The sequence below is a fragment of the Ambystoma mexicanum genome, chromosome 1p (assembly GCF_040938575.1).
Source record: "Ambystoma mexicanum isolate Mex_15411 chromosome 1p, UKY_AmexF1_1, whole genome shotgun sequence".
NCBI lineage: Eukaryota > Metazoa > Chordata > Amphibia > Caudata > Ambystomatidae > Ambystoma > Ambystoma mexicanum.
The window spans coordinates 1,469,938,002-1,470,226,359 of NC_090921.1; the positions used below are offsets into that span (position 1 = coordinate 1,469,938,002).

A 288,358-nucleotide genomic window follows, 5' to 3' on the forward strand; every position below is an offset into this window, starting at 1 on the left:
AGAGATCACCATGTCATAGGCAACTATTGCTTTTATTTAGATATTCATCTGCCACCAGGTTCTGAGAACACACAATTATGAGATTTAAATTAGATTCAGAAACGCACATTGTTAAAGGCAGATCCTGCAGCTGGTGCTTTGTGCTGAATCAGCCTGTTGGCAGAAATGTTTAGTTCATGTGTACTGTTCATGTGAATGCCAAACAACAAGGCAGCTGTTCACAGGTGTCAGTAGAAATGCCTAGCATATTTACAGGGTTGCACTATTCTTTTCACTATGGAACGTTATGAAAGGGGGTTCTGATTAGCAGCCCTCACTTTGAGAAACAGAGCTAGCTGCATAATTTTACTACTAAAAATCAAAAAGCTTGGGCTATTCCATCAGGCTATTCCGCTGTCACAAATAACATTCTTTCACAGATGAGTTATTAGTGTTTATTTCTGCTCCTGGCAAAAGGCACATAAGACAAGTACAGCAAAAAAGTAGCAGCTCCTTCTCCAAATCCGTGCCCAGCAGCTCACTGACTGTTCACTTTCTTTCTGTCTTTGGCTGAAAAAGTCACTTTCAGGTGGTACTTGCAAATTAAGGTAGCAAAGCAAAAATGTTCATTCCAGCCCCATATTGGATCGGCAAGTAAGCACAGGGAGTAAACCTGGTATTCTCCAAGGGGTTTGTTGACAATCTCACAAAACAAAATCTGGAAGGCATGAGGCCTAACCACATTTGACTGTATTCCAGATATGGCTAAAAGGCCACAGGATTTACAGGAAGATGTATCCGGGAATCAATGAATGATCCCAATACTCCATTCTTCTTTGAGTGTGTGTCCCTCTGAGTGTGTGCATGCTAGTGTGTATTTACGTGAGAGTTTGTATGTGAGGGTATAGCGTGTTTGTGCATATGCCATGCACATGTTGTCCATGCAGGTTTTTGGGTGAGGGGGTGTGTCCGTTTATATATGCATGTGCATATGTGGCAGTCTGTTTACACAGGAATGTCTGAGCATGTGTGCACACATTGTGCTAGTACATGTGTGTTTTATGTGCGCCTGTGTCAGTGAACCTGTATGTGTAAATGCATGTTTGTGTATTCATGTGATATATGAGCTACAAATGGTCTGTTGTTTTTTTGTTGTATAGCTCATTCTAGGTGTTCTGGTGACACGCATTCTCTGGGCACGGGTATTATAGCTCAGTGGCAACGAGCTCGACTTACAAGCAAGACGATGCAGAGCAACAGAGATCCGAATCCCGGTTCCGTGCCTAGAAACCGCTTCGGTATTAAGCGTGTTATAAAAAAAAACAATTATAATCTAATAATCACTCTCTTTGGGCCTTGTGGTTCATCATCCTGTCACCAGAACTCCTTCCTGGTATCACGGAGCCATATTGCAGGTGACCCACTCTGCATCCTCTATGTAAATGAAATATAACAAAGATGTCATTGATCAAGGGCCACATGACTTTGTCACAAGCGAGTAATACAGCTCTTCTCACTGACCAATGCAATATTACAATGCCCTCTGCTAGACAGATTCAGCAGGTGTAGATGGCGTGTAATTAAAACATAACAATCAAGTAGAAGAACAGGGTATCCGGTAATAAAATCGCTGCAAAAATATCGCCGGTAAAAAAGAATTGCGGCAAAAATGCTGTGGTTTGACCCCATTATACCATTTAAGGGGAGCGGGGGTTTCGGGGTTGTCCCCGCTCCCCTTAAATGGTATAATGGGCCCAGGGGTTGCGCATCCTTTACATGATTGTGGCGCAAAAAACCACAGCATGTTTGCCGCAATATTTTGTATAAACGGCCGTTTTTGCTGTGAATTTATGGCATGGAACCGAAGAACAGCAAGGCTGCAGGTAATGATAATGTGATACTGTGTGTTTTTGAACCCTAAAATTATTTGTGTGTGAAATAGAATGGTGATCTAGAGCAACAGGTTGCAATGAACGTGAATGTTTATTCTGGGGGTTGTAGTTGTCTAGTGGCTTCTCTGTTTAGTGTAGGACCACGTGTTTCATGTATGAGGTCACCTATTGGCAGCCCCCCCTAGTTTTGTCACCATTTCTCCAGCTGCAGTTCCTCCATCCAGAGAAAACGAGACACAAATCAAATGTCCCTGAGCAGAAGATGGAACAATTTAAACAGGTTCGTTTTTATGTAGAATCAATTCGAACCATCCAGACAAGGCAAACCAACAAGATTAAGTTTAATAGTACATTTACAGACATATCATTTTTCAATCGAAAGTAAATGGTGGTTAAAACTGCTTTTATTTTACAAAATCATGTTTTATTGAAGCGATTTTCCTACAGAAATAGTATGAGTGCAGCCATCTCGCATGGTTAATGAACCTCAACCAAGCAGTGGCATCATAGGGTATGCATCGAGAGGGCATGCACAGGGTGGTGGGCGGGTGGAGATGCGATAATCCTTTGAGCGCCTGCACATAACCCTCACCGGAAGTATGACATATCATGTGATCCTTCTTATGATGCATAGTTGCTGTGACACATTGTGCCAGTGATGCCAACCTCTCTAGATATCAAGCACGCAGGTACCGGGGTCACCATTCCATGGCATTATCTTTATGCTGTACCTCTTTGCCCTGCTTCCTGCTTCCTTTGTGAGTGCTTCCCTACCCTCCACCCCCACCCCCACCTCTTTTTACATCTATATCAGGACCGGGGACAATGTCATGGCCACACCTTGATTTTAAACTTGTGGAATATTTGGCTGCGAAAATAGTACATACGTAGGGAGTGAAGAATGCTCTTTCTTTTTACTCTAAAGCCTTTGCGGAGCCACATAATACAGTCACTGCAGGTTTTCAGCACAAAAAACGCCAATTTTCAGGGAGTAGCGGAAATCGCAAGCATGGTCCCTTTTCCGGGACTAATGATGGCGACGCAAAAGGCGGAGGGATGTTGACATTTGTCTTCAGGCAGAAAGTTAGGGCGTGGTGAACTAGACGATCAAGTAGTGCAAGGCATGCGTGTTACAATGAGCTGATATTGATTCAACAGTGCAACAGGAACATAAATCTAGCAGAGTCATCGCCTCCCTGGTCCTCCATAGTCCCACTCTGACATTTCAAATTAAAAAGTCTTCCAAAAAGGAAGTGGTTGCCATTGCTGGGAAGTTTCAAAGTAAATTTAACACTCCGCTCCAAACTCTTGAAAACCTATCTCCTTCTGTCCCCTGCCACAACCCCAATGCAGGAATCCAGTCCTGGGAATCCAGAATTTCGCGTTAAGTGAGGCAGCCCTTTTCCTGAACCTTCAGATGTTTTTGCAGCAGGACGTCTTCTCTTCCGGGTTCTGAGACGCTGAGCTGCCTGATGAAGCTTCTTGTTGGAGCGACACAGAATTATCTTTAGGGATTAGGCTGGATTTGTTCTTTGATACTTTCTTAAAAATATCTGCAAGACAAAACAGGACAAGGCAGTAAAATAAGAAAACCATAGATTACCCGACTGCTGTGTCAAGAAAAAATGTGTCTAGAGCAGAGCAAAGTGGCTGTCATATTGCAGATTTCATTGATTCCGTGTGCGGCCTCCTATGGTGCAAGCAGAGGGAGTTCAGTTTCTTCTGGGTTCACTGGGGGCCATGGCAATCAGGTTGGAGCATCAGGGATTGGGGCCCTTGGGCGTGCGCATAGTTAGTTGTCTCTTGGGGTATTGCCTGTGCCTTTCTTTATCGCCCCTAGCATAAACTTTCTGCTTTAGAGCACCCATAGCCAAAGGAGGGGTGGTAGGTGGGGTGAAGGGGGAGGTGGTGGCACAGGAAGGCTATGTTCAAAGAAATCCTAAGAGTGGCAGATATATAGAACACCAACAATTACAACAAAGTCAGAAACGCGTTGACCAGACCCATAACTGTGTGGGTCCACTGTTTATCATAAGGCAGAAAATAGTCATTGTTGCTCGCCAATCAAATACATGTCCACTGGTTGAATAGTTCTTATGACATTGCACATTACTCCTTGCATTAATTTGTGCATGTCTCCAATGAGAGCTATTGCCAGACATTGCTGTCTCTCCACTATCCAACATGTGGGCAATAGACAGCTCAATTTCCAAATAAATAATACTGGAAATGTTGTGAAACTAGCTAATGCTGCAACCAACTCCAGGAGAATGTGTCCACTAATTGTCTCAAAGACAACAAAAGAGGGTTTTCACCGACTAAAATAGCAAACACCTAAACAGCTTAGAACCCACACACATATTAATTGTTTCCCAGCCCACACCAAGAAGATTATAGGTCCTTGATAGGGAAACTTAAAGCTCCTGAGACAACTAAATCCGCTTCATTCCACCTCTCTGATGAAGACAGTGACAAAATGCCATGTCTTCGATTTATCCCAGTCCATTTATTGTAATTGACCGGTTTCCTGGAATTCACATGAATTGCCTTCAATCCCACAAGCACAATTAAACATTTTTGTCAAGGCTGCTGGTGGTCTTTACATGGTTGGACCACATTACACCAGTACTACAATCGATCCACTGCGTGGACACCAGCTACTTTATCAAATTCCAAGATGTCTTCATAAGGACATGAAGAATCCATCACAATTTACCCAAAAGGTGGAAATGCTAGGCAACCGTCTGCCAACAAGAACTGGCACCGCTACGCTACAGACAATCCCAAAGAGCAACCAATCCTGATCCAAAGAATATTCCTTCTAAGTTTCAACTTCTTTTCCCATTTAGGAATGCACTGAACTAGCTGCTACTTCAAAAGCAAAACACATCTTTCCAAGCCAGCCCCTATACCTCGCTACTCCTTACTGCGTACTACCTACTAGCTCCCTCCTCCTCTTGAACAACTCCTGACTAGCACCTCACATGATTAAGCCTGGCCACACATTAACATACAGTTGTACACCCATGAGGTGACTGAACAGTGTGGTTACACCACTCAGACTCAGAGTATGCAGCACTTTATGAAAGAAAACAAAACCAAATCAAATACGTATTTCCTAGAAAAACCTTACTAAAGATTTAGGAGCAGTGTTTTTAAAAAGTGCCATGCTTTTTAAGTGTACCTGTGAGTATTGTCTCAAATGCCAGCTCGACATTGGTGGAGTCCAGTGCAGATGTTTCAATAAACAGCAATCCGTTATTGTCTGGAATGAGAACCCGTAATTACAATTAGTGCATGGTTTCATTAGAGACCCCCTCTCAGCCAATCAGAATGCAGTATGTAATCCTTGACATAGACTTAATTCCAAACATTATGAATTGAGCAGGATCCTAAAATCATTCATTTTCCTTTTTAGTTGAACTCCTCCATGTCATCACAGCCGTATGGATCACGGGTGGTGGTCGGGCAGGGGGGAGGTTATGATCGTGGGATGTTAAACCTTTCCCAATGTATAGTCCTCAACTTTCCCTCTTCCAATAACTTGGTTGCATGTCACTATCCTCTGACCATGACACGTCTATCGGCCTATAAAGCTTAATGAGGTACAACAGGGCTGCACAGTGCAGCCCCACTGGATGAAAACCTTAACACATGCAAGACATTGATTTATCAAGTATATTTTCAAGGTAAGATGCAAAACGATTAAGGGCCTTATTACTGCTCAGGAAATGTATTCTTAAGAGACTGCCTGTTTTAGCACCCATCTCATTACAAGTGTGGGATATTTACCGAAGCCAGTATTCCAAGGACGTACCATTGGTAGTAAATACAATTTGTATTAGAAAGAGGGAATACTACCATGTAAATACACCAATTGTCACCTTCACGTACAGGTGGATGTAAACATTGTACATAGTCCCCTGATCTGTTTCGGGAATATCTCAACTGTTGATATCAAGCAACAATGCTATTTGCTCTGTCTTCTGTGTTTTTCACTAGTATATCCTTAAGGAGTAGAAATACTTCCCAGATAAGGTTCATCAGCTAGAGAAGCAAGGCATTTCTTTTTTGGAAATGTATTGATTATCTTCTAACAGTGGTATAGTTTCATCCACATTGAGTGGCTCACTGTAATTTGGTTGCATTGACCATGTTCTAACAGTGGTATATTTTCATCCACATTGAGTGGCTCACTGTAATTTGGTTGCATTGACCATGTTCTAACAGTGGTATAGTTTCATCCACATTGAGTGGAGTGGCTCACTGTAATTTGGTTGCATTGACCACGGCTCACCACATGTTCAATTGCTTATAGCAAATACAGTATTGGTCTAAAATAAAGGAACAGCTGTTGAGATCAGCAAATATATTGCTGAGAAAGGACAAGAGGGATCATTGTCTGCACAGAGCATACGATTACAAAGGCAATAAACCCTGCTGTGGATAGTTATTTCGACTACTGTTTTCAAAGAGAAAACCATTTTACGAGGGATGTTTTTTCAAAGAGACATGATGTGTGTCAACAACACCTGGACAAGGACTAATTCCAATTGACGCACATACTGACGGACAGACCTCACAATACTGTGCTACTGTTAAAAGATGCCAGCCCAAATGCTGGCTACCCACATTCTGCACAGTGCGCCACTGCGCTTGAGCTATGTCCGTGCTTTAAACAATAAAATAAATGTGCGTCAAAGTCTTGTGTTGGGTCAGGAAAGGACAAATTCTATGTCGTTTTGCTGCTTGCATTTTTAAATCCTGAAACTTGCGACAGGTCGGCAATTAGGCAAATGTTCTAAATCATTCCACAGTCACGAAACAGCTTGCAAAACGACAAGAGCCACCCAGTTCACCTGTCTAGACTGATTCCTTTACCATTTCTGTGTTTCCTCCCTCAATACATTGTAGAATTTGCGTTTTAAAAAGAAAATAAGTTATTTAGGCTTAGCAAGCAAAGCACCTCATGACAGTCATATAACAACATATTACAGAAATCCAGCAACTTCACCAAAACATATTTAAAGAGATTGGGGAACGTACACACAAGATGTTGTCTATATAAATTGCCAGGACGGTGCAGTCCATCATAAATAGGTAAGAAACAAGTACTACTGTAGGAGCATGTGAATCAGTTCAATACATTAGTCCTGGGGTTGCCTGGCTAAATATGCCCGAAGTTCCATCCCTATGTCCATGGGTCTGGCAGCACAGGGCAACGAGCCAATATATGTTTCCTGACAGTTCTGGTGCCATGTAATATCACACAGCCACCCCTGGGCTGTAGGTGGGTTTCAGTCTTTCCACCTCTGTAGTATAGAACGTTTGGCTATCACACATCCCATATTTACAAAAGACCTGAGACGTCTACACAGAGGTACTGTCCACAACCCAAATAGTACACCAGCAGGCGAATGTTCTACCTGAAATTCCACCACCTCAGACATTATCTTAAGAACCTCAGCCCAAAAACCCACCAGTTTTGTACAGCTACAAAACATGTGCAAATGGTCCGCATTTTGTGAGGGCAACACCTCGGGCATCAATAATTTCAATTGCGATTCATTGTACTCAATCTCTCAGGTGTATAATACAATCTATTCAATAATTTAAACAGCATGAGTTTGAATCTGGCATTCAGTGACGCATTTTTGGTGTGGAGACATTTTCTTCCATTGATCATCCGTTAACATCATGCTCAGGTTGTCAGCCCATTGTAGTCTGGCCTTAGGAAACAGGGTAGTGTAATAGGAAGCTACCTCCACCTCGCCAGTTTACCATCCACATGTCGTGATTGTGCCACGTGGCTTTCTTTTAAGAGGAAGGTTTTATCCCTGGTCACCACTACCAATATGATTGTTATTTTGTTTGTTTGTTTGTTTGTTTGTTTATTTATTTATATACGCTCTTGACCCAGGGGTATATATGCGCTTTGAACATCAGGTTACAGGTAAAAGACAATAGTACAGTATTGATAGGGCATAGATAATAGTATTTTATCGGTTTACAGTTATAGTTTCGACACTACCAATATGTATGTTATTTTATCGGTTTACAGTTATAGTTTCGACAGTAATAGTTCCGAATGGCAATAGTTCCGACACAAAAGTGCTGGAAAAAAAAAGTTACATGTTTTTTTTTGGGGGGATCCCCCCAGTCCCCTGTTTTTTTCTTTTTTTTAAACACTCTTTTACAATACGAAATAAAAAAAACTAATATAAAATAAAATGTGAAACTTTTTTTTTTCGCCACTTTTGTGTGGAAACTTTTGGCATTCTAAACTATTGTTTCGAAAATGTGACTGGACACCATTTTATCTGGAGCCCAACCAAGTGGATATTCACCTTTAGGCTCTTTCGTGTACTCGGTTAGGGGAAGAATCTTCGATTTTGTAAAATTGATCTTGAAACTTGAGAATTCACCCACCCGCGTGATGTCTCGAATTACTAGGTCGAGATTCGTCTGAGGATCTCTAATATATAATAAAACATCGTCCGCATATAAGGAAATTATTTTCAGCGGGCCCCTCAGCCGTATACCGCGTTGTCCATGGCGGTCCCATATCAGGTCCGCCCTGGGCTCGATGGGAAGCGCAAACAATATAGGGGACAATGGGCAGCCCTTATGGGTGCCTCTTCCTAGCACAATGAATTCAGAGAGGACCGAATGTACATGGACCCTGGCCAGTGAGGGGTGTAGAGAAGCCTGATATATCGGAGCATCTCGGTCCCCAGACCCATCTTCTCAAGCACTAAGAACAAATATTCCCACAAGACCATGTTGAACGCCTTCTGGGCTTTGACCGTCACCGCCACCACCTCAGCATTTTGATTAAGTCTGGTTAGCACATTGAATAAACGCTGGATATTAAGAGAAGTAGATCTGCCAGGAACAAATCCGGCTTGATCCCGCTGGACCATATGCGGTAGTAACAGGAGCCAGCAATTTGCCAATGCCTTAGCATACATTTTATAATCTACATTAATCAGTCAGAGGGGGCGGTAAGACCTGTACTCATTGGCTGGTTTCTTAGGCTTGAGGCGAACAGTTATAGTAGCCTCTCGTAGGGTTTCAGGGAGGACCGAGTTGATAGATTCTTCTCACACCTCTAGAAGACAAAGAGCCAATAATGCACTGTATTCTTGATAGAATTCAGATGTTAGTTCATCTGGGCCGGGGGTTTTCCCTTTAGGTAACTCCCTGATCACCGCCATCAGTTCCTCCATCGTGAGCAGAGCATTTATGGTGTCCCTAGCCTCTGTGCCACAGCGGGACAGTGGTATACCATCAATTAAGGAATGTAAGGAATGTATCGCTTGATCCCCATGTAGTGATCCCTCCATCTATAATTATCTGTAGAAACTACGGAAGACCTCTAGGATGTCCTGCTCTGTCCATTTGGTTACCCCTTGCGTGTCGAGGTCACAGTCAATGTGGGTTGGTCCACATTCCGCCTTCACCACTCTAGCCAGTGTCCTCCTGGTCTCTCCGCCTCCAGGCCGCCACCGGTTGTTCAAAATATCTAACCTCTCGGGGGGTGGGGAGGGGCATGGGACCTGAACTGTTCCAAGCATTAATGCTTATATAGTAGGATCCGATCAGCAAGCATATTCAGTCTTCAGGGCCTTTAGATGGGTCTCAGACTCCTGTAAGACCCTCCTAATCATTTTGAGAACACCAGCCTTTCTGGATATTGCCATACCCCTCACTTTAAATGCCTGTCACATAGTGCCCTTAGAGGTAGCATCAGCTGTGATACAGGAAAAAAAGTGTTGATGTCGGATTTAATGTCTGCCTTAAAGACAATGGGCCTCATTACAACTATGCCGGTCCGGAAACAACGGTGCCGATAAGCTTACCGGTACCGTTGTTTCCGGACCAGCATATTACAACTCTGCGGGCGGGTGCCGTCCCATCCGGCAGTTCAGACCTGCTGGGCAGAACAGCACCTGCCCGCAGTGTTTTCACAGAAGCACTGGCACTGTTATTAACGGTGCCGGTGCTTCCGTGGACCCCATTCCCATCTGAGAGGACTCTATGGGAATAGGGACTTACCATTTGCCGGCACCTGACTTCCCAGACCGCCAGGGTTGTAACCCCCTCTGTAATCCAAAGAACGATCACATAACGTTACTCTTTATCTGTGTACACCTTCCTCTCGGTAAATCGTACCCATTTATGTATAAGTGTCATAACTCCCCTTACTGGGTGGAGTAAGAAGTAAAGTATCTATTGCCCCCTCAGGGGACTGCAACACCCCGGCATGTACCTGGCAGAGCGTGTGTTACCTGCAATAGCAGTATGTTAATCTTATGTCTATTCACATATGCCATAATCTTCCGTGACTTGGTGAAATTCCCCAACCCTCTGTTTTTCCAGCTCATCATATTGATCTGCATTACATTAACATGATTTTATTGTGATATATTTTGTTTTGCATATCCCAGTCTTCCACATTCCCACAATCCAATACAGTTGTCTGTAAGTGGCCGCCTTATTTTCCACCAACTCAACCAGGTTCACCCACACCAATCCCAACTTGGGCCACAGTGGGTAAATACCCACCTATTCAGTAACCTCCCTCCCACCCTCACTGCCACCCCCCAACCAGCAGTGTAGTACCTCTCTCCCTCCCCCTCCCCCTCCCCCATCCCATTCCAAACTTCCTTAACCAACCATAAACATGTGTGAGAAACCACAGGGTGTCTTATCCGTTAGTCCCTGGGGATCTCTCTCTCAGGTGGCCAGGGCACGGCCATCGCTTTTGGATCCAGTTCCTGGGGGTGGACCAGTGTGGGATGATCACCTGGGTTTGGGGTCTTCAGGGAGTGGGGGTGAGGCAGCCGATGGCGAGATACGATATTCCCCCCTATTTTGTTTATCCAACCCATCCTATGTTTTACACTGGGCCGAAGAAGAGGGCGACTGAGAGTAACAACATTAACTTTCAAACATCGTACTGGAAAAGTCCCACTAATCAGGTCAGGCAAAGTCAGGCACTTAATTCTAAGTGCATACCCTGATACTAATTAGCTCTCCTGACATGAATAAAAGGCAGAACCCAAAGACACACTCTGAGCAAGGCGGAACACGAGTACGAGAAAGGCTTCTGGGATGAAGGCAAACCTACTGGAGCAGTGTGACAGACCAAAGGATAAGAGCAGCAGGTCGAAAACCTCAAGAGTTCCCTACTGGAGGTTGTTGCCTCTGACAGGCTGCGGAAAACATGTGGAGAAGGCCAGATCACACAAGTGAAAATTGCATTGTGTTTCAAGGACGCCAGTGACCCTCCCGGGGGAATGGCAGAGTTGGGGAGGCGAGGCCAAGCCTGTGGTACTAACTTTGACTCGTGAATTGTGAATCGCAAAACGAGGAACAGATGTATACAGCCGGTGAGTTGGCAATCAAACCTGAAAGACTTGTGTGTGTTAAAGTTTGAAGTAGAAACATTATATAGCAAGTGAAGGCTGCATGCATCTGAATGAACTTTGAAGTAAAAGACAGCTGCAAAACAGCGATACTAAGTAACAGAGTGGTCCCGCGAAAGGAAGTAGCCCTCTCGAAAGTCTAAGTGAAAATGTAATTGTTTGCAGTGATAAAGCGTATTAACAGCAAAAGTGAAAAAAAGAAGTTTAACTCCTAGAGAATGGGAAAGTTAAAGTTTAACTGCAGTGATCTGTAAAGAAAGCCACCCACATTCAAAAGCCTCCGACATCCGAAAGTGGTCCGAGCCCGACAGAGGGAGACCCAAAATGAGATAATGTTGGGGAAGGGAGCCCCCTCACAAGTTTGTGCTGAACCCGATCGTGAGAAGTCAGAGCCCGGCAGAGGGGACCTAGGATAACTGTGTGGTGAAAGGTCTGAGCCCGACAGAAGGGGACCTTTGTGAACATTTTGGTTGAAACAATATTTTGGAAGTCAAGAAAAGAGACTTAAATGTGGAAGACCTGATGGGCCTAGAACCACGTTTAGGAACAGTTTGCTGCATTGGAAGCTGAGCCAGAGTGTGTCATCCTGCCTACAAGGGCAGTGGGGGGGGGGGAGAGCTGGTTCAACCACAGTTATTTGTTTGAACACTGATTTTTCCTCTTTGCATACATTTCTCCTTTTTACACTTTTAGGGCAGCATTAGGTTTTGTTAGCATAGGCCATTTTGTTTTGACATACACCAATAGGACTGTGTTATTTATTATTTGATGGTCAAGACAACTCCCATCTTAGTTTTAGGGTAAAATAGGAGTTTCTCCAACCCCAACAATTTCAATAAAGGTTTTACAAATGTTACCCATTGTGTCAGTGTCATACTTGTGATACCATGCCTCTCCTACACATGTCAACACCAACAAATACCAAGCAATTGCTATGGGGTTTACTGTTGCCCTTGTGGCTAATCTTAAATTGTTACTAAAGCAGATTTATCATAGTGACGTAAATTGAACCAACATGTACAAAGTCCTCATAATCAGGACAGAGCTACTTATAACTAGATAGAGACAAACCGCCAGCCCGGTAGCTGGTTTTCTGCCTCCAGATCCATTTTGCTGGCCAGTGGGATCTGTGCCTCAATGAAATTCACTGCTTCATCCAGGACTGTGAAGAAGTAGAATTTCCCCCAAAACTGGAAATGGAGGCTCGCCGGAAACAAGATTGCATAAAGGATATTGCGTTCCCCAAAGTAGTTTCTTGACTCCAGTAAATTGACGACGGTCCTGTTGGACTGCCACCAAAAAGTCTTGGAGGATGCAGATAATTTGGGACCCTAATCACAGTTTTTTTGTATCTCTAGCTAATTTAAGGAGTTGATCCCTGTTCCGTTAACTCAGAATCTTTGCAATGATGGGGCATGGGAAGTCACCGGTATTAGGTCTGGGCGCCAAAGCACGATGCGCTCTCACCATCACGCAAAAGGGGGACAGTTGCAGGTCATCAAGAAGGTCTTTTAGCAGCCGTTCAACCGCTTGCTCCATGCATCTAGGCAGCGCTACTTCTGGAACCCCCACAATGTGGTTATTATTCTTCCGGGAACGGGACTGCCAAATCTTCACAATTGCTCTTGACGATTTTCATGTATTTTGTCAGCATATTCACCACCATCTGCAGCCCTGGCATGTTGTCTTCCGTCACCCCTACCCACTCTTCGGCTTCATTTATGCGCAGTACTTCCTTTGCTAATTGTGAACGTATGGTGGTGACATTGGCCATAATATCATCAAGTTTTTCATGCACAGTTGCAAACCCCCTGGTCATGGTCTCCATCATCTATTGCAGATCAGTAGGCACGGTCGCATTGACAGGATGATGCACTGAGTGAGCCTGCAGGGATGCCTCTGACACCCCACGAGGATTGGCCTTAGCAAATTTGTCCATAGCTCCAGCTTTCCTCCCAGCATTGGCCCCCTTCGTCATGATGAAAAGCACATGTAGAGCACAAAGGGGAATGGGACAGGAATCAGATCTATTGCAAAAAATAAATATCAATTCACCAACACTCCCTGGTGGGGCGGCTGCTAAAAATAGAATCTTTTTGGATGTATTCGCAGGAGCTGGTACTCCCTTTGGTATGTCATGATATGCCGCCACGATTTTCCCGCCAAGTCTACTAGGAAGTTATCCGGGGCAACGGTTCAAGAAATGTCAAGATCGATGCCCGACCACCCCAGCACAGGTTATATGGCCCAAACAAAACACCTCACAGTCAGAATGATGGACCTGGTAAGGGCCAGCAGAGGCAGCCTGGAATGATGGAGAGTCAAGGGTCCACAGCTGCACTCCCCAGTTCCTCTGATAAAGCAAGCAAAACAAACAAGTGGCGCTGCAGTTCAGTAGAGATTGGCGTGAGTTCACTCCACACAGTCCAAAACAATGGGTAGGCTGGGCCCTGCAGTGGGTCAGTGCATATGATCTGAAGTGGGTGAGTTCCAGCAGGGCTATTAATTTGGGGTGTAACATCTCATGGGGCTGCCCAACATAGTCTAGGCATCTCCCCCATCATCAGCAACCAGAATTTGGGTAATGCAGGGCACACCTCGTACTCACATAGTACACAGTGCTGCAAGAAGTTTGATAGTCTCACTATGGATGTTCTTCCTTGGAGCAAGGGGAAAGCCGTCCCCTCGAATCAATGCCAAGTGGTGACCAGGGACTGAAACAATGCAGGCGATCCGGGCAAGAAGCTTCACCACAGCGGCCTGGACTCTGGATATTACATCTACCCATCAGCAGTTCAATGGGCGGCTCCGCATCATGTATGGCAGGCTCGGCTGAGCTATGGGATTTAGCCCGGGGGGCCTCCCCGAGAGGATTTCCTGCCAAATTGAGATCAAGCCACGTCTCGGGGCGCAGTAGCTGCAGGGGGCAGTATGATGGTCTAGGGGCAGCACGCCGGAGCCTCACAGACGTTAGTTTCAGGGTGGCCTTTGCCACAATGCGGATGTTGCGCCTGCCCTCCAACAGGAGGCCCGGGCCTTCCACTCAAGCTCCGCACAGAGCCAGCCCGGCTCCGCCACACTCAGAGCGTTTCTCGACACTCACCCCAAAAGTATAGATCGGGTCTGGGGTTCCCCACAAATGACAGCTGCCTCAACGGATCCTGTGGTATGCCGCTATTTCAGATATTTCAGCTTCGCCACACGGAACTCGATCGCTACGCAGTCATCTCAGTCGGCTGCTCAACAGCATATACATTTCACCCCATTTCCAATTTACTAAAGGATTTCTGATTAATATGAGCACCATTAGATCAAATCTGTAAAGACTGAAAATCATAATTTGCATTACCTCACTTATAATAATATGTACAAGAATTACAGGTTACTCTATACGCCTGTAACTTGGAATTTTAAAATAAAGTATGGTTAGAACATCCTAAATATACGCACATGAACCGCAAAGACAGAGCTCGAAGTCCTGGCCTGGCATCTCCCTTGCTCTTTAGTTCTTTCTTACATTTGCAACATACCTTCATTTTCTTTCATAATTTTGAAGGAGGAAGAAAGATTGATTATCAGTTATGGAACAAAGAATGCCATCTTCTTACTATTGTAAGTCACAGCTGATACCTGGCAGCTCGTGTCTGTGTGTGAGAGAGAGAGACCATGTCTCACCTGCATACATCTTGGCTTCATCTGCGGGTACTTCTCGGGCACTATCGGTCAGATCAGTCTTGTTGCCCACCAACATGACCACAATGTTGGCATCTGCATGATCATATAGCTCCTTCAGCCAGCGTTCCACGCAGTCATATGTCTGATGCTTTGTAATATCAAAAACTAAGAGCGCTCCCACTGCCCCACGGTAATACCTAGGATGAAAAGTGGTGAGTGTTAATAATACAAAGACATAGAACAGCCAATACATTTCCCAGTTTCAGTCCATTATGAGAAGGCAGTAAATGGTGGGCCTCAAGTCTTCTTTTAACAAAACATTGAAGTGCATAGCTTCATACAGAGGAATATTCAGAATAGTAGGATGCCGCTAAAAAGGTGATTATTACAGTAATTACATGCCAGGTGATGAAGAAGATTAGGCATATGGGTGGGCATTGCAGTGACGTGTACCATTTTCAATCTATCACTCCCCTGTGAGGGACAGAGCAATTGGTAATAAGCAGACAGTTCCACATTTATTCAATTGGAGAACAACAGTGTATCATGCCTTCTGTAACTGCTGTATTCTGTTGATCCATCCTGGGGCAGAGGCAACATAGCACAAGGGTTGCATTGTAGAGAGGCACTTTAAATGGATGGAGTAACTTAGAATGTTTTGATTGGGTCGGTTTCACCTCCATATTGAAGGGTGAATATATGCAATTGGCCAGACATGGGCCATTGAGGGCATTCCATGATATTTACTAAGAAGCATGGATCAGCTGCACAATATTTGGGGATCACTTGTCCAAAGGTATAAGAGATTTCATTGTAAGATACAGGATTCAATAAAAGGTTGTGAGTTTCTGTTGTTGAGGTCAGATTATCTATTAGGGAAGTAATGCAGTAATTAATTGCAACCGTAATACAGTAAGTTCTAAGGCAATGTCGGCAGTGATAAGCTTCCAAGCAGCCAGCGATGGACTGATCTGGGAAGTTTTAGTCACAAAACATTTGTAATAACCTTGCCACATTTGGATGTTATCTGTTAGGCTTGAGCCAATTGAGCAGTAACAAGTTCTTTTGGAGTTCGCTTCTAATTCACTCTTGCAGGGGGAGCGGGTCATTATTGTATGGCAGGCAGTGTGGTGATACATGCTGCCAGTGTTAATACCTGTTATTTACAAGCTTGCACCATGTTTCCCAGATAGTTGTGCGTTTTCTTTGATTCATGTGTTCGATTTGAAATTACCACAAAACTTTGTTTTTTGGGGGGGGGAGCTTGTGTGTGCTTGCTCTTATTTCACCCACTGCTGTGGTACCACAATGCATTACAGAATGTATCTTTCTTGTACATACATAAAGCTGCAGGCTCACTTTAGAGCTTTGGTATGGTAATATAGTGTATTATTAGGGAGAATTTGAAGAGTTGTGTGATACAATGTGATGCAGCAAAGATCCTTTGGGCAGTGGCATTGGCACAGGCATACAGGTTAGGGGCAGGTTAACTAAGGCAGAGTTAACCCTTTCTTGCAATGGTGACTGGGGTAAGGTACTTGTACAACAAAAAGAGGTCCACCATCCGGCATTCATAGTTTACTTTTTTGTAATTTAATTCCATTATGTCGGGTATCTAAACCTGATATCCCGCTCAACATGACTGGTATGACCAACTAAAAAACAAGCAAAGCACGAACATTAACTAGTTCAGACACTCCATAACAGGTTTAAAATAGAAAATGTATTTATTCACAGGATCTATCAAGGACAAATCTACTAACATACAACATAAATTAACACATTCAATGACGTCTTACCCAGGTATATTACCTTGGATCGTTAGATATAATTAAATAGAGGTAGACAGAAAACCCACAGGGTGTGATTGGTCTTAGTCTTGGCAAGTATCCCTTCAAGATTGGTCCATGGAGGAATAAAAAGAGATAAGAAATGAAAGAACAAAGAAACCACCTAATTTTTGGTAAATAAGATACAAAAGAACTCGATTACTTATTTCTCAATCATTCCATTCAAAATAATATATTCAAATGTATTCACTCATTTGATTTATCTTTGGCTTCACATCAATGTTTAGCATACTTCCTTCTGACAATCAGAAAGTGGGATAAACCGTGGGCAAATGTGACGTACAGCCCAATTTCTTAATTAATTGTGCATTTTTCCAATTATTTTTTATTGCCATCCCTGCTGATGTCTTGCATATTCTATTGTTCAATTTCTATAGTTCGGTCTGCCAATGTGTTTGCAGCATCGAGGTGGTTATAGGGGAATCCTGATAACTTGGCAGAAACCCATGTTGTGGCATGTTTCGGCAGTCAAGAGTGTAAATCAAATCGCTTTCGTCAGGGCATCTTCATGGACCCTGTGAATACGTATATGTGTATTTTAGCGTCATGCAAGTGACTGACCAAACATCAGTTGAGAAGCCATTTTATCACCCTTGACCACTTACCCTAATTTTGAGGGAAGGGGTGTTCCAAGAATCTTCACCCCTCTGTCAGACTGTGACGACAGAGCAGCTGACACTGCATATGTTGTGTGGTGGCAGGAACTGGTCCTACAGCTGTGTGTGGTCTATAGGTCCCCCAAATTTGCTGAAGGAGGGGAGGTCTCCATAATCTGAAGACAAGGTCAGAGAAGAGTATAATGTAAGGGAGTTGCAACCTACCTCCCTAAAATGAAGAATATCTTTATTGGGTGTGTAAGTGTTGTGAGTACTACTAAATTGAATCTGGAGTGCAATGGGCTATGCCCTTATTCATACCTGGATGCGTTGGAACATATAATTTCCAAAGGACAGAGATGATGAATTTAATTAATGGATTAGGCGTGCTACGCTTCCGTTAGAACTGTAACAATCTGGAGGTAAAGATAACAGAAGACAATATGAGGCGCTCAGTTTTTTGCTCAACCGCTAACAAATGATGGTCTACAAGGGCAAACCATTGGGGAGGAGCTGTATTATTACCTGTCAGTGAGTTGCAGAGTATCTGTCTCGTGGTTCTGTGACGGCCTGCCAGGGGGCCCGAAGGCAACGCTGGATGCGTTGTTATGGAAGCTGTGCCATTGCACCAGCAGATGCAGTTGTGAGTACGTCAGCACGTCATTGTTATGGTGATCCGTTCTGTTAGTGGAAACATCGTCATTCTCATGGTAACTCGTTTGAGGAAAAGCAGGTATGTCTGTCCCATTGTACAAGCAGAAGCAGGCGTGCATGCGTCAACACATCGTTGTCATGGTGACCCATTCTGTTAGTGAAGACGGCGTCGTTCTCATGGTAACCCATTTGTGAAAATTGATTGAAGTCGGACGCAGCTAGTGTGCTAGTATGTACAAAATTGAAAAATGCTTGAGAGGGGAGAAGTGTATCTGCCATCCCTGACTATTGTGCCCACTGCAGGAAACTTTATTAATGTATCTAATTAATTATTATTGTGTTTTAGTATAAAACTTTACACATTTAAAAAAAAGAAACACAAATAATCTACAATCCATAAGTCATAAAATCATAATATTATCCCTAATTAAACCTTGTAATTTCCTATAAAATGTATAAAAAATTTACTAAAATGCTAGAATATATTGCAATACATTTACAATACATATTCCATTACCTCACTCACTCCATCCCAACCGTATATTTCTGTAGTTTTGTTCTAACTTCTAGCCAAACTCGGGCCAGCTGGAGAGATTTGCTTTATGTATTAAGACATCGTCGCCAGAATGAATTAGATTTAATTGAGTCTACTTGATGGACATATTCACCCAAGTATCATATGTATACATGTTCCAGTTCAGAAAATTCTGTCGGGACATGCTTAGGAGTTTTTAGCACTACGCAAGAGTTACAGATTCAACAGTATCTCTCAGACTTTGGTACCCTTCTCATAGTACCTAGCACTGTAAGTACAGGTAGTCAATTTACTCGTAATAGGAGACGTCGTAGGCTCTTGGATGGACACATAACCAAATACATTGTTTTAAAGGTGTATAGTGTCTGTACCAAAAAACAGTAACTCCGCAGCGTGGCCAAATGGTGGAAATTCTCACCCCAGTCCCATACGTCTATCTTCTTGCTCAGCTCTTTTTTATGGCGTGGAACCCTTCCTTAACATTCAATGACTAGCCAAGCTGTTTGCTGTTTGAGGAGCTTAACAACACTCTTTTCGTAAGTTGATCTCCCCAATCCGTTCTGAAAATTGAGGCCAGCGTCCTAAAGAAAATGCGATTCTGGGCAAGTTACTGTTTGGACGTGCATTAAGACTTGTTTTTTTAATAACATAGAGTATAGGGAAGACAAACCTAACTCCAGCCTGATAATGGCCTTTAGGATGCCAAGAGGTAAACCTAGGGTCTTTCGCCACAAGTGCCCCTCGATACGTTGCAGCCATTCAAAATCGGAAATAGTCAAACTTTCCAACCCATATATAACTATTGGAATAATGTGCTGCAAATGAAGCTGTCTGGCTCCCTTGATCGTGAACCGGCCCCTTCGCACTGTAAATTGATGTATCAGGGATGTCAATTGGGCAGCCTTCGTTAAGCGTGTGCTTATACAACCTTTGTCACCTCGCTGAGGTTTCAATTCTACACCAAGGTATTTGTACTCAGAAATATATTCCATTAAGTTGTTGTTAACTACCAGTCTCGGGCAAGCAACATTTTTTGCCGAAAATACCATCAGTTCTGTTTTATTTCGGCTTATGATCAGAGAATTCACTTCAGCATATTCTCATAATGCCTAAGCCTCCCAACTTATTCCAAGGAAGGTATGGTCTAACAATACCAAATCATCAGCATAGGCTAACACCTGACAATGAGATGCATGGATTTTAGGAGAAATGCTCCCGGCTTTTACAAGACTATCGGGCAGGTCAGCCAGATATAGGTTAAAAAGCAAGGGAGCCAAGACGCATCCCTGTTTTACTCCACTGGCTATTGCAGTCGGTGCTGTCAAGGTTCCCTCACCATTCAACCTTACTCTGACAGTAGTGTTGGTGTAAAGGAGTTTCACAAAATATAATATCCTTGAAGGACAACCAATTCTCTCCAATTTCTCCCAGAGCCTTCTTCTATTAACAGAATCAAAGGCAGATCTAATATCCACGAAGAGAGCATAAAGCCCATGAAATGTCTTCCTTCGTGCTCTCTCCATAAAATGGTCAATCAGACTAAGATTATGGAATGTCGAATATCCAGGGCGGAAACCGCCATGAAACCTGTCCAAACAACTATTTCCCATCCATTTTTGTAGCTCCTTGAGCAGAAATTAAGAAAACAATTTCCCAGTGTAGTCGAACATGGATAATAAGCAATAACTAGTGCAGGATAATGGTGAACCTTTTTTGAGCACCGGAATCAATATAGAGGTGCTCCAGGATATGGGTATCCTACCCTCAGAGAATACCTTATCAAATAATATCTTCAATATCGCTGCCCAGAAGGTGGGATCTTGCTTAAGAACTACTCTGGCTAAACCACCAGGTACTGGAGCCCTTGAAGACTTTAGTCTACTTATACCGTGATATATGTCTTCTTCATCGATTGTAAATGAACGATCATTATTACAGGTGTAATTTGAAACAACCTGTTCAGACTTTTTGCTTGGGGACCACTCTCTTAGGGGTTGCATCCACACTTCCCTGCTTTATAAATAAACAATACAATATAATACAATACAATACAATACTTATGGGGTTAATTACATTATTTGCTCTGTTACCCGTTGCTTCACCAAGTAATTGCCATATGATTCTCGAATTACCAGAGGCTAGGACTTCAATCATATTTTGCCGCTGAGTGCGTGCTAATGACGAGCACCACCAGTGCAACCAATTTCTGCAAGCATTTTTAACTCTTTTCATCTCACCCTATTTGACAGGCGTACCTACTTGACTTGCTTTAAGCCGGCACAAATCTTGTCTGAGTTTGCGTTTCATATCACGAATTGCCTTATGGAGCCTAATGTATTTAGCTTTAGATTGTATATTGGTAGAGGGATTATATAAAGCATGGTGTTCTGAGAATGCAAGGAACCATGCCTCTATCTCATCTGTCTGCATAATTTGGAAATACAGCAAATACAAAGCGAGTTGTGTAATCAAAGGCAAGTGTGCATATAGACGAGATAGAGGCGTGGTTCCTTGCATTCTCATAACAGGCAATCGTATAAAGTGGTCACTTAATAATATACAATGCGCTATGGATGCCACACTTGTCTATTGTCTATGTATATTATTAAGTGACCACTTTGCATGATTTCCCGGATGATTAATTTCAACTTCACCTATGTGCCTTTCCTAGATGCTTGGGTCACTGTCCAATACCAAAGACAGGGATGCATGGTCACTCCAGTTGTTCCAATAAGCACTCATGTTGGACACTATAGAGAGTACACTAGTGGTGATGACAAAATAGTCTAAGGTTGCTTTCCTGGAGCCTAGTCTCCAGGTATAATCTCCTGGTTTATACCCCTCTGTACGGCCGTTAAGCATTTTAAGACCCCGATTCTCTGTAGATCGCTTCCAGGTTGTACCGGCTTTGTCGGGTGTAGATTGCTTCATGTGACTCTGGCTACTTTATTTCCACCCGCCCATTAATACTTCTCGATAAATGCAATGTGAATTCAAATCTCCTCCCATGATTATCACATTTTCTCCATCTCCCATAGCCCATGAAGTGAGCAAATCATGTAGTACTTCTTGATTGTGTTAGCTTAATAATGTGCCATGGGGATCGTAGATGTTAATGATCAATGCTGATCTCTTATAAGTGGTACATTGCAGATCTTCTTCAAGTACCAAAACACTCTCTGTATCTAAAGTTGGGATTTTCCATGACTTGAACCTATTTGTAACTCCCCTTTTCTCCTTCCTTAGCTTTAACCTGGTAGATAACATACCCATTGATGTTTATATTGGTCATTAGCCATGTCTCCTGTAAAAAAAAGATTACGTTCTGTGTTAAAAGGCTTTAAGACCCATTTGGTGCGATAAAATGTTCAAGACCTCGGGTATTCCGGGTCATGATAGGATAGAAATCAGTTCTGACGGGACACCACTACAAGGAGAGACTCTGCCAACCACTTTAAGGTGTTTTGAATGTCAGAAAGTTGCACATTTGCATTATGTACAAGAGAGCGAAGTTCAGTGGGTCGCCCATTTGAAGCTACAATTGCCCTCGGCAGCTATCATTGTGGATCTTCATCGTCCTTGTCGACATTCAGTTCCACCCCACTATTATAGAGAACATCTTTAAAACTAAGAAGCAGTAGCACTGTTCCAGGGTTCTTAAAGTGTAATAATCACACATTCAGGTTTGTGCCCGTCAAAGGTTGAAAAAATCTAAAATCCTCAGAGACCAGGACTCACAGCTGTGGGATGTGCTTCAGAATAGAAAGAAATTCTGAATGGCACAGCCAGGACGATCTGTTTCTTTGGCTCCTATTTTTAATTAGAAACGTATCATCTGTCCTAGAGATCTCCCCTATTGACTCTTGTGTGTCCGGTGCTTGTGTAGGAATTCTCTGCATTTTCGCTACTACTACTACTACCAGATAGATAGTCAATTTCTTTGATTAGTACCCGGCGAGGGTCAATCAGATTGTAACAATCAATTTGATTGGCCCTCGCCGGGGCTTTACCCGACTGGAAATCCCTCTACCCACTACGTTCCTTCATGTCCCCGGCGGGGATATGTGGCAGCCCCTCAGCCAATGAGGAGGCTAGGAACGGGGTAATGCCTGCTCCAAGCCACCACACAGCTGGAGGCTGCCATCTTCCCCCGCCGGGGATCGAGGTAAGTATTTTCCGTCCCCCACCCAATCCAAACAATCCCCTAACACTTACCTTCTTTTTGGTCCATTTCGGGAGCGGGCGCTCTGGGGACACTTCAATCCCAGCGCGTCCGCTCCGCAATAGGCCGTCATGGAAAGGAAGAAGGGACTACACCTTGTCCTTTCCTCCTTTCCATGGCGGCCATATTTTTGTTTACTTTTTTAATTGGTGCCATGGAAAGGAAGAAGGGACTACATGTAGTCCCTTCTCCCGTTTCCATGGTGGCCAATTTCTTGGTTTACTTTTTTTCTATTTTTTGCAATGGCCGCAATGGAAAGGGAAAACGGACTTCGTTTTCCCTTCCCTGGTGGCCATTTGGAGACAGTGTGGGAGAATCACATAAAAAAGGTGCATAATATTGATACATAGACTCTCACCATAGCACAATGTTACAAAGTTACCACAAGCCATAATAGTGAGGCTGCCCTTGTACGAGGAAAAAAGTTATCTGAAAATATTTAGAGCAACCTGCCCAGCAGGATTGTCAAATATACTCAAGAAGGCAATGCCACATTAATGGCCAGACCATAATTTAAATAGATAAGTAATGGGACAGTGCCATGGATCCAGTGAAGCAGGATATTAACCCTGTTGTACAAAAAGGGACCATCAGACAGGCCAGGAAATTAAATGCTAAGCTACCTGCCGGAAACCTATAGGAAAAGTATGGTAAGAAATATTTATGGAGCTGAGCTAATGTAAATCAAATCTTATCCTTTAATCAAGACAGTTATCAGTGCTGTCAAATTGTCGTGTTGCAACATTGTTGGGGATAAGAGCAGTAGCAAAGTCAAGGTTTCTGTTGCAAATTGGGCTCATGGACCTTGCTGCTAGGGTTGATCAATTGGAAATATGGCAGAAACTGGACAAATGCAGTATCCCTCAAGGACTCTTAGTCCTGATAAAGCAATTGTAAAGTAGAACGTCAGCGAGAATGAGATTGGACAAGGGTAGATGGAACGCTGGGAGAATTAAAACCAATATAGTGTTGGAACAGGGTTAATTGCTTGTGCCACTACTTTTTACTCTGTAGGTAGCAGATGTCTCCTTGGAATAAACAAAGTAAAATATTTTCTGGCTTGGCTAGGTTCCATTTGTTTTCCCATACACTGATAACGATGGCACTGTTCTCTTGGCCACATACCAATCGGCATACAGCATACTCTGGGGCTTCTCCAGCGGTACTAATCTAAGAACGCATTGAATACAAACAATGAGAAATCAAAAATGATGTGTGTGGGAACACAATATTCCCAACTTTATATGGAATTTGGCAGAGCATGTGTTGGATCTGGGAAAGGTATGTGTGTACCTGTGGCTCAGGAAAGAGTCGAAGGTGTGCAGGAAAAGCAAAGTAAACTCAACAGGTTGCCGGAGCAGATTTGACACCAAATGTAGCCAACTGTCTGCTGAACCATTACTAAAAGCACACAGGGGCTATTATAACTCTATGACGTTACTAATACATTTTCGTTTGATGGACCTCAATTAGTGACATTAGGCTGTAGCCTCGATGTACCTTATCAAAGCATTTGAGTGCTTTGAGAGACTGCCTGATTAGGAACTCATCCCAAATTGCATTTCCAATTCATAGTGTGATGTTAAGTACACCCAGATATTTAAAGGAGTCCAACACTTCAATTATATTTAATTTGATCTTCCATGTGTATATTTAGTTCTAACTCCAAATGTATTAAAAATCGTAATTTTAGCTTTAGTAAAATATTTTTTTTAAACCAAAATCTTCTTAGAGTGTTAGGGCACTGCATAGTTTTGATTGCAGGCCTATAGGTGTATAACAATCACTTCAACATACAGATTAAAAAGGGCGGTGCCTGCTTCATGTTCGTGACAACAAATTGCTTATTGGATTTATGTTATTCGTGTTCACTGATTTGGATACATTTGTGATATTAGGAACCTGGAGATTGACTATTTATGATAAACGAGTTTATCCACGGTGTAGATGTAAAATCGAAACTTTAAGACTCCTGAAACTAAGATGCAACATGAATTATTACTTCCAAAAGTATTACTGTAGGATGCAAATTAGAATCTTAATGAATACACTAAAGACATGGTTTACGTCATAATGAGGATATGGGCTACAGAGAAGAACATTTTAATGAAAGGATGTCGATCTAGAATTGCTTCCTTGAAGAAGAAATGCTGATCATATGTGGAATATATGGGTGGGTAATGTGATACATTTGAATAATGTGTAATTAGGTTAGAAAGGGTATTTATTATACATTAAGTATGATGTGGGTATTAAAAAGTATTTGTTGTACATATGGGAGGTCATGCATTTGGTACCACTAATCCATTTAGTACTATGGTGGAGTAGGATTAGTAGATGCTTAAGCATCCACCAGGATCAGCGTTTGCATTAGCTACTTGGCAGCGGGAGCAATCGAACCCAGCCGCACAGCACACCAGATGGATTGACCACCTTACAAGGGGAACCCCATCTTTAACTCTTCTTGAATTATCCGAGAACTCCTGTGGATCATCTAAAAATATAAAGACTTCCCAAATCCATCCTGATGAGCCACTCAACTAGAGTGGTGAAACACGTGCTGAGGGCAAGCGATTACCACTTCAACAGAGGGAAAGACATTAACACTTCAAAGAAGACCCAAATGAGCATCAGATATTGATTTCGCTAAGGAAATTACTTCAAGAAAGACCCAATGGGACACTGACTTCCTATGCACAAGCACAACCTTATTATCAAATATATTAGGACACCAACATCCTATATATAAGGAGAACTTTATCATCAAATAGAGGAAGACCAACCCCCAATTGGACAACCACAAGCTATATTTTTGAACAAAGCAACTTATACTTAATCATGATTATGGTTTACCAGATAAACCCACATTAAAGAATGTTTCACTATCATTGTTGTAGGTAGTAATTTTGTAAACAACGGCCACACAACCCACTTTAAGACTAACATGTGCTGGTGCAGGATTTGAACCCTATGATCTTCAATTTCAGTTATTCACAATTGGGCAGACAGAATTGGAAGGTTAAACCAGCGGCAGCAAAACTGACACTATTAACCTGGTCATCAACAATATCTGCAAGGTTTGCCACTGACTTGTTCTTTGTCAGCAAACTCAAGATAATATATATGCGGAAACACAGTATTCACTAGCATCATTACAATTTGCTATGAAAATTCTTCTTAAACTTTGTGGTGGAATAATGTACACTGTCCAATCGTCATCAACTTGCCAAAACAATGCACCCGCCATGAAGGAAGTCGAGCTGCAAACTGATAAGGTGAATTCTGCGATACCTGAGAGCAGAGAAAACCAGCTGATAGTTACCTGACACTTGTAATGACAATAAGATTCAAGAGGCGGTTAACATCTCAGAGAACGGTGCTTGGCCAAGCGGGCCTTGGCTCGACAGGCAAGACAAGAGATGGAGACCACTGGATCCCCAACTATGGACAAACAAATGGGTCCAAACGTGGCAAAAAGAAAATGGCGCGTAATAAAAAATGTCAATAGCATTTATTAACGAGCTCACTTATCATGTGTGGTTCTCCTGCTGTGCACAACATAAAATGCTCTAAATTTGTAAAGTAGGCATTCGTGAATCAGAACAGACTGTGGGCTTAAGCTCTCCTAAGCAATTCTTGGAGTCATTATTTATGGGAAGTGTATTTCTAGTGTATTTCTGCTCTATTCTGTATTTCTGCTATACGAATGCCTACTTTACTCAGTCGCATTATCATAGCGGAGCACAGCAATATGATTTGCGTGACCTTTAAACATGCCACTAAACTTCCCGTTATGTTCCCACCACGAACAGCCTCATGGTCGATGTGGGTGGGCCTGAGTTCACGTTTCCTAGAAGAGGTTTCATTTTGTTGAAAATCTAGCTGCTACCAGGCGGTGCCTGGCAGGGGAAGTTGGAGGGGGTGGGCGAGAGGGAAGCAATCTCTAAGCTTTATAAACTGCTTCATAACGTTCTACTTCAGTAATTCGTCCCTTGCCTGGCACGCCTGCCTTTTTGTAGTTCTTAAATAGAGACTGGTGATGGCAAAGAATGAAACAGGGGCAGGGCCTCGGAGCACATTCTGGTATTTGGCAAGGTTATCCTTTGCACTGGCTCTTTCTAGGTTGCTTTACAATTTGGTCATACTTCAGACCTTTCCTCAACATTATTTACAGTTGGTTCTTCTTACCACTGTATTTATATGAACGCTTTTACACCCTGAATAAAGAACAAGGTAGGTTCCTGCAAAAATATTGTTTCAAAATCAATCTTTTACTTGATCTCATGCAGGCCTCACTATATAGATATAGTGTAAGGTAATGAGCACATATATGTTTTCAGTTTATAGCACACCCATTGATTGGCTTAAGGTCAGTTTTGCACAATTACACTACTCGTACAAACGTATGCAAAAACAGGTTCACCGTCTCTTCTTACATGGACCTGCTCCAAGTCTACAAGATAATGTTTTCATGTATTTAGTAGTCAGTGTTTCCCTGAGGAAGCATGTGATCGTGCGAAACAAATGTTAGTACAGACACAGGCATTAGAAAAAGACTTACTATGATTAAGCAACTGCGAGAGATTGAAAAAAAAACGTTGTTCACAATTGTTCATCCAGGTTACGGTAGTAAGCATATATATATATATATATCGGGTATACAATCGCATGGGCATCCCAACAGATCAGCAACCTGTCACAGGTCCAAACGGCCAAGGTCATGTTTTATGCCATGGTGGACTTCGCCAACATCATGGGGGCATGGTGGTAACCCACGTGTCACCAGTATCAGCAAAGGCCAAGGAACAGTCCTTGAACATCACAATGGTGCAGTGCAGAGCTTGGTTTCATCTTTGTGTTTACAAGATTCTATTGCTCGAAAAAAAATCCCTCTATCATTCTGAGGAGCAGCTGTCGGCCATGGCTAATGGCATTCTTTTGCCTTGGCTCTTTAACATCTACCTTACTCTGCTGGTACACCTTATTTCCTCTTTCTCCCCCAACTTCCAGTGCTATGCTGATGACACACAACTCTTCTTCAAACTTCCTGCAGACACTCTTGCACCCTCCATCATCCCTTACTACCTCTGAGCCATCCAGGCCTGGTTTATTTCTAATGATCTCTGCCTCAATGCCAGCCAAACAGATCCTTCCTATTGGGACCACGGCACCCAACTTCTTACCTTCATTCTGGTCTTCTCTCATGGGCTCTCCCCCTGCTCCCTCCTCGGAAGCCAGAAACCTCAGAGTCATCTTCGACTGCTCTCTCGCCTTCCTCCCTCACAATCAGGACATTGCCAAGAAGTCCCACTTTCAGCTTTTCCTTCTGAAAGGAATTCTACCTTACCTCACCTTCCCACAGAGAATCAATGTTACCCAGGCTCTGGATCTCTCTAGGCTTGACTATTGTAATAGACTCCTCCTTAATCTACCTTTGTCCAGGCTGCAACCCCTCCAGCTAATCCAGAATAGGGCAGCAAGACTTATCCTTGGTCTCAAGCCCAGGAACCGCATCTCTCCTGCCCTACAAACTGGTTCCCGGTCGCAGCGCGAATTCAGTTCAAATCCCTCTATATCATCCACAAGGCTGTCTGGGGCTGGGGACCACTCTATCTGCAACTCTTTCTGACAATATATTCCCCCTCTAGACACCTTTTCTCCTCTGGCACCAACTCCTTGTGTGTAACGTGGTTTGATAAACAGGGGGCACGTGGTTGATCGCATTCCTCAGCAGGCTCCCTTCTTTGGAACATCCCTCCGCCCCCTATTCGTCTTGAGCAGAACCTCCTCAGGTTGTGAAAAAGCCTCAAGAACTTCCTCTTTACCTCTTCCTTCCCTCCCTCTCTCACTTGCTAATCACACAGTAGCTTGATTGGTGTGCAGGGCCCTTATGCATCCTCGGGGCCCTGACCACCCACATTCTACCATCCCAGCTGCTATCTATCCTCTGCCATTGCCTCAGCTCTCCCTCCACCACTGGAGGTTACACTTACCTTTCATCATAGCACTTCACCTGCTGCTGTGCATGAGCACCACAGCATACCCCTCCCCCTTCTGCACTTGCACATTCTGAACACTCACAAGGCATTGTAGGTTTGTCTTCCCCTCCCCATTGTCTCTTTTTATATTGTTGTATTTAATTATTTAAAATTGTTGTAATTACAATTACATTGTCTATCATCCACTGACCCCTCCCTGTGGCCCTGTGGGTGCTTTGAAACAGTATTTGCTTCCTCTATAAGTGCCTAACAAGTGAACAATAAATACATACATAAAATAAAATGCCATGTGGTACTCAGGGCCTGGATCAAGAGTGAGCCGCTAGCGTACCAGCCAAAGCACAAACGAGGCCAGACTGTTTATGCAAGAATGCAAACCATCTCACATGTATTTATTGTACTTTGACTCGTACCCTTTGTAAACAAACTGCTCAATGTGACAGTTACAAACAAGCATTTGAGATGGCAACAGTTGTGGGATTTGTGCAGGTATGGGAAATGCATTTGCCAGGCATAACCGAAGTGCTATTAACTGGCGTCAATGGTAGAAGCTGCAAAATGGGGCTAGGATCTGGGCATGTAATTGCAGTTCCTGGCAAATGTCCAATGTCTATACACAGCCAAAACGGTTGGCTTTGCCAATGCTTGTTTTGAACAGGACTTCAGTAAAGGACACGCATAGTGCTTATAAATCGAGTGGCTGAAGACATAACTGGTTAAAACATTTTCTATCACACCCCTAGCACGTTTACAGCACCAATTAAGTCATTGGGCCTCATTACGACCCTGGCGGCAGAGTGATAACGGCGCCGGTAGTGCTACCGGTGCCGTTATCACTCTACCACCACATTACGAGTTCTGCTTGCGGGGCCGCCCTGTACGCCTGGTCAGACCAGACGTGCAGAGCGGCACCCGCTAGCAGAATAGGATGCTAACAACGGTCCCGTTACTAACGGGACCGTTGTTAGCATCCTTCCCATTCCCATTGAGCCCTATGGGGGCTCAATGGGAATGGGGACGTACTGGGTCTAGTTCCCGTGAATGGGAATTACCGGGCCCGCAAAGGTCGGAATGGCCCGGTAATTCCCATTTTTCGGGAACCCGGACCCCAGTTTGGTGGTAGCCATGCAGTTTTTAGCTACCTCCAAACTCGTTATGAGGCCCATTAACTCTCAAAAGACTGCTTTGAAAAAAGTCTGTCAGGCACAAAGTTTGAGGGTAAGGCTTATTAAAGCGAACTCAAAGAGATCCCAGTGGTGATGTGTTTTGGGCGGGGATGGGCAGGAAGTGGGTGGGAATCGCCATAGGGATAAGCATGGCCATGGGCAGGTAATGGGTGGGTAAATAACCAAACACCTACAAGCTCCTAGTGTCCCACCTCATATGCCATATCTCCATAGCCGTACTCTAATGCAATAGTTTTGGTTTATAGGTGGTGCTTTTGTGGTGGCAAAACTAAAAAGTGCGTGGTGGAGTGAGAACAAGTTTGTCATCGGGTGGTACTGAAGGAAAGAGGGTGGGGGTTCCTGCAAAAACCCTCCTCGGTTAGACCAAATCCATCTTCCTGGAAAACACAGTAACAAAGGTAGCAGCAGGTTTAAATCTTCAACTAAGTCCTTTGTAGGAATTATCAGTGTGCGATAATTTCTACCGACCTTGCATCCAAAACATGTGTACAAACGCATAATCCAGTGCAAAACAGCATTGCACACTGTCACACCACCTACCCACCTTTGCACTCTCAGCAGATATTGGATGATGCTCTGATTTAAGGGCCTTGCACAGATTGTGGGTGTATGGTCAGCTCACAGACATGGTGGGCATGGCATTTGGCAGAACAGGAGAGGCTGTATGATCAGAAATATTTCAAATACATATGACCATTTAGCACAAGGGTGAAGGGTCACATGCCCCCTCCCTTTCACAGGGCATTGAAGATACTGAGAGCGAGCGTGACTGATAACCACACTGAAGCCCACCGGCAGCAATTGTACTTTGCACACATCAAGACTGGCAATACAATTGAACAGGCTTTTGAGTAACTCAAAAGCCGTTTTCACCGCCTACACAAAACTGTCCGAGTTCAAAAGTATAATCCAGATTGAAGTGTTGCGTAGCATGTTACACAATAAAGCCATATTGTGAAATGCTCCCATGACAAGATGGTCATCTGGAAGATGAGCAATTGCAAAACATGCCAGATGTGCATGATGAGGCAGATGCTGTAATCACCAGTGAAAGATAAAATATAACCTTTTGCACATGAACATATATTCCAAAACATGCATGGTGTGAATATTGTTTCTCTGACACCCAAAGAACCGCAATGTGGAACCCCCGTGCCCCAAAAATGTCCATGTGCCCCAAAGCCTGCATTCTTTCCCCCACCCTGCCACAATAAAAGTTAATGTACCCCAAAACCCCAATTCTTAACCCTACCCTAGGAACAATGGATGTCTATATGCAATACAATGTGTGTTACTATCTCTACCCGAGCCCCAGTGAGAGTTCAATGTCCAATTGCCTGTTTTTGGAAGGGTTGGTGAATCCTGTCCCTGTGATGTACAGTAAGATTTCCTAGCACAACCCACTGAAGATTGCTTCTGAAATTATTGGAGGTGGGTGGAGGGAGGTGCAGCATATTTGGTGGTGCTGTCATTAGCACAGTATATGGTACTAGATTAGAAGGAAGAAAGCCTGCTCCTGGCACTCAGTCATGTAGGCATGCGACCAAGCATAATTGGAATAATTGTGCACCATCTGCCGGCTAAGGCAAACATTTGGGGCAACCAGGTGACATGCCATGCCACAGACCATGTGGCATGGGCAAGGGCAGACTTGAGCTTGGATGTTTGCTTCCTCAGGTGCCTGGCCACCTTGGCAGCCTATTCATGGGCAGCTGCTGCTTCCTTCTGTGCCTCCTCGGGCTCCTCATTCATTTACCTAATGACCTCTTTGACATCTACCAGCATGTGGCCATTGTTCTTGAGTAGAGTTAAATGTTACACAACATTATTTGTGTAGTCAATATCGCACGCACAGAGGAAATATGCTATATCGGGTTAACAACACATTTTTTTGTTTTAACAATTCTCTGTTGTTTTTTTAAATTGAAAAGAAAATGTTAATTGAATACATTTTAGACATTCCAAATCATGCATTTCACACACCAAGAACATAAGGTAAAACAACGTCTTAAATGTCGTTAGAGCTCTCATAGGTTTACAGGAATTACAGTCACAACGCTTGATGTTAATATATATCTTTTAGATGTCCCGTAATGGTGACGATTCACTTTAAATCACTGTGTTTCGAGAATAAAAGTCTTGCTGACAACGTCTTAAAGAAATGTATATTTCAATTATTCTTAATTTTTAATTTTAGAGTTTGATTCAACGATTTGAGGAGGTTAGGACATACCCTCCTCCTGAAGAAGAGTTTTATTCTCAAAACACCTTTATTTTAGAATACTTTAGATTTGTGGATTTTCCTTACAAAAATATATTTGCGTTTGCGAAGCTCTCTAAAAAGAACATACTGTATTCCAATTAATCAATGAACATTCAATTGTCTTTTCAATTTAAAAACAATAGAGAATTGTTAAACAATAAAGTATGTTGCTAACCTGATATGAGATATTTTCTGTGCATATGGAATTGATTTCACTAATCCCTTTGTGTAACCTTTGACCCTATTTACTTACAGTAGCTGAAGACTAGGCAATACCAGCCCTGATAAATGTTATTATTATGTTGAGTACACCATTGTAAAATATCACCAGTACGTATTTCTTTAGAATTGTAGTGGTTGTCTACATTTACCTTTATTGTTCTTGAGTGCCTTCACAGACACCCTGGTGTTCCTAACCACTTTCTCCTGCCTGGCCTGCTTTACCTCAACCCTGAAAAGCAGACTAGCAAGGTATGCTGCCAATGGTTGCTGAGCTCAGGGTTGTTGGCTGGACTATGGAGTAGTAGTAGTAGTAGTAGGCTGGTGTGATGGTGGAGGGATATGTGGTGGCTGGCTTTGCCCTGAAACACAGAGTATCAGCCACAAAGGTTGTATCACCAACTGTATTATGTCTCCTGGCCTCAGAAACGAAGCTACAGAGGCAACTATTTGAATATTTGGGGTCTTAAGCATGTGGGTGGTAGGAGTTGAAATGGCTGGCTGATAGTGGGTTGGGAGACTATGGGCCTCATTACAACTCAGGCGTTAAGGGTTAACGCCACCGTTAACCCTTAACGCCTGATTCTGATTTTAACGCCTGCTTTTAGCAGGCGTTAAAATCCATGGCGCTAAACTGCCATGGTGCTAATTACGCCGCCGTAATTTACGGCGGCGTAATTAGCGCCTTCCCCACTCCCATTATGCCCTATGGGGCAAAAATGGGAATGGGGAAGGGAAAATGGGAAATGGGGATTTACCACCCCACTCACCTTGGAATGGGGCGGTAAATCCGCCATCCACCATGGTGTAAACAGAGTTTACACCATGGTGGTAAAGTTGGTGCACTTAGCACCAAGGTTGTAATGAGGCCCTATATATTTCTTCTTTAGCTGCCCAGCATCAGGATCATTTGCCCAAGCACCTCATCCTGCTTGGCATGTCACACGCCACACACCACGGTGCTCTTTGTGCCACCTGTAGGAGGAGGCATGTTGTCAATTGTGCTTCATTGTGTGCATGTGCTGACATTACAGTGATATTTTGTGGGTTACATTTAGTGTTGTTACATGACTCAAAGGGATCTTAAGTAAGAGGTGAGAGGGCCTTATCCCCTCTAGAGCCCTGCTCTTACTCTGGAGATAATGGAAACAGGGTATCCCCCCTACAAGGCAGGGCTTGCAACTGTGTCTTCTGTGATCCAGGAACATGCCCATATAGTACAATTGTGATTTGTCGCTTATACATTTACTATATCCCATCTTCATCAATAGGCTGAGGCAGTCAAGTGTCCCTGTCCTCAGTTTTTTGGAGTCCTTTGTTACTGCTTTGCCCTGCCCCAAGCAAGCAACTGGTAAAGAGTTTACAGTCTGTTTGGGGTTCTTTTGGAGGGATTTATACTTGTGTTTTTAGTGTGATTTCCAATCTGCTTTTGTGTTGGATTGCCTCTAGAGGGCGCTGCCTTTGTGGTGTAGTCCTTTGTTTGTTTCTGTCCTTTTTCCCCTCTTCTCCCATCTTCATAACAAGTGGCTGAGGCTCCCTCAGCCTCCTATACCCTCCATTTCCTTTCCCAGCCCATCTCCCCGCCCCACTCCTGGTAGGCCCATCCATCTCTAGGAAGCACTTTTAGGAGTGAGCCCCAGGGCAGCCTTACACGGGTAGCCCGCGAAGGGCCAAAGGCAAGGGGAACCTCTATATGGCACCTCCATCGCCTGTTTGCCTGTTTGCCGTACAAAGCCATCTACTGCAACAAACAGGTAAGGTCGCAGGAATTGGGAGCATAGCCAGTACTGCGCTTTTTTTGTAATCCTGCCACTACCTTATTACCTTATCACTACCATGTGATTTTTACAACTGTTTTGAAATCTTGTTGCACTCCAAAGCTTGCCAATGTATTGCATTTCGAAGAATTTTTTAGGGTACCAAAAGAAATTCCAAAACACTGTGGTGACTGGCGCTCCAATGTAGATATTATTCATTGTGCTTTGTTTAATGACCTCTACACGTGTTTCACCACTTGCTTTTACAGTGGCTCATCAGGAGGTGAGTTTACGTAAATCTTGTTTCTAGAATTTTGAGGGTAGCCAATGTATGGAATTTAGATCTTTGAGGGTAGCCAATGTATTAGCATTTAGATACATTTAATTATTGAGGGCAGCTAATTTATTTTTTATTTTTTTATTTGTTGCAGCGCACTGAACCCTTAAGTATCTAGACGCTAGTTACATTAGGTGAAAAATTACATACCAAAAGTACAATGGGGGAGGAAAAAGAGGAGACAGGTATTGAAGTTTGTTTGTTTGTTTATTTATTTATTACTAATGCGCACCAAACCCAGAGGTAACAGGGTGCAGCAATAAGAAGATGCAAATTGTCTTCTCGTTTTAGCTCAGGGAGCTTTAGGTGAAGAGCCACATTTTTAAGTTTTTTCTAAAGGCCCAGTAGGAAGGCTCCTTTTTCAGGGCGATGGGGAGATTGTTCGAGAGCTTTGCAGCAATGACAGAAAAGCCCAATCCTCCTGCGGTCTTTTGAGTGAAGGTAGGCACACTGAGGAAGTGGGTTTTGTGGCTCTTAGTGGGCAAGATGGGATGTATTTCTCCACACATCGTGATAGGTAGGCTGGGTGGTTGTGGGGGGGGACAGCTGCATCCTAATGGGAGAGCTGTTGTGCAATGTGTCTTAGAGTAGTGCATGTAGTGGATAGGTGCTGAGAGGTAGTCTGGGGAGTATGCGACTGCAGGAGAAACATTATGTGTGCAACTAGACAAACATTTTATCGTGGAGGGAGTGGAGTAACTTTGTTGAAAATGTTGGGGGGGATATGACATCTAAAGAAAAGGTGCCCCAGCCAAATGAAAGGGGACAAAATGGTGTGCCATGAAAGTTGGGGGGGACAAACACCCCTGTTGCCCCCTAAAATTACACCCATGCATGGAGTATAGCTGCATTCTAATGGCCGAGGTGCTGTGCAATGTATCCTAGAGTAGTGCATGATAGCAGATGATAGAAAGATGCCCACTGGCTCGCAATCCGCGAGTGGATTCATCCAAACAAGTGGTTTCTCAAATGTAGTTCCACAACAAGCACTTGCTGAGGCTTGACTTCAACTCTGCAGTCAAAGTCCTTCATCCAACTTAGTTTCCTAGTTTCTTTCAGTTCATAGTTCAATTTTAGCAGGTTTGTTATTTGTATTCAATTTAGAATCCAAAGTTAGCAGTTGTGCTCTTTCATGCAATTCAAGATTCAAAAGGAATAATCCTGCTTTTCCTTTCACTTCACGATTCAATATATGTAGTTTTGCTTGTTTCATTCAATTAGATATACAATAACTGCAACTTTTCTTCTTTCATTCAATTCGGTATTCAAAAAGTGCAATTTGGCTTGTTTCATTCGATTCAATGTTCAATAAATGCAACTTTGCTTGTTTCATTCAATTTGGTATTCAATAAGTGCAACTTTTCTTACTTTTGTGGACTGCTACACAATTCACGGACCTTTGGAGTGCCTGGGTGGTTCCAGTTTCCCCAGCACTTACCAGAATCCAGCTGCTCTTCTGTGCAGCTTCTCCCCAAGTGGGAAAGCCTCTTTGCTGGGTGCTTCGATCAGCACACGCCGGCTCCCGTGCTCAGCTCCGCCTCTGCTCCACTGCAGTGCCTGCTGTCTGCCTTCCCTTCCGAGGGTTCTCTGTCCTGTATAGTCCCATCAACAGGACTCCTGGGACCTTGGTCAGCATCTCTGCATCTTGGCTTCTCGCTCTTCAGCATGGTTCCTTCTGTTGTGGCTTTCTTTTTCCTTGCTGCTCTTTCTTTGTGCTTCTGCATTCCACCTCTTAAACACCTGTGGTCCTTCAAGTGGTTGCAGGGGAATCCCATTAATTAATAATGCCTGACTCTGATTACAAGGAAATGCCTGACCTTCATGCATCTTCTTCGTCCCAGTACCAAAGTGGTGAGAGTAGTTGGTGTCTTTTACTCTCAGTTGCTTCTTCCTCGTCTCAGTACTAGAGTGGGGAAAGTGTGTAATGTTCCTTACTCTCAGTTGTTTGTTTCTTTGTCTCAGTACTGTTAGGTACCCCAAGGGGGGGATAAAGAGGAACTGATCTATATTGACCCAAAAATGTTGAGGGAGGGTTAGACTGGCTGTTACAAGGATAAGTGGGATACTGTGTTTTGGAATCCCAGTGATTTGACAGAAGGGGAAATTATCGAGGCTGAAATATCCGAAAACGAAATGTTCGAATTACCAAAAGTTCAAACACTTTGTTTTTGGACATTTCAGGTCCGATAATTTGCCAAAACACACATTCTCACACACACACACACACACACACACACACACACACACACACACACACACACACACATACACAACACACCCATAACAACCCCACCCACACCCTCAGCACACCCCCACCCACACCACCAACATACACAAACCCCACTTACCTTCACCTTCACGCTGGTTCCTGCAGTGCCAGTTCCCTTTCACTTCTGTGATTGGGAACTGGCGCTGCAGGGTCCTTTTCTTTTCTTTTTTTTTTTTTAAACGGACCGCTGCGGGGGTGTCCCCCGCAGCCCCCGCTCGCTATACCATAAAGTATAGTGAGCGGGGCAATGCGGGGGACACCCCTGCAGCCCCCGTTTTTCTTTTTAATGCTACCACCAGAGGATCGAACTTTTGGTGTTCGATCCTTTGGTGGTAGCATTTTTAGAACTTTTGGTCGTTTCAACCTTTTTTTTCTGTCATTTCGACCTAAACCGTGTTTTGTCCCAATGTACCTCATCCCCAACCCTTCTTCTCCTTTTCTTAACCCATCTGGGGTGATAATATTACCTGTCCTTCTTAGAGACAAGGGAACATGGTGAACAATACCCGGGGCTTCTTCCTGAAAGGAAGGTGTGGAATATTGTGTCTTACCTAAGGGCATCCTACCCCAATCCCTGAGGACCCTCCATCCAGGTGGTCCTAACTCGCTTGTCCACCCCCAGGGGCAGGATCCAAAAGCGATGGCCTTTCCCTGGCCACCTGTACAGAGGATCCAAGGGGAGTAGATGTGAAAGCAGCCTCAGGTTTCTCACACTTTCCCTTGCTCCTATTGCAACAAACCGACTGGCTGCCTGCCCTGTCTTCAGGAAACCTTCCCCCTTCACTGGACTGTCACTGTCCTCGATCTACATGGTCCTGCACAACCTCCTGCTGCCACTCTTACCCCTTCTTGCCAACTTTGAGCTTCATCGCCCCTATCTCCATGTTATGAAACTGCAGCTTTACCTTGCTGCAGCTTCCCACCACTCAATATCATCGTGTAGCACCAGAAGACATGGAGGATCCTATTCTCACACGAGGATCTGACTTTCTTTGTTGATGGACTATGACGTGTGGAGGCCTGCCTCTTCGGGCCTCTGATGTCCAAGAGAGCAGTGCTTATGAGGACTTCCCTGTGAGAGACCATCTGCTAGTAAATAAGCACTATCGCCATACACACCTGCAGTACCAAGGAAATTACAAAGTGTGGAGTGATCTGAAGAAGAACATCCACTATATGTGTGGTAGTCGTTAGCCACAGGAGGTAGTACACCACACCATCTGGAGCTGATTCTGTGGAAGGATAAGGCCATGATGATTACATACCTGAGCTGACTTGAAGGAGGTGGAGTTCCCAGGGTATGCAATGTAATTTTGTATAGCACCTTTTACCATTGGTATAGTCCTCATGCGCTGTAGGTTGAACGCCCTCGGGGGACAGTAGTACAGTTATGGGAAATCAGTCAGAGAATTATAGAGTGTGTGTGTGTGTACGAGTATGCAAGAGCAGGAGAATCATTATGTGTGCAGCTAGACCACATTTTTATTGTGGGGGGGATATCATCCTAATGGGAGAGGTGTTGTACGATGTGTCTTGGAGTAGTGCATGCAGTGGATAGGTGCTGAGAGGTAGTCTGGAGAGTATGCAAGCACAGGAGAATCGTTATGTGAGGTTGAAGACCACTTGTTTGGCTGAATATTGAACTACTCAAAGGGAGCTTCAAAACCACTTGTTTGGCTGAATATTGAACTGCTCAAAGTTCCTCGCTGTGTGACCTGTAATGGGTAGATCGTGCACTCCAACAACTGTGCCAAGACCAGAGAACCCCTATATAGAACAGAAAGAAGCTTGCTATTGTGTCAAGGAAAACTACAGTTGGTGCATGAAAGAAAGACTTGGAGAAGGGAACCCTGAGCTGTACAGAATTGTTGAACAACAGTTTAAAGCTTCAAGATACTTATTTATTTATGACGCGGGGAAGGGAAACCTGAGACGTGCTGCCCTGGAACTACATTGAACTTGGGGAAGGGCATCCTGACATTTACAAAGGTGTGGAACTGTATTAACTCAAGTCCCAAAGAAAGTAAATTGACCATTGTGATGAACTGGTTGACACTGGGAGAAAGGGGCTGAAGAGTAAGCCTGAGCTGGAAATACCTCAGAACTTTGCTTTTGGAACACTATTTAATTTATGGTTGACATCCCTACACATGGTTTTGTCTTAGTTGTGAGGGCAAGCATATGTTTTGGACACAGACAGACTTTTCAGTTGAACTTACTGGCACAGACTATCCTTCGTTTCTTTAGGTAGGGAAATCCCGCCTAATGTTAGGCCTTACTCCATCCTGACATTTTCTTTAATAAAAGCTTTTTTTGTACTTTGAACCTGATGTCTGTGTCTTCTTCCATGATGCCAACCTCACCAAAGTCAATTACGTATGAGTGCGAGGCACAGGGGACAGTAAGTGCCCTCCAGTGAGCTCAGAGTTTAGCCTGAAGGCCGTAGAGCTCCATGTGGCTGTAGATGTTATGGGAAAACGTTTACATTCAGGAAATCACACTTGCAGTCAAATTGGGCATGGAAGAAGGTTTGCAACTGTGGCACAACATCGCTGCAGAATTTCTGCCTGTGTGCAGTCTATTTTTGTGGATTATCCACAGATTCTTTTCTCATGTGCATGGTGACTTTGTGGTGATGAGGGGGTGGGCCACAATTTTGCTTCCATTTCATTTTGATGTTGGGCACAACACCTTGAAAAGGTGATGTTGTGCAGAAGAAGTGGTTTGGCTTATTTCAGGGGATTCTTCAGACCCAAAAGATTGAGGACCGTAGACTTCATCACTAATTACACAATATTTAAGAATCTTCTTCTATCTTCTATCCCTTTATTTCACGACAGGGAACAACAGGGACAGATCACCAACATTTCTGACCTAGCGAAAGTGGCCTCAAATCAACGCATTCACAGGAAGTAAGATCACATAATCTTTGACTCTCATGACATTTCAGGAAGAGGCCTCTCTGTCGTAAAAGAAAATCTTGAAGCATAAAGGAGTGTTATTGTTCCTCATTTTCTTTTCAAAATACAAATGTAATTCTCACTGGCACATGTGGAATTGCAGTTGACTATATATAAATATGAAAATTAGGCCACAATTTGACTCCTGTTGGGAACGGGGGTCACCCATTTCAGAATGGTGTTTTGCCCCTCCGCAGCAACTGTAACAAAGTAAAAAGAATCGGTTGATGACTTGAAGACTGACATTGATCAGCTGATGAATACATCAATGATTTGAAAAGAAATTATGGGTGATAGCTCCTTTAAGATTAATAAAATAACACATCTACAAAGGCAGACAAACAGCCTTTTTAATTACTAACCATAATTTAACTAGGATGTTCACTTTATATGCCATTGGCGGGTAATGATATATCATTAGTGCGTCAATGTGGCAACGTGTCAACATTAAGTGTCGCAAATACCCATAGAAAAGGACTCATCTGCCTGCCCTGAAGATGCAGAAATACAGCCAGTCATCCTTTGTGAATCAGGAGAACAGAGGACATCGACCACGACCAAACATCTCCAGAAAGAAATAAGAAGGAGTCCAAGATAGCGACCAGGGGTTTTCTAACAGCCTTCCTTAGAAAATGGGATTAAAGGTCAGAAACAGATACTTCTGGCCGATGAGAAGGAGCTTAACAGTAGCAGACCAATAACATCATGGAGAGGAGGTCATAAGATTCCCCACAAATGGGGTGAAGGTCTCAGAGTTATTAGGAAGGATAGAGGGACAGCAGAGAAGGGATCGCTTTGGTAACCAGGAAGTGGCATAATAGAGGAAGTAGCTGTTAAAATGTGGAGGACGAGGAGCAAGGGACACTGGAGATGCTGACAAGAAGTCTGTAAGAGGTCCTGCTAGAGCTGGAGGGATGAGGCTGCCCTTCAGAGGGAGAGGTTCTGTGCTGTGAGAGTTTCTATGTAAACAGCCAAGGAAGCAGACACACAAATACTGTGAGCAAGGCAGAAACAGCGCCAGACATCAATAGGGCAGGGCCAAGTTAAAAAGAGACTGAAAATAAGAGTACATGATTTGGGCCGTGAACTACATTCTGGGAAACATATTAAAAGTACCAAAGTGTGCATAAGACATTGTGCGAGAAGGAGGGATCTGATGCTGCTTTCTGGGAAAAGGAAGCAAATCACAAAGAGTCATGGATACAATCAAAACGCAAAGAGTTATGGATACAAGAGAACAAATACTGAAACATTATACTCTTGTAGAGTGAAAGAGTCCACCAGGTGTGAGAAAGAAAACATGACGCTATATTCTGGGCTTAGTCTAAAAGCATCACAGAAACCAGAGTGGGAACATTGGAATACGAAACTTTGACAAAGAGAGATAGAGAATTCAGTACAACAATGAAAGTAGTTGTAGTCAAATGCCAACACGTTACAGGAACAAGAGAAGAAATACCTAAATATTGCACACTGAGAAACAGCAAAATGATCTAGTTCCAGAAAGAAAGTGTTGGGGTTGTTGCACTCAGAATCAGAACATAATTAGACCCAAAGGAACAAAAAGAAAACATTTAAACACTTGGATTATAGGACATAGTGGTCAGTCCCATAAATTGATCCAAAGCTGAAAAGGTAATGTGAGACAGACATGGTATCAAGAGAGACACAGACTCTAAAGTAACAGTTCAAAAACCTTGATTAATAACGTTTGTTGAGTTGGTGTAATGTCTAACTGGTCCCAACTCTAAAGGCGTGGTTCCCACAACTGATGCTTCAAAGGGCGGTCAATATCCGTAAGTCCAAAACCAAAGTGTGTCGCTATTTAAACATATGCTTGCCCTCACTCTTAGACAAAATGTGTTCAGGGATCTTCTTAAAGATAAATGGTGGTTACAAAGGTCTTACTAATAGGTGCAGTTCTGCTAGTTCACAATAGTTCAACTGAAAAGGGTGCCCTTGGAACCTTCCACATAGAGCTCTTGCCGTATGTCAATAGAGTTCACAATGTCTCTGGTGATCTTGGGGTTCCCTTCACCAAGCTTCGATCCTTCCAGTTCCAAACAAAAAGACACAGTTCCTGTTAGGCCTTTCAGGGTTCCCTTCCCCAAGGTTTAGGACTCTCTTCTTCAAGTTCAACATTGGCTTTTGTGGGCCTCTCAGGGTTCCCTTCCCAAGCCTGGGGCCCTGGTTTCACACAAAAGTTAATCATGTCAATATGTACCATTTTAACACACAGTTCTTTCAATGGGGTAGTGTCAGAGACTTTTGAAAACTTTGGGCTTTGGCTCCTCCCCTGCATGACCACTCTGACTACTGACTCCTCTCTTTGTTCTCTTTCTTCCTTTTGGCCACCTTTCCCTCGTGCTCTTTTCCACTCAGGCTTTGTTTCTCTTTCACCTTCTTTCAACTTTCTTTCCTTTTATGGTACACACTTGCACCAGTGCGGGTCTTTCGTACCCCCTTTTTCCAGCTTTCTGGTCGCTCTCACCCTTTCTTTACTTTCTTTTACTTTGTCCTTAATTTTTCCAATCTCCCCGGTCGCTTGCACCCTACTTTCCTGTTTTGGGTCGGTCGTGCCCTCTCTTTACTTTCTTTTGCTTGTTTTCACTTTGTCGGGTCGCTTGCACCCTTCTCTCCTGTTTTGGTCGCTCGCGCCCTCTCGTGGCTTTTTTTCACTCTGCATTTCAATCTGTCGGGTCACTTGCACCCCTCTTCCTGCTTTGGGTTGCTTGCACCCTCACTTTACTGTTTTTAGTTTCTTGGCCCTTGCACACTCTGCTTTTTCTTGCTTTCTCTTTCTTTACGTTTACTGCTTTACTTTCTGCTTTCTGCTTCAAACCACTGCTCCCACTTCAGCCATCCTCACGTCGCCGGGTTCCTCTCAATCCCATAGAGACTCACCCAGGCAGGATACAGAGTGTGAGGTCAGGGGGCCTCATTATGGGTACACCGGTAACCCTGGCGGTGCTACCAGCGGGTTGCCGCCGGACCTGTAAAGAAGTACCAGCACCTGACTTCCCGATGCGACCTGGCTATTCCAAGTCCGGTGGCCGGGAAGTCAGGCGCAAGTAATTTCGTTAGTCCCCATTCCCATGGGGACACGGGAGCAGCAGCACCGTTGCTAATGGTGCCGGTGCTACCTTGAACACTCTGAGGTTGAGTGCCGTCAGGTCTGACCTACTGGGCAGGACAGCACCCGCCTGCAGAGTTGTAGTGTGCCGGTCCGGAAACAACAGTGCTGGTAAGCTTACCGGCACCCCTGTTTCTGGACCGGCACACTTAGAATGAAGCCTAGGGTCTAACCACTTGCCCCTCAGACATCCCTGGGACCAATACACGTCCCAGGAGAATGAGCACTGGCCAGGACACGGCCAATAAGCAACCACTTGCCTTCCTTTCGGCTTTTCAGAGACACAGCAGCTCTGCCATGCTGTGACCCCTCTGGTGCACCGGGCCAGCGCCTCAGTGCCCTGTTCGCCACATGTCCTCCCAGGCTTCTCGTGCTGCTGCCTTCATGTTCCAACCAGCAATCCCAGCTTGCTCATACTTCTTGGCATAAGTGCACCTTTCATACCTGAAGTAATTGTCAAGAAGAGTCAAGTGTAAATGATTTGGGTTGATTGCCTGACCATGCCTGACAATCAGTGGGACAATCTACTGGTGTTACATGGTAGGCCTCACTTTGTATTCCCATGTTGTTCTTCGTCCCAGTACTTATCAGAAATGGGAAGGGAGAGATCGGGTACGATGGAAAAAGCCCATTAAGGCGGGGGGAGAGTGGGTTGGTGTATACTTGTGAAAGTGGGAATACCATGTCTCACCCTTGGGTATTCTCCTCCGGATCTACTGTGACCCTCCACTCAGGTGACCCTCCCTCGCTTGTCCACTGCGAGGGTCGGGATCCAAAAGTAATGGCCCTTCCCTGGCCACCTGAATGGAAGATCCCAGGGAAGTAGGTGGGAGAATACAGTCAGGTTTCTCACAGTAACCACTGCAATACTATAATCTGGGAATTGGAGGCAAAACCAAGTGTGGTAAGGCCGAGAAATGACAAATGTGACACTGGCTGTCGTTAAACAAGATGGTTTCATTATTACAATTCTGGTGAACACGGGTTGGATAAGTACCCATTGGTTCACGGTAAAGAACTATAAACAAATGGGGTTTTATCGTAAAGTAAACAGTGCACAAAGGATCTCAACACAAAGGGGATCATTACGACCCAGGCGGTAAGTACGCCAACTTTACCACCATGGTGTAAACTATGTTTACACCATGGTGGATGGCGGATTTACCGCCCCATTCCAAGGTGAGTGGGGCGGTAAATCCCCATTTCCCATTTTACCCTTCCCCATTCCCATTTTTGCCCCATAGGGCATAATGGGAGTGGGGAAGGCGCTAATTACGCCACCGTAAATTACGGTGGCGTAATTAGCACCAAGGCGGTTTAGCGCCATGGATTTTAACGGCTGCTAGAAGCAGCCGTTAAAATCGGAATCAGGCGTTAAGGGTTAACGACGGCGTTAACCCTTAACGCCTGAGTTGTAATGAGGCCCAAAGTGAGTTATCTTCCAGGTTTCTGACAGCTAAGGTGAACCAGTTTTAAAGTATAAAAGTTTGTAACCCAACCTTGTAAGTCCTTGTCTCTTCTTGAGACACCCTAGTCACAACACAATGACACAAAATGGATGGCGACTAAAACTTCAAATAACACCTTTTGCTAACAACACACAAGCTTCCAAGAATTGCCCATAGCAAAGCTACCTAATCTTCAAAGTTTCTAATGCAACAAAACAGAAGTATTCTTGGAAGGTTCTTGTAGCAGTTACTCACACAGTCTGATCTTACCTTCCATCTGCTTTCACCTTGCTTCTTCAAGTTTTACCTAGAATTCATGCTTCACAGTACTCTCTCTTCCTGGCTTCCTTCAGCCTCACCACAATCACATCTGGATTTCTTCCATCCCTTGGTTTCTCAGGGTTTTCTGTTGGTCTGTCATAGTCTTTAATCAGTTCTTTTTAAACATCAGGCATCTCCTGATGTTTGCGTCCCCTCAAGAATCACAACAGGTACGCCCTGGACTTTGTCTTTGTTCAGAATTTACAACAAGTCTTTGTTTCAATCAGATTTAAGAATAGGTCCCCCCTGATCCATGGCTCTGTTTGGGATTCACAACAGGTCTCTCCTGAACTTTTACTTTCTCTCTGGATTCTGGATGTTGGCTTTCTCTTCAAATTCACAGCAACAGCAGTGGGTATTTCCTCCTCCCTATAGAATCGATGTCAGTAAGCTAATATCATTTAATCCTCCTATCACTGGTTAACTTTCTGTTAAGATTTTCCTTGTTAGGGTATAGAGGGTGTAAGGAAGGCATATGATATGATATGATATGGTATCAAACAGTGAAGGCAGGCGCAAGTGATCACAGTTCAAGAGGTATATAGTCTATCCATCGAAATTAGTTTCCTCAAATTACTATCCAACACATTTTATTCAATGAAAACCCTTTCCATCAAAACGCATTTTCATTGAACACATTTAGTTGGATTTCTATGGATTTTTGTTTTTAACACTAGGGTTAGGGTTGGGGGAGGGTGCCCTGGGGGGGTTCTCCCCAATAAACAATAAACACTAAAACATTACATGAAGCTGGCGAGTGCTGAAATACTTTAAGGATTTCAGCACTGGACAGCTCCATGTAATGTTTTAACGTTAAGCATGTTTCATCGAATTTCATACAAAACATTTTAAGTGTTTATACAACAAAACCCTTTTCGATGAAAGGGTTTCAATGCATAAACACTTTGCATTGTATGTATGGTAATTTGATGGAACAGTTTTCATTGAATACGTTTCGATGCATTCCATTTTCAATTGAATGCATTCGATGCAAAGACCATAAACCAGTTCAAGAATTTTTATTGAACTTCAAAGGGTTGGTTGAATGCCTATCTAACCCTAAACCTAAGGCCGGGAGCAATCTGCAACCATTAAAAAATAATAACGCAGTCCTAGTGGAGTCTAGGTCAAAATAAAAAGGCCTATACTAATAAACCTATTGTCAATCTTTACTTCTAAATACAAATGGTGTGGGATAACAATGTATGTAAAAAGAAAAGTGTTCAAGGAGTGATATGTTACGATAGTTGAGCAGTTGCTTCCCTTTTGCACGTTTTCAGAACGGGACAAGGCGCCATGCTGTGGCTTCGCACACACTCTGACTTCTGTGCCACAAGGATATAGTTCAAAGCATAGGTATCAGGGCCTTATGCCAAAGTCTCTTTCCCAATGATAGTCTCTTATTGCAGAGGGCTTGACGTCACAAACAAGCACAAAAGTTATTTTCTTATCAGGATTTTAACATTCACAAGTTCTCAAGTCAACAGTTCACCATGAGTCTCCCTCCTTCGGGCTCAGACCCCCTTTTAACACAAGATTCACAATTGGGGTCCCTCATTCGGGCTCGGACCATGTTATCTCCCTCGTTCGGGCTCAGATCGGGCTCAGATCCCTTAGGCACAATGTTCACAATTGGTCTCCCTCGTTCAGGCTCCATGTAATCCCACTTTCTTTGTATCAAAAATTGAAGACTTTCGATTGTGCAAAGGATTTTGCTTAATCCATCGCAGAACCACTTCGATTCACTTCATTTCTCATTCTCATCATTTACTTTCGCTTCTGCCATTTCTCTCACATAGACCTTTGATCGAGCACACTCGTGTCTTTCATTACACGCGTTACCAATCTTCATTCTTGTGCTCTTTATACAAGTGTGCCTCTTGCAACCTTGACATCAACACAGACAGGTCTTCCATTGGTCTCCCCAACGCTGTTGATGTCTCTGGTGCTGCTTTGATCCTGGAGCCAAGGACGGTACCACAGCGGCTGCTGCTCCTCCCCGACTCAGTCAGCCATGCAAGAGGGCCCTGGGTATCTCCAACACACAATGCAGGATACTTCAGTCTGTTTTCCTGGCCTTATGCTTTTTATTATGAAGGATTCTGGAAAGTAATGGTTTATCACCGGAAACCTCAAGGTATCTCCCTCCTTGCGCACCCTTCTTGGTTTGCCATCTTTCTTCCCTCGTTCAGCTGCCGTCTGGCAAATGCCGTTGCTTTGTGTGCTTTGCCTCACTCAGAGTGTGCTCTCGTGCTCCGCCTTTTATCCATGTGGGGAAGCCTAATGGAAGTCAGGTGTGAGTGGCTACCAGTAATTGCCTGACCATAGTAGGGGGACATGTCGGATACAATACTCGCGTGTGGGTCTGTTTTTTTCCAGAGCGGACTTCCGTGTGAAAGTGTTTGTGAAGGGAATAGGGGGGGGGATAAAGTTCCCAAATATCCTACCTGGTAGGATGGGTTAAAGGTGTTACAGGGAGGGGGATACTGCATCAAAACCATCAGGTGTCCCACTCCCACTCCCCAAAGACCCCTCACTCAGGTGATCCTCCCGCACTGGTCCACCCCAAGGAACTGGACCCAAAAGCGATGGCTATGTCCTGGCCACTTGGACGACAGATCCCTGAGGACTAGCAGGTGAGACACCTTCTGGTTTCTCACAAAGGGCACCATTTTTTTTCTCACTCTATTATTTAATGCACATTCTTTTCTTTATTATATATCGGGAATCCCAAATATATAAGTTGCTTCTATCTGCCCAGCAGGATATTGTCTTGGTCTTGTGCCCAAACTAACCAAAACAGCAGTTTTGTCTATAGTCAATATCAATTTATCCTGGGCCAAATAATCATGTAGTACATTCAAGACACTTTGTAGGCCAATATACATTCTATCTAATAGAACAATATCATCCCCAAAAAACAGTGCAAGAATTCTGGGTGGACGAAGTCTGGGTGAGAAAGACAGGCAATAAGGAAAATGTTCCACCAGATCCAATAAGTGCAGATTAAATAGGCGCGGGATCTCTTTCCAACAAAACAGTGTAGTCTCAGCTGCTCTCAGTTTAATCTTGGGTTTTCTATCTCAGGCTCAATACAGTTCCAATATCTCTTTAACTCTTCAAAGTTCAACCAGGCCTTCAGGTTCCCTTCCCTAAGTTCAATATGGTACAGTTCATGCAAAAGAAAGATCATGAGATTACCTTCCCCAAGACAACACTTCTTGGCTCCTTCGATTCTCAGGGTTCCCTTCTCCAAGATTTCTATACAGTGTTTCAGTGGCTTACTCACAATGTCCTTTGCTGGTCATCATTTAGGGCTCCCGGGTCTAGGTGCAGTTATTATACCACACATTCCACCCATCACAGGTCATGCAACCAGGAACCCCCTGGCTTGGTTTAAAATGTCTGTGATCTTCAAAGTAGAGAGCTCTTTGGTCTAGGTGCAGTTGTCAGACCGAATTATCCACCAATTTCAGGTTGCACAACCATACATCTCCCCCTTATATTTGGTTAGCCCCTCACAGGCCCTTCTGCCTTGTTTTCCACACGTTGCTTTCCTTCTGGCTAGTGCAACCCTTTCCTCCATCAGTCTTTGGCTCTGCCACAAGCTCATAAATCTTCCTCAGTTTGTCATAAGCTTTCATTTGGTTCACAGCGTTGCTGACACACAGTGCGACATTCACTATGTCAGTTTAACTTTAAAATGTTCCATTGATATTAAATATCACTTGTTTACAGCACCCAGGATCAACCTCACCACGCTCACTAGAAAGGTGCAGGAGATCGGTAAGAAGAATGAGGACTTAGAGTCAAGGTCCCAACGTAACACTAAACGCATTATTGGCGTGCTTGAGGACAACATATCTGGTGACACGGAAGACTTTGTGGCGCACACTCTCCTCTCCTTGCTTGATGGTCCCAAGCTATCGCCCCACTTTGCGATAGAACAAGCCCACCGCTCTCCTATGATGAATCACAAACCAGTTGCCCCCCCCTCGCCCTATCATAGCCAGAGTCTTAAACTACAGAGATAGGGATGCACTGCTGTGTGCTGCAAGAGCTAAGGGGGAGCTACTTCTTGGCTCAAATAAAATAAAATCTATTTTTGTCCTGATTTCTCTGTGGCGGTGCAGAATGAGCGAAAATCCTTCCTCGCAATGTAGAAGAGGCTCAGAGAACTCAATGTTAAATACGCAATGATGTTTCCCGCCAACTTCGCATTGAAAATTCTGGAGAGGTTTTTTTCTTTACAATACCTGAAGAGGCTAGGAAATTTATTGAACAGTACTTTCCCAGTTAATATGGCCTCATGAAGTTACTATAGCTGTGTTAAAGATACAGACCACAGTCTACTTATCTGGCGTAATTCAGGTTGACTCCCCATATGTGGTCCTAAATTGTCAATATTTAGCTTGTTAATGTCTCACTAATTCTTCGACCATGTGCCTTAGTTAAACTTGCACTAATGCTGCTGTGGTGTGCAGCGGGCTGCATGGCGCGATCAGCCCCCCATGCTAATTTTCAATGGTTTTTGTTGTCGTTTTTTGGGGGTTTTCACATCCCAAATTGGGAGGGGGCTGAGTGTGGTGGTTTGGTTGGGGTGGTAACGAGGTTCAGAAAAAGCCAGGCTAGGTTGTCTTGGGACAGTGGATGCATGGCGATTGCTGCACCCGCGGTGTCAGGGTTATACGTTCTACTCCACTGTGCATTATTCCCATTCTAGGATAGATCTGTGGTTAATATCTGGGTGGTTGATCAACTGTATAGCTAACGCAGACATTCTTCTGAGGATATACTCGGACCACTCTCCAATCAACCTGTCCCTACCTGGGAGGAACGGCTACCCATTGGTCGCTCCTGGAGGTTTAAGCCCAACTCGCTACTTGATCTGGTGTTCAAGGCTGAGCTGGGAGAATGTGTGGAAGACTATTTTAATATTAATACTGGAACAGTGGACTCCCTAGCTACCCCCTGGGATGCTTTTAAAGCATATATCCGAGGTATGACCATGGCCAAAGAGACGGGAATCCTAAAGGCAATACAAAGGAACATTTGCACATGTGAGAACTCCCTGAAGCAACCTGAAGTATTATACGCACTGGACCTGGATGCTACAACTCTAGGCGCTATTAAAGAGGCTCTCGATGGCTTCAAAGAAGCAGCGCAGAGGGAGCGTACATTTTTTGACAATCCTATAGCTGCTAGACAATTCGGTGAAGGCGATCGACCGGGTTCCCTGCTAGCCAAACTGGTGCGCCAGGAGAAAAGGTGGTTGTCGCATCCCTCTTATTGAAGATCACAAGGGTGCGCTAGTCCACACGGCAGGGGACATTAATGTAGCATTCCGTTCCTTCTATGCAAAGCTGTATATCAGCTTTGATGAAGCCCCGGGCACCTACATAGGAACATTCTTAGAAGGGTTGCCGCTGTCCATTCTGATGAAAGTAGGGATGCGTTGGACTGCCCCATGCAAGTCGAGGATATTGCCTGTGCCATTTATGCCTTACCACCGAATAAGGCCCCTGGGCCGGAGGGGCTTGCCATGGACTTTTATAGTAGCTACAAAAACCTCCTTTCCCCCCATCTGGCTGCTTTGTGGGACAAGTCATGTATCAGGAAATAACTCCCCTCTACACTGAGAGAGGCAGTGATAACGGTTCTGCTTAAGCCCGGAATGCCGGCCACACACTGTGGATCATATCGCCCTTTATCACTGATTAACAGTGACATTAATACATTTGTCAAAGGGCTCACCCTCCGACTGGCCACATATATGGTACCCTTGATACATACGGACCTGTCTGGCTTTGTTCCCGGTCGTTCCACGGCCCTCAACCTGTGGCAGTTATTTAACATCCTTTCCCAAATTGATCCTAGGGTGAGCTCTTTTTCAGCCATGCTGGATGTCCAGAAAACGTTCAACTCTGTGTCCTGGGGCTTCCTATGGGCGGTATTAGAGAGGTGTAATTTTGATCCCCTCTCTGTGTCCTGGATACAGCTGCTGTATGCCAAGCCTGTCGCCAGCGCACGCACTAATGGCATGCTTTCACCTCCGTTTGATATCAGTCGGGGGACCAGACAAAGATGCCCTTTGTCCCCACTTATTTTTGCAATTGTTATGGAGCCCTTTGCGGATTTAATGCGACATTTCGCAGAGGGGAATACAGTTATCTTGGGCACCTGAAATTGTTTCTCTCTATGCAGATGATGTGTTATTGTACATGAGAAATCAGGAGCATAATCTCATACCTATTATGCGGGATGTTGCCCATTTTGGATCTCTGTCAGGCCTTTGGGTCAGTTGGACAAAATCCAATCTGTTTCCCCTGACTGAAACTACTGCAGCCCCGGCGGAACTCATGGAATTCCTTTGGGCACCAGATGAGGTAAAGTACTTGGGAGTTACAGTCATGAGGCGCCGGGACACAATATTTGAACGCAACTATGGGAATTATTTGCAGCAGCTCAGTCCAAAGCTGCTTGCCTGGACGAAGCTGCCTATCACTCTGTCGGGCAAAATGTCTCTGCTCAAGATGGTGGTGCTGCCCCAACTACTTTATTGTTTTTTTAAATGTTCCACTGTGACCAGGCGTAGCACTGTTCACTAAACTCAGGTCCGAGATCAATAGTTTTTTATGCTGTTCTGGTGCGGTTAGGCTGAAGTGGTCCATGCTGGTTAGAACATGTAGACGGGGGGGTTGGCGGCTCCCGACTTTGAGCTATACTGGCTTGCGGCGCAGGCACACTATGCGACATACTGGACAGCTGAGGGCCAACCACTTCCTCATGTGAAAATTGAGTGACTCGTGGCTGGATCCATGGAGCTGAGCTCTCTCTTCCTGCCCCCTCTATGGAGGGACACTGGTGTGCCCGGCCCGGCATACATCACTGCTCTGGCCTGGGACAAAATGACACGGACTGGTAGTCCCTGGCCATTTCTCCAAGATGTGCCGCTTTGGAACCTTGTCCCTGAATTCTCTCGAATAAATAAGACTGCGGTGGCCAAATGGTCAGCGGGAGGATACTCTACCATGGGTGACATATTCAAACAGGGCTCATCTGTTGGTTGGGATGACATCCAAGGGCAGTTGGGAGGACTACCATCTGGGTGGCTGCAATACCATGGTCTGAGGCGGGCGGTTAGGGAACGGTGGCCTGAATTGTCCTCACAGCCCCCGGATGATCCTCTATTGGCAATAGTGTCCGGTGCAGCTGCCCCTTCTGGCACAGTTTCGACACTGTACCCATTACTTCAGGAACGGTGTAATAAACCCCTAACTAAACTCGGTGAGGCTTGGAAAAGGGATCTCGGAATAGAGATGACAGAGGAGAGGTGGGATACTATCTGTGATCGCACCCGTAAAGTGTCCCTGAATGCTAAGTACCGACTGATTCACTTCAAGGTGTTGCACAGGTATCATTATACCCCAGCCAGATTGCACATTATGTCTCAGGAGCATTCACCTATCTGCAGCGCCGAGGATGCAGGGTATCTCCACATGGTCTGGGCTTGCCCTGGAATTTCTGAATATTGGATTAAAGTTTGTACAGCCATATCAGCGATGCTTGAGCGAACTGTCGAGTCGACCCCCATGAACTGCCTATTCCATGAGTTCACATTGATCTCAGGGGGCAGCCGCAGGCTGGCTAGTCCTTGTATGCTGTTAGCAATGCGATGTATACTAATATTGTGCCTCTGGCCTACTATACCCACTGTTCATCAATGGCTTTGCGCTGTAACCTGTGCGGCGGACAGAGAGGAATGCTGGATATTCATGCATCCAACTAGCTGCAGACCCTGAGATATATGGCCTCCATTTCGGACATATCTGCAAACTCTGGCTGACCCCGGGGCAGAAGAGACAGATGTGTGTATCCGTACATATCCCTCTGGGTCGCCTGCAGCAGTGTGAGCTAGGCTGCGCCATCTAAACTGATCTTGTAACCGGGGATATATTGCATGTGATATACACATGAAACCTGCAAATGTACAGACCTATGCTCCCATATGTATTGTTGTTCTGATTGTCCTTACTGCCTTGTCAAGCAATAATAAATAAAGGCTTAAAAAACATATATATATCACTTGTTCGTAATCAAAACAGCAGTTTCCATTCAGTTTCGTATTCAATATGGTGTGCTTTCACTGAAATAGCACTTTGTATTCCGTTCAGTATTCAATATGGTGTGCTTTCACTCATATAGCACCTTCCATTCAGTACAGCATTCAATATTGTTTGCTTTCACTTCAGTTTGCAAACCGTTACTTGCCTGTAGTCCCATGGGAGAGCTCTGGTCTTCCCGTGTCCTCTGACACTCACAGGCTCATTGCATCTCGCTTCTGCGGCTCCTGCTGTTACCGGTCACCTCTTTCGAAGTCGGGAAGCAGGCTGCATATGCGCTGCTTTCTCGCCGCGCATGTCCTCACACACAGTGCCTTCCCAGTACCCCACAAAGAACACTGCCAGCGTTCTCTATGCTGGGAGCACCTTCGTACAGCTCAGCTGTTTTGCAGTTCAGTCTGCACGCATTCCAAGCGGAAGGGCCCCGGTCCTGCACAAGCCACACGACCTGTTCTCCCCGGGTCCTGCAGGTCTTCCGGGACTGTTACCGGTCTTCAGACTTCCTAGACTTGCTCCAACCCGGCGGATTTCCTTCACTCTTTATATGGTTGCCCCCTCCTCCTTTATACACCAGAGCCCTCTTAAGGGGATTCAGGCGTGTGTTGTTGTCTTGATCTGCCTGGCTACAATGAGCCCAATTAGTGGGAAATGTCTGACATTCAGTCATGGTCTTACACATCTCTTCCTTGTCTCAGTACTAGAGTGGTGTTTGTAATATGAAGTGTGCACTGCTCCTAGTTGCCTCTTCCTCTTCTCAGTACTTGGTGAGTATTTATTGGCAACAATAGGACATGAGTGGACATATCCATGAAGGCTGAGGGAAGGAGGGGTGTTTCTATATTCGGGACGGGGAATACCATGTCACCCCAATCCCCAAGGTGATCCTCCCTTGCTTGTCCACCCCCAGAGCCAGAATCCAAAAGCGACAGCCCTTTCCTGGCCACTTGAGCAAAGGATCCCTGGGGAGTAGCTGTGAGAGTGCCTTGTGGTTTCTCACACATGTCATCCATGAATACCGAATCGTCCCCAGCTCCGAAACAGACACATACGATTTGTAAAGGTGGTTAGACCACAACAAGGTATCATTTTTAAAAACTAGGTTTGGTATCCCATCTGGGTCAGCTGCTCTAGATGTTTTTGATTTGTTGATCAAACACTGAATATCAAAACGGCTACATTTCCCACCACATATGCCCAAACTATATGCTTCAAACCATGCAAAAGAATTTTCTTTAGAGCTACGTTTTTTACCCAAAAATGTATTCCATTCCTTCTTCCAAAATTATGTTATTTAATGCTGCATTTAGGTCCCTATTATTTCTGATAATTCTAATCACACGTTTCCAAAATATAGTTAGCTTCAGCTTGTTTGTAATAGCCAGCATTTCCTGGCTTTCTCTAAGTCTAAGCCATGGCGGTGGAACTTTAACCAGTTGTGATAATATTGTTTCAATTGTTTGATAGTATTAAATGTATCATGCTCAGCTCTTATTGTAGCTTTGCTTATATCTTTAATTGCACTTCTCAATCTCTTCTTCTGTTCCTGTATTACTGGTCAGAATGATGCACCCTTGCTATTTTCCTCTGGTTATCTCAGCATAGAGAGCCAACACTTTTGCCACCATGCCCTGTAACCTCATAAGGTGGAAAACGTCAATTCTTCTGTGACAAATACTCAAATAATGACCCATGGTATTATCTAGAGTTCCATAGTAACTCTGAATAACTGTTTTAGACCATACAGTATATTCCAATGTCCTCTGCCACAGTATTGAAGACAGAAGGTTCCAAGGATGAGGAAAGCTCTTATCCCTACACATCCCATGGGCACATTTGGGGTGACACTGCACTGGGGAAAGGTATGCCCACTGAAAACAGGATGCTGCTCACTGTTGCTGAAGTGTTCCTACAGGTGCCAGACAAACTTCCTGGAGTGGCAGTGAGGAATTCAATGATTCACCTTGCCCCTAAGGCCATGGACTGGGTCTCTGAGCAATCACAGAATCAAGGAAGTGTTCCCTCGCTCTACCTGAATCTCTGAACTGCCTTGACGCTGGCTTGAGCATCCTGGACACTGTCTTAACTGCTCCAGGAGAATCACCAGAGTCATCTCTGACCTCAACCACCTCTGCTTTTTCGAGTTTCGCTGCATCAGTCGAACCCATTGCTCCCATTGTTCCTGTTTCAATATCAAAAGGCCAGGCTCACTGCTGTTGAGTCCAGAGGACAAGAACGTAATTTATATGAAGAGGCCCCGCCTCACCTTTTCCACCTTAAAGCACCTGAGCAACTCAATTCCCTGTGTTGTGCCTGTGTAGTTTAGAGGCTTTTCACACTCTGTAGTTTGTAAGGAACTCTGCTTGTGTACAAGGAAAGGATGCTTTTTGACGAGCCAGCTAAACAGACATGTCAGTGCTACGATTTGGGCATGTAAAAAAGTATGCGCTGGCAATGCATGGGGTAAAAGACAACATAGCAGAAATGAAAAAGAGCTCAATTTCCGATCCGTTCACTTATGTCCTGTAAGCCATAACCTCAATGACATCCCTGTGGGTTTATGTATATGAAATGCTAGTGATATACTACGAGAGTAAACTAATACGCTCACCATGTTTAGGTTTTCTTTTACTTTGTGTGAACCAGATACAGCAGCTGATCTGAAAAATGATTAACTGACAAGTAGTTGAATTCAAGGATATAGAACTGGGACGGTGAAAGTCAATAAGATTAACCCACTATTTCAGCAATTGGCAACAGTTTGTATTATTGTGAGTAAATTAGTTTAAAATGAGATATTGCTTAGGTGCACATTTATCCACTAAATTGATGTGGCAGGATTGTTATGCTAGGTTAGGCAGGATGGTTATGCTATGCTATGCTATGTAGGATTGTTATGCGTTCCTATGTTATGCAATACTAGGATATGGTATGCTACCTTAGGCTCTCCCATACAGTTAGGCCTCAGACCCTCCATGTCACCTTCCTCTGCACACAGCACCCGGGACAGGCCCAACCCCCTCCTGGAGTTTGGTAGGGTGTCTACGAATGCTGCTTATCCATAATAAAACAGGATGTCCCTGCAGGACTGCGTCACAAGTGAGATGTCGACAGTTCTTGCTAAAGGTCTACAATATCGTGCCAACTAACACCCGCATTGTGAAAGTGCTCGAACATATTAGTGGTTGCCTATGAAATGCTATATGAACTGCACTTTAGGGGGGGGGGGGCTAGAGAGCTCCTTGTGCCAATTGCCTGAACACTTGCATGCTGTGTTGCCTGCTGATCAATCTGTATGCTGTGTATTTGCAATAGAATACAAGAAGCTTGTTTTACCACTTATTTGCTGCAAACTGAGGCTGGCCGAGGGGGCCTTATCTTGGCCACCACAGTGTCCTTATGAATTAACATATAACAAGCAACTAATCGGGACATCAGTACTGCACTTATGCAAGTAGAAACTGGCCACAAATTAGGTAACAGACCCAAAATTCATCCTTAGTTGATACTGTATGATGGAAGCAGTGATATGTGGAGAAGTGGCTAACTGGATACATTTATGCTGATGATGAACACGATCGTTTAATCCACAACTTGTTTAACTAAGGTACTTACATTGATGGTGTGATTGAGGCGATATGTGCCTAGTGGCGAGCCGACCCCGTAGGTAATGGGCAACTGCCCAAGTTAAGGGACCGAGGCAAGTGAGGGTCCCTTACGAGGGTGGGTGCCCGTTACCAACAGGGTCGGCTCGCCATCAAGGGCCATATCGCCATTAGCACCTTCGCAGCGTCCTACACAGGTGCTGTTTTTTTTTTAAATTATTAAATGGAAAGCATTTTCTCTCCATGAATGGGATGCTATACCAACCTGGCCGCCATGGAATAGGAAGACGGGGCTCCATATGAAGCTCCTCTTCCATTTCCATGTCAGCCAAACAGAGCAGGGGCAGGAGCTGCAGGAGTGGCGGCAGGTTCCGCTACCGCAGCAATCAGGTAAGTGGGATTGGGAGAGTGTGAAGGAAAAAAGAAGCAGGGTCGGTGGGGGAAGATTGTGGGCGGGGAGCCGGCCATCAAGCGGGTTGGAACACAGGCTAGCACAAGCAGTGTCAGTCTCCCATTCTGTGCCTCGTGATTGGCTGGCTCCCCCCGCCGAGGGTGCTAATTTTCTGTATTTAGTTGAAATGTGAAACTACATACAGAATTAATAGAGTTCACACTTTGTCCTCAATGTAAATGCAGAAGATGCAAGGGAACTGAAGATAAAATATTATGCTAAATGCAAATATTGGCGCAGTCGTGTAAAATCTGGGAATTCGATAAATGTTCAAATGAACACATATGGAGATGTTTTCAGAGAATTTCCATCGTAAGCTTAGGTGAATGATTCTATGCCTGGGTATCACACAATTCATTAAAATCGAATAAGAATTGAGAGGCATTTTTTCGCTGACTGAGTGTCATTGATTCATGTCTAGGGTAAATGATTTTTTCAAAGTTGTCTGGATATGTAGGCTCTGTATTTAGAGGCTTTGCACGTGCTACTTATGAAGTGGGTGGGTCTAGAATGTGTGACAAGGCCAGAGCTATTTCCCTGTCAGGGGAGAATGGGGGCCTCTCTCAGTCTGGGGTGGCAGGTTTACCACGGTTGATGGCAAAGCCAGTCCTAGCCCAGGGGGAGGTAGATGGAAGATGGGAGCGCCCCAGTCCCTATCCCTTCAACTCCCAGTGCCTGCATGCTTGAGAAAAGTCCTTAAATCTATCTCCCCGAGCGTGCATAGCAACATTCTGACCAGTTTTACTCTTTGTCCCACAGGACTTCCTATGTCAGCATCCATGGCCATAGGACATCCAGCAAGCAACCACGCCCACAGAGAGCGAGAGAGAGAGGGATTTGAGCAGAAGAACTAAAGAGCAGACAGCACAGCCACAAACTAAGCCCCTACATGAAACGAATCGGCACAATGCTAGCGAGAGTCACAGTACAGAGTGCTCCAACTGGAGTGAGTTGCTCAGAGTCGGGAACTCACACGAGCACAACACCAGTGAAAGGGAAGAGCATTCCACGTGGATCCACATGCTCAAAGACTTTGTACCCACATGCGTGGGAGCTGCAGTGTGGTACCCTTATCAAGCTGGCAACTCTAAACAGGCAGAAAAGCCATTACACGAACTGGGACATTGAACACTGTGGGCTACCATTCTTGGAGATCAGCAGACCTGTGTACAAAAAGAGGGGGAGAGCTTAAGACCCCTTTTGTAGGTTTCCTCGCATGAAGCACCTCCCTGGGAGAAGAACAGTCAGTAGTTGGCCCAGGGAACCAGCAGAAGGAGAGAGCCAATAGTGTGGAAAGGGTGAGAAAGAACCGAAGGACAGGAAGCAGGAAGGCATGGGTTGTTCAGTAGAGGTCATGGGCAGAAGAGGAAGACTGAGAGGCCCGCCGGGGAAAGGATGCAGAAAAGGAGCGTGGTGGAGTATACAGGGTGAGGTTTTGGCTGGTGAGAGAGTGTGGTACTTGGGTTTGAGTGTGCATCTAAACAAATGTGACCGGATATTGTAATTCTGTGGGTCAAGCAGCTGAGAGCCCTAGCACATCAATTTCAGAGTGTAATCAAATGCTACATAACGTATTCATCCTGCAAATAATGTGTATGGTGGTGAAGTGCTTAATGTATTAGTTAATTAGGTATTTTTGAGAAATATGCATATGCATCTACAAAGTCAGGTGCATCTCAAATGCAAAAGGCTGGCTCAAATCCCAAGTTTAAATTAAGAAAGTAATGTAATTTTATACTGGACGTCCCAACCCACGTCTAGACCTCCTCCCATCTAAGAATCAGCCCACTGGAATTCATCGATCTTGATGCATCATAGGATGGAAATACTCACGCAGAGGTGATGGCACGGTAGCGCTCCAGTCCTGCAGTGTCCCAGATCTGCGCTTTGACGGTCAGTCCTTCCACATTGATGGTGCGTGTAGAGAACTCCACTCCTATGGTTGTCCGGCTGTCATGGTTAAACTCATTCCGTGTGAATCGGGAGAGGAGGTTGGTTTTCCCCACACCAGACTCTCCAATGAGAACCACTGTGAAGAATTAGAAGACTGGAGCTTAATGGGAAGCTTGTGGGTGCAAATTAGCAATAAAATACATTTACAATGTACTAAGAGCTGATTCCCCAATGAAGCAAAATCATTGAATCTCCCTTTCCATTTCACTGAAGTCTACCACTCTACTCTCAGATCTGCCCCAGTATAATTTATATGAGAACACTAAACTCAACTTTCACCTCTACAGGGCTATTACGCAGAATAGCGCCTCTTTCTTGGAAGGGTTAATACACCGTCAATCATTACAGATCTAGCAAACACTTAGTGTGCTTGTTCTATTATAGAGCACCCAAAATATTAAGTATTACGTAGAATAATAGAATTATGTCGTTAGAAGAGAATGTTTGTAAATATATGAATACCTAAAGGCTTTGCTAAAATGTTCACTAAGGCAAAATATACCAATACATCAATAAAATACTTTATTTCGACCAGCAGTAGGTCATAAAAGTTACATAAAAACAGTACAATTCACATAAAATATACACCATTGATAAAATCAAAGATACACAGGAGATAAAAACTGAAATATAGTTAAAGGATAAGATAGCCCATTGCACACAGGGTACTCAGAGATCAGAACCGGCTACAGTTAAGTACTTGAGCCGCTTCGTCCACGCCAACAGCAAAAAGTGCCCTATACCATACAGCATGTCCGGATTACCAGCGAAACAAAAGTACAGCACCAATGTGACCTTGTTGATCTTAAGAGGTATAACTATAGGTAACAAATGTTTCCTACTAGCATGCTTGTATGCTGGACACAACATAACAAAGTGCTCGGTATTTTCAACTTCGCTGGGGCAAAATGGACAAGTGGTCGGATCAGACGTGTACCAAATATGTTTTTGAGCGTCCAATGGTAAAATACCAATACGCGCAGTGGAGTAACTGTCCTGAAAATGTTGGGGGGGGACATGACATCTGAAGAAAAGGTGCCCCGGCCAAATGAATATGGACAAAATGATGTGCCATGAAAGTTGGGGGGGGACAAACACCCCCACCCCCCCTAAAATTATGCCCATGAATACGCGTATTCCTGTACAACACCCATATTTGGTTAGACGGTATGTTATCCAGGTAGAATTAAAAAACAGGAGATAATTTCCTGGATGAGTAGGGAGCTAACCTAACTGACGACACAAGTTTCATCCTTGAATCTCTTTCCCATCTGTCCCTAAGTGCCTTCTTGAATAAACCTTTGAATTTCCCTGGGATGGAATAAGGTTACAGCAAGTAGCCTTCCATCTCCACCGCAGTCAGCCCCCTGCGTATGACCCGGAACCAGGGCAAGCGTGGACGTCCCAGGGAGGCCAATAAATCACTGACCACTCTTCTACAGTTGACCAGTTTGCTATACGACCACAACCTAGCCCAAAGGAACACTGGCCTCATCTGTGAAATGAAGCCAATGCTCTGCACACCCAGATCCCACAGTACCGGCACATTTCGTGCATTCAGAGGGAGCCCCAAGAACCGACTTAAAGAATTTCTGCTCCAAATCCTGGGGGCTCGGCAGATTACAGGTACCTCACAATTTGGCTCCATAGAGAGCTGCCTGCCGTGCCTGGCTCTTATATATTTGCAGAGTTACACTGACCGGACCCGCCCCATTGGCCTGTATAAATCTAGATATAGCTGCAGAGTTCTTGGTCAGCTTTAGGTCTGCCTGCTTCACCTGTACAGACCAAGGGCAATTTGCCATCAGACAAACCCCCAGGTAATCAAAACTCACAAACTGCTCAATTGGACTGCCACTCAAGGCCACTTTCAAATTTGGAAGCTTCTTAACCCGTGGTTTGTCAAACACCATGTACTGAGTTTTCTGCAGGTTAATTTGAAGCCCATTTCTCAAACAGAATCCCTCAAAGATGACCAAAATATACCTGTAAACCCATTAATACCAGGCAACAAAACAGAGCTGGACAAGATTGCCTGAAACGTTGTCCCTTAAGTAAGAAATAAATGTGTCCTACTTATCTTCTTATATAGTGGATACAATTAAATAAAATGCATCACAGGCTCTACCTCCTTAGTCCTGCATGGGCATAGCAGGTCTGATCCTCTTTTTGTTGCCATCTACCACTGTATGTCCGCAATGGGCGATTAAGCTATTTGAAGCAAGTTAATAATTATTAATGTCACAGATTGGCAACTGAATTAGGCTGGGACCTCTTCAATTAGCTCCTGTAGTGGGCACCACAGCCAATCAGGTTGCTCAGATCATAGGCTGAATCTCACGATCCAGGCCCGTGTTCCGAGCAACCTAGAGGCTGCTTGCACCAGTCCCACCATTTTCCCACACCTCCCGCTCCTTCCACCTAACTCTGTTCCTTCACCCCACCTCACTTATCTCATTTCTCTGGTGCCGCCACATCCCGGGCCGCGATGGAAATGGAAGAGGGGATCTACATGAAGCCCCGCCTTCCATCTCCATAGTGGCCATCTTAGATAAGTATTTTGTTTGAAGGAACAGTACGCAGCAAGTGCATCCCATTCATTCAAACAAAACACATTGCTGCCAGCACCCTGGGTTTTCGAAGTTAAAACCTGAGGTGCTAATAGCAATAAAACCTGAACTGGCACCGCTCCAGTGCCGTTACCGGCCGATCTGAAACCAGATCAGGTTTTATTCCTATAAGGATGAAATCGGCAAATGTGCCCTAACAGAGTTCCCTTGCTCCTCTCTTAATGCCCTAAGTTGTTCTAGTAATATTCTCGTTTCACTTTTGGCACTAGACGGCATTCTACAGGGGTCATTGGGGTTTTCTAGATGCCCCACACCTATGATTTGCCTATATATGTGGTCCTTAACAAATGTTCCATGCAAACGGCAAGTGGTAACAGATCCAGAACTCAATTTGTATATGTGGTCTTTGACAAATGTTACATGAGAATGTCAAGTTGTAACAGATCCGAATTGTTTATCCCTTTTGTACTGATTCCTTTGGGGACCACACTAAATTCAAAATGTATAGATTGCAAATGAACATCTATTTGAGATACATTTCATGAATATATATGCTGACTTACTAAGTCCATTATAGGATGTGAACCTACTATAAGATGGCCGCCACTTTGGGAGAGATTTTATCAGTAATAGAGTCTACATGAGAATGTGATGGTTAGGTCAGGTGATCTGCATGGAAATAAAAGCAATCCACAAATGAGAAGTAGCCAGTCTGCCGAAGTCCCTTCAGATAGACGGAATACGTGGTTGATTTCATGTTTAGGAATAATTGTTGCTCTTGTAAATCCATGTTTTAAATCTTTTAACAATCATGTTTGAATAACATGTTTTCACTTTTGCACGAGATTGAGTGCTGGGGAGTTTTTACGGTCCTGCTTAAAAACGCTGGACATACAGCAGCACTTTTTGCTACATGACTTTTTTTTTTTTTTTTTTGGATCACTGATGACTATTTTGTTGATATATATATATATATATTACACGGCTTGTGGTAGCGGCCGTGTAGTTATGGTTAAGTTGCTAAACCACTTTTTTGGCAGCTTATAACTTTGCTTATAACTTTGCTCCCCGTGGACGAATCTTCACCAAAGTTTGCAAAAAAGTATGTGGTGTGTGGGGCCCGCTGAATTTTGGGTGAGGTTTCGTGGAGGAGGGACAAAGTTATAGGGGTGTCCCAATCTTTTATTTTTTCCATAGACTGAATGGGGAAACACTTTGTGCACGGATACAGGCCGAACGGTTTGGTGGAAAAGTGACCAGTACTTTTGTTGCAAGGAACTGAAATGTGAAATTTGTGATATCTGGCTCCGCTCCGCAGACCCATTTCCCTGTTCCTTCCGCGGACATAAAGCACATTGGCTTGCAGTACACCGTGGTGTCGGTGAACATTGGACGCGGCCGGTGGTTGGCTGGTGGGAAGCGTGCTGTGTGTCAAAGTTTTTGGGAAACACTGCCATGGTGTATTGGAAGACAGTGCGGCACCGAAAGGGCCTGATAAATATAATGTACGGCATGTGGTGTTGGGAAGAAGGGATGGCAAGGACAGGGGCGAGTGAAATGGTTAATCTGAGATCTGTGATTATTAGGTGGACGAAGACGGTGTTGTGCCTGCAGTATCCATGCGCCAATCCGCAGTTCTCTGCACAGGCCACTACCATGTGTGCTGAAAGCAGGCAGGCTTCGGTACGGCAGGACAGCTGGTGCGGAGACCTCTTTCTGTGGTGACTGGTGGGAGCTCAATTGCAGAAGGGGTGTGCATTGCCCATGATATGCACATTGTAAAATAGCGTGTGCTCCGGTGTGTTGCATGTGGTAAGGCTGTAGCTAATTCGATGTACGGATGGAGGCTTTGCACCAACAACTATGTGTCGTGATTGCAATTAGGTTTGACATTGTTGCCTTCTCTGTGTGTGGTTCATCAGCATTGCATACATTGTTGATTCCATGGGTGTGGTGCTCGTTAGCACATCCTACAGTGGTCACTCCATGGCTGCAGCTAATGGAGTGAACAGTTCTGCAGAGTGTGCACTGAGTGTAGTGTTGGAAAACTGTCAGTTTAGAAGCAGGTATGCTTGAAGTGTCTCTTCTATGTGTTGGAATACTGTCAGTATAGAAGAGGTTAGGATTGAAGTGCATCTTCTATGTGCATGGATACTGCAGTGTGTGAAGTGGGTGCAATATTTAAATAGTGTGTGCATAGACGTGGATGGGGTGAACTGCATATTTCATAGGATTGCGTAGTGTCGATTGCACGCAGTGCTGACTACTATACCGCACTATGGGCTATTGCTTTTGTGTAATGAATAGAGTGCTGGGAGCAGGGCCACTGTTGCAGACATTTTTGTTGGTTTCTTTGGCAGTAACACCATACTATGTGAATGAAAGTGGGTATGGGTGCCGGAGGCTGTGGTATGTTCGTAGGTAGGGGGAGGGGAAAGTGCAGTACATGGGAAGAAGAACAAATGACAATAAGTAGAAATATGGCACGAATGTGCCCAGTGCAAGGATAAGTGCAGACATCAGGTGGTGGTGGAACTGTTAGGGGTATGGGAAACAGTACCCAAGTGTGGGGGTTGCCAGAAAGGCAGTGCAGGGGTACTACTGCAGGGGGTGGGGCGATGGCCTGGGCCCGACATCAAAGACTGGCCAGGTAACCAGTGGAGAATCAGTTGCAGCCAGGAAGTCATCTGGGGAGCGGAGGAGAAAAAGCAGACGCAAAGATAAAGGCTTTGAGGTGCTTCCGGAACCGGCGATGGTTCTCCTCAAGTTTCAGGGAGGCAGGGAGGCTGTTGCAGAGGGATGCCCCAGCCGAAGAAAGAGATCTACCACCAACTGGTTGCTTGCAGAAGCGACTGACCCTGAAGGATGAGGGAAGAGCTCGAGCAGGGAGATATTTAGGAAGTGAGAGTTGAAGGTATTGAGGTTCCAGGGCCCAGAAGGCCTTGTGCATAATGCAGAGGGTTTTCACCTTATTCCGTGCAGCCACTGGGAGCTATTGCAGACATTTCAGTCCAGGAGAGATACGATCCCTGGGCTTGAGGCCAAGGACAAGTCGTGCAGTCCTCTTCTGGATGAGTTGCAGAGGGCGGAGAGTAGAAGCGGGCAGATTTAAAAAGAGGCTTTTGCAATAGTCCAGCCTAGAGAACCACAGCCGTGCAGACAGTGACCTTTTGGGAACTTGCTTTAGGTTGGTAACATACATTCAGTGCGGGTTTTGGTGCCTTATTTTTACGATTTATGTAGGAGATGGGTTATTGGGGAAAACTATTTGTAGCATTGTCGGAAGGAAAGAAGAGAGTTTCTGTTTCGATATTACAATGTATGATATGGGTAAATGAAAATGTTGCAAGCACATATCATTGAAGTGCCACTTGATGGTAGGGGATGGAAGAAAAAACAGTATGCTTTTTAACAACGTAATGGACGGTCTGTGGCAGATACCGTGCGCAGAGGCACTTATAACAGAGTTGTAAACATACTGCATAAAACGTATTCATACCTTTATTTTGTGGTGATGGGTGCTCATGTGGATGAATCTGGAAGTGCAAATCTTGCAATCTTTTACTGAACTTTCTACTGGATGTGCTTTCGAATGACAAGACACATGCAGGCTGAATTTGTAACGGTACATAGGAAGTGTTGTGCAGAGCTGACTGTGTTAGATGCTAATGTTTTGAATGGCATTGGTGGATGCGTGTGTGACTATTTACCCATACCCAATGAGGTAGTGGTGGCCGGAAAATAGTGGAAAGGGAAGAAGGACTGCTCCTGCTTTACTGGGGTGCGGCCCTCGCGGTACTTTGGGAAGCGCACATGCCACATTCTGCGCTTCTCACAATGCTGGCCAATGCAAATGGGACTGTGGGGATTATCCAATCAGGTACTGAGGGTGTGGTTAACAGGAAGGGGCGGTCATACTGTTTTACAATACTCTGCGTAGTGAGGCTGGCTGACATGGAGAAACGCATTGGGCCTCATTAGGACCCAGGCGGATTTCGCGGTGCTAAATGCACCGCGAAGCACGGCGGAAAGCCGTCGATAGCGCCATGGGGGTTGGCGGATTTACCGCCCCATTCCGACCTCGGCGGAGCGGTAAATCCCCAATCCCCATTCTGCCCTTCCCCATTCCCATTCTTGCCCCATACGGTATAATGGGAGTGGGGAAGGAGTTAATTACGCCACCGTAAAATACGGTGGCGTAATTAACAACGAGGTCCCGTAGCGCCATGGTTTTCTCCGCCTGGTAAAACCAGGCGGAGAAAACCTCCATGGCGCTAAGGGAACTCGTAGTACGGCGGACGGGTCCGCCGCGATTAGCGCTGGCGGAAACCCACTCCGCCTGGGTCCTAATGAGGCCCATTGTGTTGACTTTAAGTGATGCCTTTGTGATAGATATGCACAGATACTTTGATGGCAATTTCGGTTTGGAAGGAGTGGACACATTGTGGTGCGCTGTTTATGACTGCAGTTTCGCCGATATGCATGCACTTTGCAGAGACCTGGCCACTTTTGCTACAGTTGATGTTGTCGTCATGCACTACGGCGGCACGCATTTGGGTTATGTGGCTTGTTTAGGTTTGTGCCGTTGACTGAAGAGGTTGCTGAATGTAGTAAAGAGGATTTTTCCCAATGCCAAGGTGCTTTTCTCATCCATAACACCAAGAAGAGTATGGGAAAATGTTCATGGATGTTGTTCCGAGGTTGGAAGGTGTCTCATCAACAGAAGCATGTATACTTTTTTGTCCACTGGTGGGATTTTCTACTGCAACAATGACCTCACTAGTTGTGGAAATGCAGAGTTTTTCCAAGCAAATGGCATTTCATTGTCACCCATTTGTAATGCTGTTTTGTTTGCCCGTCTACAGGATGAGTTGAAGAGTTTACTGTAACAATGTGAGCACAAGAAAACACATCAACTAAAAACCGAAAAAAGGTGTTTCACTAGAAGCACCTTAAGAAAAAAAAAAGTCTCTTTTCCGAGCCGCCACTAAAAACGAACTCCCCTACCCTGGTTGCAATTTATTCCCCCACGCCCGCACGCAGCACGAAATCCACATCCAGGGAATTTGACGATAGCCATGGAAATGGGACTGTGGAGCCTGAGGTATTGCGCAATACCATTTCTGGGTGTGATGTGTACGCAGTGGACTGCTATACAGAACTGATACGGTTACATGGAGAACTCTTCAATGTGATAGGTGGATGCGTTTGAAACATTCTAACAGTACCCAATGACGGTGTGCTGGAAAGAAGAAAGTGGAAAGGGAATAAGGAATGTCTTTGCTTTCTTGGGGCATGTCCCTCACCGTACTTGGGGAAACGCACGTGCCACATACTACCGTTTTCAGCATGCTACCCATGGGAATGGGACAGTGGGGACTATCGCAACTGAGGATGTGGGTCACAGGAAGGGCCATTAATACTTTTCTCCATTACTGTGCGTACTGAGCCGGGATGACATGGTTACCATTACTTGCAAAGGCAATGTAGCACAGCAGGTTCGGTCCACCATCACTTACAGGGCAAACCTATGTGGCCTGATACTCTTTTTTGAAAAGCTACAAACCGATTGTGGTGTGGCCTTTTGTAGGGCTGCTGTGGAGAACTTGCACCCGGAAAACAGACCTACATTGTTCAAAAACATATATACATTTGCAACAGCACAATGTGGTGTGTTGTGAGCGTGTACTTTCCGAAAAACACTACATACATTGCACAACACTGTACTTTTCCGCTGTCCGAGGGTCCGGACCGTGTCACCGACATAAGGGTCCACACGCAGCGTGGGTGCAGTCGCATAGTGACGTTGCCACTGTTCCCCCTTGGGATGGCTGTCCGCAGGACGCGTTTTGGGCGGCATACGTTGTGCGCATGTGCATAGGTGTGCTATGCACATCATTGCCACTTCTCTACTGATTAATAGTGCGACACACATGCGCCGACCATTTTGGGAGACGCTACGTGTTTATAGGGTATAGCAGGTGGGGTGTTGGACGTGGGTGGGCGGTGCCACCTAATTAACATGCGTTCACATATGGTGCACAGTGGTGGTGTTACCAGGACACAGAGGAACAGATACACATGCGTGTACTTGCACAACGAACAAACGTCCGCTCCCACACGTAGGTGGTGCACAACATGCGGACATGCGGGTCATGCTGGCATCATACGGATGCCTCCATTGTCATTGTGGGTAGGTGGGGCAGGTGTGGTGTCTGTAGGACACCTATCTTTTGATTAACTGTGGTCATTCCTACCACTGTTCTCCGCTGAGTCATAACGGCATTTAAAAAAAATACAATACCACATATACACTCAGCAACAATTTCAATATCATTGTCTACTTACACACATTCATACACCCATTAGGAAAGGGAAGGGGTAGCAGAAGGGGATACTTATTGTGGGGAATTGAGGATTTGGACAAGTTGGTCGTGAGTGGAGGAAGGGATTAAGGTATCACTGTAACGTCTCCCATTAGGCGGATTTTGAGGGGATGGTGGGCTGTGACATGGGGAACGTGTTCACGTGCAGGTCGGCCAGTGCTGTTTCATTTTGTCCATAATATACCCTTGCATGGAGTCTTTTAAGGTGGCACAATTGTTCACCAATTATTCCATTTTGTCTTCCAGGCTGTCCATTTTGCTATTTACAGAGTTTCTTTCCTTTCCTATGCCTGTATGCTGTTGTGGAAGAGGTGCCACGTGGACTGCCTTGCTTTCCTTTACAATACGTTCTCTTACAGAAAATAAAATGTGTTAGGTCTACATGAAGCAATATATACAACATAATTTGCGTTTCACACTACTGTGAGTATTAATGGGGGTAGTATCACAAGTCATTGCGTCATGAGGGCCATTTTCTTCCAGCCACTGTGAGGTGCTTGCCATTGCCACATACAAAAAAAAAGCATTACGCTTCTTTACTATTGTATACTGCACCACCTGCACAATTATCAGGCAACATGTAGTGTGCTTGCTACGTTGCAATGATGTTCTGGTCTTAGTACTTTCCCGTCCTTACTCTGGCAGTTCGTTCTTTGTTCCCTTGCAAAGTAGCAGAGAGGTTAGATTGTTGAAGCGAGACGTCATTTCTGTTGTTGGTGTATTCCGTTATGGTGTAGTACCTATACATTTGTGCTGTTTGCTTCATAAGTACACAGATTGCAGCACTACTCTATCTTAGCTTGCAATTCATGTACCATGCCACTGCTTGCATATGTTCCTTGTGTTTGCTGAATGGTACCACTATGTAAGAGAGCCCCTGCCTTTCTGAGCAGGTTGGATGCCACCCGATGTCTGCGACCAGACGCATACTCCGAGACTGCTGTGCGCATTAACATGGTGCCCACAGGTTCAGTATGTTGTACAGTACATCTTCATAATGTAAGGGTACCCTGATAAAACCAATGCAATTCACTGAAAAACCATTGCTGAAGGAACATTAAGCTTAAGATGCACTAGTAAAAACCTATGAAATTCACTGACAAAAAACGTTGTTAAAGGGACGTTATGGTTAAGTTGCACTACTAAACTGCTATGAAGTTCACTGACAAAAAACTTTGTTAAAGGGACGATATGTTTCAGTTGTCCTAAGAAAGCCTACCAAATTTAGTGCGACGAGCAAATGCTGCGTTTTGCTCCGCACTTGTAGTTTGCTCACATTCAACATTTTGTGTGGCCTAGCTACCTATTTGTACACTCTCTATGATCACACCAAACAAACTGTGAGTCCAACATTGATGTTGCTAGCAAGAATAAATAAAAGTAATGCACATAGAATTGCTGTCAGCCATCTTTGCACTGTTTTGTTACAGGAGAACCCGTGAACTTTTCACATGATCGAGAAAGAATGTCTCAAAACACGTTGGGCCTTAATAATAAACATGCTTTGTACTCAATGAAAAATTATTTTCTTAAATTAAATTTGTGTTAAGCAACTACCGACACGCTACGTTCGAAGTGTACAATAAGATTGAATTAATTGTTTATATATTAGTACATTGTTTCTTTAAAAGTTTAGCTTTATCCTTGAACCTAAAGACAGTGTGCAGGGGACGGGAGTTCCCCTACTCTGGAACTTTTTTGTTCTACATCGTAAAATAAACTCATTAATTTCACACACTTAGCTCGTGTCAACATTACAAAATGGCATATCATTATTATAAAACAATTAGGGGTTCATAAAAAATATTTCTGCATCAAAACCACCCGATCAATTATGATTTAAAAAAAATTCTAAGATACTAGTTTCCCTTAAAAAACATGTAAAGTGCATACTGCTGTAAACATGATTTGTCTTAATTCTCAAAAATGCAATATATGACCCTGCAAAGGGTCTCAAAATGATGTGCAAATAGTGCATGTGCTGACAAATGCCTTCGGGTATAAACAAATTGCATTATACTGAACCTAGCTGTAGAACAGCCCACTAAATGTGCACTGGTCACTGAGTGTCATGTGCAAATGCCATAAAGTGCCAAGTGCTTTCATGAGCCGCCATGAAGTTTAACCAATGACCGTCTGTCCTTTGGAATGTTCCTATCATCATAAAGTGTGCAGTGCGACAGTACATACAAAACTGTGTGAATGGTTAGGAATATAATCAAGATACCCCGTTCATTAGAGTCTAACAGAAGACCAATCCTGCAATCAACATCCTTATGTCCTTCAGCTCCCATAAAGTGCATGGTGCTAACAACCTAAAATGGCATACAATCATCTAGTTATATCCTTAACCCACAGAGCAGAGGACTGGAACCTTACTTAATCCTCTGACACTCATAAAGTGCAACGTGCTGTCAACCTGTGATAGTATACACTTGTGAAAATATAACTTCTACTCTCCCAACTTCAGAGTTCCTCATAGATAGACCACATTTAAAAACTCCCATTCATATTGAAGAATTTGCATAACACAATCTAAATTTCATACCACGCAATGATCACAATGATACATAGTGCATAGACAAAGCAAAACAAGGTTGTAAAAGGCATTGTTAAAAAGAACCAAGTGATAAAGAAGGAGAAAAGAAATATATATAAGATAAATGATGAAACAGGGAAAAAACCAAAAAATAATAATGTCTACAAACATTAGAAATTATAATCTTGAGGTAATAACATAATAAACGTCATCAATTAATTAAAAAATATGTATTAAAATATCATGATAACCTTAACTCATCCATAACCCTATAAGCACACAATGCAATCACATAATAATTAGACACATAGAAACAAGGTATTGCCGCTAATGTACAATTCTGATATTATGCATGCACAGGCAGCTGTCTAGAAATATTTCCGATGACTATTGTCAGATATTTCCTTGCAAGGGTTATGTAATTTATTCAGAAAAGTTGGTTTAATCCATAGAGACTCCATCCTAGCCTTAACTAGGTCTGGCGCTAGCGCGAAGGCGTAATATATATATTTTTTTTATACAAAAAAAGACAACAGGATAATACCATAGTTAGGCTAACAAAGTCATATATTGCCTTTTTGGGGACCCGTTTTGAGTGTTGTGTGTCGTGTCTAACGAGCCACCTGGCTAGGCAAGAACTCTGACCCCAGCTACCTTGACTCAGCCAAAGTAGAAGATCTAGTGTCCTTCTGCGAACGGAAGGAGCAATCAGCTACTGGGCTGACTACAAAAGGATGTCTCCCCAGGCCAGTCCAGAGCTGATCTGCACTCTTGCTACAATTATTAGATTTGTGATTCGTGGGCCTCAAGACTGGTGTGCCTTCCCCTCACTCACTGACACAGCATTAATATAGTACCCTCACAACCTGACAGATAACTCACAGGTTCAGCAATAGTCCATCGTCAATTGTCATGACGTATTCTAATGCACATACAGGTAGGAGAGAGATAGGGAGACTTGGAGAGAGGCAAAAGAAACAAATAACGCAGTGCTTCCGATCGGCTGTTCTCACAATATTTACTGTGCAATTAATACACCAGAATCAAGAATGGCCAATGCTGTATATAAAATATGCATTTGATTTAAAATCACACATTTCCTTCAGTTTCTTCTCACTAAATCAACATATGGTTTAAACACATTAGTTTGTCATTTTCATCATTACCATTGCCACTGCTGAAATCCCTACATGAGATGAGTATCAAGACACTTCTCTTTAACTAAACTAACTGGCATCTATTCTCCCAACGTGAGCCTCAATCCACGTTCTACAAAAAAAAAAGTTCCATCTTTTCTCTAATGAAAGGTACAACTCTTCTAAAACAAGCCAACATCTTATTTCATTCTTTTTGTTTATTTATTGGATATGTGTAAGGGGCCTATACAACAAATGGTGCTTCAAGGCACCACAAGACAAAAAAGGGCGGGGGAAGGGGGAAACATAACAATAATGGTCCTACTAGGCCTTGGGACATTCGGATTGTGCAAGTGTAGTAACAAGAAGTGCGAGGGGGGGAGGGGCAAGTGTCGGTCTGCGCAAAATGCACAGTGCTAGGGTGGGAAGGGAAAGGGAAAGCGGAGAGAGAGCAGGTGAAAGGGGAGGTGGTGGAGGAGGGGGTGGGAGAGGGCCACAGGAGCTGCGGCTAGGCGAGTCGAGTGCTAAGGGGAGGCCAGGAGTGGTTACATAAATTAATGAGTGTTAACTCGAAAACACCCTTCTCATTATATGTCGAGACATTACTACTAAAGCTCCATTGTATGTAGCTCAGTTTCACTACAATGCTAATACAGGCCTCTAGGAACCCATTTGTGCACTAAAGCGCTTTGGGTTTACTTGTGCATTGTTCTGCACTATCGTTGCTGGTTTACGTATTGCAGTATATACTTAAACATAACCTAATATAGAAATAAATGTGCTTATCCCCTTTACAGGACTATATTATAACTGGCCTTTTAAAGTAAATACTAAAATAGTTCTTCTATTTTGAGGGGAAATCCTGAAATGAAATGGTGCCCTACCTATTCCTCTTACCCCCGCAGGACAGAATGGGAAAATCCCATAACAAGAGGAAACGCAAAGCGCCATGTGCAATGAAACACGAGAATTAAGCAGTTCATTCGATTTAATAGAGCTATAGACTTCCTCTAGCCAGACCAAATTTTCAGCCAGGAAAATTAAACTTCTTTGCTAAAGAGAAGAAAGAGGAAGCTCTATCAAGTGATTTGTTCATTAGTTACATGCATGTATCCTGTCAATGAGGACCCTAAATTATAATTGGTATACAAACTATCTCTAAATGCACTCCCTTCTGCTTAATCAAAATGTATAACAGTGAACATACAAACAAATCTGCTTATTACTTTTCTTAATGTAGAAATAGATTTGACAATGCAATGAAAAAGTGCTAGTTGCGAAACATGTGCAGCAATGGCATGTTTACTTCATTAAAGTACAATTTACAGATTACACAGGTTTGATATGACTGACCATTTACCAATCAATATCAATTGCATTTTCAATCAAACATATTTCTACAAACCATCTAAGGAGTTAAAGTGTCCATTGGTCCTGGCCACAGGCGCGGCCCAGCTGCTACTTCAGATAGTTTGACAGGGCAGGGCCATTACCAAAGCCATTCCCCCAGCAATGAGGCCAGCCGAAGGCCATGGGCCATGGTTCACGGACCGGATAATGCTGGCGCTGGAAAGCATGCTGTAAAAAACTTGAAACGGGCCATGTATGTGGGGTCCTGCGATGCAGGTAAAGCTAACACTACTGGGCCTAGCTGCAGGCTCGCCCCAGTGGCTTCTTTGGTTGACTTGGTTAGGCCAGATGCATGGCTGAAGACTAGAGCCATGTCTGTGAGTTATGGGGCATGCCCGCAGGCCACGCCATAGCAAATTGCCCACCGGACTGGCCCATAGGCCATGTCAGTGGGTACTGTAGATGTGGTATTGTTCATCATTCAAAAAAACATTGAAATTCAGTGAAAAACGTTAGTTGGAAGGACGTTGTTTTTGTAGCATAAAATCTAAAAATCACAAAAATGAATATCGTAATCTTGTCTACCACGCTAGCATGGCGTGCAGCGTTTAATTGCAATTGTAAATGCTGCCTGCCATGTGAGAATAGTAGGCAGCGTTTACTAATTAACAACGCAGTGGCAAATGTGCAGGGCAAAAGGCATGTACGCTGCCTTTTGCCTTGCACATGTGCACTCTGCCATGTAAATTTGCAAAATTTGATGGCGGGATGCACCCATGTGTATGTCTATATGTTACGGATCCCCACTGCTAAATTTTACTCTTTAGAACAAAATTAGCTCCAATTTGTATGCATTACTAGTATTATTAATGGCACTAATTCTCTGGTCATCATACTCATTCCCTTACCGCCAGATGTTCCCTGATTGTGCATCAGATTTGCATGTAACAATGCTTTAAGTATACTCGCTGTATTCGGGTACATGCATAGTGCTTGATGTATGTTTAAACTTTGACTCCAAGCTTAAACTTAGCCAGATCTCTGATAGGCGTGGACGTGCCGTTATATTGCCTGAGTACACCTGTGGGATGTCTTAACCCACTAATCCACACCCTGAAACATCACTGTGCATTGCTGGCAGCAGAAACATCATAATGGCCGCCGGAAAGCATGCTGCTCGCCAGAAATCACCAGAAAGTGCGCAGTGAAAACCTGAAAAATAGGCCACCATCTACTTTTTCCTATGTCAGTGTTAACACAGGAGACCACTGCCAAAACCCATCATTTGGCTGCTCACAGAGCACAATCATTGCAAACGAAACAGAGCTGATTTCAAAAATCCGTTTTTATTTGGGGTCAAATTTGTAGAAATCATGGCTCACAAACCACCCAAAAAGATCCAACCTCCTTGTTGGGTGGTCAACATTATTCTCCTGCAAGAATCTACATAAATATAAGGTCCACAGAAGTATACGTATATCTGAACAAAGTATACTTTTAAGGATTGCTTGCTGGAAGAAATCTGTCAAAAATGGGTGTAATACCGTTACTCACCTCTACCAGAAGCCGGTGTTTTAAAACCATTTTGGGTAAAGTTGTACATTGAGCTCAAACTATGCCAAAGAAAGACTTGCTATCAGAAGCCTAAGAGGTGGATACAATTTAAAACCATATTCTGAAAAGGCTTGAAGCAAGAAATTGTTTAATGTATGTGTTAAAAATGTGAGTTATATTATAAGAAAAGACCATTTTTAGACATTGCGTTAAGAGTTAAAGTTTCCCACACTGTGTTCAAATGAATTCCACACCTTCTCCCTGGACAAAGGAGACTTCCCCCTGCCCTTGGCTAAGAGATTGACAGGCTGGTGTCAAAAGGAACTGGGAGTGGCACCCTGGCCTGTTGCTCTGAGTGCAGACAAAGTAGGCCTGGAGCTGAATAGAAATGCTAATTCGGGTGTGACTGACAACAAACTGCTGGCAGGAAGGAGAGACATGTGACGTCTGAGTCAGCCCAGACCTTGGAGGCGCAGACAAACCATTGTGTGGATTCAGAAAGCACAGCAAATATATGTTTTAGAAAAATGCTTATAACAAATTGCACTGAACTGACAAAAATGTGAAACTTTGAGATTGTTAAAATGAAAAATGTGCTCACAGTTTAAGACTAAGCTGGACTCTGTGCGATGTTCTGAGACCAAACCCTGGAATTATTCAAAAATAAGCTATTGTGTTTATGCAAGGAACCTAAAAAAAAATTACAGAAATGTGCCCAGATGGGGTGTGCATGCATGTCAAAAATTGGTGCAGAAATAATATTGAGAAACCCACCAAAAGTGCAAAAAAGTTGTCATTTCTGAACCAAAGCTCTTAGGAAGATGAGAGTTGAACAGAAATGTGCCTTAATTAATCTGTCATGTAATTTATGTAATATTAACAAGTTGTGTATATTGTAAATATGTTTTTTATGAAAAATAAGATATACTGTACAGAGAAAAGGGGAGGGTCCTTCCCCTAAGCCATAAACATGACACATGATGACACAGGATGACACGCTGCTCCTTTCTCCAATCAGGGGACAGGGAATCCTCTAACCTATCAGATCCTTAGAGGGTTGGGCATTGTAGAATCAGCCTCCCCACCCACTTTGGAAATACATAAATAGGGACTGCTGAGGACAGATGAGACACACACTTTTCCACTAATCAAATGATTTCTTGGCGAAGCACCCTGCAAGAAGATCCAGTCTCCAGACAATATCCAGACTTAAACTCTAGACCCAACTCTAGAACTTTGAAGCAGAGAGGCCTAACCCCAAAAGCTGGACTCTTCTCAACAGGCCTTTGGAATCTTTTGCAACCTGGTTCTAACCCCTAAACTTCCACGGGGCCTAATCAAACCATTCAACAGCCTGGCTGAGCTGTTTTGCTATTCTAGCTAAGAACCCTAAGCTATGACCAAGATCCAGACCCGCAGAGCAGAGCTGTAACCCAGAACCCCTCAGATCCAGTCCAAGAGGCCGCGCAGACCGCAGTGCCGTGCTGAGACCAGAGTGCCTGAGACCTGTCCGGTGGCGAGAGAGAATCCCAGCCAAACCCATGACCAGATCTTTGACGGGCCCACCCCATTCCAAAGCCATAGGAGTGAGTATGTAGTCTAGAATTGTCCCTAGTCATCTCTTAGTTTAAAGTAACCTATTCCAACCATTTCAACCCATCCAGAACTGAATTATAGAACCTCTTTTGACTATCCTAAATTCTCCTCTCTTCCACATAATTCTTGATAAATTATAGCGATAAGCATCTATGCGCTGATTTTTTTTAAGTGTCTTGACGCACAACAATCAGAGTGGAAGGCGCCCTGTTTCTGGTGGTTATGCCGTTGGGTATCTTGTAGTTTCATAGACCTTAGTATAAATCCATATTGATTCCTAATCTGTAAAGCGCAATCTGTCATTTTGAATCTTGACTTTATTTCTGAAAAATATACCTTCACAAAAAACGTCTGTAACTTTTGAACCGCACATCCTAGAACTGGAAATTAACTGTCTTTTTGAAGCTAAGATCCCAAGCTTTCCAATTCCTTATAATTGTTCCACAATCGTGTTTCCCGCACATGGAAAAATTGCAGTGAATTGCAATTTGGCTCAATTTCACCAAGTCAAAATAGCCGTTTTTTGTTTTCAATTGCTGAAATTGGTTTTCAATCTGATAATCATTCATGAACCGTTGCTAGTGTTGTCCTGAACCAATCCAAAGTGACTGTCACTTATCCTGAATCTCATTTAGCAAATTAAAGTCATTTTTAGCATTTTTCCCTTTCATTGCCAATCACATTCAAAAGTATTTTTGCCTGTTTTAAATCATACCTGTTCTCTCTAAGCATGCTGGGGGAACTGGGATTGAACTGCATTGTTGATTGTATGCCTGAAACCTGTGTGCCCTCATTTCCATCTCTTCATATTGCATAGCGGGGGGAGTGAGTAGTCACAGGGGAAAGAGTGATCCTATTGTCTTTTGTGGAAATCATATCTAGTTTTATTTCTGTGTTGCATTTTCCTGTCTTGCATTTCCTTGAACCCATACAAAGTATTCTCTGCTACCTTATCCTTTCTATTCCTACTCCTAACTGATTACAGAGATTGTTGATATTGTAATATTACCCTTTGCTGCTCACAGTACATATTCATAAGTGTGCTATTCAGATATTATTCTATTCATAAAAGTGTGATATATATTGTTCAATTCTTCAAAAAAACCTTTTAATTTGCAAAACAAACCTACTTCTTGGCTCAGTGAGGTTGGGGAGATTCAAAGAGAGGGGCGTTATATAAGGGTTCATCATCCAGATTTAAAGAACTTTGACATAAAAATATATAAATAAGGGCTTCCATTGGGCATCCCATAATAGGCATTGACTTAGTTGGAGTCCTGCATTGAAGTCACTTACACACCACATGAGGTATCTTCTACAGCTATGGTCCATGCTGCAGCTATGCCATGGAACTTATATAATAAGGTTGCTATATTCTAAAGAAAAGCTCATTCGACAGTGTTTTACACTATAAGTATATTTTATGAAGCTGTGCATATGTTTGTCCTCCAACTGCAATAAACCCTATATAGTGACTATGCTATCTGATGCTGATCGACCCCTAATAAGCACGTATGTGAGGATGTAAACCGGTTGGTGTTGGCATATGCAAGGTCATCAGTAATGTCACTGTTGATGTAACTCGTGATGTCATCTGAGGATATGAGCAGTACATGGTGGCCGTGTGAGCTATGGTTGTGAAGCTTACCATAACTGGCAAATTTCTATAGTTTTAGGTTTTTCTGCTGCAACCATGTCCCTTCAATGAACGATTTTCACTGAAAAAAATGAATATATAAATAATATATATATATATATATATATATATATATATATATATATATATATATATATATGTTCTTGAAGTAGGGCAGTGAAGCCTTTCTTGAGTGGAGTTGCACTCCCTTCTGCTACTGTGATAATGCCAATCCGCGGCTTCAATTGCCGCTTATAAAACTTTGGAATTTTCAGAAAAAGAAACCGCTTCTGCACAATTGCATAGGAAAATATCAAAGATTTTATTCAAGAATAGCAGTTTAACAACCAAAAAAGAAGGCTTCCCAAGGAAAGGGGAGGCTAACTAACGCGTTTCGCCACACTCCTGTGGCTTGCTCACAGTAACTCCTCCAAATGTTTGGAGCCAACATTTTAAATACACAAGAATCAATTAACAAACAGTGAAGAGGTGACTTACTGGCTGTTGGGAATGCTGTCGGCCATTTTGGAACATGTACATATAAATAACAATACAACAATAGAATCAAGTATTTGGCAGCATCGTTAAAAGCAAAGCCTAGTCAATAAATACTGTAACGTTGCTAAAATACAAATGTTGGCACCCATAGTGGGTTCGTGGTGTTACTAGGTTTTAAACAGTAACCTCAGCTTTATGCCGCTTCATAGCGCATACCCATACATGGTATAAATGCAAAGTGCATGCAAAGGAGAAAAACTATTAGAATATGTTACACTACTCATAAAGAAATAATGATGGAAATGTATAATAAAGTGCTAATGCCTGCATTTTTTGTAGTAACCAGTTCTTCTTAAAACTGCATATAAACAAATACTTATGACAGATGTAAGTGCATAGTGCATATAAAGTGCCAATGCCTGCATCATTTGTAATGATAAAATTCTGCTCTAAACTCCATATAGGCAAATACTCATGCCATGTGTAAGTGCATAGTGCAGGAAAGGAGAAAAAAGGAAGTGTTTCCTATTATTCTAGAGTATCTACTAATAATAAATCGTAAAATGCAAGAGCCGTGATCAATTATGATAAATGCATGTAACAATTCCTACTCAGTTCTAAAAATAGGTAACAGGACCCAACATTATGTGTCCTGATAGGTCCAAAATAATAGTTATTTACTCTGATGGGTTTCTCAGAATGCGTCAGTAAAACACCAAACCTAGAATTACCTGTTCCAATATATATGTAAGTCAAAAATAAAGTGTGTAAAAAAAGAGAAAGATAAATAAAAAAAGGTGTGATTAAAACAAAAACCCTATGTATAAGTAGTGTCTAAAAAGTTATTGAAGAGTGAAATAGAATAGGAAACAGAGAATCAAGGAAACGCATAAATCAATCCAATGATCATAAAAGCCAAATTACATATGGACTTTTTGGATTTTTTTGTTTTTCTGCCTGTAATCCTCATGGAAGATTAAGAAAAACCTGAAATGGAACGGTGATATGGACATGAACATAATCTAGAGTGACAAAATAATAATCATCTACACACCCAAGAACGTATATAATTCCTCATCTATATTGTGTCCATTGAGGTATGTATTTACTTTCAAAATCAATTATATATTTTGTCTCTTCTTGTCTCAATAGTTTTTCACTGTCACCTCCTCGAGGGCCGATATCAACCTTATAGATACCAAAGAATGTAAGAGTCTTGGGATTACCCTCATGGAACTCTGAAAAGTCCTTCGCCATGGCGGATGCATGATCCTTGTTGATGATAGCTCTAATATGTTGTAAAAGCTGGACTTTTTGCTTGCATTTCGTGCTGCCCACATACCATTTAAGGCATGGGCATGTGAGGGCATATACAACTAGCTCAGATTCACAGCTTATTTTACCCTTGATATATACACGCCGCCCTATAGTTAAGGTAAAATGGAGTTACATAGGAAATCAAAAAAATTCATTGCTAATAATCTTTGACTCATGTAACGGATTTGGCAGAAATTTTGCACAATAAAGTTTGCCATGTTGTCTAATAAATGAGCACAAGTTACAAGACCACTTCGAGCAACATGGAATGAGGGGGCCGGCCCGTTCCTGGCTTTGAAGCTAAGCAGGGTTGGTCTTGGTTACTGTACGGATATGAGACAGTCCACAGTTCCGGATGCCATGTGTTTTCTTAGTATTAAATATCCCATAACACACTAAGAAATTGCCCGGCATCAGCATTTTTTTATTTAAACCGTGCTACTGTCAGTTCTTGAAAGTATTGCACTCTAACGGTCAAGCTGGCATGAGGCACCCTAAAAGAGCAGCCATTTACTTTACCTTAATACATATATACTACGCACCAAGTGGCCTGGAGGTATATGGGCGCAAATCGATAATGCAAGGGATAAAGATTACCATCTCTGGATAAAACATGCTGATACATGGAGAATTACAAATCCAGCTTGCAGGTGTGAGGCAAACTAGAATTAATCTTTTGGTTTACAGGCACACACATATATATGTAAATATATATATCAGGCCCCAATATGGTTTAAAAATCATCTATTTGTCCAGTGCTCTCAGAGAGCTCTGAGAGACTATTTGATTTTTTTTGAATTGCATTCTGGTATTTGTAGTCTCCCAGTCAAGATGAGGGATGGGGGGGAATAATACCACAATTGTACACTTTTTGCCTAACATAGTTCTATAAGGATTTATATATTTGAGTGACACTATGTTATTTGTACGTTTCAAGTTATCTTTATTAAGCAGAGTATTGTTGAAAGCTAGCCATGGGGGTGATGAGGGAAAACGATAAGAGGGAAAGTAACTAATGAGTATTCGCTCATGGTGTGTCAAGAGAGCTTGCAATCCTGGACAATGTTGCAGTTATTTCGCCCTGATTGTGGCTGCTTTTCGGGTCACAAGTAAAGGACACATGTGGGTGGAGAGCGTAACCTTTTTTCAAAGGACGAACGCAACCCCCTTTTTTTTTTAGGTTGGCAAGCTTGCTCAAGTGTTTGGCTACCAGAGGTTTACTCAGATTGTCATGTTCCCAGTGCAGACGCTTACCCACAAGACAACAAGCACTTGTTTTGGATTGGAATTTTGATTTCCAGGGAATACTTCACTACAGATTGCAGGGTTTAAAAGGTGAGCACCTTTTATGCTTTGCCAGCATATTTATTGGAACATTTCCTCCCTCAGGTTATTTTTCTGGTGTTCATTACTTTTAGTCCAATGCTATCTTGTCTTGCACACTTTATTCTAAGGGGAAGGTCAATTGAATTACATTTGTATATTTCACTTTAAGATATATGTTCACTTACTGTGTGTATATTCAAGGGTGCCAGCTTTTTCCCTGTGGGCCAAACGTACCAGGGCATATGTTATTCTTGCAGCCGGTAATTTTTTCCCTTTTCCGTGCTGCTTAAATGTGGTTAGTTGGGTTGCGCAATGTATCACAACAGATCGGCCATAAAACAAGGGTCTTGTGGCAGGCTGTTTAACCAAAGTGTGTGATCCATGGCCAGTGGTCTGGTGGTGTTTTTAAATGGACAGGGGGCACGGCCAGGGCCTTTGGCCATGGCTACTGACCAGATAGTGATTTAAAAAATACACTGGCCATGGCAGAAGACCATGGCTAGTGGTCTGGTAGTTTTTGCTAGTGGTCTGGTAGTGGTCTAAAATATACCGTGGGCACGGCCGAAAGCTGTGGGCAGTGGGGCAGAAAACAATCTATAAGATAACAAAAACCATTAAAAAACAATGAAAAAGACTTTAGTTAATGTTAGTTAATGATCAGTTAAGATAAGAAACTTATTGCAACAAAATACCTGAAATTCAACACATTGGGGAACTCAGGACAGGCTTAACTAGGCGCATTCCCGATACAAAGCCCATTTATTAGAAGAGAAGTGATTCACAATGCCATAGAAAATGGCATTATGGGGCATAGAGTATTATAGGGGATATCAATGGGAACATGCAGAGTTAAGCCGGTCCAGAGTTCAGCAATGGGTTGAATTTCAGGGGTTTTGTTGCAATAAGTTGCTTACCTTAACTGATCATTGAATAACTTTTTCATATATATATATATATATATATATATATATATATATATATATATATATAGCAGTAATTCTTTTTCAGGTCCTTTTAAATGTGTAAGATGATGTCACAGATAAGGCCACTACAATCTGCATATCATGCTTGCACGCTTCATTGATGTTTACAATGCTAATATCTTTGAATTGTGTTTTTTATGTAGGCTCATGACCCCTAATACTTATGTTCTTTGATGTTGCTTCTGTTTTATGTTTTATATGCATTTGCACCACACTTTGACGCATGTTGATAACTCGAAATGCTGTCGTAAGTGGATATTTGTTGTATTCTTAGGCATTTATTATTTCTTACATTTGTCATATTTTAATCCAAATGTGTATGCCAATTTGTTGAACTGCCTTACTAAATACATGAATGCATTATAAAATATTCGGGATCAGATTGATATGTTGCTGCTATTTTGTAGCACGTACACATTATTCTATCAGTATTCATTGTAACTATTAAAACATGGCTGACCTATTCTTCTGATTTGTATGTGAGGGTTTTATGGTTGTAGACATTGAGAAGGGATCACATGGGTCACACTGATATATCTCAGTGTCTCACTGTTATTGGGCTGCCTTGGACGAACCCTGTGTTGGGCGAAACGCGTCGTCAGAGGGAGAACTTCCCCGTCCTGAGTCCTGTATTATGAATTTCACGGAACCCAGAGTGCCGCCTGAATTTATCTTTTCTCTGTGTATATTTTATATATATATATATATATATTTAATTGTAAAGTGCCTTTGGTTTGAACATGACAGAAGGTTTCCATACTTTTCTATTAGGGTTTCTTGTATATTTAGACCTGGGGCTAAGTCTCTAGTACATATCATTCTGCACCATCTATTTGTTTGCTCGTTCCATTAAGTGCGAATATCCGTAAATGGAAAGACAGGTCTAATATTCATTGGCCCTTTTTAAAGAATCTTTCACACCCTTGGGTGTCTGCAAATTGCAACATATGCTTTCATGTTATAACCCGCAATTGTAATGTAATATTTTCTCTGCAAAATAAAACAATGAAATGCATTCTATGTATTTTAGATAAAATGTTCATATTGTGAAAACAATTTGGAAATGATCTTGACGCATCACTAATTGGTTTCTACTGGGAGCATTTATTATCCATTCCGCAGTCTTCATCATAATTAAAAGTGTTTTTAATTAGAGCATGTATTATCTGCTGCCAATCAGGGATTACACCACTATGCTAACAATAGCAACTTAACTTGCCAATTCATTTTGTTATTTAGTATGCACATACTCTTAGATTTTTATTTAACAACAAAACCACTATTGCATTAATAATAACTAAAGATACCAGTCATGTACTACTACAATGTTTTAGACGTGTAAAAACATGCAATCATGCATTAGCCATGTTTTACTCATGTACTTACAGGATGTAGATTGTATTATTGTACAATCAAGTAAGAAACCTTTTTGAACTTTAATCACGTATCAGTTTGCTTGCACTTTCTTTCTATGAAGGAACTGCACATTTGCTGCTGGAATCAGGGGTCCTGTAGGAGTACTTTTTAGATGTCCTCTTAAATGTGAGCTTGTGGTCATTGTTGCGTAGTGACTTCGCTGTATTGCGCATGCGCGGCCCATAACGAGGCTCGTGCATGCGCGCATTGAATAAAGACGGTCCGACACGGCAGGCAACACGCGTCCTGTGTGGGTCCTTCTGGTACACGTGTATGGGTGAGTGTGACTGCCGGCGAGGGCTCGAGGCAGCCCTTGCCCATACAACACTGGCGACGAGGGACAGCATCGAAGACCAGAGCCAGTGCTCCGAGCGTGTTGGGGAGTTCGGCTCTTCTCCGTGTCGGCACGGACCCACGCATATGGCCGGCGGCCATCTTTGATCCAACGTGGATCGCAGAGGTTGCGGCCCAGGAGGGTGCTCGTGCGCCGGCTGCGATCCCTTGACTTCAAAGTCAATTTTTGGAACAGTCCACAGCCCTAGCGAGCTGAAGGGCTGTGGATTAAAAAAAAAAAAACTAAAAAAAAACGAACAAGGTATTTTCCCTGGAAGTGAAGGGAGACGCCTGGATCTTTCTGCATCCTGTTCCACAGGGCATTCTATCATCGTCCTTCAGTGCTGGACACCTGTGCTCTCATCCTAAGACTGGGCTACCATCAAAGTGTGTCAGACTGTGAGTACTGCACCTCGTTATCATGGGTGAGGGAGGAGAAGAAGAGGGTGCCCCTGCGCCTGTCCCACGCAGAATACACAGCACATTGGCCCCCAGGCCCGAATTTGACACTACTGGCTCACCCTCCAAGCTGGGGCCGAAGTGGCTTCTGAGGGTCAAGAAACTGGAGATGTTTTTCAGGGCTTCTGGGGAACAGGATGATGATACAAAGATCGCCACCATGGTGTACTCCACGGGCACAGAGGTCCATAGGATTTATGACTCTCTTAACATCCCGGTGGTCACGTATGATGCAGTGAAACAGGCCCTCCAGGACCATTTTCTTCCTATGGCGAATGTCGATTTCGACAGGTTTGTTATGTGTGCGGAGAGGCAGCAGGAAGGGGAGTCGCTGGACCAATTCTGTGCACGGCTGAGGCACCTAGCCAGCACCTGTAGATGGGTGAATGAGGAGGAGATGGTACAGAACCAGCTGCTGCAGGGGTGCAGCTCGGGGAAGCTAAGGAGGCAGGTGTTGAGGGAACCGGGCCTGACGCTACAGCAAATACTCGACACAGGGAGAGCTTATGAACTGGCACAGTCCAGAGGGGCGAAGATGGATGCAGCCATGCACCCTGGTAAGGGCAAAGAGGCTTTTGCAATTGGACGCTCTGCCCCAGGGAGGGCGAGGTGGTCACCAAGGAGGGTGGATGTTTCCCCGGCGACTGGCACTCCGCAGTCGTGCTCATATTGCGGTTATGACCTGCCGCATGTGGGAGAATGTCCAGCGAAGACGCGAGTCTGTGGCCGGTGTGGCACACCAGGACATTACTCAAGGGTGTGCAGGACCTCCACTCCGGTGACGGCGTCGAGGGGGCCAGCGAGAATCGGAGGGAGCAACACCCAGAGAGTGAGGGGTGTGTCATCAGTTGAGCAGGGTATGCAGGATCTAGAGATTGCAGAGGAGGAGGAAGAGGAAGAGGAGATCTTCTTCATCTCGAGCATTGCTACTGGTCCCAGAGGAAGCCGACAACCGGCATGCACAGTGAACATTGGTGAGGTCCCCACTCCTGTTCTTATAGGGACTGGCGCTTCTGTCTGTGTGTTGGCGACGGAACACTATGAAGCTCTTCCAGGCCCTCCCGAGCTGTCTGAGTCAAAGGCCCTGATATATGCATTTGGGGGAGACTCTCCACTACCGATCCTGGGAGTGTTTGTGTCCCCCGTATCCCATGGACAGAGCAAAATCAAGGTGAGATTCTTCATGACGAGTGTAAGCCTGCACTCCCTCCTAATCTGTGCTGCCTCTGAAGCCCTCAATATAGTACATTTCACGCTGGCTGTTTACCACACGGATATAGACCGCCTCGTGCAGCGTTTTGACACCATCTTCCAAGGGGTTGGAAAACTGAAGGGTGACCCCATCAGGATCCACATCGACAGGTCAGTGAGACCAACAGCCCTCAAACACCGCCGAATACCATTCCACCTGCGGGCACAGGTGGAACAGGAGCTTCAGTCACTCATTGACTTAGACATTATTGAGAGGGTCGAAGGACCACCCCGTGGGTCTCCCCAATCATTGTCGCCCCAAAGCCCAAACAGCCAGGGGCTTTTCAGATCTGCGTGGACATGAGGTTACTGAACCTGGCGATCAAAAGGGAGCGACACATCACGCCCACTCTGGATGACATTGTCGGCGAGCTACAGGGAGCAAGAGTCTTCTCCAAACTAGATCTTAGGTCTGGCTACCATCAACTGGAGCTTCACCCGGAGTCGAGATATATTACCACCTTCACGACTCACGAGGGACTATACCAGTTTAAGAAGCTCAGCTTCGGGGTCTCGTCGGCAGCCGAAGTCTTCCACAACGCCATCTGGGGGGCGCTGGCAGGGCTAAAAGGAGTGATCAATATGTCGGACGACATTCTGGTGTTCGCACAATCAGAAGCAGAGCATCTGAAGCGTTTGGAGCGGGCACTGGAAAGACTCAAAAGTTTGGGGCTGACCCTACACTGGAAGAAGTGTGAATTTCTGAAGGACCTGATTGAATTTTTTGGGTTTGTGTTCCATGCCGGGGTATCTCGCCTGATCCAGAGAAGGTACGGGACATCAGAGAGGCGGCCCCGCCAGAATCTCCTGCAGAGATAAGGAGCTTCCTCGGCATTGTCAATTATTGTGAATGATTTATTTGTGACCTGGCCTCACTGCCGGAACCACTGCGGGCTCTGACCAGGAATGATGTGGCGTGGGCCTCGGCGGAGAAGGAACAGAGAACATTCGCTGACATCAAGAACGCCCTGTTGGGTCAGGAGACCATGGCGTATTTTAATCCGGACAGGGAGTCGGAAATTGTGGTGGACGCCAGCCCAGTGTGTCTGGGTGCGGTCCTCATGCAGGCCGATCCGCATGGGACCATGTGCCCCATTGCCTATGCCAGCAAGGCGCTGACGGAAACTGAGAAGCGATATTCGCAAATTGAGCGCGAGGCTCTGGCAATCCTAAGGGGCTGCAAGCACTTCCGGATCTATATCCTGGGGAAGCCCGTAGTCGTCATAACGGACCACAAGCCCCTGATTCCAATCATGCCCGGGTCCTCGTCCAAGCCCCCACTGCGCATCGAGAGATGGATGTTGTCGCTCATGGAATATGGAGTAAAGCTACTGTATCGCCCGGGCACGCACAATCCAGTGGTCTATCTGTCCCGTTACCCAGGGGTGGGGCGCCCACAAGACTCTGCTGAGGTAGCTGACTGCGTGGAGGTGGTGCATCAAGGATGCCATTGACAGCGGAGAGGGGCGTGAAGTGCTGATGAATAATTCCCGAAGAGATTATGGGGCACGGAAGGATCTCGTGGCACTATGGAGGGTACGCAACGAGGTGTCAGTCGCCAGCGACGGTCTCCGGCTGAGGGGGAGCCAAATCGTCATCCCACGAGCACTGGTGGGTAAAGTGCTGCAGCTTGCCCACAAAGGTCACCAGGGGATGGCAAAGATGAAGGCACGCCTAAGGTTAAAGGTGTGGTTCCCGGACCTGGAGAGCAGGGTGGACGAATTTGTGTGGGCGTGTATACCGTGTCAGGCAGCTAGTCCAGCGGAAAGAGGGCCACCCATCCAGGCCATGGAAAGAAGCAAACTTCCCTGGGGGACGGTGCATGCTGGCTTCGGGTCCACTGGCCGAGGAATGTACTTTATTGCAGTGGTAGACCAGTGGTTGCGCTACCCCAAGGTAGAGCTGGTGGAATCCACGGCCAGCGATCACACCATTCTGGCCCTGGAGAAGATGTTTACCACCCATGGGTTCCCCATCGAGATATGTTCGGACAACGGCTCGCCGTTCCAAGGGCAGCAGTTCACGGATAGTTCCCCTAAGTCACACCACTCTGGTACAGAGACAAGGAAGAGTCCTGGAAACTATTGCGAGGGTCAGGCAGGTCCAGAGAACAAAAGTAATTGTGGTCAGGCAATCGAGCTCAAGGGCTTGCACCTGCAACCTGTTAACAGGTCACAGGTGCATAAACGTTGGAGCAGCCAGCAAGGAGAGAAGCCAGGCTGGGAAAGACGGGCCTGAGTGGGGTAGAATTCCTGCTCCAGATGGGGCTGCCGAGGAGAGTCCTGCCAGGAGTCCAGGACACTGGCTACTGCAGAGGAGAGACTGTGATGCCGGGGCCCGTGCGGGCCATGAGAGGGTTGAAGCTGCTAGTGTCTCCTCTGCCTGGTGCCCACAGCCGGAGCTGTGAGGCACGGAAGACTCCCAAGTGGCACAGGCCACTGGTCGCGTACATGAGTGAAGAGTGGGACTACTGGCAACCCACAGCAAGGTTCACAGAAGGCAAGCGCTGCTCGAAGTCTGCACAGAGCCGAAAGAATGCCAGGAGAAAGAAGAGAAAGGACAGCCGAAGGAGCAAATGAGGACCGGTGAGTGAATTGAAGGGAACACTCGTACTGGTGCACTCCTGGGGCTACAACTGGGCATATGATAATGCCAATTAACTGAAATATGTGTTCAAGTGATGGTGAACCCAAAGTGAGGGGTTTTTGAACATCGAGCAAACATTGAACTAGAAGTAAAGGAACTTGAATATAAAGCAAGCATTATTAAATACCGAACTAAAGGAAAGCTTTGATAAGCCTACAAATGAAATGAAAGCATGTGTGAAACAACTGTAATGGACACTTAAAGACAAATTATGACGCTTTATGAATAAAGTGAAAAGCAAATGATGAGCACTTATGAAGATTGTGAAAGCAAGGTGGTGTAAGACAGGAAGAACACAGAGTGAGTTGTGTGGAAGAACACACTGTGGTAAAGCCAAAAGACTCGTGAGAATCCAAAGTGAATTTAAACCAAAGCACATGTCCAGTGAAAGAGAAAACACTGTGGGCAAGAAACACTAGGGTTATCGGTTGCGTGACCTGTAATGGGTGGACTGTGTGGTCCGGCAACTGCGCCTAGACCGAGGATACACTGTCTGGAAAAGCCAAGGAAAGAAAAGATGAAGAATCTCCACTTGTGAATTACATTGCTTAAGTGAATGCGAAAGATAGCAATCTGTATAAAAAATTGAAGGATTATAAAGTCGACCTGGAACTGGTTTTGAAAATTAATAGACTTGAACTTATTGCAAGCTGGAAGAGCTGGCGTCTTGGGGAAGGAAAACCCGAGACTTTGTGATCTGTGTTGTTGCCTTAGGGAAGGGGACCCTGAGGCCTTTTTTTGGAACTCTATTGTCTACTTGGGGAGGGGAACCCCAAGACATTTTTGGAAACTGCTTTGAACTTGGGGAACGGTACACAGAGGTTTCTTTTGGAACTGCTTTCAACTTGACGAAGGAGAGCTGGAAAGTAAGCCAACAGCTGGTAGACACTCAGAACTTTATTTTGAATACTATTTCTTTTGTTGCTGATATCCCTACACATTGTTTAGCTTTAGTTGTTATGGCAAGTATAGGTTTTGGACACAGACAGACTTTTAAGTTGAACTTACTGGCCAAGACTATTCTTAATTTCTTTAGGTAGGGAAATCCCACCTTAGCATAGGGCATGTTCAGCCTTAGACCATTCTGACATTTAAGTAAATATAGGTGTTTTGTTTGAATTTTGAATCTGTTGTCTGTGTCTTGCTCCATGATGCCTTCACAGTGTCCACATATATACATGTATGTAGGCTACAAGCTGCTCCTAATGTGCTCTGCCTACTTACAGCTGGTGCCTCCAAGTGTGGTTGGAGACCACCACAAAATATTTCACAACATTTTTATCCACAATCACTTAACTATCTCAGGGGTAATTAGAGGAAAAACGAAAAAATGCCCACGGTGGGGAGTACGAAAAAGGATGTGGACACTCTGAGGACATCTCCAACATTTCCAACATGTGTTTATTAAAGAATAAGAATACGGCCTACCGTTCCCTATTCCCTACCTATTTGACTAACTACTGTGCTTGTCAGTCGTCAATAAAAGTTCAAAGGAATATGTCAACTGTCTGAAATTAAAGGCTAGGTGGCCCCACCACTATTCTAGCAATCAAAGGTCAGGAGAATGACTCCCTTCTCCTAATAGATGCTTCTGCCACTTTTCTTCTTTAATCTATCTTGTTTCTTGTTAATATTCAATATTCAAATATTATCTTGTTACTTTCTGTACTGGTTCCTGTGGTTCTCTTTGCAGACTTTTGGCGTTCCTTTCCTCTTTAATGATTACTTTCTTTGGTCTTAGTTGAATCCTTTGACTTGTGCTAATATATTCTGGGTAACTGTGGAAAGTGTATTTTCCTATGTGTTGTGTACAATTAGGCTTCAACCTTTCTTGGCTTAGTCTGTTGTGTATATGATTTATTCCCGAGGCTTCTTTGCCCTTAACTTTATATCATTCTTTCTCTCTTGCGTTCCCCTCAATGTTCCTTGAGAAACCTGCATGTTTCCCCCTCTTCGTAGCATAGTGTGACCCACGTTCCATTGATCTCTCTCTCAGGATTATTTATGTTCCGTCTTGTTATGTTATCACTCTTAAAGTTCATCAGATTTCGTTGTATGACTTTGTCAATGTACTGAGATGAGTCTGTGTACTTGCATAATGAGCCCAACTTGGCCTCCCAGTTATTCTGCTCTCCCTGTTACTGTCACGACTGTGGCACTGGCGCACCAATTGGCACCCATTGTGGACGATTTGGGACTCATTAATTTCCATAATTCTCCCGGGACAATACCTATTCATATTTCTGTCTTTACTTTCCGTTTCCAAGACTTTGGAACTTTCTTATTTAATTTCACAAACTACATGTCCCATAATGCACCTTGTGGCAGTTCCCATTCCCTGGCTATTCCTATGCAGCATTCTTAGGACTACAATCCCCAGATGCCTTAGACATCAGTGCTGCTTTCACTTTCCCAGGACCAGAGAGGGAGGAGGCCAATTACCTTCAGGTGTGCTGCTCCGGGTGCCACTAATTAGCCTTCACCAAAACTGGGCAGGGCAGTACTTAAGCAGCTGCATGCAGGAGCATGGGTCTCTTGCATTGAGCCCGCTTCCAGCCCTTTGTTTCCTTGATCATTGGATTTCTGCTGTGTCCTGTTGTTTCCTGATCCAGCTCCTGTTCCAGAGCCCTGTGCTCCCTGCCTTACAGCCCCGCTACTCTGCCTTCACACCCCTGCCTTTTTCCCTGCACCTCCGTGCTTCCTATACTGCGGCCCTGCTCACCTACTTGCAGTCCTATGTTCCCTGTCTTCAGCCCCTTGATCTCAAACACTAATTATCTTGTTCCCTACCGGGGGGCGTGGCTTGGAAGCCATGTGAGAGGACGCGCTCTTGGAAGAGCTCCTGAAGATCCTGCATTTATCCTGTGTAAAAGTGCATTGAGACTAACTTTCGCGAGTCAGGAACGAAGGAACCCATCCATGAATGTATGCTGCATAAATATTGAGGAGCTGAATCCTTCGTAAGCCCGGCAACAACAGAAAATTGCGATCGAAGATCCGGGAGTCACGGCCCGGACGGAGGGAAAATGGCGGCCATGCCGGACAACGGAGGAGATACATGCGGGGCGAAGAAGAGGCATTCTCGTAGTGATCGGTGGCAAAGTAAGCTGTGAAGTGTGAGAATGGCCTCTGGGAGAGAACCGGCGAGTCTCGGTGGGCACCGATTACTTATCACGGGCTTTGGACAGTGACGGTCAGCGGTCGGCACTAGGACCCACCCGAGCTGACCAGTGAAACGGACCACCCACCTTAGGTGCCGGAGTATCGCGTGCTGGTCACGCGGCAGCCTTGGGACGGAGGGCCCACACTGTGTAGGAGCTCGCTGGTAGGGACCCAGTCGAGTGGCGGAAGGAGTGGCTGCGGAGGTACACTTGGTGCGGGAGAAGCGACTCGCTCCATTGCGAGCGGAAGGTGGGCTCCTCTCTCCCGGGGTGGGGGTGAGGCGGGAGTGTACGGGCCCGCGACATACAGTGGTGGTGGAATGGCGAATAAATCCGTCAGACAGAAAGTGAAACAACCCACATTGGATGAGTTTACCAAGACACCACCAGGCCCAGAAAGTGCTCGGAGCAAGGAGAAGCCATCTGCAGGCGGCATGGCCGCCGCTAGCCCAAATCAGGACGTGTTAGTTGCGCTCGCAGAATTGAAAGCGGATTTGAAAACCGCTTGGGAAGCCAAGCTCGAAATGGTGGTGGCGGACCTGAAAACAGTGCTTGACCTCAAAGTGGGAGAAGTTCGGGAGGAGGTGAACCTACTTCGACAAGATGTGAGGACTCTGTCGGAGCGCACGGAGAGCCTGGAAAAGGAGGGGAGCGCCAACACGGCAGATTGCGCCTCACACAAGGCCGACCTGCATGTCTTGGAACAGAAAGTGCGCAACCTGGAGAACAGGGCCGAAGAAGCAGAAGGGCGTGCCCGGAGGAATAATATCCGTGTAGTGGGCATCCCGGAAGGATTGGAGGGTCACAACCCCACGGACTTCATTGAGAATATGTTGCTCCAAGAGATCACTGGGGGTGCGCTGTCGCAGGGTTTTGCGGTGGAGCGAGCGCATAGAGCATTGGCCAGGAGGCCTCCGCCGGGCGGTCCGCCCAGGCCAATGATAGCCAAAATCCTTAACTACCGAGACAGAGAGAGGATTTTGGAGCATTTTCGCAAAGGAGGAACCATCAAGAGGGGGGAGGCCACCATAACGGCCTACCCAGACTACACCATGATGGTGCAGAGGAGTCGGATGAACTTTGCAGCGGTCAAAAGGAGACTTAGAGAGGCGGGGAAGAAGTATATGCTCCTCTACCCGGCCAAATTGAAGGTGATCCACAACAACAGATCCTTGTTTTTCGAGTCGCCTGAGGAAGCCATGGGTTGGTTGGACATGCAAGGCAGCCCCCAGGAGCCGGAGGTCCAGGCTGATGAAGGTGGCAATAAGAGTTAAGTGCGCTACGACGATAAAGAGTGCAGCCAGAGACTATGGGACTTGAATATAGTTACTGTTATGGCCGGGGGAGGTCGGGCCTGGAACTGAATGATCAATGCACTGTTTGCACCGTACCTGTGGTTATACGAAGGAGCCTTTCGGGGCTAGTCCATTCACCCCCATTTAGTGTTTTTTAGTTAAGTGGCCGTTAGGGCGACTTTACCCTACTGGGCTCTGTGTGTAACAGCCAGAACTAGATGTGGGGGGGCCTGAGTTCCCGAGGTGGAGCTGGGCAACAGTTGGGGAGGGTGTTGGGGGGACGGGTGGGGGGAATGGGGGGTGTGGGGAAAGTTGGGGTGTACATAGCGTTGGGGAGTTTAAGTTTGACCGCGAGCCCTGGGAGTACATTTTGGATGAGATATCTGGACGGCACGGATGAGCGGGGTGGGTTGGGGGGGAGTGGGCAGGATACCAGTGAATTATGGGGGAGCTAAAATTGCTAACATGGAACGTCAGGGGTCTCAATAGCTATCTAAAACGGAATAAAGTCATGCTATACTTGAGAAGGCAAAAGATAGACATCGCATTGTTGCAAGAAACGCATTTGACCCGAGATAAACTGGAGCTGGTGAAGAAAAAGTGGGGTGGAACGGTGGTGGGATCCACGTACTCGGCTTATGCCAGAGGTGTACTGATCTGGGTGGCACCACATGTCCCGTTTCAACTGAGGCAGGAAATTTTGGATACTGAGGGGCGCCTGGCTATGGTAAGAGGGGCAATCGAGAATAAAGAGATGTGTGTAGTGAACACGTATGCCCCGAACCAGGGCACGGCAGAGTACTATCGGACTATGAGTGCCAGCCTGAGCTGGTGTGTTGGGAGTGCGGTGTTCTGGGGAGGGGATTTTAACTGTGTGTTGGATCCGGGGATGGATAGATCCGACGATAAAGTGACTAGGCCCGCCCCGGCAGCCCGGGCGCTGCGGACGCTGCTGCGAGACTTCGAGCTCGAGGATGTGTGGAGGACTAAGCACCCCAATGTGAGACAGTACTCACACTACTCGGCCCCGCAGCAGTTGCACACCAGGCTTGATTATATCTTTGCCACATCGGATGTCTTGATAGAGGTGTCCAGGGCGGAATATAAAGCGAGGGTCCTATCGGACCACTCGCCATTGGTGGTGGGTTGGCAATATGGCCGCCCCAGAGCGCGGATCCCGACGTGGCGTCTGCGCGCAGAGGCGCTTAAAGACCAGGTTTTCAGGGAAGATATGCGGGAGGAAATAGCTAGTTATTTCGATACCAATACTGGCAGCGTTGATTCGGCGGGAACTCTGTGGGAGGCTTTTAAGGTTGTGATGCGAGGGGTGGCGATTGCCAAATCGAAAGGCTTGCAGAATGGGGTCCTGGTTGATTTACAGAGGGCAGAAAGCGAGTTGGAACGGGCGTTGAAGAGCGAGCCCATAGACAACGAGCTGGTGCTTAAACTGCAACAGCAGTGTACGGAACATTGGGGGAGGCTCTGTAACCTAAACTATAAAAAATATATTGAGAGACAACACGCGGGAGGAGACAAAACGGGCCGTCTCCTGGCATGGCTATATAAGAAAGAAACCCCGAGACCCCCGATTAGGACGATTACTAGAGAGGATGGGAAGCAGATAGATACCCAAGAGGGCATAAACGAACAATTTGTGAATTACTATAGGGAATTGTACGGGGATCCGGGTGGCGGTGACCGGGAGGATATGCTGGAGACCCTGCAAGATATTGGGCTGCCCAGGATAAGCACGGAAGAAAGAGAGGAATTAGATGCCCCGATAACATTGGAAGAGTTGGAGGCGGTTGTCCGGCAACTACCCACTAGCAAGACCCCAGGGACGGACGGCCTGCCCAGCGAATTTTACAAAACCTTTGGAGCGGAAGTGCTCCCCCCGATGCTTGATATGCTCAATGAGGCGTTCGAGACGGGGAGGTTGCCGGAATCGCTCAGAGAGGCGGTCATTGTACCGCTCCCTAAGCCCAATAAACCCGGGCATAGTTGTGGGTCGTACAGGCCAGTATCTATGCTGAATCAGGACAGCAAGATACTAACGGCTGTCCTGGCAAACAGACTGCGGAGGGTGATAGGCAAACTGGTACACCCGGACCAAACAGGGTATGTCCCGGGGAGGAATATTACCCAAAACCACAGACGCCTCCACCGGGTGATAGAGATGGGATCCATTAGCGACGGGGAAATGGCGATAGTGTCGTTGGATGCTGTAAAGGCCTTCGATTCGGTTAATTGGGGGTGGCTGCTGACGGCCTTGAGAGAATACGGACTGGGTCCAGGATACGTTAGATGGGCGGAGCTGCTGTATAGCGCTCCACTGGCCAGGGTCCGGACGGGGGCAATCATATCCGAGAGATGGCAACTCAGCAGAGGCACTAGACAGGGGTGTCCTTGGTCCCCGATGCTGTATATCCTGGCCCTGGAACCCCTGGCACTGTACCTGCGGCAGCAGTACGACATCGTGGGTATTGAGATTGGGAGGGAAAAGCATCTGATATCCCTGTATGCGGACGACTTGTTATTGTACCTGAGTCATCCGGAGGAGAATTTACAGTATATCCTGGACGTGATGGGGAGATATGCGAGGTTGTCAGGCATAGCGGTCAACCCCCAGAAGTCGAACATTTTCCCATTGGGCTGCTACAGGGGTGTCCCCATAGAGAGGCTGCCGGTGCTACAGGTGCCCTGGGCAGTTAACACGTTTCGTTACCTGGGAATAGATGTCTACCACACGGTAGAGAAAGAACATAAGTGTAACACTGAGATGGCTGTTGAGAAGATACGCGCATGCATGAGTTTCTGGCAGAAGTTGCCCCTGGCGATGATGGGGCGTGGAGCAATGATTAAAATGGTGGTTCTGCCTAGGCTGCTACACTACTTTAGTAACATCCCATACATGATCCCTAAGGGTTTTTTTGCTAAAATAAATGGGGTTTGCAGAGAGTTCCTGTGGCATGGCACTCGAAACAGAGTGGCACTCTGGAAGTTGCAGAACTCTCATGAAAAAGGGGGAGTTAGACTCCCAAACTTTGAGGCTTATTACATAGCGAGCCAACTACAGTTTGTATCCAAATGGCTTTCCGACGAAGAGACCCCAGAACTTAGATTATTCGGGCATGATTGTGCCCCATTTTTCCTGAAGGAAGTCATTTGGTTGCCCGAGACTGTTACGAGAAAGTACCCGGCGATGGTGAGGCTGGGATGGAAGGTGTGGAGACGAGCATGCAAACTGATGGGAGACCCACTCCCGTGTTCTCCGCAGATTCCACTGGTTGCCCTGGCGGGGGTAGACGGACAGCTGAGGGGGATTATTAGGACCTATTGGGAATCGGTGGGGTTGGTGACATTGGGTGATGTGTGGCAGGAGGGTGCCATCAGAGCGTTTGAGGAACTTAGCGGGGAGGTTGGATTACATGGAGGCCAATATGTAACATACCACAGATTGGGGAGGAAAATTCGGGAACTATGGCCTGAATTTACCTTGGCAGACGAATCGGAGGTTACGCTGGAAGGGATATACGACACGACGGAAGGGGGACATGAGATCTCTAGGCTGTATGAGATGGTGATGTTGAAGGTTGGGAAGGAATTGACAGGCCTACGATCGGAATGGGAGTGCGAGGTGGGGACCCAGATGGGAGATGGGATGTGGGAACGGGCTCTAAGATATCACAGGAAAGTATCTCGAAATGCCAGACTGCAGCAGGTACAGCTATATGTCACGCACAGAGCGTATATGACCCCACTGCGGATATCCAAATTCCGGAATGCGGGCAGACAGGCGTGCCCTAAATGCGACGAAGAAAATGCGGACATGACGCATATGTTCTGGGCATGCCCAGTGATCGAGGGGTTCTGGAGGGAGGTGGCACGCAAGCTAGGAGAGAAAGGGGTCACGCTTGCCATAGACACCGCCTGGGCATGCCTGCTGGGTGGGTTTTCCAGACCTAGGAAGCAGAAACATGAGTGTAAACTGAAAGACTTGGCGTATGTGCTGGCCAAACGGAGAATAGCCATGGGCTGGAAAAAATGTAGCAAGCCACGGGTTGAGGTGTGGTGGAATGACCTACAGAAATGGGCGGAGGCCGAGACAGCAGTGTGGCAGGAGGCGAGTTGTATGTCTTGGGAGGAGGAACTGGCCTCTTTGATGGCATGGAGGACTTTGATATCTTGCATATTTGGGACAGGGATGGCTTCGGGAGGGTCGGATGACAACGAGGCCCGCTCATGTGCGGCAGATACGGAATGTGACATGGAAACTGGCTCGCGAAGGGGGAGGGATCAGGGAGGTAGTGCGCACTAATGATTAAATGCTTTATTGTAATATTGTTAATTGCACTACGGTTTGGTTTGTATTGTTGTTTGTGTTGAAAAATCAATAAACTTTAAAAAAAAAAAAAAAAAAAAATTATCTTGTTCCCTACCTGCAGTTACCTGTTCTGTGCCCATTGCCCGCGCTATCTGTCTTCAATCCTGCCATTGTTATCCCACTTCAGAACTACAGTTCCCTTGTTATCAGTCTTCCTCCTGACTATGTGATCCCACTTCAGAGCTACAGTTTCCTGTCTTCGTCCTGCCCGTGTGGTCCCACTTCAGAGCTACAGTTTCCTTGTTATCAGTCTTCGTCCTGACCATGTGATCCCACTTCAGAGCTACAGTTTCCTTGTTTTCTCTCTGCAGTCCTACCCTTGTTTCCCAGTCCAGAGTTACTGTTCCTTGTTACGAGTGTGCAATTTGCAGTCTCCTTACCCACCACTGCACTTAGATTCTAGTTTTCTTGCTTTTCTTCTTTCTTCTGATTCTCTGTCCTGATCCTTGCTCACTTTTACTTCCTTTTCCTCTGGATATTTCTGTTACAGTTTTTGTCTTCCCTCGTGCCTTGTGTAATTCCTTTGTTCAGAGTTTGGCTGCTGGGTTTTCGAGCAGGCAATCTCTGCCCCTTTCCTTTATCGCGTTTCAGTATTGTACCGTATTGTACCTTAGGACATTGTTAACAGTGCAATTGATATCTAATTCATTTAGCTCGGCATATTTTTCTAGTGCACTGGCCAATTTCTGTAGCCCAATTTGTGTAGTGTCCAGCAAGATGACATCATCTCCATAAGTCAAATGGGATACCGTTAAGTCTCTGGGTTTAGGTGGCACAAAGCTCACTGCACCCAACCATTCCCCCAAATCCGCCAATTACATGTATAAGAGACAGGGGGCCAATACACATCCCTGCCTCAATCCCATACGTACACAATATTTTTATGGGGCGCCCTGTCTGTTCAACCTGGTCTGTAGAACAGTCCCCCTGTGCAGATGCAGCAATATTGACAAGAGGTGGTGCGGAATAACCCAGGCATGCAGTTTCCCCCAAAGCCGTGAACTGTTAACTGAATTAAACACCATTGAGAAGTCGATTGCCATAGCAAACCCCTGCCTGGTGGACTCCATCCAAACATGTTCTTGTATACAGTAGATCACAAAGCCATTTAATCAGATAGAGATGCCCTTTCTAAAACCTTTTTGAAATTTCATTAAACGACCAGCTGCAAGGGCCCAATCCTCCAATCCCTGCAAACCATACCCTGAGTTCAACAGCGATATGGGCGGATAATTAGATGGATTGCTCCAATCACCTTTCTTAAATATAACTACAATCATTGATCGCTTCCATGTGCTTGGAATCTCTCTATTTGCCAGAACCGATTGAAATAAAAAGAAAAAAAATCACAGCCTGTAACCCAGGATTAAGCTTTAGGGTAGTGTCAGAAAGGCCATTTGGTCCAGCCGCCCTTGAATTAGAGGACTTTCTAATAATTTCCTCAATCTTTGCTACCCCAATATTCAGGCTCCATGGGCTATTAATAGACAGGTCTTGTTCAATAACTACCGTGTCCCTATAAACATGTTCAAAATGGTCACTCCAACCTACTTCCAAGATCAGATTATCTAATCTATCATCCCTGGGCTGGACCAGGTTTTTAATCACCCCCCAGAAGTTTTGAGAATCTTTGCTGAGAACAATTCTCAGCATTTTTTCACCTTCTAAGTGGGACCAGTCATAGCAGTGGGATTTATACCAGTTTTTAAAACCTCGCTTCAGTTTTTCTCCCCTCAATCAATGATTTTTTACACATAGATCTTTTTTTTCTAACCCAACGCATTTCTTTTTTAAATATTGTTTTCCGTTCTTGGACTAAATTATCAAATTGATGGGAACCTGTCCCTTTACTCTTGCTCCCCACTTTTCCTGCTTTGACAAATCTGTCCAGCAGACAGTTAAAAGGCCCAACCTTCAAAATATCATTTTTTTCAGCTAAAGAGGTTGTACATAACAGTTGGTCAAAATAATCTAGACATTTGTGTGCTTTAAAAGTTAAAAGTCCCCTTCACCCATCGACTGCAACCATCAGATAAAGTTAGATTCACTAAACTAGGCTGGGGTCACATTTAGGCATGGGTGTTACTCCACCTGTTGCTAACACAGAATTCCAAGTGTTTGTTGGTTATATGGAAGTTGAGCAGTACACTAATGCACACGGCCCTTAAAGGTGCAAGTTGTGGTTTCTGACCGGGGTTTATTACCATCCATACATGAGGTGAGGAACCAATAGAGCCTTCCAAGTCATTCCAGGGAGGAACATAAAAGGTCTGAGACCCATACAGAGAGAGAGGGATCCATCCCGAGGGCAAGAGACAGAAGCTTGCACGAGTGCGCAGAGCAGGGGGCATCTACCTTCTAGGATGAACCTGGAGATAGAGTCACGCAGGTGGTGTGGTAAACAGAGGGCCAGAGAAGCATGCGGAATGCGGTCGTCTCTAGGAAGGTGGGGAGCCCAAGGAGCTTGAAGCCGCTGAGAGAAGGAGAAAAGAAGCTGCCCGAGAAGCAGCATACCAGCATCCGTCAGGCCTGACGCCAAAGTCCTGTCGGTTGCAGAACGGAGGAACCGAAGCGGGAGACCAGACTATGAAAAGGTCAGGGTCACGGTTCTGTGCCGAGTTTAGAAGCCCCCTCCCCAGACGAGCACTGCCACCGAGATCTAGGTGCACAGCTGACACAGAGTAGCGGGAGGAGGGCGGTGAGGCACCGGGTCACCCCACGAGGGGGTGGAAGCAGTGACAATCCTAGATGGCTTTAGAAGCTGTACAGCACATGCTGAGCATCAAGATACCCTGTAAGGGGTTGAAAACCATGAGAATTCGAGAAGGCCTGAGAAGCCACCAAGCCCATGCTGGTATGAGCACCAAGATACCCCACAAGGGAGTGAAAGCTGTAACAATCCCCAAAGGGGAGAGAAGCCACATAGCCCATGCATGGCTGATCACCAAAACACCTGTGGGGGTGGGTGGTGAAAGCAAGGAAAATCCTTGAAAGGCTAAGAAGGCCCGTAGCTTACACTTGGTTGGAAATCTAAACTCAATAAATGGGTGAGAGAGTCGATAACTTAAGCTGGGCTGAAGAGCCAGGAAGCCCACGCCGGGCTGAAACACATAATAACCCAAAAGGACATGAAATGCCCAGCAGGAGTGAAAAAGAGAATCATCCAAGACGTACCGAAGTACAAGAGACCCCTGGCCGGTGCAAAAGACGTTCTCAGTTAAAAGAAGTAAAGCCAAGACAGACGCACAAAGCTTGTTGCGTCCTAAGAAAGAGCACACTTACATAATCAGTTGACCCAATTGAGACTTGAACTGTTTGAACTGATAAGAACATATGGGTGGGGGCCAGGACCCATGTCCACCAAGAAGAGCAAGACTAAAAGGCATTTTTGAACTGCAGCAGCAGGCCGGGAGCCTGAGAGAAAATCTAAACTACGTTGGGCGAGGATCAGAAACCAGACACCACTAGCGAAGCAAAGTAGGAGCAATCTTTCTATGCTACCTTTATGTTGTTTTTCATTAGTGGTTGGGACAGTCGATAGGTTAGCCTAGGTTTGGACAGAGGATGGAATAAAAATTCCATCCCGACGACGCTAGTTTATTATTATTTTTCTAAGATTAGGGAAACTATGTTCATAGCAGCAGGAACAGAAGAGGCATTATTTCCTGTAATAAAATTGAGAAGTTAAAATAATTTCTTATTGTCTGTCTCCTATGTCTGACTTACCACATATTGCAGGGGGATAAATCCAGATTCTGGTACCAGACTGCTAGCCCAATTAGCAGACGTACAGAGCTAAACATAGAATTAGCCAACTTCTTAGAACCTTTTTCAGGTCAGCACACAAAGAAATGGGAATGACGCTATTTCCAAGGTGCTTCGGACCACCGTGTACTGTAGCAGGGATAGGTTGCTGTACAGGCTTTGCAAGGTTAGTAGTATTCAAGTGGAAACTGTAGCTGGAGTAGGTTGCAGGTCAGATACTGTAACTTTGCGCTTTTATTCTGGTTCCTGAAGCACAATGGAGGCTGGTCCTTTCTTTATATTCGCACCCGGAACACCGTGTGAGCTGCATATTTGCTGGGCTTCAGGTTCTAAAGCTGGAGCTTACATATGCGGAGCAGCCCTTACAAAACTCAATTTCTACACGGCAGACAGTTATCGCTGGGATACATGTCCTCCCTTCATCCTTTCACTTACAAACATTTTGAATATTTTCACGATATGTCCCATGATTCCAATGTGTGTGCCACACCCACTCTCTGATGAATCTGTAGGCCCCACAGGCAATGCAGTGGAAGCCTCTTTTCTGTAATCAACAAGAAACTAGAAGCAAATGCACCAACATGACGTTGGAAAAAAGGAAACACGCAGGACACAACAGTGGTGGGACCTGTGTGTTAGTTAAGAGTTCAATTTGAGGATGGGTGTGGTATTCCTTTCTTAACTATGGGTCCCCATTCCCTTCCTTTCCCTCTATGCACACTATGGGATGCTAAAAAGAAGCAGAATAAGCCGCTGTTACAAGAGGGATTTCATTACTGTGTGATGCACTACCACAGTGTCTGCTCCACAAGACTGTACCAAGACTGCATGTGTATCTTTTTTAAAAAAATTGTTTTTTATTAAGATCAGTTGGTTTGGTCATGATTAATCATGACCTTTCAACATTTACAGAAAATGCATTTAAAACAGAATACATAATATAAAAAAATTCATTTCATCCATTTCCATTAGTTACAAACAAGAATAAAAAAAACATTTTTCTTTCATTACAAGTTAAAACTATATATTACAAGATGTTTATACACTTAACAGTACGTCACTAGGGCTTTTCCTTTTTTTTCCCCTTTCAAATCCAGATGGTATAATAAGTTGAGTATCGCATACTTAATAGCTTTCCTTGTTGTATGAAAAAGCAAAAACCACAATTTATCACTCGTTAATATACATTGACCTTCGAACAAGGGTTTAAGGTGCAAATTTCAATGCATTCTTGTCATAGCACATTCAGTACATAGATGCTTAAGAGTTTCTGTGGCAGTATGACAAAATGTACATTGCGCTTCATTAGGATCATTCAATTTTCTTTTGTTCAAGATTTCTCTAGTGGGCCACAGATTGAGTCTAAAGCGTAAGAAGTCACCACAAAGATGTGGGTTAGGAAATTTCATTAAATAACTTTCAGTGATATTATAATGCTTTAAATCAAAAGGATTTTCACAAAAGTTTTTGTAACCAATACATGCAGCCCTAGTTTCGATCCAATCACGATTCCTTAATTTCAATTTCGCTTTATTGGGATTTTCTAATAATAATTCTGTAGAAATATCTGATCCCTCAAGAACCTTCTGCGCTCTTTGGCGCCAACTCTTAGGAAATGGATCAGTAGAGTTTTTTAAATAATCCGACATAATCATTAATAAACCCATTGATCTTTTGTTTAATATAAATTTACGGTAAAGTGAGCAGAGCTTCCATTTAGCCATTGCATATAGTGAAAGCAAGCCCAACTCATGCCTTATGATTGGTATAGGCTCTGACATTGGTAGCCCCAAGACCTGTTTCCAAAAGAGTCCTTCTTTTAGGGCCCAGAAATTATATGGCTGACATTGTTTGGTCTCACAACCATAAATCAGAATAGGGGTAACCTTCTGTTTATAGTAGGTTATTAAAGGCATTATGGAAAATCAGCAACATTTTGCCTTGATGATTTTGGCTTGAGATACTGCTGTTCGCAGTTTCTCGGTAAGTTGCTGATGATAATTAATATCACTCCACTGATTCGAGATACAAATTCCCAAATAAATGTATGAAGAGACTGACGATAGATGTGACTTTCGTTGAGGCCATGATAGAGACGCCTTCCTTTGTTTGAAGGATCCAAATTGTATAACTTTGGATTTATCAATGTTGAGCGTGATGCAGTTCTTCTGTGTATATTGCTCTAATGCCTGCAACATAATACGGAGGCCCTTCGGTGTCTGTGATACTAAGACCATATCATCTGCATAAAGTAACCATTGTACCTGTCTACCCATTAATCTTGGTGAATCAGTAATCAGTCCCTCAAAAGCTTGACCCACGTCCGAGATAAAAAAATTAAACAGTGCAGATGCCAATAAACAGCCTTGCTTTAAACCACGGTCTGTTTGTATAGCGTCAGTTAACAAGCCATCATTGTTTAATCTATCTACCCCTGAGGAAAGTCCCCTGAGGAAAGTCCACAAGCAACGTGGAGGACTGAAACCTTTGGGTCATTACAGGACCTGTATCTCTAAAAGGACCTGATAGGGACCTGTAGAAGAAAGAGAAGCTACACGCAAGACATCAGTTTGACTGTGTACAACAATAGATGATTGATTAGTATGATAAGAACAATTGTCAGTCTCCTCCCCTTTCCCTTACCTGTTTCCACCCCCCTCAGCACTATCTGAAATGTCATCAGGCCTAGTACGATAGTCGCTTGTTTTGGTCCTCTCCCTCACCTCTTGTAATCTTTGGCTCTACCAGAAATGTCGTCAGGCCTAGTACGGCAGTCGCCTGTCTGTTTCCATTTCCCTCCCATGCCCTCCCATCCTTATCTGTGTCTTAGCTCTTGCACTATCTGAAATGCCGCCAGGCCGAGTACGATAGTTAATTTCATATTCTTGTGGTTCATGGCCTTACAGGAATGTCATTGTATTTTCACTTGTTCCCTCCCTTGCCTTGAAGTGCTTTGAAACACATTGTATATAGGCGCTATATAAATAAGCTATCATATCATATCATGTAATGTACTCTCCTGGGCATTTGCAATGCATCCATTGCAACTGTACTGGTCTTGCAGCGCTGTGTCTTGTCTGAGTAGATACCTTGTCTGGTTTCCAGACATTGGTGAAGGTCGGTGGGGAGTGTGGAAGCTGGAGAAAGCAAGCATGTGAAGCTCATGGCAGGAAATAGGCAAAGGGAGGAAGGGAGCTTAAGGGGATGTCTTTCTTTAAGGCTCAGTGCATTTAAACATGGCTTTTCTAGTGTCAGGAATAGCACAATGCCTGCCAGGGTCACAGTCAGAAAGGTCAATTTAAGTGCCAACTACGATCTGGAGAAAAAGGTGGGAAGGAGTATTTCAGCTGCCTAACCCATGCTGAAACCCAAATGAGACCAGTATGGAGTAGAAGGTGTGGAGAACAATTGGGGAGGTCTACCTGAGGAAAGTAAAAGAGTGATCATGTACATATGGGAAGTGGCTACTCAATCCAGGGGTGTCGAAGGGCACAGGGGATCCAGAGAACAGATGACATACAAGTCCGAATAGCACACAGACACATTGAAGATATCCAAGGAAATCAGAGTTCACAACCCAACATCCCGAGGATGAACATATAAGTCCAAAATAGCAGTTAGGAGATCTGATGAAACACGGACAATAATGTGGGTGCACTGCTGGGAGTGCTAAGAAAACAAAGAAAGAAGAAGCAAAGTAATTGGGAGGACCCCAAGGAATTCCAGCAAGGAAAGGATTTAAAGTTGTTAATGGAGTTAACGTGGAGGCTCAAGGAAACAGGACTAAATAAAGAATAAGCAGAAGGCTGAACTGCAGGTCCAGAAATCAGCTAAAACCAGCAACATACCAACAAGGACTAGAGAAGAGCAATCCGGATATGCAAAGGTCAGAAACACATTATCACTAGGCTCCAAAGCAAATCCCAAAAGAAAAAAAGAAATATGCAAAACAGGAACGCAGCGCATAGTCCGTAAACAAATGGCGCTGTACGGACAGAGTTAAGGTCAAGTGAAGCTCATGTAATGTTAAGTCGTAGTGAGGAAATGTTTCGGTGTTTAATGGTGCCGCTGCAGTGGTAGATGCTCTGTTTGTGTAGAATCCATGCGGCGCGTCCAAAATGGTGTGCAGAGCTTTCCTAGACCAGGTCGTATGAAAAGTCCATGGTGAATATCTCGGTGTGGGTACCCACTGTATGTGGTTGGACAAAGGTCAGCCTTGCTGCGTATGCACTTGTAGCTTGACATCTAGTCATTTACCTGTTTTTAGAAACCATGTATTACATTATATCTACAAACCGCTTTTATCTTTACCACCATGCTCATAATGAGGCTCATGGTGGGGCCATTGTATGAAATAAACACATTCATTGAAATTTAGTTTTCTTTCGGTAACTGTTAAGATTGTTGAATTAACTCAATAAGTCAAATACTGTATAGATTTCTCCTTTTGCATCCCATTTCAATTACTCATATTATCACACAGGCCGGTTGTTTTCCTGTATTCTTGACTTTTCTTTACAAGGATACAGCCTGCCAGAATCGAGGTTGTCACTCTTTGGTGTTTTGGCAGATAACATAACTCCCTAGAAGACACTACAGGCAGAGTGGGTTGCTGAGCAGAAGATATACCATTCAGAACAGAAATGATCGAGGCCTATGTATCGGACAGACCTGGGCCATGCGAGAAACACAGCCCACTACTAAAAAAAAAATGTGTAGCAACTGTATTACGTTTACCCAATGTTAAAACATATAAATGCAAATTTCCCATTGACACATACAACGGACATTATTCAAAAACACACTAAACAGAATATAACTTACTAAAGTAAACAGGCATAGAAAACTCAAAAAAATGCCTATTTTTCACAATAACACTTACGTTATTATACCTCATACAATACAACAAAACATAAAAATGTTGTTCACATCAAGACAAAATCAAGAAAACATCAAGACAAAATCGATACACAGGAAACAAACAACACTCACAGAAAAATAAAATATGTTTATTAAACATTCAGTCACCTATTTAGACAAAACACCCATCTTTTCTGGGGGGGGGGTGATTAATATTAGCTATTCACAACACCTGCACCTATTTGACAAGGTGTATTTCTTGTAGACGTCTAGAAGGTTGACACACTGAGTTTCGGCCAGTAGGCTAGCATTTGTAGTGCTGCGAATATACACGGCCTTCATAAGGACAGTAACAGTGGCTTTTTTAAAACCCAGCCCTTGGGATCCAGTGTTCGTACAGGTGTGTGATAAAAACATACAACCTTGGGCCTCATTCCGACTGCAGCGGTAAGGGTTTAACAGCGCCGGTAAGGATGCTGGTGCTGTTAACCCTTTACCGCCGTATTCCGAGGTCCTTTAGCGGTTCCCGCTAAGGGCGGGTGGTAAAACCAGCCGCCCATAGCGGGACCCGCTGAAGGACCAGGGAGCTTTCTTTCTTTAAATTAGAGTAGGCGTGGACGGACCCACGCAGGCGCTTCCCCATCCAATTGGATGATGTGCACCTATCCACCATTCAGCATTCAACCCACGTAAAACTCACAATTCCTCCCACCGCCCTGTCTGCCTCACAAAATCCAACAACACACTACTCCTCCTCCTGCCACTCACCCCGTCACCTCCCAACAAAGCCTTCCCACTCAACTCAGCCACACCCTGCGCAGTCAATCGAACCCTCATCAATTCTCTCTCTACAGCATGTCTCTCACACCTAAACAGAAAATGTTCCACAGTCTCAGGCACTCCACACACCGCACAATCCCTCGACTCTCGCTTCCCCACTCTAAACAGACATTCATTCAGCCCCACATGCCCTATTCTCAATCGATTCAGCATCACCTCCTCCCCCCTCCTCCATTCTAGACTTCCCGAATCCACCTTTACTGACACTTTCTCACGAATACCAAACATCCACCTACCTTTCACCCCACTCACCCACTTCTCCTGCCACTCATCCATGACCCGCCTCACCATCACTGCCTTCGTCTCATCCACACTCAAAGGCAACCTAGCTAATAACGGGCCCGTTATTAACGGGCCCGTTATTAGCTCCCTCCCCATTCCCATTGAACCCTGGGGGCTCGAATGGGAATGGGAATGGGGATGGCTTCCCTTAATGGGGAAATACCGGGTCTTCCAAGATTGGAATCACCCGGTAAGTCCCCATTCAGGGAACCCGGACCCGGTATGCGGTAAGGGGGTAGCCATGGTGCTGATAGCACCATGCTCCAACCTCGGAATGAGGCAAATGGTCTGTCTGACACCTATTTCATCGAAGATCTAATCAGAGTTATAGATTTATAAAAACACTCAATGTCAGAACACCAGGCATGCCTTAAGGTCAAAGTTCCCTTCTTTTTTTCTCCGTATTTCTGGGCAAAACAAAGTCCATATTTTCTTAAGTGACCTATATCAGCGACACAATGGGAAACACGTTCTCACCCATGTGTCAAAATGTATACACTACTAACTTGATGTATGGGTAGGTATATTTCTCACCTTCTTAGTGATCACCAAAGATGACAGGCATTTTATTTCCACAAAAGAAGCATTTCATTTCCAAAAGGAGGCCTCTTCCATCCTGTACTGGTGCGCGATAGGTTTTATCTACGGGCAATGCACAGAATCCACCTCAGTGGAGCGCCAACATCACAGCTAAAATCCAGCGCCCAGGAGACCACCCATTCATCATGTCTGATGTAGATCCCAAGGGATTAGTCATTACAACTTTTGCCCGTTGTGTACAGAACTGCTACTAGACTGATTTAGCAGAATTTAAACCCCCCGAGTTCCCGGGAACGAGTCCAGGACATACAAGGATCTGGAACTCTAACCTTACATGTGCATCGTGTGCCTTACCCCCATATCAGACCACAGGATATATATACACTGCCTTCTTTCCAAGTGTATATTCAAACATTATTCCCCAGACGTGCAAATACGCGCTCCATGAGAAGTAGATCTATAGCCCGTGTCCCAATTAGTCCGAGGTTATTCACTTATGTCCCAAGCCTGGATGAAATCTCACACACAAAACACACACACAGAGTTGATTTAAACATAATGTATTTAAAGTGTACTTGTGTTTACTGTAATACTGAACTTATTGTTCAGTTTGTACCAATGGGCTCCTCATAGAGGGCTCTATGGGGGGTCAGTACATGTTTCCTGGTATCCCGCCAGTAATTCCGGTGGGATACTGGGAATCTGACATACCATTACCGGTGCCTTATATCCCGATAATGCTGGGATATTCCAGGTGCCGGCAACGGCATTCCCCATTCCATGGAGTCTTAAAGGACTCCATGGAATGGAAATACTGGCTATTTTTTCCCAGTGCGGACCGGATTTACCTCCAGCTCTTCATTGGCGGTAAATCAGGTAACCCCCACCGGCAAACTTGTTGTTTTGCGATGCGGGAAAAGTGGTGGTCACGGAATTTCCACCACTTGTACTGGCACTTTTCCCGCCCCGCAAAACTTATAATGTGGCGCTATCACTGTTGAAGGGCAATGAACAATGAGTCAGGTCGCATTATTTTGAAACTTTTATTTATTGTGAAGTCACCAGAAACCTAGACTATCCTTATCTCTTAGGTGCTTGGCCATATTCTATGAAGAGGAAAACGTAAAATGGGCACTCGTGAGGACGTCTATTACAAATAAGAAAGTCCTACGTCCGGAATCCAATGCTACCTGTGTTCTGTCAATACCACATCGAAAACTCAAGAAAAATACAATGGGGCTAATGCAATAAGCAAATGACTGGTGGTTGGCGTCTGACCTCCAGCATTGTATGTCCTTTTGAATAGAGGCACAAGCTTGACCGAGTTTCCCAACTTTTCTCCCCTGTATTGTTCAAGTCAGGCCGATATTCACACTGTCTTGGGGCCTGGTTTCTCTCACTCTGTCTTGGGATCTCCAGTCTCACACCCTGCTTGTGGTTTTCGTTCCTTTTATCCCTCCCTGTGGCATCAGGTATCTCTCCCCACCTTAGGGTATCGGGTCTCTCGACCCTCCTTGCGTCTCGACTCTTCTGTTTCTCCCTAGGGTCTCGGTTACTCACCCGGCCTTGCTGTTTTGTTTCTATTTCTCCACCTTGTGGTTGCAGGTCTCTAACCCCGCCTCCAAACCCATGTATTCAACACAAGTATGGGGACTTTGAGAATAAGGAGAATCCGTGCTATCCCAATTGGGGAATCTCATATCACCAGAGGTGGGGGCGGGAGTGGAGTGAAACCCCACATTTACATATTTATTAAAAATTATTATATCATCGCGCCACACGCCCAATGGGCCTGTGCACACACATAAGACACAAGATAGATAACCAAACAAAATAACATTGAAAACGATGCAAGAAGGGATGCCAGGGGTGAAACTCTGAGTCAGACAATAAAACTCCAGGAGAATGGGCAATAGTACCCAGTCAGGCGGTAGATAGAACAGGGGCGTCTTTAACTCCTATTTAAATTTAATTGTATCCACAGCTCTAAGATCCAACGGGAGCAGATTCCACAAATCGGGACATGCACACTAAAACTACGTCCGCCTGCCTTTACAAGTTTAAATCTGGGTTTGACCAATCTCATACGGTATTGTGGGCTGAGTAGGCGGGTGACACCTGAAGTTGTAGGTGGGCTCTCAGATACCAAGGTGCCGTGTTCATCACGCATTTGTGTGTGCGAGTCAAAACTTGTGCCTTATTCTGAGTTTTACCGGCAGCCAATGTAGGCCTTGCCTGGCCGAGGTAACGTGCGCTCGCCTAGCAAGACCTGAATCGACCCTTACTGCCCCATTCTGTGAGACCTGCAGGGCTGCTATGGAGGAATGCCACATGGGATCCCGCCTCCTCTATCATCTAGTGGGTCTTAAGCACAGCACGCTCACCTTTGTCCCAGAGGGGGTGCCTCCCCCTTGGGGAGAAGGGGTGCATTTCCTGGATTCGTCATTTACCCTCACCATTGGCTTCAAAGCCTCCTCTGGCCAGGTTGCCACCCTGGTTAGAGTGCCTTCCTGCCAACCCTATGTTGACCACAGGTTTTCTTCTGGAAATTCCTTCCGGGATGACAAGGAGAGTATATTTCAATGGATTCTCCCTTGGAAGGGGCCTGAAGAAGAAATTTACATTTTGGAAAATCCATACTAATAACCACTGTCTCTGGGGTCGACTGCTTCTTTTTTCGGAGTTGGATCCCCCTTCCCGACTTCCAAGATGAGCAGTGTTTTAGGGTAAACTTCAGCATCTCCAGGGACACAGGTGATTTTTACTGCCCCTTCTAAATCTTGGTGGTTCCGGTAGACAGGGTCTGAGTGGACAGCTGTTTGTCGGCTACCCAAATCAATCAAGGCATTGGCCCAAGTTTGACTCACTCAAACCTGCTATTGGGCCTGGAAGGGGCTGATGGTACCCACAAGAATGCTTGTTCCATCTGATGTTTCAACCTGGGTCTCTTCCCATTCCTCCACATCCACATGGTTGGTTTTTTAGACACCCTCAAGCAAAATTCCCTTTTTGTGCATACGAGAAACAGGTGGGCTGGATGGGAGGAATAGATTTTGCCCTAATAGTAGAGACTTCCGGTGTCCAGTATGATTTTACAAGTCATAGGGGAACATTTTCTTTTTTTCCTTCGTGCTTTCTCTTCAAGAGAAATGGAGGGGCTAGTTCTCCATTTTTGACAAGGGGAGCTGGTGGTTCCTTAGAAGGTGATTTGGTTTCTCTTCAATGTTCAGGGTCCTTCACTAGATGGTGTTTAAAAAATTGAAAACACTAGGGAGTGCGCCTGAGCAATCTGGATGGCAGTCTCCAGAGAAGGCTGAAAACTTAGCAACACGGCTCTTTGGAGAAGGGTAAGGAATTGATTCATTGTTTCAGGGTTAAGGTTCCCAAAACCTTGAGTAGGCTTTTCTTTCCCAACCATGAGCTGATTAAGTTTTGGATTCTACCGGCCAATTCTATAGGCGTTTCATTGGAGAGCAATTGAGTGGTTTACATTGTCTGCAATTACGCTAAAAGGGTGTTTCCAGCGGCATTGACAGTGTGGTACGCCAGTTGTAATTCCCCCTTAAGTATGGAGCCAAAATAGACGGTCAACCCAGTTATACACTGGGATGGTTTTCTTTTGTGGGGTAGGTAAGGCCTTGAAAACTGCACATGTGGGTCAACTCACTTGCTGCACCAGGAGCAATCGGTAAAAGCTACAACATCTACTGCTCTTGACTAGCACAAGCTTGACACTTAGAAGAAATTGGTAAGACAGCAGGTAATGTCAGCCCACCTTTATGCTCAAGATCAATGCTGATAACGTGCATTGCACCTAAAGATCCCAGATCAGCACTGGTATCCTGATACCACAGTTAGTAGATGGCTGCTAGCAGCATGTATAGAACTGGGAAGATATCTCAGTACGACTTTCAGGGTAGCCTGTTCATTTATGATGCCTTCAGAATCCTACATCCTTGATACCATGGTAGCCTACCTGTCACACCTACAAGAGGGAATAGGACAGTCTGGTTTTTTTTCACTTAGAAGACTCAAGGGTAGCCTCTCCTCAGCGCCTGGATGACTCTACGCTGTTAGCCGGCCTTCTGTCCCCACAGAAGATCTGAGGACAGAGCGATATGAAAGAGAAGCCCCCTGAGGGCTCCTGGTATGCATATGCACGCCACCACCTCAGTGGACATCTGCCGCAGGCACAGCTATTCATCCACACACAAATACAGCTACGACTTAAGACAAAGGGGTCTACCTGGACACTTAAAGGGCTAGTCCAGTAAAAAAATGTATTTAAAAAATAGATAGGCAACATTAAAAAAAAAATACTAGCACTTTTTTTTTTTAAACTTCCTATGTAAAATTTTGAGCTATTCAAGCTCAAAATTCGCAAAAGCAAGCACATGGGCGCATCCATTTTGTGAAATGGATGCCCGCCGCTGTGCTCGCTTTGACTTTTGCGGCACTAATGAAGGAAAAGCCAGCCAGCTGTAGTAAACAAAAGCTACCGCTGGGTGGCTTTTCCTTCATTGGTGCCAGGACTCGGAGGACGCGGACCGGAGACCAGAGCAGGAAAGCTGCAGCTGAATCTCGGTAAGTGCTATTTTTTTTTTTTTTTAAAATAAGCACTAGCTGCGTTTTTTTTCTACGTTTTCCGGGCTGGAGGAAAACTTAGAAATAAAACCGCAGCTTTAAAAACGTTGTATTTATGTTTGCGGTCGCTTTTGAAGCGACCGCAAACATAAATACAACGTTGTGTTTGAAAACGCTGCGGTTTTTCTTTCCAAGTTTCTCAGGCTTCTCCGGCTCGGAGGAGCCTGAGAAACTCGGAAAGAAAAACCGCAGCATTTTCAAACACAACCGCGTTGTGTTTCTGCCTGTTGTGGCTATCACTTTGGGGGGAGCACCGGAGACCCAAAGTGAAAGGCAAGGCAGTCAGAAACACAACGCGGTTGTGTTTCTGCCTAAATCTGCTTTCCCATTTGGGGCCCTCGGGCTCCCCACGGGAAAAACCGCAGCTAGTGCTTATTTAAAAAAAAGAATAAATAGCACTTACCGAGATTCAGCTGCAGCTTTCCTACTCTGGTCTCCGGTCCGCGTCCTCCGAGTCCTGGCACCAATGAAGGAAAAGCCACCTAGCGGTAGCTTTTGTTTACTATAGCTGGCTGGCTTTTCCTTCATTAGTGCCGCAAAAGCAAAAGCCAGCACAGGCGGGCATCCATTTCACAATATGGATGCGCCCATGTGCTTGCTTTTGCGAATTTTGAGCTTGAATAGCTCAAAATTTTACCTAGGAAGTTTTAAAAAAAAAGTGCTAGTATTTTTTTTTTAATGTTGCCTATCTTTTTTTTAAATAATTTTTTTTACTGGACTATCCCTTTAACATATTTAAGACTACTCACTCCAGACTTGCTTCAACACCCCTGCCATTGGAATATAGCAACAACCTATGACAAAATTCCGGTTTAGCTGGACACATAACAAGTCTCTTGCACTCGCTCACAACTCGTGATCCTCCTCAGCACCCACACACATGCCTGGTTTCTTGCGTTGCTTAACGTAGATTAGCCAGCCCAGCCAATTCCTAATCTTGGCCATGTGCACACACGCATTCCATGAGAATTTCCCATACTCTGGACTGCGTTCCCAGAGGGCGTTCACACCACAAGCGCATTGAGACTATAATAATGGTAAAAGGCTCTATATAAATGACAATTACAATTGCATGCTCTAGTCCTGCTCCAATCTCTTCAGCCTTTGCTTACCCCTCGCCACCAGCTCCTACTCCAAACTACACACCAACTGACTGAGAGTCAGGTTCATGTAGCCTTGTAAGCCCTCCCCCTATGAGGCCCTGCAGCTGTGTTGTCAAAATGATGAGAGACTGGGATTGATGTGGCTTAACAAGGTTCCCTGAAATCACTGGAGATCTATGGGGCTGGACCAAGCTTATAAAAGGATGCTTTGCCATTTTGAATTTCAAATCCCCTCAACTGGTGTGTTCGCAAGCTGACTCTGCTCAGTTTGTACCCTGGAGGTAATGTCTTTTTATGTTGAGAGCGTGTTTTATTAATAAGTAGGAAGCAAACACGTTGGTAGCTGTGGAGCTGTGCACATGAGTACTGACAGAGTGAACAATATGACACTTTTGTGATTCTGGACTCACAAAGCGAGTCAGGTAGAATATCAGAGTTTGCGTTTTAAAGCTACATGGGCTCCAAAGATGGGCTGCAAGGAAAGTCTGATTTTGAGAGACATTACGTGGGCTGCTTGAGCCGGTCGCATTTATCGGTTAGTTTGGCCTGTTTGGTGTGCTCAAGTTTCTCATAAGGATTGCGTCCGGCCCTTGATTTATTTGTGAGGCTCTGCGAACAGTGTTGGGGGCAATTGATTCACCCACTCCAACTGTCAGCTTACACAGAGCTTCAGAGGCCCGGATCCTTCATGGTACTTTACTAGTAACCCTGGTCATATTTTGCAGGCAAAACAGCTGTAGTCAAATTCTGAGATCAATATGGTATTCTTGTAGGTGGTTAATGTCACATTACCACACTGAGAAGGATCTTTTAAAGGGATAGAACTCATAATCTGCCATGGCATGGAGCCAACTGAATGAATGGAGCGGGATGTATAGGACTACTGCAAATGGGGTTTTAAAGGGACAGTGCTTTAGTTGTTGTCCCTGTGGCTGTGCCCTGCCTTAAGGAGGTGACAAAGTGATGAGAACAAGGTGATCCCCGATACACTTCCCCCAGGCCCATCGTCCTCTACCTTGGGAAGATTCCCAGTCCCTTTGTCACCCCACTAGAAGTCCCACAGAGCCAGGTAGGAGACTTTGTCAGAGTACTCTAATATTATTATTTTTTAATTTAAGTTTTATTAGTTTCAATTTTTGTACAAACAATACGGAGAAACAACAAGTAGGGAGTATCCACATTGTGCAACCACAGACATATGGAAACACTTGTCCATAACTGGAAACAACCCTGAGAGTCCACGTCAATTTGGTAAGGGGTCTCTCAGTGGTTAAAGCAACAAGGGCAAAGACCTCCCAAGGTGACAACTGGGAAGAGGCCATCTGAGTAGTACACAACAACATAAAGTCTACAGAGGGGCCCTGCAAGGCATCACATTCAGCTTTTGAGACCTGCTCTCATTATGGTACTCGGCAGTGACCACATTGTGCAAAGAAGGGAAAGGAAGGCAATTAACCACCGCCACACAGTCCATATCAGGCACTGCCTCCAGAATACTTCTCTGCAGTGATGTATTTCAGCAGATTGTCTTCTCCTTTTGTAGCCCAAAAAAGGTATTCTTTGCTGTTCCAGGAGACCGTGAGCTTAGCGGGTCGAAGCAGACCGGCTTTAACACCGCTCTCCAAAAAGGCCTTCTTTATTGCATTCAGTGCCTTCCTTCTTTCTTCGTTTTGTAAGTGGCGGGCGAGAGATCCAGGAAAAATGTATCCTATGACCCTGGTACATGTTTTCTTCCCAGCTGTGCCCCCAGGATCCTGTCCCCGTCATGTGAGTTGCTTAGTCAGATTCGAAGCGTAGGGCCCCACTCCAACTTCAGATTTGCAGTGGAAGTGGATGGTTTGAGCCGGTGGCATTTTTTTTACGTAAATGGGGTATCCTTCCACCTTGAGGTCCCGCAACTCTGACAGCCAAGTGGCCGCAAAGTCTATCGGGTCGGTCCCCTCCACTCCAGTTCACATTTTTAGATTTTCTATTTTGGTTTCCATTGCCCCGTTACCCCTTACCACTACCTCCATTTCCAGTGTATGTATATTTTTAATGAAAATGTTGAAAATTGGTATTTCTAAAATAAAATATTTTGATATTATGATGTCTTTTATATATAATGTTTGAGAGATTTGTGGACCCCGTCTGACAAAAAGTATTTATAAGCGCTTATGAAATTGGGTTTTGTTTGTGGCCATCATACAGACCTAAGGTGTCTTTATTTGAGGCATTACGAGGGCATGCTACTCTCCCTAGTATGTGATTTATTAGAGAATTCCACTCTTTTTAGAGTAGTAGTCCTTTCTTTCGATAAATGTGAGGGGTGACCCATTAGAGATGAGGTGTATAGGGACAACCCATGGTTGTAGGGTCTTACATTTTTGTTTGCAATAGTGATTTTGGTTCCGGTTCTCTCGTGAACCATGGAGAGTGTCAATAGCCTTTCTTTTCAGAGGAGCATTTGCAGAAACATCTCAATACTCCCTCTTTATTGGGTATTAATGCAGCGGTGCCTAAGGCTACTCCCACCACTGAAGATCTAGACAGGCTATTACAAAGAAAGAAGAAACAAATTAGAACAGAACTCCATGGACAATTGAAGATGGACTACTTAAAGGCAGGTATTATACCAGATGGCTTGCAAGTATGCAATATCCCAAGGGTGTTAATTGATAATACACGCTTTAATGGTAACTGGAGCAGTGTTGGCAACTAGTTTAGCCGCGATTGGATTATACTCATCGTTGATACTGCGGAAGAGGTAAATAAAATAAATTTAAAAAAAAGGTAAGGAACTAAAGGAATTGGAAAACAAAATCTTAACACAATCGGTTATAGCCAAAGCCAAGGTTAAGTTTGAAAAAACGAATGAAGAAATTGCCAAGTTCTGACAGTTAACAGCAGACAAAAAGGTATGGAAATTGAGAAAAGATATTGATCAAGACAAGGAAGAGAAAAACGTGCCCTTATTTAAATCCCAATTTTTACCAAGATCAAAACCAAAAGTTACACACAAAGGCCTGGGGCTACATGCCAAGTTCGTAAATGTTGTACTTTCTCGGATACGTCAAACTGCAGAAGTGCAAGTGATTCTGAAATATCCAGTAGAGAGGAAACCCCCTCGACATCAGGGGGAGGTCCACCCCAACCGTAACCGGATTTTTGGGGGTGGGAGGGGCGCCGAGGTTGAGCTCGAGCTCGTCCCCGCCACAACAAAGGGGAGTTTGGTGTAAAAACATGCCAGTGGAACAACCGGCAAGATCAGACTCAGATTTGCTACATTCCAGTGGAAAAACACAAGATCAGACTCCGTTTTGGTAACACCGGTTTTCAATTTATCGGATCACATCCTATTAGATGACAAACTGAAGGTTTTGAAGAAGGATCTTCGTTTTGTTCCAAACAAAAAAGCTGACATTTTGGAGTCGGAAATTGAACTGACGAGGTTTTTCAAGTACATTCGACTTCAATATTTTTTCAGGGAAAGTGACGAACACAGAAAGTCAAGTGTAACCAGTTTTAGACCCTCATCTACTTTTATTCCGCCCACGTCTACTATGAGTTCGGAAATAGTAGAGTTTGAGAATAACATTCTCAATACATACTTCTAGGAGTCTATTAAAATCCAACAAGGACACCAGAAATAATCTGACGAAAGGTGAGAGTAAGGCTATGAGTGAGCTCCAGAATGACTGCAATCTCATCATCAAACCTGCAGGCAAGAGGGGTGGCATTGTTCTATGGTGCCGAGATAAATACAGACAAGATCGCTTGACGCTTCTGGCCAACCCTATACCTTACCAATTCTTAGCCTCACTGCTTTTGCTGAAAATGAGGAATGGATAGAGATAGAGGAAAACATTTTTGTGAATAAAATGCACCCAGTGACCCCGGCGTTCTATATCTTGCCCAAGGTGCATAAAAGTGTCACGGCCCCCCAAGGCCAACCCATTGTCTCGGGAGTAGGTTCGATTCTAGAACAGTTGTCCTTGTGTGTTGACTTTTTTCAGAAGCTATTGGTATTGACAATGAAGTCTTACATCAGGGACAATACAGACTTTATAAATAACTGGAATAACATCAAAATGAAGCCTAAAGATTTGTCACCTTAGATGTGGAGGAGCTTTATACTAGTAGTTCACAATTAGCTCATTTCCAAGTCATCAAGGAGGACCTAGATACCCGGAACAATGTGGATAAAGTCCCTTCTGAATTTATTCTAGTATGTGCATGGATTGCTTTGACTGAAAACTTTTTATGTTTGAAAGCAACCGTCACAAATTAATTCAAGGGGCGAGCATGGGGCCAATGTTCCCCCTACCCCGATATAGCTAACCTCTAAGTTGACACATATTTACAGTGAAGAAAATCCATATAAACCAGCCATAATATGCTGGCATAGATACATCAACAATGTAGTCATGGTATGGAGAGTGTCATGGTCTACTTTGGATGATTTCTTAGTGTGGCTTAATAGCCATGACAGGCATTTAAACTTCACTATGAATGTGGGTGAGACCTCCATTCCCTTTCTGGGTTTGTTATTAGTGAAAACAGTACGTGGCGAGATCCACACTTCATTATATCGTAAGGACAGTGACAAGAACACCCTATCGCGCTATTCTAGTTTTTACCAAAAGCTCTTAAAGAAAATCTGCCCTGTGGTCAGTTTGTACGCATTAAAACAAGTTGCATGACCAAGGAGGACTTTGAGAAACATGCAAAACTCCTTCAGGAAAGATTACGACATCGAGGCTATCCAGCTCAAACCATCAAAATGGCAAAACGCAGTGCTAAACATTTGAACAGAAGGAACTGTTTTGTGAAAAAAGACAAGGGAAGGACCAATCAGATGACATGTGTTACTATGTATAGACCTACGAGTAATTTTCTGTGGGAGGATATTTTAAAGCAGTGGCACATTTGGGCAAATGGGAATTTCCAACCATGTGAATTAAGGTTTGCGTTTAAAAGCCCTCCTAACATCAGTCAAAAGTTGGCGCAAACCTTTGAGTGTCGGCCTCCCACAGATCGTTCCATTACGAACATATGGGGCCTCCCGGCAATACAGGGACATTTTCCATGTCGAAATTGTTCAGAGTGAGCTCTCACGAAGGACTTAAAACAGTTAACCTACATGGTTTTGAATGGGAACTACGGGTCCACACTAATTATAGAAAGAAGTGGGTTTTCTATGGGATGAAGTGTTCATGTTCACTTATCTATATAGGTAAAGCATGCTGTGAGATAAGACAAAGGATTTGCGAGCATCGGTCCTGCATTAAAAACAAAGTTGCTGATAAACCGTTCGTAGATCACTATGTTGCTATGAACCATAAACACACAGACACGTTGTGGTTCAATATTCAAATTGTTAGAGCCCACCCAAGAGGTGGAGACAGAGACAAAGCACTCACAAGCGTGAAAAAAAAATGGGTCATCCGTTTGGACTCAGTGGACAATGGTTTGAACACACATATTGAATGGTTCACTTTGATGGTCTAACTTGGAGGACCACAATAATTAAGGTCGCCCATTCTCACTATGAAGTCACATGATGTAGTTCCATCGAGATGATTTTCTTGTGTGTGGAGATTGTCCAGTGAAATAAGTGGTGGGTGTATATATATATTTAACCTAATTTTCTCGTTGGAATGCACATTGCACCTTCCACCAAAAAAACAGCTTTTTTGATTTATAGTGTGGTTTGTGCACAACAGTGCGGTAGTCGCTTTGGGAATGGCCAATGGGTGCCGGCACCTCCTGAGATGCGATGGTTAAATATGCACCTAAAGTAAACAGCACTAGAACATACAGATGTGCATCTCTAACATTGCTATCTCTTTGATATGCATTATGCCCCATCCATCAAAAACAGCATTTTTTGATGTAAGACAGCACGGTCTGTGCATAATAGTAGGAAAGTCACTCAGGGATGAGTTTTGTTTCACTCTAGAATGTGGCTGCTGATTTGTACAGATGATATTGGGCCTGAAGAGACATTTAAAGTTTGGCGTTCAATTATTTTTTTTATTAAATTCAACTATAGGCCTGAGTGCCCAGTTATCGCATGTATGCCTTGTATGCTTCCACTGAGTTCATTAATAAATGGAACATTTCCCAGCATTGAGGTAGGCAATGGGTGCGGAGTGCAGCCTTCTTCAACATGGCTGACATGAGATACCAGAAACGATAGGAGGACGTCAACTACTAGTAATTGAGAGACACATCATGGTTTGGGCCATAGAATGATTCAAAACTGAGGAGCTGACACCGCAGCAGGTTTGTCTTGAGGAATGTAGCAATTTCCTGTCGGTCCATACGCGAGTGGTCTCACGTTCTGGTAAGCGTGACGGGCTGTGTCATTTTGATTACATTTTCGTGACTTTAGTAGTCCACTGCGTTGTTGCAAACTGTGAAAACAGCGTATCTGTAATGATGGTTAGAGATCCCATTAAGTGTCAAATTTGAAACATTTGAGGTGTCAGTAATTGACAGTGTTGTCGCGATCTGTGAATACAGCATGCTTTGGTGGGTAAAGATCTGGTTACAGATGTAGTTTCCAAGGTTTATCACCGTTTGCATCAGGTTTCTCATTTGGATACCATAGAATATGGGCAGGTTTGCTGCCCTGTTGATGATGGGATGCCTGTAGTCGTTCTGGAGAACCCCTTCCTTTCCCATGTCGTCGATTTAACAAGCCGGTAGGCACACTTTTTGCAAAAGATATTTTAATGGGGTTGGTTAAATGCCCATTAGGGGTATTTACTTGAAATTTGAGCTCATGTTTATAGCCCCACGTTATTAAGCAGCGTGTTTTATTTTCACAGAGAACTGGTGAGGAGTTTAAATCCCAGTCGCCACAGCACTAGTTGCTGACAGTGATAGAGCCTGGCAATAATGCTGGAATGTATTTTAAAAGCCCCATACTCGAAAGGGAACACCACTGAGGTCAGTTTATATACAGTGGTGTGGTGACCCTTTAATAGAGCTTTTATTGGTTTTTCAGATGGGTTTCATAAGTTCTTGCTGTATGTTTTTATTAACAGTGATCGTTTGGGAATAACAAGTGGCATTTCCAAGATGTGCATGAATTGGCTTCAGTTTTGAATAATTTGTATGTCCTGATGAAGGCCCTCTGTACTTCTGGAAGAAACATCATGGGTGAATGTATTCTGACCATAAGGGCCGAAACACATAGTGTCGACACCTGAAATCCGGCATCAACAGAGTGACGTTACTTATCCTATAAAGGATGCTTTAACCCTATCGAGCTATATAGTTTTCTATTGTGTATTATTTGTATACTTTAGAATCGAGTGTCCAAGTGTGATACAAAAAAAAGCAAAAAAAATGTGTGAATCTTTCATGAAACCATTAAGTGACTGTGAGATCAAGTGGTGCTGAATGTACAGCTAAACAAAGACACAGATACACTATTCCCTCACACAGTGTATTTGAAAACTGTTGCACTTCATATTTTCTTGCACTTTTATGCATTATGCACTTTATGGTATGTTGCAATACTTGTTTTGCATTTTTGCACTGAAAAAAAAATCCCTGCATTGTTGCTCTAATGTGATTTACTGTGTTGTATGCAGTGTATGTGTATGTATATTTTTAATGAAAATGTTGAAAACTGGCAATTCTAAAATAAAATATTTTGATTATATTATGATGTGTTTTATATATTGTATTGGAGCGATTTGTGGGACCCGCCTGACAAAAAGTATTATGCAATTTACAAGCGCTTATGGAATTGGGCTCCATTTGTGGGCCATCCTACGGAACTAAGGTGTCTTTTTTTTTTTTAGGGATTACGAGAGCAGGGCTACTCTCCCTGCCTTGATGCCACCACTCTGACACCTCCACCTAATGGTGCATGTCCCCAATCACTAAACTTGTATGTGAAGTATTTAATGTTTAATGTCTTTATTTTCAAATGATAATAGAATGATTTTTATGGACATATTAATACCCCAACTCTCCAGACAGAAATGTCCACTGTTGGGGGTTGCATGTGGTCGACTGGCCTGGCCCCACCCACTTGACCTTATTTAAAGATCACACTTTTACGTCTAACTCAGGAGCAATTCTTGGCAAGGGAAACCACCCCCAAACCCCAAACCCCGCCCCCCCCCCCCACCCTCCGCCTCTGCAAATCATGCACTCTTTATGGGAATCCCACTGCATGAAGTTGACCCAACTTTCCAGACAATGGCCTCGATTGAACAGAATGTATCATCCAAATGTTAACTAAATAAACATGCATGCAGATAATGGCGTCCAAAGGTATTGTGGTCCTCTCCTGATGCAGTGCATCCTGCAAGTCCAGTTATGTGTTGGTGGTATTGTGGTATGTGTAGTTCATGGTACCCGTGGAGCACAGATGACCATGTGAAGGGTAAGGCAGTATAGGACTCGGGCATGTCACACTAATGGCCGCCCTGAGATATGCTGTGTGATATGAGACTGCCTTAAATAGCCTAGAATTAAACATTTTCTTTTTTTTAATTACAATTACAGAAGATTCGATTTGATTTTCACATCAATCAAAGATGGTTTTTACTTACTTCCCTTTGTCACCTTTTAAATAATACTAAAGTACAAATACTAGCAACGTTTTTATTGGGGGCAAACTCGTCTGTACTCATACTTACCTTAGGGGAATGTCTTTAATTGGTTTGGCTCTGCTACTTGCTTAATTTAGAACACTCGCCAATAGCCATGATTGTTGCCGCTTGCACATCCAGGAAATCAAATTACCGGCTTCGATTATTGTGTTGAATCCTAACGGTCCACCCCTATGGATCGAAGCCCCTCTGAGCTCAAACAATGGTGTTGCTCGTTTAGTAGCTAAACAGGCATGTTGTTACACATTGTTTCCATGGAAACGGATAAGATCTTGGACCTTGTCCTCGGTTTGAAACAGAGCGCCAACGAAAGGGAGGCTCGAACGGGAAATACACGATCACCCGCCCTTGTCTCCCTGGCTGCCTTGATTTTATCTTTACTATTTGTTTACAAACTTAACTAAAGACCGTGGCTGTTTTTCTTAAGGTGCCTTGCCCTGCCCCAAAGTGCACACCTTCCGGTGCATGCAATTTCACTTGACCACTTATGCATTGCATTTGCCAGGCCCTCGTCCTATTCTGTCAGAATGTATAATGGAGAGGGACTGTGTGTACCTGTAAACTGGGACACTTGGTTTCCATCTGTACGATCCAACGGGCCCAACTGTACTCCCTATCAATCATCAGTAGCTACATACCAACAAGCCCATTTGTTTTGACCAGTTGCCCAGCTATATACACTCAGTGTTGTCATTAGCCCTATCTTTGCCTGCTCGCTATAGTTACCCCTCTAGGCTTTCTCCTGCCCTTCATGAATTAGGTTGCTAATGTTGCTGCACCAGCCCTGTTGGAAGGGGGCCCAGGCATGTATTACACGTTCTGTGCAGAACATCTTCCTGCCCCAGGGGTCTGTCTTTGTAACCCCCTGTTCTAGAATAATTGTTTTGCTTGAATGTGCGTGCCTGCTCTACTATGTTCATACCACTAGGATAGATAACCAAGACTTTTATGTGTCCATTCTCTCTTCCAAGTAGGTCTAATCTACCCTAGGACCTGCGAGTTATCACACAACGGGTTTCCAGACCGGCACTGCGAAGCACACGGGAACTGGGACGGAGCCGCTGAATTCAAAAGAGCAAGGACTAGGGATCACCATCTGCCCACCTGGGACATCAATTCCTGAACTTAGACGATACATTGGGTACAACAAGGACAACCAACTATCCATATCCAGGTTCACCTGTCTGTTCCAGCCCCAAGACACACAAAGGAGGTGTAAAGTACAAATCCACCCACTTTTGAGATTCTGACCCTTGGTAGGTACTGATTAGACCTACTTGGTTGTTGAATACCAAAAGACTGTCCTGAAGAAAGTGGCCATAATACAAAAGACGCCACTGAAACCAGTAGACAGTAATTGCTACATTATATAGTCACCAATCTAACCTTCTATATGTGAGCAATTTTTTACTTCACCCCATCTTGATGCTATAACGCCAATACCTCAAAAAACGCCAAGTGGAGTGTGTATTGTCTTTATGTGGGTCTACGACACAAACTTGGATTGTTTGTATTTTGTGTCTTTTTAAATAAAAAACCTCAGTGCGCGTGGCTTACATGCAATCCCTTGGTCATTAAAGTCATGCACAACCCAGTGGATGTATGTACCTTAAACCACTAATGCACTGATTTATTGTCTGGCTACTGGTCTCTTCCAATACACACACATAGTGGAAGAGAGTGGTTGATGGGCACGATTGAAACAAGGCTGAATGCTTTACTATAAATAGAAGTGAATAGTTTCTCTTCTTATCCTGTCCCCTGTTTGTAGGCCGCACATTAGCGCATCGTAGGGAAAGATGTGGATGGGAGGAAGGGACATTTAGAACTTGACCATATCCTTTACTCTCTTCCTCCACAGCCTTCTTACTGCTGTTGTCTTTCACAGCAGTTCTCCTTTCTTTCGAAAAATATCTCTGCCCTCAACACAGTAGGTTTTATCCAAAAAACAGGTTGTTGTTTTCTCCTGTGTTTTTTGGAAATCAGACATTTTAGGCTGTAACCAAATCACACTACAGTTGTGTTTTTCCCTATTGTTTTATGTTACAAAGTATATAGAGTAAGGGCATCTCCCTGTCAACTCGCACTCTGCCCCCCCATTTTTTTGTGAATTGGATCATAATTAAACCATTGTGCTTTATTTCACATTTAGTGGAGTGTCTTTTTCTTACTATTCCTCCTGCTGGCATTTAATGCTTTCTCTTGGACTGGATTTCCCTAGACTCTGAGCCTGTTGTCTGTAATGTATAGGGTAAAGAATTAATTAGATTTGCAAATTGTTATATGTGTCCCTATAATTTGCTTATATGGTACATTGTGGCGTCTCACTTTTCTGTTTGTCCCTATAGGGTCATGAGAATTGATTTTGTCCATTGGAAGGTGCTCTAATTATTCACATATCTACCAGTTAACATCCGCCTGATGGGAAGCGCTAAGGTGAGGTTTTAGCTTATTCCTTTGCCCCTTTCTTTTTCTGGGGGATTTGTCTAGATTAAGAAGATCTAATTGGTTTTTAAATTATCCCTTTTTCTTTACTTTTTTTTCTTGTAGATGTTGAGCTAATACATCCATGACGTGCACATGAGTGACAATTGGTGACATTCATATAACTTGGTACCTTTTGGATCATGGAACCCATGAGGTGAATTATTAAGTTTATGGTGCTTTTTGTACAGAATTGTTTGTAGATGGGCATTGCCAACAAAGATTGTGCTCTTGATCATATACTTATAAACGTTTTTTTCTATCATTTTCGGACACTTTAAAAGATTGTACCCCTGATGAAGAGATGGTTATCTCAAAACACATTGGGTGTTTTATTAAATTACATTGACTTGTGAAAACAGTAGAGTTCAAAGAGTCTTATTATGATTTTATGTAAAACATAACATTTACAAATGTACTATTTCACATTGAAAATTGCATTTAAAAGTCTGGCTTGCGTTGGCCTTTGATAGTGTGAGGGGACACAAGCCATCTCATTAGAGCCAACTAGCCGAAGGGGCATTTTTGGCCACATCACCTGATACCAACTAATCAAATGTTTTTTTAAAGTTATTCTCCACCCTTCTTTATTGCAAAAACAGGAAGAACCGTCCTTTACCCCCTACTGAATCCACCCTCCCCTTTACCTCTCTTATGTTTTGTTTCCCTCTCTTTGTATGCTCTACTTCAACCTACTGCTTAATATTGACTACTTTACAATTGTTAAAATATAAGATGCTGTGTCTCCCTTTTTTAGCGAAGTACATGGAATTTTCAATCAAAGCCAATGAATAAAATGTCGATGAGTTGGCCTTGCAGTGAGTTGGGGTTCATTCAGGATCGGTTTCTCTGGAATGGCTTTCATTACATTGGCTGATGAAAAAAGGGTGCATAGATCACAGAATGTGCACCCAAATTATAGCAGGGTCACTAGGGAGCATGCTTCTGCCAATGACCAACCAGAGATTGGCACCACAAGCTAAGATTGATTTAGTAGCAGGATGCAGACTGTAGCACATACATTATAGGAATTACATAATCGTTGCAGTAATGCTATAAGCATATTTTGTGCCAACATTGTGTGAAGGTTGCAGCCAAAAATCTTGTACTCTTAAGCACCTGTTATGGTGCGTGCACTCGTACAACCTCATGGGTACAATTTTGCTATGGGTATTTCTTTCAAATCCTGCCGCTGAGCATTGAATCTCAGAATTATTCTTCCTTTGGGTTTACATCTAAAACCAGGGTACACCTCCAGAGCTAGCTCAAGGTGGGTCTGAACACAGGGAAAGGATTGTCTATGAATATCATTACAATAGCTAACAATTGGCTTTCATTCAGTGGGTGACATTCGTCACGAAATTAAATGTGGAGTTATGAGTGCCAAGTCTCTTGCTGCCAAGTCTTTGACTTCTTCCAAATTCTCCACTTATTAGACTGAAACTCAATTAAGTTTGTTAAAGTCGGGCTGAGTTTTAAATGTAAGCTTACCTTCAATAAAAAGAAAATGTAACCATCAAAACTTACACATCCCAATAAGGGCCTGATTGTCTGGTTTTCTTTATCAATGGTTACAAATAACCCTGGAATTTTAGCTTCAAAACATCAGCAAGAAAGGGTATTCTCTTGCCTTAGCCTAAACTCTCCTGCTTTACAGCCAAACATTAAAAAGAGGCCTACAACCCCATTCCAGGAGAGCCAATGATTTATTTTCTTAGTTGGGATATACTCGAGGGGAGAAGATGTGTTGGGGAATAAAGGAGGTTGGAGAAGGAGAAAGTTATCAACAGTAGTAAAACAGTTACTGGTGAGAGTGGAAAGACGGTATTATCAGGAAACCAAACACCTGGGAAGGGGGGGTTCAGGCCCCTTGACCTCTGTGGCTGAGAGAAAGGAGCAAGAGGAGGATATACATCACAATACCTGAGGAGGTGGGAGCAGAATAGGTAACCGTCCCAGCATGAGGAAGCAAGAAGGTTACAGCGGACCATGTCAGAACTTAGAGGAAGCAGTACGGGGTGCAAGACGGTGCAATCTCACTGCGGTGAGGGAGCTTACAGTAGGAGGGGTCAGGCCAGGGGGTGTTTTAGGATCTAGAACCCTAGAGCAGGAAGGTGGTCAACTGACAGGAAAACCCCTGGTCCCAACCCCAGAGCCTAGCAGAAGGTGTTGGTCTTGGCAAAACTCACTGTTGTCTTGACCATCACTGCAAGACATATTAATTGATCCAAGCCTGAAGCACATTGTTGTTGAAGGTCCCTCATTGCCCTCAATTGGCAAGGGGTTGGGAGCGCTACCTAAAGAAAAAGACAACATTTGTCACTCAGTCACCCAACCCAGGATTTAAGGACTCCACTACTGTGTTTGTTGTAGAAGACTTTCTTAATGGTGTTTGACAAATACATTGCCAGCTTTGTTTTGCTGTTGCACTTACCAGAATGAGCTCTTTTCTGTTACTGAGAACTATCTTCAACGTGATTTGATCTATTCTGCATAGCATCTCAATGATAGCTTAACTGGAGCGCAAGGCCTAGCACTAAGAGCCAGGATATGCAGGTTTGAACTATTCCTCGAGATAAACAAGTCTGACTTCTTGCCCTCTGTGTGTGTACGTGTATGGGCCATGTTAACATCCTCATGTAAGATCGTTGAAGGTGTTTTGTATCAACACTGTGTGAAGAAACCGGATCAAATCTCCAGATATTCAGGTTCTTCATATCAACAGAAGGGTAAGGAAGGGGTGTATTTAGGCCTTCATTCCTCAATAGGGTATTCATCATCCTGAAAATGACATCTCCACATTCTTGCCTGACCTCAATATTGCCACAATCGTGCTAATTTATCATTCCCTTTTTATTACCAGCATGGATATTCTGAGCTTCGATCCAGGCCTCTGAGACTCTAAACTTCTATTGCTCTGTCCTTCCACCCGAGAAACTGGCATTAGACATACTGCCAGATACACAGCTTCATTCCCTGTGGATGGAGCAGCCAACGCTGGACAGGCTGCTGCTGAGAGGACATGAAGATCCCAAGGCCCAGTGAAGCGCCACCTGGACCAAAAGAGAAGCGAGTGGCGAGTGTGGCAACCCATTCCTGCAGAGTTCACTTGACCTTTTAAGGGTCCCTCATCTGTATGCCCCACTGCTCTAGCACGTTGCCAATCAGGCTCCAGATTAAATGGTCCATGATGAGGGGGTCCAGGTGCAGTTTCCCTCCTACCCTTTCACAGAACTCAAAATAGGAGCCACCATCATTGGGCAATGCCTGGCCACATCCCCCTACTCATTAATTTTATTGTAATTTTTTGTATTTTCCACTTATTTGGGGAAATGTGGTCCTTGATTTTCCAATTTTTTCCCAATATCAGACTCCTTTGCATCTTCCTGGACTGTTCATTCTTTTCAACACAATCCGGCATGTCTGAAATTGTTGCATTTCCTAGGATTATTCGTTAACCTAGGGCTTCAGAGAACATCTCAGTTCCAATCCCAATGTGGCCTTTCTAAGCTTTTCCCAGAACTCCTATTCCTGATAATTCTTTAAAATTCCAAGCTTATCCGCAATCTTCTAAGCCAAGTCTTTCATAGTAAATCCGCAAATGTCCAATTTAATTCTTTCAGAGATGGCTAACATAAGCTACTGAGGAGAAAGAGACATTTAGAAAACAGGGCACGGAGTAGAAAGAAATATTTAGCGAAGTCCATCGGGTGAAAGTGCTAGTGAATGCCAACCCAGACTCCAGGCTAGGGACGTAGCACTGGCATATATTTTGAATGGTGCCACTTCATCAATGGGCTTTAATGCTGTGTTCTTTCATTGTTGGTCCCTTCAACATACATTAAAAAAAACACACATCACCTTTTCCTGTCTTGTTTGTTGTGTGTAAGAGGCATAGTAATGAGGATAAAAACAGAGGATAGAGTTCCCTTTTCCAGTTTTGGACAAAAAATTGAAAAAAGGAAAGGAAGATAAAGAAAACACAGACAAAAAAGACCTGTGCGAAAGAGATCACGGATGAAAGGGTACCGCACCATGACCGCCTAGGCAAAAACAAAAGAATGCAAACCTAAAACCGTAGTTACAGAAGGTCATAGAAGGGGAAAGAGCTAGAGAATGTTAGTCTAGTCTTTAGCTAATGGAGGCCTTAAGAACTACCAAAAGCAAGCAAGTAATCCTAGCGAAAATGTATGCTCTGAAAACCTTGCTTGTAGAAGCCTCCAATAACCCCAATTGATGAAGAATGCCTCTGAATCTTAGTTGTTGAAAGAAACCAGGGATTCCTACTTTCATGGGCATGTGTCCCACCCTGTCCCCGAAGGCCCTGGCATCTCCATGGATTCAGATTGACGCATCATCCCTCAGGTGAGGGATAGGTGCTTCCACGGGACATCTGTCCACCAATGCAGCCTGCGAGAGCAGATTCTGATGGAGTCTTCAACACTGAAACTGAGTGCAGAAATGAGCCACCCATCCGCTGATGCATTCATAGTATGTCATCACTCTTTTCCCCTCTGCCCTAGTGGGTAGAAGGATCCACTTAAACTATCTACACTTAATCCAGAACCCCACAACATTCTCTGGCCCATGATACCTCCAAAACGGAATCCTGATCTAGAATCAGGCAAGAGCTCTTCAATCTAGCAATGTCAAACTCCTACTTGCTTCTGGATAGATAATCTTCACAAAATAACTGATTTTCAATTTTTCTGGCCAGCGTTCTGGATTCTGTTCCCAGGTTTTTCTGAACAAATTTAAATACCCTACAAGTCACAAAAGCCTGCAACAGCAACAACCATTTGACAGACTGTTACAACTTCTCCATCTGCTTACAAAACAGCAGCCTGAGACCACCTCATCGGCATGTTGGTGTTATACAAGCATGGCCGCTCGCCTTCACAACCTTTTGCCAGACAAGCCCTTGCCCGCTATTGTATTCAGTGAGGAGGTGCATGCTGATTATCCTTATGAGAAGAAAGTCCAGTAGATCACCCTCCAAGGAAACTGAACTAGAGTAGGCCACTCAAGATGTTTTATTTATTTAGTAGTGTAGCCAATGAAGGCGATGAAAAAGCAAAAATGGTGAAGGTTGACGAGGAAGCCAAGCAAGGGTACGTTACGGAAGGAAGCTGAATTACTGAAGGCAAACCAGCAAGCTACATGGTGCGGCACAACCAGAAAGCCCAAGTAAAAAAGGCAGCTTTAGAGCTAGAAAAGTGGCACGCTTCAAAAAGCCTAAATAGCAAAAGTTGTTCAGGAAGCCAGAAAGTGAAGGTTGCCCGGGAAGCCAAAGCAGAAAATGCCACCCGACAAGCCATGAAAGTGAAGACTGCCTACGGTGTGCAGTTACTTACGGACACAAAAGAGTCTTAGTCCAGGAAAAACTCCCAAGAAGTTAGATAATGAAGATCAGTCGGGAAGCAGTTTGTAAAATCCACCCAAGAAGCCTGTTACTGAAGGCCAGAGAGGAGCCTGGATAGTGAAGGCTTCCCAGGAAGCCTATATGGGTAAGATCAACTAAGAAGCCCAGATAGTGAAGGTGATAAGCAGGTATTCACTGTGAAGGTCACAAAAGAGGTCTAGAGAGTGAAAGTCTTCGTTGAAGCCTAGAGAAGGAAAGTCGGACAGAAAGCCTGGAGACCAAAGGTCTCCTAGGAAGCCAATATAGCAAAGGACATGGAGAAAGCCAAGCTTGGGAAGGCCGGATTGAACGCCAATAGCTACAAAGAAAAAGGCGGTCCAGGAAATCTACATGGTAATGTTCATCCACATAAGCATTGATAATGTTTGCTGAAAAACCTGAATGGTGAAAGCTGCCCAATAACCCAGGATGGTGAAGGCTGGCTGCCCAAGAGCCTCAGATGGTAAATACTGCTTACGAAGCACTGATACTGAAGTCTTCCATGAAGGCCTAGATGCCTATATGTCAGAGACTGCAATAATAAAAACAGATCTGATCTGAAAACACTTTGACACCTGGCTCACTTACAGACCCCCCAGTTGTCTTTTCCCACCAAAGAACACTGACATCAATTGAGTATTGCTCAGTTAACAAAATGTCTACAGGATTAAAAAACACATTTTAAGTTTGAAATGAGAGCAGACCAACTACATCCCATACTGTACTTCTGCAAACGCCTGTACACAGATATTCCCACAAAAAGGACAACAACAAAATCATCGTGCTGATTTATTCAAACTGGTCAAAACAGGAGACAGGCTGCCCTACAGGATATTGTGCTGATTTCTTGACAAGCTGCTGCCAGTGAAAGGCTAGGAGGACTGGGGAAAGGTCAGACTCCAATGTCGTGCTGCTGCCTCTTCTGCGGCCCTCTCTGCCTTTTGGTTGCAGTCAAGAACTCTCCCCATTTGGCCACAGGCCACTCGGCCTTTTGATTAAAGGCTGGTGGAACTGATTAACACATACCCAAGCACCACACCCTCAGCACACCACTCCCTGGTACCTACAGTGTGGGAGCCCTCTGCCCTACTGCCTCCCTTCCGTGCCAACAGTGAAACACGCTGATAACTTCCAATCCCCTTCCTGGGTGTGCCAGCAACACCCAGGCAATATGCCCACTGCTACGACATGTACATCTTATTCTGAGTTGGACGTCATTAATATGTATCCCAAGTACACACCGCTCAGCAGCACGAGCCCAGACAAAATGTCACATTCACAATAGTTTTGGGTTGGAGACTTTAATAGGTAAAGGGGTGACCTGCTAGGCTTTGTACATCAACGGTATTTATCTGGTTGTCTGAATGCATATTTGGTATGCTGGACGCCCCCCCCCCCCCCTCCGCAAGTCAAACAGTGTGTGCAGAAGCAACTCCTTGCTTCTCTGTTTGCACTGGGACACAAGGGGACATTTGCATAGAATCTGACCTGCTGTCAAGCGAAAGACGTGCATTCCACCACTTTTTTCTTCCTTTGGTTCGGTACCTGATTGGACGCAAAGTAGGAAGTGGGCGCTTGGTCCCCCCCTCCCCACCCCACACACCCTCCAACCCCCTGCTTGTAAATTGGCCCCGTGTACGAAATCCAGCATTACAACAACACGCCTGAATAGCGGGCATTGCAGCAAGTCTTCTGTCTAACAATTAACCAAACGAGGACAGCAAGGAGGGGGAGAGGAGGAGGGAACTGCTTACCTTTAAACACAAAGTTGTAGTCTTCGTCCTCGGTCCCCATGGCCCACCGGAGTATCCCCAAAGCAACCTCTTACTCTACAGCTCTTGGCGGCAACGTTTATACCTGCCCCCAAACTCGGGAAAAGGGGACAAGTGCTCGCTTCCTGCTGAAGGTAGGGGACTCGGGCAATGGTGGCGCAGGGCAAAGTTCCGCGGATAGCAGCGGGGGGGATTGAATGACTCGATGTGACCTGCTCGGGTGCAGCAGCAGGGTCCCACGAAGCGTCCCCTTTTGGCCTGGACAGGGTCTCTCTGCAGAGGGGAGACAGACAGGTGCAAGTGAGCAGGTCCAACCAAAGAAAGGTGCAGCAGTGACTCAGTAGGTGTGTCGCCCTCCACTCCCTCCTCCCACTGGCGTTTTTTTTCTGCTTGGCTGGGTGTCACTCGACAGGGCGAACAGGTACGGCGGAGGCCCGTCTCTGTGTTCCGAACTCACGCCCTGCCCCGGGTTAGCCATTGTATTATTAATGCGGCCGAGGAAGGCTGGGCTTGTCCTTATCACCTGGGCGATACTGCGAGGGTGGCGCGGCTTGTGCCTGGACAGGGCAGTTTATAAGCGGGGTTAGGCGAGCCTTTACGCTGATAAGATTTTGGGACCGGTGTCTCTTCTCCAACCTCTGATAAAGGCTTTGTGACGGCCACCCCTTTTCCTATATCGATGTATTGGAGTTTGTCGAACACTATATAGCCATGGCAGTTGCCACTTTTTCATAAATTGGCGGACTATATCATTAAACATTTAAACATTCATAGTTTCTGTGTGTCGCATTTGCCTCTTTGCCATTTTCCTGTCAAGTGTATGATTAGTGGGTTTCTTTACATTTAGAAACATGTGTGTACTGACTGCATTGTATCCTTGCATACGATTGTATGGAAATTATTAAATAATTATACTGGAATGTGAATGCTGGGGTGTCATATTACGCATGGTGTTACAATTCAATACAAAATTCAACTCAACTAAACAGTGTTGAAATTCAAGAGTTTACAACCCATATCACATTAGCCAATAGTTTTGGCCTTTGTGCAGTGAAAAGCATTTAGCATGAGCCTGGGCCCGTGTACAGTATATTCCGTTATTGGAAGGATGACCTCTCCACCCGGTAGTATAAAAAGGAGTAGGCCTTCAGGCAGGAAGTACAATTGAGATGTTGGACGAACATCTAGCAACGCTGAGCAAGGCCATCTGCCAAGGACTGGATCAGAACCCGAACCCTCTGATCAGGAGACTCACTGCCACCATTGCAAAGCCCTTTGACCACTACCCACGACCATATCATGGCAAAGACACTGTGAAAAAAGACTTACTGTGACACGTCCACACAGACCATGAAGAAATCCAACCCACGACTACACGCTCAACCCAAGAGGATGGAGTAATGAGGCTCCAGCCTCAGTATCCACTAATCACTGTTGATGGATAAAATCTGTCAGCAAGAAGAAAGCGAGTGTCAGGAAGTACAGAAACAACCACACCGTGCAGAATCACATGCACCACAGAAGGCAATCACACTGGGATTCAGGGCGGCAGGCGAAGGGAAATTGAAAAAGACAACCAGGGGAACTGTCAGTGTCTCACACAGAAGAGCTCCCCTGAAGAAAATGAGTCCATAAAAGGGACATGCACTGCTAGGATGAAACAAGGTGCCGTAGAAACAGAGAAGGACACACACTGGGCCAGAGGTTCAAAGGGCCATGACCCGGGAACAGTGAGCAGTGGGCGCCACGAAAAAGCCATAGGGCAGTAAAGACAGAAGGCACTGTGAGGCACATGAATAACAGGGGAACAACACGAATAGACAGATGTGCGTTGTGGAACATAGAGGGTACTCTAGGGAAAGCATGGCATCACAAGTATCGACACTGACACAATGGATACAATTTGTAAAACCTATATTGTTGGGGTTGGAAAAACTGCTATTCTGCCCTATAACTAAGATGGGAGTAGTCTCGACCATGAAACGATAAACAAAACAGTCCTAGTGGAGTCTGTCAAATCCAAATGGCCTATGGTAACAAAAACCTAATGCCTGCCCTATCTCTTGTACAAAACGTGTAAAAAGGAGAACATGTATGCAAAAGGAAAAGTCAGTGTTCAAATGTTAATGTAGCAGAACCAGCTCTCCTCCCCACGTTAGGCCTCACAGGGTAAGGCAATCCTTGTAGGCAGGATGAAACACTCTGGCTCGGCTTCCAACACAGTACACAGTTCAAATCCGTGGATCGAGGCACGCCTGGCCATCCACATTTTAAAGTTCCTTTCTCTGACTTTCAAAATAATGTTTCAACCAAAGCGTTCACAAAGCTCCCCGTCTGCCGGGCTAAGACCTTTCACTACACAGTTCTCATTGATCACCCGCTGCCGGCCAGCTCATACCTCTTATGATACAGTTCACACAAAGTTGCAAGGGGGCTCCCTTTCCCAAGCTTAATACACTTCGGTTCTCCCTCAGTTGGGCTCAGACCACTTTCGGATGTCAAAGTCTTTTGAATGTGTGTAACTTTGGTTACAGACCACTGCAGGACCACTTCCACTTCACGTTCAGTATTTACTTTCACTGTTGCTGTTTGTTCGACCCTTTGCTTCAAGCAATGCACCTTTCACGGAGACTTTCAAATGGGCTACTTCTTTTCACCGGACCACTCCATTATTAAGCATTGCTGATGTTGCAGCTAGATTTTACTTTAACGTTCGTTCACGGGTCAGCCTTTCTTCTCGTCTCATCCACACGCGTGCTGCCTTCACTTGTGATATGATGTTTCTACTTGATTCACGTTAACACACGCTAGTCTCTCAGGTCGCTTGCCAACTCACCGGCTGTGTGCGCTTCTTTCTTGTTTTTTGTTTTCCGATTTTCGAGTCAATGTTAGTACCACAGGTTTGGCCTCGCCTCCCCAACTCTGCCGTTCACCCGGGAAGGTCGCTGGCGACCTTGAAACACAATGCAATCTTCACTTGTGGGATCTGGCTTTCTCCACGTGTCTTTCGCGGTCTGTCTGAGGCAACAGCCTCCACTAGGGAAGCCTTGGGCTTTTCGTCCCGCTGCTCTCATCCCTTGGTCTGTTGCTCTGCTTCAGCAGGGGTGCCTTCGTATCGGAAGTTCTGCTCATTCTAGTGTTCCACCTTGCTCAGAGTGTGTCTTAAGGTGTTGCCTTTTATTCGGGTGAGGAGAGCTAATTGGTATCCTGTGTATGCACTTACAGTAAAGTGGCTGACTTTGCCTGACCCGATTAATGGGAAATGTCCAGTACCATGTGAGAGAGTTAGTCTGGTTACGCTCAGTCACCCTCTTCCTCAGCCCAGTGTTTGTGTAAAAAGGGAGGGCGGAGTTGGGAATTTGGTAAATCCTAAGAAAAAAGGATGGGGTAGATGAACAAAAGAGGGGGGAATAGTGCATCTCACCATCAGCTATCTCACCCCCACTCCCTGAAGACACCTCACCCAGGTGATCCTCCCCCACTGGTCCACCCCCAGGAACTGGATCCAAAAGCAACAGCCATGTCCTTCCTGGCCACCTGGATGAGAGGTCCCAGAGGTCTAGCGGGCGAGATACCCTTTGGTTTCTCACAGTACATAGACACAATCATGGGTGTCGACTTTTCATCTTTACTACAGGGGCAAAATCCCTCCCTGTCCGTGAATATGAATAAACAAGCAACAGAGCTAGACCCCTTCCCTGGTGGAAACAGTGCATTTTAGAGCACATTTTATTTGAAAACACCTAAAGGATTTACAGGTTGATCTCAACATATAATATTCTCCGCTAAGTTCACCTAACTGCTATACTAGCTTGCAGTGTTTTGCTTTTGGGACAGTCACTCAACTTTAATGAATTCAACATTGCAGGTGGAATCTCTGATACTGCTGAAAGTTGATTAATTAGGAATAGTGTAGTTCATGTACATAATCTCCTGCACCATTGATTATGCATACAGTCTCATTTGAGAAGGAAAGTCGGCAGTTCATAACTGTAAACATCTAATCGGGGCAAAGTGTAATTTTTTTCCCCCTCATTGTTACAGAAGTAAGGGGCAGTTGCCCCCTTTATCCGCGTGTACTCTTCATCTATGGACTGTGATGTAACATGGGTATTCGTCCCTTCTCCCCAAGGAGGAGCCTCCCACTTTGAGGCTAGGCAGCTGACTCCGCTCCGCAAGACCCTCCCTAAGGGTCAAGGCAAGTGGGACCTCACTGGGAGCGACTCCACCTTAGGGAACACGGACTCCCGTTCCTGTGAGGAACTCCCTAAGCCACACAGCCTAGTAGCATACATGGGACTAATTGCTACAAAGACTAATGTACCGCACATCTGTTTGACTGAAGGTAATGCTGGAATTTACCACCATGAAGAAGGAAATGAGAATATCTCTTTAAGAGGTCGTGCGTACTTCACTGGGACGAGCGTAGGAAGTTGGAGAAACAGAGAATATCCTACTCCGTGGAAGCTCCCTGGCATGATCACACCTAGAGGAAATGGACCAGAGAACAGTCACAGAGTCCATGAACTTTCAAAGAGTGGCTGAATGCCTGAGTGAGACACTGGAGACCACGCCTCTACCATGGTGGGCAGGGCGCCCAACCAAACAAGCAGAGACCATCCAAGGACGTAACTGGAAGCATGATTAGCTTCCAAGTGGCAAAGTCTGTTTGGTGTAAGGGAAGCCAAGAATGGAAGACCAACAAGCACGCAGAATGAAAGAGTCATTGGGAAAGCAAGCAGCTTCCCAATCTCCCACTCCATATACGGCGGAAGGACAGCCGTAGACGAGGGCGCAATTAAGAGAAGGAAGGAGACACCCAGTACCGGAGAAGAGCACCAGAGCGAACGCAAGAGCCCGCAATGTTTCCCAGCCTGCAGAGAGGTAATGGGAAGAATGGGAAGAAGTGGGAGGTCGCCGGGGCAACGGATGACAAGAAGAGGAACTCGATGCAGTACTCAATAACAGTTACTTAATATAAACCTTTGTAATTGGAATGGTATAAAGCTGAGAAGAAGGGAATTGAATAATCTTGGATGGGAAGACTACAAAGGTTCCAAACCAGAACCTAATAATCAAGGGAAAATACTATACGAGAAACAATCTGCAAAGATAAGAAACTGTGAAAAGTCTGGTAACGGAGGAGGACAGACAAATGTGTCAAAAGAGAGCATCTATAAGTGGGGAAAGATCAACTGGGCAGAAACCACAAGCAAGTTGTGATAACCTGATAACTATACTTTGGGAGGTCTAAAACCTCCAACCAGCAAGTGAGAAAGTGTCACGAGGAACGTTGAGCTAAATACTTTGTTAAAAAGAACTTCAAATTTAAGAATGTTGTAGAGGAATTACACAAGCTCACTCAAGAAATAAAGAGATTGTTGCGGAAGATTATGCTAGATAAATAACAACCAGAATAAAGACATTGATATAAAGAAGCCAACACAAAAGACTGATATATCAGGGGAATTAAGCCAATCTCCTCAAACTGTTTAAGTTTAGTTTTTAGTGGTAGGGTCATGTTAGAACTAGATTTGGAGGGAGGACTTTTCTTTCTTTGGGACTTCCTGACAACAGACTAGCACCGCTAGTTCCTTTAGATAGGTAGGGACACCCCTTTAGAATAGGGAAAGCTAGGTTGTTCTCTTATCATTTAAATGAAAGTAATTAGGAAATGTCCTCCAAGAGTCCGACTCCTTCTTCCTACCCACCACAGGGCACAATGTTGAAGAGAAATCCCATTGTTAGGCATTGGAATCTATGAGGGGCATGGGCTCCTATGAGGGGGCGCTGTGAGTGCCGCTTTGCACAAAGGGAGCTGCAAGGAACCTGCGGTGAGATACAGGGGCACAGAGATGGAAGGAGAAAGTACAGCGAGGTGGTGGCAGGCGAGATTGTGAAGTGCAGGGTATGCTGCGACAGCCAAGGGACACTGTAAGAGTCAGCAACTATTGTGGGGGGGAGAAGGGTCTGCACAGTGGAGGGGGACTTTATCCTCAGTGGCATGAACAATTGTTCTTTTTAATCTTAATTGAGATGTTCAGTAACACTATACCAAAGACAACGTACACAACCCACATCACCTTATATTCAGGAAAATAAATGCTTAATGTCTGGCTTTTTAACTCATAACCAACTAAGAAATCACCCAGCAACAAGACCACTTGCTTTTTACAGAAACCAACAACCAGGACCAATAACAAGAAAGCAGGTCACTTTGGGTACTTGACTAATTCTAAGAGAAAAAATTATACCGGCCACCTTCCAACCTAACACCATACCAGCTTGCCCCAGTGTCACTATGAAACTCGGCCCACAATTGGGTTTTCACTCCTGCCTTCCCAATGCATATCAGACTTCAGCCACATCACGGCAGATGTCAACCTATCCTCTGTACTGACGCACAAATACCACAACATTTACCCAGGGCTTTAAGTGGCCCGGGGCTGGCCGGGGCCGAGCCCCAACAGTCTCCAAAAGGGCTCCTGAGCCAGGGACCTTCCAGGGCCCACCGCCGACTAGCCCCTGCCACGCTGACACCTGTTGGGCAGCCTGTGTAGCTGAAGCGCAGCAGTTACACAGGCTGCCTGCAGGTGTCAGCACTTTGGAAGTACCGACACCTGCAAGCAGCCTGTGTAACCGTGCAGCACTTCGACTACACGGCTGCTTGACGTCTCTGTACTCAGAAATAGGAGGGGTGCTGGATTGGCCAGCTCTCCTTTTGTTTCCGGGTAATCAGCCATCACACAGCATGAGGCCAGGGGCTTCATGCTGCTAGATGACTTAACTTGAAAACAAAAGGAGAGCTGGTCAGTCCAGCCGTCCTCCTGTTTCTGAGTACAGAGACATCAGCAGCAGGGTGACCTTTAATTCAAGGAGCCGGTGGTTAAAGAGTTGCATACCACCGGCTCCTTGGATGAAAGGACTGCCTGCTGTGTGTGTGAGATGTGGCACACTGGTGTCACACCTTATGGTGCGCCCAGACCCTTTTGTTTAAAAGGAGGGGCTAGGCACATCAAAGGTAATAATGCCAGTGCGCGCCAGCTCCAATTCTATTACCAGCATCCCCTAAGGACAGCCCCCCTCGATTTCTAATCCCACTTAATACACTGCATTTACACCTCCAAGTTCCGACTGGCACGTGGTGACCCACAGAACACAAACAGGGAAACTACAACTACAAGTCTCGGGAGGATAGCTCAGGGGCGATGCGCTCGCAAGACAGGTTCGATCCCTGGGTCGCACTTCGAAACCTCCGGGTATTAAGTGCGTTATAAATAACCAATTATAATTACATGCACTCCCTTATTTCCCAATCCAGCCTCTGCTAATCCTGTCCGCTAACCTCTCACACTTCCATACACAAATCAACTAAGCCACTCACATATAATTTCACAACACCCCTCTCAACATACGGAAAACAATAGAACACTACACCTCTACAAAGAACTTACATACCACAGTCCTTGGACAATGCATTTTAGCAGAATAGCACACCAAGTCTCCTTTCTGGACACAACCACCTAGTTGCTCTTCCCAGATAACTAAAACACACACACACACACACACACACACACACCCACCCACCCCCTCCCCCCTCCCCCCCACCCCACCCATCCCCCCCCCCCCCACGGTACTTCCAATCGAAATCACGCAACACAAGAGCACAGTTATTTTGCACTTTCCCGCTCATCCCAACCAACATAACGCACTCTCTTTCAGAGCTGCTATTGCTCATGGGAACCTTTCAAATGGCAGTGGTGCACTGTACTAATCCTAGTAACAGAGCAAAACATAACAGACTTCCCATCGGTGAGAAGCACAACCTTCAGATCCAGTCTACAAGTGTCATGTTGATGTTTCCGAGGCAACGGGGGGCGGGAGGACAAGGGAAGGAGGAGGAGAGGGAAGTGACACAGGCGGGGGAGGGGGAAAGGGGCAGTTCTGTTTGTGAGTTAAAATAAAAAGGACTTGTGAATGCAGAGCTCCTGTGTCTGCCTTTTATTGCTGCGCCATCATCTGAAGCTGAGTCCAGCTCCAACAATGGCGACGAGGAGGGCAACTCATCTGGCGGAGCAGCCCTCGCAGTAGAGCGCTGCAGTCTGCCTGCGGAGCACACAGAGGAGGAGCGGAACACTCGGGCACACGGGCCTGCCCAGCTAGCATGTTCCTTGTCACGCAGCCCGGGCCGCGACAGTGATCACTTGCGAGGAGGGGCTGCGGTGCCTCAGGCCACAGCCTCGACAGCAGGGCACATCAAGTGCCTGTCAAGACGATCCAAAGCCCCCCCAGCGCTCGGCCTACAACGACACGGCGGACGTGTGTTCACGGGTAGGAGAAACCCGTAGCTTCAGGCCCGCACGAGGAGGGGGACAGGGAGACGCACGGCATGTGCGTACAGCCTGCCAAAGGGGATCTGGACATATACAAGTGCCCAAGGCAAAGGGCCACAGCACACAAGTGCTGCGAAATCCCAGAGGTTTTTTTTTGGGCTACCTGATGGCGCTCGTGCCAATCTTGATGGCCATCCAACGGGGGTGAGAGAGGAAGCCATGCCCTGCAAGGAGGGAGAGAGCATAAAAGACCCTCATTCAGGCATCCAACACACCCACTTGATGGTGCTCATGCCCTAGTGGTGGCCATCCAGAAGAGGGAGCAGAAAACAACCCGCAGATACAGTAGGTGACAACCTCCTCAGGCATAATGTCGGGCCAAGATGATGGGCAAGGAGTGCAAGCCCAAGGAGATGTGCCTCCAGCGCCAGTGGCACCAACACCCGATCACGTGCCGTATCAACTGCCAGACACCCTGGCAGCCCAGATGCTGTGTGCATTCGACGTGACGAACACTAGCAACATGGGTCCCAGGTGGACCAAGTGGATTAGGGACTTTGATCCCTACATGGGAGCTACAGGACCAGTCGCTGACGCCAGGCAAGTGTGCCTCCTAAAACTGGCCGTTGGATCTGCCACACGTGACATAATCGACAAAATGCCCCCGGACTCTATAGACTCGATCCAGGGCCTCAAAGATGCGCTAGCAGCATACTTTGCACCGCATACTAAAGTGGACTATGAAAGACACTTATTTCACAGCACCAAACAGGCAAAAGGGGAAACCATGGACGCTTATGTGATGCGACTATGCACCAAGCTAAAGCATTGCGACTTCGCAAACTACTCCAACACCGAGGCCCTGAGATCGCAGATCATCTCGGGATGCGAGTCCCAAGCTTTCCGCAGGAAGCTGCTCCAAAAATCCTGTACGCTGGAGGAAATTCTAGCATTAGCAAGAGTCGAGAGAGCCATTGACACCCAAGTGGACAGCTTCGGCAACACCGGCACAGGGGAAAACCTAAACAGGCTACAACTGGAGAAAAAAATGGAATAACTTTTCTGTTACAAATGCGGGTTTGAATACCCGCACGAGGGAACATGCCCGGCGGTTGGACAACGCTGCACCTCTTGTGTCGAAGAAGGACACTTCAAAGCCGTGTGTAGGCTATTCCGAGACCGAGGGAGAGACCCAAGGACAACTCCTCCCGCCCAAGAGGCCAATACGGGGGTTCGTGTTACGCTCACCTGCCTCCCACAGGGGCGTCGGTCAGACCCGGACAGCTGCGGTCTCCACCCACGTGATGCGTAGTGCAGCGATGACTGACTGGATCTGTCCTCCTAATCTTGTCTGCTTCCGGAGAGTATTGACTCTGAGGTTCGTGGTGAGGACCAGTAAGTATTAAGTTCATAGAGTTCAATATGTCCGATGTTCACTCTTGTTCCCCCCTTCCTTTCTTGTCTTGCAGCTGGCTCGTGAAAAGATGCTCTTGTGGCAGCTGGTGGCGCTCAGGTAAGAGTCTGTATTACCCGACGCTGTCCGGTAAATGTTGCATGTGGAAAACGTGTTGTTTTGTCTCTCTTTACAGATGCGGCACGTGAAAATATGGAGTCACAAAAGGATGCCTCTGGTGGTAAATCAGGTAAGTCTATGGTGGTAAGAATTATATTTGTTGGTTCCCTCGGCTCACCTTGTGGTTTTCTTTTGTCTCCTAGGTGCTGAAGTTCGGCGAAGAAATGATGGAGGCAGCGCCGACCCGAAGGATGCTGTGAAGACTGGTGAGTATGGCGCAGCGCTGCAGCTGGAGGTGCGGCGCGTGCAGAAATGATGTTCTTTACAGGTCCGGAGACGAGATGGATTCAGAATCAGGTGTGGAATAGAAATAAGTTTGTTTTCTAACCTTGTCCCTTTCTTTCCTCTTTGTTTTAGGAGCTCCGGATTCGAGGCGGGCGTGGCAGAAGACTGGATGCAGGCTGCAGGCACGGTGAGCGTTACGCTGCTGGATGCAGAATAACGCGAATCGTGTGTTGCTGGTCGGGCGTGGTTTAAATAGCCTCAAAAGTAGTCCCAGGTAAGAAGTCTCTAGAACCACACCCGAGTAAAAAATAGTCCGTGTAGAAAAATAGTCCCTTTCAGGCTTCATGTTGGATTGGAGTCATTTGCAGCATGGTCTGCCTGAGGTAAGTAATGACTATGAGCCTGGCGCCTCAGGCGCCAGGACTGATTTCTACTATGAGCCTGGCGATTAAGGCGCCAGAACTGAACCCAGATAGCCCCTAGCCGGGGCTGCTGAGGTTTTACTAAATGTCTAGATGCCTGCTCCCGGGGCTGATGGGCTTGGTCCGGATGCCTGAGGGTAGGCATCATGACAGTTCGTCAAACAACCCAGCCCCAAGCACCCAGAATCATCCCACAGGTGAGCATAGAGACAGAGACTCGGGTGAGGACTGGCAAAAGAAGAGAGAAAGAAGAAGGTACGTAATGCGCGCGAGACCCGAGCGCAGGTCCAGATGCCACGTACGATACCTGGTGGAACAATCCCCCTTCCGAATCTGACCGCAGTTCATCAGGGAGCGACCAGTAGAAAAAGGCTTATGTGTATGCTCTGGGCAACCCCACTGCAACAGCACTCATTATCAAACTACAAGAGGGACCAACGGAGTTCCTCAAAGACACTGGAGCCACGGTGAACGTGGTAAGTGAGAAAGTCTACAAGGACCTCCCTCAGAAACCCAAGCTACATCCAGCAACAGTTGACATATACGCATACGGGGCCAAGAGACCCCTAAAGTGTATAGGACAATTCAGCGGGCTCTGCCTTTACAAGGGTCACGAAATAAGGATACCGATACACGTCCTGGCCACAGAGACAGACAGTGGATGTGTCCTAAGCTTTAAGGCAGCCGCCGACATGGGCCTAATACATATTCTGTATAACATAATGGTCCACAAATACATAGACCCAGTTGAAATGATAAACAACCTATACTCCAAAATATTCAAAGGAATTGGCAAACTCAAAAACAGCCAAATCAAGCTCCATGTGGACAACTCCATACGCCCTGTAGCCCAACCATATCGTGGGATTCCAGTCAACATTCAAAAAAGGGTCGAAGACGAACTCCAGAAACTACTGGAACAAGACATTATTGAAAGGGCCACAGGGCCCACCACGTGGGTATCCCCAATCGTCCCAGTGCCTAAGAAGGGATCCGAGGCTATAAGACTATGTGTAGACATGCGACGCCCGAATCAAGCCATCCGACGGGAGAGATACCCCGCACCTCGCATCACGGACATGATTCACCTGCTGAATGGGGCAAAGGTCTTTTCCAAACTGGGCCTACAAAAGGGCCACCACCAGCTAGTATTACACCCCGAGAGCAGGAACATAAGGACCTTTGCCACTCAAGTCAGCCTTTTCAGATATAAAAGACTGAGCTTTGGGGTGTCCTCCGCGGCAGAAACATTCCAGGCCGAGGTCCACAACATTATTAAGCACATCCCAAATTGCCTTAATTATTTGGACGGCATACTGGTGTTCGAACAGACGTGAACAAACACAACAAGACCCTGATGAAGGTTTGCAAGGCCTTGCACGATGCAAATCTCACCTTGAACAGGGACAAATGCAAATTCGGCAAAAAAACCCTAAAGTTCTTTGGGCATGTCTTCTCGGAATCAGGAATGACTCCTGACCCAGACAAGGTAGCGGCCCTGAATGACACCTCCGCCCCAACCAATGTGTCAGAACTTCGGTCCTTCCTGGGCCTGGCCAGCTACTGCAATCGATACATTCGGGACTTTGTGTTGGTCAGCGAGCCGCTAAGACACCTCACACATCAGGGCGTAAAATTCGAATGGACCAGTGGCTGTCAAAAGGCATTCCAATTAATAAGAGAAAGAGTTGAGAAAGCGGAAAACATGTTGTACTACGACCCAGCAGGAAGACCGAGCTAACGGTCGACGCTAGCCCCGTGGGCCTGGGAGCTATTCTGGCACAACTCGACCCAAAGGACCCATCCCAAAAACACGTTGTGGCCTACGCCAGCCACAGCCTGTCCACCACCGAACAGGCGTAATCTCAGGCAATGAAGGAAGGGCTCGCCGTCGTATGGGCGTGTGAGCATTTTCACCTGTTTCTGTATGGGAAACCATTCCAGGTTGTCACGGACCACCAGGCCCTACTATTCCTGTACGGTAATCCCCAGGCCAAGATGCCACCTTAATTCGCCCAATGGGGTTTGAGATTGCAGGACTACGCATTTGATATCATACACAGGCCCGGGAAAGGCGAAAACCCGGCCGACTTCCTGTTCAGGAGACCACGGGAGGAGTGCATACCCGAACCGTCGGTGGCCTCATACACCAGACCACAACAGAAGGAGTCAACATGGAGGCGCTTGGCAGAGAGACCGAGAGCGACCTGGCCTGTCGCATCATTTACAAGGGACTGGAATCTGGACTGTGGCGAAGGGCAAAGGAAAGGGCGAGAGCAGCGGGAGGCAAGGTGCGAGAGGACGTGGAACGTCTGTTATAAGTGAAAGATGAGCTCGCAGTATCGGAAGATCACTTGCTCCTAAAAGACTGCAAACTAGTAATCCCTGAAGCCATGAGAGCAAAAATCATCGAGCTAGCCCACGAGACCCACGGGGCATGGCATCCACCAAACGCAAGCTCTGCCAAAAGGTATGGTTTCCCCACATGGGCACCTTGGTAGAGGCAGCCTTGAAAGCGTGCCCTGCGTGCTGCCTCATTATCGCCACCCCGAACCACTGGTCATGTCAGAGCTCCCGCCGACAATATGGGAGGCAGTAGCGGCTGACTTCTTTGGACCTATCGATGGAGGAAAATACGTTCTGGCCATGATGGACGAATATTCGCGGTATCCGGATGTTAGGGTTATATCATCGACCGCTACACATCACGTCATCCCCGCCCTTGACCAAATGTTCTCGGCATATGGAGTGCCTAAAGTACACAAGACGGACAATGGACCCTCATTTTGTGGGCATCAGTTCACCCAGTTCGCCGAATGCCTAGGATTCCATTATTGGAAGATCACTCCCCTATGGCCCCAAGCCAATGGGATGATTGAGCGATTTATGGCGAACCGCAAGAGAGCCCTACATATTGCCCGGTTGACGGGACAGCCATAAGAACAAGTACTAAACCAACTCATGAGAGTCTACAGGGGAACTCCCCACAGCACCACAGGGAAGACCCCAGCTGAACTGATGTTTGGACGGAACACACAAACGCGCCTCCCACAGGCTGAAGGGATCAGCCCACCTCCTGCTCTTGACTCGGAGGTACGAGAGCGGGATGAAGCAGCCAAAGCCCGAATGAAGGAATACGCGGCCACCCGCAGGTGGGCACAGGCCTCTCACATAGAAGTAGGAGATGTGGTGGCGGTCAGGCAAGCGCTGACACACAAGCACACATCAGCCTTCCGTGAAGAACCCTTACTCATCACCCAGAAGAAGGGATCTATGATCACTGCCCAAGGGTCAGAGGGATCTATCACGAGGAACTCGTCCCACTTCAAAGAACTTCCACAGACTGGGACACAGCATCTGAGTGGGAGAGTGCAGGCTCACTTGGATTATGAATCAGACGATCCCTACCAAGGAGATCAGTGGGACTCGGAGGAATCAGAACCGGTAGCAGGGAAAGAAAATGCTGAGAGCGGACCGTCGCCAGGGCAGAGTCAGGCACGCCCGCAGAGGGTCCGGAACAGACCTCACCGCTGGATTGAGGAAATGGACTAGAAGCCCACCAGACCGTCGCCGGTTGCGAAGAGTCTGGTAACTGTTCAAAAAGGGGGGAGATGTCACGTTGATGTCTCCGAGGCAACGGGGGGCGGGAGGACAAGGGAAGGAGGAGGAAAGGGAAGTGACGCGGGCGGGGGGCAGGGTAAAGGGGCAGTTCCGTTTGTGAGTTAAAATAAAAAGGACGTGTGTATGCAGAGCTCCCGTGTCTGCCTTTTGTTGCTGCGCCATCACCCGAAGCCGAGTCCGGCTCCAACAACAAGCTATACAGGTTCAACTCAGTGTCACACAGAAGCTTCGCTCGGAGACACACACAACCCTCCCAGCTAGAGGAGCAAGCACATTGGGGTGCACTGCGTAAAATGGATTACTTGCAGATGACCCTCAGTGAGATGTTCAGTGTCTTTTTCAGCAACATGATCACGTTCCCTTCACTGAGATGCACGTGCTCCACTCACTGAGATGCACAAGCTCCCATCAGCAAGATGCCCAAGCTCCTTTCAAGCGTTCATTGCTGATGCAGAGGTGGACACGCCAGGCTGGGCTTGGGTTGGCCTGACCAAGTGGCTGGCCTGCGTTTCGAGCCACTGGACCCTGAAAACAGAAGCTGAGCCCTGCCTCCCTGCTCACTTGTTAAAATAAGCATTGCAAAAACATCTTGCTGGGGATGGTGACGTCTGGATGACTGGCTGTTGCACCCCCAGTATGGCGCCTAACTCCAGAGGCAGAGTCCCATGTGCACTGAACGCTGCCAGCAACGAGCCATGCAGAGGAGAGCGTAGCAGGGCTTCACACATATATTTTAACAGCTTTCATTGTTATTAAGCACTGCACATATGAACAGGAAATTGTTTGGCAGGAGACGCAGGGGAACGGATCATTGTCCTCCAAGTGGGAACATTGGGCGCTTTCATTTGCATCTGAAATCCGCCAGCTCAAATCTTTTCATTCAGTTTTACCTGAAAGCCCCCACCCACAACTCTGACCCCGTGACCCGCCATTAGTCTTCTCTCCACCTTTCCCACAATCGGTGCTTTCTTCCAAATAGTTACAAAATAGACCCCCCATTTTAAAAACATCCAGTTTATTTTCCAATGCTTTTAGACATGCAGAAAAAACATTGACATTTTGTGTCATTTACATATGGGGATATATTTAGTCAAACGATTTTAGCTTAACTGTGACGAATTTGCTTCCGCAGGAGTGCAAGGCTGAGTGGTGGCTAAACCGCCTACACAGCCATAACAATTCTATACACAAGAGCAAACCCAATCATGAAAGGTAAAACAGGCAGAGTTAGGAGCTGTACCTGAGAAGGATTGCCATCTGGCAAGGGTGTAGTTTGAAGTTTTTATTAAACGGTCTCCGGAGGATAGCTCAGGGGCAACGTGCTCGGCTTGGAAGAAACACGACACGGAGCTCTGGGTATTAAGCGCGTTATAAATAACCTATCATATCATATAACGCGCTTCGGCCGCAAGGCCTTTGGTGCATCAGAGTTGCAAATATCAGATCTTAAAAACAGAATAACTTGACACATAAGCATGTACACGTACAATGATTGATATATCACTTCAGTATTTACACTCTCTTCATTGTGCAGATATATAGACAATACATAAAATTCAAAATAGGATGGACGATTGACTTCAAGAATAATGAGTGTTTTTGTCCAAGCAGCTGGCACAAAACGAAGGGAGCAACCCTAGCCGCAGTCAAATTGGCTTTGTATACAGTGACTTCTATGGATGGTCAAACACCAAGGGGCAGTTAAGCCCCTAATACCTCATTCATAGGGCTAATAGAACTCAATAGTACACAGACGTAGAATGAGGATGTAATTTGAATACCACAATTATTTTTCATTCAAACATAATTCATCTTTATAGAGCCGCCATAGCTGGCTTGTATTTCATTAGCAACCCATTGTTCACACAATAAATAACAATTTAAAGACATCACAATAAAAATACAGAAAGGATGGGCACTTGGTCTGAAATTCCTCTTGCGCTTCACTCCATTGTTAACTAAAGTATTTTAGCTGCATGGCCAAGGGTAAGTGGAGGCGCTGCCCACATCTCCGTTTAGGAAATTTAAGCTAGTTTGAGCCTGGGTACATTGCACTAGTATTTTTAGATAGAAAAATACCTACACAAAAGTTTTTTGAAACTTAATATGGTTTTATTAGTGTTTAGACAAATGGTCAAAAGTGGTCAGCAGACACGTGTTTCGACCTCAAAGGTCCTTTCAAGGCTGTTATATTTACATACGTGTGTGATCCAGGGAGGATAGCTCAGGGGCAACGTGTTCGCCTTGGAAACAAGACGACACAGAGCAACACAGGTTCGATCCCTGGGTCCGCGCTTAGAAACCTCTGGGTATTAAGCGCGTTATAAATAACCTATCATATAACCTATCAAATCAGAGACAGGATGGTCACGTATGGAGGAGACCAGTACCTCACGCAGTCAGACTACCAGGAACAACCGCTGAATATAAAAAGGGATGACACATATTGCAGTGAGAAGGGGCTCTTGAAATGTTCAGTCTACGCATGCAGAACCACATCTGGTATATGCACCAAACACTGGAATCGGTTGCAAAAAGGAACAACCACTTTATTAACACTCAAACGGGCTAACACATCCTACCGCCAGATAAGACATGGATTTCTACGACAACGCAAACCTCAAACCCAGCACCCAGCCTAACCAGGACAGCAGGATAAACTCTGCCCCATGAGACGGGGCAATCTAGTCTCAAACTCTAGGTAAGACTGTACCAATACTGTGACCAACATATATTCACAACTGCTGGCATAATGCCAACCCTAGACCACGAAGGAACTAACACCATACCTTTTCTCTTCTCTCCTTCCATCTTTTTCTCCAATGTGACCGTTTAAACTTAAAACACAATTCCCTGACAACAACGAATCAATGAATATTTATTTATTTATTTTGCCATTTATATAGCGCTCCAAGCTGGAAGTTATCTAGGTGCTGTTCCTGGCAAGGTATGGTTACAGGTTACATATGTGCAGACTTGTTATCGCAATTGATACATTATCTCTTGGTATTGACATTGTTACATCATTGCAGAGTTACACAGGTTGCATGCTTACAAGGTTGCAAAGGAGAAAGACACTAGTTACCTAATTACATATATACATCTTCGGTTGGTGCCCCTGAGACTGTGAGTTCCAGTGAGGTGTAGGTTTGTGCAGTTATTTTAGTCGTTCCTGTGTAAATAGCCATGTTTTAAGGTGTTTTCGGAAGGTCCAGTAGGAGGTTTTTGACCTTAGAGCTGTTGGCAGGTTGTTCCATTATTTGGACGCTACTACTGGGAAGCAACTGCCTCCCACATTCTGCCGTTTGAATCGTGGGGTGGTGAGGCAAGGCTTGTAGGCTGAACGTGTGTGTCTATTGGAGTGTTTGGCAGTGAAGTTATCTGTGAGGTATTTAGGTGCTTGCTTATGTGGGCATTTGTGGGTCAATGAGAGTGTTTTGAAGTGGATACGCTCCCGTATAGGTAGCCAGTGAGTATCCTGTCTGATCGAAGATCATGTGGGTCTTTTTAGGTATGTTGAGTGCTACTCTCAGGGCATTATTCTGGATTACCTGCAGTTTTTTGATTTTCTGGCTCTTAGTGCCCGTATAGAGGACATTGCAGCAATCCTGTCTATACAAGATGAGTGCTCTCGCAAGGGTATGCAGCTATCGGGTGAGAGGAAGGGCATGCAGGGAGTGATAAGCTTGGCTGTGTAAGCTGTGGCCAAAGCCGTGGCATTAACTTGTCGAGTTAGGGATAGGTTTTTATTTAGACTCCACCCTAAGGTTTTTACTTCTTTCGAGACCTTGGCAATGTTGCCGTCTATGTTAAAAGAGTCGTAGGATTTAGAGAGTTTGTTGAGACGGTGTTGTGAGCCAGTGAGGATAAGTTCAGTTTTATCATCATTCAGGTCCAGTCCGTATTGGGCCATCCATGCCTGAATAGTTTTGAAGATGGTGTTGAGTGAGTCAGTGTCAGTGTCATAGGAACCAGAGCTGGGAATGAGGATTTGGGTGTCATAAGCATAATTCGTGTAGGTGACACCCAAGTCATCGAGCCAGTCGAATAGGGGCTTTGTAAAGATATTGTAGAGCGTGGGTGAGACGCAAGAGCCTTGGGGTACACCACAGGTGACCGGGGCTGGTGCAACCACTGAAAGGGGTGAGAAGACTCATGGTTCTATCCGAGAGGAAGAACTGTATCCATTGGATGGCTACAGGTGAGAAATGGGCTGCTGAGGCTAGGTGGTTGCATAGTACGTTATGATTTACTAGGTCGAACGTGTTGAGAGGTCTAACAAGAGGAGGAGTGCTAGATTGCCATTGTCTTTCATCTCATCCATTTGTATTTTAAGATCAAGTAGGACTGTCTGTCCCGTGTCTGGGGTGAAAGCCGGATTGCCGAATGCTGAGAAAGTTGTTAGTTTCAAGATGGTTTTGTATCTGGAGATAAGCTGCTCTATCCAGGAAAGTAGGAATGGTACTGTGGTTATTGGTCGGTAGTTAGTTGGTACGTGAGGGTCTAGTGTAGATTTTTTATTAGTGGGAGAGCCCAGGCATCTTTGAGGTTGGTTGGGACTGTGCTGCTATTAAAGGAGGCATTCATTAATTTAGTGATGTAAGGTCTCAGTCCGGTCGCACAGTCTTTGATGAGTGAGGACGGACAGATATCTCCCTGACATCTTGAGCGTTTGAGGCTAGCGATAGTTTTGGTGGTTTCCATGTTGGTAATAGGTGAGAATTTAAATGGGGCATCTGTCTAGAGGGCGACATGAATAGGCGACTGTTGTAATTGGGCCGATTTGAGGCTCACTTTTTTTGCTTCAATTTTGCTTTGAAGAAGGGTTATTTTGTCAAGTCAGGCTTTTTGAATGCTAGAGCACCAACTCTCATCGTTGGTGCAGACTTCTGGCGGGGTAACAGGGGACTCAAGTTCTCTTAACATGGCAAAGAGTTCCTTGGACTCTGATTTGTCATTAGAGATTCTTTCGTTGAACGTGGTGCTTTTAGTTTCGATTATTGCTTGTTGGTAGTTTTTAGAGGCCGCAGAAAAGATTACTTTGTTCCAGTCAGAAGGATTTATTTCCAGTGGGATTCTGCAGCTCTTGTGTTGCGCAAAGCTTTCAAGTTATGAGTGTACCATGAGTTCAGGTGGGCTAATGGTTTAGCTTTGCGCAGGGTTAGATGTGCTATTTTGTCGATAGCAGCATGGAGAGTTTGATTATACAGGTCCACCATGTCTGATAGATCGTTAATTTGAAGGTTATGGTGTGGGGAGATGGGGTGAAGCAAGGGAAGGATGTTGTTTACTGTCATACTGCGTGACTTTCTAGATAGTGCAGCTGGGGCCATAGGAGGGGTAGCCACAGCTCCAGAGTGTTTGGCTATATTGAATATGATGATGTGATGGTCAGACCATGGGCAGTGTGCATTGGAGGTAATGTTTATATTGCAATTGAGGTCTGCTAACCAGTCAAGGATGCAACCTATGATATGCGTAGGGTCGAAGATTCGGTGACTATAGCCTAATGCTGAAATGGTGTTGGCTAGGGCAAGGTTGTGGTTGTCCTTGGGGTCTTCAAAGCCCAGGTTAAAATCTCCTAGTAGTAATGTATGGGAGCAGGGCTTGGTATTGGTGGAGAGGAGTTGTGCTACCTCATCTTTGAAGGAGATAGGGCCAGGAGGTCTGTAGATGAGATGAATATTCAGTGTGGTTGATGGTGAGGTGGTTATTTTGATGGATAGTAGTTTGCATGCTTGGAAGAGGGGGGGGGGGGTAGTGAGTTTTCCAGATATTCAGGGCGTTTTTAGTTATAATCGCTCCCACCTCCCTTTAGTATTAGGTCTGTCAGTCCTGTAAATGGAATAGTTGTCTGGAATAGCCAGCAGGAGAGATGGACCTGCTGCATCATGGAGCCAGGTTTCGGTAATGGCAAAGAAGTCGAGTTCATTGGCAGTGATCAGGTCAGCGATATCTAATGCATGTGCGGGAAGAGATATGGCATTGATGAGAGCACCCTGGATTGGTGTGGTTTTGGGATTAGCGTTATGGTTGGTGGCACGAGTAGTGTCTGAGTTCTCTAAGTGGGATAAGGTAGGATGTCTGCTGCGGTTAACCTTAGAGAGATGTCTGTCAAGGGTCAGGTGTGCTGTGATCTGTGGGTGAGTGGCTTTGGACCTGCAAGGTGGGATTTTGGAGGTTGCGAAGGTGTGGTGGGGAATTCCGGAGTTCAAGTGTGTGTTCCTCCTGAGGGTTGAGGGGATGGTGGTTGAGATAAGGAACCCTGGTATCTTGTCTGTGTAGGTTACCGGTTTGTTGTTTTTGGAGGTGGGTGGGCAAGGGGCGACGTGGCTAGGTTTGGGCCAGACAGTGGACTGCTGAATCGTATCTGTCATCTGGCTAGGGCGAGCCTCAAGGTCCCCTAGCTGTTGTAGTCGACTCAGTAGGTGTTTGTGGGCAGAAGGTAGGAAATGTGTTAGGGGAATGGAAGAGGAGTCGGGAAGGTTGGGTGACATGTTAAGTGAATTAGTGCAAGAGAGGTCCACCAGGATGATGGAGGGTTTAAGCTTGGCTTCAGGCATATTGGTAGGCAAGGTGCCTCAAGATAAGCAGATCAGCACTAGGGCCTTTAAGGCTGGTTGCCTGTGCTCTATGGTGAATCGTTTGAAGAGTGGTTGGTATACTTAGCTGCAATTAGAAGTAGGTAGCATATGTGCAGTTGTGTGGGTTGAAGAACAGTGAATGTCTCCTCGGGTGGTGGGGAACATTTGAGTGAGGGATCTAGGGTGTAGTCTAGCGTGATGCTATAAAGACTGTGGGTCCACAGGACATGGAAACAATCTGAGCGTTCGAGCGTTCGTAGTTATGCAGAACATATCAGCATGTTGAAAGGCATTGCAATAAGCGTGGAGTATGCAGGGTATGCAATGTTATGCTTCGCCGTATGCGTGTTGTAAGGCAAGTAAAACAGTAGGGCAGAGGAGAGATTTCGGCACACTATGCAAGATATGTATGAGACAGTAATGCTAAACATAATAACCAAGTAGTATGTGTATAGTACGACAGAGCACTTTTACAGCATATTGCATGCTAAGCATAGTTAATCTAACATAGTATAGTTATAACAAGTCATGTTTATAGCATCCACAATATCCATAGTGAGAAAAATGCAGCCAATGTGGTTTTGGGAGGTGAAACCATAGGTTGACGCGTAGGCAAGTTAAGCAATGATGGCTGGTGAGGTAGAAGGGGTACGGCAGAAGTAAGATTTACAGAGCAATCATAACGTAATAGAAGTTCAACTGTTATAAGTGATCGGTAAGTCTGGTCGGGGGATACTGTTCCAGACAATAACTTATTAGAACGTTAGCGAGCTTCTGCTATCAGCTGGGGGGAGTCAGTGATTGCGTTGGGCTCTTCGATGGTATGGCAGTGGTAGCGAGATCCTGTAGCATTGGGGCGAATCTGCAGAGGAGGAGTTAATGGGGCAGCAGTCATCCGTGGGAGGTGAGGCAAGGATGATGGTTCGTGTGGCGGTTTTCAATAGTAAATTCTAATGATATATTCAGATAGTGCTCATATGGGTAGGGTAAATGCATTGTAGGAATAGGTCAGATAGGCACAGACAGTGTGGTGGATGAGGTAACATGCCCAACGGCACCGGAAGGCCTAGACAGGCACAAACAGGGGCCTCCAATACAGGGCTTTTGATTGCAGGGTCCGGCTAATGCCTACCTGCGTTCCTATTGGCTCTAAAAAGAGCTTTGTCAGCGGTCGCTAGGCAACCTGAATAACAAATGAGCCCAGGTCAGGGGCCTGGTACGCCACAATGAAAGCGGCCATTTTAGATGGGTGCAAGCTGCAGAGGTTTCCACAGGATGTTGCAGGTAGAGAGAGCCAAGCTGCTCATTGTCGCGTTGTGGTAGTTTGCCGCTGTGAAGGAGCTTCAGGTGTGACCCTGTGTATATACTATGCGCTATATATGACTTATACAAATGTCACACATTTAACGAAAATGACTATGCAACACTTGTATCGCTTTGAAATCCACTCATGTCACAATCACCTTTTGGTCACAACAATCACTCTCACACATGTATGTAAATTTAACAGCCTTGAAAAGGGCCGTTGAGGTCGGAACATGTGTCGGCTGACCACTTTTGACCATTTGTCTAACCATTAATAAAACCACATTGGGTTTCAATAAACCTTTGTGTGGATATCCATCTATCTAAAAAATAGCGCACGGTACCCGGGCTCAAACTAGCATTCACAATATAAATATATACACAGAAACACCTCATAAAGTGTAATGTGCAATAAAGTGGTAATATCCACCACAAATATCCTGAAAGTAAGGATATATCGTAAGAAAAAACATATATATCCACCACTAGTAGGCGTAGATAGACAGTATTATATAATCTAAAATCAGACACCTAACCGCTGTCTTCCAGCTCTCAGAAGGGTATTGTTAAATTCTCCTTCCTCCTAGTTTCAACATTTCTCCTATGTTAGGGAATGTTTTCTTCAGGACAGGTCATCCTTATTGGTACTATTGCCAAATGTGCATGGATGGAGTTGATTCTTGTGTCACTCAACCGATCCAGCATCTCCAACACATCATGGATGAATGTTCATAATTTCCTTAACTCCTCACACATGTGATTTCTACTGGCGCTTAGCGTCACCATGTAGAAAGAGGACCAATCCACCATTAACTTTCATGTGGATGATATGGAATACAATTTCTTTTAAAACATCTTCCAATAGAGAAAAGTGCAGGTAATATCACTGCATCCAAGACGCCGACATATTCTATATATATTTCTATTGAAAGCGGTTTCAAGAAATTGAATTCCATATCTTCGGGCGCACTGTAATCACATAGATTCTAATCTTTCCAACATTCTCCTTGTCTCCCACTCGCAGCTGTCTCGATCGTGGTCTTCTCCTTGCGCTCCTCTCCAAGACTTCTGAGAGAGGAATTTGCTGTAACGGTTGTTGTTTGGCTTCTCCAGGATCCTGCAGTCAACCCGACCTCATAACAGTAAGTCATTGATCTTGGGCTGGATGGAAGATTTGTCTTCCGCATGAGTCATTCTGAGTTAAACACCTCTAGCACTCATATGAGCAGTTGGGCTTGCAGATGAGGTCATTTGACAGGACCTTGTACTAGGCATTCTCTTCTTCAAAGGTGAAATAATATGTGCAAAAATGACAAACAGCCCATTTAATGGAATGGACAGATGTAGATAAAAGACAGGAGGAGCAAAAGACTCATTCACTCACACATCATGTGCAACCATTGCACTTTCAGTGTAACAGTCTGTAACCCCAGCTAGATTGGAAAAGGCATTACTAGTGCAACATGCCCCTTGCCTATACCTATGGGTACCTATGCTCGGTGCTTCACTTCATGCCTCCTGCGACTCCTGACTTGAGGGACACCAGCACCCAGGGGAGGAGAGGGACAGCGACTAACCACTAACCGCTTCAAGAAGGAGCCACATGCCCCCACCATGTCAATCGGACACATAAGGGGAAACGGGCACCTTGAGAAAGAGTAGAACTATTGCTGACATCCAGAGAGGTAAGTCATGGCGGACCAGACCAGCAAGCCGTACCATGGGTGTATGTGTGCTGTTACATGCATGCTCCCATAGTGGCCGCTTCTGCCAGGCACTTCGCGCTCTGAACAAAGAATAGAGTTTGTGTGCGTCGCTGGGTGGCAAGGGTATAGAAGTCCTGGCTTCTCTGATTTGTATTAGGCTAATGAAATAATGCAGGTAATTCCATCTCAGAAACGGTTACCTAATCAGGTTACCCTTTCATAAGCTCCATACCAATTGCATAGTGTGCACCCGTGCCCTGCTGCATCAGTAGCCTGATCTGCAGTGCCTGATCTCCAATGGCACAGAGCAGATTCAGAGGTCACATGTGCCCATCTGAAAGCTACAGCAACAGCCAAGTATCTGAAGCGCAGGGGATGCAGTTAAGATATGGAACCCTTTTGCAAACACTGCATAACCCAGAGGATATTGTCCTTCTTGTACGCTAAACTTTAAATATAAGCCATACTCGAGTTAAGGTATGGTGGCCAGCATCCCTCATAGTTATCAAAGCCACATCAATTTGATATCACAGATGTGTCAGCCCTGTGACCGCAGCTCAGCTGTGGAAGGGTTTTGTGTATTCCCCCAGCCAGACTGTCTACTGCTGCTGCCAACAGGACTGTAGCCTTGGGGGGGTTGCCCCTCTTTTTTTCTTTGTGAGGGCAGGTAACACCCTCCCCAGAGAGAAAGCCACTCCACAGGAAGCTGTCCGGTGAACAGGAATCAAAGGGCACACCCATTCACAAAGGGAGAAGCCTCACACCAAAGGGGCCTTTCTATTGAGAATGCAAGCAGGCGGGATTAGTGTAGATATAGGGATCTATTTACAGCTGGCAGCAGGTTCCACCATCTTATTTGTCTCTGTCTTTACCTTTCCTTCCTACCCCTCTCCTCCTGTAGCAAAACGCACTTTCAGTTTGATGTCAGAAGGTAAGGTCTACTTGTTCCAAGGTCATGGGTTGGACCCTTAAGATAGGCTGGCTTTGGCCCAATCACCTGTAGACTTTTGCCTTTAAAAGAAGAAGTCTCCCACTACTTCGCACATTTACTTTGGAACAAACACCTAAGGAATAATTTCATTGGCCCTCTGTTGGGAGTGTTGACTTTCCTGAGCCCTCCACCAGTGAGGTGAAGTCTGAGTAGTTCAAGGCAGAGGTGAGCTCTGTTGCCTACCCATCACGAGGACACATTTGGGGTGAACCAGCTGCTGGAACAAGACCTGTATCTCTGTCAGTCATACTGCTGTACAGGACCTCATTGTGGTGATGGACCCCTGGAAGAGTGCAACAATCTCTCTTGCACTGGGGCCCGAAAACAAGGACGACACTTGCCCCTGAGAGGGACTCACACCTCCTGAGAAGCCAAAACAGCAGGGATTCCTGTTTTTCCTCAGAGTTAACCATTCAAACTGTCATCAAGCTGAGTTCCCCACATCTAGAACTACCAGGACCACCAGAGCTGCCTTTGGCGCTCAGCCAGCTCTTTGAACTTGTACTGCATGTTCAAACCTGTTCACCACTGCACACTCTGTTGACTGAGTCGTTGCCTCAGCTCGAACAACAAGCTCTTTGTTGCATCGACCGCCCCAGAACCGCCACTCACCAGTATCTTTGCTGATGAGATGATAGTTATCATCAGTTCAACCTACCCTAGAGGATCATCAAGCCCCAACCATTGGACGTCACATCGGACTTCACATTGGACCAAACTGCGCATCCAGTCACAAGCCTCTTCACAGTGGAACTGGCCATTGAACTAATCCTGGTGGCTCTCATGATATGCTCTTCACACATCGCCTTCAAACCGCAACATGCTCCTGTTGACACCTGCTCAACATCGCTACCCTTCTAGATGAATGTGACTGCCACACTTAAAGCACTGAATAGCCTGGTTCTCCATAGTGGAACTGTCAAGAAGTTACTGTTGACCCATAACTGCCCCCCTGTGACGATCCTCCAGATGGCGTTACTTCTCCCCATAGGGGAGAACTTTTCTATGAGGCTAGGACGGTGCGGCCACTAACCAATAGTCCCCCTAGGGGTGGTAACATGCAGGAAAACCTCATAGGGAGGAACTCCCCACCTGGGATAAGGGTGTGATTACCGGACACAGCCTCTTTAACTCCCGACCCCACAGGCTAATAACACCCAAACCATCTCTACCTAGCAGTCTGAAACCATGTGTTATTGTATACTGTCAGAAAATCTCGCTGTATTGAATATAAGGAAAAAAGAAAAACCTGAGCACGTTGCAATCAAATAGGAAGAGTGCTCGACTAGCTGTTGTCAATTGAACAAACATTATGCTGGGGAGTCCCTGCCATTTAAACCAAACAGGAAAGAAGGACTTTGTTCTGAATACAGAAGAAGAACCCAGCAGACAAGGACACAGTTGAGAAACCCGCAAGGTTGGAACTGGGCTTCGGGAGACTGCAGTGAAGTAGCTCTCTAGGATAGCAGAGAAGAGCAGCAGAACGCCCGGACTGCTTCTTGCGAGTTGACTGCGAGCCGGCGCTTTAGAAATAGAGACATTGAGAGGTGGAGGCGTGACCTGTCATGGGTGGACCGTGCAGTCAGAGAACTGCACTGAGGCAGCCTACTCTGGCCTATCGTGGAGCCGTGTAAGCAAATGTATGGGGAGTATGAGAAACTGTGATGTGATGTGGTGTGGCGTGACCTGTAACGGGTGGACCGTCTGTTCAGGAACTTGCTCTGTACCTGGCCACGAAGATAGGCAAGCCTACTAAGAGAAGCAGAAGTAGAAGGCGGAAGAACAAACCCACGACCCCTTGCAAAATCGGTGAAGTATTCCCCGAGATAAGGTAACCGGAATAAGAGTAAGTCCGGGTGGGGCCGGGGAAAGTTTGAGACTGTGAGTAAAGAAGCAAAAGAAGAAGTATTAGTAGTAGAAGAAGAGAAAGTAGTGAAGCACATTGTGAGACAATTCCCTGGCCAGTTTCACAGGAGTGTGTTGCTGCAGAATCCAGGAGGACTCAGGGAACCTCATCATCATCCTGGTGGGGGCAAGTTAAGCAAAGCAGAAAAAGTAGAGAGCGGAAGAAGCCCTTGGAAGAAATTACAAGAGTTATTAAATAAATTGAAGATAAAATAGCCTGGAAAAGGCTTCCAAAGAACTAGGAGTCATTCTCATAGCCTCATCTGGAACTGTTTTCTTTTGTGGTGATCTTGGGAACTCACCTTTGTTTGTGAACCATGGAACATTTCCTGAGCTTGAAAACACTGCACCCTAGATATTCGTACCAAGGAGAAGGGAGCCATTCTCTAACTGCCTGGATTTAGTTTGTTTGAGGTAGGGAAATCACCTATAGTTTAGGATAGATGGGATTGTATTTGTTTTAAATAAATGTTTATAGCAATCAAAATGCCACCACTTGGTCAGACTCCTCACTCCATGCCGCCACAAATGGTGTTAGGTATGGGACCCTTAGGGGGGCGTGGCCAACCGCCATGTGAGAAAGCCGCGCTTCGTTGCAGCTCCGCCGATGCGCCCATCATTCTGCCCACAATCTGCATCTAACTTGAATTAAAATATACCCGCTACCCGGAGTTCGCCTCAGTACAGCCTGCTGTCCTTCCGACGGTGGTCCGAGACCTGGGCGCAGCTCCAAAGAGGAGATACGCCATGGTGTAGGTGGAGAGTGCATGGCCCAAAATGGCGGCTGCCTGCTGACGACAGAAGAGACGAGCGCCGCACCGCGCCGAAGAACAGTGCGGAGGAGGAGGATCGCCCCAGGCTCCGGCGGCCCGGGGGACTGCTGACCCTGTCGTCCGTTGGCCGAGGACTGCACCCGCCTCCGTGCGCCTCCCTGGCGCGTAGCCCGCAGCGCCTGCGGCAGGGGCACACATCGAAAGGCCGGGACCCGAGGATCGGCCGCGCCCGGAGGCGACACCACACTGTGAGGTACGGAGTGGAAGTGGGGCTGGGGGGGACACTCGGCTCAACTGATCGAGCCCACTGCATCACCCCGGAGACGGGCTGCACCCCACTGCCGGGGCCCCTTCTTAGACCACCGCGGCGGGCGCCACGGAGCACACATCCGTACTGAATTGAACTGTGGGACCACGCGCTCTAGGGGGGGCGCCACAGCACACACTCCAGACCTCGACTACCACCCCCAAGCCCGCCCGCGCAAGAGATGTCCGTAAAAGGCGCCAGGAACAAGCACAAGCAGACAACGATGGAGGCATTCGCAGCCACAGGCACCCCCAAACCAGGTGCCGCCGCCACAACCTCGGCGGCCTCGGAGGAAGGGCCCCCCGAACCCACGAACTCGCAACTACTGGAAGCCATCATGGCGCTCCAAAAAACCATGGAGGGAAAAATAGATGCCGTGGCCATCGATTTAAATCTACTTAGACAGGATGTGCGCTCCATTGCAGGCAGAACTGAAGCGTTGGAGTCCCAGGTAAAGGAAAACACCGAAGCCAAAACCCGCCTCTTGAGTGAGGTAGATGCCCTAGCCCAAAAAGTTAAGAACCTCAAAGACAGGGCGGACGAGGCAGAAGGGCGGGCGCGCCGCAATAACATCAGGATCATTGGACTGCCGGAGGGAACAGAAGGAAACGACCCCACGAACTTCGTCGAAAATCTGCTGCTGCAAGGGGTCGGAGCTGGCAAACTGCCTCAGGGCTTCACCATCGAGAGGGCGCACAGATCCCTCACTAAACGCCCACCACCGGGGAATCCGCCGAGGCCGATAATTGCTAAAGTCCTCAATTATAAAGACAGAGAGACTATCCTGGCTCACTCATGGAACGGGGGCCGCATAGAATTTGGCTCTGCCAAAATCGCAATCTACCCGGACTATACCCGCCAGGTTCAGAGAAGTAGAGCTCAATACGCCCACATTAAGGCCAGATTGAAAAATGCGGGCTTGCGATACATGCTACTGTACCCGGCCAGACTGAAGATCATCCACAACAATAGAACGCACCTCTTCGAATCGCCGGCAGAAATAAATGAATGGATGGACAGGGAGCAGATCCCTGACATAGATGGAAGGCAACGGAAAACACGAGAAAACGGCACCCCCAGGGAAGCCTAACGAAACCTCCTTATTGGGAAGCATGCGCAGCATCCTCACCTTGCAGATTGTGGCACTAATGAGTGTCTAGGAGCTGACCGAATGGCACCGCGTGGTGTCGGACACTACCAAGGGATTGACCCGCACCCCCGAATCTCTTTGGGTGACTAACCCGCCCGTAGGGCACCAAGAGACCGTAGGTCTAATGGAGCGGAAACGGGGATGTCAGAACGGGGGGAACCCCGCTAGACTAGTTCTGTTAACGGCTAACGCCAAGTTCACTGTTCGTAAGGACGGGAGCCCGCCTGTTGGAATCCCGTCCCAGTTAGTTAAAAGGGAAGTCCAGGACCACCTTGATCACCACACAGCACCACTCCGACCTAGAGTCAGCAGGAGCTCCTGCCAGAACAAGCCACTGAACCACATACAGACAGGCCAGAGGGCGTCGCCACAATGCAGCCCACCCACATACCCACATATACGCCACATCCATGAATAACATAGTCAAAGTCATGTCATGGAACGTGAGGGGCCTTAACAGCTACATTAAACAGCACAGGGTCCACACCTTCCTTAAACGCCACAAGATAGGAATTGCCCTATTACAGGAGACCCACCTGAATGCACAGAAGCTAGCAGCACTGGCTAAAAGTTGGAGAGGAACCCTGATAGGCACCACGTACTCCAACTATGCACGGGGAGTTCTGATATGGATTGCCCCCTCCATTCCCATCAACCTAACATACACAAACATCGACAACGAAGGAAGGATGGCCTTGCTCAGAGGCACCATTGAAGGCAGAGAATTCTGCCTAGTGAACACTTATGCCCCTAACCACGATGCGACGGTCTTCTTCCGTTCGTTATACACCCGGCTCAGTCCGGACAGAGACGGCACGCTCATATGGGGGGGGGATCACAATTGCACCCTTGATCCACGCATGGACAGATCGGATAACAAACATACCCGCCCTTCCCCTCCCGCTAAAATATTGAAAGCCCTTTTACATCAATACGCCCTACTAGACCTCTGGAGGACTCGGCACCCGGAAGGCAGAGTCTACTCCTTCTACTCACCTCCACATGCGGTACACACCAGAATTGACAGTTTACTGGTGAGCGAAGAACACTTAGACACATTTGAAGATACGCAATACCTTGCCACTCCCCCATAGTAACCTCTTGGACAATAATGCCACCCAGACCCCCCATACCCACATGGAGACTCAGAGGCAAAGCACTGCTGGATAAGGCATTTCAGGAACAGATCAGACAATGCACGGTAAACTATTGGCAGACGAACATGGACAGCGTCCAGCACGTCCGCACGGCATGGGAAGCTTACAAAGTAGTGATCAGAGGGGAGATGATAGCCATCACAGGGGGAGCCCAAAAATCTATCACAGCTAAGTTGGCTAGCGCCGAAGATGAGTTGAAGCACCTAGAATCTATAGCCTCCTCTGACCCTGCCCACGTACACAAAATAATCGAACTAAAGAAGGCCTGCCTACAACACTGGGAGGCCCTCGGGAAACTCCGCTACACCAAGTACATCGAAAGGAATCACGCCCTCGGTGATAAACCGGGCAAAATACTAGCATGGCTTTGCAAGCGGGAAACCCCCAGAACACCCATCTGCCGCATACGCGACGATAACGGCATAGACGCGCACACACAAGCCGCCATAAACCATGCATTCGCTGGGTTTTACCAGGCCCTCTACACCGACTCCCCACCGCCCACAGACACTGAAATAGAGGATGCACTGGACATCATTAGATTACCACATCTTGAGGAACATGTGGCTGAATCCCTGGAAGGGCCAATAACCCCTGAAGAGGTTGCAGTGGTCATTAGGACGCTTCCCTCTGGGAAGGCACCGGGCCCGGATGGACTCCCAGGCGAGTTCTACAAGGCCTATGAAGACGAACTAGCCCCGCTGCTCTCTCAAGTCTTCAATGAGGCATACGATACAGGTCAACTACCTAGCACCATGAGGGAGGCGACCATTATACCACTCTTAAAACCCGACAAAGATGGCGCAGAGTGCGGCTCATATAGGCCCCTGTCCTTATTAAACACAGATAGTAAGGTACTCGCGGCAATTCTGGCCATGAGGTTACGTAGAGTCATCCCGACACTGATCCACCAAGACCAGACGGCATATGTGCCCGGCAGAACCATCACAGAAAACCTACGTAGACTGCACCATGTCATTTACAGCACCGAAGGCAGACGGACGCAATGCGCAGTGGCGTCCTTGGACGCCTCCAAAGCGTTCGACTCAGTGCGCTGGAAATGGCTCCTAGCTACCATGTCCAAGTTGGGGCTAGGGCCTAGCTACATTAAGTGGGTCACACTCCTCTACACCAACCCGGAGGCCAGAGTACGCACCAACAACACCTTCTCACACAAATGGGAGCTTTCTCGAGGAACCAGGCAGGGTTGCCCCCTATCACCCATGCTGTACATTATGGCTATAGAGCCAGTGGCAGCATACCTGAGACAAGAATATGGAGATGGGGGCATAATGGTAGACGGGGTGAACCATGTGATTTCTATGTACGCCGACGATATGCTCCTCTATTTAACCAACCCTGCACACATGCTGCCCTACGTACTAGAAACCTTAGACAGGTTCCACAGATATACGGGGATCCAGATCAATCAGAATAAATCCTGCCTGTTCCCCCTAGCCGCCTTGAGCGGAGTAGCGACCGATAAGCTTCCTAAACTAGCCCTGAAATGGGAACCCTCCTCTTTTAAGTACCTGAGCATTAGGGTGCACAGAGACCCCAAGACAGAGCACGTGCTGAATACAGTAAGGGCAAAGGAAGGACTGGCAAGATCAATGGAGTTCTGGAGCAAGCTACCACTGTCAGTGGCGGGCAGAGTGGGCCTACTAAAAATGGTAGCGTTGCCCAGACTCCTCTACTTCTTCACCAACGTACCATATAACATACCACGACAATTCTTCACTGAACTACATAGGCTGTGCAGGACGTTTTTGTGGCAAGATGGAAGGCGCAGAGTCGCCCTGGAAACGATGCAGAGACCGTATGACAAGGGGGGCCTCAGGGTACCTAACTTCGAACTGTATTACCTTGCTGGACAATTGAAGCATGTGATACAATGGATGGCCGACGAGGCCACTACAGACACTCGCCTGCTGCAACCTGGAGTCACGCAACTGCTCCTCAGGGATCTGCTATGGTCTGAACCCAGAACCAAACAACCTCACTCGTACCTGATCCTCCTGGGTATCCAGATATGGAGAAAGGCCTGCAGGGCCACATTGCTCCCGGACCCCTACTCTCCACAGATCCCAATAACTGCCATCATGGCTAACAGACCGGGAAGCCAAAGGATAATAAGAGACACTTGGGAACCTTGCGGCATTGCCACCCTGGGCGACCTGGTGGACGACCAAGGAATCTTAAATTTCACAGAGCTACACGAAGTCTCTGGAATCCACACCGGACAGTTCTTACTACACAACGCAGTGGTCAAGAGACTAACAGCTCGCTGGCCCACGATGGAGAACTTGAACACCGGACACGAAAACATAGAGAGCCTGCTTGGGGCGGCGGAGGGAGGCCACGAGACCTCCAGAATATATGACACATTGCTAGACAGCGTCACCCAGCAAAGCCTTAAGTGCAAGGAAGTGTGGGAACAAGAACTTGGATCGCAGTTTGAAGACAAAGAATGGGAGGCCATCATGGTATACCACAAGAAGGTATCCAGGAACGCCAGGTTCCAACTCATCCAATTTTACATTACGAACAGAGCGTATCTCACGCCAGACATCATCTCCAGATTTAGTGGAGCCGTGAGTACGGGATGCCCTAAATGCAACGAATCCCACGTAGTGATGACACACATGTTCTGGGGATGCCCCGTCATACGGTCCTTCTGGGCCCAGGTCAAAACTAAGGTGGCCGAGGCGAACATCACCCTGGAGGTCCACACGCCACAAGCATGTATCCTTGGTAGATACCCCAGAAGTAAGAAGAATAGACCACTCAATAAACTAAAAGACCTAATGTATATGCTGGCAAAGAGGCGCATTGCCATGAACTGGAAGCGCCCGCAGGCCCCCAGCCTGCTAACATGGTGCGAAGACCTCCGCAAATGGACGATCGCCGAAACTGCGGCTTGGGAGATGGCCCAGCGCCAACAAAGACAGGACACCTCAGACGACCTTCTACAATGGGTGGAGCTAACTGTTACATTGTTCAACTCCAATGCAGAAAGCTCCTCTGGCAACGACACAATTGACTCACAACAATCGCAAAGCTGAACTTGTGGTGCATCACGTTTGGTTCCGGACAGTTGGGATTGGGGGGAGGGAGGGTGGGGCGGTTGTAACTGCACTTTGTTTTGGTGTGTAACCACGTTATTGGCACAATGTAAACAATAAAAACAGATTTAAAAGAAAAAAAAAAAAAGGTATGGGACCCTTAACTGATATAAATTGGTGGACCCTTAAAAGTACCAAACTTACTACGAGAGCTTCCAACCCCACAGTAGCAACTCCCGAGTCCATCAGATTTGATTTGTGTAGTAGTCAGTTAATCGTAGTGGATGTGGGAGAACACCAATTAATACCCACAGGGTTGATCTTGTCCCCACCAAAAGGTGCCTATGTCTGGCTCATATCGAAGTCTGGTTAGTCCTGGTGACAGGGTCTGGATGTAGTACGGGGAGTAATCGACCCAAACTATCACAGAGATTTAAACATTCTGCATAATAATGGAAAGAAAGCCTACCACATAAAGGTTGGGGAGAAAATAGCACAGGGTATAGATACAAGGTCAGCACTTTTTCCGCAAACTACTAGAGGTACAGGAACATGAGATCATGGAGAGAGGTGAGAAGGGTTTGGGGAAGCTGAAAAACCTCTCCCAATTGAAGCTACCCCAATGGGAAAAAAGATGCACCTCTTGCTGCAAAAATGCTCAGACCGGTTGACGACACCAAAGTATTCCCAGACCTTGCATTCACACAATGCAATGACCCCATATTAGTACACGCTTTCCAACAGGCCATTACTGAAGAAGAAGGTACAAAAAAAGGTGGCCCCTTCTCTATTAAAACAAAAAGTCTCCTCTACCAAGGAGATACCACAGTTGAGGGAGTCTTGAGAACTCAATTGGTGGTTCACCACTGCATTGTCCTGAAGACAGCACATTCTCATTTGACAGCTGGACACCTGGTCATGACAAAAACCCAGAACCAAATAATACCAAGGTTCTACTGGCTGGGGGTACATGCAGATGTTAAGAACTCTGTTGTCACATGTACCCTGTACCAGAAGACAGCCCCGTTACAGCCCCTTCGATTATCAAGGTACCTTTCTCGAGGATAGGAATAGATATTGTTGGCCCTTTGGGACCATCCAATTAGAAAACAAGTACATCTTGGTAATCATTGATTATGCCATCTGTTACCCTCAAGGGTTTCCCATGAAGAATAATAACACTAAAAAAATACTGAAGTATTTGATCCCTTATTTGTCCTGAGTGTGTTTTCCCAAAGAAATTCTGACTGACCAAGTGAGTACGTTTATGTCAAAACTAATGGCAGAAATTAAACAAATCCTCCACATTGCCACATTACATACCTCTGTGTACCACCCACAGACAGATGGGTTGGTGGAGCTATTTAATCAAACTCTGAAGAAGATTCTTAGGAAGTTGGTTGAGGCTGATGGCCAAAACTGGGATATAATGGTGCCCTGGGTTCTTTTTTTTAATTTTAATTTTTTATTTATTTTATTGGTTTTTTCAAACCTTTAAAAGTGACAACATATGTACAAACAACAAAACAACAACATTTAGACATACAAACAATCATCAGTAGTAGACTTTTGGGCGCGCTCCATCCACAAAGTTATCATACAGATTATACCGTGACAGGTTTTACTAATTTGTTTCCCCTATTGGTGCCATCATCAGACATTTTTCAATTTGCTCCAAAAACGTGTTAATGGAAATATCAGTTTCAAGTCGGTTCCTTGGTACATCTGGTTCCACCAGTCATCAGCACAAAAGGATGGATGGATTACACTCCATGGGCCCAAGTGGATTGATCTTTCAGATTTCAGCTTAGGGCAAAATAGCACTAAATGTTTGAGTGACTCTTTGGCTAGCAGACAAAGTCTACATTCAGGTTTTAGGTGCTCATTATTCTTCCATAAGCGAAGACGTTCAGTAGTTTTGAACAGATTTAGCCTGAACAGTAAAAACAGCTTTCTTGCTTGTGGATCTGGAAACAGAGTAATGTAACGCTGCTGGGTATTGAAGGCACGTGCTTCCAGTGGCACATCACACATCGATTTGGCCATCGCTCTCTTTGTGCATGTATGCTCCCAGTCAATGCGCCAGATTTTAAGCTTTGCTGCATCCGGATTTTCATGGAGCAACTAGCTCTTGATGTCGAAATTCTGTGGTAATTCTTCACACCTATTTTACCACATTGTGATGACATTGGAGTTACAGCTGAACCGTCATAGAAGATGTCAAATTGAGGGATTTGTGCTCTAGAACATGTTTTACGATACAAGTTTAGTAGACTCCAGCTGATCCTGGCATGAATCGATATTATCGACAGTTCGTATCTTATACATGCAGTCTTCACGCCTTTCGGGAGTGTTAATACTTTGGACCAGAAGCAGTTCTCTAAGGAGTCCCAAATTTCATAAGAATAGCCGAAAGCATTTTCAGCCCCGTATGTCAGTACGGGGATTACCTTCTGATGGTAGAAGGCCAGCACAGGTTTTAACGAAAATTTACCATATCTTTTGTGGATAATTAGTGCCTGGTTTGCTAGTTGTTTGCATTTTCTTCTTATGTCGGCCTGCCACGGTCCATCCGTTATTGATGAGCTTATGAGCATTCCCAGATATTTAACACTGGCAGATATTTGCAACGGTTCATGGCCTAGCGTCCAATTTGGGGTGTGTTTCCGCGCCACCCAGCCGCCTTTTAGGTTTTGCAGGACCAGTATTTCACATTTTTTCGTGTTGATCAGTAGTTGATTTGATGTAACGTATTGTTGAACTGCGTTTAACTTTCTTTGCAGCCCAATGGGCGTCCGGTCCAGGATGATCAAATCATCAGCATATAGTAGCCAATTTAAGTGTGATTTGGCCACTTTCGGCGAAAATGATTTTGTTGCTCCAGTTGCTTCACCTATGTCCGATATAAAAAGGCTGAATAGTACTGCAGCTAACGAACACCCCTGTTTGACTCCTTTGGAGGTGTTTATTGCTTTATATAGTTGCCCCGATTGATCCAGCCTTACTCGGATAGAGGTATTTGTGTGCAGTTCTTTGATTGCCGCTATTAAATCTGACGGGCATCCCCAACGCTTCAGTTTTTCCCACAGGATCGCTCTATTGATGGTGTCAAAAGCATATGAGAAGTCTATAAAGGCTAGATAGACCTTTGTGTTTGACTTTCTCGCTTCCATTTTAATAATGTTTAGCAGGAGTAAATTCAGCGAACATCCCACCTGCTTCACGAAACCTGATTGGCGCCTATCCACGTGATTCGAAGTTCGTGACCAGGCTACGAGTTTTTGTTGGAGCATGGTGGCGTAGATCTTACCTAGGACGTCTAATAGAGCATTTGGACGATAGTTTTTTGGGTTTGCTCTGTCGCCTTTTTTGAAGATAGGTACAACTATCGCGGTCTTCCAGGATTTTGGCATCTGGCCACTTAAATTTACTCGATTAAACAACGTTACACACAACTCTGCCCATTGCTCTGGATGTTGTTTTATAGTAAAGTTTGTCAGGCCATCAGGACCAGGTGCCCGTGAATTTTTCGCTTTTTTAATGATGGTCACTATTTCATCTTTTGAATAAGACAAGGCCCACGGTTTAGGTGTTAGTTTAACAGGGCCGTCAGTTGAGACAGATGCTTTGTATAAACCTTCGAAGTGAATTATCCAATTAGATTCAGACACCATACAGACTTGTATGGCTTTTTGTGGGGCGTGCTGATTATTCATAAGCCTCCAAAAGTCTCTAGTGTTCTTGTTTTTTAAGACCATCAACATCTGTTCTGCATCGTTTTGGGCCATTACATGCTTATGAGCTTTTAGCCAGTGTTTGTATCTTTGCTTAACCGCCTTTACGTCGCGTAAGTATGTTGGGCCCTTTGTACACTTCAGCCTTCGGATGTCTTGACGCATAAGACGTTTTTGTGTCAGCAATTCCCGGTCAAAGCAGTGTTGGCGTACAAAGGCCATATTCTTAAAACCTGTTTGCTTGGGCTTATAGTGTATCAAAAGGTGATCATAGTCAACGTTTGGGCAGGTCTTGCAGTAGAGATTTACCAGATGTTCCACATCATGTGTTTCGAGTCTCAATCTTACTCTATTGGAAACCACCTGGATTTGATGGGGTCATAGCTCTGGTTTCTGTTTCGTCATAGTTGTAAATTCTGTTATTAGCATATTGTGATCGCTTTCCGTCTTTTCAATAATTTTCAGCGAGGTTATCCGAGGGTGTAGGGCTTCTGATACAAATATGTAGTCAATTGTTGACCTTTGCCCATCACGATGCCACGTGGGGGCTGGCGGCATATCATCACAAGTGTTACCATTTAGAAGTTGTACGTTTCTTAGGGTCAATTCCTCCGACCACGACTTGGCCAAAGAAGTTTTTTCCGGGCCTGATAGTTTAAATAGGTTGATGTTTAAATCACCACAGATGAGAACGTTCGGCCAGCCATTTGTTTCCAGCAGTTCATCAACTATTTCCATAATCTGATCGATGAATACCTGTTTTCCAGCATTCGTGTGGTGCCAGTACAGGTTTACAACACATAACTGTTCCATAAGCGACCCTTCGTGTTTTAATTTTGACATTAAGGTTGCTTGGATGAAAGGGGAGTAATTAGTCAAACTCGCAATTCTCCAGCCTGAGGATTTCCTAACCATGGTGGCCAAGCCCGACATCGAGCGTCCTTTTAAAGATTTTAGAGCAGGATTTAAGGCCACCTCAAAGTCGTCCATTACTGGGGTTTCTCGTAGCCAGGTTTCCTGGAGACAAGCGATATCGATTGAAGCAAGCCAACTTCATTTGAACAGGTGTGAAAAGCCACGAGTGTTCCAAGAAGCCAATCTACATCGAAATTTAGGGGCCTCATTCCGGCATTATTGGGGATTTTTGCTGCACAAGGCTGCGGACAACCATTGCCACTCTTGATTACCGCCACTAGGGCTGAAGGATTTAGTACTAGGAACACTCGATCCACCTTGTTTGGCGTTACAGAGTATAGTAATTCGTATATTCTCTTTTTGTTGCTCCCTCTCAGAGACCTCCAGTATCTGGTCGTGGCAAGAATTACCCAGTTGATTCTGTTTGTTTTCATCCAAAGATGCCTTCTAATTTGATGAACAAGGAGATGCTTGTACGTCGATGACACTCTGATCCATGGGTTTCGGCATCCTCACACACACGTCCTTACTTAGGACTTTGTGGGTGTATGGGACCTCAACTCCATTAGATATTTTATGAGACGATTCAGAGTATTTAAAGACTTCAAAGCCTAGGGAAAACAGAGCGATATTGGCGTCCAGTATTGTTGAAGCAACAATAGGCGATGAGACGTGAAGCACCACGTTATCGTTCCTTTTTTCGTTGAAAAATTCCACGATCTTCAGGTCATTTGAACTTATAGCCCGTAGGGCTGGTACAAGGTGTAAAAGCCTGATTATGTTGCCTCGATTCAGTATTAGATTATCAGAGGAATCTAGTCTGTCAATGACCAATTTGTAGATAGGGCACATCGATCTAGCGCCTCCCGACGTTCTGGGCTGAAACATTCGAACGTCGTTCAGGGAAGCCTTTGAATTGCGTATTTGACACTCACCATGGACAATTATGTCAATATCTGAGATTTTTACGGTATCGTTATGCAGCCTTGCTACCGCCAGATTAGTGGGAACATACGGATTAGTCGGAGTATTTCCAGGGGCCGAAGACCCCTGCTCCGTAGTGACCCGCATCCTTTTTTCGTGTAGGGTCATAAACTCTGGACTGTTCGGCGATTTCCGATGCCCCTGATGGACTTCCTTTTCATTAATTATTTGACAGGTTCTTCTTGCAGAGGACCATGCATTAAGAGTCGTTTGCGTGCCAGTCACAGAACAAGAGCTTACATTCGTGATACTTGGAACAGTTTGGATAACAGGAAGTTCATTTCCAGGGCCATGTGCTGAAGCATCAATGTTAATTTGGTTGATGTTCTCTACATCTATCAAGGTATGGACGACGTCTCCCTCTTGATTCTCATGGGAAGAGTAGGCCTCCACGTCCTGAATATCGTGTGTTACTTCGTCGTATGTTGATAGGTTCAACAGCTCACTTGATAAATCATGGTTCGAACCTGGCACAGCCACCGCGTCAGTGTTACAGGGACTTCTGTGTCTAAGGGTTTATTTTGCGATTTCCCACTGATTGAAGTGGCTGCCTTTAGACACTTGTTGATGTTGCTTGCCACGTTCTGGACCACGTTTATATTATATACAAATTTCCGTGCACCATGCAATGTCTTGTTTCTAAAACCTTTTTGATTTTTAGGTTTCTTCACCTGTTTTGCAGGTGGAATAGCCAGGGGCTTTGAGGTCGACACCTTAGGTTGCGACACCTTGTTGAAGACCGAATAAGTGGGTACTGAAGTCACTGCAAATATTGCAGAGGGAATAGTTGTAGAAGCATCAGCGCCCAGATCTCCCTGAGAGGAAGATGCCACCTGGGAGTCTCGTAGTGCTTGGTTCAAATTTCCCCTCGCCTGTTCAAATGCAGTGTTGAATGAAATGTCGGAAGTAATATCTTCGGATGTTGTCATCAGTATAGGCATGGGTTCTGCGTCTTGCGTGGGCAGATTCCCCGTTATGTGTATCAAACTTGGGGGAATCACCTCACTTATGGTTGGCGAAATTGCCAGCTTTCCCAGTATAGGATCCGTCGAGACCGACGGGCCTGGGTGCACATCTTCATGGATTACAATCACGTCTGAAGGCTCTTGAGTGTTTTGGTTTAAATCCCCTAAACAGCGTTCATTTAAAGACTTATTGCATCAAGTCGGTGTCTTGCTCACAGTTGGTGGAGTGATTTGATGCTTTTGCCGGTTTGAAGTCAGACCATCGTATTTAAACAAAGCTAGCGCCTCTCTCGCTACTTCAGCCAAGAGTTTTTTGTCAATTGCATCATTTTTCCTTTGCTCTTTTAACAGCGTACATGATCCGTCTAGTCTTTTCAAACCTTCTTGTTGGTCGTTGTAAGACTGATCACAGACTTGTTCAATCCGGATTAATTTCGAATGCATTAGAGCCACAACAGTTGTCAAGTCCTTAGTGGCTTCATGCAAGGCTTCATATAATTTCATAAAAGGGGCCATAGACATTGTCATAGATGAAATTATTAGGGTTTGTAGCTCAGTCTGAGGCGTAGTGGCTCTGTTTTCAGCACTGAACACTGGTGGCTGAAGTCGATTACCATTTCCGACTTTTCTCTAATATGGCGTATTTTCGGAAATGGACGTTCCATCAACGAGGAGTCTTGTGAGTCTTCCGACAAACATTCGTTGGTGGCAGAGCGCTGTGAGGTATGGATAAAAGACGTGAAGGACCTATTAAGGTGGTGTTGTGTGTTCAGCCTTTTCTGAGAGGTCAACACATGTTCGAGTCCCTCGTGTGGTTCACAATTACTTGGAGTTTGATTGTTGATTTTGAAGCATTTGTAGCACACCTTAGACAATATGTCTTCATTTGCGCCACTTAGTTGTGATATTTGCCTTTTTGTGGTGTGTTTATCAGTTTTCTACGTAGGAGCAATAGGACCTTTCTTAGTGTTTGCTAGGCACTCTTTATTCATTGCTACTAAGTTTTCCAGAACCTTTGTCACGACACTTAAGGAGTTTCTCCTGTTTTCAGTGAACGGAGCACTTGGGTCAGGTTGTGGCATACACACAGATCTATCGGAGTGGGGATCCTGTTGGCGTTGGACACAGTCTTGACCCAAGCTCATCACAGACTGTGTAGAGTGAGCAATCTCATCAGTTGAGAAAGAACGACAGAAAGCCATGCGGGACAGATGAACGGGAGAACTGGCGCTTATTGGAGTAGGCTGGACGGGGCTACTACCGTGCTGCAGCAAACCAGGAGTCGCTGCCGACAACAGAGGCGCTCCGTCCCTCCAGCTGTCCACCTGGCTTCTCTCCTCAGGGCTTAACGCCGCAAGGGCGGTGGAGGCGGCCACTTATAGTCAGCTGCTGAGAGTCAGCTGAGTTGGTTAAAGGCACACGCACCTCCTCTTCTCCACTCCGGGTAACAGCCAAACAGCAGGGATATCTCAGCCCTTCTCTCCTCAGGGCTTAACGCCGCAAGGGCGGTGGAGGCGGCCACTTATAGTCAGCTGCTGCGAGTCAGCTGAGTTGGTTAAAGGCACACGCACCTCCTCTTCTCCACTCCGGGTAACAGCCAAACAGCAGGGATATCTCAGCCCTTCTCTCCTCAGGGCTTAACGCCGCAAGGGCGGTGGAGGCGGCCACTTATAGTCAGCTGCTGAGAGTCAGCTGAGTTGGTTAAAGGCACACGCACCTCCTCTTCTCCACTCCGGGTAACAGCCAAACAGCAGGGATATCTCAGCCCTTCTCTCCTCAGGGCTTAACCTGGGTTCTTTTTTCCATCCGTAAGTCCCCCCCCCCCCGCTCCCCCAGGCGTCTTTGGGTTTCTTCATTTTCAAACTCTAGTATGGTCGGGACCCGAGAGACATTCATGATATGCAGAGAGAAACTTGGGAATAACGTAGGGAACCTGTCCTCCCATTATCATAGATCGCCCAGCGACTAAAGGAACATGTGTCTGTGGTTCAAGACTTCATGCAGAAATATCTAGAAAAGGCACTAAGAGCTCAAAAGGCATATTATGATCAAAAAGGACAGGTCATTTTCTATAGGTCTATAGGTTCTCATATTGCTACCCACTTCTGAACATAAGATCACTTCAGAGAGGCACGGTTCTTACAAGATATTAGAACAAACTGGTCCTAAGACACCTAAGACTGGTTTTATTCATTGACTCAAAAGGAGGGCCCATAATCTTCTCTAACCTTCATCTCTTTATCCCTAACATTCTGGATGTCCTTGCCCCTGTGATAAGGATCCGCTTGAAGCCCAAATCTAAGTGCAACTTTTGGTATGATTCCCACCTCGCCATCCTTAAACGCAAGTGTAGGGCGGCTGAGAGGAAGTGGAGGGCATCAGGCGCACCCCCTGATGAACTGGCCCACCGCCTTCTCCAAAGGCAGTACAGACTCTCTGTGCTCTTCAAGAAGTTAGCCTACATCCAAGCCTGCATCTCTGCGGCATCTAACAACTCGGCTGAACTTTTCCAAATATGCAAGGAGTTGGCCAATCCTACTGCAGGCTCTACCTCTCCTGTTTCCTACCAGGCCCTCTGCACGACCTTGGCTTCTCATTTCACCACTAAAACTCAATACATACTATCCACCCTCTCTTACTCCTCCTCCTCTACCCCTCCTGGCCTGTCTGTGGGCATCTCTCCTACTCCTTTCCCTCATTTACCCCTGACGATATTTCTAGACAAGTCCGATCTATGAAAGTCTCTTCAAAGCAGGTTCTCCCCTGCTCATCCAGAACCATCAAGGACCACATCGGCACCCTTGCTCCGGCATTGGCCGATTTCTGCAATCACTCCTTTGCCACAGGACCCTTCCCCTTCCCCCTCAAGCACTCCCTTGTGCACCCCCTTCTTAAGAAGCCCTCTGCCGATCCTTCCTCTCTGGCTAACTATTACCCAATCTTCATCACTCCTTTCCTGGGCAAACTCCTGGAAAAGCTGGCCATCTCCAAGCTTAATCTGCATACTGAATCTGTTTGTTGTCTCTGCAACCACTAGTCTTGCTTCAGAGGTGCCAGAAGCACGGAAACTGCTCTCCTGAACACCTGTGAAAACCTGCTCTGTAATCCTGACTCTAACCTTCCTTCTGTCATTCTCCTTGATACGGTCTGCTTTTGATACGGTCAAACATGCCATCATGCTCAATCACCTTCGTGATAGCCTGGGTATCTCTGATCAGGCCCTGGCCTGGTTGATCTCCTTTCTCACCAAGTGACCCTCTCAGGTCCACCTTTCTCCATGGCTTCTTCAGAGTGTCTTTCCTCTGTTCTATATCTCTCTCTACTTGTGGTTTTCCAGGGGTCCAACCTTTCTCCCTGGCTTTTCAACCACTTTCTGGAACCTCTTGCCCACCGCATCGCTACTTTCTGCTCCAATTTTCAGTGTTATGCGGATGTGTCACGCTCGGCCGCGGTTGGCGGCTGTGGAGACGCTGGCGATGGGGCGGCCATTGATTTGGACGTCACGCTGACGGCGTCCGCATCCAGCGGTCTAGTTTTTTCCGCGCTTCCCGGCGGAGCCTATGTAACGTCACCTAACCCGGAAGCCCGCGCGTTGCAACCTTCACGTCAGGCTTCGGGTTGGTACGCTACAGTTTTCCTTTCCGTGGCTTCGCCACCGCATTCCCCCGGCTGCTTCGCTCCTTCCTCTCTTGTTCCTCCTTCCGTTCCTCGTCCTCTCCCTTTGTCTCTCTCTCCCTCATTGACTACTGGGACCCCCTCTTAAGCACTCTCATTGGGACGCGTTCCCTACTGGCTCCTTTCTCTGCTTGCCGTTCTGCCTTCCTAGGTAGACACTCCTGTCTCTGCCCTATTTAGCGGGCGCCTCGAGCTCCAATTCGACATTATCCTGATATGTCCTGCAGTCTTGACCAGAACCACCACTGACCTGCAAAGAAGGGGTTTTTTGTGCCTTTCAGGCTTTTTCCCCTACACCGGTCTACCCCGGTTCGGGGGCCCCCTTTTTGCCCCGAGTTTGAGGGGCAGGGTGGCTTCCTCTCGGGGTAGGTCCTCTCATCATACCAGAGAACAGGAAGTCTGGAAAAGGAGATTCGGAGCTGAACCGGAAGAGATACCCCAAGGTGAGCAAGAGGGTATTGAAGATAGAGGGGGATCAGGGGTGAAGTTAGAAGAAAGTGGGAGTACACTTGACAGATTGCAACGCCCGGAAGTAACAATGGCCACCCCTGAACAGGTACAGGAGTTAGTGGCCGCAGTTCAGGCCTTGAACGTTGAACTACAGAACGTTAAGGCTGATAATCTAACCTTGAGACAAATGATCACTTCACGAGAACCCAGGGATCATGATTTACCTCCCATGGCTTTATCTACCGGCAAGTTTGACGGAACCCCAAGGCGCCTCAAAGAATTCCTGGAAGCATGTTCTATGTATTTTACGTTCAGACCTGGTCTGTTCTCCACTGATCACACCAAGGTGGGATTTATGGTTTCCAACATGACAGGGAACGCCTTAGCTTGGGTCACTCCCCTGGTGTCAAACAATGATCCTGTGATAAGTAATTTTGGTGGATTTGTGACCTTATTGCGCCAGACCTTTGAACAGGACGAGATCGTCCATGTAGCAGCAGAAGAGCTATTGGATGTTCACCAGGGTTCCAGTGACCTGTTGACGTATATCTCCACTTTTAAGCGCTTGGCTTCCACCGCGGGATGGCCAGAACAGGCCCAGTATACTGTGTTCCGTCGTGGACTGAAGGAGGAGATTAAGGACGAATTGGCAAGAATAGCTCGTCCAACGACCCTGTCGGATTTGTTTTCCATAGTCACCCAGATTGAGTATCGTTTGAGTGAACGTAAGGCAGAGAGAAAGAAATATAAGTCCCCTGTCTCCCTCCCTCAAGGCACCCATTCGGTACCTTCTCTAGCTCACCCCAACAACAAGGAAGAACCTATGCAGATTGGGTCTACCAGAACTCCTTTGTCATCCGAAGAGAGAAGACGCCGTAGAGAATTGGGACTTTGTATGTATTGCGGCTCGGATTCCCACCTGCTTCGGAATTGCTCAGAAGTACCGCCAAGACGGTCGGGAAACGAACGACCTCGGAACTGAAGGGGACGAGTGAACGAGGTCGGACTTTTAGTCCCTATTTTACGGTGACAGTGACGTCACATTCAACTACGCTGGACTCACGTCTTATGGCAGTTCCCATCCAATTGACTACACCGAAGGAAGTTCTTACCACCATGGCCTTGGTGGATTGTGGCGCTGCAGGAGTGTTTATGGATACTATGTGGGCACACAAACACGGTCTAACACTTGTACAAAGGGAGGAAGTCCAGAAGGTGGAAGGAGTCGATGGGTCTCCGCTTTCATCAGGTCCTATCACCCACTCCACCGAAACCATGAGGGTTCGCATCTTTCACCATTCGGAACAGTTACAGTTCGATTTAATTCGAGCCGCACATTTCCCAGTAATACTAGGAATCTCCTGGCTGAGGATGCATAACCCACTAATAGATTGGACACGGAACACTTTGGCCTTCACTTCCTCCTACTGTAGACACAATTGCGGTATCCATCCCGCAGAAGAGCCGGTACAGGTCCTTACTCCACTACAACAAGGGGTAAATGAGATTTGTAAAGTTCCCCAAGAATTGACCGAATTTTCTGACCTCTTCAAGGACAACTCAGTTTTGGAACTACCCCCACATCGGCCGGAAGACTGTGTCATCGAGCTACAACCTGATGCCCTGGTGCCATTCAGCCGCATGTTCTCCTTATCCCTTACGGAAAAGAGGGCCCTTCGTAAATATTTGGATTCCCATTTAGTTAATGGCCTTATTCGACCTTCCAAATCACCGGCAGGTGCATCTCTCTTCTTCATACCCAAGAAGGATACCTCAGAACTGAGGCCCTGTATTGATTACCGGGGCCTGAACAAGGTCACAATTCGGGACAGGTACCCAATGCCCCTGATAGCTGACATCTTGGAAGCAGTCCAGGGTTCCACAGTATTTTCTAAATTGGACCTTCGCAGTGCCTATCATCTCCTGCGAATTAGAAATGGGGATGAATGGAAGACTGCTTTTCGGACCCCGTTTGGCCTTTTTGAGTATCGGGTGATGCCATTCGGCCTGGTAAACGCACCCGCCATATTCCAACGCTTTATGGACCGCATGTTTTCCGATCTGCTATGTTGTAGTGTCATTGTTTATTTGGATGACATTTTGGTGTTTTCAAAAACCAATTCCGAACACGTGTGTCATCTTCGGACAGTATTCCAGCGACTACGCTCGCAACAGCTATTGGTCAAGCTTGAGAAATGTCTCTTCTACCAACCTTCTATTCCATACTTAGGGTACATCCTCTCTCAAAAAGGAATCAGTATGGATCCCAGGAAGGTATCAGCCATCCTGGATTGGCCAGTTCCAGCATCCCAAAAAGACGTCCAACGGTTTTTGGGGTTAGCTAATTTCTATAGAAAATTTATCAATCACTTCTCACAGATAGTGCTTTCAATCACCGCCCTCCTGAAAAAGGACACCAAACCTTTCTTTTGGTCGGAATCGGCCAACCAAGCCTTTTTAGATCTGAAAGGAAGATTCTGCTCCGCTCCAATTCTGTCTCAACCGGATCAGGACCAGCCCTTCATAGTCGAGGCAGACGCCTCGGCCCACGCATTGGGAGCTGTTCTCCTTCAACTTAAGGATGGCACAGAACATCCCGTAGCCTATCTCTCTAAAACCCTTTCAGCTAGCCAGAGGAATTACTCGGTAATAGAAAAAGAACTGTTGGCCCTCAAAGTTGCCTGTGAAGAATGGAGACACTTACTCCAAGGCGGCACCCATCCTTTCGTGTTACGCACGGACCACAAGAACCTAAAGGTACTCGGAAGCATGGAGTGTGTCAACTCCAGACAGGCCCGGTGGGCGCATTTCTTTAGTCAGTACGATTTTGATATAACCTACATACCAGGCTCTCAGAACTGCTTGGCCGATGCCCTATCCAGAAGACAGTCTTTCGAGCACCTCACCCCCCCAATCGGGAACCCTCTGTTTCCTCGAAACAGGATTGTGGGATTAGTTTCTTCCTTTCTGCAAGAAGTCAAGACGGTAACCAGACCGGACTTAGTCACTTCAATACCTGGAAGTCTGCGCCCACAAATAGGTTGGTCGGAAGGACTTTTACTAGTGGGTCAGCGTTTGTATGTTCCCTCCGAAATCCTACAGCGGAGGGTACTGGATTGGGGCCATAACCATATGACAGCTGGACATAGAGGAGTAAAAGGAACCACTGAGTTGATCTCTCGCTCATTCTTTTGGCCGTCACTATCTCAGGATGTGAGAAGACACTGTAGAACGTGTACGGTGTGCGCACAGAATAAGAATCCCACCTGCAAACCCTATGGGTTATTGACTCAACCAGAACTACCCAACAAACCCTGGACTCAAATTTCTACAGACTTCATTGTAGACTTGCCAGTATCCCAGGGTTCGACTTGTCTCATGGTTACCATAGACACGTTTACTAAGATGGCACATTTTTCTGCATTACCAGGAATACCTTCTGCCCCCCAGATGGCGGAAGTCTTTCTTAGGGACGTATTCAGACTCCATGGTCTTCCCGATAAGATAATCTCTGATAGAGGCACTCAATATACATCTCGTTTCTGGGGAGCCCTATGCCACCGACTAGGGATAGAAAGGGCCTTATCATCTGGCTTTCACCCCCAGACCAATGGCCAGACGGAGCGAATTAACGCCTCCCTCGAGCAGTACCTTAGGTGTTACATTAACAAAAATCAGGACAATTGGTTTAGCCTTCTACCCACGGCAGAATTTGCCTACAACAACACAGTACATTCGGCTACGGGTCTTAGCCCTTTTTTCTGCTCCTATGGGGTTCACCCTCGTAGTATACTTCCTGTGTTTCCCTCACCTTCTAATATACCTACTATTGAATCTACCTTGGATCGCTTAACTACCGCACATTCTACCGCTCAACGGAGTTTGGCTGCCACTAGGCATAGGTATAAGGTTTTTGCTGATCGGTCTCGCTCGCCTTGCCCTGATTGGAAGGAGGGTGATCGAGTTTGGTTATCAACCCGATTCCTGCCTAGGTGGGTGCATTCGACCAAATTGACCCCCCGATTTGTAGGGCCCTATAAGATCAACAAGAAGATCAATCCTGTGGCCTATAGATTACAGCTTCCCAAATCCATGCACCGGGTACACCCGGTCTTTCACTCGTCCCTCCTTCGGCCGGTTGATCCCCATATCTCAGTCAAGAAGGCTTTTGGATTGTCCGGTAATACCAAAGACCTGTCCGAAGAATATGAGGTATCGGCCATTCGTGATTCCAGATATCGCAAGGGCAGGTTGGAATACCTGGTTTCCTGGAGGAACTACCCTAGTTCAGAGGACTCCTGGGAGCCTAAATCCTATGTTCGTGCACCCAGAATGGTCAGGAGTTTTCACCGTGCTCATCCGGGTAAGCCCGGGGGAACCAGCCTTGGAGGGGGGCATACTGTCACGCTCGGCCGCGGTTGGCGGCTGTGGAGACGCTGGCGATGGGGCGGCCATTGATTTGGACGTCACGCTGACGGCGTCCGCATCCAGCGGTCTAGTTTTTTCCGCGCTTCCCGGCGGAGCCTATGTAACGTCACCTAACCCGGAAGCCCGCGCGTTGCAACCTTCGCGTCAGGCTTCGGGTTGGTACGCTACAGTTTTCCTTTCCGTGGCTTCGCCACCGCATTCCCCCGGCTGCTTTGCTCCTTCCTCTCTTGTTCCTCCTTCCGTTCCTCGTCCTCTCCCTTTCTCTCTCTCTCCCTCATTGACTACTGGGACCCCCTCTTAAGCACTCTCATTGGGACGCGTTCCCTACTGGCTCCTTTCTCTGCTTGCCGTTCTGCCTTCCTAGGTAGACACTCCTGTCTCTGCCCTATTTAGCGGGCGCCTCGAGCTCCAATTCGACATTATCCTGATATGTCCTGCAGTCTTGACCAGAACCACCACTGACCTGCAAAGAAGGGGTTTTTTGTGCCTTTCAGGCTTTTTCCCCTACACCGGTCTACCCCGGTTCGGGGGCCCCCTTTTTGCCCCGAGTTTGAGGGGCAGGGTGGCTTCCTCTCGGGGTAGGTCCTCTCATCATACCAGAGAACAGGAAGTCTGGAAAAGGAGATTCGGAGCTGAACCGGAAGAGATACCCCAAGGTGAGCAAGAGGGTATTGAAGATAGAGGGGGATCAGGGGTGAAGTTAGAAGAAAGTGGGAGTACACTTGACAGGATGACACCCAGCTCTCTTTCAGGCTCCCCTCAGCCACCTCTGTACCTTCTCTCATACAAGACTGTCTGGCCGCAATTCAGGAATGGTGTGCCACCAACGATCTCTGCCTTAATTCCAGTAAGACTGAGATCTTCCTCATCGGTACACCTGCTCCCTCCTTTTCTCTCTCTCTCTCTGGCTGCCCACACTGGGGCCTCTTCCTGCTCCTTCTTGTGAGGCTAAGAATCTTGGTGTAATGTTTGACTCCACCCTCTCCTTCTCTCCTCACATCTCGGACATCTCTAAGAAGTCAAACTATCAGCCACACCTCCTCAAAGGTATTCTTCCTTTTCTGAATTTTCCCCAGAAGTTCACTGTCTCCAGAGCTCTGGTCCTCTCTGGGCTGGACTACTGCAACAGCCTCTTTCTAAATCTGCCTGACTCTACTGTTTGACCTTTACAACATATCCAGAACAGGACTGCAAGATTTGTCCTTGGCATCAAACCCAGGGATCGTATCTCTCCAGCTCTGAAATCTCTTCACTGGCTCCTGGTGGCTGCAAGGATCAAGTTCAAGACCCTTTGCATCATCCACAAGGCTTTCTGGGGCCTGGGACCGCACTACCTCCAATTTTCTCTGTCTAAACATTTTCTTTCTTGAGCTCTCCGCTCATCCACCTCCAACTCTCTGAGGGTCAGACGCTTCTCCAAGCAGAGTGTTAGGGGCAGATCCCTCTCCTTAGCTGGGGCCTCCCTCTGGAACAGCCTAGGACTTGAGCAGAACCACCTTCGGTTCTGTAAGCAACTCAAGACCTCCCTTTCACTTCTGCTTTCTCTCTTCTTCTCCCCTGCTGATGTCCCTGACTGCTCCGTGCACTGGTCACCTGGTTAACCTCTACCTCGGGCCCAGGCTCTTGCATGTCCAGTTGCCCTCGCACTGCCTCCGGGCACCACCAGCGCTTAAGGGTCTGTTCCTGCAACCCTACAGTCCCTTCTATCTTTGCTTATGAGCCACCCACTGGCTGTACTTATTTAGTTACCACCACTTGTCCCTTCCCCTCCCCTGGCACTTCTCCCCTCCCTCTTTGCTGCACTTGCACGATCTGAATGACACAGGGCGTAATAAGATCATTGTTTTGTCCTCCTTTTGTTTCCCCGTCCCAGTCTTGTCACGCCTAGAATCACTTGTGTACAGGTACCTTATAAATGTAATATCATAAGTTTAGTAAGGACAACATTCAAGTCCCATCCGGGAGCTGAATTTGAAATTGGAGGGTGTAATCCTTGGACCCCTTCCATGAAGGCTTTAATGACAGGGACTTTCCACCAAGAAACATTCTTCTGAGAGGTGGAATAAGCAGAAAGAGCAGCTAAATGCGCTCTAAGTGAATTAAAGACTAGCCCTGAATCCAACAGGTAAAGTAGATATAGAACAATGTGAGCGGGTGTCCAGTCAATTGGATTGATGCTATGTGATCTACACCAAATGACAAAGTGTTTCCATTTATTGAATTAACAGTGTCTGGTATACGGTTTACATGCCTCTTTAAGAATAATCCATACATCTTTGAGGCACAATTAAATGCCCAAACTCTATGAATTCAGGAGCCAACCTGCTAAATTCTGTGTTTGAGGACATGGATGCAGTGTTTATCCCTGATTTTGGGACAGAATGTTGAACGAACATGCAAGTTTGACTGTCGGACAAAGAGGCATCCTCATTCAGTGTGAGAACCAGGTCTGCCGGGCCCTCATTGGAGCTATTAGGATAAGTTTAACTTGTTCCTGATGCATCTTGAGGACTATCCTGTTGAGAGGTGTTGTGGGGGTGGGGGCGTAAGCAAATCTCCCTGATCAATTCATCCACAGGGTGTTCCCCTTGGATTTTGTTTGGGGATACCTGGAGGTGAAGTCTGGGCATTGTACACTCTCCAGTGTTGCGAAGAGATCGATATGTGGATGACCCAATTCTGTGAAGCCATGTAAAATGTCTGTGTGCAGCTGCCATTTGTGCTCTATGGGAAGTTGCACATTTCTGCTGAGTACATCTGCTAGAAGACTGTGTTCCCCTTGAACACGTTGGGACAGAAGGAACATGTGTCTCAGTGCCCAATTCCATGTTTTGGGCTAGTTTGGACAGACCTGGAGAGTGTTTCCCACCCTGTTAGTTTATATAAAACATGTCTGTAGTGCTGTCTGTTAGGACTAGAGCTGTTTTTCCTTGTAACTGGTCCTGAAAAGCTTTTAGAGCTTTGAACACTGCTAGAAGCTCGAACAGGTTGATATGCTTGGTTGCAGGTATCTGTGCGCTGTAGCATGTGGATAATGTGCTCCTCACCCTGATAGGGAAGCATCTGTGGTAAGAGTGGTATCTATTTCTGGTTTGGTGAATGATTTTCCTTTCAGTAGGTTTTCGACTACCACTGCAGGGATAGAACTAGAGACTGTGAGAAAACCACAACATCGTCCCACTGAACGCTTGCCTGATACCATTGTCTTGCGAGCGACTCTTGCATCGGACTGCATGCTCATGCGGGCATGTTGCACTAGGTAGATGCAGGAAGCCATCATTCTGAGCAGGCACATGGCCTTGCGCAAGGTCATTGGAGGACTGGCTATATATTATGTAGTTAGAATAACATGCTTTGGACCCTAGCCGGGTGGAAGAACAGACGGTCTTCTGTCTGAATTAACACTCCAAGAAATTGTTTCACTTGATTGAGCACAAGACTTGATTTTTTTCTCGTCGAATGAAAACCCTAACTGGAAGGTTTATGACATCTTGGGTGTTTTTGCAACATGCTTGAAGTGTCTCCTGTAATTAGCTATTCGTCCAGATAAGGATACAGTGGAATGGATGCTCTGCGAAGGTCGACCACCACCACTTCTAGAACTTTGGTGAAAACCCTTGGCGCTGTGGCTAGGCTAAATGGAAGTACTTTGATCTGATAATGAGTGTCTCCCACTTAGAACCTAGGAACTTCATGTGCGCTGGTAACATTGAAATATGAAAGCATGCATCTTTCATGTCCAATGTTGCCATGTAATCCCCCGTTTGACAAGAGGGATTAACTCCTGCAGTGTAGTCATTATGAATTTTTGTGGCTTCACATGCTTGTTTGCAAGGTGCAGATCTCATACAGGGAACATGTTTAAGTTATTTTTGGGTACAAGGAAGTACACTGAATAAATAGCCTTGTTTACCTCTAAAACGGTGACAAGTTCTATGGCTCCTTTCTGCAGTAACGTCTCAACCTCTGCTTGCAGGATGAGCTGATGTTCTTGCAACATCCTTCTGTTCTTCGGCGGATGGTAACAGGGTTTTAGTAGAAGGGGCGTGGCCTGGGCTCATGTAGAGCAGACATGACCTGCACAAGCTCCCACTGAGATCCTGATTCAGATACTACACACAGAACCAAATGGCCTTCTGACTGTTCAGCAGACACTCAGGACCAGACTAGGGGCTCTGGCGTGCGAAAAACAGGACTTCAGGATCCCAAACAGAAAGGACATAATATGCAAGGGGGAAGGCAAGAAGGCGCCCTGAGACGGCTTCTCCTGTTGGACGGGCTGCAGAGGTGACCACAGCGAAGAAACAGAGTTGGAGAACTGCGGGCTGCTGCAGGGAAGTTGCCGATGCTGGGGAGTTAAGCTGCTGGATTGAGGGACGGAGTCGGTATTAGGAGACACGGTGAGTGAGCCAGGCAGGAGCACGAGACCTGGACCGCTGCATGGGAGGTTGCAGATGCTCAGGGGCAGCTGTAACCACATCAGGTGAACATTGAGGGACAGCAACACCGCCAAAGTCTGGCAGTTACTCACAAGCATGCATGAGGCATACAACAGAAGAGAGGATTGATATCTGGATAGTGCGAAAGGTGGAGATGTGGAGTGGCTGAGATCTGGGGAGGGCATTGTGGCACCTATTGTCTGACCGGATTACCGACCCTTCACAGTAATCAAAGTTAAATGAGGAGTGGGGGGAAGGGATTACGCTGATATCAAACTCGCTACTATCAACATTTGGCTGGTGCAGCGAATAGTAAACAAATATCTTGTGAACCTTACTAAACACCGCTAACTGAACTGGAGGGTGGAGCCACGTACTGCCTCTTAGTTGGTCCCAGGTGTTGAGGCGTGCACGTGAAGTGCAAACAGCAGCCTATAACTGATTCACTGGCTGGAAAACAACCCCAGCGCAGCTGCCCAAGATATTTTAAGCATCTACAGTTCCTCAGGGATGTCCCCCATGAAGAATAAACACAAGGGCACTATTTTGGAATCCTTGGCAGGGCAGGCAAAAGCCTGGGATGCAGCACCCTCAGCTGAGACAACAATGGGGGAAACACTGGCGACTCAAGGGGACCCACAGGAATCCTGGGTCTTGGCTGCCATTGTGGGCCTGAGAACATCTCTGGAGAGTAAGGTAGATGCGGTGAGCATTGATGTGCAACTACAACATCAAGATGTGTGCTCACTTGCAGAGAGGGTCACAGCGGAGGAGACAACCCTGAAAGACATGATCACTGCCACAAGCGACCTGATGGTGACAATGAAAGAACTGGAGTCGAGAAAGGCTACGGTGGAGGAAAGTGAGGCAGGATCCCACAGAAACAACATAAGGGTGATGGGTTTAACAGAGGGCATGAAAGGCTGAGAACCAGCGGGATACATTGAAAACTTGCTCTTACAAAAGGTTGGCCCAGGGAAGTTGTCACAAGGGTTCGCTGTGGAAAGGGCACACAGATCTCTTCAAAGGAAGCCCCCGCCAGGATCGTATCCTAGGCAGGTCATTGCTAGGATTCTTAATTTTCAAGACAGAGAGGTAATACCTCAGTTCTCCAGAGGTTGTGGGAATATAAAATGGGACAATGCAGCAATAACGATATACCCAGAGTGCACACCCATGGTGCAACAAAAATAGAACTTGTGCACAGCTCCGACAACTAGATATTACATATATGTTGATGTACCCAGCCAGACTGAAGGTTATCTATGGCGGGAGAACACAATTCCTGGAAACACCGGAGGTAGCAAACATGTCGCTGGAACATAACTTGGCAAATAGAGAGGAAGGAGATGCCCGTAGACAAAAGGAACCGCCTAGTTGAACTAACGCTGCAAGCAATGTTACCAGACATGGGCTCACTGAACACCTGTTAGGGCTTTCATGGCCTTTTGAAACTGCCCTGCTACGCTCGTGATTTAATACGACAGGTGGATGGCGAGAACATCACTGTGGGAAGGCGAGGAACAGTGGAGGGTGCAGCATCATGGCTGGGTGGTGCTTGGGCAACCCCAAACTTAATGTTGACTGTTGCCAGCCCTTTGCTGGCTTTTATCTGGTACACAATGGCAATGTTTACCCCCGAGGCTCAGGGGGTTGTTGAACTTGGTTATGTTTGTTTGTTTTAAAGAGCTCAATTTGAGTGAGAGGACTGGGGGAAATCAGTGGTTCAGTGCTAGTAACTGGGAAAGGTTATCTCATCAGATAACATATGGTCAAGAGGTGCAGTGCTGGGTCTATAAGCGATTGGGAAGTAGGATACAAGATGATAGTGCGGAATTGACTGCAGCGGTCATGAAACAAGGTAAAGGGTGGCTGGTTTTTATATACCACTATGACACAAAGAAAGTTTCTGTTCTGTAATGTTAAAGGTTTGGGCTCCTAGATAAGAAGAAACAGGGTTCAATCTTACCTCCAAAGTAACACGATTTCCATAGCTTTGTTACAGGAGACCCACCTGCTACCTGAAGGACAGAGCAAAAGCAAAGAGGTGATGGCTGGAAGGTTTAGACTGAATCTCAACCACTCGCATTGCTCGGGGCAACCCTCCAGCCCATCGTTCTTCACCTGCCAAGCCATTACAGAAGGGGAAAGACCATATGCAAATCAGGCTTGGCCCCACCCCATAGGGGGCAGTCCAGCCTGAACTGCTAGGTCACATCCCTTCTGCACGAGACCACAAGCATCCCCAAACATGTTTCGCCCTTGTTGGGGCTCATCAGTGAGGAGTAGCTTGGGTCTCTAGGCCCAGCAGGCATGGGACCCACGTCTGGGCATACCCGTCCCACTCGGGGTGACAAAGCAAAAACAAAGAGGTGATGGCTGGAAGGTTTAGACTGAATCTTAACCACTGGCATTGCTCGGGGCAACACTCCAGACCATCGTTCTTCACCTGCCAAGCCATTACAGAAGGGGAAAGACCATATGCAAATCAGGCTTGGCCCCACCCCATAAGGGGTAGACCAGCCCGAACTGCTAGGTCACATCCCTTCTGCACGAGACCACAAGCATCCCCAAACATGTTTCGCCCTTGTTGAGGCTCATCAGTGAGGAGTAGCTTGGGTCTCTAGGCCCAGCAGGCACAGGACCCACGTCTTGGCATACCCGTCCCACTCGGGGTGACAAAGCAAAAACAAAGAGGTGATGGCTGGAAGGTTTAGACTGAATCTTAACCACTGGCATTGCTCGGGTAACCCTCCAGACCATTGTTCTTCACCTGCCAAGCCATTACAGAAGGGGAAAGACCATGTGCAAATCAGGCTTGGCCCCACTCCATAAGGGGCAGTCCAGCCCGAACTGCTAGGTCACATCCCTTCTGCACGAGACCACAAGCATCCCCAAACATGTTTCGCCCTTGTTGGGGCTCATCAGTGAGGAGTAGCTTGGGTCTCTAGGCCCAGCAGGCACAGGACCCACGTCTGGGCATACCCGTCCCACTTGGGATGACAAAGCAAAAACAAAGAGGTGATGGGTGGAAGGTTTAGACTGAATCTTAACCACTGGCATTGCTCGGGGCAACCCTCCAGACCATCGTTCTTCACCTGTCAAGCCATTACAGAAGGGGAAAGACCATATGCAAATCAGGCTTGGCCCCACCCCATAAGGAGCTGTTCAGCCCGAACTGCTAGGTCACATCCCTTCTGCATGAGAGCAACTATTGTCAAGATGGGGCGGGATGGGATATGGTTCCACGTTCTCACAACTTGCTAGGGGAGTTCTTATTTCGTTGGGCGCAGCAGTTCCTTTACATGTATCAGAGGTGATTGTAGACAAGGAGGGAAGATATGTTATTCTTTGCGGCTACCTCGGCCAAAGGGGTGTGTGTATAGTAAACTCCTACTTTCCTAATAGAGCTATTTCGGTGCATGTGAGCTCACATAGCAGTGTGATTACGCCCCAACAGGATGTGATGTTATTTTGGGAGGGGGGGGGGTTAATTGTGTACAGGATGTGCTCATGGACAGGTCTTCAACCCCCCCCCCCCCAAAACCCCTGAGGTGGATCTTCCCTTGCTACGGAGGCTCTGAACACAATTTTTGAACTTGCAATGAAGGATATATGAAGGGAACTACATCCAGGAGATAGAGGGTACTCTTATTACTCGTCCCTGCATGGCTTACCCACGAGAATTGACTACATATTTGTGGGGGAGGAATACTTGATGGAGTTCAGAATATGCAGGACGAGCTGTGTAAGATCAAACAACATTGACGGTCACATGGGAAATGATGGGACCCAGGGACCCTATCCAGACATTGCGTAAGCACACGGATGCCTTTTTAGGGACACGTTACAGTAAACCATAGAGAGGTACTTTGAGATTAATATATATAGTGTGGACAGCTGGGGAACTGTGTGGAGGCAATGAAGGTAGTGGTCTGTGGAGATATTAGAGCAAAGGCAGGAGATGTATGTAGACAACTGAGAGCAGATCTGGAGGTATTGGAGGGTAATTTCACGCATATAGAGGCCCAGAGGCCGATTGCAGAAAGACTGGAGAAGGACATTACTGAATTGAGAATGCAGTGCCACAAGGTTGGGGTAGGCTCTCTAAATTCGGCTACGAGCCACCTAGAGTGCAGATAAATGGCGAATAGGATATGTCTGCTGGCTGTGCAAGCGGGAGCAACCTAGAGTGCTGACCACACTGCTACTAGATGAACCTGGGGCCGCCCTGGAGGTTATAGACAGCCATAAATTATATTTTTTTGCTACGTTTTATGCCCAGCTGTACAGACATGACACCCAGGTGCCACAAGGGGAGATCGAAGAGGCTATTGGCCAGATTCATCTCCCGCAATTATCTAGAGATCAGGTCGAGGCCCTAGACAAACCTATCTCCTTGGAAGAGGTAAGGGAGGCAATATCAACGCTCACCACTAGCAAAACCCTAAAAACATGGGCCGCAGCCACAAGGGACAGGGAAAACGAACTGTCGGATATGTTTAATGCATGGAAAGGCCTGTATGTGTCAATGCTTCTGCCCTCCGATGATAAACTGCCTTGAACAAAACTGGGTAACACACTAAATACTACAGAATGTAAGACAATGCCCAAAAATTCATGTTGGGGTCCCGCTCTGAGACACCTGTGGGGAAGTATTCATTTGTAACTGCGCTGGACCCCCTTTCCCTAATGCCCAAAGTATCAGCTGGGGGTTGTTTAAGCTGAAGCTTTGTTTTTTCATTCTTATTTTTGTTTCTTTGTTTGTTTAAGGTTGCTGATGTACTGTTGTATGCAGATTAGAACAACGTAGCATACACCGAGAGGTACTCTCACATTGTGGCCACTGTAATTGGCGGTGGAAGACACTGCTATCTATAACATAAAAAATGTCTGTTTTGACTGTAGATGTACCATGTATGAGTAAGAAACCAATAAACATTTTATTTTACAATGTATTGTTTTTTTAACAGAAAACAGGGTTTTTGTAGAAATTCAAATGCGTATCCATCTGCAACGGTAGTCAGCACTCACTGGTCTGAGGTTATCTCTTCCCATGTATGGGTGAATGGTGATATTCAACCTCCTACTGGAGTTGCATAGGAGGGAACCTTGATGTGAAAGTCACTTGCTGGCATGCAAGCCTCTGGAGGCTGCAGTCTTACATCTACCATTGCCTCATCTAAAACCTGCTGTTTTAGATGAGGCAATGGTTTTTGAGGTTTGGTAGGTAGATTATGTACCTGGGGTGTGTACCAGGAAGAGAACCCTGATGAAAACCCTGTGGGTCTGGAGAAGGCTGGGCTATGAAAGGAACGACGGGTGTTGAAAACTCTGCTTTGGACAAACGGCTTATTGGAAATCTAAGTTTTTAAAGTGTGTCGTGTTCCTTCTTGGCCGTTTCTAAAAATTCATCCACAGCCTTGCCAAACAAGATGGATTCTTCAATGGGCTTGTTAAACATGGTGGCCTGAGTTTCTGGTGTAAATCCAGAATTACTCAGCCAAGAGTGCCTTTTTAAGAAAGTTCCCTGTGCAAGGACTCTGCCTGCTGTTTCTGTGGAGTGTAGGGTATTCTTTAAAGTATTGTGCATATCTTTTCTACCCTCTTTAATGATGTTAAGGGGTTGGGTCTTGGTTGGCTTGGGAATGTCAGTCAAGCTATTTTAGAGCAACCCCCACCGAAGATCACTGTAGCTTGCTAACTGCATAGTATTATTGGCAATGTGTGCCGAGTAAGCAGCTGAAGCAGTGACCCTCTTGTCTACAGCGTAAAGCTTTTTACATTCTTTGTCTAGAGGTGCCTCAGTATTGGAAAGTGGCACTCCAGCACGTTCCCAAGTGGTAGTGACTTCCAGCGAGTCAGGTGTTACATGGCCCTAGATATATAGAGGGTCAGTTGGTGCAGGTTTGAACATTTTCTCCACAAGTGGATTAACTGCCTGTTTGAGGGAAGGTGTAAGAAGGGAAGATGGAATCCTTTTCTTCATAGAGTTCAAGAGGGGGGGTTGATTTGCTAACCGCCTTTTTCTCTTTTAGGATGTTCTCTACAAAGTCAGGATCAGAGACATTGGGCCTCATTACGAGTCTGCCGTGCTGGAATCCAGTGATTCCGTGACGACGGTGATTCCGCTTCCGCGCCCCAAGGTTGCGGAAAGAAGGGCCGATTACGGCAGGTGGGTCGCGCACAACACACCAAGGCAGAAACAGAGTCCCCGCCGTCACATAAACACCCACGCACATGGACTTTACGGCACAGAAAACGGCGCAAAACCCGTATCCGCCCCCACCGACACGGAAACACCGGAAGCGGAAATACCATGACCGCGGGAAAAAAACTGGAAACAGAGAGGCGGCCATTATATAAAGCACAATCCACTGCCATCCTCAGACACCACAGGTCAGATCCCCTCCCTGAGACCGACAACTCATCTAACACCATCATGGCATCCAGGATCCCAGCACGCAGACAGCGAAAGCAGCGCTTCAGTGAGGCTGAGCTCACAGTTCTGGTGGAGCACATTATTGAGCATGTGGAAAGGCTCTTTAGTGCAGATCAGCGGCACGCTACTCAGCCATGCCGCAAGGAGGTGTGGGCGGAGGCAGCATGCAAGTGCACAGCGGTTGGTGTGACCACACGCTCTGTGAAGGACTGTCATAATAGGTGGCATGACCTCAGGCTCCGGTTGAGCAACCTCATCACTGCACACCGCCAACACAGCACTGGCACTGGTTGAGGCCTTGCGTCTCCTCTCAAGCTGCAATCGCGGGAGGAGCGCTGCAGCAGTGTCATGCACCTCGAAGGCATCCACGGCATAGGAGAGGCAGAGGCAGGAGTGAGCCCACCTGCAGATGCTGGTAAGTGCACAGAGTACAAAGCCATAAGTGTGAATGGGAGTGACCCAATGGACCCACTCACAATGCCCCCCCCCAAACAGGGCAGGAGTGACCCAATGGACCCACTCACAATGACCACCCCAAAACAGGGCAGGAGTGACCCAATGGACCCACTCACAATGCCCACCCCCCCCAAACAGGGCAGGAGTGACCCAATGGACCCACTGACTGGCCAGATGACGAGTACCGCATCCCCAAAGCATGACCCCTCGAAATCCACACAGTGTGTGCCTGACAGGAAGCAGAGACACACACACCTGAGTGCATCAATAGTCACAAGTGTGTAAATGCAAGTGGACATGGATTGCGATGTTCGATGCATGTGATGTACACATTTAGTAACATCATACAACTAACAGCATGCCCTCTGTATCCCCACAGTCGTGACAAGTGACAGCGACGACGGCCACCTGCACGCGCACAATGCAGCACTCCTGCCCAGGAGGTTGATGCTAGCTGCTCCGGCACACAAGCACCGGCTGCATCAGGCACACCGGCTGCATCAGGCACACCAGCAGACGCCACCATCCCCATGCAGGCACCCATCCTGGCCCCGGATGATGATTCGCAGCCCCTCTGCACAGCTGAGGAGGCTGCATCGAGTGATGGAAGTGCCCCGGCCATGCAGGCCGAAGCAGTACAACAGGGTGAGGGGGAAAACATGGATGAGCTGTCACCCATCCATGGCCTACAGTTCAGCCCCCAAGAACTTCACAGCCCCATTCGCTCCCCAACTCCCTCCATGGCTGAGCTCAGTACACGCTTGCAGCACATCGAGCAACAACAGGCCACCCTGACGCAGCTGGTGGAAAGATAGCTGAAGGAGGCCAGGCTGCAGCGTGAGGAGGCCAGGCATCAGCGGGAGGAGGCCAGGCTGCAGCGTGAGAGCAATGCTACGTCGGTGCATCGGCTCTCCAGGTCGATTGGACGATTTGCGGCCACCATTGTTACCCTGGCACGCCATGTCAGGGAAGGGAACAGTGTGCAATCCAGCATTGCCGAGTCAATGTTGGTAGTCCAGCAGTCGTTTCAAGGACGCTTGCCCATAGTAACACCGACAGTCACCTCAGCCAGGACCACCCCATCCAGCTCTGCCACTGGCAGCCCACGGAGGCGTTCTAGTCGGCTGACTGGACCCGCCAGCAAGGACACGCCTGCGCATAAGCGCCCCCGCAAATAGTGGCGTGTGGGGATGCCAGTCAACATGACATTTGGGGACACCATGAGTGTAGGGCGGTGGGAACGTTTGGGTGGTGGGGGAGCTCCATTAGGGGGTTAGTTGTTTGGGGCCTGGTTGGGGTTGGGAACGTTTGGGTGGTGGGGGAGGTCCATTAGGGGGTTAGTTGTTTGGGGCCTGGTTGGGGGTGGGAACGTTTGGGTGGTGGGTGGACACGGGTGTACAGCTTCCCTACCCAATGCACTTTCTTTCCTGGTTAATTGATAGTACAACACCTTTGAAAACTACCATAATGAGTGGACATCTGCCATTTCATTAGCAGACAAAATACATTTATTCACCGGCATCGTCATATCCATGCTTTGCTGTCAATGTGCAGTCTCTCAAAAGTAAATGCGAATGAGTGTATCCTGTGCTTGTTGGCCATCTTGCACACCCCCCGGAGGGTGTGGAGCCACCCCATCCCGTCTCCATCCCCATCTTCATCCTCTGCGTCTGGGGGCAGCAGAATGTTCCTGCGCAAGCCCAGATTGCGCAGCATGGCACACACAAGCACAATTTTACCCATCTTCACTGGGTTGTAGAGCAGTGATCCTCCAGATCTGCCCAACCAGCGGAACCTGGCCTTCAGTAGGCCAAACGTCCTCTCAATCATGCCACGTGTGTGGACGTGTGCCCTGTTGTACGCCTCCTCCTGCCTGTTCCTTGGCCTCCGTACAGGCGTCATCAGCCATGGCGTGAGTGCATATCCAGCATCACCTGCATTGGATGGAAATGTGTGGGACATGTCAGTGTTTGTGGTATCATCTCTTGATCTGATGCAGTGTCATCATTCATTCATCCATATGGGCCAAGCAGTGGTCGGAAGGACGGGTGATTGCCATTCATGGGTAATTGTTGTAGATGGTGGCATTCGGACATTGCCCTATTACTTGCTGTGCACATGAAGGTGACCTTGTGCACAATAGCGGTTGGTAAGTATGGCACTGTGCAATGACGAGAACACATGGAGGAGTCAATCTATGGGCTATTGATGATTTGGCTGTTGCAGGATGTCTCATGTGCAGCCGTCATGTGCATTGGGGGGGGCTGTATTGAGTGGAGCAACTTGTATGGCCTTGTGGTAGCATTGGTCGTATGTCTCTTTAGGCAGGGTGTGTACTGTGCCAACCTGTCATGTGTAGCTTTGTGATGTGTGGGTTATGCTGACCGTACATTACATGGGCCAGGGGGTGATGCATGTGCAGTTGTGGCAGCCCACTCACACAGGTCATTGGCCTGGGCACTCAACACACTTCCACAGGGCCTGTGCATTGGCAGTTGTACTCACCCAATAGCCATGTGCTTTGTCCAGCGTAGCGTTCCATGTAGCGTGGCAATGTGGAATTCCGCAGGACCATTGAGTCATGTGTTGACCCCGGAAAACGTGCGAAGCAATGTGTAATCACCAGTCCAGCATCACATACCATCTGTACATTCAGTGAGTGGTACTATTTCCTTTTGCGGTACACCATCTCCATTGCACGTGGTACTGTCAGCTCTATGTGGGTGCAGTCTAATGCACCTATGCAATTTGGCATGGCTGCAATTGCATGGAAGGCCAACTTGGTGGCAATGACCTCTGCAAGTGTACGGGGTAGGGCGATGTGTTCCGACACATGGCGCAGCAGGGCATCCAGTACCTGTCCCAATATTTTTGAGAAACACGGTTGTGAGAGCACGTGCAGCTCACCAACTGTGTGCTGATAAGTTCCGGTGCCTAGAAAATGCAGTACTGACACCACCTTCAGGAGGGGGGAATATCGGTCGAAATGGCAATGTGGCTGCTGATGTCGTCCTCAATCATGGCGGTGATGTACATGATTGTTGGACGGTCCAGCCGGTATAATGTGTGGATCTGTCCTGGTGTCAGGTTCCAGGGTGAGGGCCCGATGCAGGTTATTGCAGGCTGCCTGGGGGTCGTGCCGGCTGTACAACTGGGTTTGGGTTGGGTGCAGGTTTTGCTAACTGCCGCCTGCGCCTCCTCCGCCTCCGCCTCATCCTCCTCTGCACCATTACTGCCACCATGTGCACTGCTGCCTGTAGGTTCAATAGTCCTAGTCCCAATGCTGCTGGGTCCAGCTGGGCTCATTTGGGGCACCTGTGACCTGATTCAGCTCACCTGGTACTGTTTAACGTCATGTTCGCGGTGGCGCCGATACCGCCTCCATGGCCACTATTTTTCCGCCATTTTTATGGCGGAGTTTCCATATCCGTGGTACTCGTGATGCCCATGGTGTTTCGTGTTGCCGGTAACTGGGTGGTTTCGCCGCCGACGCATTTTACGGATCCCTTAACTCCGCGGCAGCGGTTTGTGGTGGTGGTCACCGAAACGACGCAGGTATGGTTTTTCCGGTGGCGTTAAGTCCGGGTCGGCGGACTCGTAATGAGGCCCAGTTTCTTGGGTCTGTATTTGAAAATGCTCTGCTGCCCGTTTAAGCAGGTTATTAAAGAGGAGTTGATTATCAATGGGAGACTAGTCTCTGGGCTGTTCTAGAGGATCGTTATCATCAGAACCAACATCTGGCTCAGCCAGAGTATCTTGATTGGGAGTTGCTGGCAAAGTCCCTTGATCAGTGTCCCCTTGCCAAATATTTAGATATTAATCCCCCTTGTCTGGGATAAAGTATAAATCATCTTCATAATCTTGAAAACATTTTGAAGTGTCTTCAGAGACAACATGTGGTGGAGAGTGAAGTCTGGGACTCTTCCTAGGTGGCTCAACCTCCTCTAGGAAAATTGTTTTCTGTTTAAATGGGTACCTTTACATAAAGATCCCAAATTCAGACACCCTAATTCACACATTTTATTTTGTTCAAGACCCTGTTCTAGTGGCTTCAGGAAGGGGAAACATAATTTCCTCTGGATCTAAAGATCTTTTACCCTGCATGAACTTGGATAAAGTATCAGTAGCCGTAGTAAAGTAGAGGAGGTAACTGATGTAGTGACAGGGGACCTAGACGGTCTGTGGTGTTAGTTTGGGATGTTTTACCCCATGTTTGAGCTTAGAAATATGTTTCGACGGGTGTTTCAACGTATCCAAATCAGAAGTCGATGGGTGTTTCTGGGTGGCAACCTACTCCTCCAGTAAGGCTTCGGCTTCCAAAAGGGAGGTGTAGCTTCCAGGCTCTTCCTCGTTTGACCCAACAGCGCTGGTAGGCGAATGAGATTCAGCCTGCATGGTGTAGGCAACTGTCATGCTTCACAGCAGCGTATGCTCATCGCTACTCAAACGCCGTGGCCCTCCATGCCCTCTCCCATGTTTCTAGCGGTTGCCATGGTGGCTCCGTCAATACCAGGAGCATCTAATCAGACTGCCTCCGCATCGATTGCGTCCCTGTTATCCGGGTAACAGAACATGCGGCAGTACGTCATCGCAAATCGCCACCCTTGTTAAAAGGGGATGGACGCTAAATGTGGGTGCTTCTAATTGAAGTTACTTTGCTCGTGTTACTCCTTGAACCTCGAAATTCCTGTTTTACTTCTTTGTTTGACCCTGGCTTTCATTCCTGGCCATTCCTTTGGATATGCACTACACAGTGCTGTATCCTCTACCCAGAACCTCTGAACCAGTTTCTGTCTTCACAGACTGCCTTTTTTGAATTACCCTTTTCCTTGTTTCTTATGCCTGTTTGTTGTCAGACCTACGCTGTGGCTATATGAATGGAGTTTGTATTTACCTCTAATTTGCATCCTAGCTGGAATCTGTTCACTGCATGCTATCTGCATGAGGGATTGGCACGCGTTGGATTTCTTTAGTGGGATTAACAGGAGACTACGCTTTGCACCAGACTTCCACGAATGCTATAAAGTATTCATGCAAAGCATATCTCCATTAGTCATGAGTGCGTCCTCATTTTGCCCCGGGGCAGGTCCATACTAACTCACGCTGACATTCTGTTCTGCCCGCTCCTAGGCTCTCTTCCAATCCAACGTTTCTGGTCCCATCATAGTGCAAACCAGGGTAGGTCCCATTCCTTACACATTACAATATTCCTGGTCCCTTTACTCAGCCCTTCACATCTACCTTCATATCCTCCAGACTTAGAGGTCGGGCGATCCTTCCAGATGTACGTCTGCTTCATATTCAAAGCCTTGACCAGGTGTTTTCGAGGTAAGACCTCCTAGTATAATATCCAGTATTCCCTTCTTTAAAACATGTGCTAATACCATCTAGTCTTTCTTTCCACAGCCTGGTGTATACCTGGTGGTATTTGCCCTTTCATGTGAACCTCAGCTTTGTCTGTCCAATAGAAACAGACAGAGCAGCGTTTCATAAGAAAGGTCACCCTCCCTGGAGGAGACCCTCAGTTTGAAGGTTCCCACAGTTGTCAGGCCAACCTCGGTTGCACCACAGGACAGAACTGTTACTTCGCGAGTATATCTCACTCTCAGTTCTGTAATTGCATGATAGAATTAGAAGCCATGGACACCGCTGACACGCTGGCCAAGCTGCTACAATTTGTAGCAGGCCTGCTGAATGACATGACTTTAGCCCACTCAGCTATCTGTCTGGGCATGGATTCTTTATGTGACACAGTGTCCCTTCCTGTTGAGGTAGTGGAATATATGGGAGCAGCTGCAACTGCATTCCCAGTCCCTATACAAAACCCTTTCCCAGTTCTGATGCCTGCCCAATTTCCATTGGCTCCTCCAGAGATGTTCCTGGGGCATCCTAAGCCCTACAGGATGTTTATTAATCAATGCAGACTGCACTTTGTGTCGTCCTACATCATTCCCGGATTCCACAACCAAGGCCGCTTTTGTTCGTTCTCATCTTGGGGGTATTGCAGCAGCTTTGGCCAATCCTTTGCTGGCATCTAACAGTCATCTCTTGTATAACTGTGATGCCTTGATCACCGCCATGAGTCGAGTTTTTGATACCAGATACAAGACACAGGCTACGGATCTCAAGTGTCTCTGTCTAAAGCAGGGCACTACTCCTTTAAAGTGGGGCCTTTAAAATGGGCTGCGCTAATATCCTGCTTTTTCCAGCCTTCACGCAGGAGGTTCAGAAATTGAGGCGGCCTTCTGGTGCAGTGCAGAAAAGATTGCCGGGTAGGAACATGAAATACGTGATGTTTTATCAGGCAAGATCGAAAGTGATGATTATGGGGAAATACTGTTTTTTTCAATCAGTGCAGGAGGCATGGAATTGCTGGAGAGCAGGTAACCAAGGAATGAGGGACAGGATGTCTCGGTCACTAATGCAGGGACGGCCCTCCTGGGACGGACAGGACAACTAGATAGAGAGACGGTGTGATGTAGTTACCTCCATAGGGATGCACCAGTCTGATCAAGAGATGGGTGTCTGGGATGCGTGGCTTCCCTGAGGTCTGCAGTCCTAAATACCCCTAGTGTTGAAGGTGCAAAGTTAGGTTGTGTGGACTTGCAGCGACTGTTTTAGGCATTTGTTGAAGGTCTCAGACGAGTTTGAATAGAACTGGGGAAAAGGGGGCAGGTTAGAAGTTTGGGGGAAGTTGGCATTTTTTTGGGTTACTTTACATCGTGCAGCAAGAATTAAGGGAATGTGTGTATTGATTAATGACATGGGTAGGGTGGGAGATTGTGGAAATCAGAGCTGGGGCCGTGTACAGCAGCAATGAGTCTAAATTTCATTCTTACTACCACCCCTTAGTTAAAAAGTTTCCTTGTGTGCCATCTTTTTACAAATCCAAATGAACGTCACTTTAGTTTGACCCCTAACATAGGGTGCACCATTATCCAAGATGATTTTTATTAGCTACACAGAGCACTTGCCATCTTGTCTCAAGACATAGCCCAACATGTTTCGTTCCTATAGCAACCATTGTTCACATTGAACTTCATCGGGGCATACAACTAAAGGGGGATCATATGACATTGATCTACTCATTCATTCAACTGCTGTAGTGCAAGGAAAGATACATTCCTTTAATATTTAATGTTCATTTAATAGGACTTTCTTTCATCTTCGTGCGCTACTCCTAAATCGTTGCCATACACATCTATATTTCTGGCAGTTGGTACTCTGCACTGGGTGCTTTCTCCTCAATGATCGATAAAGGAAAGGTCAGACACCTGTTGGGTGAATGACGACTTGTTACATTTATTTGATAATTTACCAAAGCGAAAGAGCTTACTTCTCTATCATTTAATTGTTACCCACATGGAGCTTCCTGCTCTAAACGTCTACGATATTCCTTTATTTTAGTCCATTCATTGCCTTTTTTCTTTCCTTTTCATAAGTCAACATAAACCTATAATTATTATGTCGATTCCTCAAACATCTTCCTTTCCATTCCCCCCAGTAACAGCCTCCTACATGGCCATTGAACTACACTTACTTCAGTTTCTACTGGGTGGAGTGCGCAGAACGCCATCTTTCATTCACACACCACATGTCTTCTACCTCACGCTGTCCATCTCCTTATCATGTGTCTATAGAAGTTCCATATCTAGGGAAGATCAGGCAGACAAGTGCCTTCATTATTCTGTCGCTCTAACAAATAGCTGGTCAATAACTACTTCACCTGAAATGTACTGCGTGCCATGTCTACTTCAGTCTGTCTGCTAGTACTAGTGGCTCATGTGCATGAGATGCTGATAAACGTAACTAGTGTGGTCACTTTGTGCATTACGTCCATTTCATCACGTTCGTAGCACGTCATAAGGTGCTCTTTTCTTAACTTGTGCCATAATGTTTTGCTGACAACTCTCACGCTATGTTTGCAAAACAGTCTTCTTAATTAGATAGTCTTATATTAAATATGAGACTTTTAACACATTCTGTGTGATGCTACTTAAATATCCAATTGCACGGTGCTCTCTGATGCTTGCATCTATATTCAAGATCTGTGCTCCCGATATTACCCATCACCTTCTCCAGATGCCCCCAACCTTTCTTCATGGATCTGGGCACGGTGTGTGTTCTAGGTCAATGCTACTGAATTGGCCCCATCCCAGAAACAACCTTTCAGATGTCTGTGCTAAATTGTAGTCCTCGGCATGCCTTTCTGTTGTGCCAAACGTATCGCAGATCGTGTAGCACCCTTTGGAAAATTAGATGTCACTTGAAAGTTCAATATTAGTGAGAGAACTGCATCCACTAAGGTCCCTTTCTTTAGGCGCATGCCATTACCAGGTGTTTGGTACCAGGGATTTTACTTTTCAAGATAATACAATCTCTCAAATGTTCACTCTTAGGGGTCTATATGAAGGACATGGACCAGGGTGCGTACAACATATGACATGGGTAGTGATAGGAATATGGCCAATTTGTCCAGTCTCCTCAATTGTAAGCCACCCCATTTGAGGCTAGGGAAGGGAGCTGACTAAGCAAGATGCTCCCTAGGGGTCTGGACAAGTGGGGCCTCACTGGGAGCGACTCCCCTCTTGGGGACAAGGACTCCCATTCCAATAAGTAACTCCCAGTACAAAACACCCTTTCTGCCTATATGGGTGTTGAAAAGACTTTGGCATCTGCCATTATGACTATAACCAACAAAGATCCTTCTTTCACTCTTTTGGATTCAGGTAATGCTGAACATCGTCTGAATGCCATAATCAAAGCAGACGGATATTTTTGTTCTGATGACGTGCATTAGAGCAGGAAGGACAGAGAATGGAGGAGAGACTCTGACGGGGGGAGTAGAGTTATTGCTATGCACAGGCAAGCCTCTGCAGAGACAACGTCCTGTAGGGGCAGAGCTACTCCAAGCCCCAGAAACACTAGTGGTGTGGGGAAAGTGAGACCCGCTATCTGGAGGCTGAAAGGCGGGCGCTCTCACCGAGCAAGAGACTCCAGTCAGGAGAGGGATGGAGATGGAAAGAAAACCATTTTTGCTGGTGGTACGACCACTGGAGAACAATGGTGACCCTGGCGCCCAGCAACCAAGACCAGAGGAAGGAAAGGGCCTGGGTCCCCGAGTTTCACATGGCAAGTGCCCTTGTCGGTGAGACGAATAACAGGGTAGCGGACACTCCTAAAGTGAGGACACCTGTGTGGGCTATGAACTTTGGTTTCAAAGATTGCAGAAACCAACAAAGATATAAGAGTCTGAAAACGGAGTGGGCACACAATTCAGGCCAAACAGAGTGAAAGAGATATGAATACTGTATAACAAGGCTGGAGAAGCCGCTAACAGTACAAAAGCCTAAGAGACCCCAATGGCTACACACCCTATGTAAAAAGGAGCAAAAGGGATAGGTGTGCTTTATGCCAAGACTGGGAAAGCTGAAAAAGATACGAGGAACTGATAAAGTCGGACGGCCAAACATCCTACATGGAACAGATTGAAAGGAGCATGAATGTCTGCAACAAGGCTAGCAAAGCCAACTAGGTAAGGGAACCTGCAATACCTGAGTGCGCAGAAGCCCTATGCTTACTAATTGGATTGAGAACCAATACCCCTACCAAAGAGCCACAGGACTTTGGGGAATGCCAGTGCCACCAATGTGGGATACAGAGAAGTGTTTTTAAAGTGATCTTGGAGGGATTTGACCACTGGTAAAAATCTGGAAAAGTAAAACAAGAAGCATTTTTCTTTACCAAAGGAAGGGGAAACAATACAGAGGATATTTATATTTGTAACAAACAAACTCTATAAGAAGACTGAACTATGTCAATATATTCCAATGGAACTTTGAGACTGACAATAAGCCACCATAAGCCATAAATTGGACCAGGCAGAAGCTCTTTCCGAGGCTATTGTCCAAGCCTCCCTTTTTACTTTCAGTTAGATTTTTTAAAGTCGTAGGCCCACTTAGTTAACTAGGATTTGGGCTTAGGACTCTTTTATTTATGGACTTCGACAAGCACTCTTGGTTTCTGTTTTAGAAGGTAGGGAACTTCCCTCATTGCGATAGGCTCAGATAGGCATTTTTCTTTTAGTTTAACAACATTGAATAATGATCCACTGTAGTCAGTGTAGAGGAGCAGGTGGACATCTTATCCCTAGCTCCCGCCCCCTCACCTCTGTCATACTGGAACAGTAGCAGAAGAGCCCTATGTGGGACACCACGTATCATCCCAATACTGCATAAAGTGCATGAGAGACAATATGCACTCAGACAACCGTATTGAATGTATCCTCACACTGAGAGGGTGGATGTCTGCACACACCATTGGACATCATAGAGCTGTAAGTGAAATCTGACAAGAGCAGAGTGGTGTCATAGAGGAGCGATACTAAAACACACTGAAACAACATGCAAATACTAAGAGTAAAGATGCAACTGAAGTAACAAGAGAAAGATGTAATTGAATATGAATAAATTGTATATGCAAAGAAGATAAAGTAGCCTGTTGATTGATAAATATATATATATATATATGTATATATATATATATATGTGTATATATATATATATACGCAGAAAAACAAGGTAGATGAGACATCTAGAAGCTTACTGCAGAGCAAAGCATAACATGGCTAGAGCGACCATGATGGAGCCATGGACGTCAGACTCATATTTAAACAATTCAAGCTACCTCTGAGACAGACCAGGGCTGCAGAGTCAGGAGACACTGGCGAAACAACATTGTGTGAAGAATAATTGGCTTGGGATCAAGGATGCTATTTCAAGGAAAAATTGCAAGGCACAAGGTGAGTCAAAAGGATAAACCATGTACGCAAAATGTATTTCTCTTAGATTAAGCGAAGGAGAAAACATCTGCAAGAGCCAAGTATTAGACAATTAAACATGTGGGAAAACCCATGTGATATGGAGTGAGCAAGTCTCCAAAGGTCGAAAAGTGTAACGACACCTGGCACAGTTGAATCAAATAACAGTAAATTGAAGGTCGAGATGGACACATTTGTGGTCTCCTCACGCGTGATTCAGAAGTTGAATACAAGGGCTATTCATTAAGCCCAAACAAAGATAATAGTGTGCCTACACTTCCTTTGATGTCACAGAACAGAGGGCAGGCTTTGAGGTCAACTACAAAGGAGAAGCCTTGGCTTGTGGCCTGACCGATGAGAGATGATTGACTGATTGATAAAGTGGGGGGGGGGTAGTCTGATGTTTGCAGCACCTGAGTTTCGTTTTGATCATGTGCTGTTAAAGAGTCAAAAGTCCAAGGTTGGAAAAGCATGCCAACCAATCAGAGGGTAAATGTGGCAACATGCTATACAATGTTGCAGAGACCAACCTGCTGCCATTTTTCTGCTCTAATTAGTATTATATGTATTTAGAGTTAGTTCAAGGTGGGCCCACCAGATAAGGGGCAGCCAATGAGGTTATTAACACTTATGTATACTATAGGTACATGTGTTCCCCTAACCAATCCCTCCCTTCAAAAGGTTTTAGTTTGCCACGTAGGATGACGCCATATATGACAAGTGAACAATAAATACATTTAAAACCATTGTATAATCACATTTGGGGGTGAGTGTGTGAATTACTGCCTGTTATTCGCCCGATTGCCCTACTTTAGTTTATGCTGATAAGTAGTACTTTGCCATATTCTTTGAGTCTGTGCGGTTATTTGCGTCCAAGATAATGTTTGGTAATTCCATGTAGCACACGAGACGCTTCAAGGTGCTAGAGCACATCGGAGTTCATCTTCTGGTTCACCACAGTAGTTTATCTAGCCAAGCAATTTTCCCATTGGATAAGCAAAGTCAGTGAATTGAACCATATAACATCAATTTGCTCAGTCTGTTCCTCATCAGGTATTCAAAACCTTTACGCTATTACAGTTTTGGCTTGCTCGCTTATTTGCATGCAATATATAACTCACCCAGGAAGAATGCCTCCCCATCACCTTTTCAACATTCACTGTACCATTGGTCGTCCGTTGAATTGCTCACTTGTGCAGCTTTCCTTTTCCTAACAATGGGCAATGGATTTGTTTTCTGTGTTGGTCTCAGTGACCAATTATTTTTGACATTAGGAACACTCATCTTAGAGGCAATATTTTCAATTATTTTAGCCACTTTTTTCATGCCTCATTCCAATGTTGGCACTGCCCTCAAAAGAGCCTCCCTTTCCCAATCATTGGGCACCAAGTTCAGTGACTTTTTGCAAATTGTTCATTGGGCCAAGTACCAATATTCACTAGCTCCAGGAAAGATACTTAAGTAGTAGATGATTCCACATTCCCATGACACAGTCCCACAATTCCTTCCCTGCCACACATCTATAGTCTACCTTTTACATCAGGGCCAGTTTCTAACTTGCTCTGTCGTTACTGTTAAATGCCTCTAACTTTACTTTGGAGTGCTTGTTAGTGTTCGTTTTACCTTGATATAAACCAAACAATAAAATAATCATCCCACTAGCCAGGGCCACCATATACTGCCTCATCTTTGGGTGGTGGCATTTGCAGACAAAAACTGGAGTGGATCCAGGCCAGTATATTTATCAAGCAAACTTTGAAGGGGCTGGTACACTTGGCACCAAATAGCCTTTGCAAAGATGGCCCCTCACGTAAACCTAGATGCCTGGCTTGACCAGATGGCACAGAGTTTCAGATTCGTTCCACAGTGCATGCTGAACATTCCCATAGATTTCCCTTTGACCTGATTCTGTCAATAGTGTAGTACTGCATCATCAAACAGATCTATATTTCCCTGACTACATGGAAGCAGAGGAGACACTGATCAGAGCATGTCACAAACACTGAACTTAAGGGAGGAGGATTTCAATCCCCTCTCCCGAACCACAGAAGGCGAATGGATCGACCCCTCCCACCGTGGTTGGCACGGGCGCCTGAAGTTCGAATTACAGGTAGCCACGTGGCAGCCGATGGGGGGAAGAAGGAGTTAGGGAAAGGGGATGGACGAATAAAGGGAAGGAAGGGAAGACAACAAGACATAAACAGCAAAAGACTCCTACAATTCCTGACTGGTAGCGTAAAACTCATATAACCTGACCTGACTCTTTCTTCAGAAATTAGTAGAACAACACATAATTTTCATACAATACAATACATAAAGCACTAAACATGACCTCTTGTAGGTTAGCAAACATGACTTAAAGCCCAAACAGACAGATAGTGAGTACAGAACACTGAGACCCACACATGCCTCGAAAACATGGATTGTCACAAAATCACTGTACTTAGACGGCGCTTTTCTCCATGTGGGAAAAGCAATAGGACTGGTAAATGCAGATTAGCCGGGTTGTTTTTCCTCTGTACTTTTAACGGAACTAGCTGCCAATCCTCTTATCACATTAGACATAGACAAATAGAAGCACCCATGCACCCATAATAGTATTATGAGGACACACTTAACTCATGGTCCTGACGTTTCCTTATTACGTCCGGACGTTAAAGAATGAAGCGTTTGCTTTTGATTTGTGTCACCGCCGCAGCCCGGCAAGAACAAACACACATATGCACACTTAACTGATGGTCCGGGAGCCTCCTGCAGCTAACCCGGACCTTTAGTGCTCGAGCTGATCGGAATGCGTTCACTGCCGTGGCCCGGGGATGCCTTGATGCCGAGCCAGCGTGATTCCTTCGCGCTGCCCACGCCTCTCGTGTTGCTGCTCCGATACTGCTGCCACCGCCGCCGCCACCCGTGCTCTCCAACATCAATCATCAGCAACTGAGCACGGGCGGGCGGCCGTTAAGAGCCTCAACTCTAATTTCCAAGTGCCTGCAGCTGGGTACTGGGGGGCCCAAAAAACTACATATTCCCCCATGCCTGCTGGGAATCGTAGTTTATGTATGCCATACCCGCTTCCTCCTGCACCACAATCCCTTATTCCTGACAGAGCATCAGTTGCCAGTGAGAATCTTATATGGGTTAAAACTTGTTTTCCTGTTTGCTGGGCTTCCATTCCTCAAGTGATAGTGCATCTGACCACATCTAACTACTTTCTGCACACATTTTGTAGATTTTAGATTCCAGAGCCCTTTATGGTCTTGCCACCGCCCCACTGATTGTGGGTAAGGGCAATGGGGCTCCTGCTGAATTGTATGCACAGGACAAAGCTCCTGAATTACCTTGCCTGTGAAGTGTGTTCCACAATCACTGTTAATGCTCACTGGCACTGCACAGAATAAAGTCCTTGAATAATGCTTTAACCACTGCCATTTTGTCTACTAGGCAGGTGGGATATGAGTCTACCCAATTCAAAAGTATATCAACAATCCTGAAGACAAACTCACTCCCTGCGTCTTAATTATATGAAGTCGCACTGCACTCTACCGAAAGACACCCAAGCTACAGGATGTGCTCCCTGATTGACATGCCAAACATTGCTTGCATAATGATACTGCCACTGGCAAGAAAACCTGGCGCATACCATTCTCTCTGTACCTGAGCACACTTTCCCCCATTACCCGTGTTTGTGACCCCACATGCTGCGCACAAAAAAAATAATGTAAGAGTTGAAGTACCACTAAAAGACTACCTTTGGAGCACCATAGTTTGTCTGCATGAAGTGTACACACTGCCTTGCTCCACGCATTCCTATCAACATCAGAAGTATGCATCGGAATTTTATTAAGTTAATTTATGGTAGAATAAGGAAGTGTAAGTGGCTTCACCACAGTCTAAGGAAATCATTTGTCAGCCAAGGGAACAGTAAAATAGTCAGGTAGCACCCTTGCCGCTCTATCATCGAGGGCATCCCCACATGCAAATTGGTCTTTGGTAATTTGTTAGGCAGCACACTGGACCACTGCTAACTCTTTGGGCAACAATAGTGATGTGAGAAGGGAAAATTCTTCATTAGTGGACCTGCTGCAGTCAATAAACCCCACTAGTTCCAGAGGAAACCTTAATCATTTATAACATATATATAGCTAGAATCTGTATAGACATCATGCTTTTTTCGTGGCCAGTGAACATGATTTAGTGCTCCGAGCCTGGTTGTACAAAAAGACACAAACAATTTAGTAGTATTTATAAAATAAATATCATACTGTGTGTTACATCCAAGAAAAATGATTGCCACAGGTAAGTGTACCCAACACATTCCCAACAAAAACATATACAATAACATATCAACTCATAATAACAATTGGTACATTCTTTGACTGTCTAATGACTCACAACGTACAACCCCTTGTACTTTGAGAGGGGTTTGATATCAAATACTTGGTGTATGTGACGGACACTAAAGTTCATAAAAAGTCGACACAACTGTGCTTCGGCCTATAGCGGTATAGATGGCTGTAGGTAAAAAGGCCTTCATCATCAGGACCAGGAATTGTGGCCTGGGTTCTTCACAACCTTCCCTGTGGTGTAAATCTATAAAAACAAACAAATGAACAATGCTAAGTATCCTTGTCCGGGACAAACCTATACAAAAACTCCATATGTAGCTGAAGCAGTGTTCCAGCAGGGGAGATTTACCGTGCCTTAGTAATGTAGCATGTTATATCAAACGCTGCCGCGCTGCTGGCTGCCGCCACGCAATTCCACCAGTGGTTTGTGTGTGTGTGTGTGTGCTCGGACTTTGATTGTCCTCGTTATGACCTGTTAAAGAAACAGGAACAAGGAAATGCCATAACTACTTTACCTATACCCGATGCATGCGCTGGCATTACAGATCAATTGTCTGTATACAGTGTGAATTACCTGGAGGGATCAGGGAATAGCCAGGTGCCCCTCTTTTTCTACGTGCTCAGAGTTCAGTAATTGGGCAGAGAATCCATTACGTATCTGCACTTTTGATCACTTGCTGTATGGTGCATACCACAAACCTTCTTTCAACTCCACTTTTCAAATTACAAGCATGACCAATATATACGTAATACTGGAACAGATGGTGTCCGAATTATCGGGCACTCTCGTCCCCTGCACACCTTTTTGCTGAAAAGATCAGCCGAGAGTAATTCAAATACATGTATATTTATACATTCAGATACATATTACATAATGAAATTCTTGGAAACATTGTAAGCAAGGATGATAGTGAGAAGGTTGAATTTTCAAATCTTCCTTTGTATTCAGATTAAAGCTGCACAACACGTTTTGCGAAAAGACTCCCTTCATCAGGTGAAAATCAAACATCTACAATACAATAAGATATAATAACACTAAGTGCAACTCTTGATGTGGAAACATAAGATGGTAAATGATCAAAACACATTCTGACCATGTGTTATGAGTTTTTCAGAGTTCAAATTATAAAATAAATCTAATATAATGATATAATGATAAAATCTCAAGAATAAGCGTATCCATATCCATGTCCCCTAAGCCAAAAGAGTAAAACATGCAGAGTGAAGTGTGTTAAACATAGCAGACCGCATGGGGACTTGTCGTATGCTTAAAGGAATAGTGTTTATAGCCTGAATACATTGATATAGTGTATTTGAATAAGATCACTGTGTGGAACATGCCAGAAGTGACATGGAGTAAAAATATTAAAGGTATCCTAAAGAGTATCTCACAAATAGGTGAGCAACTGCTTGTTCACAAATTAAGCAAGTCGGAAACCACTCAGTCACATGAAGATGGTGGGAGGCATCCCATGAGTTCTTCTAGAGAAGGGAAATAACAGAGTCTCAACACATGAATTATACGGGTCTATGGAAGTAAAGTGGAAGAATATCCTGGAAAGTACCCCTGGAATATGAACTATTCATCCAATGGTGGGGAATCGGCCGGACCGAAGTATCAGTAAGACGCAGCCTGAGTCTAAGATCGTAACAGATAATGATCGTTCTGGACTCCAGGAGAACCATCAGTAAAGCTGTAATGATTATATCCATTCTCGTAAAACGGAAAATAGAGAGTTCCAATGTCTACACACAGAGAAACACTAAATCTAACCTGTAAAGTGTTCACCGTGGTTCACAAAGAGTGTTGTAGCAGAGGACGTGGACAGGATTGTTGTAGTAGAAGATCCATAGCAACCGGTAGGTAAAAGAAAAGTAGGACTAAATCAGGAAAGTCAAGGAAAAGGACTACATAGTTATGGAAACCAGCAGTTAAGGTAGAAAGAGGACTGGAAAAAAGGAGAACAGACACGGCCTTCAGTCATGAAAATAAATGAAGGGGTGTAAAAACACAAACCATGTGGTTTAATAAGCAAGGAAGATCCTTTGATAAAAATAAATAAAATAGAGCAGTTATAGATAAAGAAGACAAGTGATAAAACAAGAGACCGTGGAGGACCGGCAGTCCGATGAAGGAATAAGTGAGATACCTCAAGTATTGGGAGTGATATAAGGAATAGGGGTTATCCATTATTGTTGAGATCAAATCAAACAAGCAGAAGGTTGTAAGCACACCCATGTAAATTGATACTGGAAGATTATATAAATCAATATTAAAGAGTGGACAAGATCTTCATAAAACAGTCAAATATTGCTATGTACGAAGTATAAACATGATAACAATTCTAACACATTTCATAGCTCAGAGCAGTGCATTTTAAAGAATCTACTTGTCTCGCAAACTGAGAAAAAAGGGCTAGAAAGGAGATCCACATATTAGGCAAAAAATATGGAACCCTGAGACAAAGCCCAGCCATTGTTTTGATCAGATGAAGCTGTAACGCTCACCTGGTATCCACGGGGACGTCACTCAGCCTGTTCTGACCTCTTACGACCTCAAACCCTTCCCTGGAGGCTATTCGACTGGAGACTGGGCCTGAAACACAGGATTGGGAGAGTTTAACTCCCTATTGTCTCTGTGTGCTTGAACCCCTTCTTCCCCGGGGTCCAACCCTTCCCTTTGATCCACAGCTCACCTTGTTTTCTTGGATAGTGTGCTCTCCGTCCTGCTTTCAGTGCAGGGGCGTGTTGATTGATGCGGGCTCGTCGCTGCATAGTTACTTCACTGGCAAGAGTCCGACAGGTAAGTATAATGAGTCTTTTGAACAGTTGTCTAACTTCGTTCCATTCCTTCCTTAGATGATGGCCGGCGTCCGGGAATGGCGGCGTGCTGCTGAGATGAGTAGCGCTGAAGGTGAGTGAGAGTGCAATGCGCGATGCATCCCTTTCGTATTTGCATTGAACTGAGTTCTTTTTCTGTGTCTCTTAGGTGCCGCAACGTTTTCAGCATGGATGCCGGTTATGAAGAACAAATTCAGTGGGTAAGCGCAGTATGCAGCGCCTCTAGATGTTTCCACGCTAACCTGGAGTGTCTTTTCCCTCTTGCAGATGGATGAGAAGTTCCGGAGACAGAGTTCCTCCAGAACGGCTGGGATTCAGGTAAGCGTTTGAAGCTCGTACAGTATTTAAAAATAAGCGAAGATTTGCAGAATGCATACGAATGCCTTTTTTCTGTTCTTTTCCCTTTTCCTTAGGAAGCGGCGTGCCGGGATGGGAATGACTCCGCCGAAGATGCCCGCAGAACAGAAGGAGCGATGAATGATGGGCAGAAGCGCCGCAAAGTAAGGCTGTTCCCAACTGTGTTCTTGTTCTTGCAGGAGCTGAGCGCAGAAGAAAAATGCAGGCCTACTGTAGACCGATCCGAACACGGTGAGTGTCACGCTGCAGGTGCAGAAAACGCAAAGCATGTTTCTCAGCCTGGGTGTGGCTTAAATAGTCTCTGGGTATCCCAGGTGTCTCTGGACTGAACCATACCCAAAAAGACTAGACCGCACATGCAGTTCTGGGAACTGAAATATGTGGGGGCATCCATCTTATCCCCATCAATGCACTACAAGTCCAATCCCCAATATTATCTTATGGGAGTTAGTGAGTCTGGTGCCACAAGCGCCAAGTCTGACTCCAAGTGGGTCTTTGGAGGGATGGAGAGGCCTGTAGGTGATCGTGGCCTGGCTCCAGCCTGACATCTTGGAGGGCTGGGGACATGAGGGGCAGGAATCATTACAGAAGCCATGTAGCGGGGAATTGTCCAATGAAATGATATTAGACAAGTAAAAACATGAAGGTAAAATCCAGATAAATCTTTCTGGTTGAAAGAGTGTCCACTGATAATAAACAGATTGACATCATACAAAACAGTGTAAATTAAACTCCTCATTCATTCCTTTAGGATACACTCTATCCAACAAGTGGATCCAGTGTGTTTCTCTCTGCATGAACTTTTGAATTTTATTGCCACTTCTGGATGATATTCCATCTACTTCTAGGATCATCAATGTAATCTGAGCCAGATTGTGTCTATTCTCCCAGAAATGTCTCGCTATAGGTGATTTCAAGTTATGTGTGTCAATGTTGGATTTGTGCTTAAGCCATCTTTCTCTTGCTGTCCTGCTAGTTTGTCCAACATATAGGACTTCACATGGAAATTTTATAGCATAGATCACTCCTGTGTTGTCGCATGTGGCAAAACCTTTGAGAGCAATTTTCTGGCCTGTGTGAGAGTGTTGGATTGTGTTTTGTTGTGTTGCCTTTAATGACATGTTGCAGCTACTGCACTGCAGACACATGCCCTTTCTGCATTCCGTGAGCATCCTTTGAATATCTGGAAAAAAAATGTCAGCTATCACTTATCTATCTCTAAGATTTTGACTTCTCCTGTAGGCCATCATTGGTGGTTTGGGAAACAATTTCTGGAGTTGGAGATCATGATGTAAATGTTTCCACTTACTACAAATGATTCTGCGCAGGTTCAAACTCTGTCTCGAAAATTGAGAAATGTAAAGAAGTGGGATGCCGTTGTCTTTCGGAGCTGGGTGAAGTAGTGTTTTCCTGTCTAGTACTTAAGTCTTCTGTATGGCTTTGTCAACGACCTCCAGTGGATAACCTCTCTTCAAAAATGTGGCTTTATGGTCAATGAATTCTTTCTCAAGTGATTATAGTATTGGTAGTTATTCTCTAAATCCATAAAAATTGACTATAATGTAAACTTTTGCATCATTTGTCTGGGGTGAAAACTTGCATAATGTAAAACATTGTTTACACCTGTTGGTTTATGATACACATTAGTTTGAACCCCGTCTCCAAAATCCTCAGTTCCACATTAATGAAGTGGAGGAATGGTTCTCAAATCTACTGGGTAAATTTAATGCTGGTGTGTATTTCATGGACATAGTCAAATAATAACTTATTTATTTATTTATTGTGTTATAGTTTACAAGTAAACTTTTCACATTTCATATATACATATAACTCAATTCATAAATTTATCAAAACCAATAATATCATAAGTAAACAATGTAAGTGAATAACGTAGATGTGACCAATATGCAATATCAAATATTGTTTTAAAATCAAAAAGGAAACATACATTTACAACATTAAAAAATTATTCAATTGACCAATTCCAATATTACATCTACATGATAGTCTATCTTAGTCTTTCTACAATATGAATATTTGGAGAGTGAGTATACCAGTCCACTGCCATATGGTTATTTCCAGGAGTTTTTATACCTTTTGCCAGACATTATACATTGAGGTATAAACCTTCATATTCCTTGTGTTGATACACTGGGCCCAGAAAGCCATATCTTTTATTGTGTCGGGATTATGTACATATCTTCCATAGGCACTGAGGTATGTCTCAATTAAATTAGGGCATTCAGACAATAAATGCTTAGCAGTTTCAATGACATCCCTGTTCTTGCATATCCTACACCATCGGTCAGCCCATGGTATGCTGCCAATTGATCCAGTTACTGATTGAAACGTCTGAGTCTAGGGGAGGGGGAGAGATTGAAGTACTGCGGTGGTGCCTTAAACGTATACAACATGTGGGACCCCGACTGATACTTTTTAAAACTATTCAGGTGGGCATAGTTTTCCAGCCAGTCCCACAATTCTACACGTCTAGTAAGCGCACGTTTCATTTTGGCAATATTGTTCCCCTTCCTCTGTATTCAACATATCTTATCAAAAAACACGTCCATGCTTTTTTTTAGTTGACATGTCAACTACTTAAGTGTTTCCTAATGCAAGGCCAAAAGCAGACTATTAGTGGGATAATTACTCATTGTGATATACATTTCTGCTCGTTTTTTCAACAGAACGGATTTGAATGACAAGACCTAACTCCAATCTGATAATTGCCATTGGGATACAGTCCAGTAGAGCGAGTATTTTCCTCCAAAATGTGCCCTCTATGGTCTGAAGCTACCTTAAATATATAGATAATAGTGATTCCAGTCCATAAGTTATCATCAGGGCTAATACCTGGGTATATAGCTGGCGAGCTACCCAAACAGTATATCCCCCATATTTAAAGGTAAAACGATACACCATAGCTGTAATCTGTGCAGCTCTGATGATACACGCTTGCTTACATGAGGGATAACTTCCCTTATCATTAATTTCAATTCCCAGGTATTTATACAGTGGGGTATAAGAGATCTCTAGTTCTTTTATCATCAATTTAGGACGAGCGATTTTCCTGTTGGTGTAAACCATCAGCTGTGTTTTATCACGGTTAATAATTAAACCATTAGTGTCTGCGAATGCCCAAAGAGCTTCCGTAGATCTGCAGAGGCCACTAAAACTAAATGTATGATCAAGGATCACTAAATTGTCTGCATATGCCAGAACTGGCCAATGGGCAGAAGCTATCATTGGCGTACAATTATATACAGACATTATGGTAATCGCAGATCATACACAAACAGGTTCTATAATAGGGGGGCAGTGACACGAACCTGTTTAACCCCTCTATTTTGGTTTATGGACTTATTCATGTTCCCTAGTGAATCTAATTTCAGGGTGGCGCTGGTGTTATGATGCAATAGCCTAAGGTAGTATAACAGGCAGTCAAGACAGCCCACTAACTTGAGTTTTGCCCACAGCTTTTCGCTTGGTATCAGATCGAACGCTGCCTTGAAATCCACAAACAGAACGTATAATGGTGGATTACCTTTCCATCTGGCTCTTGTACGTAGTATGTCCATGATGGCCAGGTTGTGTGCGGTAGAATACCGCACCTAAAACCTGATTGAAAATGGCAGAGAAGGCACAACTTATCCATCCATGCCCGAAGCTCATCATGCAATATTGATGCAAACAGCTTGCCCGTGCAGTCAAGCATGGACAGCAGTCTATAGCTGCTGGGGTCCATCTTATCACCTTTCTTAAAGATTGGCATTAAGAAGGCAGTCTGCCATGACGGTGGTATGGTGCCTTCAGCTAGGACCTTATCAAAGAGTATTTTTAACAGTCCTGCCCAGAATTCCAGTTGGCTCTTGAGTGTTGCATTTGCCAATCCGTTAGGACCGGGCGCCCGAGAGGATTTAAGTCTCTGGATCTTAGCTAGTAATACATCGTGGATCACTCTAAATGGTGGTTTAGATGGTATCATGAGTGTTTCCACACAATTGTCTTTATTGCCTGGATAGTTACGATTTCCCCAAAGAAATTCCCATTGTTGTGCTCCTATGGTATTGATCAGATGGGTTTTACCCTTACTCCTTGCCTCCCGCAAAAGGGCCCAGATATTTCTAGTGTTTTTGGACACTTGTAAAAGGCCAGCAGGCTTTTTCTTCTGGCTTTTGTTTTGGGCGCAAATGCCACAAGACATCACAAATGACTTTATGTCTTTTCGCCAAGTGGGCCACCAGAACTGTCTCTTAATTTTCGCTTCAGTTTTTGCAATACCTGGGTGCCCTTCCATCAGGGTGTCATGGTAATTGGAGATGACTAGTTCTTGTATTTCCTTGTGTGGTAGAAATAGTCGTCCTTGATAGTAAGGTAGGTCATTGACAACTGAGTAGTCCGGGCCTTTCTTTACCCAGTCCTGCAGGTTTGCTGGATCGAAGAGTTGTTGGATTTTTGAATTAATATCTTCTAGTGTCTGTAGAGTAGTTATGCCAAGAATTCTTTGCTCAGGAATTATTGGCACCGGTTCCGGGTTTGCATATGCTTCTCCCATCCCTATTCGGGATAAGGCATCTGCTTTGCCATTTTTGCGGCCTGGTCGATAAGTGATCACGAAATCGAATTTGGCAAAGAACAATGCCCATCGAGTTGTCGCGATGATTGGGCTTTGGCTGTTTTTAAATACTGCAGGTTCTGGTGATCAGTGATTACGGTAATGGTATGCCTGGCACCAAGAAGGTAGTGCCGCCAAGCCTTAAAGGCAGATTTGATAGCTAATAGCTCTTTATCGGTAATCGCATAGTTTAACTCAGGTGCTGAGAACTTTCTGGACCAAAACGCTACTGGGTGAAGTTGACCGGTTTCAGGATCTTTCTAGAACAGGACAGCTCCCATGGCTAAACTGGATGCATCAGTTTCTACTATGTATGGAAGCTCAGGGCGTGGATGCTTTAAGGCAGGTGCTGATGTGAATTTCGCTTTCAGCTCTTGGAAGGCCTTTTCAGCCTCTTCGGTCCACAAGAAGCGTTTGTTTTTTCGCAAAAATGCTGTGATGGGGTGTACAACATGGGAGAAGTCCGGAATGAATCTGCGGTAAAAATTAGCAAATCCGAGCATGCTTTGTACCCCTTTGACTGAACTGGGTGATGGCCACTTGAGAATTGCGTCCACCTTTCGAGAGTCCATTCGGACTCCCTTTGGAGTCAGGATAAATCCAAGAAATTCAACTTCCGTAGCATGAAAAACACATTTTTCCAATTTTGCATATAACTTGTGCTGGCGTAGTTTCTCAAGGACTGCACGCACGTGCTTAACATGGTCTGATTCTGAGGAGGAGTACACTAGAAATTCATCTATGTATACGACGACACAGACGTCAATGAGTTCACGAAGGACATCGTTCATAAAATACTGGAAGGCTGCTGGTGCATTGCACAACCCGAAGGGCATCACCTGATATTCGAATAATCCGTACTTGGTGCGAAAGGCAGTCTTTCATTCGTCGCCTTTCTTGACACGTACCAGATGATATGCCCCTCGGAGATCTAACTTAGTGTAGATACAAGCATCCTTTACTTGGTCTAGTAATTCGGGGGTCAGAGGCAATGGGTATCGTTTTTTTACCGTAATCTGATTTAATGCGCGGTAATCTATGCACGTTCTAAGGTCACCTTCCTTTTTTGGCACGAAGAATAAAGCTGAGGATGCAGGAGACTTGGAAGGACGAATAAAGCCATTAGCAAGGTATTGGTCCAAGTATTGCCGTAGGTGAAGATTTTCAGGTTCCGTGAGGGCGTAGATTCTACTGCATGGGGGTTTTGCACCGGGTAGGAGGTCGATTTGACAATCGTATGATCTGTGAGGAGGTAATGTATTGGCCTGTTCTTTTTGAAAAACATCCTGAAATTCTTGGTATTCCTGAGGTAACTGCACGATTGGATTAACGACTGTAGCCAGGCCTTTGTTCAAAGTTTTCTCCGGGTAACAGGTGTGTGCAAAATCCGGGAAGGTTATTCTCTTCTTTGGCCATTCTATACAAGGATTATGTGTTTCCAACCATGGTATCCCCAGTATTATCTGGAACTGTGGGGCTTTGATTAGATCAAACACAATAGTCTCTCGATGCCCATCTTGACTCAACAGTGTCATCTTGGAAGTGGAATGAGTTACAGGCCCCGAGGCAATCTCAGTTCCATCAACTGTGGTGATGACATCCAAAGTGGTCTTTTTGTAAAGAGGTAGATTCATCCTTGACACCAATTTGTGGTCCATATAGTTTCCTACGGCCCCGCTATCTATGTATGCCCTTACTGCGTGCATACGTGATGGCTGCCTGGGATCAAGTAGGACCATTGGGATGATCAGATGCGAGGTCTGAGTGTCCTTCTTTAAGCTCGGCAAGCAGACCCTTGGCGGGCTTGGTCGTTTCCCGAATCAGGCTCTATGTGGCTTTTATCAGCAACTCCTGCCACCTTCTTGGGTGGTTTTGTAGGGCAATCCCATAGAAAATGTCCTGAGGTTCCACAGTACAGACACAACTGCATCTGTCGTCTTCTTTCTCTTTCCTTTTGAGTTAAGGGTCCTTTAACCCCCCGATCTGCATAAGTTCAGATGCATCTGTTCCTTTGGGGGCAACGTTGGGTTTAACCAATACCCGATTCTCGAATTTAGCTTGATCAGTCTTTCGGTTCTGAAGTCGGTGGTCTAGCTGGACCACTAAGTCTATAAATTCAGTGCAATCCTGAGGCGGGTTCACAACTTGAGCCAAGACGTCTTTGAGTTCTCCCCGAAGTCCACGATGAAACAATGTAATTCGTTTTTCCTCCGGCCACCCGGTTTCCACCACCAACCTATTGAAGGTTGCAATATAGGTTAGCAGATCCTGGTTACCCTGTCGTAAGGATAAAAGTCCGTTGTCCAGGGCTTGACCCTGTGAGTGTCTGGCAAATAGTTTTTCCATGCTCCTTTGAAAACCCTGAAAATCCCGGAGAAGAGGATCATCCTGGTTGACTAACGGAATGGACCAATCCGCTTCGCTGCCACTAAGATATGACAATACAAAGGCTACTTTGGCTTGGTCATTTGTAAAGACTCCTGGTCTGCATAAAAAGTGCAAGCGGCATTGGTTCATAAACACGGCGAACCTTTTGGGGTCCCAAGTTCGGGTGGAGCTAACGGAATATTTCCTGGTAAAACCACTTGCACAGGATTGCTTGATGAAACAGGGGTTGGGTTTCCCCCATATCCAGGTAGGGGCGTTTGCCCAGCTTGGTTTTGCAGTAGTTGCCTAGCCAGATCATCAGTGCGCTCCTTTGAGACAATCAGTTCTCTCCTGAGGGCATTAGTCTCTTGGCGAGCGGCATGTACTTCCGCCCTAAGTTCCCCCAATAATTGGGCCAGTTGGTCGGTTTCCGAGGTTTCCATAACACCCGGGTGGGTAGTTTTAGAAAGGCTTTTAGTTCTGTCACGCTCACCTGGACCCCACAGGGGTGTCGATCGGACCCGGACAGCTGCGGTCTCCGTCAACGTGATGCGTAGTGCAGAGATGACTGTCTGGACTGGCCCGCCTAGTCTTGTCTGCTGGACCCGAAGAAGTATTTCCTGCAAGTGGAGACAGGGATTAGCCACCTGTGGGTTTTAGTGATGGCCTCCCAACTGTTCTCGCTCTCCCCCACTAATCACCTCCGATATCCCCTTAGTAACCTCACCTTATGTTTGTAACAGATGAGCTCTCCAACCTGCGTGTCTAGCAGGGGCACGTAGATACCAGTTACTTCACTGGTTTGAAGGCGTTGGGAGAGTTCCGGTAAGCATTGACTATGAAGTCCCAGGCGGGATTGGTAAGTATCAAGTTCAAGGAGTTCAATGTGCCCAATGTTCATTCTTGTCCCCTTCCTTCCTTAAGTTGCAACTGAGCTTGTGAGAAGAAGGTCTCATAGCTGCTGCTGGCGTTCAGGTAAGAGTCTGTGTTACCCAACGCTGTCCGGTAACTATTGCATGCGTTAACGTGTTGTTTTTCTCCCTCTTTACAGATGCGGCATATGAAGATATGGAGAATAATACCGCCGGTGGTAAATCAGGTAAGTCTATGGTGGTAAGAGGTATTTGTTGATTCCCTTGGCTCACCTTGTTATTCTTGTGCCCCTAGGTGCCGGAGTACAGCGAAGAAATGATGGAGACAGTGCCGGATCGAAAGATGCTGTGAGAACTGGTGAGTATGGCGCCATGCTGGAGCTGGCGAAGCGACGCGTGCAGGACTGATGTACTTTCCAGGTCGGGAGATGAAATGGATCCGGAATCAGGTGAGGAATTTGAAATAAGTTCGTTTTCTAACCTTGTCCTTTTCTTCCTCTTTATTCTAGGAGCTCCGGATTCGAGGCAGGCGTGGCAGAAGACTGGATGCTGGCTGTAGGCACGCGGGCGTGGCAGAAGACTGGATGCTGGCTGCAGGCATGGTGAGAGTCACGCTGCTGGATGTAGAATAACACGAAGCATGTGCTGCTGTTCAGGCGTGGTTTAAATAGCCTCCAAAGTAGTCCCAGGAAAGAAGTTCCCCAGGACCACACCCGAGTAAAAAATAGTCCCTGTAGTAAAATAGTCCCACCCAGGCCTCACGTTGGCTTGGATTTATTTGCAGCATGGTCTGCATGAGGTAAGTAATGTCTATGAGCCTGGAGCCTATGGCGCCAGGACTGATTTTTATCATGAGCCTGGTGCCTACGGCACCAGGACCGAACCCAGACAGCCCCTAGCTGGGGCTGCTGGGGTTTTTGTAAATGTCTGGATGCCTGCTCCCGGGACTGATGGGCTTGATCGGGATGCCCGGGGGTAGGCATCATGACACTCACTTGCGTGTTGAAATCATAGTTTGTGAGGAATCCTAGACAGTAATGTCATTAAATCTAAACTTTTTTAATCTTTTTCTAATTGTGGGGTCTCTGTTTGCAATATAACCAACACCTTGTTCTAACTTTCAGTAGGTATATGCAAAAATACATTCTGAGGTATAGTCAATGGTATACCTTAATTTACACAATGGGCCATGTCCTAGTCTGTTCACTGGGGAGAAAGGACTCAAATGAACGATCACCTGGAATTTTTCAAATATGTTGAGCCCCTCCTCATATCACAAGTTTACCTAAAGAGTCAGCAATGGTCCACCCAATTCCCAAAGATGATGCCACATTGGTGAAAGCTCTTGCCAATAAAGCGGAAAGGGGGGTTGCCCTTTCTCTTGCTCCCCTGGCTGAGAAATTATTTCCTCAGAATCAAGTGCAGCAACTTACACCTCCCTATTGTACCCCTTGATGAACTTGCTGACAAAGGAAAATGCTTCTGATGTTGAAATGAATTCTGGAGCAGGAGAGGGTGCATGCTTCATTCAGACAAGCAATGGCACCCCCAAATATAGTCTTTTAGTGGTGCCCTGATCTCTACACAATTTTCTGCCCATGTGCAGCACAGAGAGCATGGTTGCTCAGGTACTCGCCTAATATGTATATATGAAATGTGCCAGGATACACCTTTGTGGAAAACTACAATCTTTGGACTGCCCCTTTCCCATTTTCATTTCTTGAGGAAGACTTGAAACACACGGTAAGGGCCTAAAACAGGCATTGGGCCTCATTACGAGGTGGGCGGTAAGGGATTACCGGCACCGGTAAGAGCACCGGTGCAGGTAATCCCTTACCGCCCTACTACGAGTACCCTTGCGGGTCCTTCCTTAACGTCTGGTTTTTTCAGGCATTAAGGACGGGACTCGCAAAGGGACTCTAGAGCTAATAACAGTACCACAATTTGCAGTACCGTTATTAGCGCCTTCCCCTTTCCCATTGAGCCCTGTGGGGCCCTGGTGAATGGGGAATTACCAGTCCGCCAACCTTGGAATGGACCGGTAATTGCTCCATTCATCAGGGTGGAGTCGGAACGAGTTTGGAGGCAGCCATGGCGCTATTAGCGCCATGGCTACCTGCAACCTCGTAATGAGGCCCATTGTCCTTCACATTATAGTGGAAATTACTATAGCACAGGTTCCCCACAAAAGTTAGAACATATCTCATCCATCAACCATCCTAATATAGGGGTTGGTCGCTATTTATGTATAAAAGGAAACCAAAGACCACTTCCCAGTGTAATTTGCTTTCCATTTGCTATGAGAAACCATAGAGCCTTCGTGTAATCTCCTTAAAGTGCTCCACTAAAGTTTCTGATGCAAAACTTGTGGTCCAATGTTTTAATGTGCTATTCTTGTGAAAATATGAGGTAACAGAATAAAGATGAAGCCAATGCATTTCCGGACTAGCTTTCCATAGTCTAGAGCAAGAGCCTGCAACCTGTCTTGGACTACAACACCCATCTACCTGAGTCAGCACCGTTAATAGTAAGGGAGCATAAGAATCATAGTCCAAAACATCAGGAGAGCCATAGTTTGCAGAACCATGGTCTAGAAAAACAAACAATACAAAGTAGAATTAAATACATGTATATGTCTTCCTAATTAAAAAGCAATATAAAGAAATGTAGGGAAAACCTGTTTTCCACTAAGAAAGAACACCCAAGATAACAGATAACAAGAATCTAAAAATTGCCCTTAATGAAATATAGAACAACACAGTACAGTAGATGAAAACATAAACCAGAGAAATATACCCAAACAATTGCACCAAAAAGCATACCTGAATCACTTGAAATGCTGGCTTTAAGACATACTGTGAAAACAAGCAAAATAAGGTAGTCATTCCCAATATCAAAGACAAAATCTTTAATAAAATACGGCTAATCTGAGCCTACATTGGTTTTGCCAATCCAGTTCATTTTGCAAGCATGAAGGTGTGTAACGGTGCAATTTACCTAAAATGAGACCCGCCGCTCTCACAAACAAAAAAAAGTAAATGTGCGCACGAGAAACATGCACACATTGCCGCGATGACATCATGACTGTGGCATCCGCAGCATGCAAACAAAAAGAATGCGCGGGAAGGGCTGATACAAAAAATCTACAGGAAGTATGCAGGTGTTCTACCGATGACGTCTTCACGTTCCTATGTGATGACTTCATGAATGCAGGACCGGCAACATATATACAAAATGTAAGCACGAGAAGCGTTCATACAAAAAAATTGATCATAAATGAGATTAAACAAAAATGATAGAGGAGAGAGATAGGTATTCTCTGGAAAAAGACAGCAATTCAATGCAGAGTTCGCAGATTAAGAAGCTGAAGTGTATGCAGTATACATACCATGCTAAACAGAGGTTAGAAATGCACTTTTTCATAAAAACAGAAACAAAGCTAGAAGCAACATACACTAGCTGCAAAGACAATGTTAAGAAACACACTAGAAATCTCTGGCTTTGCTGGAAGTGGGCTAGTTAGTACACATGTTGGATCTGTGCTTCTTCAATTTCAATTTAGCTGGTGAAGTAGATTGTCCTACATAATAGATGCCATACGGATACGTATTGAATACATATTCAGCGTCTTACAGGTTGCAAAATTCTTCCGGAAAAATGTTTTCTCCAGATCTTAGATGAAACACTATAATGCCTTTAATGACATTATTGAAGTTTGGATGATGCATTTAGGGAAACGTTCCTCTTTTTGCTCTTTGTGTAATACTAGGAGTACTAATCTTGTTAGTCTAGACTAGACGATCTCCAAAATCCCTATCACGTCCTTCTGAGAAAACTAACATATCACAAAACAGACTTTCCAAACTAGAATCACATGCAAGATGTGCAAATGCTTCCTTAGAATAGTTGAAATCTTCTTGCTCTGTATGGAATGTTGGCATACGTAAACCAAAGATGGTTGTTGACGTAGCCTTTTAGTATTACATATTTCAACTTGTGTAAGATTTTGACCTCTAGTCTCTGGTTTGTTTAACTAGTCTCTTGAATAATCACGGTTAGTAAATCTCTCCGTCATACAATCAAGTACTTTAGCACATTGAATAGTAACACTGAATTTTATTTTAACTAAAGTAGTTGACTGTACAGTAAATTCTTGGGAGGGGAAAGCTCACTGTACACTCCTATGAGTCGGATTTCTAAAACAAAAATAGTGTTGTGACTAAAATTCCACATATAAATTGTAGATCAGGTGTACCTATTTATGCTATTAATTGAGTTATGGAGTTGATATCAATGATATAATAGAAAATGCCTTGTGATGACTATGGTGACATTCCAAATCCCAAATGTACCACCAATATATCTCGCCCAATGCTTCAAATAGCTGTTCCAAATCGGATGATCCAAATATTATTTGATTCAAATATAAACATAAAATAGTTGGTATAGGCCAGAGCCAAGAGGTAATGTTGGATGCATGCCTAAAGTGTGAATTGTGTGCAATGAATTCTAACAAAATCGTAATGGACTCTTTACACGCTCCTAGGGTATCCTCTTGGAGCAACACCCACTCAACTGCCTACAAATCTTTGTTGTGTGGTACATAAACTCTTACAATCACCATGAAGATTTCATATGAATTTCACTGTATGTTGTTGAGTGAATAAAACATGTGCAGTATCTTTGATGCAAGTATGTGTCTTTTGTATTAATGGGTGTATAAAATAATCAATGTAACCCCCTAATGGTTATAGTACACCATTAGTTGCAGCTACTATGGGTCTCCCAAGAAATTGTAATTGTTTATTTGTAAAGCACTTATACACAGGTGAAGTGCTTCAAAGCACTTCAAGGCAAGAAGGGAACAAGGGAATACAGTGGTCATTCTTAGGCCTTGAAGGTTCCAAATGATCTAACAAAATAAACTAGCAAACTAGGACTGAGGCATTTCTACTAGTGTAAGCGCATGATAGGAGGCAAGGAACTGGGGGTGGTGTGCAGGGGGGAGAATGAAAGGGCATAAAATCAATAAACTGCTCTTCTAGGCCTAATAACTTATCAGATAGTCCAAGTGCATGACAAGAGTAGGGAGAGAAGGAGGGGGAGAAAGGGGAAAAGGACATACAGAACAATAAACTACCGTACAAGGCCTGGCGACAATTAGATTGATTGATGATTGGTCATCTCTAATGCGCCTTTGCACAAGTGTTTCAGGCGCAACCAAGCTAGGAGGTGGGGGGGAGGGAGACACACGGAGGACAGGACAAACTATCTTGCTAAGCCTAGTGCATTCAAAGTCGTGCAAGGCGCATACAGGAAGTGTGAGGGAGGGGGAACAAGTGCACCCAGTCCATCATGGGCCTGGGTTAAGTGCAGAGAGGTTGACCCTCCCATGGAACGTAGTCCAAGTGCAGTAGTGCCAGGCAGAGTGCAGAGGTCCGGAGGTAAGTGTAGGACTGGCGGGGGAGCCTGCGACCTGTGAGGCTCTGGAGGTGCACCAGGCGACCAGTCAGCGAAACTGAGCAGAGTTGGGGAAGATAAAGGAGGAGGGAAGCAGGAGAGAGGAGGGCAGTAGGTGAGAAGAGAAAGGGGGTTAGCAGGGGAGAGGGAGAGAGAAAGAGGAAGAGAAGAGGAAGGTCTTGACGAGTTTCCAGAACTTGAAGAGGTCCAGCTCAAGACAGAGAGGCAGGGAGGCTGTTCCAGAGTGAGGCATCTGCAGAGGATAAGGATCTACCCCAAAATCTCTGGAGAAACGGCTCACCCGCAGAGAGTTGGAGGAGGCTGAGCGGAGGGCTCTAGAAGGAGAGTATTTAGGAAAGGAGCGTTGTAGATAGTGTGGGCCCCAGCCCCAGAAGGCCTTGTGGACTATGCAGAGGGACTTGAACTTGATCCTTGAAGCCACAGGGAGCCAGTGGAGGGATTTCAGCACTGGAGAGATGCGGTCCCTGGGCTTGAGGCCAAGGATAAGTCTTGCAGTTTTGTTCTGGATAAGTTGAAAAGGTCAGAGAGTGGAAGTAGGAAGATTGAGAAAGACTGTTGCAGTAGTCCAGTCTAAAGAGAACCAGGGCTCTCGAGATGCTGAGCCTCTGGGGGAAAGTGAGAAAAGGTAGAATAACCCTGAAGAGGTGTAGCTGGTAGTGGGACTTTTTAGAGATGTCCGAGATGTGAGAAGAGAAGGAGAGAGTGAAGTCGAAGATGACCCCCAGATTTTTTGCCTCACTGGTGGGTGAGGGCGCAGGACCCAGGGAGGCCGGCCAGAGTGAAAGTGGGAAAGCAGGAGCAGGGCTCCCAGTGAGGACGATCTCTGTCTTACCTGCATTAAGGCAGAGATCATTTGCAGCACACCAGGACTGAATTGTGGACAGACAGTCAGGGATGAGCAAGGAGGAGGACGATGCAGAGGGTAGCCTGAAAGAGAGCTGTGCGTAATCCGCATAACACTGAAAGTTGGAGGTGAAGTCAGAGATCTTGTGGGCCAATGGGACCATGTAGACATTGAAGAAACAGGGGGATAGATTAGATCCCTGGGGAACACCACAAGTAGAGCAAGTGATATGGGAGAGAAAGTTCCACCTGGGAGGGAAGATCTGAGAGAAAGGGCCCTAGCAACGCCAGAGTATGTGTAGGATTTTTAGGTAACAAATATAAATCAGGTACCCTGGGATGTGTAATGAACACAAATGTCTAGGTATTGTCATTGAGCCAACCTTATTCCATAGCTACACCCAGTAACGTAGTTAAGATTAGTTTGAATCTACTTGGTTGGATCCTTCTATAATTTAACATAGGTTTCAAGGTCATTCAACTGCCTTCTACATTCTTTCTCATAATCAGTAGTATTCAAAATAACCAAGGCACCTCCCTTGTCTGCTGGATGAATAGTGAAAGCCCCATCACTCTATAAAAATTCGATCAAAGTGAATTCAAGTTTTTTTAAAGATTAACTTTAGGTTTAGAAGTAATCTTAGTGAGGTATTTAGGAACAGCTTTATGAAAAATATCAAAACAAGGAGCACTAATGGATGGCATAAATTTGCTCTTTTGAATTCGATGTAACCGATATTCATTTGAGATAAAGGTGCCGCTTGTGACAAATCCATGGACTTCGTCCCTTCTCCCCAGGAGGGAGCCATCCCCAGTAAGACTAAGGATGGTAGCCTGCTACGCAAAACCCTTAATAGGGGTTTGAGAAGCGGAATCTCATTGGGAGTGACTCCCCCGTAGGGGACACGAACTCCCAGTTGAACAAACTGGTAACATCCCATCAGACCCAATGTTTTGAGCGTGGCAAACAAGGGAAACAGCCATTACATGGAGAGGGAGAGAAGCTTGCATAAAGCCTGCCAGCCCAAAAGAAACCATGCATAGCAGACCTCGCTGCTACAGTGCAGAGCTGACACAGTCTGGAGGCAGGATCAAAAAAGTCACATGGTGGACAGAGAACCTGCACAAGGCTGCCACGTCCAGGTGCACCGTCAAGCTAGAGACACATGGTCCCTCCTGGCCAGAGACCAAACCGCAACCAATGCATGAGACCAGTCTGCTGGAAAGGAGGCCGCTGGAAAGAAGGTGAGTTGTTTGGATTTGTTTTCCTTTAATAGGAATAGGGTCAGATAAATAGCTTAGGTTTTGGACAGAAGATAGTGTGATTCTGGAAATGCATTGGAGGGACAGGGCCTCCATGTCCTTGTCCTGTACTCCTTTTATCATGTGTGTTCTGTTTTATTTTCTGCACCGGCGCCCATGTGGGACTCCTAGCAATGCAGCTCTTCCTCTTTTTGGTTGTGGTGAGCAGACCCTCGGGATACCCTTATGTCACCCATGGGTGGGGGTATAACCCTGTACCCCTAGTGTATATTTTTGGGCACCTCTGTGTGGCCCACAGAGCAGGTTATGGGCTGGTGGCAGCTCCATGCTGAACTGACAGGTGCTCTGAGTATCTTCCAGTTTGGGATACCCAGGCCCTGCCATTTGAATCATATGATTCCTGATAGGAGACAACATGGCCCCTGTGGCCTCTTGCTTTCTATTGCCGGTAACCTTGTTTTTCCAAATTCCTGGGCGGCCCCGACTCTGTCCCTTCCCCTGACTGCTGTTGGGTGGAAGTTCCATATAAGGTATTGTGGGGAAGTCCAGGCTAGACTGGCTGGAGCCTTCCCAGTGACTGTATGTTGTGGGTACACCCTTGGGGTGGGACCTGGGTGGAGTGTGTGACCAATATACATTTCATGTTATGGGTGTCTGGTTTCTGGTGTGTGACACAATGACTGAGACAGCCCTGCCCGAAACTGGTATGAATGCAGTGTGGAGTGTTGAATGGCTGGGTGCTTGTCCCAATCCACATTCCTTGGTTTGAGTGTCTGGATGGAGAAGAATGGCCTGAATGCACTGTGAGCATGATTGGCTGCCTGCCCGCTGAATGGCCTTCTCTGTGATTGGCTGCCTGAGCCTGGCTCAGCAGTGTGAATGAAAGGCAGAACAGTATATCTGGGGGCCTCTCACTTACTGGAATTGTTCAGAAGCTGAAGTCGAAACTTGATGCTTACCTTAAAGCCCAGCTAGAAGGTGTTGCTGCTGCTTTCCTTTGGCGCAATCTGAAAGGTGTTGTGTCTCCCGGAACTGATCCAAGATAGGACCTGGCCAGGAGACCTCTTCCCGAGCTATGAGGGAACATCATGCACCAGCTAATTGTCACCAAGGCTCCCTGGAAGTCAGTCCTTGAAAGGCTGCTGACTGAAGTCGGGGACCGCCGAGGAATTTGAAGTAAAGCGACAGGACGTCGACGACCATCACCATTGACCGAGTTTAAGAGCACCGATGTAACCGCGTCGAGCGGAGCTCCAAACGCTCCATTGCCTAAGAAACTTTGAAATCAATGACTCCATTGCTCATCACCGTCAACCACTTTGTCCCGCCGGAGAAAGTCAAGGTTGCTGGCAAAACAAGGAGAATCCACCAGTGGGTTTCCTGGCACCCGGAGTCCACAAAGACGCAGACCCGAAAGCCAGCCGTGGTCGAGATCCAATCGCCGACGCCAAAAGATATTGACCCGACACCCTTGCTGGGGCTACGTTCTTCATTAAGTACTCTTTGCTGCAACAAACTATCGTCATCGAGGTGCACCGCACGCCTCATCTTCGCAGGACATCAACGACCGATCGTCAACGAGCACCGCAAGAACCGAAGCTGCTGCCTCAGCAACATTGTTCACCTTTTCCTCGAGGAATCTCGACGATCCATGGCCCCCACCTTAAAGGGAGTTCACTCAAGAAGGATCTGCTGATGACTCATCGAAAAGAACTCTGCTTAACTAGGTACATTGGGGTAGTAGAACCTTTTTAGAAGGAACCAAGACTATATTAAACAATCTATGGACTGGGCGTGTTGATACACTTTATTTACAGGTTGCCCAGGAGGGGGATCCGCACACAGAACGGTGTCTAGTGGTAAGGACCCAGTATTCTGACATTTGTTAAACCCAACTTGTCTTCCCTCTTATGTCTATTCTTGATTCACTTTACTATTTGATTTGTATGCCATTGAGACTGTCCGCAGTTGGTGCATTTTATTGGAATCAAGAGTTAACTGTGGTACCACATAGATATTGTACATATTTATCATTACAGTATTGCCTGAGCACAAAGGCTGTTATTGTGTGTGTGTATATAACTTGAACCTTAATTATATAAAGAACTGTTTTATTACTAACAATGTGTGGACATTCCTTTGTGGGGGATTGGGGACTGCACTGTACTTAATAACCAACCTGCATCCCCTCCTGAGAGCTTAAGCCTTGATTGCTTGTCCATTGCTACCAACAATAGAGAATGTCGGCTGGGGTGCTCTGTGTTTCTTGACAGACAGAACCAATAAGATGTCCTAACAAGCACCTTATATTTTGAGTTATTAGGTAAGGCATCAGTCTCATAGCAATAGGGCTAGGTGAGAGATTTTCTTTTTTCTTTAATGAAACCTAAAGTGTTATCTAAACCTGTCCGGTGTCCGCGTCCAATCTCTGATCAATGACCCTGTGCATCCAAAGTGTTCTCTGCAACAAAACACTCATTTTAAGCTTACTGATAAGACAAAAAACATCTACCATGGTGTAAAAAAAAAGTATTGCTATGTGTATGAAAATAAACTAATGTCCTTCTGAAGTCTGGTATGTTCTTTTGGGTTAAGTTGTCCATCAGATAAATTGATGACTAGGTTGTTGCAATCGAGATTGAACCCTGCAGTGACCCCCCTTTTCTCCACCCCACCCCCCGTTGTGTTCTCTGCCTTTTCTTTGGATTCCACAGTATTGACTTCTACTTTTTTTTAGAGAGAGTATCAAGAGTTCCCAGCGCCAATGCGAAGGAACATACTCTTGGATAACAGGACCAGTGTGTGTTTGTATATCCAGGGGTTATTTTCTACAGAGTTAATATCAGCTTCTGGAGTATATCAACGAGGTGAGACGGTCCTTTTGTGTTTACTTTGGGTGTGATTTCAAATTGTCCTTTCATGTGTATAACTTTAAATAGATGTATGTATCACGTTTGAACTTTCTCAGTTTCTTTTGTTCTAAATTCATTTCCATAGTCAAAAGGTTTGCTGTTAATGTTCTTAAGGACAATATGAAGTTCCTCTTTGTAATAAAGTTCTACATGTATTTCATTAAAATCTCTGTTCAAAGAATCAATATTTTTTGACAATTCTTGAATAGTAAGCATAATCAGATCTAGTGAGCATTTATTAAAAATCTGCTCTCAACATTTCACAAACTCTCCTTGCACAATGTAAATCTAGAGGGAATCCTAAGAGCTCTAGTTATGTGCTATAGCTCGTAATAGCGACCTAAAGTAATGGCATGCCATTTTCTGTCGATCTCTTTGTGAATCAAATATTCCCATTGCCTTTTTTTTTTTTAGAAGGATCACTACTAGAAAGGTTTTTATTAGTATCAAGTGATCAACGAAGCAGACCCATCTAATCCTCAAAATCCTTGCAGTCCAGATATAAAAAAAACAAGCTGAAGCGGAAATCAAAGCAGAGATCATTTTGGGTCAGGTCGATTCATCAATACATCTTTATTTCCACAGTGCTTCAGTAGACAAACTGAAAACAAACAGAGAGACCCTGTAACAGAAAAGAGCTTTCATAACTTTCATGGTCATACAGGTATTAATACACCGACAGTGGACGTTTCTAGAACCTCATCAAAGCAAAACTATATCGACCCAATTAGTGAGTTGTGTGTTCCATTCAGACACAAGTACCCTACGTCAGATGCCCGGTAGTGGCTATATAAAGCTTGCATCTGAGCAAGGGCAGTAAATCAAATGGCTTTGAAGTCTATACCTGCAAACTAGCAAAGGCAATGAAGCCTCACCAGTATGCGTCGTCCTTAGATATTCGTGGTGTTGTGCAGTCTACAAAAATTCCAATTGTGCTAGAGTGGCAAAATGTAAAACATGCAATTAACAATTCATATTTTCCCTTTACTACACCATACATAAGAAGAAGGTGGATTCCAAAATAGTCAGACCTTTCTTTTTAAGTAACATGTCCTTATGTTCTCGCATAACATTGTACTGGAGTTCTGTTTTTACCTCACAAAGCTTCTTCTGCTTTACACCAAGTATCTGGAACAGTTATCTAGGTAATCTCCCCCATACCCAAACCAATCCTTTCCTGGAAAGCAATGAACACCCACCTTTTTCACTGCTCTTTCCTAAATTGTCCTTACTTCTTCAAATACGTCTGTTTTGGGCTCCACTTACACTCTTGCTTGGCCATCTATTTACTGGAGATTAGCTTTTAGGTGTGGCTTCTGGGTGACCTTGTTGGATGTGTGGTTCGATACCTGAATTAGCCTACTGTACTCTCATACTTATAAAATCAAAGACACAATTCTATAATAAATCCAACAGTCCTGCTCATTTCACCATCCAGTCTCCAACGTGGTCCATAGCTAGCAGCCTCACTCACTGGGAAGATCGGATCCTCTGTCTTCTCCAGAGTTTCACACAACAGGACAAATGTCTGCAGTAATAAACTCCCTAAGGTAGCTTCCTAGTGCTGATGGCTGGTAGTTAACTGGAACAGACCGGTTCAAACATCATTATAAAATGGAAAAAGGGTTTTAGAGCACTTCCAAAATATTTATTTAATTAACATACTCATAGACGAACAGCATGGTATATACAAACATTAAAAACACAAAAAAAGAAAAGGAAAGGGATCATTAACACAATACAAATAACATATCATCAGATCCATGAGCTAAGCGAATAAAACAATCTAAAATCCATCATTTCAAAAAATATCTAAAATCTCTTTACATTGCCAAACCAATTTTACAATAAAATATATAAAATTAAGGTCATTGCCCTCCATAAATTTGGGCCAGATCCAAAATGCATCAGTACAGTTCACTTGATTGTTGTACAATTTCATATACTTTGCTCTTATGGGTGCAAGACTCCCACAATTTGTAATAATATGTTCCAATGATGCCATTGTGTTGTCACCACATAGTCTACGCATACGTTCAGAACGTGGGATACCTATTTTTCCACCATTTATTTCTAAAACATCACATACATTACATTTTAATAAAGGATACTGTCTGATGATGCCACTACTAGGGGATGCGGTTATGTACGAGGGCCTACAGTTCCGGTCACTTCTGTAACGGATAAATCATCCACTGTTAGTCTTCCTAGATAACTGTACAGTATGACCGTCATAGCTATAGTTGATTAGCTTCTGCTTTAACCAGCGTTTTGTCAAATGGACACGGCAAGGTACATGGAGGTGGTCCTGCCCAAGCTAACATTTATTTTTGTAGAGGGTTAGTATCTTTTCCAAGGTCCACAACTTGTTGCATTTATCAACACTTAAAAAGGCCTGAATATATTTTACGTTTATTGTTCCATTGCTAAATGCAAGTAAGTTTACCAAGCACATAAATATGTTCTGGAAACAAATAGACAGTATCCCAATGAGTTCGAATTCTATATATAGGAATTCAATAGACAATGCTTGAGGCATTCTGAACAACCTATACAATATTTTTGCCTCAAATTTAGTTAGTTCAGCTCCAAACACATGACCCCATATTTCTATGCCATATGTCAGAACAGGCAGAATTCTCGAGGTATAAAAAGCAGGATAGTGTGGACAGAGTATTCGTCATTCTTTCCGATAAATGCGCTTATGGTGTTTGCCATTAACATACATTTTGCTTTAGTTTCTTGCCAGCGTATGGTCCACTTTAAAGAATCATCTATATGTAAGCCGAGATATTTAAAGCTTTTTACACATTCAAATTTAGCGCCATCCAATACCCATGTGGAACTAACTTTTGATTTATGTTTACAGGAGAACAGCATGATCTTACATTTTGCTATATTTACGTTTCGGCCATTTTGGAATGCAAAGTCACCAAGAGCGTTAATCATAGATTGTAACCATTTAGGGGTACGGTCAAGCAATCCTGCTTTACACCTCTACTAGTAGGTATGGCTGCGGACAGTTTTCAAAGCCCATCTAGGCGCACCCTAATACTCGTATCATTGTGAAGCAGCATGATCATTTTTAATAACGAGGCAGTATATTCCAAGCCACCAGTTTCCGCCATAATCTGTTCTGCATCACAGTATCAAAGGCGGCACTAAAATCTATGAATGCACAGTGTACATTGGACTCTCTTCTCAGACATGTATATTCAACAGAAGACTCCAAGATAAGAAGATTGTGGGATGTTGAGGATTTGGTTCGGAAGCCAGTCTGATTAGGGCTCAGAATAGAATCATCATTTATCCATTCATTCAATTCTACCAGAATTACCTTTGCAAAGATCTTTGCTGGAATGTCTAACATTGCCAACATGCGATAGTTAGTAGGAGAATTGTGGGAACCTTTCTTATAGATTGGGAGAATATGGCTTTCACCTGCCAATAGCAACCCCAGCCACTTGTTTCAACGTGGTTGGACCTCATCAGTAGGGTGGAGCTGTGCCTCTCTAAGCTAAGAATAATGAGCAAGGGGTCCATGTCTGGATTCCCCTAGTAACTTAGGGTGAGACCCAAAATTACTTAAACATGCTCCCTATTCTTAGAGAGTCGCAGCTCCACCCTACTGATGAGGTCCAACCAGACTGGAACACGTGTCTGGGCTTGCTGTTGGTACTCTTGTTCAGAGGAGAATTGCCTAGCATTTTGGTGCTGTACTGCCCCAGGGCAGGACAAAGACGGATATATTTTGGACATTTCTCCTCTGTAAAAAATAGTGAGCTAAAGACTCTGGGTAAGGCTCTTGCAACCAGGACTAATGTCTGGCAGAGGGACTCTTAGGACCCTCCCCCCCTTGTTTTTTTTTCCATTTCACTACAAGACCAATAGAAATGCCCCACTACGACTCCTGATGGAGGGATTTGGAGTCCCATGGGCACAATTGGGATTTAGATTCCCTGGGGCACAATTCTCTTCAGAAGTTGAACCTTGCGTCCCTTTATGCAATCCCTGCTCTACCATTGATACCCAAAGTAGCCCACAAGCTCCCGTTAAGCAGACTGCTCAGAAGGATTCCCATAGATCCCTTATGGCCGATCAGGTTCCGGGAATTTCACATTGTCTGGATGGCAAGCAGCCTTCACCTTCGAATTCCCCTCAGGCTGGACCTTATATCACAAGAGAGCAGGTAGTTGCTACATCCACACCCCTCTGATACCACCCCCTGAGGACCTAGTAAATGGTCACTTGGATCTTTCAGAGAATAACTTGAAACTAGAATAAGCGGTTTGTGCCACACTTGCCACAGCACCACCCAGAAAAGTACTTGCAAATTCTCAAAGCAGATTGTAAGGCCTCGACAAGGTCTCAATTCCCTAGTAAATGGATCAGGTTCTGGCAGTGGTGTTTGAAGCAAGGCACGAACCCGCTCTTGACTGATCAGGTGTCAGGACAATGTTCTAAGCTTTGCAATGTACTCGGCAGACATTGTGATGAAGCCAGAATCCTGCAAAACCTACCTTTCAGCAATCAGTGCTTACCGTTTTAAAGGGGAAACAGACTTTTCAATATCAAATTCGATCATCAAAAGACACTGCAAGCTTTCTGAGATGGCACCCACATGCAAAGCCCCGGCATCCACCCTGGGAATTAAATGAATTCTTAGTGGCTTCCATGACTTGTGTGGATCCAAATCTAGTGTTCGGCAAGACAGCCTTCCTGGTCACCATCACCTACACTAGGAGGCTCAGCGAGCTTCAAGCACTCTGAGGAAGATTAAGATTGGAAAATTTGCACAGAGACAAGGCCGCCCTGTGGACTCCTCATAACTTTTTGCCAAACATTGTTTCAGACTTTCATGTGAACCAAGAAATTAGTCTTCCAGCATTCTTCATGATTCCTGAAAGGACCCTCCATAACTGACAATCTCAAGGCTCTCAAACTTGCCCTGGAAAGGACATGAAGGATAAGATCAACAGGACGTCCTTTCGTCACCTACAGGGGAGACGCCAGCCTCTGCGCCCTCTCTCAGCAAGAGCGGCTCCTCCAGAAGGGTCGACAGGTACCAAACTACCCCTCGTCCATTATGGACGAGCCAAAGGCAGCCCAGAGACGCACTCCCAAGCGCTATTGTGCAGGATTGAGCTATCAAAGCGAGACATGATTTCCCGTTGACAGTTTAGGTTCCACAGCACGTATGCCCAATGGGCCATCTAAAGCAGGGCATTTTGCTTCTTTAGCACATTTCAGCTTTCCTGGGCGTTGTTTGGGAGACGCTCCGGCTCCCACACGCAGGCCCTGCGGAACCACAAAGGGGTCATGTCCCTGGCACCCTTTACCCTCCCAGTGAGGGTCAGGGGGGGAGGTAGGCAGGTCAGGACACTGCATGTTTTTATGGTCATAAAGAATAAAGCAAACAGGATTCATGTTTCCTTTGCCCCTGATGCCCATTTTGTTTTGACATTGCAAGACTGGCCTACGTTGGTGGGCAGGTCTGGATATATATTTCACTGTGGCACAATAAAAGCATATTCAGGCTGGCCCACCAACGTAGGCCAGCTTTTCAGGGCAGTGCGAAGCCCGGAATTCAGAGCAGGGATAAAAGTAGCAAAATAGAAACTAATGTATGTGTGTATGCAAGCGTTTATATCTGTAAGCGGGTGCTTGAATATGAGAGTATGTTGTTTAGGTGCACATGTTTATGTGAGCGCCATAATGCTGTACAGCCGCAAGGGTGAAGAGGAGTGTCTAACTGAATGAAGAATAAATGCTGATGCGTGTGTGTGAATGTGAGTGAAGTATTAATTCTGTAGGAGTGTCCATTGATGGATGCGTGTGTGTCAGCTGCTCAGCAAGCTTCTGATTGGTCGAGCAGGAGGAGGAGGTTGAGGCGGAGACCAGGAGGACTGTCCAGTTTGGACTAATATTCACTGTGGCATATGTGACGGGGCCTGCTTTCAGCTCCTGTCAAAGGTGGGAGGGAGGGAGCCTCAGAACCCCAATCAGTGCACGAATACAGGCAGAAACCCCTCCTACCCTATTACCTGGTGAATGGCAGCAGTGGGCTAGGGAGGACCCCACTACAACGAGGGTGGTAGCAGCGCCACAGTAGGGTGCGGCAGGAGAGCAGAGGGGCCGCACACATCAACCTGTCAGGAATAAGGTCCCGTGGGACGTTGCGGGGTGTGGCGGCTGGCATAACACCGGCCGCACGAGAAAGAGAGAAGGCGCCAAAGGACGAGGCAACACCACTCTAGTAGCCCACTGGAGCCTGTGCAACCAAGGAACTGCCAGCAGGGATCGTCCCTAGAAAAGGGGAGGTCCACTAGCCCACCTGTGACTTTCATTGAAGGTCCCATGAAGGCCTTAAACCACTAACACATCAGGGATATTATACATATTAAATAAAAGTCCTACAAGAAGGCCTGGAACAGAAGTTCCCTGTGGGCCCTTATATGTCCCATGTAAAAGTTTAGGAAGACTGCATGATAAAGGGGTGAGGCTTAGCAGCCCTGATCAGCCCTCCCCCTCACACCCACTCAAGGAAGGTAAGTTATTGGTTAAGCTAAGTGGCCAATCCTGGGAGGGTGTGGGGTATTTAAGGAGGTGTGAGGGAATGCTTGGTGGTGGGTTAGTTGGGTGAGGAAATGGCGTGGAGGAGGAAGTCAGAGACCAGAGGAGGTGCGTGTGAAAGGAGGCTGTTATTAGGAGGGGGCCCGTGGAGTGTTAGGGTGAGAGTGGAAAGTGTGAGGAGTAGGTGTAGCAGAGTGGTAGTAGTGGCAGAGGTAGTTATTGTAGTCGGAAGTATAGACAGGAGATAGCGGGAGTAGGGAGTATGTGGAATAGGAAGTAGGGCAGTAGTTAGTGGTAGAGGGTGGTAGCAAGTATTAGTGAGTGGAGGCATAGGTAGTAGCAGTAGGAGGAAGGGTAGTGAAGGGATAGTGATAATAATGGAGTAAGACGAGAGGGAGAGGGATAATAGAAGTAGCTAGTGGTAGGACTAGAGAGACAGAATAACACGAATAGCAAGAATCAAGGAAGAAGAGGGCAGGAGGGAAGACTAACACTGGAGGTAGAGGGGTAGTTTGAGGTAGGAGATTGCATGAATAAAAAGAAATATAAGATGAAAGGGTGGAGGAGGAAAGGCGAGTGAGATCAGAGGCACAGTAATACGGTGGGAGAACTTCTGTCAAGACTAGTGTAGAAATAGGTCGGGTAACAACGCCTATGGAAGCAGAGAGAGAGTGACACCGGCGAAAGAAGGCACCTTCCCTAACTCCCAATAGTACTAAGCAAGACAGATTAGGAAAAGTGTAGGAAATCCCCAGGGAGTTAGTCAGCCGTCGATTTGAGGAAAAGTCCCAGGAAGAACAGACAGTAGGGGGTCATCTGGCGGTAGTATTAACATTCCCCTTAGGGGTGCCTGGGCTAGCGAGGGGGTAAACCAGCAGGAAGTAGAAAGCGGCGGGCCCTAGCACCAATTCCCCAAGAACATGTTTAGCCTTGAGAACTACCCGAGAATTCCAGAGCCAAAGTGATTGTAAAGTCCCCAAAACGCCCTTGGACTTACCACTCAAGTCATTTTTCTACTGGGCAACAAAGGGAAAGGAAGCACATTGAACATTCTCACTTGTACTGGCCCACATTGGTGAGTCCAGGCTGGACATGTTGCTTTACTGAGGCAGGGCATTGTTTACTGGGCATCAAGGGTGAAGTCATCATGAGTGTTCCTACATGGTACTGGCCAACATTGGTGGGTGCAGCCTGGACATATTTTCTTACTGTGTCACTGCATTTGGTACTGGTAAAACCAACAGGAGTAAGCTCTTCTGTCATGCCTGCGGCATGGGCGCATACATTGGCGATCAATATGGACTAATTGTTATTCATTTATCTACAGAAAACTCTTGGATCAACCTCTATTCACTTTTTGGACCTTATTTCCCATTTGCGAGACTTTGGTGCTTTTTTTATTTTTCCCAACTAACTACAAGTACCACAATGCACTTTGCCATAACTATCTTTTTCTGGCCATTCCTATTCGTCATCATCGGAACTACAATCCCCAGAAGCCCTAGAGATCTGCTCTGCTTCCACCAGCTCAGGAACAGAGAGGGAGGAGGCAGATTGTATTCAGGTGTGCTGATCCAGGTGCGGCCAATTAACCTGCTCCTGTGTTGGGCAGGGCGGTACAAGAGCTGCTGCCTGCAGGGGCTCAGTCTCTTGCATTAAGAGTCCTTCCTGCACCTTTTTGCTTCGAGCTATGTATTTTTGTATGCTGTTCCTGCTTTTTTCTGATACTGTTTCCAGTGCCTCGCTGCCCAGCTCCTCTGGGCTCACTCCTTGTTGCCCTGCTTCTCCGGGCTTACTCCTTGCTGCCCTATTCCTTTGGGCTCCCTGCCTTGCAGCTTGCCTCACTCCGCTGCCTACAGCCCTAGCCTTTTGGGCTCCCTGCCTCAGCCCTGCTCCTCTGGGCGTCCTGCCTTGCAGCCTGCTACACCCTGCTTCCTACAGCCCTAGCCGTTTGGGCTTCCTGCCTCAGCCCTGCTCCTCTGGGCGTCCTGCCTTGCAGCCTACTACTCCCTGCTGCCTACAGCCCTAGCCTTTTGGGCTTCCTGCCTCAGCCCTGCTCCTCTGGGCATCCTGCCTTGCAGCCTACTACTCCCTGCTGCCTACAGCCCTAGCCTTTTGGGCTTCCTGCCTTGCAGTCTGTATCACTCCGCTGCTTACAGCCCTTGTCCTCTGGAACCCCTGTCTTGCAGCTTGCTCACTCCGCTACTTACAGCCCTTGTCCTCTGGAACCCCTGTCTTGCAGCTTGCTACAATCCTCTGCCTTCAGCCCTTGTCTTTTGGGCTTCTTGCCTACAGCCCTTGTCCTTTGGGCTCCTTGCCTTGCAGCCTGCTTCATTCTGCTGTCTACAACCCTTATCCCCTGGCCTCCCTTCCGTACAGCCCTGCTCCTTTGGGCTTGCTCCTTGCTGTCCTGCTCCTCTGAGCTCTTTACCTTGCACCCTACAGTCCTCTGCAATCCACAACAGTTTACCTGCATTTATTCCAGTTATTGCAGCCCCCCTGTTTCCTGACTGCTGCTCCCTTGCTTTCTTCCTTGTTTTCAACCCTCAGTTCTTTATCCCTGTCCAATTCAGTTATACTGCTTTCCTTTCATTTCCTTCTGCTAGTTTGCTCATCGACTTCCTTTTTCCTGGATTTGTCTGTAATTGTCTTCTCTTGTACTATTGTAGACCCCTTTGTACAGAGTTTGTCTGTTGGTCTCGTTTCTGTGTTACAGACACCCACAGCTATTGTTCCCAGCCATGAGCAAACAGTGTGGGCCTCTGTTATAGCAATCTGTGCAGAAGGCTGGAGTTTTTCCTAAGGTCCGTGGAACACTCTTTCCCACTTCTGCATACACCCCAAGAGGGAATCCAGTTTGTTTGTACCTTTATTCCCCTGCTGCACTTGCCTACTCTTTGTTATCTTTTACTTTCTGCTGTGTGTGTATTTGTCTGTCTACCTTACTTCAGCACAACCACCCAAACCCTACCTGGGTGCCCTGTGCCACTCTTAACAGAGTGCCATCCGTGACATCTTCTATGTTAATACTAGCATATATTGGTGCAGCCTCCATGGATGTGCACAAGTACAGACACCATGACAATGTTTTTTATGCTCTCATATTGTTTGCAAAGGTATCATGAAAATGATGTGGAAAATGCTCCTGTGCAATGTTGATGACTAACATTTATTAAATGTGTTCATGTGTTACACCCTACAAAACACATTGCTAGGTAGCTTTTTAGCTAATTATACACAAAGTGTGCTGAAAATGTGAGATTTTAACCAAATATATTTTAAAAATTTCTCAGGGTGGGGGGTGAACCCCCTGGTCCCCAGTGCTTGTTTTGGACTCCCTTGCTACATCGCACCCGTTTATTTTGGGGGTAAACATTTCTGCCCCTCCAATTAAACTATTCACCAGCCGCCTCTGCCACCAATGCCAGATGGGTGGTTTACTGCATCCTAGGACACAAACTGAGTAGGCTCCCAATGCCTAAGGGATGCCATGGTCAACTGGTAAGCGTGAAGGCAGCTTCAGAGGTGTTTCACGTGCCATGTGCCTCTGGATATTATCTGCAAAGCAGCTATGTGGGCTAATCATCAAACCTTCTGCAAGCAATACTAGCTTGATGCCACCTCAAGCTCAGATGCTCGCTTCAGACAGGCTGTCGTGTAAGGCATTTTTGGTTGAGAAGATCAAAAGCAGGTATGTGTGGTTTAGTTGTCCTATTTATGCTATGTCTGAACATGATGGCGGGGGATGCAAAACGGGAATACCATTGTTCAAATCTAGTTGGTACTTTAATTGCTCATAGTGTTGGTCTAGAAAATACCCTACCATATCATAGACGCTATATTATGTTGGCCGAAAACCAACCGCATCATATGTCTAGCATCGCCAGTACAGAATCGTCAGTGTAACCATAGGGTGGCCATTTTTTACCAACAGAATTCGCCATTTTGCGATTTTGCTTTTTCTTGCTCTTCTGTTCTAATGCTTTGCTAAAAGTGCATTCTATTTCATTCTGCCCATGCACAGAGCAAGGCCACAAGTTACATGCTGAGAGACTAGCCCAGACAGCAATACACTGTTTTCCTCCCTCACAAGTCCTTGGAAGTAAGCAGAAAGGGATTTAATCACCAAGCAGGTGCCAGCTAGTCTCGCTGTAACTCACTGGATCGGCAGAAACTGTAGAAATAGACAGTTAATGGCTTGAATTATACTCTCCTTCACGGCCCCCCTTTCCTGGGCCCCTTTAGATCAAGCCGACCTTTAGCTCACAAATAGAAACCAAGAGATACCAGGGCTTGGAATGTGTCCCTCCTATGAACACAGCTTGCTTGCAGAACAAGAGCACTATGTTCTCTGAAACACAGAATAGTGTCTGCACCCTTGCAGATTGTAACTGTTGCTGAATAAATGTCTTTAAGGGTGTCATATTTGTCATATTCGTCATAATTGTCAATCATCGAACTCTGGCTAAAGAACATACATTATGGCCGGTTTTGGATGTGTCACGACTGATAATATGATGGTCCTTTTGTATATATGTAACTGATGTAAAATGTTCACTCCCTTGCGTCCCACGAGGTCTGGGTAACACACGTTGCGGGACGTGATATCTGGTCGGCCAACTGAGACTATTTGCTTTGCAATAAACCCTACATTTTGGGAATTGAACCTCGTGTCTGGCGTATCAGTTCGTGTGTGGGGATTGTGCCTTGTTTCCATACACGAGGGTCCCCCAGGGGCCCGTCAAAAAATGGTGCCCGAATAGGGACCCTCCCCCATTTGCTCCATCGTGTACGTTGAAATTTGAAGAAGGCGGAAAAAACGAATCTAGGACGAGGCCGTCGAGCCGGGATAGAGAGGTGTTCAGGGCGCCCCTGTGAAAGTAATGAGACTCCTTTGCAGATCTGTACACAACCGGTCCCTGATCGACGCGTCCGGCCAGGGATCAAGAAGGCAAGGTTCCCGAAACGAGGCAGATTGAGCCAGATACGCAGACACAAGATCCTTGGTTGCGTCTGTATACGGACGAATTGCGTCTTGAGAGACAAACTGATTGATCAGGTGAGTCGTGCACCGATTCTTAATAGTCCTGATATTGGTTGAGAGTTGCTCTTGCAAGATCAAATGCCCAGGGTAAGGTACAAATAAGATCAAATATGCCTGGGAAATTGTCTTCCTGTCTAGTGGGATTTTTACACTGCGGTAGACAATCTTTGGAAACTAGCCAGGCTGCGCAACCCGTAGGGTCACCAGCGTTTGAGATGTATGTGAAGTATTGAATAGGGGCAATAATGTTTTGTGAAACTTGGCATAGGCAAACCCGACACGTAGAAGATTTGCAATGGCCTAAAAATGGGAGTTAGGAGATGGCGCAAATAGAGCATTTGGAATCAGTATTGCTGCGCAAGAAAGCACGCCCTGTGACATTTGACGTCATTAGAGACTGGAGGAAGAAGGCTAACCTCAGCTTGAGAAGCAGAGAGAAACATGCGCGAAGGCACAAATCTAATGAAGATAGAGCGCTAGAACAAGAGGAAAAAGTATGGGATGAGCAAATTAGAAAGGCAGACAGGAGTCTCCAAATGGGTATAGATAAAATATATCCTCAACAAGAATTGTATGCATCAGATGAACTAATCAATAAGATTTTAAATGAGAAAAGACAAGAACGTCCCAAAAGTAAGACTGACATAATTGCACCAGTGCCCATTGTTCAGCTTCTGCCCCAGCCCATCACCGCTACTCAGCCTCAATTACAGCTTCAGTTACCACTCCCCCTCCAGGTGTTCCATCTGCACCAGCCCCTCCTGAACACGTGATCTCACTCCCCCCTCCTCCTACAGAGCTTGAATCCACAGCTATCAGAGAAGACAGTATGGGACAAGCGGGGCCTGCACAAAGTGTGTATGCTAGAATAACCCGTAGTGCGGTCAGCACAGAGAGGAGGAAGGAGTTGAAAGAACAGGCAGAAATGTATATCGAAGGAAGTGATGAGGCCTCAACGCTGGGGTCGATGTACGATTATAAGAAGTTCAGTGAAAAACAGGTATTATTGGAATGCATGGGAGAATATCTTATGGAAAGATGGAAGCAATTAATTGGTATGGTGCCCCGCCGAAGTTGCGGGACTTGAATGCCTTTTCGCGTATAAGAGAAAGTGATTCAGAGATAAAGGAGCACGTGGACAGGCTTTTTGAATTTAAAAATGAACTTGATGAATTGTATTCAGAGATGTTTTCTGTGCCTGGGTTTCGGTACAAAGAGGTAAGAAGAGGGAGACAAGAGACAGCACCATATGTGCAAAGGCGATTTTTCCCGCCATCAAAACATGTTAGTGAAAATATGTACGCGAGAGGCGCTTAGATAGATTACAGATGCTAGCATCCCTACAATGGAGGTGCATGAGACATTTGATCAGTATACATTAGGAATGCAAAGAAAGGTATTGCAGGTAATGGTTGAATATTTACAAGACAAATATGTAGATAAAGTGCTGCCCACCTGAAATAATAGCAGTGTATAAAAGAGCATTTTCATGGGACACGGGAGAGACTGCCTTATCCCATGATCCCTATAGTGCTTCATAAAAGAGAGAAAGAAGGAAGAGCGAGTGCAATATTTCCCATGAGGGAGGTCCCACACACTTTTGTGCCGAAAGTAGAAATTCTTGCCGCAAATGGGCAACCAGCACAGGTAACAGAAGCACATTATACAGCACAATATGCACATGTCCCTTTCTCCAGACAAGAGGTGAATAATATAAAACAAACGATCCCTGATTTGAGAAAAAAACTGGTGGGATTCTATAAAAAAATTGAGTCCTATTTGAAATCGTCCATTTTTACGATTAGCGATATTGACCTATTATTCCCTCTAATTCTCCCAGCAGATATATGGAAGCAAATAAGGAATGTAGATGATGAGGATAGTTTGGGCGCTACATGGGAGAATTTAACAAAAGAGGATGAGGACAGAAAAGCAGGTGAAAAACCATTGTCAAATATTTCAGCGTTACCGACACGGATAGTACAGAAATTGAAAGTTATAGTTCCTGAAAAAAGAATTATATGGGACAAACTAACTGCATGTGTGCAAGGCACAGATGAGTTGGCTCTGGACTTTTTAATAGATTTGAAGCAGTGTATACAGATTTTAATGGACAAGATTTAAGCACTGAGCCTGGGAAAAGACTATTTGTTGACAAATATGTAAGAGGGTTATTACCTCAAATCCAAAATTTGATAATGACATCTGAAAGTGCATGGCAAGCAGGGGCGTTGCTAAGGGGGGCCTATGGGGGCTGTAGCCCCTGATCTTTTGGTTGTAGCCCCGGATAGAATCTCAGGAGCTACACCCAAAAGACTAGCTAGCCCTCAGTCCCAACAGTTCTGACATCAGCGTAGCACCGGGTCTTTTCCAGACCTAGCAACTCCCCTGATGGCAAGCAAAATCACAGAGTGAGGTATTACACATCGCCCAGTATTATGAAAATATTGTAAATACAGAAAAAGAAAAAGAGGTAAAAGACAGAGTACATCTAAAAACAAGAGTGTTACTACAGCAGGTAGCGAGTCATAATAGAGGTAGAGGAAATGCACAAGGGAGAGGAAATTATTCGAACATGCATGGAGGTCTACTTGGACTGAACCAATGTGCATACTGTAAGGAAGAGGGTCATTGGCGAGCACAGTGTCCACATTTGCAAAATAGAAATGGGAATGGACAGAGAAGACAAAACAGAGGTCGCCCGGGAGCACAGGGGCAGAATAGAAACAATAGGACACAACAAAATCAGAATAATCAAGGAAATAGCAACCAGTATCAGAACCAAAATCAGAATCAGCAAAATGGAGGTGGGGACGGAAATGTTTTCGATACTCAATCAAATACATACTATTCTGGTGACTATACATCAGATGATGTATTGTTCCGCTAGGACAGCCCAAGACAGGGGTCGGAACCAGTGTCTATTCCTGTTGACCAGAAAGGACCCTATGTAGAAATGAAAGTTGGGAATAAGGAGCACGTTTTTCTTGTAGACACAGGCGCACAGAAATGCTCAATAGACCACCACTTGGTTCCAGAAATACCACTGTCAGGGCAGAAAAATGTTTCAATAGTGTTCACAGGCACCCCAGTAATTAGTCCTGGGTCACAATCTGTACCGATAACACTAGGACCATTCACTGAGTCTTGCCCGTTTCTGTTGACACAGAATTGTGGCGAGAATCTATTAGGTTTAAACCTGTTGAAGAAACTAAGTGCGGTTATTCATTGTTATCCTGAAGTAAAGTACTGACTTGCATATGGGCGATGAATGATAATGATGTTGGTTGTTTGAAAATAGAGCCGGTGAGAATTGTTCTGAAAGAAGGAGTAACATTACCACGTATTCCCCAGTATAAAATTTCGGTGGAGGGCGAAAAAGCATTACAATGGATCATCTCAGATTTGGTTAAAAGAAACGTAATTGAAGAGATTACTGGTAGCACCTGTAACAGTCCCATTCTTCCAGTTTATAAAAATGGAGGTAATGAAATACTGTTCCGTTTTATAATTGATTTACGCGCATTGAATAAAGTAGTAGATCCCCAATTTCCATTGGTCCCAGATGCCACTACCATTCTGACAATGATTCCAGCTTCAACTGCATATTTTAGTGTAGTCGATCTTAAGAATGCATTTTCTTTAGCATCCCAGTGCACCAAGATAGCAGATACCTATTTGCTTTCACACTAGGAGGGCGTTCATTAACATTCACATGAATTCCACAAGGTTACACTGAGAACCCAAGTATTTATAGCAGAGCTTTAAAATAACAACTAGATATGCTAGAACTACCAGCGGGTTGTGTACTGTTGCAGTACATAGATAATTTGTTAATTGCTGCCAACACAGAAGAAATTTGCAAAGAGGGAACAGTTTTGTTGTTGACACATTTAGCAGAACATGGTCATAAAGCTTCCTTAAAAAAATTCCAGTATTGTCGAAAGGAGGTGGCCTATTTGGGCTACCTACTTTCGAAAGAGGGAAGAAGACTGACACCAGAAGGAATAGAGAGTGTCTCTGGTATGCCTATTCCAAAAACACAGAAAGGAGTCAGAGCCATAATAGGCATGGCTTCATATTGCTGGCAGTGGATAGCGAATTTCGTATGATTGTGAAACCAATGGTGGCATTGACAAAGAAGGATGTTGCCTTGCCTTTGCCACGGAGTGAGGAATGTCAGAATGCATTTGATCTGCTCAAAGTTGCTTTGTGCTCAACTCCAGTTTTGGGCACACCAAATTATGAAAATGTTTTCAAATTATTTGTACATGAGAATGAAGGCTGCACGCTGGCTGTTTTGACACAGGAACAAGGAGGACGAAATAGACCATGTGGTTATTTTTCTTCAGTGCTGGACCCTGTAGCATGCGCTTTGCCGCGCTGTTTGCAAGCTGTTGCTGCAGCTGCCGCGTCAGTGAAACAAACCGAAGGGATGGTGTTGGGGCACACCTTAATTTTGATGATGCCACACGCAATAGACTTTCTCTTAAACAGAACGCAGACGCAACACCTCACATCAGCTAGATTGACTAGATATGAAATGGTCCTGTTTGCACCACATATTCAAATTCAGAGGTGTTGCGCTTTGAATCCTGCAGAATTAATGCCCCTTCCCAGTGAAGAAATAGGTGAAAATGAATCACCTCTCCATGATTGTTTAATGGTTACTGAAGACGAAACGAAAGGAAGAATTGACTTAACAGACACCCCACAGAAAGAGCCGGATGGAGAACTGTTTTGTGACGGTTCCTGTTTCAAATTACCTGATGGCACGTCAACTGCTGCCTATGCCATCACAACACTAAAGAGTATTGTAGAGAGCAAAAGGATCCCATATAATTCAGCGCAGGCAGCAGAGATAATAGAATTTACAAGAGCATGTGAAATTTCTGAAAATCTGAATGTAAACATATATACTGACAGTCAGTATGCATTCTAAGTGGTTCACAATTTTGGCCGACTCTGGGCTGAGAGGGGTTTCCTAACATCACATGGAACTAGAATCCAACATGGCCCTTTGATAGCGGGATTGCTGTCTGCACTTGCGTGTCCAAAGCGACTGGCAATAATGAAATGCAAGGCCCATAATAAGATAACAAGTAAGGTGGGAGAAGGAAACGCATTTGCAGACAAAATTGCAAAACAAACTGCCACTGATTTAGGCACAAAAATGTTGATTGTACAGTCAGAAGAAGTGCCCTGCATGATAGAGAATGGGATTGCCACAGTCAAAGAAATTCAGGCGGATGCAACTGCTGAGGAAATAAACGGGTTGGCTAAGGGCTCAGCAGAATTAGACTTGGAAGGTTGCTGGGTGGACAAGGAAAGTAGAAAATGGATGCTGCCCAACTCCTACGTAACAGCAATGGTCCCCATGGCCCACAGCCCAACGCACATATGTGCAAAAAAGATGGTTCAGCATCTGGCTACAGTATGGCAGAACACGCACATAAGAAAAAATGCAGAAAGACCAGTTCAGAATTGTATAACATGTCTGCAACACAATATTGGAAGAGGAACAGCTACTCCAACCGGTAGTTTTGGCCCCCCCTCTATGCCCTTTGAGGTGATTCATTTTGATTTCATCAAAATGGAAAGATGTCAGAACCTAAAATACATCCTGGTGGTAGTGTGGGCGTTCAGTAAATGGGTGGAAGCATATCCGCTGAAGGACTGTACAGCCATGATCCCTGCTAAAGTAATGTTAAAAGAATACTTTTCCCGATTCGGCCTGCCATAGGGCATATGGTCAGGTAACTGCCCGCATTTTGTTGCCGCCGTGATATTACAGATTTGTGCAGGCCTTCAGATTGATAAACGATTCCATTGTGCTAGACACCCGATGAGTGCTGGGCTTGTTGAGCGCCAGAACGGCATACTAAAAAATAAGATTAGCAAGATATGTTGAGGGAGCAAGCTGAAATGGACAGATGCATTGCCTTTAGCTTTGTTGTGCATGAGCACATCTGTGCAAGCAAGGACTGGACTCTCCCCTTACGAGATCGTGATGGAGACCTGCTAATATTTGCTGTGCGCCACAGCCGAGGCATTTGAGTGAAGTTGAATATCCTGTGCTCAGTACATATTGTAACCTTTTAATACAGAAGCTTCATTTGATTCATCAGCAGGTGCAGGAGGCTCTTCCTGTCAGATATACCGGCCCGGGGCATTGTCTGCAGCCGGGTAACTGGATCCTCATAAAGAACTTTGAAAGGAAATCATCACTTGCACCAAGATGGCGTGGGCCTTACCAGGTACTCCTAGCAACACAAACAACAGTCCGTGTGGACGGTCGTAAGGCATGGATCCATGCCACCTACACAAAGAGAATTCCATCACCATTGAAAGAACTGCCTGATCCAGACGACCAGGAAGAAACAGCTGCATTCGACTCAAAGGACACCATTGCCAGCTCTCTGCCGCAAATTCTGCCTGAACCTGAGAAAAAGCCTGAGAGGATTGCTAAAAAGGAGAAAGGGCTGGGTGTGCCCCAATTTAGCCCAGCTGAACTTGCATCACCACAGGCTGACACAAAGCCTGCATCATCACTTTGGCGTCCACCATCGCTTGCTTCACCACAGGCTGACTCTGAGCCTGAATCTGGAAGTGCACATGCACTATTCATCGATCACACAGTACCTGGAGCAATACGGTACAATCTACATTCTCAAAATCGAAAGTGATCTGATCTTCGTGGTTCATTTTGGTGCCTCTAATCCCATCACGGATGAAGTGGGAATCGGAGGCCTAGGGAAGTGGAGCGTGGGGATTGTACCAATCCGGCAGCTCTGGAACGCGGCTTCCCGGTGCTATCTTTGAAAATAAAAAATCTATTTGTTGATCACCCCGTGCGAACGAGCGGGGCACATATGGTACTAAGGCAATTGATGTTTGCTCTGGAGTCTTATGAGCAATATGCAGGAGCACAATAATCTTGCCTTTCGCTTAGCAATCCAGGCTGTCAAGAACTGGCCTAAACACTTTGTTAACTTTTTTCAAACTTGCTGATATTTCAACGAGTGCGGCTGTGAGAAGTATTCACGACGAACATTGTTGGAGAAGAAGAATCAAGCGTGATGCCTATACCTGCTTCTGCCCCCTCCTGTACCAATGCCGATGATGTAGTAAATATAGAGAATACAAAATTGCCTAGAAAGAGTTGCCGAAAAAGATGTATGTAGTTGCCACAACATTTCTGTGCATTGTAAGTATACTTGCACCAATATCGGTAGTCCTGGTATTATGGTATTTAGAAGAAATACATCCATTAGGTGCATTTTTGCCTAGTAGTAATGCCTCTGGCACTGAAAGTCCAGTCCACGTAATCTCTTATACTCTGTCCCCAATGGAAGAAACATCAAACAAGCACGTGCATTAACCACTAGCTACCCACCTCTAACACACCCGAGGGGAAGGTTACTTATCAGAAATTATCCTCACAGTGGAATTTTCATACAATTCTGTCTACCACCACGGTCAAAAAGTTATCTTAAACATATTTTAATCAATATTTACTCCAAACATAACAGTAAAAACAACATAAAAAGCCATATACAGGGTGTGGATAACCGCCATGTGAAGAGGACGTTCGCTCCGCGCGCTCCGCTAGATGCGACCATCATAAGCTGCCTTTAACTACATTTTTCCGGGGTCCTGAACCCCGCAAATCGCCTCACCGAGGGCTAACATCCTGCTGCACCTGCGGGTCGACTCCCGTGGCTCTAGGCGACCGGCTTCGCCTTATAGACCATGCGACACGATCCAGCGGACCAGGGCCAAGATGGCGGCTCCCTCACCCAGCACGGCGCGGCAGCCCGCACTCTAAGGCTGCTCCGCGCCACTACGCTCTGCTGCCAGAGGGGGGAAGACCCCTCCGTCGCACGCGAGCGCCTGGCCAGACCGACGAGGGGGACTTGCGAAGCACCCGTGAGGCCGGAGGCGTGAATAAGAGGAGGGGCAACCAGGACGCAGAGCCCAGCCTGAGACGTCCCGGATAAGGGCGCTAACCACCGCGGAACCGTGAGCCGGGGCGTCGGAGATCCTTCGAGGTGAGCGGGTGGGACTAACCCAACTGATATATACAGGCTGTTATCGCCAGCCCCCCCTCCCCCCTCCACGAAGCGCCAGGCAGACGTAACTGTTTGGAAACCCAAAGAAGCGGCCCCGGCGCACACTAAAGACCACTGCGGGCCTGGTCCCTCCGCACTAGGTGCCCCTCTGAGCCTCCGGAGCTGCCCATAACATACTGCAGCCCTCTACCACTGCTCGCCCTCACAACGGATCAACCACGGGTGCGGGCACTGGGTATTTACTGCCCCTCCGTCTCATCACACCTTGGCCACCTCTATAACAGCGAAGCCCTGCGGCCCAGTTGATATGTCTACCAAGGGAGCAAGGGCCAAGCAACGTCAGACCACCATTGACACCTTCACGGCGGCGGGGCCCATAGCGCCGGAGATCATGAACGGGACACTCGCTGCAGATCTACCCGACCCCTCGGGGCCAACATCGGAACCTAGCAACACACAAATCCTCAAAGCCAGCAAACAATCTCAAGCAGCCGTGGAACATAAAATTGACGCAGTTGCCATAGACCTGAACCTCCTACGCCAAGACGTCCGCTCCTTGGCCGGCAGGACAGATAAGCTGGAGGCCCAGGTCCGCGAAAACATCGAAGCCAAGACTGTGCTCCTCAAAGATGTCGATGTACTCCGACAAAAAGTGAAAACCTGGAAGACAGGGCCGAGGAGGCAGAAGGGCGCGCACGCCGTAACAACATTCGCCTCCTGGGGCTCCCTGAGGGCATTGAGGGATCGGACCCCACGAACTTCGTCGAGAACCTCCTATTACAGGAAATTGGTGCAGAGAAACTCTCCCAGGGTTTCACAATCGAAAGGGCTCACCGATCCCTCACGTCGAAACCCCCCCCTGGCAACCCACCCAGACCGGTGATCACTAAAGTACTTAATTACAGAGACCGTGAAACCATCCTCGCCTTCTCGCGATCAGGCGGACAGATCTGCAGGGGCTAAGCCAAGATATCCATCTACCCAGACTATACTTTTCAGGTTCAAATGAAGAGGGCACTGTTTATACATACCAAAGATAGACTGAAGTCTGCCAGTCTACGCTACATGCTCCTTTACCCCTTCAGATTGAAGGTGATACGCAACAACAAAACCTACCTCTTCGATACCCCTGCCGAGGCTCGGGACTGGATGGACAGGGAGCAGATCCCAGATATCAAAGTCAGGAAGCGACAACCCCGCTGAGCCCAGTCTCCCAATGTCTACACCTTGACCCAACGTCTCTCGGAGGCCCCACCAAGGAACGGCTACACACACCGCAGCTGACTGGATTGTACAACGCGAGACGCCCGGACGACCACTCTCCTACCCCCGGAAGCTCTTTCTTGTTAAGGGTACGTAGATACCCGCCCGTAGGGCACCATGCGACCGATTTTCAGTCTAAAGGAGCGGAAACGGGTCTGTCATAGTGATGGAGACCTCGCTCGACCTGGTTTATGTTTGGGAAGTTTAAAGTTACGGGGGGGTGGGACAGGGGAAGTTGGCACAGCTGTTAAGTGCCCGAATCCGAAACCAAGACCACCAACAACCATCTTAGACAGCATGGACGAAGCATCTACCCTACGCTGGATGGGCTTACAGTCACCGGAGCAGAAGTTAAAGGACGCAGGTACCCCAGCTGGGACCCACATGCAGGAACCACCTAGAACTCATACGAGCCCCACGCACCTCCCGCCACATGCAGTGCATCAGGGTGGGCCTGATATAGTCACTAGATCCCCTGATTCCCATGGCTGACTCGATAAAAATCCTGACGTGGAACGTCAGAGGCATGAATAGCTTCGTGAAGCAACGGCGCATACTCGCCTACATCAAAAGAAGTAAAACCAAAATAGCCCTACTTCAAGAAACGCACCTAACGTCGGACAAACTGAAGGCACTGGCCAGAGCTTGGCGCGGCACTCTGGTAGGATCCTCCTACTCCTCCTATGCCAGAGGTGTCCTGATCTGGGTAGACCCCTCTATTCCCTTTCCGATTAGTAAGCTCCAAAGTAGACAATGAGGGCAGGATGGCACTAGCATGCGGCACTATCGAAGGGAGGGAGACATGCCTAGTCAGCACCTATGCACCCAACCACGACGCAACAGCCTTCTTCCATTCCCTATATTCACGCCTCAGCCCTTACAGGGACCAAACCATAATATGGGGGGGCGACCACAACTGCACCCTAGACCCCCAGAAAGACAGGTCTGACGATAAGCATACACGCCCCTCTACGCCGGCCAAAATACTGTCCAGGCTGGTACAGCAGTTATAACTCCGAGACTTATGGAGAGAACAACACCCAGACCTGCGAGAGTTTTCCTTTTACTCCCCTCCACACGCGGTCCACACCAGGCTTGATTATCTTTTCGTAAGCCTAGAACAACAGGCAATGTTTGGCGGGGCTCAGTACCTGCCCAGAGTGCTGTCCGATCATTCCCCACTATTGGCCACCTGGGAGGTCTACCCGCCTAGACCCCCTGTCCCCACCTGGAGACTCAGGGCTCAGGCCCTTCTAGACACAGCCCTCCGCGAACACATTGTGGACAGGACAGAGGACTATTGGGAAAGAAACCTCAACAGTGTCAAACACATAGGCACCGCCTGGGAGGCATACAAGGTGGTCATGAGGGGGGAGGTGATCGCAGCCGCGGGTGGAGCACTAAGGTCGGTTATTTCCTCACTAGAACACACAGAGAGGGAGCTGGGAGAAATGGAAGGCAGACTAGACCCATCCCCAGAACACTTACAGAAAGTAATTGACCTAAAACAAACCTGCCTTATGCACTGGGAGTCCCTGGGGAGGCTGAGCTACAGCAAACACGTTGAACGAACCCATGCCCTAGGTGACAAACCCGGTAAACTCCTGGCTTGGCTATACAAGAGGGAGACCCCCAGAACACCCATTTGCCAAGTACTCAAACCAGACGGCTCCCTAGTGCACACCCAGACTGAAATTAATTCGGTGTTCTCTAACTTTTACGGCAAATTATACGTCGAACCCCCACCCATGGCCGACTCCGACATTGAGGATGTCCTGGACGACATAGACCTTCCCAGGCTCGATCCTCAAATGGCGGACATCCTGGACGAACCCATCACCCCAGATGAGGTCAAAGTAATCATCAGATCACTCCCGGCTGGTAAATCCCCAGGCACTGATGGCCTCCCCGGGGAATTTTATAAATTGTACGAAGAGACCTAGGCCCCACTGCTGGCACAGGTGTTTAACGAATTGAGAAAACAACACTTCACACTTATGGCTGTAGTTTGAACTACAGCCATAAGTGTGAAGTGTTGTTTTCTCTCCATCTTGTCCATTACGGCTTTCGTAAATGATGAACACTGTATATGGCTTTTATGTTGTTTTTACTGTTATGTTTGGAGTAAATATTGATTAAAATATGTTTAAGATAACTTTTTGACCGTGGTGGTAGACAGAATTGTATGAAAATTCCACTGTGAGGATCATTTCTGATAAGTAGCCTTCCCCTTGGGTGTGTTAGAGGTGGGTAGCTAGTGGTTAATGTACTCGCTTGTTTGATGTATCCTTCCTCATCTACCAGAGCCCCCTTTACAAAAAATTGAGGAATCTTGTGTGCTCACATTTGTTTACCCAATGGAAGAAAGACACAGGGAAGGTTATGGAAATAGCACGTTACTTTTGATAATGAACATGACACACTCAATCCAGAACGGAAGCAATTGTTGGGTGTGCACACATTTACCGCAACATGGCGGAAAAGGAATAGGGTGGTATGTACAGCCATTACCACTTAACACAGCATGCTATGTGTCACTAAGTGCACTCTTTTATGGGAAGTGGAATAAGAGTGACACGGGTCAATTAGATGGAACAAACATGGAGGACTTTGAGAAAGTGGTAATGGAACCTGTAGGTTGCTTCATATTTGATAGAGCGAGGGTGATAAAACCAATAGTAACACCACAAGATAGACTATATGTACCTTATAAATTATATGTAATCACGTTTTACATGAACCCGGTAGGGAACAAAGATGTAGTGCCCCCCTTGTATACAGTAAATTACAGTCCTCGCACTGTTCCGTTTCGCTTGCGAAAGAAAGGCTCCTATTCAGTAGGGACATTTAATAGATTTATGCATATTGTAGTACTCGAGAGAGAGGAAGACCCAATTTATGTAGGGGATCCCTTCTATTTCATATGTGGAGAAAAAGCTTATCCCTGATTGCCTAGAAACTGGGGAGGTACTTGTTACTTAGGGTACCTTTTCCCAGGGGTATTCCTTTCAAAAACGTCAGACATAGCAAAATTATCCAGATCAAGGCCACGACGGGATGAGGAAGCAGGATTTATTGCAGAAGATATAGCAAAATAATTTATACCATTGTGGGGTCAAGCAATAAATTCATATGATATAAGGCAATTGTCCAGAATTTTGGAAAAAACAGTAAATGGAACAACGGATATATTGTATAATATGACTCTGGAAGAGAGGGCAATTAGATTAATGACACTTCAAAATAGAATGGTTCTTGACATAGTTTTGGCTGACCGTGGAGGAGTTTGCAAAATCGTGGGGTCATCGTGCTGTGTATTTATAAGTGACTCCTCCCCTACGATTTTTGAGGCAATAAAAAAGTTACACGTCCTGAGCTCTGACCTCCACCCCCCAGCAGGTAGTTGGGAACTGAACATAAGCTCGTGGTTTTGGAAATTATTATGCTCATGGGGATGGAAATTAGTTGCAATTTTAGCAGCAGTCCTTGGGATCTTCCTAACATGTTGCTGTTGCATACACTGTCTACCAATAATTTGCGTTGAAATAAGTGATGAATGCATACACATGGTGACACAAAAAAGAACTCCCAAAGTGAATACGACTACGAATCACGAAATGCAAACTGTGAAAGAATTCATGTCTATTAATATTACTGATGACGATGACTATTACAGCAGCATGCATAGTTCAGAATCAGAATCAGATACATAGTCAGAGGAAGACGCGATGTATGGTTGATGCGTTTGTCTTACGGCCAAGAGGAGGGTTTGTTAGTCTAGAAAATACCCTACCATAGCATAGACGGTCTATTATGTTGGCCGAAAACCAACCGCATCATATGTCTGGCATCGCCAGTACAGAATCGTCAGTATAACCATAGGGCGGCAATTTGTACCAACAGAATTCGCCATTTTGCAATTTTGCTTTTTCTTGCTCTTCTTTTCTAATGCTTTGCTAAAAGTGAATTCTATTTTGTTCTGCTCATGCACAGAGCAAGGCCACAAGTTACATGCTGAGAGACTAGCCCAGACAGCAATACACTGTTTTCCTCCCTCACAAGTCCTTGGAAGTAAGCAGAAAGGGATTTAATCACCAAGCAGGTGCCAGCTAGTCTCGCTGTAACGGCAGAAACTGTAGAAATAGACAGTTAATAGCTTGAATTATACTCTCCTTCACGGCCCCCCTTTCCTGGGCCCCTTTAGATCAAGCCGACCTTTAGCTCACAAATAGAAACCAAGAGATACCAGGGCTTGGAATGTGTCCCTCCTACGAACACAGCTTGCTTGAAGAACAAGAGCTCTATGTTCTCTGTAACAAAGAACAGTGTCTGCACCCTTGCAGATTGCAACTGTTGCTGAATAAATGTCTTTAAGGGTGTCATATTTGTCATATTTGTCATAATTGTCAATCATCGAACTCTGGCTAAAGAAGATACATTATGGATGGTTTTGGATGTGTCACAACTGCTAATATGATGGTCCTTTTGTATATATGTAACTGATGTAAAATGTTCACTCTCTTGTGTCCCACAAGGTCTGGGTAACACACGTTGCGGGACGTGAGATCCGGTCGGCCGACAGTCTATTTGCTTTGCAATAAACCCTAGATTTTGGGAATTGAACCTTTTGCCTGGCGTATCAGTTCGTGTGTGGTGATTGTGCCTTGTTTCCATGCACAAGGGTCCCCCAGGGGCCCGTCAATAGTAATGAAGTAAAGGAGAGGGGACGGGACATAGGAATAAAAGGAACGTTACTGACTGTAGTGACTACTGGACTCTCATTGCATAGTTCTGTTTCCTCCATAGAGCCAGCCCACCATTCCCTCAAATGTGGCATGCCTCTTAGGGATGTCACAAAAGGACTGAGAGCTGGGAAGTGTGTGAAAAACCTGGCTTTTCAACACCTAACCGACTAAAGTACCACCAGAGACTCCTCTGAGTATCAGCAAAACAAAACAATCGGACTCAAGCCAATGGAACCGCCTCATCCCGTCAATCATTTAGAGGATGCCATTCAGGCACCCCTCGCCCAAACACCGCAACACAATATGCACAATGTTACTTTGATCCTGGCTGACCCGAAGAACGCCAGACTCCAGTTCTACTGTGGCATGTGTGCTGCTACTATCCATGCCAGTGCTGAATATGGTAAACATTTATTGGAGGATCCGTTACTTCTTAGGAGGGGCGGGGCCTGGCATGTTCCTTGCCAGGTTGCGCAACACGGCATCTCTACATAGAATAAAATCCTGTCGATTCGCATGAAAGCAAAGAGCATTATGGGAACATCATAATGTACAAAATGTTAAACATGTCAAAGAGATTCAGCAAAAAAACAAATTTAAGCGAATAATGGACTTTTCTGTTTTGATTGGTCACAATATTCACCCTAATAAAGAGATGTCTGTAAATTGCAGGACAATTACAATTTTAATTTTATATACAATTTTTATATTAGTTTGGACAACTGCAAAACTGTATGCAAGGCTTCTCCTGCGCTTCTACGAGCAGACTGCTTTCAGAAGACTAGGCGGTGCGGCGCTCCGGCCCATTTTGCCAACTATATCCTCCAACTACTCGAGCTTCACATGCTAAAACACAACACAACAGACCAAACCAACTAAGCCACTCCACACAAGGCTTCATAATACTCCAACCAGACGGCACATACAACCCTAGACCTCTTGGACCAGCTTGCTGCCCAACCCCAGCCAACGGATCCTACTCCTTTGGGGTTACAAAACGCCAGGCTACAAACTCACCCGCAAGCAAGGCTCAGGAGACCTCCCGTTTGCACGCATTAATACGATAACAAAGCACGCATGCGTACCCCCTCCCCCAAACCGTCCGCCACTAACCAAACCCACCCACCCTTTCTTCCTGATTCAACAGAGCGCTTGAAAACCACGCAAATGACAGAGTTGCACAGTACACGTCCTAAGAAAATGAGACAAAACAAATTGCTGTATTTTTTATACTATCCCCTTTTCTCTATCCTAAGTACAGTTTTAATCCCACCTCAGTCCTCCGATCGTTCTGCCAACCTCGCTCTGTCCATTGCCCCTCCCTTCTCCCGAAGTCTGACTAAAGGTGGTTAAACACTAGAACAAATCCAAGTAAATGCGATGCTGGTAAAGCGGCATTCAAAGCTGTTCAAGAAATATGTATCAGGGACGCAAGGTTGAGAAGCTTGCAAACTAACACAAGTTAGATTATTAATTTTGAAAGTATAGTGACCATTTCACTGTTATATAAGGAGGAGTATTAGACTTAGGCACTGTGAACAAATGATAGAATTCAAAAGGATTGTACAGATCTTCTGACCCACAAGGTGGCAGCATAACACCACACAATGGAGCATCTTGATTAATATACAGAAGGTCCAACTTTCACCTCTGAAAGGGACTCCGTTGTCAGACATCTAAACAAAATGTAAAAACATTAGTCAGGGTTTTGTATAGATATTGCCGTCATTATATGCCCAAGTAATCGAACCATTCTTACCGGTTGCCATCCAGGAACCCTCATTTTCTAGCCTTTGCACCACGAGATCTCTGAGCGAATGGGCAGGCCACTGCGCCTCTAAACGCCAAATGGCGTGAACTACTTAGCAAAGATGGCAATACTTGACAAAAGTTCGAATGCCAGGGAATAGGATCACCATATGAAAGGTAGTGCCCCCGCTCACAGGTAGGAAATATATAGGACACGTGCAGCCTCAAATGCCCCAGTAATGACATCTTATGCAAGCCAAAGCACCCACGAACGCTGCTACCATGCTAAGCGCCACATCGAGGACCCCACATTATGCCGTCGTTGTATGGTATGATCGCCCAAGATAAAGCGTCACTGGGCAAGTATTATTTTCTCGGTCTATCGTCCCCTTTCAAAAAAGGGAAACACTCCTATAGTCCCGAGCAGGTGCCCCCTCCCCCCCTGCAGAAGCCGCCTCCTAAGGTCATAAGTCGTGAGCAACATGTATTCGCATGTGCATTATTTAGCATGGGAAAGAGTCATGGCTTGCTCTTTATGCTGAATGCACAGACAGATGCCAAAACCTACTTCACATTTTTACAAAATAACCCCCCAAAAAATAAAAAAAAACAATCTTATTACCCCAGATATAAGATTTACATAAACCATCCCTATGGCCAGCGCCTATAGGCTACCCTATGGCCAGCGCCTATAGGCTATACTCATTACAGATGGTTGCTCCGTTTAAGTAGCATTTACAGAAGTCTGCGCACAGCTCCACTCGTGACGGAATTAAACAGAATGTTTGCCATTTTCGTTTGCAAAACACGGCGGCTTTGAAACGGTTTAAGGCATGGATGCACAACTTATTGTGCCTAACGTACCTCACATGCTGCCTATGGTGGGCTGAAAGGTAAAGGCGTGGCGACGGTAGTCGGGTGTGTGGGGGCGTAGAATGAGGCTTTTTGACCCCTAAATTTAATCAAACACCTGGAAAAAGAATAGGTATTTTGAGATGTACTTGTCTTTATTTCTATATCCCATGTCCCTGGAGACTGCACTAAACTGCATATTCCCCCCCACCAATGGTACGGCCCAGGTCCTTCTACCCCCACCAAACAGCATAACACTGTACCTCTTAATCCCTCCCCCACCAAACAGCGTAGCCCTGGTCCCCCTATCCCCTGCCCCCACCAAACAGCATAGCCCTAGTCTCCCCCTATACCCCCCCATCAACAAAATGGCCCTGGGCCCCCCACCTACCACACAGCCTGGCCCTGGCTCCCCCTCAATTCCCCCCACCAATTACATGGTTGCAGTGCGCTCCCCACCACTTCCAACGGCATGGCCCAGGTCCCTCCCAATCCCCCCGACCAATGACATGGCCCGGTTCCCCCTCCCCCCCACCAAACAGCATGGCCCTGGTCCACCTCTATTCCCTCTACTAATGGCATGGCACAGGTCCCTCCTATTTCCCCACCAGAGCAAACAGCAGAGCACTGGTACCCCTGTATTCCCCTCCATCAACAGCATGGTCCCAGTCCTCCCCACTCAACGGCATGTCCCATGCATGCCCCACCCCACCAAACCACTTGGCACTGGTCCCCCTCAATAGCCTCCAACAGCATAGCCCTGGTCGCTCCATACACCCCCCCCCAACCGATGGCATGGCCCTGCTCCTCCCGATTCCCCCAAACCAAACTATGCCCCTCACCCAAACGCCATCCCCATGCTGCCCACCCCCAAGCAAATGCCATCCCCATGAACCCCCACCTCTCAACCAAACTTCATCCCCATGACCCCCAACCAAAAGCCATCTCCATGAACCCCCAACCAAACGCCATCCCCATGACCCTCCACCCCTCAACCAAACACCATCCCCATGACCCCACCTCTAACCAAACGCCATCCCCATGATGTCCACCCCAACCAAAAGCCATCTCCATGAACCCCCAACCAAACGCCATCCCCATGGCTCCCCTTAGCCCCCCAACAAAACTCAATATCCGACTCAACCCCCAACCCCCAAGAATGTACTTACCTGGGCAAGCAGGTGAGCAGGAAGGCAAGCAGCAGAATAGCTTGCAGGCAGGCGGATTGGCCTCTTTGCAACCTGTACTACTGGCGTGGAAAGGCTAAAATGCCTTCAGGCAACAAGCCCCATTAGCCATGCCAGCCGGAGGGCTGACCCTCCATTAGTGCAGCATACACACACTACGTGGCTCGTAAGAGCCACGTAGTGAATGCACTGAACCAATAGAGTGTCAGTATTTTTCCTGGCCCGGTAAATGAAGACTTTCCTTATGGACGGCAGCCCTCCATTAGGAAAGTCTTTAACCATGGCGGGTCGGAAAACACAGCATGCCAGGTCGCACTTGGCCCACTGGCCGTATGTTGTGCACCCATGGACTAAGGGAAGACCACATCGAAAATGTGCACCCATGGACTAAGGGAAGACCACATCGAAAATAATCATTTTTCATTGATGAGGCAGAAGGCTCACTCCGAAGCAACAAGAAAAAAGGAATACCTTTCATATGATGTGTTATTTTAGAACTTTACGTTTTTCTTCTTTAGATCTGCAGAACTGATGTTTTCTGGGATGAGGGGTTCATTTTCTGCAGGAGAGAAAGTTTGTACCAAGCAGTTTTTGACTTACTTGTTATGTGCTGTTTGAAGGAGAGGGGTCGGTTGATGTCAAACCCAAAGGACCTTGAGCAGGTGACCATCTGGGATGGGATGTCCTCGAGGTGCATAGCAAAGAGCCAGATCTGGATGTCAGAGTGTTCAGTGTTGTTGGTCAGCAGCAGGAATTCAGTCTTGGAGGGATCGAGCTTCAGGTAGGCACTAGACAGCCACGACTGGATCAAAGACAGGCAGGCCTTGAGCCTGTGGATGTCTTTGACGGAGGACATCTTGAGTTAGAGCTGCAGGTCATCTGCTTTTTTTAGTTGATGTGGGCGTTGTGTGGAGCGAGGAGAGTTCCAAACGGTAGCATGTAAAGATTGCCGATCACTGGGGAGAAGATGGATCCTTGTGAGATTCCACAGGTGATATGGGTAGTGTTGGTGATCTGGAGGAATCCATGTGTACAAACTGGTGGTAATTAGCAAGGTAGGACTTGAACTAGCTGAGGACAATCTTGCTGATCCCTATGCAGCAATGTAGATTATCGGTGATTGCCTGGGGGTGTCTACTGTGTCAAATGATGCCGAGAGGACAAGGAGAACCAGGTGTCAAGGATGGCCATCAGAGGATTTTAAGGGAATCATCGTTCTCCTTGATGGTAGTTTGTGTGCTACATCTGGCTCTGAAGCCAGATTGGTTGGACTGAAGGAGGTTGCTGGCTTCGATGTGTTGGAGGAGTTGAATGGCTGTTGCTTTCTCATAGATATTACCTAGGAAGGGAAGATGAGTGATCGGGCTGTAGTTTGAGGTAGAGCGGATTCAGTGTTGGTTTCTGGGGAAGCAGGAGAACTTTTTCCAGTGTTGAGGGTCGAGGAGAAGGTGCCTTGAATTAGGGAGCTGTGTATTGTCAGGTAAGGAAGGAGTGCTTCAGTCAGAAGAGTCGAGTATGGAGGCAGGGAGGACGCTGCATGTGTACAACGTGGCTTGAGGGATGCTAGTTGGCAGTGAGGTCTTCCATAATGGATGTCTTGAAAGTTGTCCAGGTATTTGGGGATCTGCAAGGTGGGATGTTTAGTGGACTGTCAGTTGTAGTGTTGGTGCCTATGTTTTAGCATATCGTGCTGATCTCGCTGACAAAAGTTGATGGCAGTAGATTTTTCAATGGAGTGCGGTACAGGTGGGTCTGCCAGCAGATTGATCTGCTTGTTGGCTTCGAAGAGGGCTCCGTTTTCATTATTGGCCTTGGCTATAGTGTCTTGGTAGTAGTTGGCCTTGGCAGCGCTGATCAGTCTGTGTGTAGCACTAGTTCCTGGGGCAGAGAGAGGTTGAATGAACTGGAGGATTTTCAGGGCTTTTCTTGACTGATATGCAGGCTTGTTTGCTGAGGTTTCCAATGGGTTTGCTTAACTGGTGTGACTAACGTCAAAGGGGATTGCCAGATGGTCAGACCAGTCAAGTGGTATTGGGCAGGGTGGTGAAGAGGAGGTAGAGGATATTGCCTTTCCTGTGAGTTGGGTCTTTTTTGTGCTTTATGAGGTTCAGTGTCAAGTAGGGAGTGGAGATCTTCCATTGTTAACTTAGTTGCTGGGTTATCAGGGGTGTTGAAGGACACGGAGGACGATGTTGGCATGCATGAGAGACATAGTGGGGCCCAAGTTCATGAAGCTTCAAATAAGGTTTTGTTGGGTGGTCTGTAGATGAAATGAAAGGTTGGGGAAAGTGTGAAGTTGCAGGACATTTTTTCAAAAGAACCAATGGTGGCGACATCCAGCTGGGTGCATGGCCATGATGCCTTGTGAACGATGGCAAGGACTTCGTCAATCTTGTTGGGAAGGTCTCTTTGTAGAATTCTGTTGCAATTGGGGACGAGAACATCTAGAAGGTGGATGTCATCCAGATCTCAAGAATGAAGATGTCATCCAAGTCATGTGTGGTGATGAGGATGGCAATGTCTGCTGCACAGATGGTTTCTTAGCGGACATTTGAGAGCTTCTGTTTTCATGTAGTGGTGGATGGAGTGCTGATACAAGTGAGATTTCTGTGATTTGGTGTCCATGATGTTGCTGGTGGTTGGCGATGGGCTGTTGGGTGAGAGGGGTGAAACACATTTGAGGGAGTTTACCTGATCTTAGCGGAGCCCTTTGTTGCAGACTTCTGGGCGAGAGACTCCCTTAATCCAAGAATTAAGAAAGGAAGGGGAGGGCTAAGCAGGTGGGAAGTGCTTACATCACGTAACCAAGATCCATTTGCACTTGCTTACCAACTGCAAAGAAAAAAGGCTGCCTGGAAGGTGTGAAATCTAGTGGTGGGCAGAGCAACTGAGTTGGAGGGTCTTGTCACGTGACCAGCAGCCTCCTCAATGCTGGTTTAGTAAAGTCTTCGGTTTCTTGGCGAATTTAAGACTTTGGCCCCAATTCCAAGTACAGGGATAGCGGTAAACAAATGGTGGTAATAGATGTACTGCCAATGATACCCCTCCAGCACATTATACATTGCAGGAAATACCTCCAGTATTTGGCTAGAGGAATTTACTTTATAAAAACGGACATTACAGTCAGTGGAATTCATCCAATTCCCAATAGAGTCCAATGTGACCCAATTATGGGGAAAAATAAAAATGTCATATGGAGGATTAACCTCAGTTTACAATGTCGGAACAAAAAACAAGTTTGACTGAATTAGCACAGCTCAACCTGCCATTCCTACAGTGACAGCCTTTGTGTTTCGTTGGGAGGAGCTTGTTTTACAAGCTGTGTGTCTGGCCCCATGTTAATGCATTCCGTAAACGGATTTGAATTCTATATTTATTGAAAATGAAATTCGTTAAACCAAGAAGCACTGTACAAAGGGCAGAATGATGGCTGAAGCAATCCTTTTGCTAGGGTAATTGATACATTAAACTGGATGTTGGTGGGTGAGGTGCATGAAACAGTACACAGGCATAGAACAAGACCGACATTAAAAAACATCTAATTACAGATACACAATTCAGTGCTGAAGGGATTTGGGTGCCTTTGGGAGAGGGGGACGAGGGGGCTTTCAAAACAAGACCGACTTCCTTCTGGGGGAAAAAGGTGGCTCTCAAGAGAGACTAATGCCATTACAAAACTGCCTGGCAGTAATTTCTGGTATTAGGCGTTCCAGTGATGAGGAGCCAGAAGGGAGAAGAGCAAAAGCATGAGGCAGGGCACCATGGTTGGCTAGGAAAAGGAGAGCTTTAGAGTGCAGTCTTTGAGCAGGTGAATAGCTGGAAATGCATTCAGCCAACCAGTGGGTCGGAGGAGGGGTTGTCGAGTGGTAGGAGGCTAGACCTTTGATGGATCTAAACACTAGAAGAAATTTGAAAAGGGAGTTATTTTGCAAGAATGTCCACTTTGCATGTAGATGATGTGCAGAAGTGGGGGAGAGAACGGGTGGGTTATAGAGTGTGCAGGTAGGAGGAATGGACAATACCTTGCTGAGAGGAGAAGTTGGGAAGAGGCAAGTGAGGAGGCCAGCACTGTAATCCAGCTGCTTTGGGCCAGGGTGATGTGGAGCATTTAAGTAGGTTAAAAGGTTGTGGCAGGGAAATATTTTGTGAATTGTCAGCAGGTTAAGCATAGCAGCAGAAGTTATGAGGTGCTGAAGATTTAGGTCATTGTCTAAGACAACAACTAGTCTGTGAACTTTAGGGGACGGGATAAGGAGATTAGGGCAAATGAAACAGGAGAAAAGGAGAAGAGGTTTTAATTGCAGGCTGGGAGAAAGATTTCTTCAATTTTAGGAGAGCTGCATGTCAGACACCTCAGCATCATCCATGATGGATAGAAGGAATAAGTTACTTACCTGTAACTTGCAGCATGGGTCTTGCATGGATTCACATTCTCATGAATATTCCTGGTCATGCTGGGAATCATCAATAAAAATTAAAGCAGTTTAGATTCAAGCCACAATTGGTTGTCTCCTTTATAGCCTATCAGTGTCCTTTGGGGCCATACTGCCCCTACCCAATGACATTTGTCCTCTTAAGTTCCACCCATGGTGGTCATCTTCAGATTTGGTAGCACACGTAAAGTGGAGGAAGGAAGGAAGGAAGGAAGGAAGGAAGGAAGGAAGGAAGGAAGGAAGGAAGGAAGGAAGGAAGGAAGGAAGGAAGGAAGGAAGGAAGGAAGGAAGGAAGGAAGGAAGGAAGGAAGGAAGGAAGGAAGGAAGGAAGGAAGGAAGGAAGGCATCTGAATCCATATAGGACCCATGCTAGAGAACAAGAGTTACAGGTAAGTAACTTGTTACTTCTCCAACATGAGGTCTCGCATGGATTCACATGCTCATGAATACAATTATACAGCAGTACATGTTGAAGGCACATCCCTTATTTGCACGTCCAAAATAATGGCAATAAATAAGAAGTAGGCATGCACGCCAACAGGCAATGAGACCAAAAGAAAATTTTGCAAGGATAACAAAGTTTATGTAATATAAGAAAATTCCAGCAAAGAACTCTGCTGCCTGAGAATTACACGGCAGCACATTATAAAAGACAATTTCATCATGGATGACATCACTACATATAGTCAGAAATCAAAGTGCTGATTGGAGTGGCCATATGGCACAGCCTGCTCTATAGGGGATGCCAGGCACTAATTGGCCGCTGCTTCCCAGTCAATTTTGTGGCACGTGGGTCAGCACAGCTCATCTCCGTGGTGAAGGTCAATTCGAGAGAGAAAGAAACATTCCTGACTACTGACGCTAAATAACACGAACTGAGTAATGGCGGATAGCTGGACATCACATGCAAGGATAGTTCTTTGTAGAGAGGGGATAATATATTGGCAAGCCAACTTCCACATTCAGGGCTTCATTGGTACTGCACTGCACCTCCTACGCTCCGTCTCTCTTGGGGGTCTCGATTTACTACCTATCCTTCTGGTGCTCCATGATACGGACAGACATGTGTTGTTGTTTGAAAGATTATATTGCTACCCTGGATTAGGCCTATGGTGGGTGTTCTGGAATGGTCAAAGGGACGGGGTTTAGATTCTTATTATGAAAGGAACGGTGGGGTCGGGACGGGTGAGCTCTGGCCTGGCAGGGTGGATTGTGAGGGGGAACGGGCAGGTTAGTAGAGATGGATGGGCGTTTGTGCTGCACCTTCTTCCAGTCTCACACTCTCTGCCAAGCGCATTCTGTGCGAGAACGATACTAGAGATTTGCAACATTGAAAGGACAGTGAACGGATGGACTTGCGTGAGAACAAGGTTCACACAGAGCGGGTGTAATGTGTGAGTGGCTTGCTCCCTCTGCGAGAGAGGCTGGGGGTGTGAATGCCACAGCCTTGCAGAGCAGTAGATTTCGGGCCCAATACAAAATGGAGTCCTGATGATGGGGCATGGGTAGTGTAAATAGCCAATTTTGATTATGTTATAGAGTTCTTACCCGTACAGTATATGAGAGGACCCCTTCCAACAGGGTTGTGATGATGTTTATTCTTTATGGCGCTGCCTAGAAAGCTGGGGGTAGGACCATGTCCTTCCCAACAATATACACAACCACGGGAGGTGGCAGGGTCACAGAAGCAGTACATTTAGCCCTGGAACAGTGTCACCTCAAATAAACAGGTTGCATTTCAAGCATGGCCGACCCATGTTGGGTGTTACTTTCTATGATGTGGCAGATATGCGGTTACATGCACTGATTACATTTGTAGCAATATTGGTAAGCAGCCATTGGCATAAACAACTGTATCATACTATATATGGTAATACTGTAACATTTGCTGAAACAAGGAGGATATAGCCAATGTGTCTCTTGTGGCTTGTTACTGGGCCTTGGCTTAGTCTGCCCATGGCGGATGTGGGCATGTCAGAGGAAAAGAATGCGGTAGGCCTCAGATCAAGGCAAGATGGAAGATTATGAGGCCTAAGGTGCTGTCATGATGCCTACCCCCGGGCATCCGGACCAAGCCCATCAGCCCCGGGAGCAGGCATCCAGGTGCTTACTAAAAGCCCAGCAGCCCCGGCTAGGGGCTGTCTGGGTACAGTCCTGGCACCATTGGCACCAGGCTCATAGAGGAAATCAGTCCTGTCGCCATAGGCGCCAGGCTCATGTACATTACTTACCTCATGCAGACCATGCTGCAATGAAGTCAAGCCAACGTGAGGCCTGAATGGGACTACTTTACTTCAGGGACTATTTTTTACTCGGGTGTGGTTCTGGGGGAACTTCTTACCTGGGACTACTTTGAAGGTTATTTAAACTACGCCCGAACAGCAGCACATGCTTTGCGTTATTCTGCATCCAGCAGAGTAACGCTCACCGTGCCTGCAGTCAGCATCCAGTCTTCTGCCACGCCCGCCTCGAATCCAGAGCTCCTAGAAGAAGGAAAGGTTAGAACACGGACATTATTTTAATTCCTTACCCGATTCCGGATCCATCACGTCTTCGAACTTGGAAAGGACATTATTTCTGCACGCGTCGCATCGCCAGCTGCAGCGCTGCGCCATACTCACCAGTCCTCACAGCATTTTTCGATCATTTTCCTCGCCGAACTCCCGCATCTAGGGGACAAAAGAAATATAAGGTGAGCCGAGAGGGCCAACAAATACAATCTCTTTTTACCACCATAGACTTACCTCATTTACCACCGGAGGCATTATTCTTTAACATCCCGCAACTTCTTACGCCGCACCTGTAAGGAGAGAGAAAACAACAAGTTAAATACACGCATCTTTTACCGGACAGTGTTGGGTAATACAGACTCTTACGTGAACGCCATCAGCTGCCACAAGACAGTCTTCTCTTGGACCCAGCTGCAACACAAGAAGGGAATGGGACAAGAGTGAACATAGGACATATTGAACTCTTTGGACTTTATACTTACGGGTTCTCGCCAGGAACCTCGGAGTCAATATTCATCCGGAACTCTTCCAACACCTTCGAACCAGTGAAGTAACTGGTATCTACGCGCCCCTGCATTCCACGCAGGATGGAGAGGTCATCATTCAAAAACATAAGGTGAGATTACTGAAAGGGAATATCGGAGGTGATTAGTGGGGAGAACAGTGGGGTGCCATTACTAGAATCCACGGGTGGCGAAATCCCTTTCTCCACTTGCAGGAGAATACTTCTACGGGTCAAGCAGACGAGATTAGGCGGGCCAGTCCAATCTGTCATCTCTGCACTACGCTTCACGTTGAAGGAGATCACAGCTGTCCTGGTCCGATCGACGCCCCTGTGGGAGGCAGGTGAGCGTAACAGGTACGTGTGTAATGGTAATAGCCTGGTGTAGCATAATAATCCTACTACATCAACCCCCCGTTTTGGTCATCCCCGAGACTGGTGTAGTCCACAGGGTGCAGGATTGGCGCAAAGCGTCATTCAATGATACCCCTATGAACTCCTCTTTCTTTTTGGGGACAGTGAATTAACAAAAGGTATATTGCGAGTGGAGGGACAACAATTGTGGCCCTATAAGGTCCCAATTTAAACATTCATACACCTCATCCCCAGACAGTTGTCCTAATAAAATCGATAATTTCCTGTTCATTGGAGGTGTCCTCGGTGGTGGGAGGAGCTCCTACTTCAAGTGGCAGCAGCTTGGTCACAGCTGGCAAATGAGACACCCGTTTTGCAGAGCATGACAGAAGGCAGCAGAGAAGAAATACTATCATTGCAAAGGCAACAATTATAACAATAACTATCAAAATCCCATGTAGAATGGAAGAGCTCAAGAAATCAAAAGTGTTTTAAGTCCAAATTGACAGTGAACCGGCATAACCTTAGCTAATTTCATGTAAGGTGGTACCTACCCCTTGGGGTGCTTTATGACATCCTCAACCAGGGAGGAGTTATCAGGTACCCAGGTGCAGCATTCTTGTCCTATAATTTTACATGACCCCCCCCCCCCGCCCCCTTGGGCAGCTAGTAGATAATCAAGGGCCATTCTGTTCTGAGAATCATAGTTCTAAATGCAACTTGTTCACTTTTAAAAATCGGAATGCCTTTGGCAGTGTTGTTTGCCACCTGTTTGAGGGGAAGCGATAGGGATCTGCTCTGTTAATTGCAGTGCCAACGTTTGGGAACAGGAACCCTAGGATGCCTTTGAACCAAGTCCAGGGGGGTACATTTGGGATGCCATGGTGTAAAATGTGTTCTGGGGAAAAAGGACATGTGACGGATGGCTGGACGAATGAACCCAATGGTACACTGACCAGTCCAGTTTGCTGGTATCCATTGGTAGGCTGTAGCACCACAAAGGAATTACAAACCTCTGTGGGTGTAGTGAGCGGTCCAGGCTGTGGCATTACTATTGAGTGCTCTCAATTTATTGATAGCTGAATGGTTATAGGTGCTGGTAAGATCGCTATGGTTGAAGACATATGTAGCCAGTGTTATACCCATTGTAGGCAAGGTGCCTATTGCAGTGAAAGATAAGCGTGTGGCACAAATGCAGTCTGTATTTTGGGAGATAAAGTGTTTTGGTGTAGCTGGGGTAGAAGAATCCACAGGGCAAGGGATGGGTCAAATTGGGACAAGAAGTGTCATTGATTAAGAGAACACCATTCCACAAGATTGAACGGGACTGGGATGAAAGGAGTTCCCCCACTGACATACACAGGGGTGTGTGAGCATACATAGCAATCAGCGGCATTGATTACGTCAGTGCAGGCCCAAGAGAAGTTGAGAAAGGTGTTGGTGTCTAAGTGGAGGATTGCAGATGAGAGCTGTGGCAGTGCCCACAACAGGATTAGGAGCATTTGCATTGTGGTAGAAAGCATATACAAGTGTAATTAGTTCAAGAATTCTCCTGCCTGGTCAGCATATATGATAGCAGTGTACATAGAGGGACAAGCATGTAAAGTAGTGAGAAGGGGAGAAAGAGCAGGGTCCAAGATTGCAAGATAAATGAAGCTGCACCAGAGGCAATGAGATCAAGTACACTTATGGAAATAAGAAATTAGGCCCACCAATTAGGGCAGAATCTTCTCCATGGAATATTGGCCTGAGTAGCCTGCAAGCAAGAATAGTGGGCAGTAATCATTTTGGAAGACATATTGATGATCAGTTGTTTGTAATCATATCAGAGAAATGAGTGATGAATACAGTTATAGTGGAATACCAGCGTTATTCCTAGCTAGAGCAGTCTAACCTTCGTAGATTGGGGCCATGCGCCCAAAAGTTCCAACTGTCTTAATGTCCCAGGACCTGATATATTGGAGCGAGAACGATTATACAGTACATGATTCCAGCAGGGATGACAATGATACAAGTGAAGAGCAGGAAGAAGTGGGGCCAGTGTTCATCTATGCTTGGATGGCAGGCTGCTACTTGGAAACACAAATAGGTGTGCCAAACAGTACCTGCTACATGAATAAGGCAGACATTGAAGAGCAGGCAAACATACCAGCAAGGAGACCTACATGAAGATGCTTCATGTAGGTCTGGTGTGAATGGCATATGAAGAAGGAATCTTACAGCGGAGGCACTGGGCAAATTCAGCTGGCCCCCAAATCCCATGCAATGGAGGACTTCTGCATATACACTCCAGTTGCGCAGCGTTATTGTGGCTGCTCAATGACTGAATTGAGAGTGTTGGGCCACCGGTAGGAGACAGGTGTAGCAGCAATGTGCTTCTGGTGTGTGTGATTCATCTGCTGTCAGGTGAGATGGTAGCAGCACTCTGCAAGTTATACCTTGGGATAGGTGGCACAACTTTGACATTGAGGAGTGCTGGATGTGGAGTCACTGGGGTTGCAGCTGCTGGGGCCCTGATGGGCAGCAGAAGAGGGGTGTCTTTATCCTGTACCCCTAAAGCTTGCAGCTTGGCTATGTCTTTGATGCTGGCGGACAGCAGGGTGTCTTTGTCCAGGACCCTTCGCTGTTCTGCGCAGTCGATCGGAGGCACTGTTTTACACACCAGATGGCGTGGACCCTGGAGTCATGGCCTTTACAGCGGACCACAGTGTGGGTTGTCAGCAGGACCTGGAAAGGTCCCTTCCAGCGAGGGTCGAGGGATGATTTTCGCTGATGCACTTTTAAAATCACCCAGTCCCAAGGCAGGAGACTATGGCACAGTCGGTCGTGGCAGAACTTCTTGGATTTGCTGGGTGAGACCTGACAACGAGCATTAGTCTTTTGAAATAGGAAGCAACAAGATCATCATTCCGTTGTAAATCACAGATCAGGAGAAGGTGGCAGAGTAACTGACATGCGCATGGGCCTATCCATGAGAATCTCTTCTGGGGGAGGCTGTGTACTCTATTAACAGCATTCCTTATGTACATGATTACAAGAGAGAGGGCATCAGGCCAACTTAGGCCTGTTTCATGGCACACTTTGGCAAAGCGGTTTTTCGGGCGAAATTTCAGCATTCCGCTGCCCCTACCAATTGCAGGTGATATGAGCTGTGAAAATTCTGTAGGATGTCTAGGGCATTGCAAACGTTCTGTATAATTTGTCCTGTGGAGTGAGTTCCCCTATCAGAGTTTATAGAAACTGGGAGGCTAAAACGTGGGATGAACTCTTTGAGCTGTTTCCTTGCCACTGTAATGGAATCAGCATATTTACAGGGGTAGGCCTCAGTCCATCCAGAAAACGTATCAATGACCACAAGGACCTACTCGAAGGAGGCACATTCGGTCATGCTAATGAAATCGATTTGGAGATTCACAAAGTGGCCATAGGGGACTTCATGTGCCCCTGGAGTTGTTTTCACAGGTTTCCCAGGGTTGAACGAGAGACATGTTAGACAGTGAGCACAGTATTTCTGAACAATGGAGGAGAACCTAGGAGAAAACTGATATCTCTGGACCTCTGAGGTAATCTGTCCCTTGCTTGAACAAGGCACAGAGTGAGCAACACGTGCTAAATAAGGTAATAAGGACAGTGGGGCCACTAACTGGCCCGTGTTATCACACCATAGCCGATCAGAGCAAGAAACAAATCCTTTACTTTCCCTGCACCCTTTCTCAGCCTGGGGGCCGCATCTTGGAGGTCTGCCAATGAATGATAGGAGGATCAGCGGCACATAACCAGGAGCCCGAGGGCCATGTAGGGCCGCATTTTTTGTATGGCAGTCAGGCAATGCATTTCTCTGCAAAATGCGGTCAGAGAACCGAGGGTGGGCATTAAATTTCACAATGGCCAACTTGGTGGGTAGCAAAATGGCATTAAGCAGGGCTTTAAAATAGGGTGCATTAGAAATGGGGGTACCTTGCCCAGTCAGGTAACCTCTGTTTCCAGAGGGTGCCATAGTCATGTGAGATACCAAAGTCATAACATGAACCGGCGTATCTAGCGGCTGTGCATTGTGTGGCGATCGTGCAAGCCCTGTGAGGGCAAGGAGTTCAGCATCTTGTGCTGATCATACTGATGGCAGCTGAAAGGCTTCTAACACTTCAAAAGGAGGTGCAAACAGCAAAGCCTGAGGAGAAGGGCAGTGGCAGCCACCACCCAGGACATCTGCGAAAGGCAGAGGCTACAGGGTCGAACTAAGCTAAAATAGGCTACACAGCGTTGTAGGTCCCTGTGCTTCTGTGAGAGTACGCCTAAGGCATACACCTCTTTCTCATCACAGAACAGGGTGAACAATTTAGAGTAATCAGGGAGGGAGAGCGGGGGCAATGGAAAGGGCAGACTTGATCTTGGAGAAGGCTGTAAAAGCTTCCGGAGACCATGATAGTTTGTCAGGCTGGGAGTCCAGGAGCATCATCTTTTGCATAGGAGCTACAGTAGAGGCATAATCCAGGATCCGGGGGCGACAAAAATGGCTAATTTCTAAAAAGGAGCAGTGCTGTCTTTTGGTGGTGGGCCTGGGACATTGCAAGATGCAGGAAACATGAGGGCGCTAGACGCCTAGCACCAAGGGAAAATCATGTCCCAGGTAACGAACTGTGGGGAGGCAGAGCTGCAGTTTTGCTAACTTTGTGACCTTTAACTGCTAGGGCAGTGAGGAGTACTTTGGAGTCTGAGAGGGAGTCCATAAAGGAATGTGATGCTAGGAGGCGGTCATCAACTTATTGGATTAAAGTGGAGCCACCCAGCAATGTGATATCTTGGAGGTCTTCCAGCAGAATCTGAGAGAAGAGTGGGATGCAGGGGGGGGCAACAAAGCCCATGGGAAGGGACATGTAGGTGAGCTGACGTCCCTTGTACGTGAGGGCAAAGCGGTACTGAGAGTTGGGGTGGATGGGGACAGAGAAGAAGGCAGAGGCAAGATCAATACAAGTGACAAATTGGGCAGGATACAGGAGAGAATTGTGAGGGGGGGTCTGGGACAATTGGACGTGATGGTATGACAGCCTTATTAAGGGCGTGCAAATCATGCGCAAAACAGAATTTGCCAGTCCCCTTCATGGATATCAGGAGTATTGGTGGTGTAGTAGAGGATACCCTGGTCGATGAGGGAAGAGATGACAGGCTTAATACCTTCCTCTGCTTGTGGGGATATCCTACCCTGAGGGACTTGTGGCAGAGGCACCTCGGGATTAAGGGTGATGCAAACAGGTTTATCAGAGAGAATGTGGACTACATCATTGGCATGTGTAGCCCAGAGAGCAACGGATAATGAGGCCACAAGGAGTTCTACCCATGTAGCTTGTGCGGGTGTGAGGAGTGATGGAGGCAGCAAAGGAGACTCTGGGTGCGAGGGCTATTAGGAGGAGAAAAAACAAGTTACTTACTCCTGGAAACACTCTTTCGACTGGATGTTCCTCCCATGTATTCCTCATCTTTAGCATTAGATAACCAGCTTCAGAATTTATTTTTTGGCAGAGGGCGATGCAGTCGACTCAATGTACCTCGAGGGCCTCCGTCTCGAGGGTGATGTCATCAAAGGTATATATCGCACGTGCAGGGCCCGTTGGCTTCAGTTCTGTTTTTTTCTTTTAATAGAACTACCCACATAACCATGTGTTTGACCGTACTAAGCTTTGAACGAGCAAAAGCTGTAATAACATTGGAAATTCTACTGTGGGGGTAAGCTGGGAGGGTGGGAACAAATAGGTGGGAGGAACATCCAGTAGCACGAGCGTTACCAGGTGTCATTAACTTGATCTTCGAATGGATTGTGTCCTCCCCAGTATTCCTCATCTTTGATAGACTCCCAAAGCAGTGTTTGTTTTGGTTGAGGGAGTAAGAATTTTCTCAGTGGTTTCCATGAACCGAGTGGAGGACAGCTTTTCCAAAGCTTCCATCCTGACTGAGGGAATAATCAAGGAGGTAATGCTTCATGAATGTGTGTATAGTAGACCATGTAGCTGTCTCACAAATGTTTTTCATAGGAACACCTCTTTGCAGAGCCAAAGAGGTAGCCAAGCCCCTGGTGGAATGGGCCCTCAAGCCTTCTGGAATTTCTTTGCCTGCAAGTCTGTAGCATTTCGAAATAGCTAGAATGATCTATCTGGATAAGGTCTGCTTTGTCACAGCCTCACCCAGTTTGTGACCTGCATAGTCTATAAAAAGCTGATCATCTATACGAAGCTTGGATAATCTAGCGATGTAGAAGCTTAGCGCTCTACGTGGATCTAATCTGTGTAACCCCTCTTCCTCCTTGCCAGGATGAGGTGGAGGATAGAAAGTGGGCAATACAATTTTCTGTCTTACATGAAAATCGGAAATGATCTTGGGTATAAATGAAGGCTTAACCCTCAGGATGACATTATCCTTGTGGAAAATTGTCAAGGGTGGTTTAGATGATCGTGCCTGCAATTTACTCACTCTACGGGCTGAAGTCAACAAAATGGTTTTAAACGTTAGCAACCTTAATTGACATGAATGTAGAGGTTCAAATGGTGCACACAAGAAATTGCAACACCAGATTAAGGTCCCAAACTGGAACCTGGAAAGGAGATGGGGGAAGGGGGATTCGCGGGGGACACATTGGTGAGTGTCTTCAGAAATGGTTACCAGTGGGATCTTAAAATATGAAGATTCCTCAGACAAGTGCTTAAAGATGGATAGCACCACCAAATAGCCTTTAATTGTTCTAACCTGGAATCACAGTTTGGCTAGGTATAGTGGAAAAGAAAACACCTCTGGTGTTTTGCATAGTAAATGGCCTATATTCTCATCCTTGCACCAGCTGCAGAATTTGTTCCAACAGCAACGGTACAAGGACTTCATTGATGGCCTTCCGGCCGAAAGCAAAATCTCCTTTATGTCATCCGGGAGGTCCCAATCCTTGTATCTCTGCCTCTCAGAAACTATGCATGAAGGCTGAGAGTCTTTACCTCTGGCTGGAGAACCCGATCCTCCTCTTGCGAGAGACGGTCCTCTCTTTGTGGAAGACGTATTGGAGGGCAGATGGACATATCCAGAAGGTCCAGGTACCACTTCCTCCTGGCCCAATCCGGGGCAGTTAGGATCATGAGTTTACCGAACTTACTCAACCTCCTGATCACGTGAGGAATGATGGGGACTGGAGGAAACTCATACAGGAGTGGAAACTCCCAGTCCACTACGAAAGCATCCCCTAGAGCTCCTCTTGGGGGAAATTCCCTGCAGCAGTTCGTGCTTTCGGGTGACACTGGTCGCGAACAGATCCACTTGAGGGGTTTCCCAAAGGGTGAAGAACTCTTGAAGGACTTTCTGACCTAGTTCCCCCTCCTGGGAGACTGTGCTCTGCATGCTCAGAGTGTCCGCTGCTGTGAATTGCCTAGCACCAGAGTGACATTGCCTCTCTGCACAATGGTAGTGACCCTACACCGCCTCTCTTAAGGTAGTACATGGCCACTGTGTTGTCAGTCGTCATCAGGACTTCTTTCCCCGTACACAGCTCCAAAAGATTAATGTGTAGTTTGGACTACGATGGAGACCAACGACTGCCGACAGCCAGCTCATTGGCGTGGTCTCCCTACCCTGCGAGTGAGGCGTCCGTTACTACTATTCTCTGCGGCCGTGGTTGCCAAAAAGGTTCTCCCTTCAGAATGTTGTCCTCGCAGGCCCACCACAGGAGATCCTGTGCGAACCTGCTTGGAACCTAAAGTAGGTCTGACATGTTGCCCAAGAATTGAGACCATTGTGTTCTGAGAGCCCATTGAAGGGATTTCATCCTCAGACAAACCTCTGGCACCAGAAAAATGCAGGATGCTATGAGGCCGATCAACCTCAAAAATTCGAAGGCCGGAAGACGCTGGGCACTCTGAAACCTGGAGACCATCTGCAGAATGTCTTGAGCCCTCACCTCAGGTGGCAAGCTCTTTCCAAAGGATGTATCCAGCACGGCCCGATGAATTGGAGCTTTTGAGATAGTGTCATACGGGACTTCGTCATTGCAGGAAAATCCCAGTCTGTGAAGAGAGTGGAAGGTGATGTTGAGATGATCCATTCCTTGTTCAGCAGAACACGCCCTGATCAGCCAATCATCCAGGTAGGGGTAGACGTGACACATCCCCCCTCCCCTCACCTGAGACTCGCTGCCACCACCACCATCAGTTTGGTGAAAACCCTCGGGCGTAGATCAGCCCGAAAGGCCGAACTTAAAACTGACAATGAGAACCACCAATCTCAGGTACCTTCTGTGCTTGAGATAGATTGGCACATGAAAATAAGCATCCTGAAGGTCCAATGACACCATCTAATCTTGGAGCTGAAGGGCCTGAAAGATCTGAGAAAGTGTGACCATCTTGAACTTGTCCTTCCTGAGGAACTTGCTCAAGTATCTAAGTCCAAGTCCCCCATCCTTCTTGGGTATAAGGAAATATGGAGAGTACCATCCTTTGTTCCTCTCCGCCACAGGCACTGGTGCTATTGTGCCTTTCTCTAGCAGGGTCGGAATTTCCTGCACAAGGACTGGATCTGGAACCCTCAAAGAATGTCTCCCCTGTGGAAGGTTCAGAGGTCTCTGAATGAAGGGAATGCAGTAAGCTTAGGCTATGGTTTCCAATGCCCAAGCATCTGAATAAGTCTCGCCATTCTTTCAGATGCTGAGACAGTCTGCCTCCCACTGGGGTTTCGTGACTGAAGACCTCAGAGAGGTTTTCAGGCGGCTGGAGCAGTGGCTGTTGGTAAGGATGCCCCTGCTTTAGCACACATTGCACTCTCCCTCGTCCACCACGAGGGAATCTTCTTTGGCCACTTTGACCAGCAATTCCTCTCGCTCTTCCAACTGAGGCATAGTAGCAAAAAGATCTACCCCTCTGTCTGCAACTTCTCAAGGTTTTTGTCAGCCTTGCTGCCAAAAAGGTGAAACCCAAAAAAAGGCATGTTAAGGAGTCTGGGTTGCACATCCCGTACAAATTCAAACTTCCTCAACCACTCAAATCTGCGTATTATAGTGCTTGTTGCCATGGCTCTGCTGATGCTGTCAGCAGAATCCAGACCTGACTGAAGAGACTCGCACATGGCTTCTTGGCCATCTCTAAAAAAGCCAAGAACCAGTCTCTTTCTTCCCCTTTGGGAATATACCCAGCTGCCATGGCAATACAGTCCCATAGAGTGAATGAAAAGTTTGCTAAGGCACATGTGGCGTTGGCTGCCTTAAGAGCCATGCACCCTGCTGAAAATAGTTTCCTTGCCCATGCATCTACTCTCTCGTTATCCATATCTGGAGGGATGGTTGGGTAAGCTGCCCGTTTTGAGGTTGCCGTAGCTGGCTGCACCACCAGACCTTCTGCGGTGGGGTGTTTTGACAAGTAGTTGGGATAACTATAAGATGGACTGTATTTTCTTGTCAAGTTTTTGTTTACTGCCAGAATGGACTCCGGCCTCTTCCAATTGGCAGTCGCCCTGTTTTGAAGAGCGATGTGGAATGGACGAGATACATTTGCAGACCCTTATCAAGGATGTCTGTTAGATGGTCCTGCTCGAAGGGTAGGGTAGGTCTACTCCATCCCAAGCAATCTACAACCTTAGATATTAATGTCTATATGATGCATCTTGACCAGTTTCATGTTTATCAAATTCTAGCTCGGGTGAAGTGTCCACTCAACTGGCTGTTTGCAACTTGTCATAAAGATCTTTTAGCATTGGCTCCTAAATTTAAAAAAAAACCTATCAGGCACATTTGGTGTACCATATTGTAGCCCAAATGGTGCATCATTATCCAATGGCTCATTTTCTTCATAATTCGAGGTTAGTAATTTGAAATAAGACTTGTACTCCTTTATCAAGAAAGGATTATCTGGGATGGGCATCGAAGGCTTAAAAAATGTTGAACTCTACCCTCGAGGCGTCATCAATATTTTTACTGAAGTCATTTTCGGCTAAAAAGACTTCGATGGCGTTGAAGGTGCCATTGGTGTCATGGCACAGCCAGCGTCGATGGTGGTGATCACCACGATCTTGACTTATTCGACTTACGGCTCAAAGTATCCTTCTATGATATCTCATCATGGCAAGGCCTCGCCGGCTCTCGATGAGGATATGGCCTTTGTCCCAGCCACGCAGGATTTGGTTCGAGCTCTTTCCATACCAGCTTTTATTTTTAGAAGGTGCGATAGGAGCATGGCTAGTCAAGGGTTTTTGTTTCTAAAATATTTTTAGCATTTCTAACCTAACTGCTTCCCATTCAGCAGAAGTGGAGGCCGTTGGGGGACAGGATATAGCTCGGAGTGAAGCCGAGTGTTCCTGGTGCATTTTCACTCGCTTACCTGCTATCAGCTACCTGCCTTCCTGGTGACAGACCGGAGACTGTCTACAGTGTTTACCTTGCCCATTTGAACCTGCCGCCTGGCAGAGTGAAGCTGAGTGTTCCCAGTGTTCCAGTGCTTACGGTGTGTCTGGGTCTGGCGTGGACTAAACGATCTCCATTTGACTCCTACTATGATGGTGTCGGTGATTACAATGGCAGTGGCGAGTGGAGAACGCGGCGCCCCGACACGCTCCAGCCTAGTGGGCTAGATGACCTGCAGAGCGCGCCGGACGAAATAGCCCCGTCGAGTCTCGGCTCTCAATCGCCCAAGAATGTAAGTGAAGCACCCGTGCCACCTCTTGCTGAGATATTATTTTTACAACCTGAAGGAGCAAAAATTACAATTTGTGCACGAGGACTTGTGCTTGCGAACAGTATGCTAAAACATTTCTAAATGCTCCACATACTGCCTCCTATGCCCATGTAAGTCCGCCTCAGCCAAAAGAAGCAGTTTGTAGTTTCGACCTTGATGGTCGACTGGAAGAATACATAACTGACCACAATTTAGCTGTGTCCCTTAGTAAGTCCGCAGAATCAAGAAGACAGAAAAAAATGGGATGACTGGCTCTGCGAGTCACATAAAGATCACATGGCCCTTAGCGGCCGCGAGAACTTGCTTTTAACGGACTTGCCATTTGATACGGCAGCAAATGAGCCCCAAAATAGCCCTATGGCGAACTCAAAAGGGGAGAGATTTATACTGTCATTAAAAGTTATTGCATGGCGTTTTGTTGTAAACTGCCTGCAATATAATCCTGTTACTAAGAATGCCTCCATTCCCACGAGATTAAATCCACAACCTGTAAACGGCCTCAGAGCCTGATTCAAAACCCGACAATGTAAGGAACTCACTAATGGTGGCGGACAAGCTACTGAAAAACTTAAAAAGAAATAAACGCTGCAAAAACAAACAGATAGCATGTGCACAAGAGAAGCGCAATGATTCAGACCCGGACTCCCGAAGGTCTTCGACTCGCTCATCTCTAGAACCGAATCTCCCTGTGAGTCCAAGCCAATCTAACATTCCAACAAAACGAAGAAAATTGGACTCTATTGTGACACCATCACTAACATGCTCACAAAAAAAAAATCTGTAACAAGGAAAAAGAGTTGCATCGAGATTTAAAACCTAAAGACAAAGTTAATATATGACGTACCTTGCATCCATCTACGTCCGAAGATTCTACTGAAGATGGTTAGACAGACTCCTCATTCATGGAACGAGAGTTCCCAAAAATCTGACGATCTGTGCCAAGGCCTCCCTCAAGAATCCAATTACAAAGCGACAGGGAGGTTTGTGCAAACCTTGTTGAACAAGTTATAAACCACCTACGGCCCAACATAATCTCTGCTTTAACCATAACCGTAGCGCCTCTAATAAAACGCAGAGCACTTGAACGAATCTTGTAAAGATCAAAATAATCTATTAACACTAATTAACTCAAAGATAATCAATATGGAAGGAGCAGTTCAAGAGTTGAAACAACAAGAATCAAATTGCTTTGTAAAAAATGAGATGTTGAACAAACTACTGCGAGACCACCTGAGAAATAACTCGGAGGATAAACGTCTCCTTGGAGAAGTTGCCAGAGAAGCCCTTGTCATATTTCACAAACAACAACAACAAAAGGCCCTACCAACAGAGTGTAATCATGAACCACAGACAGTAACCAGATTAAAATCTCTAAATAGTCTGATTGAATCCTCAGGAGGTCCTATGTTTCAGAGTGAAAGCGCAGATTGGCTCCGTGAAAACGAGACTTAATCAGAGAGACTTGCCTTGCCTCCAGGCAGAGGGCCACTTTGACGTTCTCCATCGAGCCCATCAAACTCTGACCCCTCCGTCGAGAAAGGAAAAATCCTGTTCTCCTACAGACGTGGTAGCTGCGGTCGCTATTGGGGACCTGCTCGCCATTGCCTCAACCTCTGCCAATGCTGAGGGTTTAATAACTCCATATCCCGATGTTTCAAATGTTTCTGAAAAAAGTAATGCGTTGACGAGCTCAAATTTTGCTATCTTTGAGAAACACAAACCAGGAGATGTGCCAAAAACAGCTGAAAGCATCAAGGTCCCAAGGCAAACTAAAAAAAACAAAAATATAAAAGTAGCAAAAATGCTTTGGTGAAAAACTCAAATAAATTCCTACGAAATTTAAAGGCACTAAATGTGACAATTCTAAATTGAGTGAAAAAATGACCAAATTGATAGTCACTGAAACTCTTGCTGCTAAATCTAAGCTTGTTAAGAACACTTTTCCTATAGATGTTGATTCTCCTGAAACATTAAACAACCAAAAAAGTTATGACAATCGAATCATCAAATTATTAGCGAATCTATCCACACATGAGGTGGATTCAGAAATGGGTTCGCCTGACATCGAAACAGATTATGATGAGGATACCGAGATTGCTCGCGACCCTGAAGCTGAAGTGCCGAACGTGCACCATCCCCGAGATCAGCATACCTTCGGATTGGCGCCAAAAAGATACATGTACATTCATAGACCCTCTCCTCTCGAAGTCTTCTGACTCTCAACTGAATCAAGGAGAAAGAACATTTTTTATGACAATTGCAGAAAAAAGATTGCCCTCTGAAGAATATAAACCCCACAGTGGGCTGTTCTCTCCCTCAAAAGGATTAGAAAACGCATCCAACTGCAAGTCCCTTTCCGAATCAGATAAGAACTTTAAAGGTGGGGCGCCTGAATCTCAGAAAAAGACCCTTGTTCCCCAAGGATTTCCCTGCCAAGAGTGGAGAGCTGACAAAAGACCCCAAGCTAGTGGTGATCGTGTAAACATGAACAAGAGACCTAACAAACCAGTAAAAAATCGTCTCTTGATTGAGAGAATCTTTAGATCTGAGGACTCACTCATTTTAAACTGATGAAACGTTCTCCAACTGCTAGGACATATACCCAAGCTACGAGCATTATCATCGGACGATATCAAAATTGTCAAATTTTTTGACGAGTCTGTTACCGACAGAGCGTTTCTGCATATTCCATTGAGAATTATCTACAACCTGATTTTGACCTGCGACTCTGAGCTAAACTCCCTAGGCTTTGACTTAAGGGAAGTTTGTGTGGAGAACACATCGCCTAAAGTAAGATTATTAAGGAGGGAAAGGTCAAGTGGAATCGACAGCCAAAAAACAAATGTGAAACTCGACAAGCTGCGAGAGTGTACAACCTTGACATCCCTGGTACTTAACACATCTGCAGATAAAGTGCTTTTAGCTCCAGCTTTTCCGATGGCTTCGATCCCTTGTGAAAGTCCCATGAAATCTGTCAAAATTATCCTAAAGAACAATTTAAAAGCTTTAAAGGATTTTGCTACATGAGAGAGCAGAAAATGGGCTCTACCGTCCAAGAAACTTAGAGTTGGCTCGCCGGGGCATTAAATAGCTCCGATGACCTGTAACGCCAGAAAGAAAAGAATGTTACATCGATACAGATTGGCTCTTGGAATACGAGAGGTTTCAATCACCTCTTCAGGAGACCCCCCGGAGTACTGGAGAATTCGGATGTAATTTGTTTGCAGGAAACCTGGCTTCGAGACATTCCCTGTGCTGCAGGTTTCGAAATAGCCCTAAACACAGCAATCAAACAAGAACTGGGCAGGCCAATGTCAGGGCTATTAATAATGGTTAAACAATCTAAAAACCTGACAATACTAAAATCTGTAAATCATTCTCCATAGTCTGCTGTAATAGAAATAAAAGAGCATGTGGAATACGAAAAGAACACCCTTCACATCATAAATGTCTATTGGCACCATACGGCTACTGACGAATCTGAGTTCCTTGAACTAATCTGTGAAACTATTGACCACATAGTTGAGAACAGCCCAGCTCCTAACATAATCCTATGTGGAGATCTGAACATGGAATGTCTACAGCTCAAAGTTAGACATGTAGCTACAAAAACAACCAAAAGAAGAAAGAAAGATCCTTATCAAATCATAAGTGCCTGGGCTGACAAAATGGAGGAGAGGGAATGAACCCTCCTAAAAAGGTACAATCCAATGTGATATTCCTCCTCAAGCCACCTGGTCCCAAGGTCCCAAAGCTTCCATACTGGATTATGTTTATGCATCAAACTCCATCGTCGTTATTCCAATGGAACAAAGCGACCACAACCTTGTAACGATAAAAAAATCACTGGTCTAGATTGTATAGAAAAAGAACAATGGTCCACAAAGATAAGTTGCTTGCCTGGAAGAAATAGAGTTTGTTTGAACAGAGAAGATATTACAGCTATTTCATCTACATGCCTGTCTAGTGATGAATCTCAATTTTGGGATCAAATTGAATATCCAAGACTATTAGTGAAATACTCTGAATACAATCTTGGCTTGCAAAAAAAAAAAAAAGGCTTTCGACACCTGCATGTTTATGATCCAGAAATTGTCGCCAGAAAAAGAGATCTGAGAAGATTGCTAAGAGAGGCTTTGAAAAGCAACATCCAGGAGAGTCAAAACAAAGTAAAAAGTAACATATAGAGCATGGCTGCGAGGGCACAGGAACCAAATCCTACAAAAATATGCCAAACGGTGCTACAAATTGTCAAAAAAGAAGGCCAAATCCTTCTGGTCCCTGATAAATAACACAGAGTGCACTCCAGGATCATTGCAAACATCCTTGGTAACTGAGACCCAATGGATTGCCCATTACACGGACCTTTTCAAGAAACAAGGGAACGTTCAGCACCAAGGTCCAGAATATCACAGCCCATGGGACTTCCAGATAACTAAAACTGACATCTTAGATAACATAAGAAAACTTAGTTTGTCTAGCACTCCCGGTCCGGACAGTCTTACCAACTGGATGCTGAAGCAAAACCCGGAGGAATGGGCGGACTTCTGTCACAATTTATTCCTAAATATCATATGAGAATGAAGAACTACGAAAACATGGAAAAAGTGCCGTGATTGTTCCCATTTTTAAAAAAGTTCTGCAATCTGATCCAACAAACTTTAGACCGATTGCGTTGCTTGACATAATCGGAAAAATATTTGCAACTCAAGTCTTGAACCATCTAACAACTTGGATCAGAGACATAGACGCATTGGATATCCGTCAAACTGGATTCATAAAGGGAGTTGGCTGTTCGCTCAATCTGTTTATACTTAACATCTTAAAAATGGAGGCCATAAAGACCAAAACAAAGATATATTTGGCCTTTGTCGACTTGGCACATGTGTTCGACAGAGTCGACCGAGAATTACTCTGGTCTAAACTAGCTGTACACAGGTGCCCACCTAGCCTCATAAAAGCCATCCAAGAATTGTACTCAGAGACCTCTGTTAAAATTAGATTAGATCACAAAGGATCACGGTCTACGGCTATCAAGACTTCAAGGGGAGTAAAACAGGGGTGTCCTTTGGGAGCCACTTTATTTAGCTTTTATATTTCTGTTGTCCAGACGGACCTAGGCGAAGTAAGAGCTTTTTCGCCAAAGCTAAATGGAACCCATGTTGGGCACATCTTATATGCGGATGATATAGTTTTGATCGACGTAACCCCAGTCGGCTTACAACGAAAACTGAGGGCACTGGAATTATACACTGCCAGAAACAGTTTGGTGATAAATGCAACTAAAACAGAAATCCTTGTGTTTCAAAACTTAATCGGAGCCAAACAAACCACAAAGAAGACGCTGAAATGGGTCACTGGTGGCAAGCCAATCAATTGTGTCTACCAGATCCTGTATTTAGGTGTCTAACTTAGTGCCCATATAAATGAAGAACCAATGATCCAAAAGATCAAAATAAAATGCAAACTCCTGGCCGTTCAAGGCGCAATGATAAACAAAAAATGTGGAAAGTTTTCCATAAAACCAGCACTTGAATACTACAAAGCCAAGGTTGTGCCATCCTTAATCTTGGGAGCTGAGACCATGCTAGGATGTTCGCATGCGACATGGTCATGGTGCGAAAACTTATATTGGAATCGAATATTGCAGGTCCCAAAAGGGACTCCGAATGCCTGTTTCAAATAGGAATTGGGCCTGATGTCTATTAATGCTATGGTAACTTGGAACACCTTGGCCTTATATAGGAAGATCATCGGTACTGAACATCTCCAGCAATTTGATATCCTGAGACATACCGGAGAAAGCGTAGTAGCAAACTCGATACAGGAAGTGTGGGAGGGTAGGTGTATGACTGTACTAGAACAGCTGAATCTGGACAAGGAAACGTTGTTACAGAATCCAAACAAAGTGAAAAAGAAATTGTGGGAAGCAGATTGGTGCGAAACAGGCGATACTTGAAATGCCCATCGCTGTATGAACCTTGCTGCTCTGGAAGCTAGGGCCCACGGTACGGTCTCAAAATACCTAGAACTATTCCCATGCACCAGTAAGAGAAAGATCTTCATGAAATTCCGAATTAACTAATTTTTAACAAAGGAAGTGCAGAACTTCTGGCTATCTCCCCCAAAGCGAATATACTCATGTAGATTCTGTGGAAGCAAAAATGAGACATTAAAACACTTGATCCTCTATTGCTCTAAACTAGCCGAGCTAAGGACAACTCTCATGGGCAACGTGCTGACCAAAAGACCCTCCATATTTGGTGATTGCTGGTGGAAAAGGATGTCTGAGGGAGTCGACGTGCATTTAGTATACGCTTTGGTCTTCTTTTTGGAAGCACTAGAAAAGAGATTGTTCGACAATCATGATTCAAGAAGAGCTGATTAAGCCCAGGATTGATTGTCAGGTTTAAACGACCATGGATTCTTAAATTGAGACCAACGTACAATGACTTTTTGTAGATGAACTAAATGCTTTTTGCGCTCTTTTTTTATGCTCTTCTTGTTTCCTTCTTGTTACTTGTGTTGATTTTTCAACCTTTTTTTTTTAAGTTTGTAAAACTATATAAAATAAAAAAAAATAAAAAATAGCTCTCTCAAGAGAGGAGTCTGACGAAGAAGTCGAAGTGGGCGACTTGTGGTGCCTCTTCGACTTCCGCGCCGGCGATGAGGAGTAGTGGGGGCCACAGTTTCTACCTACCGCCAATTTCCCCTTTCGATCCACCCAGAGACACCACAAGCATACTTGATGTGGGTCGGTTATCGACATCTTGGAGCCACAGTCTGGACACTTCTAGAACCCAGTATTAGGGGTAAGGTGTCGAAGATAAAGACATTTTTGGGAATGAACAATAAAAACGCACCATAGTTCTCGAAGCATAAGCTTACTCGGAAAAACAGATCTGAAGCCAACTGGCGCTACGCGTGCTATATATACACCTTAAATAACATCACCCACGAAGGACATCGAGTCGACTGCATCGATGCACAGCGCCCTCTGACGAAAAATACTTTACGAAGCAGCTGAAGCTGGATATCGAATATCAAAGATCAGGAATACATGAAAGGACAATCCATTTGAAATATACATTCAGCTCATCTAGATTGTGGAACCTCTAGATAAATACTATCAGGAGAACAATAAATGGTACAATGCATTTTGCATAGCAGATCATTACCGAACAAATTAGCAGGTGAGCAGGGGTTCAATAGAAAGGCAGGATGTTCAGTGATGGTACCAATAGAAACAGATAATCCATTTGACACCAGTATGGAATGGTGGTGCCATTAACAATTTCTTTTGGAACATTAACATGTGGAAATTCAGCAGCTCATAGTGTGGCGCGACAAGCACCAGTATCAATTAAAAAAAATCGTACCTTTTCCTTCAATGTCACCGTTTGAGATAAGGACCTGACTGGTCCAGCAGGAGCAAAGCAGCATGGCAGGGTCCCTCTGGCAATGTCATTGTGGGCCATAGGAGATATGCATCCCTTGGTAGCCCCTGTTAGGAGGAGGTGGAGGGGTGGTGGTGGGGGATGGAGGATAGAGATTAAAATTGCCAATGGGAATAAAATCATTTAGAGCAGTAGTGGGACCATATCGCGGTGGCCTGGCAGGTTTGGTAGGACATTGCTGAATGAGATGCCCAGTCTGTTTACAATACCTACAGAAAGGTTGCCCCGACAGTGGCTGTTGGTCTGGCAGAAATGGGTGTTCAAAAGCCGGTTGTGGCTGGTGGCCTTAGGCCAAAAAGAGGAGGATGTTTAGTATAGGGTTGGCAAATACTACCCAGGCGTCCCCGGTAGTTCGAGGCAGTCTTGTTTAAGCATGCTGCATTTATTTTTATTTATTGGACATGGGTATGGCGCCTATACACATGGGGTGGTGGGGAGGCGGTGGCTGGGCTTGGGTGTAGCTGGGCGTGGATCAGCTGGAGTGGCGTGGGTCTAGTGGAGGCGGTGTGATGTAATCATGGGAGGCAGGTATGGTGGTAGTTCATCTAACAGGTCTACAGGTGGCGCTATAGGTGCTTCTGAAGGGGTGCCCTTGATGGTGTCTGTTGAAACACTTGGGTAGAGGCCTCAGAGCGTGCTTACTGTTTGGCCGGCTGGCCGGCCCTAAAGGACTGCTTGTCTTGTTCTAATTCTTTCTCTAGCTTAGCCTGAGTATTCTCAAGTGATCTAAACTGACTGCTGTGTTATCTGTTGGTTGATTCCTTATACCAGGTGAAATAGGCAGACCAATGACCATCAGACACCTTAGAGTATTTGTTCCCCGCGCAAGACAACATGATGATCAGTGTCAAATGAGCCCTCAAATTGCCACTGAAACTCCTTTTGAAATCAAGAAAAAGAAATTCCAATCTTTAAAATATTTACAATGAAAAACCCATACGATGAATACATGAAGACGGCATTGGTCTCTACTGCAGGTGTAGGTGGTGTATTGTCTCAGAGCCCATGGCTAAGCCTAGGAATGAAAAGAGTGGGTAGACACAAAAAGGGAGGTGGACCTGCAGGTAGTGTCGGCCAAGAGGGGTGGTGCAAACAACTTAATTGGCATTTACTACACAAAGGAAGCGGCACAGGGGGTCACGCAGGAGCAAGCAAGGTTTGATTGTGGTTGGCTGAATATAAAGAAAGTAAAACACAAGATGTACCAGAGGAAGTGCTTCAGGTTTAGCCCAGCACAGACATTTGGTATTTAATTCCTGAATGGCAAAGCGTCATTAGCCTGAGTGTTGTAGTAAAGTAATGAGGGGGGGAAGGGGCAAACACTAAAACGTTGTTACAATTATCATTTATTTTTTGTCATGTAGGTATGTATGTGCACTAGTTAGTTTGTAGATTGGAAAGGGTGCTGGTAAAGGCACCCACAAAATCTTGACAACATCCACAATAAATGAAAATATAAAACAAGTCAATCCACCAACCAAAATGGCAAGTAACAGAAAATACGGAAATCCCCAAAACAAGGTAAGCCTGCAGGCAGAAATTTAAAGATGTCTGGAGTAGGTCAAGGACATGTGTGGTAATAGCGTACCACAGTGGCCCTTTTGAGTGATTGGAAACAGGAAGCCACGGAATGGACAAAGGCAAAATTAAGTCAGTGATGGTGAACATTTTAAGATCACACAACCGACTGCGCCCATAAAAACAGCAGCCCACAGAATGCACAATAATTGTACAGCGATGGCACACTGAAAAATAACTCTTAATTACCAGTGAAGGACATGGGCATCAGAATCTATGCAAATCCTGAAACCAACCAAGGTCATAAATTGTGGTTCATTTGGCGGTGCACACAGGTGCAATCAATATTAAACGCACTGAACTGAGACACATGTCCCCTGCCTTTTTGTCAATACCAGAAATCGATGGTTTAAGTTACTGACCTGTAACTATTGTTCTTCAGCATGGGTCTGGCATGGATTCACATGCTCATGAATATTCCCTGTCAGGTTGGGAATCGTCGGCCAAAAAAAAAAAAAAGAAATAAAAAAAGTTGCACTTTAAAACTGGATTTCTCCTCTAAACTAATCACTGTCCTCTGGGTCATACCGCCTCCATGCAATGACTGTTCTCTCCCTAAGCCCCGCCTCTGGCAGCCATCTTCAGATTTGGTAAGCACGTCAAGTGCCAGCATGACCAAGAAGGGCTGCAGAGGGGCCAGAGGGAGGGTTCACATGTGAATCCATTCCAGACCCATGCTGGAAAACAATAGTTCCAGCTAAGTAACTTAAACCTTCTCCAGCATGGGACCTGCCATGGATTCACATACTCATGAATAACAAATGCACACACAGCAGTACCACATTACACTGCAGATGTCGAGCAGGTGCACACCAGATAGGAACGCCGTCGTCGTAGAGATTGCTCTGGGTGAGCAGGCTCTCGGATGGCCCGCCAAAGGCTGGTTAGCCAGCTGATGACAGTGCATGATGCAGCAGGAGAGCCATCTCGAGATGGAAGCCTTGGACAAGGCCTTCTCATGGTTCACAGGACCAAAGTTCACAAACAATTGAAAAGTCTTCCAAAAACTCTTTGTGCGTGCCACATCACACTCCAAAGCACAAGCAAGGTCCTCTCTGCCAGTGAAGGGTATGGGGATAAAACAGGCACCACCATAGTGTCATGATTTCTGCCCCTCATGTCCCCAGCCCTCCAAGATGTCAGGCTGGAGCCAGGCCACAATCACCTACATGGCCCTCAAGGGCCTCTCCATCCCTCCAAAGACCCACTTGGAGTCAGACTTGGCGCTTGTGGCACCAGACTCACTCACTCCCATAGGATAACATTGGGGATTAGACTTCTAGTGCATTGATGGGGACAAGATGGATGCCCCCACATATTTCGGTTCCCAGAACTGCATGTGCAGTCTAGTCTTTTGGGTGTGGTTCAGCCCAGAGACACCTGGGATACCCAGAGACTATTTAAGCCACGCCCAGGCTTAGAAACATGCTTGTGTTTTCTGCACCCATCGTGTTCTGATGGGCCTGCATCTTTCTTCTGCGCTTAGCTCCTGCAAGAACAAGAACACCGCTAGGAACAGCCTTACCTTGCAGCGCTTCTGCCCATCAGTCAACGCTCCTTCTGTTCTGCGGGCATCTTCGGCGGTGTCATTCCCATCCCAGCACGCCGCTTCCTAAGGAAAAGGGAAAAGAACAGAAAAAAGGCATTAGTAAGCATTCAGCAAGTCTTCGCTTATTTTTAAAGACTGTACTAGCTTCAAACGCTTACCTGAATCCCAGCCGCTCTGGGGGAACTCTGTCCCCAGAACTTCTCATCCATCTGCAAGAGGGAAAAGACACTCCAGGTTAGCGTGGAAACATCTAGAGGCACTGCATACCACACATACTCACTGCATTTCTTCTTCATAACCGGCATCCACGCTGAAAACGTTGCGGCACCTAAAAGGCACAGAAAAAGAACTCAGTTCAATACAAATACGAAAGGGTTGCATCGCGCTCTCACTCACTTTCAGCGCTACTCATCTCAGCAGCACTTCGCCATCCCCGGACGCCGGCAATCATCTAAGGAAGGAGAGGAACTCATACTTACCTGTCGGACTCTTGCCAGTGAAGTAACTAGGCAGCAAACAGCCTGCATCAATCAACGCGCCCCTGGGCTGAAAGCAGGATGGAGAGCACACTTTCCAAGAAGACAAGGTGAGCTGTGGATCAAAGGGAAGGGTTGGACTCCGGGGAAGAAGGGGTTTAAGCACACAGAGACAATAGGGAGTTAAACTCTACCAATCCTGTGTTTCAGGCCCAGTCTCCAGTCGAGTAGACTCCAGGGAAGGGTTTGAGGTTGTAAGAGGTCAGGACAGGCTGAGTGACGTCCCCGTGGATACCAGGTGAGAGTTACACATAGGCTCGTGAGGTGGAATTTCGACAGAACCTTTAGTATGAAAGTGGGGTGCATACGCAGTACCACCCACAATTCATGGAAAGTCAGATACGGCTGCTTGCAGGATAAGGCCTGCATCTCCCCCACTTGTCTGGCTGAGGTGATGCGGTATACAAGAATAGAGCTGTAGAGTCCTCTTTTTTAGGGGACTGTGTGCAAGAGGACAGGTAGTACAAATGTATACAGTGGGGGTGTCCACAACAGCTTCCCACCTTCACACGTACTAGGTGTGTCTAATTGCAAAAGCGCCAAAAGGAACTATGTCATTGAATATATTTAGACAGAGTAATATAGATTTTTACATATTTGTCAGGACTATGTTGAGTTCCCATGCCGGGGCAGTCGCCTTCACCGGTGGGAAAGGTCGAAAAAGCACCTTGAGAAACTCCTTGACCAGTCTGTGGGGCCACAGCAAGAATCTTCACGGGGATCTGGTGCAGGGTGTGATGGCCGCCAGGTGTACCTTGACCGATGTGCGAGCCAGACCATCTTTTGCCAAGGAAAGCAAGTATGGGAGTATCTGTGGGGCCATGATCTTCAGAGGGGTAATCTTCTGCGACCGGCACCACCTAGCAAAACGCTTCCACTTATGGCTTTAGCATTTTAGACTCAATGACACTCTGGCTTTGGCGAGGCACTCCCTGCAGGGTGCTCAAAGCCTCCAACCCTGAGGCTGCAGGAGCCATGCCTCCAGGTTCAGCGATCCTAGGTTGTGATGAAGGATTGTGCCTCTCTCCCTAGTGAGCAGATCCAGAAGTATCAGCAACTTGACTGGAAACAACACTGACAGGCTGAGTAGGTCCAGATACCAAATCTGCCTCGGCGGGACCATGAATATCATCTTGAACTGACACTGAGTGTGTTATCACACGTGGCAGGAGATGAAACAGAGGGAAGGCGTACAGAAATAGAGCTTCCCACGGGAAGGAGGGAAGGCGTACAGAAATAGAGCTTCCCACGGGAAGGAGGGAAGGCGTACAGAAATAGAGCTTCCCACGGGAAGGAGAACGCGGTTGGTGGAATCTGCTGCCAAACTTCTGGCATTTTGAGTTTGGCACTGTGGCAAAGCGATCAATCGGAAGTCTGCACCATTTGACGAACAGACGGTCCACCTGATCCTGACGAAGTTCGCACTCGTGGCAGGAGCGCAGCTCCCTGCATAGTGAGTTGGCAATGGTGTTCTGGGCGCCTGCCAGGAGGAACGGGATGAAGAACATTCCCTGTCTGATGGTCCAATGCCACAAATCCTGAGCTTCCTTGGCGAGCACTGGGGATTGGGTGCCCCCACACTGTTTCCTGATGTAGAACAGGACGGTGGTGTTGTCTGTGAAGTTACTCACCACTTTGCCTCTCAGAGACTGTAGGAAATACTTGAGGGCCCAGAACACTGCCTGTAACTGTGCAGATCCTTCTCCTCCAGAAGCCACAGACCTCTGGCGTGCAGACTTCCGGTGTGAGCTCCTCAACCTTCCAGAGAGGTGTCTCTGGTCACTGTCTCCTGGTATGGTGGGATTTGAAATCCCCTTCCCCTGGGCAATGTGGGAGTGTACACCCCCCCCCACCACCACCACCACCCTGTCGCCGGCCGGAACTCATCATTGGGGGTGGGGATATCTTGTCTGCAAAATTCCCAGACACCTTTATTCAACATGCATC

At 45.7% G+C, this 288,358-nt stretch overlaps 1 protein-coding gene across 2 annotated transcripts; it reads right to left on the reverse strand.

The window, feature by feature from the left end:
* Positions 1 to 2,192: 2,192 nt before the first annotated feature.
* On the reverse strand, positions 2,193 to 131,350 carry RAB25 (RAB25, member RAS oncogene family). Of its 2 annotated transcripts, XM_069607132.1 has the most exons (6): positions 130,984 to 131,350; positions 58,737 to 58,932; positions 17,949 to 18,104; positions 14,978 to 15,174; positions 5,056 to 5,136; positions 2,193 to 3,424 (listed from the first exon to the last, which is right to left on the reverse strand). In XM_069607132.1, the coding sequence occupies exons 1-6, from the start codon at positions 131,021 to 131,023 to the stop codon at positions 3,285 to 3,287; spliced, it is 810 nt and encodes a 269-aa protein (XP_069463233.1). In that variant the 5' UTR covers positions 131,024 to 131,350; the 3' UTR covers positions 2,193 to 3,284. The 2 variants fall into 2 exon arrangements, with proteins under 2 accessions (XP_069463233.1, XP_069463234.1); XM_069607133.1 differs by lacking the exon at positions 17,949 to 18,104 and having other exon boundaries at positions 130,984 to 131,343.
* Positions 131,351 to 288,358: the final 157,008 nt, after the last annotated feature.

Excerpts from the sequence above, each read along its gene's own strand:
- RAB25 (XM_069607132.1), bottom strand. The coding sequence starts at position 131,023 with ATGGGGACCGAGGACGAAGACTACAACTTTGTGTTTAAAG. Across the intron at positions 18,105-58,736 it reads TACCGTGCCATCACCTCTGC|AACGGATCACCATAACAATG; the intron begins GTGAGTATTTCC and ends TTCCACTAACAG. Across the intron at positions 5,137-14,977 it reads TGAAGCCAAGATGTATGCAG|ACAATAACGGATTGCTGTTT; the intron begins GTGAGACATGGT and ends TTCTCATTCCAG.